We start from the raw sequence: 283833 nt of genomic DNA on the forward strand, positions 1-283833 counted from the left end.
CAGGGCTATACAGAGAAACCCTGTCTCAAAAAAAACAATTAAAAACAAACAAACAAACAAAACCAAAAACCCAAACGACAACAACAAACCCAAAATTACCAAAAAAAGGCTAAGCAGAAACTCAAAATAAATAAATAAGATACAACCAGAGAGCCAGTCATGAATTGAATCAAGGGGCTGAATTTGCTGACCATGTTTTTGAGGATTAGGAAAAGTTGTACCTGATTTTGTTTTATGTTTTTGTCTGTTTAAGATAATGTCTCCTTGTGTTGCCCAGAATTCTCTTGAGCTCCCAGGCTCAAGGAAGATACTATTTAAATTTCCAAGAATGGGCAGGACAGGTTTGCTCCTGGTCATACAACATTAAAAACAAAAACAAAAATGAAAACAGAGTCTTTAGGTGTAGACCTGGCTGTCCTGTAATTCACTCTACAGACCAGGCTGGTCTTGAACTCAGAGAATCACTGGCTTCTGCTTCTAGAGTGCTCTGTATTAACTATTTCTGTTATAATAGTTATTTCAAGTGTGAGCATGGGGGGGAGGGTTTGGTGGACTTTTGGGGTAGCATTGGAAATGTAAATGAAGAAAATACCTAATTAAAAAAAATAAAATAAATAAAAGTCACATGTACACATAAAAAAAAAGATAACAATAAAAAATGAATGTGGGCTGGTGAGATGGCTCAGCAGGTAAGAGCACTCGACTGCTCTTCCGAAGGTCCAGAGTTCAAATCCCAGCAACCACATGGTGGCTCACAACCATCCTTAACAAGATCTGACACCCTCTTCTGGAGTGTCTGAAGACAGCTACAGTGTACTTACATATAATAATAAATAAATCTTTAAAAAAAAATGAATGTAAGAAAAAAAAGTGTGAGTATGTAAGAGTGTGTGTGAGAATGTGTGCATTTGTGTGTGCAAGTGTGTATTTAAATGTGTGAATGTGAGAATGTATGTGTGTATGTGTGGCTATGTGTGCAAGTGCAAGTATGTATTCAAATGTGTGAGTGTGTGTGAATGTGTGCATACGTGTGTGCAAGTGTGTATTTAAATGTGTGAGTGTGAGAATGTATCTGCTTATGTGTGGCTGTGTGTGCAAGTGTGTATTCAAATGTGTGAGTGTGTGTGAATGTGTGCATATGTGTGTGCAAGTGTGTATTTAAATGTGTGTGTGTGCCAGGCGTGGTGGCGCACGCCTTTAATCCCAGCACTTGGGAAGCAGAGGTAGGTGGATTTCTGAGTTCGAGGCCAGCCTAGTCTACAGAGTGAGTTTCAGGACAGCCAGGACTACACAGAGAAATCCTGTCTCGAAAAACCAAAAAAAAAAAAAAAAAAAATGTGTGTGTGTGTGTGTGTGTGTGTGTGTGTGTGTGTGTGTGTGTGTGTGTAGCCTGATGGAGGATGTATGTTGCTGGAGTCAGGCTTTGAGCTTTTACAGCCTCTGCCCCCTTCTTGCTCTCTCTTTGCTTCCTGTGTATGGATGTGGCCAGCCAGCTGCCTGGCCCTAGGTCATGCTTTCACTCACTATTGTCTTGTCTTCCCTGCCAGGAAAGGCTCTATTTCTCTGGAACTATAAGTCAAAACCAACCCTGTCTTTGGTTGCCTGTTACTTGTGTCACAACATCCAGAAAGTAATTAATACAGCATATTTGTGTTTATGTGGGTACACATGTGTATGTATGAGGAAGTAAGAGGACGACTTTAAGGCCTGGTGTGGTGGCACACGCCTTTATTCCCAGCACTCAGGAGGCAGAGGCAGGCGGATTTCTGAGTTCGAGACCAGCCTGGTCTACAAAGTGAGTTCCAGGACAGCCAGGGCTATACAGAGAAACCCTGTCTCGCAAACCAAAAAAATAAAAAATAAAATAAAATAAAAAAGAGGATGACTTTAGGTTGGGTCTTGCTCCTCAAGTCATATCCAGTGTGTGTGTGTGTGTGTGTGTGTGTGTGTGTGTGTGTGTATGTGTGCGTGTGTGTGTGTGTGTGTAGGTCCTATCCAGCTTGTGTGAATGGGAGGGGTGAGGGCACACATGTTGCCAGGGTAGCTGTGTGGTCAGAGAATGACCTCAGGTGTTGGTTTGTACCTTTAACCTGTCTGGAGCAGGGTTCCTTGTTGCTTCCCACTGCATATACCAGTGTCCTGTGAGCTGGAGAATTCTTCCGTAGCCACCTCCCATCTCACTGTAGGAAAACTAGGATGTGCCTGGCATTGCTTGAGTTCTGAGGATCCCAAGTTAAATCCTTCTGTTTGCCTATACTTTACACACTGAGCCGTCTCTCTAACTCCTCTAGTTTTTTTCTTTGTTGTCTTGCAATGGCCTGGGGCCTGCTAATTAGGGATCTGTCTGTTTCTGCTTCCCCAGCATTTGGGAATGTAGACACACACCAGCAGGCTGGCCAGATGGCTCAACTAGTAGAGGCCCTTGCTGCCAAGGCTGATGACCTGAGTTCAGTTCCTGGAATGCACACAGTTGAGGTAGAGAATGGACTTCTGCAAATCTTGTTGGGTGTTTTGTTTTGGATTTTGAGACAGGGTATCATTACATAGCCTTGGTTGGCCTAGAACTCTCTATGTAGACTGAGCTGGCCTTGAACTCAGAGAGATCTGCCTGCTTCTGTCTCTAAAGTGCTGGGATCAAAGGCATGCACCCCCACACCTGTCTAAGTAAAATAAGTTTGAAATTTAGTTTTCGTCTTGGAAATCACAATGGAATGAATCTGTCTGCTAGGCTTCATGCCACATACCTGTAAGCCTGAAGCAAAAGGATCTCCAGTTAACAACCTGAGGTCACAGTCATGCACTGTGTCAGAAAACAGAGGGCTAGATGTAGACCATAGTATGAAGTGCATGCCTAGTATCTAGCTGGGACTAAACAGACCTATGACCCTTAAGCGTATTCTTTTACTACTGAGTCAATCCCAGCCCTACAGACTGATTTTTTTTTTTTTTTTTTGGTTTTTCGAGACAGGGTTTCTCTGTGTAGCCCTGGCTGTCCTGGAACTCACTCTGTAGACCAAGCTGGCCTCGAACTCAGAAATCCGCCTGCCTCTGCCTCCCGAGTGCTGGGATTAAAGGCGTGCGCCACCACGCCCGGCCAGACTGATTTTTTAAAAAAGATTTATTTATTTATTATATGTAAGTACACTGTATCTGTCTTCAGACACCCCCAGAAGAGGGCATCAGATCTCATTACAGTGAGCCACCATGTGGTTGCTAGGATTTGAACTCAGGACCTTCCAAAGAACAGTCAATGCTCTTAACACCTGAACCATCTCTCCAGCCCCCTACAGATTGATTTATAAGATTTTTGCCTGCAGATTTTTTTCCTGACAGCTAGTAAGTAAGTAAATCCCTTTAAGAGCTGAAATGCGCTGGGTGTAGAAATCCTCTCGGGAGGCAGAAGCAGGCAGATCAGGAGCTCCGGGTCACCCTCAGCAATATACTGAATAGGAGTCCAGCCTGGTCCACAGAGTGAGTTCCAGGCCAACCTGAGCTATACAGAGAGATTCTGTCTCAAATACCATCAACAACAAAAGCAACTTGTGTGCGTAAGCTGAGGCTCACACCAAAGGCCTTTGCATGCTAAGCATGCTCTATTACTGAGCTGTTCCCCCAGACCCAGAGGAATTTACAGAAGAGATAAATATTCCCATAATTACTTTTCAAGGCTCCTCTGTTGCAATTTTTTATGGGTCCCTCCATTTCTTTGCTCCATCTTCACATCCCTGGGCCGTTAGTTTATTTTTCATCTGCATTCATCTTTTTTCTTTTGTAAGTATTCCTATGAGGATGTAGGATCCTTCCCTGGTTGAGTTCTCTGCAAAGTAAAATTCCCCAAAACATTTATATGTAAATGTATTTAGGAAAACAACATACTATTTTCTAGACAGCTTGTTCCCCGGAACCTTATCTAAAGCAACTGAGGAGGGCAAGGAGCATGGGCCAGGCCTGTGACCTCAGCGTGGGGGTGGGGATGGGATGGGTTTAGGCAAGAGGGTTGCTATTAGTGTCAGCCCAGCCTAGGCTATGTAACAAGACCCTGGCTCAGAAAAATAATCAACAATAATGGCGCAAAATAAAATTTTTAAGAAATTACTGAGTAAGGATCTGAAAGTGTAGCTTTGGTCAAAGAACTGGGTTCCTATCACAACAAATGAACAAATGAACAAATAAATAAATAAATAAATAAATAGGGATGTGGTGGCTTTTTTTGTTGTTGTTTTTTTGTTTTTTGTTTTGTTTTTCAAGACAGGGTTTCTCTGTATAGCCCTGACTGTCCTGGAACTCACTCTGTAGACCAGGCTGGCCTCAAACTCAGAAATCCCCCTGCCTCTGCCTCCCGAGTGCTGGGATCAAAGGTGTGCGCCACCACGCATATGCATATATTTTTATAACCCTAAAGGCAGAGGAGGTGAGTCTCCAGACTCCAGGCTAGTCAAGTCTGCTCTTTGCTCCTGTCTCCACCCTCTTTTGCCCTCTTGTTCCTTCTCCCTCTCCTGGTCCTCTCTCTTGTCTCTCCTCTTCTTCTCTGGCTCTCCCTCCCTTCTCTCTCTCCTCTCATGGACTAGTCTATTCTTCTGGCCATTTTCGGTCTGAGCTCTTCTGCCTCTGGCTAGTCTCTCCTGCACAGCTACAATGCAGACCTTATCATCATCTACCAAGTTTGGGGGTGATCATGTCCTCATTTTGCTTCAGAGTCCTCCACAGGGCAGTTCAGTGGGTGCTGTTAAGCCACTTTGCCTCTAACCACGAAGCCACCTTGCCTCTTTGCTTTGTGGGGTTTTTGAGACAAGCTTCCCCCTTGTAACATGCCTGACTGGTTGGTCGACTGGCTGTCCCGGAACTTGATGTATAGACCAGACTGACCTTGAATTCACAGAGTTCCACCTGTGCATTGTGAGATCCATCATGTGTATTGTATAGATGCACTACTTATCAGTTGTAAAGCCTATGGTGTAGGCAGGATATAGAACATGGGACATCCAGGAAGAAAAAGAATTCTGGGATAGAGCCAGGAGCTTGAGATCCACCTGGGAAGATGTGAGGAGACAGACGCATGGTACCTGAGAACAGGTAACCAGCCAGGGGCAGAGTGTAGGGTGAAATTGTTAGATTATCTAAGTGACAATCTAATCAGAGAAGACCCTAGCTATGTGGCCAAGGTATTTGTAAATATATTTTGAGTCTGAGTCTTATATCTGGGAGCCTGGGGCTAGGAGGCAGAACCAGACATAACTTTTTTTTTTTTAAATGTGTAGCCCAGGCTGGCCTCAAACTCGTGATCCTCCTGCCTCTGCCTCCTTCAGCAAATCCTACCAGCGTGAGCCACCACTACCAGCCAGACATAACTTTTACACACTTGCCTCTACCTCCTGAGTGCTGGGATTAAAGTCATGCACAACCATACCCCTGATTTAGTTTTCCTAAATTTATTTATGTATGTATCTGAGCACTCTATTTGCATATAAACCTGCACAACAGAAGAAAATCTAGATAGAAGAGAGCATTGCTCTATAGAGCATCCTAATAGATGGCTGGGAGCCACCATGTGGATACTGGGAATCTGAACCCAGGTCCTCAGGATTATGCAGCAAGTATTTTTACCCACTGAGCCAGCTCCTATTTCTATTTTATTTTTTTAGACAAGGTCTCCCTCTAAACACGAAGCTTGCCATTTCAGATCGATTAGCTGGCCAATGAGTTCCCAGGGGCTGCCTGATTTTTCCTGACAATGCTGTGAGCAGAATCACCTGGCTTTTACATGGGTGCTGGGGATTTGAACCCAGGTCCTTAGGGATTTTGCATCAAGTATCCTTACCCACTGAACCACCTCCCCAGCTTCTGTATGAACTTTAACTTCGTCTTATTCTCCCCTAAACAATGTTTGATAATAAGTTGTGCTAATATTTCTATTCTGTATAGACATCCTGCCATAACTGTATCAAATTGTACCTTGATTCTTGCCAAGGAAGAGAATTTCTCATTATCACACTCATCAACTTTTTTGGATGACTCTAGACATTCCATCAGTAAAAATCTGAATCATAAGCATCATGTTTCAATAACAGCTCCCGATTTCCCCTCATTTTCGCATGGAAGTGTACATAGATATGTTAGAGTCAGGTTTCAGGTTAGTTTGGTTTGTATGCCTTTCTTTTTCCTTGCGTTTATGGGGAACACGACACAGACACTACCAGTCTTTGTGTTTCTTCTCATTCTGGTGTTGGTGAAATATTTCCCAGCCCCACAGACCTCGTAGTGCAGACAAAACAATAGATTCATTTAAGATGCGATGAAAGCTGGATAGGAAGATCACCCATACTCAACTCCTTCCTCCAAGGTGACTTGGGTGACATGCCCCCAACAAGCTCGAGCATTTGAATACTTGGTCCTTAGCTGGTAGCCTTACGAGCTGTGGCCTTTGTGGAGGAAGTCTGTCACTGAAGATGGGCTTTGAGAGTTGTTGTTTTAAAGATGTACTTTTTTTTTTGGTTTTTCGAGACAGGATTTCTCTGTATAGCCCTGGCTGGAACTCACTTTGTAGACCAGGCTGGCCTCGAACTCAGAAATCCGCCTGCCTCTGCCTCCCAAGTGCTGGGATTAAAGGCGTGTGCCACCATGCCCGGCTGTACTTTATTTTTAAATAGCATATATATGTGTATGTGTCTGTATGTACCTACAGCTGCTCATGGAGGCCAAAAGTAGGTGGCAGAATCCTTGAAGCAGGGTTTAGAGGTGATCATGAGCTGCCTGACAGGGCTGCTCTACAAGGGTGGTACAGACTCTAACCACTGAGCCATCTCTCCAGCCTGGGCTTTGAGAGTTTAAAGACTTGCCATTTTGAGTTTGATTTCTGTGTCCTGTTAGAAGTTTAAGATATGGGCTCTCAGCTGTTCTTGCTGCCAAGTCTGTCACCTGCTGTCACAATTCCCTTCTGGGATGAACTCTTTTTTTTTTCACTTTTGTTTGTTTGTTTGTTTTGTTTTTTGAGACAAGGTTTCTCTGTATAGCCCTGGCTGTCCTGGAATTCACTTTGTAGGCCAGCCTCGAACTGAGAAATCTGCCTGCCTCTGCCTCCTGAGTGCTGAGATTAAAGGCATGTGCCACCATGCATGGCACACTTTTCTTTTTTTTAAGATTTATTTATTATATGTAAGTACATGGTAGCTATCTTCAGACATCCCAGAAAAGGGCATCAGATCTCATTACGGATGGTTGTGAGCCACCATGTGGTTGCTGGGATTTGAACTCACGACCTTCAGAAGAGCAGTCGACGATCTTAACCACTGAGCCATCTCCCCAGCCCTGGGATGAACTCTTATCTCTCTGGAACCAGAAGTTCAAATAAAGTCTTCCTTTGACAATTTGCCTTGGTTGTGGTGTTTTATTTATTTATTGTTTATTTATTTTATGTATTTATTTGTTTTTTTTTTTTGAGACAGGGTTTTTCTGTATAGCCTTGGTTGTCCTGGAATTCACTTAGAAGACCAGACTTGCCTCACACTCACAGCGACCTGCCTGCCTCTGCCTCTTCAGTGTTGTAATTAATAAAGGCCTGCACTGCCACCGCCCGCCCAGTGGTCCTGGTATTTTATCACAAAATCAACAACATGACTAACATAGGCCTACAATTGACTTGTTTCCTTAACATTTCTACTGGGGTCATTATTTAGAAACTGACAAATTCTTATTTGAAATATTGATTGGTCTGTTTGCTTGTTTATTTGAGACAGGGTCCCACTAGGTAGCCTTACCTAGCTTGTTAGTCACTATATAGACCAAGCTGCCATCAAACTCATAGATTCCAGCTTCTGCCTCTTGAATGTTGGGACTAAGGGTGTGTGCTGCCATGCCTGGCTTAATTTAATGATTTTTATTTGTCTTTTATTTTTTAGTCTTCTATGCAACTCTGTAAAAAAAAAAAAAAAAAAAAAAAAAAAAAAAAACTCCAACAGGATCCCCTTTGCTGTGGTCTCACTGTATCTCCTGAAACTTTTGTTGAACTGGTCTTTGTCAGTGGTTTTAGGCCCAGAATTCAGGAGACAGAGGCAGGTGGATCTATGTAGGTTTAAGGCCAGCCTGGTCTACATACTGAGTTCCAAGCCAGTAGAGTCGTACAGTAAGAACCTGTCTCAAAAGAAGGAAAAAAAAAGTGCCTGTGTGTCTGGCTGTTTTGCCCGTGTGCAGGTTGCCTGTTTGTGTCTGTTGCTCTCAGAGGCCTGAAGAACTAACTGGGGTCACTTCTGGGTGTGTGCCACCATGTGGGTGCTAGGAATTGAGCCGGTTCCTCTGAAAGAGCAGCCAAGGCTCTGAACTGCGGAATCAGTCTGTTTAATGTTTTAAAAGAACTTAGCTTTCTCTGAGTCTGGAATCTGGAGTAAACACACACAGCTGCCCTCCTTACTAAAGTGGCTACTGTTGCTGGTTGAGGGCTTGCTCTTGATGTCCCTTCCCAAAGAAATTCTAATCAAAAACCAAAGCAGGTTCAGAAAGTAAGAAACCAAACTAAAGGATAGACTGTGACAGAGGCAGATGAATGTGTGTCTCTGGGGACCCATAGGCTCTGGGGGCCTGCAGGACTAGAAATGAATAAATTAACAAAAATTAAAAGGTAATTAATCCTTTAATCCCAGCACTCCGGAGGCAGAGGCAGGTGGATTTCTAAGTCCGAGGCCAGCCTGGTCTACAAAGTTAAGTTCCAGGACAGTCAGGGCTATGGAGGGCTATACAGAGAAACCCTGTCTCGAAAAAAACAAAAAACAAAACAAAACAAAAGTTAATTAATTTAAAATTAAAATTAATTTAAAATTTAATATAATTTAGCAAATTATATAATCATTTATTTAATATAATAATACTTTTAAATTAATTAAAATGTTATTTTATTTTATTTTGCTTTTTTAAGGCAGGGTTTCTCTGTGTATCCCTGGCTATCCTAGAGCAAGCTGGCCTACAAACTTATAAAGATCTGCCTACCCCTGCCTTTGCCTTTGGAGTGGTAGGATTAAAGGTGTGTACCACCACTGCCAGACTTTATTTATTTATTTAGAGACAGGGTTTCTCTGTATAGCCCTGGCTGTCCTGGAATTCACTCTGTAGACCAGGCTGGCCTCGAACTAAGACCTGGCTGTCCAGAAACTCTATGTGTAGATCAGGCTGACCCCAAACTCAGCTATCTGCTTGCCTCGGCCTTATGAGTGCTGGGATTAATGCTCTACTACCACCTTGCAAATTTAAAATTTTTCTGAGACAGGATCTCCCTACATGGTACTGGTGCAGAGCCTTGTGTATTGCAGGTACACACTCTATCACTGAGCTACACTCTAGCCCTGTAGGTAGGGCTGCCCTCAAAACTGTGATCCTTCTGCCTCAGCCTCCAGAGTGCTGGGATTAGTCAGCCTTCCCCAACTCCAGATGTCCTCCATGCAGACTGCTCTTTTGGCCTGGGAGACAGCAGTGGTTCCAGGGAGCTGAAGAATGCTAGATCACAACCCACTCCCCACCCCCGCCCCCTCCACAAGGCCGCAGGCACTAGCATTGGCCCTGAGTTCCTGCCTAGTCATCGAAACGAGATGTCCCTTGGGTTCTTGTGGCCATCTGGCAAAACTTAGGAAAGTCCTTCAGTTGCACAGAATCTCCATGACCTGAAGGTGTTGAAAAGCTGTGACAGAAGTCTTCCTTTCATTTGAGGCATGCTTATTTATTTATTTATTTATTTATTTATTGGTGTTTGTTTGTTTGTTTGTTTGTTTCGAGACAGGGTTTCTCTGTGTAGCCCTGGCTGTCCTGGAACTCACTCAGTAGATCAGGCTGGCCTCAAACTCAGAAATCCGCCTGCCTCCCAAGTGCTGGAATTATAGGCGTGTGCCACCACCGCCCAGCTATTTATTTATTTTTAATTAATCAATTAATTCATTAATTTTGAGACAGGGTTTTTTGTGTAGCCCTGGCTTTCCTGGAACTTGCTTTGTAGTCCAGGCTGGCCTTGAACTCACAAGACGGGACGTGTTTATTAAAGCACCTACACTTCTTGGGAACTAGTAAAGCATTAAGCATAAATACCCTTCACCCCTATGGAACTTATATTTTCCCTGGAGAGCCCGGAAGTGGGAGGAGATAAGGATAAACAGATTTCTCCTCGTAGGTGTGCACAGAATTCTGTGGCAAAGTTTATCTCTAGCCTTCTTAAAGGTTGCAGCAATCTAGACTTAAAGCTCTAAACCCAAGTCCTGGTGCCTTGACTGCCTGGCAACAGCTCCTCCTCCAGTAAAAGGAAACCCATCTTGTCTCAGGTCTGCATAACTAGGAAACTTTGTAGCCAAGGGCTTTGTTTGCATCAGTTTCTCCCCCTTGCCTTAAAGATGTCTCCAGGCTGTGCCTTCCTTGAGCACAACCATAGCTTACCCAATGCAATGCTCCAGGATTGGGGTTGGGGATGTGAAATATCAGAAAGCCTTTAGAGAGAACAGAAGGATAAAATTATGGATCAAGAAAATGATGGGGCTGGAGAGATGGCTCAGAGATTAAGAGCTCTGACAGCTCTTCCAGAGGTCCTGAGTTCAATTCCCAGCCACCACATGGTGGCTCACAACCATCTGTAATGGGATCTGATGCCCTCTTCTGGTGTGTCTAAAGATAGCTACAGTGTACTCATATACATAAAATAAATCTTTGGAAAAAAGGAAAGAAAATGATGTTATGCAAGAAACAGGAAGACATGAGCTGGGCGTGGTGGCACACGCCTTTAATCCCAGCACTCGGGAGACAGAGGCAGGTGGATTTCTGAGTTCAAGGACAGCCTGGTCTACAAAGTGAGTTCCAGGACAGCCAGGACTACACAGAGAAACCCTGGCTCGCAAACCAAAAAAAAAAAAAAAAACCTTAAGGTCACTTCACACCCTGTTGCTCAAATTAAAAAAAAAAAAAATGTCCAATGAGCACCTGACAAGGCTGTGTGGAAATCTGAAGCCTTGGTCCTGCTGATGGTAATGTACAGTAATTCAGTCACTTTGAAGAACAGGCTGACATGTCTCAAATGATTAAGCATAGTTACTGTGTAACCACGCCTGGGCAGTCCATTCCTAAGTATGTATAGGGTTTCGAAATGAAGACACTGCCACAAACACTTTGCACATAAATGTTATAGCAATATTCATCCGGCTGCAGCAGAGAAGCAACCGAGAGCTCCCTTGATGTATCAAAGAGAATATGGTGCCATGGTCATATATGATGATAAATTATTTGGTCCTTGGAAAGGAATGAGCCAAGCACGGCTGCCCATGTCTTTAATCCCAGCACTCAGGAGGCAAAGGCAGGTAGATCTGAGTTTAAGGCCAGCCTGGTCTATAGAGTGAGTTCCAGGATGGCCAGAGCTACATAGAGGGAAAAAAACAAAACAAAACAAACCATGGTTCCCGCTGCCTAAGTCTCTGGAGTAGCTGGGATTATAAGTGTGCATTGGTGAGGCCTTACTCAGAATTAAAAAAAAAAAATCTATAGAGACAGAAAAAATGTAAAGGGATTAAGGAAATGGCTCAGTTGGTAGAGTTCTTGCCAGGTAAGCGTTTAGACTTGACTTTGATCCCCAGAGCCTGTGGGAAAAGCCTAGGTATGCTGGCATAGGAATTTGTAACCCCAGAGCTGGGGAGGAGACACCCTGGTCACTTGCTATCCTATGTGGTGAGCTCCAAGTCCATGAGAGACTGTGTCCTAAAATGACAATGTGGGTCTGGGGTTGGAGAGATGACTCAGCACTCCTAGCACTGGCTGCTCTTCCAGAGGACAGATATTCAATTTCCAGCAACCACTTGGCAGCTCACTCCCATCTGTAACTCTAGTTCCAGGGGAGCTGATAACCTCTTTAGGTTCCCAGGGCACTGCAGAACACCAAAGCATGTAACTAAAAAAAAAAAAAAAAAATTATTTATTTATTTTATTTAGGGGAGTACACTGTAGCTGTTTTCAGACACCCCAGAAGAGAGGGAATTGGATTCCCTTACAGATGGTTGTGAGCCACCCACCATGTGATTGCTGGGAATTGAACTCAGGACCTCTGGAAGAGCAGTCAGTGCTCTTAACCACTGAGCCATCTCTCCAGCTCATAAATACATCTTAAGACAAACAAAAAAAAAAAAAAAAAAAAAAAGAAGAAGAAGGTGGATGGTGCGGAAGGTGACAGGTGACTCCTGAGGCTGATCTCTACTGTGCACAAGTGCAAACGCTCATTGAGCCAAACCACATTGATAAAAGAAAAGGCCTCGTGTGATGATGGTTTAGTGGATAAAGACACTCTCCCAGGAGCCTGATGGTCAGTTTGAGCCCAAGGTCCTACATGGTGGAGGGGGAGAACTAACTCCCAGAGTGTGTCATCTGACCTCCAAAGTCGTACCATGGTACATGAGTGCACATGTACACATGTGTACACACAAGTAAATGTAAAAGTACAAGAAAAACCTGACCAGCCGGGCGTGGTGGCACACGCCTTTAATCCCAGCACTCGGGAGGCAGAGACAGGCGGATTTCTGAGTTCGAGGCCAGCCTGGTCTACAAAGTGAGTTCCAGGACAGCCAGGACTATACAGAGAAACCCTGTCTCAAAAACAACAACAACAACAACAACAAAAAACAACAAAAAAAAAAAAAAGAAAGAAAGAAAAAGAAAAACCTGAGCAGTCATTGTTTAGGCTTGGGGTAGGGGAAAGAGAGGATCAGGCGCGATGGCTGGCAGGAATAGGGCTTTTTCTTGCCTTTGTTTTTGAGATAGGGTCTTTCCCAGCCCTGGCTGTGTTTCAAGTTTTTTCCATTAGTGAGGATGGCTTTTAATTCCTGGTGTTCTGACCTCTCCCCTGCAAGTATCAGGACCCCAGATGTGCTCTACTATGCTAAGTTTCAGAGTTTCTTTTGGAGGTGATTATATATATATATATATATATATATATATATATATATATATATATATATATATATATATAAAATGACTGTGGCAATCGTTGCTGGTAACTTTCCTTAAATTCGATTAAAGGGTCACTTTTGGGTCACCACCACCACCTGGCTTATTTTTTAACGTTTTTATTTATTTTAATCTCTCTTTCTCTCTGTGCGTATGCATGTGTGTGTGTGTGTGCACTCACGTGTGCCCATAGAGGCTAGCAGAGGGTGTCCAATGCCTGGGACGCAGAGTTAAAGAAGATTGTGAGCTTCCCTGGCCTGGTGGCGCACACCTTTAGTCTCAGCACCCAGGAGGCAGAGGCATGCAGGTCTTTTTGAGTTTGAGGCCAGCCTGGTCTACAGAGCAAGTTCCAGGACAGCCAGGGCTACACAGAGAAACCCTGTCTAGTGAAAAAGAAGGAGAAGGAGAAGAAGAAAGAAGGTGGTGAGCTTCTCAGAGTCAGTGCTGGAAACCAAAAGTGGGTCCTTGGCAAGAGAAGCAAGCATTCTTAACCACTGAGCTAGCTTCCCAACCCTGACTTCATTTTTTAAAAAATTACTGTAGGCTTAAATTTTTCTCAACCCTAATTTTAATAGTGGTTCTTTTTTTTTTTTTTTCTTTTTTGGTTTTTCAAGACAGGGTTTCACTGTATAGCCCTGGCTGTCCTGGAACTCACTCTGTAGACCAGGCTGGTCTCGAACTTAGAAATCCGCTGGCCTCTGCCTTCCAAGTGCTGAGATTAATGGCGTGCACCACCATGCCTGGCAAGAAGTTTTTTTAGTGTATTTCTCTCTGTGGAGTCATGAGAAATGGAGCAGCTATGCAATGTAAGGTGAACCAATACCTGGGAGTCATTAGGGTAGAATCCTTCATCACGAGACCTGTCTTGTATCTGCTTTACCAAAACATCGTTTCACCTGTGTCTGGTTCAGGAAAACGTTCCTTCACGTATTTGCCCTAGCAAAACACCATCTGACACAACTGAATTTCCAAAGAATCCAGAAGTTTCCACTTCAATGTACGTATAAGTACAGATGCCCATTTAGGCCAGGGGCATCCTATCTCCCTAGGGCTGAAGTTACAGGGAGTTGTGAGCCCTCTGGCATTGGTGCGGGGGATCAAACTTGGTACTCTCTGTAAGCTTAGTATGTGCTCTTAACTCCTGAGTCATCTCTACAGTTTTTGCTGGCATGTGAATACAACAAAAAGTGTCGAATTGTACACTTTAAATAAATGAATTAAAAATGATATGAAGGGGCTGGAGAGATGTCTCAGCAGTTAAAAGCACTGACTGTTCTTCCAGAGGTCCTGAGTTCAAATCCCAGCAACCACATGGTGGCTCACAACCATCTGTAATGAGATCTGAAGCCCTCTTCTGGTGTGTCTGAAGACAGCTACAGTGTACTTCTATATAATAGATAAATTTATAAATCTTTAAAAAAATAAAAATAAAAATAATACGAAGCCAGCTAGATTCCTCCAAGCTGTCTTCTGACCTCTTCAGGTCCACTCTGGCCACGTCCCCAAATAAATACAATAAAAGTGATATGTAAATGAAGTGTAGTGGTATACATCTGTGATCCTAGTTCTTGGGAGGGTGAGGCAGGAAGATTACAAATTGGACACCAGACTATATAAAGAGAAATTGTCTCCAAAAGAAAACCAGGAATTCAAGGCCAGCAGGGCAGTATGAGGTCTTTAAAATATAAAGCAAAACAAAACAAAACCCAGAGAGGGCCTTTTGAGAAGCCCCATTGGTAAAGGCACTTGTTACCAGGCCTGATGGCTTTTATGCAGAACTCAAATGGCTTCCAGGCAACTAGGATGAGTTAAAGCCCACACCCATAGTGACACACCTACTCCAAAAAGGTCACACCTCCTAGTAGTGCCACTCCCTGACCCAAACATATACAACCCATCACATTCCACTCCATGGCCCCCATAGGCTTGTTCAAACACATGAGTCTATGGGGGCCATACCTAAACATAGCATAATGCAAATTCCATTTAGTCCAACTTCCTGTGTCCTCAAAGCCTATAGCACTATCAACAATGTTAAAAGTCCAAAGTTCAAGGACTCTTCTGAGAGCCATCCAATCACTTTACTGTAATCCCCAAAAACAAGACAGGAAATCAGCTGGGCAAACTCCAAACTCTGCATCTCCATGTCTGATGTCAAAGTAATCTTCAGATCTCCAACTCCCTTTTGATCTTTGTTGACTGCAACAAACGTCTTTCTGCTGAGCTGGTTCCACTCCCTGTTAGCAGATAGCCTACAGCTCTGGTATCTTGAACATCTTGGGGTCTCCAAGGCAACCTCAATGTTACAGCTTCTTGTTTCAATGTCTGGGATCCACACATGATCTCCTCCAATGAGCTCCTCCAGCTCTGCCCTCTGTAGCACTCTAAGCTCAGGTTGATGCACTCTCCTGCTGCTGCTGCTGTTCTTGGTGATCATCCCATGGTACTGGCATCTCCAATACGCTGGGGTTTTCAGCTGCAACTAGGCTTCCCCAATAGTCTCTCATAGGCTCTCTTCATGGTGCCAAGCCTCAAATCTTTTGCATGACCCCTTCAGTCCTGGGCTGTCAACTGCCACTGTGGCTGCACCTTCACCCATGGCCTTTCACAGTGCCAAGTCTTAGCTGCTCTTCATGACCCCTTCATGCCTTCAAAACCAGTGCCACCTGGGTGACTCTTACACATTACCAAGTACAGCTGCAGTACAGTTTCTTCACCTTAGCTTCAGGCAGACTCTTGAGATGAGGGCAAAAAGCAGCCACATTCTTCACCAAATATCACAAAACCAGGTTCTAGGCCACATTTTGAAATTCTTCTTCGATGAAACCTCGTGGGCCAGGTCTGCACAGTTCAAACCATACACAGCAACAAAGTCTTCCACATTCCTACCAGGATAGCCCACTAAGCCCCATTTAAACATTCTACTACTTTCCAAATCCAAAGTCCCAAAATCCACATTCTTCCAAACAAAAGTATGGTCAGGCCTATCACAGCAATATCCCAGGTCCTGGTACCAACTTCTGTCTTGGGGTTCACAGCTGTGAGCAGAGGACACCATGACCAAGGCAAGTAAAGGACAACGTTTATTTGGGGCTCAGAGGTTCAGTTCGTTATCATTATCATCAAGATGGGAGCATGGCAGCATCCAGGCAGACAAGGTGCAGCATCTACTCTAACAAGGTCATACCTTCTAATAGTACCACTCCCTGGGCTAAGGGTATACCCCCAGCCCCACTCCCTAGACAGTGTTTCTCAGTGTAACCCTGGATATCCAGGAACTCTGTATCCCCCCCCCCCCCCACAGGGTTTCTCTGTATACAGTTTCAATGTTTTGACAAGAGTGCTCTTAAAAAGAAGCTTTAGCAGTAAGGTATACATTATAATAAACAATGTAACAAAACAAAAGCAGAAGTTAAATTGTTTACCTTAAAGATATTTTCTAGCAAGGCTAATGATGGCTCACACCTGTAATTTCAGTACTTGGGCGGTAGAGGCAAAAAAAAAAAAAAAAAAAAAAAGTTCAAAGCTAGCCTAGTCTGTATAGCGAGTTCCAGGCAAACCAGGGCTATACCATGAAACCCTGTTTCGAAAGCCCAAGCTGGGTGTTGGTGGTGCACGCCTTTAATCCCAGCACTTGGGAGGCAGAGGCAGGCGGATTTCTGAGTTCGAAGCCAACCTAGCCCTACAGAGTGAGTTCCAGGGCAGCTGGGGCTATACAGAGAAACTCTTGTCTTAAAAAAAAAAAAAAAAAAACAAAATCAAAAAACCCAATAGACAAACAGCCCCCTGCCTCAGCAAAATAAAAACCTAAGCAACCAAACCACAACAAAAACAAATAAAAACCAGACCCCAAAGAACCCCAAACCTTCCCTATTCTTCTCAGCCACTGATTTAAAAAAAAAAAAAAAAAGCCTCACCAGGGAAGTAGTTCCAAAGGAGAAGGAAGGCTCTTCAGCACCTTCCTAGCCCCTGGCTTAGCAATGGATTCTTCACTTCCTCCTTAGGTTTCCAATACTGTCAAACAGAGCTTTTTAAGGGTTCCTGGTGCCACCTCCCAGGCCGCAGTTTTTTAGTTTTCCCACAATGGTAGGATTGCTTAGAGCCAGGCCTAGGTATGGGTGGTGGGTGTGGTTGTGGTTGTGGGAGGAGGTTAGTCTGCTGAGATCTGCAAAGAAACACAGTGCTTGTTGGAATGGTAACGGTGTAGCAAAGAAAACAAGGGAAGCCTTTGGAGGGGGAGTTTACAACTAAGCTAGGGGACAAGTGTTGAAAACCAAGGTTTATAATAAAGTGTCTTTTCAGAAAATTAGAAGACTTATAGAAGTGTCTTTACAGTGTTTACAAACACAACTACACCCCCCCCCCCCAGACAGGGTTTCTCTGTATAGCCCTGGCTGTCCTGGAACTCACTTTGTAGACCAGGCTGGCCTTGAACTCAGAAATCCTCCTGCCTCTGCCTCCTAGTGCTGGGATTAAAGGTGTGGGCCACCACTGCCCGGCTTTTTTTTTTTTTTTTCATTTTTGAGACTGGGTTTCTCTGTGTGGCCCTGCCTGCCCAGGAACTTGCTCTGTAAACCAGTCTGGCCTGGAACTCACAGAGATCCACCTGCCTCCTTCCTCTGTGTGCTGGGATTAAGGCATGCACCACCATGCCCAGTTTATGTTTTTTCATTTTAAAACAGGAGTACTGGTGTCCTGTCTGTCTACTATGATTAATATTTTGTAGTCTGGCAGATTTATTGTTTATTTTAGTTTGGAATTTTTTTGTTTCTTTTGGTTTTTTTTGAGACAGGGTTTCTCTGTGTAGCCCCGGCTGTCCTGGAACTCACTCTGAAGACCAAGCTGGCTTCAAACTCAGAAATTCTCTTGCCTCTGCCTCCCAAGTGCTGGGATTAAAGGCATGTGCCACCACGACTGGCAGAAATTTTTTGTCTTTTTTTTTTTCCAGAGCTGAAGACCAAACCCAGGGCCTTGCGCTTGCTAGGCAAGTGCTCTACCACTGAGCTAAATTCCCAACCCCAGAAATTTTTTTTAAAAGAGCAGTCAGTGCTCTTAACCACTGAGCCATCTCTGCAGCCCTAGTTTGGAAATTTTAAGTTGGATAATGAGTAAGAGTCTGAGGGCAGCATATGTCACACTGGTAAACACTTGATAACAGTGGTCTCAAGAGTCTGCTGGAGGCTGTGCTCTGATAGGGTTATTCTGGGGTTGGGTTTGTGTCTTAGAGCCTTTGAAAGTAAATTTCTTTAACAAGATCAGAGATGGGTGATGTTTACTCCGCTGGGATTGCCTCATCTGATTGACTAGTGAGTCCTCAAGACGAATATCTCCTGTCTATGGCTAAACCAGCATTAAAGTCTTACCAAATGGATGACGGAAGCTGAAGTTCAACCTAAGGAAACTAAGCGGGACAGCGGTGGGACCATCTTTAATCTTAGCACTCGGAAGGCAGAGGCAGTTGGACCACTGAGTTTGAGGCCAGCCTGCTCTACAGAGCAAGTTCTAGGACAGCCAGGTCTTTACTGAGAAACCCTGTCCTGAGAAACCAAAAAAACCAAACTGAATCAACCAACCAGACAAACAAAAAAAAAAAAAAAAAAAAAAAGAAAGTAAAGAATTAACTATGGCTCTCAGGACGAAAGCATGGAGCCCAGAGTTGTCTGGTAAGAAGCTAAAAGGTGTAATTTTCTCATATCTGTCATCTTTCTTCCTCCTGTGTGCTTGCATACTATGGCTATTCAGTACTGTCCAGGGCCTTGGCCTGATGGAGCTAAATGCATTATCTACTTGATTTCACAAAGCATTGTTAGCAGTGTGGGAAATGAAGGTTCAGTTAAGGAATTTCAGGTCTGGTTACAAGCTGGCTTTCTGAATAGAGTATGTTCTTGAGTTTGAATATCGAGACCTGGTGGGGGGGGATGTAGCTCAGTTGTTTGGTAGGGTGTTGCCTGGCATATGTGAAGTCCTACATTTGGTATGTCTGTAGTAACAGAAGGAAGGTATGGAAGTAGGCTCAGGGGGTCAAGGTAATCCTTAGCTACACAGTGAGTTTGAGGGCAGCCTGGCTCTATGACACCCTATCTCAAAAACAGAAATAAAAAAAAAAGCGAGGTGGTGGTGGCATAGGCTGTTAATCCCAATACTCAGGAGGCAGAGGTGGGGATATCTCTGTGAGTTCTGAGGCCAGCCTGGTTTACAATGGGAGTTCCAGAACAGCCAGGGCTACACAGAGAAACTCTGTCTTGAAAAATCAAAAAGAATTTAAAAAGCCTAAAAAACCTAAAAAAAAAAAAAAAAAAAAAAAAAAAAATTGAACGGTTCTTGAAGGCAGAGACAGGTGGATTTCAGTAGGTTAGAGAGCAGCCCAGCCAGAGCTACAACAAAAGACCCTGTCACAATAAAAACCAAACCAGGGCTGGAGAGAGGGCTCATTGGTTAAGAGCACTGACTGCTCTTCCAGAGGTACTGAGTTCAATTCCCAGCAACCACATGGTGGCTTACAACCATCTGTAATGGGATCTGACACCCTCTTCTGGTATGTCTGAAGGTAGGACAGTGTAATCACATACAAATGCATCTTTAAACCAACCAACCAATCAACTGAAATGGAGTGCTTGCAAACACCTCTGGCTTCTAGTTCTCAGCTTAATTTGCTTAGTTTCCATCTTGATATTTCTAATGACCTTTGAACAAGGGTCCTGCCATTGTCATTGCGCTCCAGATCCTGCAAATTAGGTTGAGGTCCTGCCCTCCATCAGCATGGTCGTTCTGTTGCTCTTTTCTTTTGTATGTTACACTGGGGAAACGAGGCAGGAAAAGATGCAAAAAGGCCAGGAGCCAGAGGGCTAGAAGGGGTTCGAACCCAGACACTGGCCAGGCTGTGCCAAGGTTCAGGCACAGCCCCAGGTTGGCGTCCCCTCCCCCCCACGGCAGCCCGGGCACTCCGTGCGCGCTCCCGTGCCTCCCACCCCGCTCCCTCCGCGGCGGCGGCGCGCGCTCGCCCCAGCGGGCGGGCACAGCGGTTGTGTGGCCTGCGAGTTTCCCCGAGTTCACACAGGCCCTGCCGTTGGCATGGCAACCGGGCAACCTGTTCCAGAGCCGCCCGCCCGCCCGCCCGCTCCGCACACGCCGCTGCCACCGCCGGAGCTGGGGCCGGCGCCGGCGCCGCTCCCATGATGCACCGCGTCAGCCCAGTCCCCAGTGGGCCGCCATGTTGTCGGAGTGAAAGGTAAGGGGGAGCGAGAGCGCCGGCGAGCGAAGATCGGGGGGCCGGAATCCATCTTCATCCTACCGCTCCGCCCGTGAGTATCCGCGCCCCGGTGGCCCCAAACCGTGCTCCGAACCCCCAGCGAGCCGATGCGCCTCTCGTATTGGCGTTTGGCAGCGGTTGGCGGGGCGAGAAAGGGCTTAGAGACGCCGCCGGGCCTGGCGGAGGCACCGCGCTCGCTCCGCTCGTACGTGTTTGGGAGGCGGCAGCGAGGCCCTATTGTTATCCGCGAGGAGGGGGTGGGGAGCGGGCCGCGGCCGGGGCCCGGCTCGCCCGCGGCTGCCGGCGGCTCCGTGCCTCCGTTCGGCCCTGCCGGGAGTCCCTAGAGGTTGGTGTTGCCGTTCGGCTCGGCTTCTTTTTTTTTTTTTTTCCTTCCTCCCCTGCATTTATTTATTTATTTTTTGGATGGATCTGAGCAGCCCCAGGTCCTCTCTTGTGGCCGCGGAGTGGAGATTCTGTGGTCCCGCGGGCTCCTTGGACTTGGCTGGAGCTTCCGTGGCAGCGCCGAGGGAGGAACAATACAAGGCTTTAGAAAGCGGGCGGTGGGCCACGGTCCTCGGGCGAGCCCCCCATGGTGGTGGGGGAGTGGGCGATCTTGCAAGCCTTGAAATATGGAGAGGTGACCATCAGGAAGTTTCGGATCGCTTTTTAAGCGCCTGGGTTCCTTGTGGCCTTTTGTTTCTGTGAGAGCTTGTGTGTGTTTTCCTCCCCCTTGAGGAGGGGGTGTTCTTCCTCTCTGATCCTCCCTGTGTTGGTGTGCTTCCCTCTCCAAGGGGCTTTCAGCAGGTAGTAGGACAAACATGTAGATAGCTACACAGTGCTACAGTTTCGGTCCTCACGAACGCGGTGGGTAAACATGGGTCATTTGTTTGACTCGTCAGTACCACTCCCACGTTAAGGGAGGAACACTCCAGTAACTTTTCTCCAGTGAAGCTCACCCCTCTTCCCAAGAGCTCCCCTCCCACATCGCGAGGAACTCCCACATAGATGACCAGAGAAGGCTTTATCCCCACCATAACTTTGAAGGATTGTTCGTTTTCATTGTGCAAATTACGATAACGCTTCGTTACACTTGATCATTTTGCTCACCCCATTAATTACTGGGATTATTAAGATGATTTATGAGGGCTTTTGGGCGTTCAGTTTTTAAAGCCAGTTACTTCTGAAGGTAGGATTGTAGCTTGAGCTGTTTGCTTTGGTGTAAAAGTTACTAATGTGGCTCTCCTTTTAAGATAAGCAGCTTCCTTCAGGGTTTTTAGTAAACCATTTTGACCCTTTGCTCATTGTAACTTTGTAAAACACTAGGGGCTGCGGATCTTTATCTGAAGGTTTGGAAATACTGGATTCTGAACTTCTAGTATTTTGTCTTTCCACGCTTGAGTTCATCTTGTCTAAGGCCACAGCTTTTTGAAGTTGGGATTTGTTTAGTTTGAGTCTGTGAACTGCTTTAAGATAAATTTATGTCCACAGAAGGTTTGTTCAGTGTAGTAAAAATAAACACCTATCAGCCCTGAGCATCTTAGTGAATGGAGATAGATTAAACCATGCTGTTTTGTTTAAAGAAAAGTACTATTAGTGATATTAAAAAGAAAAAGTAAAAACAAACTCCACTGTGATCTTGACAGTGTGAAAGCTAGGAAGTACTAGACTAGGCTTGCTACTTCATTGCATTGCTTAAAATATTTGTTTCTAAACGATAGGTCATTTGCTTAAAAAAATCAAATTTTAAATACTGCACATAATTTCTTAGTGAGTGTTGAGAGACCCTAAAAGGTACCATCAGTTTCTTGTTTTCTGGTACTTAGGTGACAGATTATTAGTTTTTGTTCTGTCAGTGCCAAGATGTTACAGAATTCTCTCAGACACATGTTAGTGCTGAGGTGTTTGCTCACTTTTCAGTTGTCCCTCTTGCCAGGCTCTCCCGTGTTTGAGAAACTGCCTTGCCTCATTGGGTAAACCAGGAAGTCTCAGGGCTTCCAGACAGCCTTAAAGAGGCCAATTGTTTTGTTCTAATATTTTTGTAAGTGACCCTTCCCCAGTTATATTTTAGAATGAGATTGCTTTCAGGGACAATCTCTTATCATTTGCTTATTTATTTATTAGTTTTTGAGACAGGGTTTCTCTGTGTAGCTCTGGCTATCTTGGAACTCACTCTGTAGACCAGGCTGACCTCGAACTCGAGGTTCATCTGGCTCAGCCTCAGACTCCTGACTGCACAGCCACTGGCCAGCTAAACTCCCCCCCCCCCCCAACACACACACAGGGTTTCTCTGTGTAGTCCTGGCTGTCCTGGAACTCAGAAATGAGTTCAACTGCCTCTGCCTCCCAAGTGCTGGGATTAAAGGCGTGCGCCACCACGGCTAACTTTTTCTTAATTTGAAAATTCATAGGTAACTTTTCGCAGTTCTTTTATGTTAGAAAATACTACATTTACTATTTTATGAATCCTCTTGATGATTGAGGCTCTGTTGCCTTGACTGGTGTGGAACCTTAAGCGTAGTGATTTGAGAAAATTTAAAACTTTCTATATACCTTTCAACTTAGTGATTAAAAGCTATCAAAAACCAAGGCATGGGGGAAAAACTTCCTTTAGAATCTGACAGAGAGATTGTTAGTTTGATGGCAAAACTAGAGTTTTGTTGCATCAGTTGGCCTGAAGTAAAGAGATGGAGAGTCAGTCTCTCTCTCTCTCTCTCTCTCTCTCTCTCTCTCTCTCTCTCTTTTGAGACAGGGTTTCTCTTTGTAGCCCTGGCTGTCCTGGAACTCACTTGGTAGACCAGGCTGGCCTCAAACTCAGAAATCCGCCTGCCTCTGCCTCCCGAGTGCTGGGATTAAAGGCATGTACCACCATGCACAGCAAGATGGAGATTCTCTTGTAGAAGCAAATGTACTATGAAATATGAATGGACTGAGGTCCTTAAAGAACCAAGTGAGGAGGGCTAGGGAGGCTGCTGTGTACTTTGCAGAGGCTGATAATGAAACAGCTGTACTTTTCTGGGTTTGTACTTGAGCCTAGACAGCATTTTATTCATGAGAGCCTAGAAGGCTAGAACTATTCCAGTGTAAGGTTTAATTGGTTTGTGTGTGTGTATGTGTGTGTGTGTAGGTAGGTAGGTAGGTAGGTAGGTAGAAGGGTATTGGAAGTTGTGATTTACATTAGGCATTTCCAAAGCAGGTTTGATTTTTTTTTTTGTCTTTTTTTTTTTTTTTGAGAGAATTTTACGGTTCTCCATGTTTGCCTTAAACTGACAGTATAACTCCCCTGACCTTAGAATATTATCAGCTCTCCTGTTTTAGTCTCACAGGACTAAAACAGGTTTACAAACTAGTTTTTTTTTTTTTTTAAAGATTTATTATTATATCTAAGTACACTGTAGCTGTCTTCAGACACACCAGAAGAGGGCATCAGATCTCATTACGGATGGTTGTTAGCCACTCTGTGGTTGCTGGGATTTGAACTCAGGACCTTCGGAAGAGCAGTAGGTGCTCTTAACCACTGAGCCATCTCTCCAACCCCTCAAACTAGGTTTTGAACAGATTGCAGATTCCATGCGATGTCTACTAGCTTCATAACCTGAATTAGTTGAGACCCTAGGATTACTTTTCCAGGAGGTTACTTACCTAGAGAGAAGATGGTTGGAGGCTGGAGCGGTGCTCAGTGCTTTCGCACTTCTGACTTGGTGCTTTTGCCAGGCCATGTGTTTGGTTCCCAGCACTCATATGGTTCCCAGTAATTCCTGACTCTAGTTTTAGAGGAGAGTATTGTGCCTCTGACCTTCTCAGACACATAAACATCTCTCTCTCTCTCTCTTTCTCTCTCTCTCTTTCTCTCTCTCTCTCTCTCTCTCTCTCTCTCTCTCACACACACACACACACACACACAGGTAAAACACATACAAAATAAGACTAAATATTTCAAAAATGAGAGAACAGGTTTCTCCTTTGTTTTGAACAGTGTTGCTAACCTTGGAAGTTCTCTGGTGGTTGCACACAGACTACCCTAATTGGTAACCAGTTTACTTTGTTCATACAAATATAATTATTTGGTTTTATGGAACTTAAGTAGCAATGTTTCCTAATAGCATTTGATTTCTTTGTTGGATTTCCAGAGTTTAATGTACTACAGATACTCACAGGGGTGGTAGCTTACATCTTTAATCCCATACTTCAGACGGGCAGATCTCTGAATTCAAGGCCAGCCTGCTCTACATAGCAAGTTGTAGACCAGCCAGGACTACATGATGAGACCAAAAACAAAACAAGTGAAAAAGATAGTGATATTGTTGCTAGGGTTCTAGAGGGAACCAGGATTGGTTTCAAAATAGCTGGAGATCTCTGTTGCTAGCTGGATGGCCATGGGCTCCTCCTAACTTCTGTAATGGTTTACTTGTCAAAACAAGGCCAGTAATGCTTCAGTGTTTCTGTGATGAGATAATGTCTGCCATGCATTTGCTGCCCTATGACTGGTGAGACAGACCTGGGTTTACAGAGAGGTTTAGTACCAACGAAGTGAGTTGGGTTTGTCTTGTCCTTTTTCTAGTTAATCAATAACTCGAAATGATAGCATTGTATTTGTAAGGTATTGGTAAAAGTTGTGATTTTTTTTTTCCCATGTTATATAAACACAGCTGATCTTGGTATTGTCCCACAAATACGTTAGATATTTTAAAGGGTTCTTTTAAGTTACAGAGTCTAAGCTGTAGGCCTTTGTTTGGTTATTGGCATGTTTGTTACAGTTGTAAATTCTTTTAAAGCTAATTAGGGAACTTGGTGGAGAGGGTCCGTGGGATTGAGTCTGCTGAGGCTGGAGTGGAGTCCGGGGATTGAATCTAGGGCCTGTTCGGGGTAGGCCAGTCCTCCATTGAGCTATATATCTCTACCCTATAAACTTAAGGATGCTTTCAAAAATTTCTTGTCACAGTCCTGTTGATGTATTTCTGTAATCCCAGCACCCAGGAGGTGGGAGTAGGATCAGTAGTTCTTGGCCAGCTTTGGCTACCTTTTAATTTCAAAGTCAGCCTGGGTTACATGAAATCTCACCTCAGGTTAAAAAAAAAAAAAAACCTGTGTATTTTTAAGTACAGTTGACTTAAGGAGAAAGAATAGGGAAGCTGTTGATTAAATTTTGATTCCATATTGCTATTTTGCTTGTTTGTTTACTTCTTTATTTATGTGGTCCATAAATAAAATGGAATTGTCTTTCTATGACTATTTGTTAGTAAAGCTCTGCTTACAGTAGTGGGCCCTCGTCTCAGCACTTGCTGCACTACCTGCCGCTGTTGACCTTTATCTCTGTACACACAGGCCCAGCAGCTTCAGAGGAGGCTCAGCTCAGGAAATTGTTACAAGACACTTAACTTCTTGGTAGAGACAGTATTGACTTGCAGAAGAGAGGGAATTGTGTAGCATTTTGTACTGGAGTATATGGAGTTGTTTTTTTTTTTTTTTTTTAAATGCAAGCATTAAACATCTGTTAACTGTTTGTTCTCAGGTGTTGGTGGAATGAGCGTTGCATGTGTCTTGAAGAGAAAAGCAGTGCTTTGGCAGGACTCTTTCAGCCCCCACCTGAAACATCACCCTCAAGAACCAGCTAATCCCAACATGCCTGTTGTTTTGACATCTGGAACAGGGTCGCAAGCGCAGCCACAGCCAGCTGCAAATCAGGCTCTTGCAGCTGGAACACACTCCAGCCCTGTCCCAGGATCCATAGGAGTTGCAGGCCGTTCCCAGGACGACGCTATGGTGGACTACTTCTTTCAGAGGCAGCATGGTGAGCAGCTTGGGGGAGGAGGAAGTGGTGGAGGCGGCTATAATACTAGCAAACATCGATGGCCTACAGGGGATAACATTCATGCAGAACACCAGGTAAAAAAAGTTCCCTATTTCAGCTTTGTAATCACTGTCTGCTTAGGCTGTCTGCTTCAGTGACTGTCTTGAAACTCTGCCATTGCTTTTTTAGTTTGTCGTAAACAAGAGTCATTTGTTTTAAAGAATGGTTGGTTGTTGTAATTGCCACTGACTTATTTACCATTCTGGTGTTATATAGTAAATTCACTAAAGAAATCTCAAGAGTGTTTTAATGTTCACAAGGTATTTCTAGGAATATCTTCTAACAGAATATTTTTCACCATTGACAAGCTTTTAAGAATTGTTTGGGTTTACAGGACAATGTAAAGCAAAGCTTTTCTGTCCCCTTTAGGTGGCTTTTATCTTTAAGATCCTATTATTTGGAAACAATGTGAGAATGTCTAAATTCCCAGGAAGAACTACACTTGACAGATGTTGTAAATTGAAAATTAAAATTACTGAAATAAAATGGTGTTATGGTTGAAAGTGGAGGGAATTAAGAAATCAGTTGCTCACTTGAGATTTGTCATTCAAAATGAGGGCTGATTGTGCCTTTTAGGTTTTAACCATCTTTCTCTTCTAAGAATTGAGTTGATAATCATTAATTTTTTTATTAATTTTTTTTATTAACTTTTTTTGAGAGACAGGGTCTCTCATGTAGGTCAATATAGATCAGACTGGCTTTGAATCCACAAAGGTTGGCCAGTAGTGGGATTAAACATTTGAGCTCCATGTCTGACTTCCTTTTTTTTTTTTTTCCCCGAGACAAGGTTTCTCTGTATAGCCTGGCTGTCCTGGAACTCACTCTGTAGACCAGGCTGGCCTCGAACTCAGAAATCTGTTTGCCTCTGCCTCCCAAGTGCTGGGATTAAAGGCCTGCCCCACCACGCCTGGCTTTTTTTTTTTTTTTTTTTTTTTTTTTCCTATTTCAAAAACATAAGCAAGCACTAACATAAGCAAGTCTAATTTTTCGGTTACATGTTTCTTGAACTTGCCAGGAAGGATAGTAGTTATTTTTTGTTATGTGTGTGTATGCATGTGTGGTGTATTTGTTTTGTTCTGTGTGTGTGTGTTTGTGTTCATTTGTAGGTATGTGCATGCCCGAGAGCCAGACCTTTTCTACCTTTTTTTTTTTTTTATTTTTGTTTTTTCAAGGGAGGGTTTCTCTGTGTAACAGCCTGGCTATCCTGGAACTCTGTAGATCAGGCTGGCCTCAAACTCACAAAGAGATCCTCTTGCCTCTTCCTAAAGTGCTGGGATTAAAGATTTGTGCTTAAGTTTTGAGACCAGATTGCTTACAGAGTTTAGAGTTGGGCGCTTGGCTAGATTGGCCTGCACTGAGTCCCAGGTTCATGTGGGTTGCTTTCCCACCGGGCTAGGTTACAGATACATGCCTTTACACTTAGCTCCTATGTTAGTGCTGGGGATCAAGGCTTCCTGGCTTCGTGGCCAATACTTTACCCAATGATCCATCTGTTCAGCTCCTATTTCATTTTATTTATTTTATGTTTGTGAGTACACTAGCTATCTTCAGATGCACTGTAACAGGGATCAGATCCCATTAAGATGGTTGTGAGACACCATGTGGGATTTGAACTCAGGACCTCTGGAAGAGCAGTTAGTGCTCTTAACCACTGAGCCATCTCTCCAGCCCCCATTCATTTTTTTAAAATAATTTTTATTATATATATTTTTATTTATATGTGTAGGTACATGTGTAGACACAACATGTCCAGGTCAGAGGACAGACTAATCAGGCTTGCTGGTGAGCACATCACTCATCCAGCTATCTTGCCAGTCCAGACCCTGTTTGTTTGTTTGTTTTCTGTTTATTTGGGGGGGTTGAAACAGGGATTTTTCTCTGTGTAGCCCTTGCTGTTCTGGAACTCTCTCTGTGGACCAGGCTGGCTTTGAACTTATATAGCTCCACCTGCCTCTGCCTCCTGACTGCTGGGATTACAGGCACGCTACTTGAGTAGATCACAGATGCTTGCTTTACTGGCAAGGGCATATGTAGGGTCTGCTAATGATAAGGAAAAGGAAGTGTCTTGTGTTCCTCAGTTAGTTTTAGTTTTTATTCTCTACTTACAGCACAACACTGCTTTGTTTACTGTTACAGCAGGGTCATCCCCTTTTTTATTGGCTGAAGATAGAACCTGGGCTTGAGATTCATAGGCAAGACCACTCCCTCTGATTTACTTCATCCTCAGAAAGGTTTAGAGTCCTGAAGCTGTTATTAGATCTGATCTCAGTATCAGGCAATACACTTTAGCACAGGAGAAGGCTTGGGAGCTGGATGTTGTGTCACACGCCAACACTGGGGGTCGGGTGGGGGTAGGGTGGGGGTAGGATGGAGAGGCAGGCAGATCTCCCTAGTTTGAGGCCAGTCTGGTCTATGGAGCGAGTTCCAGGGTAGCCAGGGCTGTACAGAGGAACCCTGTTTCAAACAAAAAACAAACAAACAAAAAAAGGTTGTAGAAAAGGAACATGGTAGTAGAGGAAAAGTCCTTGAATGCCAGGCTAAGGTGTTAAATAGTGTGTTGGGGGTGTCCCTCAGTGCACAGTGGTAGAGAACTCAGGGTGGTTCGTCTATAGTTATGGGGTATCCACACAAATAATTACTTACACAGTAGTTATAGTGTGTTGTAATGCGCCCCTCCCCCCTTTTTTCATGTTTGTGGGTAATTGAGGCAGCATCTTACTCTTCAGCCGTGACTTGCTTGGGACTTGAAGTATTCCTGAGTGCTGGGATGACAGCTATGTCTGGTTTGCTTTTAGTATTTGTCTCAGTTTTAGAACAAGTTATACCGTAGGGTGGAGGTTCTGGTGTCTTTAGTACCCTTTCCCCTGGAAGTATTCTGTGATTTTATGTTAACTCAGGACAAAACAGTTTAGTGATGAGTGAGTCTTGTAGCTCAGCTGTCTTGGAAATGCAAGGTTTAGGACTAGGAGTGGAGAGAATGCTGGGGAGGGCTGTGCAGGTTTGTTTGTGTTTTGTTTAAAGCCAGCCAAGGTAGCTAACTCCTGTTTACTCAGCACTTAGCAGGAGGGGCACTAGAACAAAAGGCACATGGCTAGGTGGGGATTCTGTCCTTCTCAGCTATGGTAACTGGTGAGACTAGAGGCTGTGGGATCTGTCAGGAGCCAGACAGGGTATAGGCAGTGAGCTGCTTAGTTCCTGAATTTGATCCTTTCAGTTCTGTGGGATAACTAAGGATCTTTTGTGAGAGACAAGAAACTGAAGTATAGTTATGAGGCAGACCTTAGTACTGGTATTACAGGAATGTGCCACCACCATGCCCAGTGGTGTAGTTTTAAAGTAAGCATGAGTTTACTGTGGAAGCTCTGGGTAGACTTTTGCCTTCCCAGGAAGACATGCTGAACCCCAGAGAATCATTGCAGTGAAGTAGCATATTTTTAGGGGAATGAGTTACTTTACTGGAAAAGTAGAGATCCTAGGCTTGATAGTAGATACATACAAGTGATATAGACTCTTAGGGTACTGTAGTCTTGTCTGTCCTATGAATGGTAATCTTCATACGGGGGTTAGACAAGCCAGAGACTGTCTACAGAAGTATTTCACCAAGGATAACTGCTTTTCTCATGAGACTAACATAAACAACTATTAGGTCCTTACAACTCAAGATTGTGCTAAACTCTAAAAAGAAGTACACTCAACATTTAACATTGTACCTTACTTTCAGAATTACAGTTGTAATTCGCAAAAGGAACTCATCTTTTTTTTGTGTGTGTGTGTCTTTTTGAGACAGGGTTTCTCTGTATAGCCCTGGCTGTCCTGGAACTCACTCTGTAGACCAGGTTGGCCTCGAACTCAGAAATCCTCCTGCCTCTGCCTCCCGAGTGCTGGGATTAAAGGCGTGCACCACCATGCCCAGCGGGACTCATCTTTTAACCTTTACAGTGGAGAGGGTTTTGGCTGTCCCACACACCAGTGTTTCTGTTTTTATGAGGGTTCTAAGTAGTAATCAGTTCACGAAGTGATCTTACTCCTGTGCTTGCCACTGTACTATTGGGTTATTCATTTTTGGTGGGGACCTTTGTGAGCCACCATGTGTTGGCTGGGAATTGAACTTGACCTCTGGAAGAGCAGTTAGTGTTCTTAACCACTGAACCATCTATCCAGCCTTGTCTTTTAATTTTTACATTTTTGTTTTTAGATGACTTTTTATCATAATGGATTGCCTGCCTTCCTCTTTTATTTTATTATTTGTTTTCTTTTGGAGATAGTCTTCCTCTGCAGCCCTGGCTGTGTAAATGTGTCTTTGAATTTACAGACATTTGCCTGCCTCTGCCTTCTTTAGCAATGGGATCAAAGGCACTTCCATGTTCTGTTATGATGGAACAAAATTTAAGATCAAACACTTTTGGTAAAACACTCATTATTTAGATGCTCAGGGTATGGTAAGATTTATACTTACTGTGTTAAGATACTTTAGGTTCATGTTCTTTCCTTTTGTGAAAAACTACTTTTTGGGGGCTGGAGAGATGGCTCAGTGGTTAAGAGCACTGACTGCTCTTTCAGAGGTTCTGAGTTCAATTCTCAGCAACCACATGGTGGCTCACAACCATCTGTAATGGGATCCAATGCCCTCTTCTGGTCTGTCTGAAGACAGTGACAGTTTACTCATATAAATTAAATAAATAAATCCTTAAGAACTTTACTTTTTAAAAAGTTTTTGTGTGTTTTGCCTGCATGTAAATGAACCACAAGCATGTAGTACTCAGAGTGCTCACAGAGGCCAGAAGAGGGCACAGATCCCCAGGAACTGGAGTTACCACAAAGTTGTGAGCTGCCATGTAGGTGTTGGGAACCAAACCCGGGTCCTCTTTAAGAACAACAGGTAGCTCTTAACTGATGAGCCATCGATTCAGCCCACTTTTTTTTTTCTTTTTTTCTTTAAGTTTTTTGGGACAATAGTTTTTCTGTGTAGTCCCAACTGTCCTGAAACTTGCTCTGTAGATCAGGCTGGCCTCAAACTTGGAGATCCACATGTCTCTGCCTCCTGAGTGCTGGGATTAAAGGCATGTGCCAGCACTGCCCAACTTTTATTTTAAATTTTTTAAAGTGAACTGAATTTATTTTTGAGATGATGGTTTTGCTATATTGCTCAGGTTTGCCACAAGCTCAGGATTGCTTTAGCTTCTCAAGTAGCTGGAATTTATTAACAAATATTATATATACTGTACTTGGCTTTTCCACTTTATAGTGCTGAGCTTTTTAAGGCCAGGATCTGTATATGTAGCCCTGCCTGGTTTGGAACTTGCTTTGTAGACTTCAAACCTCTAACGTCTTGTCTTCTGAGTGCTGGGATTCAGGTCATGGACCATCAGACCTGACTGTACTATGTTAAATTCTTAGGAAGAAGGAGACATATAGGAGGTTCCCCCCACAAGTAAGGTGAGCATAGTGAGTCTAGGTTCTAATACCAGTATTCAGTAGGCTAAGACTACTGAAGAATGGTGAGTTGGAGGGTAGCCTGGGCTTCATAGTGAATCCATGTGTTAATAATGCATGCCCCCATATGAACAGTAAAAGCCTATATAACTTTCTGCGTAATTTGATTTAATATGTAACATTGCTATACATAGTTTGAAATGTCAAAGCCCCCATTTTTGGACTCAGTGGAGGTCTCTGGGGAAGGAGGAAAAGTTAACTTGGGTTTGGTGGGTGGAAAAGTAAGTAAGCCATTAGAGTACAGATAGACACTGATTGCAGAAATAGGAGCTGTGTGGCACACATTATAGCACCCATAGCAAGCCATTAAAACAAGGAATGTCGTGAGGGTGCTAGAGAAGAGCTGGAAGACCCACCCGTTTTACATGTAAATGAACTATATTTAAATAGTAACCTTTGTGATTTAAGTTCTGACTAGCATTAAAGCTTCATCTTGCAAAACTAAAACTTTAACATGTGATTGTTGTACTGTTATTTATTTTAAATTTATTTTCTCTGTAAAGTGCTGGGAGATAAAATAGGTGATGAAATAGGGGAAATGTGTTAAGGTCCATGACTGAACTTTATAGTGGGTTACCCAGGGCAGACAGGAGCCTCTCTGTCCTGGCCACAGGGCTATGGAGCATACACATTTTGCTTGTGGTCACTGGCAGGTTGGCATCACAGAGGTGCAAGCAGAGCTCAGGGAATCAAATGTCTCACTGGCATTGTACTGGTATTTGTCTCATCTGGTGACCATATCTTACTGTGTATGTTTCCTCTCCAGTACTATAAGGTAACTGACAACTTATAACTTGTCACCAGGAGTAGATTGCTTAGGCTGTTCCTCAGCATTTGAACTAGTAGCACTTGACTAAATACTCCATCTTTCCTATTTTATATCCTATTATCTCTGCACTCTTCATTCTTTTTCTCTGTGTTCTGTACAGCCAAGATTTAACATTAGTTAGGTATTTTGTTAAAAGGGTAATCATCAATTCTTTGACTATATATTCTGAAGGATCATGGTTTCACTTGAAGAAGTGGTCCAGTGGTCCTGGCATGTGTGCGTATCCAGTCAGACATCATTCAAGTGCTGAATAGAACTTGATGTGCATGCCTTCTAGGCAATACATTGTTTCAAAAAGCTTTTGGTAAGGTATTAGGGTAAATGATAGATGGTTGTGAAATGTCACGATGGAAAATAAAATTCAGAGTTTATTGTCAGTTTCCGAATGGTCTGGACTATTCAACGAGATTCTGTGTCAGAATTAAAAATAAATAAATAGTGCCGGACGGTGGTGGCGCACGCTTTTAATCCCAGCACTTGAGAGGCAGAGGCAGGTGGATTTCTGAGTTCCAGGACAGCCTGGTCTACAGAGTGAGTTCCAGGACAGCCAGGGCTACACAGAGAAACCCAGTCTCGAAAAAAACAAAAACAAAAACAAAAAAACCTCACAGAAACAACACATACCAGAATTAATTACAGTTTGCTTTGAGAATCTGCCTGGACGAATAAAAGAGAATGGAATGGATTAAATTTTGTTGATTTGGTTTTTTGGACACAGCGTCTCCCATGTAACTCTGGCTGGTTTGGAACTTGCTATGTAGATGTAGACCAGGGTGACCTCAAACTCACAGAGATGGTATTAAAGGTGTATAACACCAAAGCTGGCCAAGTCTTAAGGAAAATAAGTAGTTAGGAGACATGTTTTAAATCTGAGTGAGGGATGCTATGTAGGTGTCTTGGAGGGGGGTGTAAGCAAAAGATGCGTCTGTTTTTGATGACACTTCTGTGTGGCAGACATCCTTGCATGTGGCCTTTTCAGGAAGCTGCAGTTGCACAAGAGCCTTTTTGCTTCAAGAATATTATGGAAAGACTACCTAGATAGCAGTGTTAGGAAGCTTGATGCAAACTCCAAGGTGCTGCCACACACTGTCAAGAGAACAGGGGATGCCAGGAGTATGTGTGTAGGGGTAGTTTGCTTCCTTCCTTTTTGTTTTTGTTTTTGTTTTTTTTTTGATACAAGTTTTCATTGTAGACCAGGCTGACCTTGAACTCACAATCTCCCAAGTGCTGGATTTGATTTTTTAAAAAACCCTCTCCTTCGCTGTGTTTTCCATTCAGTTTTTCTTAACCCAAGGAGCTATAATATAAGCTCAGTGTGTAGCTGTCATGGTACTTTGTTCTCTGCTGATATGTGCAAATAGTGCACAGATTGCAGTAGATTGTGTGTTTGTTTCTTGGTGATAATGTTTGAGCCCAGGACTTGGCTATCTTAGGTTAAGTGTGCTACTGCCGCCCAGCTATATTTCCAGCTTTGAAGTACTTTTCTTTGAATTAATAAGCTTCCAGGAAAATGATTTTAATGTGTAGAAACCAGGAGCCTTAAGGAAGTTGTCAATAGCCGCTTTATTGATACATAGTTTGTTCAATTAAAGAGTTAATTCAGGGCTTATCAGCTGCCTACCCAGTTGCCTAGCCATACCACAGTGGGAGCATTCTCATCACTTGTAGCTCTCACTTATGCTCTAGCCCTGGATAGTCACCAGACTACTCTAGTCTGTGGGTAGCCTGTTCAGTTCTTTAAATTGGATACAGTCTCTGGTTCTCTGAGACTACTTTTTAAAGCTTAGTACAGCCTGAGAAGGGCTCAGCCAGAGTCTGGGGATGAAGTTTAACAGTGGTGCTGCTTTCTGAGTAGTGTGGGTTTCGACCCATTTCTTTGTAGGGGAGTTGTTGGTGGTGTCAGGATCACCAATTCTTTTTAAAGATATATTTATTTTAAAGTTATATTTGCCTGTGTATATGTATGAAAACTTTATGGGTGTCTGGTGTCCATGGAGGCCAGGAGAGGATAGTGGGTCCCCTGGAACTGGAATTACAGGTGGTTGTGAGCTGCCATGTAGGTGCTAGGAATTGGACTAGACTCCTGGAAGAACAGCCAGTGATTTTAACTGCTGAACCATCTCTTCAGCCCCTGCCGATAATTACAAAATGTTCTTTAATCCATTAAAGAACTTATTAATTCAAATTTGTGTTTTCTCACTGTTGTAAATGTTAGGGAGACATTATTTAGAGTCAGAAATCTTGGGTAATGCAAACAATGAATTTGCTTATGTATTTCCTCTGAAGAAACTTGGTTTCATGAAGGAAAGAGGAAGGTACAAAATAATTTTGAACAGCAACTTCAGTGGGTCTGTGCCGAGTTCGGTAGGTCTGTGTGTATTTGGTTATCCAAAAGTGCCCCAAGAGTAATTGGCAGACACATTTCCTTCACTTGTTAGTTTATTCCCTAGAAAATAGGCTTTTTAGTTGGACATGGTGGAGCCCATCTTTAATCCCAACAGGAGGCAGAGACAGGCAGATCTCTTGAGTCCCAGGCAAGCTTGGTCTCCATAGTGAGTTACAGGACAGTTAGAGCTATATAGTGAGAGACCCTGTTTCAAAAAGAGAGAGCGAGCTAGAGAGTTTAAACTCTGTCTGTACCTGGATTAAGGACAAGGAGGAGCTATCACGAAATTTGTTACATATGTAGGTGGTAGAGATTATCGATGATTTGGCTTCTTGCCATTTATTATTTCCAAATATCTAAGACAATGTGTGTGTTGTGTGAATGTGGACTTGTCATGCAATGGTGTGTGTGTGTGTGTGTGTGTGTGTGTGTGTGTGTGTAAAAGCCAGAGGATTCTTGGCTGTTAGTTCTCTTTTCCATTTATGAATCTGTTGTTTGTACTGTTATGTCAGGCTAGCTGGTCTGCAACCTTGTTAGTCTTCCATCTTGTCCTAAGAAGATTGGGATTAGAACCCTGCACCAGCTTTACCTGTGTTCTTGGGATCAAACACAGGTCCTCATCTCATACCTGCTAGGCTAATGCCTTTACCTACACCCCCCCTTCCCTCCTACCCTCCTTGTTTTACAATATTATTCTCTGTGTAGCTCTGGCTGTCCTGGAATTCACTCTGTAGACCAGGTTGCTCTCAAAACTCAGAGGTTTCCCTCTACCTCCCTAGTGCAGGTGTTAAAGGTGTGCACCCCACCTCCGGGACGGCAGGTTTATTATTATTATTATGTTTTTCTTTTTTCCTTTTTTTCCCAGACAGGGTTTCTGTGAAATCCTGGCTGTCCTGGGACTTGCTCTGTAGACCAGGTTGGCCTGGAACTCACAGAGATCTGCCAGCTTCTGATCCTGAGTGCAGGGATTAATTAAAGGCTGCTGCCACCCCTCCCTCCCCCATCTCGGCTGGCTGTTTTATTCTTACATGGTGAAACCTCCAATAACTTTATATGGGTTATTTGTTGAGTGATTGATTCATGGTGGTGGTATGGGTAGAACCTGGCAGCCTCATAATTCAGGCCAGTGCTATCATTGAACATAGCCCAGCCCTCTATGTAAATTTTTATGAATGAGAAAACAGGGTGGAGAAATGTGACTCTCAGGTAAAATCTCACAGTTGACATACTTTCATAGGACCCACTAATTTATTGCAGGGCAGCTGCTTTCCTAAACACAAGCCTATGTTAAATGACACATGATTTTAAGAAGTTGAGCTGAACATCTCTCTATCCCTTCCTAGTGTCACACAATTTTTTTACTTTTGTTTTTTAAACACAGCATCTGTAAGCCTGTCTGGCCTAGAACTGATATGCAGACCTGTTTAGCTTGTGCTTTCCTGGGTGTTGGGATCACTAGCTTGTACTGGCATTCTTGTCTGATGTTGTTTTTCTTTTCCCCCCTCTGCCCTGGCTGTCCTGGAACTCACTTTGTAGACCAGGCTGGCCTCGAACTCAGAAATCTGCCTTGCCTCTGCTTCCCAAGTGCTGGGATCAAAGGCGTGCACCACCACCATCCAGCTTCTTTTCCCTTTTTAAAGATTTATTATGTGTGTAATAATGTTTGCCTGCATATGTGTATGCTTACCTATTGAGTCCAGAAGTCTTGGATTCTATGGAACTTGAACTGCAGGTGGTGTGAGTAGCTGTGTGAGTGCTAGGAACAGAACCTGGGCCCTCTGCAAGAGCATTAAGTGCTCTTAATTGCTGAGCCACTTCTACAGTTTTATTTGTGTGTTTTGTGTGTGTGTGTGTGTGTGTGTGTGTGTGTGTGTGTGTGGTGCCTGAAGGTGCCTGAGGAGGCCAGAAGAGGCCATCAGATCACCTGACGCTGGAGTCATAGGTGACTCACTCACCTTATGTGGGTGCCGGCAACCAAAGCAGGTCCTATAAAAGAGCTAGCTGAAAGTATTATAGTCTGCCCAGCCAACTTCAGCCTCTGGCTTTAAAAAAAAAAAAAAGATTTATTTATTTATTTTATGTACATGAGTAGACTGTAGCTGCAGACACACCAGAAGAGGACTTCAGATCCCATTTCAGATGGTTGTGATGCTCTTAAAGGCTGAGCCATCTCTCTAGCCCCCTTCCCTTTTTATTTAAAATAATACTGCAGAATAGTTTTTCTTTAATTGTTTTTTAATTGTTGTGTGTGCACCCATGTAGGAAGAGGTCAGGAAGGTATCAGATCCCCTGGAGTTGGAGTTACGGGATGTGGGTGCTGGGACTTGAACATAGGTCCTTAGAGGCAGTATTATGTGCTCCAACCAGGAATAGAGCTCCCTACCCTCTTTGCTCTACTCTGTTCTCTTCCCCATTTCTTTCCCTTGATTACTCTGCAAGGGGCAGTCACAGAATTTGTCTTAAAGTCTTTAAGATAATCTGTGCATATCTGTTTTTTTTTCTTTTGTTGATTATTTTATGTATATGAATAAATTGTAGCTGTCGTCAGACACACCAGAAGAGGCATCAGATCCTATTACACAGATGGTTGTGAGCCACCATGTGGTTGCTGGGAATTGAACTCAGAACCTCTTGAAGAACACTCTTTTTTTTTTTTTTTTTTCTTTTTTGGTTTTTTGAGACAGGGATTTTCTGTAGCCCTTGCTGTCCCGGAACTCACTCGGTAGACCAGGCTGGCCTCGAACTCAGAAATCCGCCTGCCTCTGCCTCCCAAGTGCTGGGATTAAAGGCGAGCACCACCACGCCCAGCTGTGAAGAGCACTCTTGAAGAGCAGTCAATGCTCTTAACTGCCAAGCTATCTCTCTATCCCTTTTTTTTTTTTTTTTTTTTTGAGACTGGATGTCCTTTTGTTCCAAGCTCCCAAGTGCTCAGAAGCAGACATCCACACCCAGTACCAGTTGGTGTGTTACTGAGGATTAACCCCAGGACTTCCTGCCTACTACCAAGTACTCTTCCAACTGAGCTGGGGTTTTAGCCCTGTTGTTCTTACCAATTTTTAAAGATAGGGGTTGGCTTTGTAACCTCAGATGGTTTCACACTGTGCCAGTTGTTAGTGCTGGGATTGATTACAAGAGTGTGCCTCTTAGTGGGGCTAGTTTCGTCTTGTTTTCTCTTGAATTTAGGGTAACTTCAACTTCCTTCAAAATAGCATAACAGGTCCTGCTTGGTGTTTTTGGTGCAGGTCATTTCTCCGTTTTTTTTTTTTTTTTTTTTCATTGTCTTTACTGTAGCTGTACTGAATCTATAACATTGCCAAAAAATGCTTTTTGTTTTTGTTTTCGAGACAGGGTTTTTCTGTGTAGTCTTGGCTGTCCTGGAACTCACTTTGAGACAAGGCTGGCCTTCAACTCAGAAATCTGCTTGCCTCTGCAGCACTCCCAAGTGCTGGGATTAAAAGCACGAGCCACCACGGCCCGGCCAAAGCATGCATTTTTAAATACCATTTGTGCAGTGCTTTCATATGATGCTATTTAATGAACGAATGAGTTGAATAAATTCCTTATATTTTGAGACAGGGTCTAGTTGTAACCCAGGCTATCATAGAATTAATGCATTTCTATTTTTTGTAGTTTTATCTTTTTAAGCTACCTTCATTTTTTTAAAAAAGATCTACTTATTATATGTAAGTACTACTGTAGTTGTCTTTAGACACACCAGAAGAGGGTGTCAAATCTCATTATGGATGGTTGTGAGCCACCATGTGGTTGCTGGGATTTGAACTCAGGACCTTTGGAAGATCAGTCAGTGCTCTTAACTGCTGAGCCATCTCACCAGCCCACTACCTTCATTTTTTGTTTTGTTTTTATTTTTGTTTTTGTTTTTCGAGACAGGGTTTCTCTGTATAGCCCTGGCTGTCCTGGAACTCACTCTGTAGACCAGGCTGGCCTCGAACTCAGAAATCCGCCTGCCTCTGCCTCCCAAGTGCTGGGATTATACATTGTCACACAATATGAATCATTATACTTTGTTCTTTGTGCCCTGCCCCTCTTCCTCCTTTGTTTGCTCTCTTTGACAAAGGATCCGTTATCTTCCCTGCTCTAGAACCTCTTTAATCTTCCACAAACCTATTTTAAAGTTTTACATATATGTATACATAAAAATCAGCTGGGCAGTGGTGGCATACACTTTTAATCCCAGGGAGTCAGAGGCAGGTGGAAGAAATGAGTCTTTGAGACCAGTCTGATCTACAGAACAAGTTCCAGGTCAGCTAGGGCCACACAGAAACCCTGTCTTGGAAAATGAAAGTTAAATCCAGATGTTGCATGTGAGAGAAAACATATAATGTTGTCTTTCACCCGATAAGATATAGTTAAGTGTATGTATCACCTTCCTATTCTTCTTCTTTCCCTGAAGGATTGGCTCAATTAAAAAACTAAACCCCCCCCCCACACGTACATATATAATCACCAAGTATGACCTTAAACTGTGGCCCTTCTTTCTTGTAGGTGCTAAGATCACAGTTCTGCATAGACACATCTAGCTTTTGCCATATATTCCTTCTTTACTCATCTGTCAGTTGACTTCTAGGCTTTTCTGTCTTGGCTACTGTGAGTAGTGCAGCAACAAACATAAATTGTATAGGGATTTCTTTGGTATATTATGGTAGAGAATAGTGTATTCGTTATTTTCTGTTGCTGTGGTAAAATACCAGGACCAAGGCAACTTAATAAAAGTAAGGGTTTATTTGGGCTAGTGGTCCACCATCATGGCAGGCAGCCATGGCAATCAAAGCAGAAAGTTGAGAGATCATATCCACAGCCAGAGAGAGGGAGCAAAGGGAATGGCATTACACTTGAAACCACAAAGCTAGCCCCCAGTGACATTCTTCCTTTAATAACACATTTCCTTGATTCCCAAACTGCCACCAACTAGAGGCCAACTGTTCAAATACATGAGTATTGGCAAAGTAACCCTTATTCTACCTCAATCCTTTCCAAATCCTCAACAATGGGTAGGAGAGAAAGAAGGTTAGAGGGGAAAGGAGGGATAAACCTCTTTAGACTCTGCTTCCTGCTGATTAGGACCTTAGGTTCCTAGGGGCAAGTCCAGTCCCCATCAGGATATCTCCATTTTCCAATAGCAGATGGAGCAGGGCTCTCAGATTTATACCCTCTCGAGTCCTCAGAATTCTAAACATAAACTATCTGCAGTGGGCAAAAATCATTCCCCTCGCAGGAGACAGTCATAGGCAGTGACTCTGAAGCCGCCCCATATTCTACACCTAGGAGTAAAACAAAAACATTTACTTCACGTTACTAGGTTTTTTTTTTTTTTTTTTTTTTTTTTTAATTTATTTATTATATGTAAGTACACTGTAGCTGTCTTCAGACACTCCAGAAGAGGGCGCCAGATCTTGTTAGGGATGGTTGTGAGCCACCATGTGGTTGCTGGGAATTGAACTCAGGACCTTCAGAAGAACAGTCGGGTGCTCTTATCTGTTGAGCCATCTCACCAGCCCCACGTTACTAGGTTTTTAGTGCTCACTACACATGAGCCTTCAAGCTTTTGTTAAAAGTACCTTCATTTCTGATAGGCATTGCTAGCTCCCTCTTTTTTCCAGAGTTGGATACTATTGTGTCAGTGTGGTACTTGGTTGAACTTTTTTTTTTTGTTTTGGTTTTTTTTTTTTTCGAGACAGGATTTCTCTGTGTTGCCCTGGCTGTCCTGGAACTCACTTTGTAGACCAGGCTGGCCTCAAACTCAGAAATCCGCCTGCCTCTGCCTCCCGAGTGCTGGGATTAAAGGCGTGCGCCACCACGCCCGGCGGTTGAACATTGTGTCTCCATTGGATCTTACATGCTGTTTGAGTAAACAAGTGGTGGGTTGGGAATCGCCAGAGCTGAGTTGCTCTTCATGTTCATTTTCTGCCTCCTCAATACTTATGCACTCATTAGATAAGAACCAGGATTTTGGGAAACTTTCAAAAAGAAGTCTTTTATTCCTAGCACCTGGCAAGTAGTATATAATTGATAAATGAAGACTTTATGCCATCAGGGCACATTGAAGAGATGTATTGAGTGGAGTGTTTTATTTTGAAGAGTATTAAGGTGTCATTTTAACTTGATAAACTTGTAAGGTGAAATTGAGTGTAGGGTCTTGAATACTGAGACAGTTTGGACTTTAAGGAACAGTGAACATGCTTTTAAAGGCTGTATTGTGTTGTGTGTTCTCTGATTTGTGCCTTTAAAAAAATTTGTTCCCAAGCTTGCCAACCTGAATTCCGTCCCTAGCACTCACACTGTAGGAGAGAATTTATTCCTAAAAGTTGTTCTCTGGGGTTGGAGACACAGCTCAGCGGTTAAGAGCACTGACTACTCTTCCAGAGATCCTGAGTTCGATTCCCAGCAAGCACATGGTGGCTCACGACCATCTGTAATGAGATCAGATGCCCTCTTCTGGTGTGTCTGAAGATGAGCTACAGTATATTTATATTCCTAAAATAACAAATCTTTAAAAAAAATAAAAAAATTTTTCTCTGACCTCCACAATTGTGCTGTGGCATGTGTGAGTCCTCTTTCCTATGCACATAATTAAGTAAATCATAATGTAATTTAAAAATGATGTTTTGTTTTTTAAAATACTTGAATTTTAAAAATGCATTCCTATAACCTCAACATTCAAAGAAGGCTGGTATAGGATTGCTGTGAGTTTGAGGCCAGTCTTAGGTGGGAAGTGAAACAGTATCCTTGAAGCAAGTGAGAACAAAGTAAGATATCTATGTGAGCAGCTATTGGTTGTTTGCAGTTTAAATGGGAATGGCCCCCAGAGGTCCATAGTGTCAAACCTGGGTGACCAGAAGCTCAGATCTGTTTGAAAGGGTTAGGAGCTGTGGCTTTATTCAAAAGCCCAAGCCAAGCCTAGAGCCTTCCCTATCCCTCCTGATCAGGGTGTAGAACTCTCAGAGTAGACTATCTGTCTGTGTGCTGCTGTGCTCCCAGCTATAACAGACCCCCTAAGCTATGAGCAAGCCTCAGTTAAATGCTTTCCTTTATAAGGGTTGTTGTGGTCATGGTGTTTTCTTCACAACAATAAACACTTACCAAGGCAGTAAATTATGCCTCATTTTAGATAATGTATGGGACTTCATGTGATTTGAATTTTCTCTCACTTTTTTAAGACAGGAAAGTAATGAAGTCCATTAATCTCTTGTATGCTTCCCCCGCCCCCTTCTTCTTTTTATCTCTGTTTTTGAGATAGGATATCAACATTCTGGCCTGGAACCATATAGACCAGGGTAGCTTTAAACTCACAGAAATCTGCCTTTCTCTGTCTTTATGGGATTAAAGGTATTCACTATCATGTCTGGTTTATCCCATTTACTTGAGACATGGTATTGCCATGTGGTCCAGACTAACCTGGTTTTGTAATCCTGTCCTACCTAGCCTTCTATAGATGGAATTACAGGTGTGCTCCCATTTTTCCTCCCTTCCTTTTTATTAAAGTGGCATTTTTACTTCTTGTTTTTGAGACAGGGTATTACTATGTAGCTCTGGCTGAACTGGAAATCAAGAGATCTGCCTGCCTCTGTCTCCCAAGTTCTGTGATTAAAGGGGTATTACACCATGCCCTGCTAAGTGGCATATTTTATGGTAAACATAATGATAGCATCTGGGCTGCCTAAACTTGGGCTCAGGTGATCTTTTTCTCTTAGTGTCTTGAATAGCTGTAACTATGCTGCACCACTGTACCCAGCTGGCATGTAGTTCTGTAGAGTTTGTGATTGTGTACTATCACAATCTAGACATAGGATATGCTAGTTGTCTGTTGTCTTTAGTAATCCACCCTCTCTTTCTAGTTATTGTTGAATTTGCAGTTTCACTTTTTCCAATGTTACACTGGGCATTTGCATTTTTTTAATTACCTTCTGATTTATTTTGTGTATATAGGGCAGAAGACTCACATTGCACACAGCACAAGTGTAGAGGTAGAAGACAACTTTCAGTAGTGAACTCTCTCTCCAGTAAGTGCCAGGGATGGAATTTAGGTTGTCAAGTTTTGCAACTAGCTCCTTTATCATGGAACCATCTTATAGGTCTTGAGAGACCTAAGGTTTTTAAAAGGCAGAATCACACAGCACTTAAAGGGTTGTACTGAGTTTTAAGGTTTGAGATATGGCTTAGTGTTGAAGAACACTGCTCTTAAGCCGGGCGTGGTTTCACACGCCTTTAATCCCAGCAATCGGGAGGCAGAGGCAGGTGGATTTCTGAGTTTGAGGCCAACCTGGTCTACAAAGTGAGTTCCAGGACAGCCAGGGCTATACAGAGAAACCCTGTCTTGAAAAACCAAAACCAAAACCAAAACCAAAAACCAAAAACCAAAAACCAAAACAAAAGGAACACTGCTCTTGCAGGGACCTGGATTCAATATCTAGCCCCCACAGGGTGACTTGCAATTGTCTATAATCCCAATTCCAGAGCATATTCTTTTCTGGTTTCCTGGGGAGCTGAGCATGCATGTGGTGGGGTAGACATATGTATAGTCAAATGCCTGTAGACATAAAAAATAAATAATAAAGTGAGCTCTGATCCCCCTTTCCCATTTAAAAATTTTATTTTCTTTGGGTTTTTTATTTTGAGATAGGGTTTCACTATGCATTAGCCAAAGCAATGCATTTCTGTCATAGGTTGGTAAGGCTCTGTGCAGAATCTTAACCTCTATTGACTTCCAGCTTGTTTTAGTTTCAAGCCATGTACTTTGGCTGCCAACATGCTGAAGTTGTTAAAGGCAATTTTTGTCACAATGGGCAGGAAAAAGTATTCTCAGGACAAGAGGGGCTCAAATGATCAAGCTATACAAGCCATTTTTTTTTGTTTGTTTGTTTTTTGTTTTTCTTCTTTTGGTTTTTCGAGACAGGGTTTCTCTGTATAGCCCTGGCTGTCCTGGAACTCACTTTGTGGACCAGGCTGGCCTCGAACTCAGAAATCCGCCTGCCTCTGCCTCCCAAGTGCTGGGATTAAAGGCGTGAGCCACCACGCCCGGCTTATACAAGCCATTCTTGAAGCTTGACCAAGATAGAAATACTGACCTTAAGTCATGAATAATTTTATCAGCAGTATGCTTAGCATCAAAACTCAGCAGAGCAGTATTCTTTAAATTCATAATCTCATTATGCAAAGTTATAATATCCAGAGAGGTGTTAGAATTATGCCAAATACCTTGCAAGTGTCTTTGAATTATAGTGGCTGTCGTTGTAAGTTTTAGAGGTGAACAAATCCATTGGTATTTAGTGTGACACTCCAGATGGCTTCTTACTCCTAAACTTTGAACCTTCTCTCCAATAATTTTAATAGTATCATAAAGAGCATCAGTTCATTGTTCCAAACCCCTATCTAAATCTTCTTGAATATTCAGAACATTAGTAACATTTTCTGCTAAATGACTAACAAAAGTAGCTGTTTTAACTTCTTGCATCAAAGCAGTTGCAGAAGCAGTGGCTGCAATACCAGCAATAATCAAACCCTTAACCCTCTTGCTTCTGCTTTAAAGCCTGGCTCACTTCTTCCAATATTTGTAAGCTTTTTTTTCAGAATATAAGGTCCTGTCATACTCATAGGCAATAAAACAAAAGCTGGTTGATAGACCACTGTACCAGACCTGCTAGATTTCAGTACACTAATACAATTAGATAGTGTACAATCAATGCAACTTACATTAAATGCTATAGAAGAAACAACATTTTAACATGGCCTATTAATAAAAGATTAGGTGCCTTAACACACACGCTAACACTTGTTTGAAATCCATATTCTGTCCTAATTTTGTCTATTTTGTTTAAGGTAACTTCATAGAGAGCTGCAGATAACTTCCAAATACGCAGTTGGAACTGGCTTGCTTCTTATTGCCAAAAACCTATAGACATCTTTTGTCCAATGTTTGATTTCCTGCCCAATCAATAGTTTGCATATTGTAGGAAACATTAAACTACATTGGGGTTGATTATAACATTCTTTCCATCTAATAGTTTTGTTAAACGCTAGATCTACATTCTCTACACGATTTGCAAGATCATATCTTATTAGGGTCAGAGGCAGATCCCTCATAGTATTTTTTTCATTTCCATCTCTATGCTTTGAGTTACAGTTTGTGAAATGTTTTTCTTCCAAATATGAGTAAACACAGAAATACACCCATCATTCATACTATTCTTCACAAAACAAACAGGAATCCCATCATCAAATCCATTGAAAGTCATGGTCTTATTATAAGTTTACTCCCTTGTTCAAGGAGATCCAAGAAGTTGAGTATTATTACTGGTCACAAGAATCTCTGGGCTGGACCATATCAGATGTATTAGTGATGTATCAAGAACATAGGCTCAGTACAGCTTCCCTGTCACCATTGTCAGGGCACTCAGTAAACTTCACAGTCAGCATCATCCTTAGTCTCAGCATCATTACGTGTCACCAATTGCTCTGGCAGCTACTGTGCTCCTTCAGCATCCTGAGGAAAAACCACAAACCTGCCCTCTTCCCCATATTAATACCAGATCAGGACTATGCCATTGGCCTGTCCCGGCAATTCAGTATGAGCTCTTAAATGTCCTAAAAAGTAAGGAACAGTTTGTTCTTTTAAATTGGTTGTATTTGCATAAACAATTGTAAAATTTGAGAATTAGCAGTATCTAAAAACGGAACAGTTTCAAGCAATTCTAAACCATGAGCTATATTGACTATCAGTATACAAATTAAAAGCTTGAGTTTTCAACATTTCAAAAACAGTGCTACAGCACATAATTCAGTTATGTGTGCTGACTTGGGTGGAGTTGGGGGTTGACTCAAGAATAAACGCGATCCAATTATATAGACTGCCTTCCCATCAGATGAGCTGTCTGTAAGTACAGTAAGCACACTCTGGGCTGCATGCGCAGATTTATAAAAATATAAAAGCATGCATAGAGGCAAATTGTAACAACTTATCTTTTGGATAATGGTTATCAGTTTTGCCTAAAAAGTTTATACTTGCAATAGGCCAAAACCTGTATTCTGCAATTACCAACTTAATTGCTGTTTGGAATAGGAATAAATATTTCATCAGGCTCTTGTGATTGAATTGTAAACTGCCAATGTTCCATTAGCTTTATATATACTTAACTATACTTTTTGAATTTCTTTTACATTATCACAGCATAACCATAATTTTGGAAGGCAAAACCAATTTTTAACAGTGTAAACAATCCAGTCTCTCAGAAATCAATACCAAGTGCATTGCTTTCTTGTTACTAAGTTTGGCTGCCAGTTCTTGTATATAAATGCATGATGGTGTAGCTTTTACTACCTCAGTAAAGAAACATTGTTTTAAATCCTATCTTTTATAAGTCTTTTTTCTAGGACAGGAATTATGTAAAATATTATTGCAATTTAGAGGTATCTATAGAGGACTGGTTACCTGGGTTGGCTCATGCCATGTGTTGCCCAGAATTACCTCCAACCCTGAGTTAGCAGTTTTTGTTTTCTTTTTAAAGATTTTTAAGTTTATTTTTTGTATATGAGTACACTCTAGCTGTCTTCAGAAACACCAGAAGAGGGCATCAGATCCCATTACAGATGGTTGTGAGACACCATGTGGTTGCTTGGAATTGAGCTCAGGACCTCTGGAAGAACAGTCAGTGCTCCTAACTGCTGAGCTACCTCTCCAGCCTTAGTTACCAATTTTGTTTGTTTGTTTGTTTGTTTGGGTTTTTCGAGACAGGGTTTCTCTGTATAGCCCTGGCTGTCCTGGAACTCACTCTGTAGAGCAGGCTGGCCTCGAACTCAGAAATCCGCCTGCCTCTGCCTCCGAAGTGCTGGGATTAAAGGCGTGCTCCACCACTGCCCGGCCTCTCTATTAGCTTTAACTGATCTGGAACTCAGTAGACTAGGAGGGTTTTAAATATAGAGTCCTTCCTGTCTCTGCCTCCTGGGATTGAAGGTGAGCCCCATCAGGTTCTGAAGCTGGCCTGCTTGTATAACTGAGCAGGGAGGGTTTAACTTTCCTTAGTTTTTTGCTTTGTTTCAAAAAAGTTAGGGAGAAAATTTCATTCACAATATCTCTTTGAGAAATGAGCCATAAACAGTGTTGAAGATGTAATAAACTCTAGCTATTACAGCATCTGTCATGGTGGCATTGAAGATTGATCTGTCTCTGCTTCAAACAGTGTTTACTGTCTGTAGAAACTGCCTACAGCCATCTCATGCCTAATTTTTTTTTTTTTAATTTCTTGTCAGTTATCTCACCTTGTCTCCATTCCTTATTAGTAAATAGAGTTATACAACTGCGTAGTTGTGGTGCACACCTTTAATCCCAGCACTTGGAAGGCAGAGGTAGGTGGATCTCTGAGTCCCAGGACAGCCGGGGGCTACAGAGTGAAATCCTGTCTTGGGAAAACAAAAACAAAACAAAACTAAAAAACAAAACAAAACAGTAAGAAACAACAACAAAACCCAGAGATCATCAGCTTCCCAGAACTAGAGCTTGGATGCTTCTGAGTTGCCATGTGTTACTTAGATGTGGGTGCTGGAAATGGACTTTGTAAAAAGAGCAAGGAAAGGGCGGTGGTGGCACACGCCTTTAATCCCAGCACTTGGGAGTCAGAGGCAGGTGGATTTCTGGGTTTGAGGCCAGCCTGGTCTACAGAGTGAGTTCCAGGATAGCCAGGCAGGGCTATACAGAGAAACCCATGTCTTGAAAAATAAAATTAAAAAAAAAAAAAAGAGAGAATTAAAAAAAAAAAAGGGGCTGGTGAGATGGCTCAGTGGGTAAGAGCACCCGACTGCTCTTCCGAAGGTCCGAAGTTCAAATCCCAGCAACCACATGGTGGCTCACAACCATCCATAATGAGATCTGACGCCCTCTTCTGGAGTGTCTGAAGACAGCTACAGTGTACTTACATATAATAAATAAATAAATCTTTAAAAAAAAAAAAGAGCAAGGAAAGGACACTTAACTGTTGAGCCATCTCCCCAGCCCTCTTCCTTATCAAAAGAGTCTTTCTGTGTATTCAGTGCTGGTCTATAACTAGTGGTTTGCATGAGAGTAGCCCCAATATATTTGTATTCATCATCTCTAGTTGGTGGCCAGGTGGGAGCTGTGTCTTTGTTGGAGGAGGTGTGTTGCTGGGGCTGGGCTTTGAAGTTTCAAAAGGATACGCCGAGCCCGGTGTTGGCTGCCTGTGTGGCTCAGGATGAGGCTTTCACTTTTTTCTCCAGTACTGTGCCTGCTTCTGTGCTCCTGTAGGGCCACGGTGATCATGGACAACCCTCTGAAGCTGTAAGGAAGCGTCGAACTAAATGCTTTCCTATATACTATACTATACTATACTATAAATAATATTGGTGTCTCTTCACAACATAGAATAATGACTGAGACATTTAGCTGATGTTGCAACTTTGTGGGTTCTTCTTCCCCCACCCTTTATCATACCCTTTCTGTTTTATCCCCTAACACTAGACAGGGAAGAAACAATGGTAGAGACAAGAGAGGAATTAGGAAAGTCCTTGAATCTAATTTCCTTTCTTTAGTTTCTTTTTTGATCACAGCCTCCCTAAATGACCAACAACCTCTGAAAAGTTCCCAGAATTCCAAATATCACACAGTCGAAGAAATTATCTGCAACTGGCAAAACCATGCTTCTGATAGGCAAATCATAGTGAGCTGCTGTGGACAGTCGGAAGCAGCCCCACATCCCTACACCTGGGTTAAGACAAAAGCACACTCGGTACTTCTGCGCTTTTGTTTTTTTAAATAAACTAAAATTTCAGAATTCTCACTACAAAAGACAGCCCATACTGACTAGAACTTGTGATCCTTCTCCCTTTTCTCATGATATGTGCATCTATGTGTGAGTATGTGCATGTGTGTGCAGGTGCTGACAGAAGCCAGAGATGTTAAACTCTCCTGGAGCTGGATAAGCAGCCACAGGTGCTTATAAGCCTCCTAACATTTGTGCTGGGAATTGAACTTGGGTCCCCTGCAAGAGCAGTCAGTTTGTGCTCTTAACCATTGAGCCATCTCTCCAGCCTACATTTGCTTTTGAGCAGGGAGTGCATGTATCTGCTACCATGCTAGGCTACCCAGGTATTCTGCTCCTAGGCTACCCTGGTATTCTGCTCCTAGGCTACCCAGGTATTCTGCTCCTAGGCTACCCAGGTATTCTGCTCCTAGGCTACCCAGGTATTCTGCTCCTAGGCTACCCTGGTATTCTGTTACTAGGCTACCCAGGCTTCTAGCAACATTTTTATGTTTTGTTTTATTAATGTGTGTCTGTATGATGTATATGTGTTGAGTTTGGGCTCAGGAAGTCAGAGGACAGTATTCAGGAGTCAGATCTCTCTTTCCACCTGAGCCTGCATTGAATCAGGCCCTCAGGCTTTTACTGATTGAGCTATTTTACCAGGCCCTCCTCTAGAAGTTGTAAGTTAACATTTGGGTATATTGCTTAGATGTGGTGTGTGTTCGGGTGGCACTTTGTATTGTCCTACTTTGTCTTTTTGTGTATATATGCTTCTCTTTGAAAATTTAGACATGTTTTTAGGGTGCTGGAGTAGTGGCTCAAAACATTAGTACTTGCTGCTCTCATAAAGCACCCGTGTTCAGTTCCCAGCACCCTTGTAACAGTTCACAACTGTATAACTCCAGTTCCAAAGAATCTGACAGCTTCTGGCCTCCATAAGCACGCACACACACACGCGCACACACACACACACACACACACTGCACAGATGTCAAATATTCACACCATTAAAAAAATGTAGACATTTTAAGTAGCTGTATCAGATCCTTTAAATTCTGCTGTGGTGGCACACATACTGGGGAGGCAGAGTCTCTGTGAGATCCATATCCAGTACAGCTAAAGCTACACAAAGATGCCCTGTTGTACTAAACAACAAAGCTAACCCCCCCCCATCTTTAAAAGATATGTGGTATTTAATAACTTCTATTTTTTTAGCTCTCTGCTGCTTTCCCCATTATTATACGAACATTGAAATTTTTCTCAATAAATCTTTGCCCATATTCTGATTATTTTCTTAGAATTTAAATGGAAGGCAGTTTAGCAGGTCAAATGCCATGGATATTAATAAAATTTATAAAGCTTATTGTCAGATTCCTAGAAAAGCCAGTAAAGCCCACTGGTTTCTTGGGAGGCAAGAGAAGAGCCATTTGACCGAAGCTGCCTCAAGGTACAGTTCCTGCTTCCTTGCCACTCCCATTTGCTCTCTTGGTGCTATTTAGACTAACTGGATTTTTTTTTTTAAGATTTATTATTATACATAAGTGTACACTGTAACTGTCTTCAGACACACCAGAAGAGTGCGTCAGATCTTATTATGGCTGGTTGTGAGACTATTGGTTGCTGGGAACAGGACCTTTGGAAGAGCAGTCAGTGCTATTACCCACTGAGCCATCTCACCAGCCTCTAACTGTAATTTTTGAAGGTACAGATATTTATATAGATGGCTCAGCTTTCAATTCGGCCAGCTGTTCAGAGATCATTCCAGGGGAAATGGGAGCCAGTCTCCTAGCGTTGCCAGTCATATCTGTCTCTAGCGGGAATTTGTGAAATTTGTGTATCGGTGGCTGTCCTCAAACTCACTCTGTAGACCAAAGCTGCTTCTGCTTGGATTAAAGGTGTCTGCCACCCCTAGATTTATGGGATCAGGTACTTAAGGAGGAGCTATTCTTGGGACTATTCTGGCCACAGGTGGGGGAAGCAAGAAGTTGCTTTTTTTTTCCTTTTTAAAATTATTATTTTATTATCTTATGTGTATGGGTATCTTACCTGCATGTGAGCCTGTATACAAGCATATAGGGCTCAATGAGGCCAGCAGTGGACACGGACTCTCCTGTAACCAGAGCTGCCATGTGGGTGCTGGTCCTAGGAAGAGCAGCAAGTGTGCCTAACCACTACGATATCTCTTAGGCTTGGAAGTTGCTCTTTCTTGAAAGATGCTTAAAAAGTGTCAAGTTAATTGAGTTTTTTCTAAGTATGTGTATAACTGAACAAATTTGTTCTCAATAGAAATCCCTAGTACAGGTTACTGAGTAGTGACCGACTGTTTTTGTCTGAGTTTTATTTCTTGTATATGCAAGAGTGGACTGGACAAACTGTCACGCCTGAGGGATAATCTGAGGGCTGGAATGCCGGCAGAGCTTTAATTAGAATGTTCTCCAGTCCTGTCTTTCTAAGTGGTGCTGAGCATGGAACCCACTAGTATTTATTATTCTGTGGTTCCAGTGACTGCAGGGGTTAGTAGTAGTCTGTGCTATATTTAGGTTAAAAAAAAATACAATTTATGAAACATTTAGGAGTGTATCATTAACTTTTAAAAATTGTAGAGTTGTGTTGAGTGTGCGCTAGTCCATTCTGTTCTATCTCTCCCCAACCCCTTTCACTTGTACTGTAGGCCAGCAAGACGACAAGAGAGTGGGGAGAATCAGAACCAATACAGAACAATGTCCAGAACAATGGTCAAGGATTTTAGAATACCCCCTTGTCTGTCTGTCTGTCTCTCTTTTTTTTTTTTTTTTTTTTTGAAGGCAGGGTTTCTCTGTCCTGGCTGTCTTGGAACTCACTGTGTAGACCAGGCTGTCCTTAAACTTACAGAGATCACCTATCTTTTCCTCTAGAGTGCTGGTGTCAAAGGCCTGCACCACCACTACATGGCTTTTCTTTTTATTTCAATGTCAACTAAAAAAAAAGATTGCCATTGGTGGTGGAGCAGTGGTTTATTTGGGGCTATGGGGTAGTGTCTGAATAGATGCTTTACTAAATTGTTGTATCTGCTCAGATTTGAGAAGGGAAAAGAATGGGTATACACTGAAATGTCACAGTTGAGAAAATAAGATATTCCAGTGTTGTGTTATAGACTTTTCTGGGGACACAATCCTCCCACACAGGGAGCCTAGGACAGAGCAAAGTATGAACTAAAGTCCGTCTTGGTGAACCAATGAGTTTTACTGGGGTTTCTTAGCAGGAATATGGATTGGTGAAGGGTCACTGAAGGAACAGAAGTATACAGGCAGCTGTATTGCCAAAGCTAGCATGGGTGATAGATAAATAGCTTACAAAAGTTGGGAACCTGGAGCTCCCTGGACACACTGTAGACAGCTCAGCAGGTGGAAAGTGTCCTTTGCAGGTGGCTCTAGCCCCTTGCTGGCAGCTTTGCTGGTGTGGCCTCAGTAGGTTCAGCCTGGCTTGTCCCAGAGTGACTCAGCAATCTTGTTTACTCTTGGGGGCGCGGGAAGTAATGAAGCCCGCCAGTTTCAGGGACTTTTAGACACAAAGTGTTGCTTACTTTCTGTGTGAAGACTTCCTCCAGGTTGGAATATTTTAATCTAGGCATGAACTGCTATATAACATCAAGCAGTATTGGTAGGTACTTATGGTATTTTGATGATGGAAATGAAGTATTGAGGTCAATACTACTCCCTGGTCCCTCTTCCTTCTGGGGATGACTAAAATTTACCCTCTGGATAAGCATAGAGTAAGAAGGGCAGACTCTTGAATACTTTACAGACTAGTCAGTGAGGCCAGCACTGTTGACTGGGTTCTAACCCCCCATAAAGATTTATTGATTGATTGATTGATTGATTGATTGATTGTATATGATTGCTCTTTGCATGTACATCTATGTGCCAGAAGAAGACATCAGATCTCATTACAGATGGTTGTGAGCCACCATGTGGTGGCTGGGAATTGAACTCAGGACCTCTGAAAGAGCAGTCAGTGCTCTTAACCAATGAGCCATCATCTCTCTAGGACATTTTGTCTCACTTGTTGATAGTGACATGTTTGTGCAGTAGCTACAGGTTACTCATAGCTATGCAGATGAGAAATAGTGACAAATGTTGCTGTCTGCTGTGATCAGTGTTAGTGTTGTAGGTGGTTAAGTGGAGGGCATAGCTGTAGAGGGAAATAATAAAGAAAGGCGTCCACACTACTGCAGGGCACTAGTGGGCTGGCCGCTCAGGCACTGGCGGGTCCCTACCACACCAGCCCCATGCTTCAAACTCCCTTGGCCTTTTGTGGTGCACTTCTGGCAAAGCCATGCTTTGCTTCCATACTTTTCTCTCTGGAACCCAGTCAAGCCGCCCCGTGAAATGAAACAACGCACAAACTTAGTTCAGAAACAATTGCTGGGTGCAACAACTAGAATCCTAATTTTTTTTTTGTTTTTTGTTTTTGTTTTGTTTTGTTTTGTTTTGTTTTTTTCGAGACAGGGTTTCTCTGTGTAGCCCTGGCTGTCCTGGCACTCACTTTGTAGACCAAGCTGGCCTTGAACTAAGAAATCCGCCTGCCTCTGCCTCCCGAGTGCTGGAATTAAAGGCGTGCGCCACCACGCCAGGCTAGAATCCTAATCTTGTAGGCCACATTGAATCTAAATCCTCTAAACCGGGAGATACTAGTAGCTATATGTTGTCCTCTTGATGTCCCCATCAAAAACCTTCTATCTCTTTCCCACTTCCTCTCTTCCTCTGTCCAACCCAGAAGTCCCACCTACTCGCCCAGTGATTGGCTCCTTTATTCATTAGGAGAAGGTTCACAAGAAGTCACCTGAGTATGTGACTCATTCCTTGTTACAGACAACCCCTCTTGGGAAAGCAGAATTAACATCCAAACACAAACAGCACCAGGGCCACCCACAACACATAGTAGTAGGTGTTTGAGAATTTTTAAAAAAATTTTTTTAAAATTAGGTATTTTCTTCATTTACATTTCCAGTGCTATCCCAAAATTCCCCCCCCCCCCACTCCCCTACCCATCTACTCCCACTTCTTGGCCCTGGCATTCCCCTGTACTGAGGCATATAAAGTTTGCAAGACCAAGGGGCCTCTCTTCCCAATGATGGCTGACTAGGCCATCTTCTGCTACATATACAGCTAGAGACATGAGCTCTGGGGGTACTGGTTAGTTCATATTGTTGTTCCACCTATAGGGTTGCAGACCTCCTTTAGCTCCTTGGGTACTTTCTCTGGCTCTTCCATTGGGGGCCCTGTGTTCCATCCAATAGCTGACTGTGAGCATCCACTTCTGTGTTTGCCAGGCACCGGCAAAGCCTCACAAGAGACCGCTATATCAGGGTCCTTTCAGCAAAATCTTGCTGGTGTATGCAATGGTGTCAGCGTTTGGAGGCTGATTATGGGATGGAACCCAGGTGTGGTAGTCTCTAGCTGGTCCATCTTTTTGTCTCAGCTCCAAACTGTCTCTGTAACTCCTTCCATGGGTGTTTTGTTCCCAATTCTAAGAAGGGGCAAAGTGTCCATACTTTGGTCTTCGTTATTCTTGGGTTTCATGTTTTTTGCAAATTGTATCTTGTATCTTGGGAAGAGTTTTTTTTTTTTTTTTTTCTTCCCAGACAGGGTTTTTCTGTATAGCCCTGGCTGTCCTGGAACTCACTTTGTAGACCAGGCTGGCCTCGAACTCAGAGATCCGCCTGCCTCTGCCTCCCCAGTGCTGATTTTTTTTTTTTTTTTTTAAGTTTTGAGACAGTCTTAAGTATGTAACCCTGGCTGGCTCAACATTCATGTCTTCCTGACATGTACCACTAAACCCAGCTTTCCACAGAGAAAGCCTGTTTTGAACCCCCCCACTCCACCACAAATTATAAATAGTACTTTAGCTTTTTTTTTTTTAATTATAAATGAGTACACTGTAGCTGTCTTCAGACACACCAGAAGAGGACATCAGATCTTGGTTGTGATGGTTGTGAGCCACCATGTGGTTGCTGGGATTTGAACTCGGGACCTTCCGAAGAGCAATCCATGCTCTTACCTGCTGAGCCATCTCACAAGCCCATACTTTATCTTTTTTATTTTATGATTTGTACTCTTGCTTTCTACCTGTTATAATTTAATTTTGTAAGACCTTATGTGACAAAAAACCAGATTAATGAGTTAAAATGTGGGGCTAGTTGGGGCAGCATCTACTCTTTTCTGTTAGAAGAAAAGGCATATATTGGGCCTTTCAAAAGGAAGTCCTGGACTCTGGAAGAGTCCTGAGGTGGAATGAAGAGGCATATGGTCAGGTCGGGCTCCCAAGTTGGCTCTGTGCTCTGATGAAGGGGTTGTCTGGGTTGCAGAGATGACTGAACAGTTAGGATGCTGCTGTTCATGAGGTTCCCAGCACCCACATAGCAGCTCACAGAACTCCAGGGACACAAGACATGCGTGTGTACATGCAGGCAGACATTCATACACATGAGTTACAAATAAATATTTAAAAAGGGTGGTGGTGGTGTTTGGATGGGAGGAGGTAGCCATAGGACAGCAACTGGGAATCCCAGATGGAGAAAGGTAAGACTGACAAGTGCCACAAGGAAAAAATAAATTGTTTTTGTGAAAAGACAGGAGATCTTACAGAAACTTAGTAGATACAAAAGAGGAATTATCAGACAAGAAGTTAACATAATCTGCCAGTCAAAGATTTCTGAAGAAAAGGGAGGCAGAGAGCAAAGTAACTTGGAAGAAAGTCCAGTCTTGGTGAGAAGGGTTGGCTACCGACTCTTAAGTACAGTCAGCCTTTCCTCTTGATGGTGAGAAAAGCTTTGTTTCTTAGGTCAATCATTTCTTCGATAGCCTACATTTTTTTTTAAATTAGGTATTTTCTTCATTTACATTTCCAGTGCTATCCCAAAAGTCCCCCATAACCTCCCCCACCCACTCCCCTACCCACCCACTCCCACTTTTTGGCCCTGGCGTTCCCCTATACTGAGGCATATAAAGTTTGCACGACCAATGGGCCTCGATAGCCTACATTTTTATCCTCCCATTTCTTTTGATTCTTTTGATAATAGTTTTGTTTTTAAAGGAAGAAGTTTGGATTGATAGCTGGCCTGGTGTCAGTAACCATATCATATAGATGTCCTGTAAACACAGACAGCTTCTGAATAATTGACATACATCTGTGAGAATAGTTCTTTTTGTTTTAGCTTTGGTTAACTGTAGGTAAAATTTTAAATGAAGTTTGTGGTATCCCAGCCAAGCAAGCTTTAGGAAATAAGGCTAAGACAGTAGATAGGGAAAGGATAATGCCAGTTTCCAGTATAGGTGAGGTGAGTGAGTCACTTGGAAAGAAGGAGGCCTAGAGGGAGCGATAAAGTAAAAGAAGGTGTGAAAGGAGACCTGGGCCAGACGGAAATAGGAGAGAGGGAGAAGGACGAGACAGGAAGCTAAAAGGGTGTGTGTCCTGTCGAATTCTCCTTCTAGTTTCTTTGGAAAATACATACAAGATTTCTAGTGTTCTGACTAAACAACTACTACTACTACTACTACTACTACTACTACTACTACTACTACTACTTCTTCTTCTTCTTCCTTCTTCTTCCTCCCTCCTCCTTCTTCCTCCTCCTCCCTCCTCCTTCTTCCTCCTTCTTCTTTCTTCTTCTTCTTTTTTTTTTTTTTTTGTTTTTTTTCGAGACAGGGTTTCTCTGGCTGTCCTGGAATTCACTTTAGACCAGGCTGGCCTCGAACTCAGAAATCCGCCTGCCTCTGCCTCCCAAGTGCTGGGATTAAAGGCGTGTGCCACCACTGCCCGGTGTGTAGATTTTAAAGTATGTGATAGAAAGCAATAGTGCTACTTTATTTTTTATGTACACTATATTGACAATTGAGACAAACTAATATTCTAAGACTTAAAAGTTTTTCTCTTTTTTTTTTTTTTTAAAGATTTATTTATTTATTATATGTAAGTACACTGTAGCTGTCTTCAGACACTCCAGAAGAGGGCGTCAGATCTCGTTACGGATGGTTGTGAGCCACCATGTGGTTGCTGGGATTTGAACTCCGGACCTTCGGAAGAGCAGTCGGGCGCTCTTACCCACTGAGCCATCTCACCAGCCCCTTAAAATTTTTCTTTTTTCCCTTTGACTGGGTTTCTCTGTAGCCTGGCTGTCCCAGAACTCGCTCAGTAGACCAGGCTGGCAGCAAACTCCAGAGATCCCACGCCTCTGCCTCATGACTGCTGGGATAAAGGGGTGTAGCAGCATGCCTACGTTACTAAGTTGGGTTTTAGGTTCTGTCTTTCTCCTGCTCAGCCCTAGCTAAGCTTTCCATTCACTTCCTAGAAACTGCACCAGCTCCAGGAAGGTGGCGGCTGATAGGAGGCCTAGGAGGCTCCTGCCTCAGGAGCCTTGTTTTCAGATGTGCAGAAATGCCTTCTTTCAAAAGTATCTTTTCTAGGGCTGGTAGAGACTCTAGCTTCAGAAAGCAGAGATGGATTATATTATTTGAAGAAGATAGCAGATGGCAAAGGCTATCTTTTGAAATGCACAGTGACCTAAAACTTGCCATGTTTTCTGACCTGTGGGTTTGTGGCTTGATGGAAACGACTACTTGAGTATACTGTCTCATTTCTTATCCTTACTGTTAAAGTTACATTTATAATTACTATCATATGTCTGTGTTCATGCATGTGTGAGTGTGAGAACAACCTGTGGGAGTCAGTTCTTTCCTTGCACCATGTGGGAAATGCCTTAATGACTTTGGAGCTGATGAAATGGAAGCTTTGTATATAGATACGCTTTAGTAAGCTGTGAAGAAGGTTTCTTGTGTTATGTGCTATTTCTTTCTCCCCTGTTTGATATTTGGGGGCTTCCTGGGACTGCCTTTTATAGATAGATGTTGGGATACTCTGTACAGTTTACAGTTTGATCTCTTGGAGTTACCCAAGACTGCTGGTTTAAACTAGCCTCCCTCATACTTGACTGCCTAAGGAGACGCAGCCCTGTTACAGATCAGAGACTTGCCACTGAGCACCATTGTGCTGATCTCTGCTTATTAAAGCATGTGAACAGTAGCTAGCATTCTTGTCATGTGGTGTATTTCATGCCTTGAAAATGAAGGCAGTAGGTGGGGTAACACAGGGATCATTTCTGAATCTTGATGGTTAAAGGTGAGTGAACATTTAATACCTTGAGTTTTGTTACTGTGCTTGTTGCTTTCTTAAAGTAAATATAGAAAAGACTTCATTTGTGCATAATATGTATGTAATAGTCACAATGCTGACGTAAAGCTTTCCCTTCTATTCTGAACACTAGGTACGCTCTATGGATGAATTGAATCATGATTTTCAAGCACTTGCTCTGGAAGGGAGAGCTATGGGCGAGGTAAGTGAGCTGGTGTGGTTGAAAGGGGTGTCCTAGGGAAGCTTGGACTTGTCTTTCATCAGTTGTGTCTGAATCTAGTCTCTAGAAATCTGTGCTTGCTTTTCCTTGTTGCCATCCTCACAGTAGGAATAGAAGATTGGAGAACTGTGCCAAAACTCTACTGGTGATTTCGTAACCTAGTCCAGTTACTTAAACTGCAAGGCACCAAATATGAACACTAACAATAAACATGCTAATAAGTTAGCTGTAATATGAGATGTGCAAACATAGCTTATAGTCATCAGGTATTCTCACCTTTACCTCAGTGTTCAGTGGCTAGGTGCTTTCACAGTTGGAGTTTAGATGTGCTGTTAATCAGAGCATCTCACTGACCTGCGTTTTTACACTAGTTCTCTTTAAAGCCTCCATTTTGAATGCGGCTGTTTCTTAGGTTTCTTACTTACAGATAGAGATCTGTTGGGCAGAGCAAATCTAGAAACAAGAAGTTTGGTTTCTTTTTAGCATTTAAAAATTTTTTCTCAATATATTGAGTTGCTATTGTTTAGAAGAAGAGTGAAGCTAAAGTACAGCAACCTCTGAAGATTCTGCTTGTTGCCTGGAGTCATGTACCAATGACAGATACAGTAGACTGTTCAAATGTATTGCCGAAGACAACTGGTTCATTAAGAGACCATTTACTTTTGATTGCCTTTCTGGACAGTGACCAGGATTGTCTTTTTTCTTCTGTACTTAAAAAGCTCTCCTTTCACTTCAGTGTTTTGAAGGTGGGAGGATGACTCTACTTGAGACTTTTCCTGTGTTCCAGCTGGTAGATCATATTTGTTTGGTTTAGTGAATGCTATTTGGTCCTGGTATTGTGCCGGGTTTGGAAGATGAAGAAGTAATTCAGTCCTTTTGTGGAGCTTACACCAAGTCCTCCTGGCTTCTACTGCTTTGTCCTGAGAGTCTGGCTCATTTTGTTGGAAGATTGTGCTTTGAAGTTTTCTGAATTTTCTTGTGGTCAGAGAGGCTAAGTCTAGTGTCTGCCTTACGATCTTGGGTTCTGAATTTTAAGAAATGATTTGATCCTTGTGTCCTTGCGTTAACCCTGCCTACCTATGACTATTGGGGCAGCGTGTGCTAGTATTAAACCTCGAGTGTTACAGGACAAAGGGCTTTGTTACTTCATTTCTGAAGTAAGTTTTCAAGAGAAAATTAACATTTATGTTACCCATTAAACATGGAATATAAACTATACCTGTTATTCTAACCTATTCTTTGTTTAAAGTCCAAATTCTAGAGCTGTGCATGTTAGCTCACACCTTTAATCCCAGGATTGGGAGACTGGGACAGAAGGAGCCTGAGTTCAAGGTCAGCCTGGATGTCATAGTTGAATGTATTAGTTAGTTTTCTGTTTTAACAAAAATGGACAAGGGTAATTTAAGGAACAAAAAGTTTATTTGAGCTTCTGGTTCCAGAGGGAGAGGCATGGCCACAGCTCTGGGTAGCAGGAAGCTGAGAGATCACACCTTTTATCTCAGTAAAGAAACACATTTCAAGTGAGGGAGGGAGGAGGCTTTAATTAACCTCTCAGAGCCGCCTCATGGACATACTTTCTCTTCTCTCAGCAGTGTCACTAGTTGGAGACCAAGGGTTCATTTATGCTTGAGCCCGTTAGGCACATTTTAAAATTCAAAATACCAGAACACTAAACAACACACTCGTAAAGCAACAGTGGCAACTACCATTTGTTAACTGTTTTTTAGGCAGATATTAACTACTTTTTATACATTAACTTATCAGCACCCACTGAGGACTCAGTTTGATTGTCCACACAAGGAAAGCTCTTAACTCCCTCCTCAAGCTCAGATGACTCACACAAGTTACCTCTGCAGAGCACAAATAGGGTGGTGGAATCTGGAGTAAGGGAAAGAGGAGGGGCCTGCAGAGCAGCACATCGGTGTCATGAGGAAGGTCCAGGCTGCAGCTTCTGCTCAGATGAGGACTTGGTTCCATGCAGCCTGGGAGAGCTTCCCCTGTAATGCAGGAGACAGTAGTAGCACATCAGAAGCATAGCAATAGGCTTTTATAGTAAAACTTGAGCTTCGAATCACTTGATTTCTCTTCCCATTTAGCAATAAAAGATACTCTATTGAAGGGAGTACAAACTTTATCTCAAGTGGATTGGATGGACTTTTAAACTGGTGGGAGTGTGTGTGAGAGATTGGGGGGGAGGGGCTACTTAAGTACCTGAATGTATGGATCTTTACATGCCAATGAACATCCGTTCCCTTGAAAGAAACTGACTTCTATTAGTGTTAGGGCTGCTTTACTCTGTTCAAAGCCTTTGCCATCACTCTTTTTTTTTTTCCTCTTTTCAATACAGGGTTTCTCTGTGTAGCTCTGGCTGTCTTGGAACTCACTCTGTAGACCAGGCTGGCCTTGAACGCAGAGATCCGCCTGCCTCTGCCTCCCAAGTGCTGGGGTTAAAGGTGTGCACCACCACCGCCCAGCCTTTGCCATTACTCTTAGCACAGAAGATTTCCATTTTTTTTTTTTTTCTTAGAAATTTTGCTAAGAAGTTTTTTTTTGTTGTTTTCTTCTCAGAAAGGGTTTCTCTGTTAACAGCACTGGCTGTCTTTAAACTCTTTGTAGACCAGGCTGTCCTCAGACTGACAGATCCACCTGCTTCTGCCTCCCAAGATCTGGGATCAAAGGTCTGCACCATGACTGCCTGGCAGGAAGTTATTACTTAAAATACCACACTTAGATGTTTGCTGGTTGTCTGAAGTGAAGCTGTTTTTGCTTGAAAAAAAAATTTTGTTACTTTTGCTATGTGTGTATGGATGTTTTGCCTGTGTGTGTATGTGTGTGCGCGAGCACGCACTACACAACTGCTTGGTACCTGTAGAGGCCAGGAGGAAGGGGTCAGATACCCTTGAACTGGAGTTATTATAGTATTATAGTGTGTTTTGGGTTTTCATGTGGGTTCTAAGATTTGAAGCTGGGTCCTCTGGAAGAGCAGCTAGTGCTCTTAACGACTGAACCAGCTCTCCAGCCCCTAAGTGTAGCTGTTGTAAGCTGAAGGGGTCCCTTTCTCCTTGTGCAGAGTGTGAATTAAAGTAGTTCCCATGTGTTTTACTGGCTCCTTAATTTAAGAGTCCTCAAAAGTTTAAAGACACTTCCTAAGCAACTTTGTGTTGGTGTGGGCTCAGAGTATTTTTCTAATAATGGGAACTGTTATTTTCTCTTGTGGTAACCCAGACCAAATAGCTGGCAGTAATAAAATAAAGGAGGAATTCTCATTCATTCATTCAATCATATTTTTATTTTATGTGTATGGGTGTTTTGCCTTCATAAATGTCTCTTTAGTCCAGAATTATTTATTTTAGCTCTGTTTCAGAGATTTTGGAAACATACACAGAGAAGCTTCTTTTTGTTTGTTTTGTTTTTGGTTTTTCGAGACAGGGTTTCTCTGTGTAGCCCTGGCTGTCCTGGAACTCACTCTGTAGACCAGGCTGGCCTCGAACTCAGAAACCCGCCTGCCTCTGCCTCCCAAGTGCTGGGATTAAAGGCGTGCACCACCATGCCTGACTGAGAGGCTTCTCTATGGCAGACAAAAAGCAGACAATGAAAGTGGCATACAGGAAGAGGCCATGGTGACAGAGACCCCACAGGAACATGCCTCCAGTGCCTGCCTCCGCCCTACTCTCTAAAATGTTATCTTTTCATTCATGACACCAGTCTCTGGGGGTGCCTTAATGTACCCAGAATGCCCTCTATTTGGTCCTTGGTCTACTCTGAATCCAGTCAGGTTGACACTCAGTTCACCTGTCATGTTGACATTAGTTTTTAAACTTCCTACCTTGGTTTCCCTATGGTCTCTCTGCTTTCTGGGTAGAAGAGTAGTTGGGACATGACTGCCTAGGTATTTGTGAAAAAATAAAGAAACTGTGGGAATCCTTGGTCAAAAGATCCCTTAATCTTTGTTTTTCCTGTTGTTCTTTATTTGTGGTCTTAAAATTTTATTTATTTTGGGTAGAGTCTTTTTTTTTTGTTTTTGAGACAGGGTTTCTCTGTGTAGCCCTGTCTGTCTTGGACCTCACTCTGTACACCAGGCTGGTCTTAAGCTAAGAAGAGATCTGCCTGCTGCTCCCTTCTGAGTGCTCTAAGGCCTGTGCTACTGTAGTAGGCCTGAGATAGTCTCATTCTTCTGGAACTCACTATGTTTCCCAGGCTGACTTTAAAATGATAGCAGTTCTCTTACCTCCACTAACCAAGGACTGGTCTTCTGAGCATGAGCTAGCTGAAGTTTTCTAATCTATAGAACAAGTGACTAGTTTTCTTTTTAGGCTGTTGGTGATGTAAATAGGGTTTTATGTAGCTCAGGCTGGTCTTACACTTGACATGTAGGTGACCTTGAACTCATTCTCTTGCCTTCTAAAAGCTACTCTTAGGCATTGACAATCACACTGAGTTAAGATTCCATAATATTTTATATATCTAGAATAGTTTAATCGTATAGGCTACCATCTCATTTCTGGATTAAACAATGCATTTAGGTAGGTAGCTCTTCATCCTTTAGAAAAATAATTACCCTTGGTGATTGTTTGTTTGTTTTTTTGGTTTTTCAAGACAGACTTTCTCTTTATAGCCCTGGCTGTCCTAGAACTCACCTTGTAGACCAGGCTAGCCTCGAACTCAGAAATTCGCCTGCCTCTGCCTCTCAAGTACTAGGAATAAAGGCATGTGCCACCATTGCCCGCTGGTGATAGGTTTTAAATATGATTGAGAAATTACTGTAGAGATGGTTCATTGGTTAAGAGCTCTGGTTCTTGTTCCAGAGACACAGGTTCAGTTCCCAGCACTCACATGGTTGCTTACAACCACCTGTAACTCAGTTCTAGGGTATCTGAAATCTCACATGGAATACATGCAAGCAGAAATGCCAAAGCACATAAAATAAAAATAAACATAAAAAAATGAAGTTGAGAAAATATTCTCTCCTGTATGGAGTGATAAAATCCTTCTCTATTCACCAGAGGTAGACTTTAAATGATAATTGCAGATACCAGAAATTAAAAAAGGAATAATAGTATCTCTGAATGTGAGATAGCAGCTTTGGGGGACATGGTCTCACTCTGTAGTCCTGTGTGTCCTCTGCTTCCTGAGTGCTGGGATTAAAAGCAGGTACTACCACATAGACTTAGAGGAGGGAGTGATTTGATAGTGATCCAGGAAACTGCTTACTCAGAGAAAGTAAAACGTGGTCGTTTAGAACCAGCACAGAGTCCAGGGCCCTTAGCCAGTGTTTGTATCTGTGCTTCAAACATTTATCTTTGGACTTTGCTTCTTTCTATCTCTAAGAGATGTTGAGTAAGAGTTTGGTTTCTAGGACTCTCCCATGTCAGAGATTGCTGGAGTTTGATCTTATGTAGAAAAAAAAATGGTTAGTCTTTTTGGAGGAGAGAGGAAAAGAGAAATATGCCAAAGGACATTTAAGAGGTGTTTGTTATTCTAGAACTTTTTATTGGACATCCCCCCCCACCCCACAACCCCCCACATCCCAGGATACCCTACAATAGGGTTTCTTGTATTTCAGGCTGGCTTCAACAAAGTGTGACCTTGAACAGCCCAACAAGTTCTTATGGGTATAGCTGTATGCCTGCATGAGCTTATATGCACTGTGTGCATGCAGGAAGGAGGTCATGGAAGTTGAGGGTGTCAAGCTATCATGTTGGTGGTAGGAACCAAACCCAGGTAGGTCATCTGCCAGAACATTAAGTGTTCTTCATTGCTGAGTCACCCTTTCCAGTCCCAACCTCTGATCCTACTGCTTTCATCTCCAGAGCGCTAGAATGATAGGTGTGTACCACTATACTGTTTGTTTGATGCTAGGCTGCATACATGCTAATGTATGTAACTGCCAACTGAGTTACAGTCCTAGCCCTCCTTGGGTTCTTCTAAGTTGACCCCTTCACCTTTCAACAGCTGATTGGAAATGTCCATTGGGATACAGGGGTTGGGTTGGAAGCAAAGTGGGAATGGTTCAATATGTTAAGTTGTTTTCCATTATGGTTGACATTGTCCTGTTGGAATAGAAAGGTGTTGTGGCAGCCCCCCACCCCCATTTTGGCCTTTTGAGGCAGTTTCTCTGTGTAGCTCTTGTTGCCCTGGAACTCAACTTTGTAGACCAGTCTAGCCTTGAACGCAGAGATCCACCCCCGCCCCCCACCCCCTGAGTGTACCACTACTGCCCAGTTTCGAATTATAAAGTATTGATCAGCTAAAATGGTTTGTGAATCACATTTCTGAAAGGGACAGCTATTGAAGTTGGCAATTCCTTTTAAGTAGAAGTACATAAAAAAACAGTTCATTCAGTTGACTACAAAATTGATTGTTGGAAAGAAGACATGTTGTTGCTCAGACAAGTACAGTAAGGCCCCCGCTCTCTCTCTGCTAATACATTTCTACCTTTCAGGCTTCTCTTTTGGCTAAAATGTTAGCTTTAATAAAAGAGAGAGGCTGGGAATAGTGTTGCATAGTTCCAGCAGCCAGGAGTTCAGACAGCTAGTAATGTAATGTAGCAAGGTCTCAAAGGGCAGTGTCTTTCAGTGTAGCCTAGGCTTGCCTTTTAACTCACAGCAATATATCTGCCTTTATGGTGGGATTAAATTTGTGTCCCATTAAGGCAGGCTCTTAGTAATTTTTTGGGGGGGGGAATGCATATTCATATACTTGATTCGAGAGTAAACCAACTAAACATTTACAATAGTGAATGGCAGCCTCCAATACCATATTTATAATGATACCATCAACAGCATTATCTGTGACTCTTCCTTTTGTTTTGCTTTGTTTGAAATAAGTCTTCACTATGTAGTCTAGGCTGACCTTGAACTTGTGTTCTTTTCTATTTTGCTTGGAAAATGCTGAGTTTATGGTATGTGCACTGTGTCTGACTTGTATCCCTAGATCCACCCTTCCTTTACCTGACTTGTGTAACCGCATGTCCTCCGTCCTCCTCCTCCCCTTCTTTTTTAAAGATGAGGAAAGGAAGACCAACTAAGGTTGTAAGGGTCAATACTGCATAGATTCATTCATTCTATTTTATTGGGCACAGAAAAAGAAATCTGTTGAACAAATACATTTTATTTTGGCTATGTTTATCACTTCATAGACCTGATTTTCATGATGGTCCTGTGATGTTAGGATGCTTTTTTTAAAACAGATAAGCAGCAAAGACTGATGTGATCATGTTCCAGCTGTCCAAACCCAGATACATCACTCTCAGTTCTTTATGTGGAGTCTTATTCTTTCAAATTTTAGCTTGTAGTTTGTGTTCACTCCTCCATGAAGCTCTCCTGCTGTCTCACCTACTAGAAGCCATAGAATGAGTTCAGCTTTCAGGGGATTTCTCCTGTTCTTAGGCCCTATACTTGTCACCTAGAATTCCAGTTTGGTTCAGTAAACAGCTGCAGCACTTAGATGCCTTTCCTGCCCCCAGGGTTGTGAAGATGTGGGGAAAGGATGAATAACAACAAAACTGGAAGTCTGCCTCTCTTGCAGATAGTTAGGGCAGAAGCCCTTTAGCACAGGTACCTGTGATCAACATTGCTGCTGCCCTACAAGCTGAGTCTGATATGGAGACACTCTGTTTTTGAGCCAGAGATCTACTGTGGAGCCTTGGCTGGCCTCACAGCTGCATCCGTATGCCTCTGCCTCATCAGTCCTGGGGGACTGTAGCTACACTCCGTTACATGCTGCCAGGACAGTTGTCATCAGGTTCTTGTAGCACAAGGTTAAGAGGCTGCTTTTTTGTCTCATCGATTTTATGTATGTAGCGGACATCATGGTATTTACAGAGTTGGTTTACTTGTACTCTGTTGCTTGCTCAGGTATGCATTAAACTATGATGTGTGTCATTGTTTCTTTGTTTGCTGTCTTTCTCTCTCTCTCTTTTTTTCTCTTTTTAAATTTTGAGACAGGGTCTCACTGTGTAGTCCTGGCTAACCTGGAACTCAGAGATCTGCTTGCCTTTGCCTTCCAAGTTGCTGGGATTAAGGGTGGCTCCTACTTTCTCTTTTACAGTAAGTTTGCTGTAAGGAACCAGAGAACATCAAACTTACTTCACTGATTTTTGATTTGGTTCTCATAGCACATAGAGACACATAGAGAAAGTCTTTTCTGTTGCTATTCCCTGTGTAGAGCATCATTTACGAGGATGCATGAACAGGGCGCTCCCTCCTCTAGCACAGGGACAGACCTCCGTTGCTCATGCATGAGTGCTGAGAAACACTAGAGGCCACCCGGCAGTGTGGATGGGTGAATGCCATATTCTTCACCTCTTAGTTATTTGCGTGGAGTTTCAGGATCTAGAGGTGTTGGTTGTAGAATGTTCCAAACTGTCTATTCCTGAACTTTGTGTTAAGGGGTCCTAGGTAGGTCTTTGTATACCAGGGTCTCAAGAGAGATTGTGTTGCTTTTGATACAGGCCCATTTAAACAAGAATATGATTGGAACACATTTATGCATCAAAAAAGCATGCGACTTCATCAGTAGGTAACTTGACAGACAACACAGTTGCTTTTTTTTTTTTTTTTTTTTTTTTTGTGTATTTCTTCCTGCCACTTTTCTGGACTGATTGTCCAGTGTTCTGGAGCTAGTTTCTTTTGTCCCTGTCCCAGTAATTTGAAGTGGGAACATGTAAAGAATGTGCTCAGTGGACTCCAGTGCTTAGCGGAGAGACCGAGAGGTCGGTGTGTTACTTATTTCTAGGTTAATTTATCCAAAGTGGCAGGAAATTAAGGTGCTGTCTGTCCCGATGTCTCTGAAGGACTTGTTTCATGAAAGCAGTGTGTCTTTACAGTCTGTTTCAGAACTTGTTCCTGATGGTTATATGTCAAAGTGTAGGCATTGTCAGAAAGCAGCCTGCAGCTCTCACTGATGGGTGTCCTAACAGGCACCAGTTCTTCGTATCTCCAGTCTCCTCTAAATCACACCTCTTGGTTTCTCAGTAGTTGTAGTGAATCTTCAGGGCACCTTACTATCTTCTGGATGGATGAAACATAATCTGTTTGCATCCTGTTTTCATTTGCCCCTTGTGCCTTAGTTGACTCTATAGAATAGATTTTCATTTAAAACAGCTTAAGTGATGAATTGGCTTCTGTGGCTGCATTCTTATTCATTATGATGGGTTTTGATTCTTAGTTTGTAATTACAGTACAAGAGTAGGAGAGGTGGCACAGTGGTTAAGAGCATATATTCTTGCAGAGGACCTGGGTTTAATTCCCGGTATCCACATGGTGGCCATCCACACGTAACTCCATTTCTAGGATTCGGACCCGAAGGCACCAAACACTCACGTGTTACACGCAAAGCACTCACATAAAATGAATAAATCTTAAAAAAAAAAAAGAAAAATAAATTACAAAAGCCAAAACTTGCCAACAACAACAAAAACAACAACCAGAAAAATCAAATCCCAAAGCTTGCTGGAGGGCTAGGGATGTAGCTCAGGTAGAGGGCTTGCCTACAAAGCACAGGTCCCAGCTGCTGCCCTGTATCACAGAAAGCAGACTGAGTAAGTAAAGCAGTGGTAAAGCTGAAAGGTGTCTCAGAGCCCTGAGCCTTCTCCTGGGGCTCCACACTTTAGGTACCCAGCCTCTGACCCCATTTCAAACAAACATTTCCTTAGTTACTACTACTTAGTTACTACTTAGTGTGTGCATGCAGATCTCTGACTTTGGGGCCATCAGTTCCCAGACAGTCAGGGCTATGCAGAGATACCCTTGGCTCTTCTCCCCCACTCTAATAAAACAAAACAAAAACACCAAGAACCAAAAAGACCCCACCAAAAGTGGGTTTCTCGCTATTGAATGAACCCATGTTAGCCTTGCAGTCTAGCTTTAGTATCCTGGGTGTTAGGATTATAAAAATGCATTTGCTGACCAACTTTAAGATTTCCCATAGACAGAAAAATCAGTATTGGATGTTTAGATTCAGCAGGGAAAGACTAAAATGACTATCTTGGCTAGTGATTGGTGGGTTTCACTGTAGCGGTGAAACTAGTGTTGAAAGGCATTAATCCTGCTCTTATAACCCAGAACAACACAAAATCATTCATTTCAGGGCCTGGAGAGATGGCTCAGGGCTTAGTGGTACTCCAGAGCTGCCTGTGACTCCAGGGCTGGGGGAGCTCTTCTGCCCCCCCCTTACCCCCCCCCCCCCCCCCAACCCCGATATACACACACAATAAAGATGATTAAATTCAGGGCTTTGCAGGCTTGGCAAGTACTCCAGCAACTGGTATCTTTCTTATCTTTAAAAAATTAATTTTATGTGTATATGGGTAGGCATGTGGAGGTCAGAGAACAATACAGGTTCTGGGGATGATCTCAGGCCATTAGACACGTGCCTTTACCTGGTGATTCATCTCACTGGCCTAGCTCGGAACAATGTATAAAGAGAAGCAGTCTTCATTACATTTGAGGGAGGGAGGGAGGGAGAGGAGAGAGGAGGGGCTAGGACAAAGACTCCTGAATGAGCATGTGTGTTGAGAAAGGATCTTATTTGTAACCTAGGCTTGTAGTAATCCTACATTAATTAGTCTCCGGGTGCTAGGATTACATGCATATGCACCACAATGCCAGATTGAAGAACTTTAGTTGTTCAGATGAGTTATTTTGGTGGGGGGGAGGGGTTGGGGTGGGGGGATCGCTCGGTTGGCCCTGGGTTCATTCTTACTCTTCTGGTGACAGTTAATGGGTGACTCAGGCTTTACTATTATTACTATTTTTTTATACTTTCAAAAAATGTTTGTTTCTTTTTTTAGACAGTGGCTTACATCTCTAACAGGGATGACTGCATCAGTAGAGGGCATGGCATTGTGGACATTTCTTGAATTGTCTCATTTGCTTTACAACAGTTTGGTATTGGGGGGGGGGCGGTCACTAGCTAAATTGGAGGGATTTTTGAGAACAGATTTCTAGAAATACTTTTGTTTTCAGGAACTTGTGAATTACCATAGTCACCATCATAGTTCAAATTGCAGTCTCAAAGAGACCTTTTTCTGACTTAATGTCAGCTTCTGAGATTTAAAGAATCTATTTATTTATTTATTTTTATTTCTTGAGTCTAACTAGGTGCTTAAACGTTTAATCATTTCAGGTAAAACTAGGAATTTGGAAATTTGAGTAGCCAGATAACATGATGAAACCTGATCATGCCTGTGAGTTTGTAAGCAAGGGATTGTGTTTTACAAGCCAAATTTCTGGAGGAAATGGTATGGACGGGAGAGAAGAGAAGAGAGAATAGTGGGTACAGAGGTGGGGCGCTGTCTGTGACATGTTTTACAAGTGTAAGCAGTTAGGTAACATGTGAGCATATGATAGTAGAAAGTGCACAGGGTTTTTTGGTGAGGGTGTGGTTGGGCTTGAGACATGGTTTTTCTTGTAGCCTTGGTTATCCTGGAACTAACTTACTCAGTAGAGCAGTGGCTCTGTCTGCATCTGCCTTGTAAGTGCTGGAGATAAAGGTGTGTGACACCACTGCATGGCCTTGCCCACTTGCTTTTTTTTTTTTTTTTTCTTCTTTTTTCTTCTCGAGACAGGGTTTCTCTGTATAGCCCTGGCTGTCCTGGAACTCACTTTGTAGACCAGGCTGGCCTCGAACTCAGAAATCCACCTGCCTCTGTCTCCCAAGTGCTAGGATTAAAGGCGTGTGCCACCACTGCCCGGCGCCCACTTGCTTTTAAGGCCAGCCGAGAAACTCATGAATACTTCCCTATGCAAACATTAGTATTGGCATGGTCATACACGCTAATCCTTAGTTAGAACTTCTCTAGGTTCCACAGAACTAGGGTCATGGTTCTTGGGGAGTTTGGTTGGCTAGTGATTTTTACTACAGTGGTCTGAATGGCACAGTGCTAGCTTTGCTGGGAGAGTACATGGGCTGCCTTGGATTGGGGGAATCCCACCCTCTGGCAGACTAGGAGTAGCTCTTCATTCTAAGCGGTATTGGGTTATTTCAGTTGTTGTTTATGACAGACTATTTGTAACGTGAGATAAGGAGACAGATGTAAAGCCACATGTGGCATTCAGAGAGTTAGACACATGAGAGGTTTTATGTGTTAAAGGTTCCTTAATAAGGAATATAAGATAATTGTGTGGGGTTCTTGGTTTTAAATAGTTGTTTCTGGTGTTTTTGGTTTTGAGACAAGGTCTTTACTAGTTTACATTTAGCCTGGAACGTAAAATGTACAATGAACTGGCTTGTAGTAAATTTGTGATAGTTCTCCTGCTCTCACTTGTAATTTCAGGAGATGTAGGCACACTCTATTGAGTATAACTTCTTGAAGAGTCTGTTTTGCTAGACTCAGGAAACAACAAAAGGTGTTCCCAAGTGTCAGATCACCTGTAGACCCTCGCTTGTCTTGCTCTCAGTGGTCACTGTGCTTGGTTACAGATGAAGTCAGTTTTGAGAAGCTACTTGCTATTAGCATTGGAGATGGGGAAGTTGCTGAGATGACGATTTCAGAATTTGTTCAAGTTGACTGTCATTGGTGTGGACCTGTTTGTGTAGCATGTGCTCTTTTCCAGGTGCATCCGGTTAGTACAGTCTGACCAAGTCGTAGTCCTTATCACTTTTTTTTTTTAAAGAATTGTCAGATCTTAATCCTTTATAGCTTAGTTTTCCTTTAAAGTGCATGTTGGAAAGCCGAGCTGTAATTTGTTGCCTTTTGGCTGTAATTTCAGCACCTGAAAACAGAAGCAGGAGGATTGCCTAGAGTTGTCAATCAGCTTGGGTTACTTAGTGAGTTCTCAGCAGGCCTGGCTTTACCTGCCTCACAAAGAAAAGAAAGTATGCTGGCTTGGAGTGCCCTGAGCCTCTGCATCACACACACACACCGGGGTGTGTGTGTGTGTGTGTGTGTGTGTGTGTGTGTGTGTGTGTGAGTGAGATCGATCTCAAATAAATTAAGGCTGGCTGTATTTAAATTTGTAGTGATTGAAGTTAGGGCTGGCTGAAGAGAAAGTTTGTCAACTGCATGTTTGTGGCAATCAATATTTTGGCTTGTGGGGATGCCATACCTCATGCTGTGGATAGAATTACCCCCAGAGGTGTATTTGCTGAGTTTAAATGTCTCTTGAATCTTTATCTTGTTTTGTAATAAAGTTGCTACCTAGCTCTGAAGGTAGATATCCTTACTTTTGTTGACTGACTATAAAGCTGAAAGTGTTAACACTGCTGTCCCTCAGCTTCAGGAAAGGCTACTTATTTTGAATGTGGAAGGGGTTTAAGCCAGTGTATGGGAGAACATGAAGTGGACAGAGCTAATTAACTACTTTTTCCTAAGTCAAAATCACAGTAATGGAAGTGGGATGAGAAGTACGGGTATTGTTGTTCTTGTTGCTTTGGTGTTTTGTCTTTTCAAGACAGGGTTTCTCTGTATAACCCTGCCTCTTGCCTTCCAATTGCTGAGATTAAAGGTGTGGACCACCACCCATGGGGACGTTCTTCTTAAAAGAAAACACAAGAGTTGAAAATACACACTTCCACATAGTCGTGATTGGATCCACTGTATAACAGATCCAGACAGCTCAGAAGGCCATTGTTATGTCTTACAACTTCATACGGTCTCGCATGAGCTTCATGCATGATTTCTACCAGTGCTGAGTGTATGCTCAACTTTATCTGAGAAGAGTCTTCTTTCAAATCCATGGGGTTGATATCAGGATTCAGGCCTTCAGGCTCTTAGAATGAAGACTTCAATTCCTAGTGCATTGTTGGGTAGAGATCTCTCTTGATACCTTGCCAGGTGGGCCACTTTCTAGTACAGTTCACAGCATAGCAGCTGTCTAAAGTGAGTGAGCCGGGCAGTGGTGGTAGTAGGGGCAAATAGAAGTAAGTAGTTTGTGGCACTGTAGATGTTGTGACCCCACAGCACCCCACCATCAAGATCCTCTTTACAGAACGCTGGGACTAGGTCATTGGAGTCATTGGAAAGCCCTGCTGCTTTCCACCATTGAGTACAAACAGTAGATTTTATAGTAAAGGGAGAAAGGCTAGGTTCTATGTGAACTCTGAGATATTAAAGAACTTAACTAAGCTTGCTTTTGACTTTGCCCAGATCCCTTGGTTCAGGGATTGCCTTCCTGTTTACTGAGCACCCAAGCAACTCACTCTTTGTACCCTGCCTGGCCCCAATCAGCATGCTGCACTCTGCTCTCCCACCTTGTTTTATCTCTTGGGAACTTGCCCAAATAGTGTCTGCTGTTCTCATTGATAACAGTTAGCTGACCTCCACCTCATCTGTATAAGGAGCTCTAGCACTGTGGGGGTTACCTCTAACATCTTAGTATTTGTTTTCTATTTTTAGTAGCAGGAGAACTGGGTGACTCTTGGTGAGCTAGGAACATATTTTTGATGTGTTTCTTTGAGGCTTGATGCATGTTACTAATAGAAAGTTGACTCTCCACCTTAACTTTCTTAATATTTGTTTCATTATTTATTTGTGTGCATATGTGTGTTTGTGGATGTGGGTGTGTGTGTGTGTGTGTGTGTGTGTGAGAGAGAGAGAGAGAGAGAGAGAGAGAGAGAGAGAGAGAGAGAAGGACAGCATGTGGACTTGGCTCTCTTCTAATATGTAGGTTTCAGGGATGAACTCAAGTAGTCAGGTTTGGAGGCAAGCACCTTTATAAGTGCCCTCTGAGACATCTACTGCTTCCCCTTTGAAGGTGTGTCTTGCTGCTGCTCTCATCTGCTTGCCTGCACTTGCTACTTTGCATGTTATGACAACCTAATAGACTGTAGTAAACAATGTCAGAATCCCACAAGTCCCCTTTACCCCCTTGAGCTCAAAGATTGCTACTTTTAGTTACCAACTTGATAAATTATAGCAAGACTGTTTATATGTTGAATCTGGTACTTGTCTAGGCTATTCTTGAATTATGTGAAGAAGGATAAAGGTTGGGGAAAAAAACCACAACAGCATAGGACTGGTTTTAATTACTTTTGCTCTTTACACCATTTCACAGAGCATAAAATTAACCAGTAAGAGATGTGGACTCTTGTACTAATATTGTTGCTCCTTTTAGTATGCATAGAGGGTTCTAAATTGGGAGTACTATTTGGTCTCACCCTCTTCAAAATAAGAATGAGAATGTTGTTATTTAAAAGTAGAATGTTGGGAGAGAGCTAGTGAGTAAGGAAGTTTTATGGAGTCTTTGGATAGGTGGTTTACAAGATGAAAAGGGGAAAAAAGTGGAAACAGAAGTTCTTTTTAGTTTATTTTATGTGTATTGGTATTTTGTCTGCATATGGGATTGTAGTCACAGACAGCTGTGAGCTGCCATGTGGGAATAGGAGTTTGTTTATGTGTGTGAGTGATTTGCCCACATGTGTGTCTGCAGCTTGGCACCTGAGGAGGTCAGAGGAGAACACTGGATCTCCCAGGACTGGAGTTATAGACACTTATAAAAGGCCAAGTGGTTTCTGGGAATCAAACCCAGGTCCTCTGGGAGCTCACCTAGTGATTGTAACAGCTGAGCCATTTTTCTAGCACCCAGAAGTTTTTTTTTTTTTTGTTTGTTTTTTTTTTTGTTTGTTTAATTGACCCTTGTATATTCTCGGTATCTCTTCTGGAATTTGACTATGATTTTGCTAATGTCCGATGCCGCTGAATACATTTCCAAGAAGCTGTTTGGTGGATATTGATGCTTCTGAGGGGAATTGCCACTGAAAAACAAGTTTGGCATCAGAAGAAAGAGGAGACGACCAAGGACAGTTTAATAGTAGTTCCCAGGGCAAATCAGAATTATCTAGTCCCGGGATTTCTGTCTCTTTGCTCAGCTTTATTCGGTCAACCTGTTTCTCCCTCTCTTTTTACCTCCTCTTCCCAACCCACTCCAGTTAATAGACCCCAGAACATTAAGGGACACTTGGTTGATGCTTTGATTTAATTGCCTGTCCTCGAGGCAGCTTAGCACTTGCATAACTCAATGTCAGACCAAAAAGTCTTTTTGTTGGGATCTATTTGAAAAAGGTAGCAACCATCTTGGGTTTGTGTAGGAACCTATGCTGTGGAATAGTTTGGGACTTTTTGAGGATATGGTAACACTAGGCTGAGATGGCAGTAGTGAGGCTGGAGAGCTGGGGTTTGGTTTAGACAGTTTTGATTTCTTTATTATGCTCAGATGTAGTAGCTAAATAAGTTGGAAAGTTAAACCTGTCCAGGAGGAGAGCAGATCTCTTGGGCTTTCTGGTGTTTTATCAGAAAGCTAGAATTCCATTTCTGGTATTACATAAGTCAGATCTTCAGTATGCCCGTTTATGCTCAGAATTAGTGATTACACATTATCTTAAACTTCTGAAATCCTGTCTGAGGAATAGTAGATATTAAAAAAAAAACAACTAGAGGAAACAAGAGGGAGACATTTTATTAAAATTGATGAACACACCAAGAATTATGGCAGTCTTCAGGAACTTTCCTCTGTAACTACAGCCACTGTTTCTTTGAAGTATTATTAAACCTAACAGAGGTCAAGAAATTTGATTTTCCTTCTGAAAGTAGATGAATGTTTTTTTTTTTCTCTTAAAATCTTAGAAAAGGTGGATGTGGTGCAGAGTTAGTTAATAGAAGTGGTGTCTAATATTCTGTAGCTGGGGCTCCTAGCTGTGTTTGTGCTCCTGCTTGAGTAACTGTGCTCAGTCAGTGCTTGTGCGGACAGTGTTAACTGTGGTAGGCACTCTCGCAGGTAGAGCCCTCGGAGCAAGCAGTTAGCTGTAGTAGGGCCATGTTTGTACTCTTACCTCCTCAAAAATCTTCACAACAATTAAGTGAACAATTTTAGATATTGATGATTAGTGTCCCCCTGCTTTAGGCATTTCTGTGTCCTTTACCAAAGAAGAATAGTGTTCTGATCATAGCTGTGTAGCCAAAACACTTTGATTGAGACCCTCAGGGTCTTTGAACATCTTCAGTACTCTTGTCTAAAGAAAGTGTTGACTGCTGTACTCTCATCCTTTATGAATTCTTTAAAAGCATCTATTATTTTTAATTTGCAGCAGCTCTTGCCAGGTAAAAAGTTTTGGGAAACAGATGAATCCAGCAAAGATGGACCAAAAGGAATATTCCTGGGTGATCAATGGCGAGACAGTGCCTGGGGAACATCAGGTAATCTAGCTCTAGCCTCTCTACTGTGATTTATGCCTGTCTTAGAGCTCCCTTCCTCAGCACTTGGCCAAGTCATGAATTTCAGATCAGTGGCAGAAGCACGCCGAGCAAATGTCCTGTCCTATAGTAGTATAATTGCCACTAAGGAGCTTAGATGATGTAGTATATTAAAAATAATTACACAAAATCAAATCTTCAATATTTTCTCAAGTGCTAGTCAAAGAAGAAGGGACTCATTTGAAGTGATCATGATTTTAGCTGCGTTTCCCTCTGTGCTGCTGTCAGCTTGCCTGGAATTGGAAAATCCAAACCCATACTTTGAACTTCATTATTCTTTTTTTCTTTTTCTCTTGATGTTTTATGCTATATATGCCGTAGTTATCTTTAAATGTGCCTGAGGTCAAATGAACTCACCCGGCACAGACACTCTTGTGATAGACTGCCACTGAAGAGGGTTGGGGAGAGCTGGTAGAGGCAGAGACACCAACAGCAGAAAGAAGCCACAGCTTCTAGGGATGGGGAAAACAGAAAACCCAACACTGGATAAACTGTATTCAGGACGGTGCAAACTGGAGTCCTCAGAACGATTTGTTGTCCCCCCCCCAAAAAAAAGATAAGGAAAAAAAGAACAAAAGAATTTCTGCAATTCGAAAGAGGTGACCATTGACTTTTCTACTTAGCAATGTGATCGGCTGTACTCCCTTGCTCTCCTAGATATAGGAGGGGTATGTTCTGTGTCCTTAGCCTATGTAGAATACCAGTGCTTATTGAAAGACCCAAGGGGAGACCTTGGCTCAGCTGACCATGGTGGGTCTCCTGATTCCCAGACATTGGTTTATCACGAGACATCACTCATAATTTGTTTGGGCTTCTGGCTGCACTGTGTCACACTTGTGTATCTTTTTTGTAGATCATTCAGTTTCCCAGCCAATCATGGTGCAGAGAAGACCTGGTCAGAGTTTCCATGTGAACAGTGAGGTCAATTCTGTACTGTCCCCACGGTCGGAGAGTGGGGGACTAGGCGTTAGCATGGTGGAGTATGTGTTGAGCTCATCCCCGGGCGACTCCTGTCTAAGAAAAGGAGGATTTGTAAGTTGGCTTGAGGAACTTGTTCCTGTCTCTTTCTTCCCCTTTCCCCCAAAGCAAATGTGCCTGTTGAGTTTCCTAGGTGCTCGCAGTGTTAGAGGGTGTTTTAGAACACTCCCATTGTAGCATACATGGAGCTCACCAAGCATGACAGGACAGGCAAACTGCACTTCAAAGATGGAAAAGTCAGGGCTTGGGTTTCTGTGGGCGGCAGGGGGGCGGAGGGCCAGGTGAGGGAAGCACTACAATCAAAGCCTCAGTTAATGAGTTAACAAGAAGGCATTCTTCACTAAAACAAAGCTCAAGAGAGAAGGACAAGTTGGGTATCTGCATGAGGTGCTGTCTTAGAGGAGTGATTGCCCGGCCACTACCTCAGAACCTTACAGAGGACAAGGCATGTGGCTCAGTCTTGGTTTTTGCAGGCTAGATGTGAATTTTATGGTGGCCGCAATTGAGCAGCTTTGTTTCCTATGCCTATGCTGTTGGGGAGCTTGCTTTTTTTTTTTTTTTGTTTTGTTTTGTTTTGTTTTGTTTTGTCTTTGTTTTCTGGTTTGGTTTTAATTCATTGCCACTAACCCCACATATAAATTCTGGCTGAATGGCAGCCAAAGCAGTCTCCTTGCCTACTGCCTCTTGCTGCTGAATCTTAGCATTCTTTCTGAAGCTTTGTCACCGCCTTTCTTGAAGCACATTCTCTATATTATCAGCTTTATAGATAAAGGAATCTTGGGAAATATATCTACTTGAATCTCCTTTTGTATTCTCTGGCTGATGTATGTTGCAGCTATCTGCCTGCCTTTCATGCCTAACTTGGTTTGTTCTGTACCCTTTTAGTCCTTTTCCCGGATGTCGTTGTGGCCTAAAAGAACCCGGTGGCAAATGTTTGAGATACCTTCTTCCCCCTTATCATCATACACTTGGTTTCACCTACACATGCGCTTCTTTATGTGCTGCATTTGTTACCTAGGCGCTACCCTTCTGTCTCCGAAAACTGTTTGGTTACAGTAGTCGGTGTTAGCCTGCTCTCTCTGTGTATTAATATTAAGCATGTTCTTGAGGGCTAGCCTTGTCAGAGCTGACCGGAATGCTTCTGGATCTTTTGACTTAGTTCAGACATAATGGCCTGTAAATCAAAAGGGAACTGCTTTTGTGCTCTTCTCATGGGGCTTCTTTGGGGCAGACAAGATTTATACTTTGGTTATGAGGAATGGGAGCAAGCCAAAGGATTGCTGTTTGCCTGTCTTCTCAAGAGAGCAGTGGAATTCTATTTTCTTCCTTCTTCACACTTTTATTTGATTTCTTAAGAGAAAGTACTGCCTTATAAATACTGCCTCCACTTTAAGTTATTTGCTAGAGAAAAACTAGTGTGCTTCATTAATGAGTTGCTGGTATGGTGGCCAGGAGCCTTGATAACAATGGCTGTGAATTCTCTGACCAGTTTCTAGTTTGTTGACATTAGGCACAGGCACACATCTGGACTACTGTGAAGGTTGTAGGAGGCAGAAAAGTAATTTGAATTAAAAGGAGATAAAACAGAAGAATTGGGATTATTACTGTCACTTTTAGGACAGTTTTTATGATAAAGCCCTGCCCAAGGAGAGTCCCATACTTAGTTGTTTTGGGAAATGTGATTTTTAGATCTTCATTGTATTGAGCCTCAGGCCAGATGTTTCTTTAGGAAGCAGGACTCCTACAGTCAGATGGTTAAGTCTCAGTATCTTCTTTCTTAAGAGGATATCCGTGGAGAATAAAATGTTATTCAATAGTTTGACGTCTGTGCCATCTGTAGGTTGATAGAAGAATACTGATGGATGTTAAGCCAGGGTGTTGGCAGGTGCTTTTGGCTGATGAAGGCCTGCCAGTCAGAAAACTGCTGGTCAGCACTGGTGGTGTGTTCTGCTGATGTTAACCTGGGCTTGCTCTGCTGCTGGTCTTGCTTTACTGCAGTTAGGATGTCACACAGAGAAAACTGTGTTTATGGGAAATCTGAATCACTCTAGTTCCCATGATATGCATGCAACATTGGGAAAGGGGGGCTGTCCCAGTCATTCTTTTAAAAACAAAAGAAGGTCAATGTTAAGTTTGGAGAACAAGGACAGCGAGCCATCTGTGTCTAGTAGGGCAGCTGGGTCTTTAGTCTAGTAAGCTGAGTGGCCAGTGATTATATTTGTGGCACAGTGATTATATAGAACTCACAGCAGGTACACAGAAGTTCTTGGATGTGACAGCTGGCAGTCCAGATGTTAACTCTTTAAGTGAAGGTGTCTCATGAGGAAGCAGTAGTTTTATATTGTCATTGGGATTTCCTTGACACAGCTTGAATAATAGGATTTAGCTCTTGGCCTTCCCTTCCCATGCTTCCCTGAGTTCCTTTTGGTGCTATAAACACTTCAGGAGTTTTGGTTTGAAATCAGGATTACTTTTAGGAGGTGGGGCCTGGTACTTTATGCCAGAGAGAGAGATCAGATGATCCCTGTCAGTTCCAGGCCAGCCAGTGCTTTACAGAACCTGCCACAAACTAATTAGCTGACTTACTCTGAGGTCCAGCAGACGACTCTGTTCTCACCCTTACAGTGAGGTGACCCAGCTAGCTAACCCAGCATGTGCTTCCCCAGCTGTTAGAGTACCAGATTTTGGAATAATGTGAGAAAACTTGAGTCCAAGAGTTAAGTCTTTTTCCCCTTTTAGCTTTTATTTTATTTGTTCTGGAATAAGATACTTCTCTCCCCATCTCCTAGATTCAGAGGTAGTTACAAAATCACATATTTTGAAAGCTCATGGGTGACATTGCCTATCTAAGGGCTCTGCTCTTGGTTCCCTAATTGTCTTCAAATAGTTATTAAGAACAGTGGGTCATGAGTGCTACTTTCTGGTTTATCCACTGCAAATATTGGACCAGTGACAACTACTCTAGCTTTGCAGGGTTGTTGGTAGATCTCCCCATGTTGTGTCAAGTTCCTGCTTTCTGACCTGGAGGATACATACGTGTAGCTATTCATTTGGATCATAACTATTTGGCTTGGAAGGCTAGTATTACAATTGATTTTTGTGAAACTTGGGATATTGCATTACATAGAGAAGCCAGGGCTGTGAGTCCCAACTGGATTTTTTTATTGTATAGTAGGAATAATTACTATTCAAGGAAGTATCATAATATTGTAACAAAGTATATTGATACTCAGTTGTGCACTGATAACAGTAGCATCATTCTGGGGCATAGGATTCTTAGGCCATACCATAATAGGCCTTTCTGAACTAAATCCTGCTTTTGTTGTTTTAAAGACAGGGTTGTCACTGTGTAGCTGTGGCTGGCCTCAAACTCCCAATCTTGTTGCCTCAGCTTCCTGAGTGCTAGGCAGGCAAAAGCTTACCTACCGCATTTGCATTTGTAACATGAGCCTTTCCCTGCCCCCATGATTCACAAGTGTGCTGCACTGCTAGAGTCTCCTTGGAAGAGTAGATTATTAGGGTGCAGTGCCTTTAGATTATGGCTATCTCCACAACTGAAACCACATGCTGGAGTCTGCAATATCAGGCTTATTAAACAAAACCAAACTCTTTTTGAGGGTTTTCTAATAAAATCAAACACCACTTCTTGCCTCTAAGATAGATTTCTTTTTTTACTCTTAAATATCACTGCAGGTGCCCACTGCTCTTCCCTTTCTGCACAGCAGGACTGGGTGATTGTGACCAGGCCTGTGTTGGCGATGCTTCACAGTATGCTTCTCTTAGCTCTTGCTCCTTCCTGCTGAAATGAGTGCCAGTTCAGCTGGGCCCTTGACATCCTTGTACTACTCTTACTTAGAGGTGCATAGCATGATAGTACCCCAGAGTAGGCGAAGTGTATAATGGCTGCATCTTTTCATACTAAGGTCTTCTAAAAACAAGTTTTGGTTTTGTTTTGTTTTTTATTTCTTTTGAAGATATTGTAATTTTAAGGATTGCCTCATTTAATCGTTGGAACAACCCATAGTTATGGCAGATTAATTTATAGATGAGAAAAAAGGCTCGGAGGCAAAGTTGGGGTCTTACATTCAAGCTTTGTTTCTATTTCAGTTTTGCCTGGGATGGCTTTTGCTCTGCTATGTTGGCTTTTGAGGTTGTTCCATAAGGCTAGCAGCTGCAGATTTTTTTCTCATTTTTCTATTCCTGTCAGAGATGTGAACTGTTATACTTTGAAAAAATTTCAGGGGTATGTTGTGTGAAACAAGTATACACAAGACCTAGCGTGGTCAGCATCATCTTGTTTGTTTTTATGCAGCTAGGCTCACACAGAATTGCCTGTTTGATGCAGATGGAAGACAGCCTCTGATCTCACTGAACGGATCTTTTGCCATGGGAAGTGTTTTTGGTTGTACAAGAGAAATGTTTGGAGTTATCCTGCTTTATGGTTGGTTGTCCTGAGGAGGCTGAGCCGTCAGGCCGACTCTGCTCTGTGGTTCTTACCATGTCTGCTTGGTTCCTGGCTCTTCCTGCGGCTAGCAGCGGTGATGTTTTGTTTGCTGTGAGGAATGTGATAGGGCCTGGATATTCTAGTGGTTTCCAGGCTTCTGCAAGTTTGTTTACTAGTTTTGTTTATTTGCATTACTGTTTTTTTCTTCTTTTGAAGAAATTGTAACTTTAAGAATTGACTCATTTGATTGTTGTAACAACCCATAATTATGGCAGATTAATTTATAGATGAGAAAAAAAGGCTTGGAGGCAAAGTTGGGCTCTTGCATTCAAGCTTTGTTTGCATTTTCTCCAGTTTTCCCCGGGATGGCTTTTGCTCTGCTATGTGGTCTCTAATGTTTGAGGTTGTGCTCATCAGCCAAATGGCTGCTCTAGAAAGACCACACAATTATGTACTTGTGTTTGGTAGTGTTTCAGACCCTGCTGTGTGCATCTCTCTGTCCTGCTGTATTTTTATGTGTATACAATAAGGTTCTTAAGTTTCACAATGTAGCATTTCATTGCTGTTCATAACTATTAAACAAAATTATCCCTGTTTTATAAATGAGAAAACTAAGACTTAGAATAAATGATCAAAATCCTATGGCCAGTGTTATACATAGAACACAGAATAGATTCAGTGCACCTATATTAATACTTCCTGAAAGACCTCATAACTATAAACATTCACCTTACATACTATTAAAAACCACAAAGATGCCAAGCATGAACACTTTTTATACTCCTTATCTATTTTTCCCCCAAAATTGTTTTCTTTTACACGTATGGGTGATTTGCCTGCATTTTTGTTTGTATAGTACATGCATGCCATGCCCCTGGAGTTCATAAGAGGATGTCAGTCTCTCCAGGAACTGCTTGATCTGCCATATAGGAGCTGGGATTGAACCCTTGTCTTCTGTAGGAGCAACCAGTGTTCTTCACTGCTGAGCCATCTCTCCATTCCACTTTTCTATTTTAGGCTCTTAACAAGATGTTTTCTTCCTTCCCCTCCTTTTAAAAAAATGAAAAGACAAGGTCTAATATAGGCCTGGAACTCCTGGGGTTACAAGTTTGACTCCCCTGCCCAGTACTGTGTGTAGCTCTGGCTATCTTGGAATTCACTCCATAGACCAGGCTGTTTGTAGAGATCCTCCTGTCTCTGTCTGGGCACTGGGATGAAAGGAATGCACCACCACCACCTGGCTCAGAGACCTTTTTCTTGTTCTTTGAAACAGGGCCCTTCACTGTATTCCTGGCTGGCTTATTGCTTCTCTTTCCGAGTGCTGGGACTACAGTAAAAACCCTTTTTATGATCTTGAACCCAAGGCTGTCTTTCCATAGCAGCTGATTTTTCAGTCTGATCTTGGCATAATGTACATGGCAGACTGGATTGTCTGCTATTTTTGTTGCATATCTTTTGTTTGTTTGTTTGTTTTCGAAACTTGATTTCTCTATGTAGCTCTGGCTGTCCTGGAACTTGCTCTGAAAACCAGGCTGGCCTCAAACTCAGAGAACTCTGTATACCTCTGCTGGGATTAAAGGTGTATACCACCACAACCTGCATGTGTACTTGTTTTAAATGAGCTTTTTCCTTTTTAAAAATGTATATGTGCATATATATGTGTGTGTGTGTGTGTGTGTGTGTATAAGTATATACACCCACATACTGAGGTTATAAATGTTTTCCACAAACTTCTTCAAGATGAGATGCACCAACAAAATCAATAGGTAGAAAGAGTTGCCAGTGCTCTGCCAAAAGTTTGATATTTTGATAGTCAGGTAACAAGCTATCTGAATGTAACATACAGAACTAGTGAAAACCTCCCAGGGAGTGTTTTGAAAACCTTGCCCCTGGCTGTGAAATTGATATTGGCTGTGTTCTTAGTGCAGACCAGTGAGCATCCGGATAGACTGAAGTGGTTCATGGGAAGCCTTGTGAAAGTCAACAAGGAGAATGCTGACCCGGAGCCCTCCAGTGACCATGCTCGCCAGTCCCGTGCTTGCTGGACCTTTGTGCTGCTGCTTTTCCCTGTCCTGGGCAGTTTTATAGGCACAGTTTTGAACTCTTTGGGAGATGTTGGAGTTGGACAGATTTTCTTGAGACATGACCTTGATGTATAGACTTATAGAGATTGTTCATGTGATTCTTCTTGGCCATTGACATTAATGGTTTCCTTTGCTACTGCAGTCATACTCTCACCATCTAGACTGGGGTAAGATGATAAAGACAAGATGAAGTTTCTTTTTTTTTTTGGCAGTTCAGTTTCCCAGGGGTTTTTGACTCTACCATTAAAACAGCACTTGGTCATATTTATTGAGCGCCTGCTAGACAGTGTATTCATCTTTATAGCTGCAGCTATAAAAATGAAAACTCTTACTTCTATCCTTTTCTCTGCATTGTGGAGGTTGCTCCTGTTTCTGGTTTTGTATAAGCTCTTGGCCTTCAGAGCCTTGTCTTCCCATGTCTGTGCTGGGTGTCAGAGCTCTCTTCAAGGGCTTCTCTGTTGCTAAGCTGCATGTTGTAGAGAAGCAGTCTCCAAGGCACATCCTGTGGCAGGTGGCCACTGTCGGGCTTCATTGTCTTGATGCCACTTGAGGCCGAGCTGTGTATACAGTTCACACGCAGTCCTACTTTCATATTATCCACAAAGGCTTTCTTTTTCTGTGTGTATTTACACAGAGAATAGCTTTAAAAGGAAAACTGGCTCTGAAGTAGTATCCTACAGGTCTAGGATTGTCAGGGTTCCTGTATTGTAGTTTCTGATTGTGATTTCTTACCATATGGAGAGCTTGTGTTTTCTCTGTGCAGCCTGACCATTTCTCAGTGGGTCTGCTCACAACACTAACCGCCTGCTACTCTGCTCCACTAAGTCCTACCGGAGTCCAGCTGGTGATTGGAAATTTGTCGAAGAATGTTTGTCTTATGTCCACTGCTTTGTACCAGGATCTTTAGTTTGAGCCATGTGCACTTGTTTCCACATTAAAGCCTGAGTCCGTGGTGGGAAGGACAAGGTTGCTTCTCTCAGTTTATAACAGCTAAAGTTACTTAGTGCCCTTCAGTGCCAGGGTCTGCAAAGCTTTCTGCCATATTGAGTCCACAGATACTTGACTTCCTTTTGGACATCAAGGCATTAAAAATGAATATATCCAGGGCTTATGCTGGGTGCTGCTAAGAGGAGACACAGTCACATTCTTTAAAAGGCAGGACCTGGATATATCTGGGAATAGATCTGTATTTGAAAGTTTGAAACATTTCAGAAATAAATTCTCTTGTGTAAAATGCCCCCAATTATATCATTACAACTAATTTGTAGCAAAATATGCAGGTAATGGAAGATAAAAGTTTTTAGAGTATGCTTGCTAAAAGGAAAATTTAATTTGTTTTGAAGCATCTTTTAAAAAATGTCAGTGTCGGCTGGGTGTGTGGTACACACTTGTAATCTCGGCATTTAAGAGGCTGAGGTAAGAGGGTTGCCAAAAATACAGGCCAACCTGAGCACTGTATGTAGTTTGTTCCAATCTAGCAAGGGACAGTAAAAACCTGACTCAAAAAGTGAAAACAAAACAAAAACAATTGGACAAAAATTAAAACAAAACAAAATACAGAAATGTCAAGGACTTGGTGCAACAGAGTGAAACTGGGCAGTAGTACAGTTTGGCAAGGTATATATCCCCAGGTCAAGTAGAGACGAGTTAGATTCAAATGGTTTCAGCCTACATTAAGTTCCATATTTAGAAGTAAAGGAGGGGCTTATATAGGATAGTGGGAAGTCATGGATTCCTTGCTTCCTTCCTTTCTTCCTTCCTTCCTTCCTCCCTCCCTCCCTCCCTCCCTCTTTTTTTTTTTTTTTTTTTTTTTTTTAAACAGGCTTAATACTTTCCCTCTTAGGAATATGCTAGACAGATTTGAGAGTAGAGAAGTAGGCTGAAGAAGTATACAGTTTCAATTGGGGGGGAAAGTGGGTGGGTCAGAACGGGAGCACTTGGTATGATAAGATGTCTTCAGTTCTGTAACATACCTGTCTGTCTGTCTTCCCCCATTTGGCAAAAAATTCTGCAGTGTTCCTTCCTGCCTCTGTGTTGTTTGTAAACTAGACTGTAATGTCAGGCATGGGCACTGTCCTGTCCCAGTTAGCATTTAGTGTAGTCTGGTGTCCACAGTGGGTATCCATAATTAGTTGATGATGATTAGTGAAGCTGAAGCTATTTTTTAAACAGGGCCCAAGGGATGCAGACAGTGATGAAAACGACAAAGGTGAAAAGAAGAACAAGGGTACGTTTGATGGAGATAAGCTAGGAGATTTGAAGGAGGAGGGAGATGTGATGGACAAGACCAATGGTTTGCCAGTGCAGAATGGGATTGATGCAGACGTCAAAGATTTTAGGTTTGTATATTTTACACTTCTGATTTTTTGGATGTGGGCTGTGGGTTTTTGTTTTTATTTTAGTCCCTCCTGTCCTGTTTCAGTTTTAAAAATCTAGTATAGATGATGCCATAGAGGTGTAAACTAACTGGTAAGGTGGGATTTCCCAAGAGCTGTCCATGTTTATACTTTGCCCAACAGAATTTGCATTTGAATGGAGCTGGGCTTGCAGAGTGGTTCCACAGAGGACATTTTAGTAGTTCTAGAACTTCAGCATAGGCGCTTTGGGACTCTCTGAGCTGGTCCTACATCACTATACACCAGAGCCATGGACATTGAGGGATGTATGTGTCTCTCTCTCTCTCACATTGGAGGGAGAATTAGCTGAGATATTTTACGCCTTCTCCCATTTCCTACATGCTCAGCAGCTCCATTCTATGTAGGTAGGCCAGTCACCAGTTACTTCAGTTGGAAGAAGTAAAAGTTCAGGTGCAAAGTAAGAGGGGCTCACTATGTAACCCAGGCTGGCTTTGAACTTGGCAATCCTCCTGCCCTGGCCTCTGAGTGCTGGAATTTCAATTGTATACTGCCATACCCAGCAAATGGCTTGTTCATAATCACGTATTTTCCTTGGATGCCTCTTATCTCATGTCTGGTCATGACTGAGTCTCAGATTTCCCTGTAATAAGTAGAACATCCATAGTATTAAATATTTGTCTTCCACAGTTGATAACCATTCTTCTTTATGTAGACAAGCTTTAGTTATGGCATATAAGTTCAAAGAGCCTTAAAAAAACTTTGTTCGGTGTTATACATACACATACAAATAATTTAATGCCATTCTAAAGCTAATGAGTATTTATTTGCAAACAGATAAAAACATGCATTTTTATACCGTAATACCCACTAGTATAAAAAAGTTTTGTATCATTTGCAGGAGAATTATAAGCCTAATTATATATATTGAACTGTATAAAATCAGAGTCTTTGCAATTGAGGCAACGGGCACTAAATACTTACCTGTGTTACTTGGCTGTGTTCAGACAGCCTCACCTCTGTTAATCACAAGCATTTGGACCAATGCTTTGAGGTATCTGGCTGGGGCAGGAGGTGGTGGTGTATGTGATGATGATGATGATGATGATGATAGAACATGACAATTCCTTTAACTTGTACCAGCTGTGTTTTTTTTTTTTTTTGTTTGTTTGTTTGTTTTTTAAGAGATGGAGGGATTGAATGTAGCCATAGGCTACTCTCCCTTGCCTGTAATGGGTTTGGAATTTTACAGTAATTGTAATGGGTTATGGAATTATACTTTAGGTTGTGGTATATCTCAAGTCCCAGAACAGTGTACTCACTTAAACATTTTGGCCCAGGTTTCCCTGTGCTCTTTGGAGTGTCATGACATGGAGGATGGAATCTCCATCTACTAGCTTAGCTTGAGCATTGTCTTGGAGTAGGAGTGTGGTCAGTAATGATGCTTTACTCATTTGTGATGTTTTTCAACTGATTTCCTTCTTCCATTTCCTTGGCAGGTGGGGTAGTGTTCACCACTGGTAAAAAATGTAAATAATAATGAAAACCTTTTCATTAGCATCATTACGGGAATTGGAATTACCCCTAGGAACCAGCTGTAGGTGTTTTGCTTTATTTTGAAACAAAGTCTTGTGCGGACTCCAGCCTGACTTGGAAACTTGTTCTGAGTGCTGGGATGATAGGTGTGTGCCATTATGCCTGACCCAGAAAACCAACCATTCCAGCTTTGCTCTGTGTTTAAAGAGGATCTGCTGTTCTGGTGGAGTGGATTTACCTGTGTTTGTGGGGAACATTTGTTTCAGTTTTCATGGCTGCCGCAGGCAATACTGTTTTTAGTTTTACTCTGTGTTTATTCAGTCTTGATTCCATAGTAAAGGTGTATTGTATGTTAATAGCAGATGATGATACACATGCAAACAATGGAAGAATCATTCTAGAGGACTACAACCCTGTGAGCCTTGTCAAAGATCTCTGGTTATTTTGTAGAACTAGCTTTCAGGACTGCTAATGAACTATGTCAAGGACTTGAACTGGGGGTTGCTGTAGTGTCCCTCCTCGATCAATATAAGGTTTAATGCCCTTTACTTTCTCTGTTTAGCCGTACCCCTGGTAATTGCCAGAACTCTGCTAATGAAGTGGATCTTCTGGGTCCAAACCAGAATGGTTCTGAGGGCTTAGCCCAGCTGACCAGCACCAATGGTGCCAAGCCTGTGGAGGATTTCTCCAACATGGAGTCCCAGAGTGTCCCCTTGGACCCCATGGAACATGTGGGCATGGAGCCTCTGCAGTTTGATTATTCAGGCACGCAGGTACCTGTGGACTCTGCAGCAGCAACTGTGGGACTTTTTGACTACAATTCTCAACAACAGGTACAGTGTGTGTCTTTGTCATCTTTCCCTTTCTTTCCAGCCCTCACATTATGGGGGTGGGGTGGGCAAGGCTCTTACCAGCTTAGAAAGCCTTTAGCCAGTTGCTTTTGGTCCAGCAATGGAATAAATTTTAAAAGCTCACCTTCTCAGAAAGTTGGTTGCTGCAGTTGCTAGAAAGAGAGCACCTGTTCTGTATACACTCTGCTTGCTTGGCTCCTTTCTCCCCAACCCTGGGGGAGTGAATGAGTATTCTCTCAGATGCTAAGTTACATTTGGAAGATTTCTATTGTATGCTGTTGCTGGTTTGTTTTGTGTTAAAAAATAATGAGGGGCTAGAGAGATGGCTCAGTGGGTAAGAGTGCTTGCTTCGAAAGCAAGAAAATACAACTCCAAATCTCTAGTACCCTTGTAAAAGAGCAGCTGTCCATGCTTGTGACCCTAGGATCAGAGATAGGCACACTCTGGAGCTTGTTAGCCAGCCTGATAGCCTAGCAGAAACAGTGGGCTTCAGATGCAGTGTTAGACCCTGTATCAAAAAGCAAGATAGAGAACAATAAAGGAAGACATTTTTTTTTACATGTGTACACAGTGCCACATGTATCTATTCTCCAAGTGTGTATACCTTCTATACCCCCAATAAATATACTGAGATCCAGAACCTCAGTATATTACCAACGCATTTCCCATCAGTCATGTTTTTTGTTTAAATTACTCTAGATACAGTCTAGAACACACATCACAGACATTCTAATTATTATAAAGTAATAGGAATGATAAACTGAGCACACAAAACACTAGAAGGTCTACAATGATTTGTTTGGTACCTGGGGAGGGGCTGGTCATGAGAGCAAAGGGTGTGCATTTCACCTGTGCACGCACCTGCGGGGTCAGAGGAAGGTGTTGGAGGTTTTCCTCTATTGCTCGTTCCCTAATTCCCTTGAAACAGGGTTTCTCGCCAAGCCTGAAAGAAAGCGCTTCGTCTAGGCTGGCCATTTTCCTAGGCCAGCCAGCCAGTAAGCTCCCGTTATTCCTTATCACCCCACCTCTTAGTGCTACCCATTTTTTTCCTGTGCTCTTAAACACTGAACCATCCCCCCAAGGCTTAACTCTCTGTTTTACAAGTTTCTAGAAAAATTTGTTGACGTGTTGGTTTAGTCTTTTTGAGACTTTTATGAACCCAAGGCTGGCCTGGAATCTGCTGTGTAGCCCAGGATGGCCTTGTCTCCACCTCTGTGCTTTGTGAATGTGCATGTGTGCCATGTGCATGAAGTGCTCAAGGAAGAAGAGACCTGAATTCTCTTGAGCCCAGACTCACAGATGTGTATGAGTTATAGTGGGCCTCTGGGAAATGAACCTGGGAGCAGTCAGTGCTCTTAACCATGTAGTCGCTTCTCCAGGTCATTGCTTTTGGCCTCTTTGGTAGTACTGAGATCACAGGTGTGAGCCACCATACCCTAAAACAATGGCAGCCAGTTTTGAAGGCACAATAGGCCTAATTCATTAGAAAGGAAATGAGGACCAGAGGGACTACTTTGTAGCTTCATAACCCACAAAAGGTCTGGTAGGTTATGCTTTTCTATTACTCCTTTGGACTGGTACACAACTATAAATTGAAAGTGTGAGCACCTGTGATGCTTTGACCTGACTTCCTGTCTGTGGAGACGAGTGCTTTACCTGCTGCCGCCTCACTGCTCCCCAGTGGATTTTGATTGGTAGAGAAATAGATATCCATAGACGTTTAAATAGTCTCTCAGTACAGTTTTGTTGCTTTCTTCAGTTCTGGGAGTAGAGCCTGTGCTTGCCTTACAGGTGCAGACACACTCCCAGCCTATGTGTGAATTAATAGCAAGCTTTTTCTCCCATAGAATGGAAAGTATAATTGAATATTATTCTCTCTGTAGCTTCCAATATCTGTGTGTTCTACAAAAATGGTCACTTTTCTTTTTCTCTTTTCTGGTCTTTACTAGCTCAATGTTTTTGTTTTCTATTTTAATTGAACCATTTTTGTTTAAGGAGAGTTTATCTGGGACTGGTTCAGCGGTTAAGAGCACTGACTGCTCTTCCTGAGGTCCTGAGTTCAATTCCCAGCAACCTCATGGTGGCTAACAGCCATCTGTAATGGGATTCGATGTCTTTTTCTGATGTTTCTGAAAACAGCTTCAGTGTACTCATATAAATAAAATAAATAAACCTTTTTGTGTTTTGTTTGTTTGTTTGTTTTTGTTTGTTTTTTTTTCGAGACAGGGTTTCTCTGTGTAGCCCTGGCTGTCCTGGAACTCACTCTGTAGACCAGGCTGGCCTTGAACTCAGAAATCCGCCTGCCTCTGCCTCCCAAGTGCTGGGATTAAAGGTGTGCGCCACCACTGCCCAGCTTTTTAAAATTTTTATTCTCTTTTATCTAACTGTCCTTTACTTCATAGTGAAGGAATTGTGGTCTTTTTGGTTTATTAGTTTGTGGTTTCATATTACCAGGAATTTTGGGGTTAATTATTTGGACTTTTGTCTATATCAGAGATACTAGTTGTACAGGTAGTACAGTGTCATAGATGGCTTTTAGGTTGGCTAATTTAAAAAGATTTGTATTTTGGAACCTGATTAGTTACAGCTTTTCATAGATGTCTTGGTTTTTGCAGTTTAAGGGTGTTGCTACTATGTATAGACTATCCCATGTTTTAGTTAGGCTTAGTATTGCTATGATGAACACTGTGATCACAAGCATGTTGGGGGACGGGGGACGGACGTTATTTGGCTTACACTTCCACATTGCAGTCCATCATTGAGGAAGCCAGGGCAGGAACCTGGAGGCAGGAGCTGATGCAGACAAAGGCCATAGAAGAGTGCTACTTAACTGTCTTGCTCCTTATGGCTTCCTAAGCCTGCTTTCTTATAGAACCCAGGATGACCAGCCAAGGGATGGCCCCACCCACAGTGAACCACAGTGGTCTCTCTTCCATCAATCACTACTTAAAAGGCTTTACAGGCTTGCCTGCAACCCGACCTTCCAGGAACATTTTCTAAATTGAGGTTCCCTCCTCTCGGATGTCTATATTTTGTGTCAAAGTTGACATAAATCTACCCAGCACATTTCATATACCTTAACTATTGTTTTTACCTTCATTCATGCCAATGACATGTTCAGCTCCTGAACTGTATTGCCAGTCTCAAATTAACTTTTTCTGAGTAGATACATAGTTTTAAAAACTCCTGTCTTGGGCATCCAGATAACATCTGGCAATCATTATCCTAAGATGTCCAAGTGTCTTTCCATACCCAGGTTCCCAGAGGTGCCTGCAGAGAAGCCGCTAAAGTTAAGGAGGAAGGATCACTTGTCAGTTGCTGTGCATTCTTACTTTTGCATTTTATATTAGTTTCTTTCTGTTGCTATGATAGTGCATCATGATCAAAGCAACTCAGAGAGGACAGGGTTTATTTGGGCTTTTAGAGCTAGACAGTGTGTCATTGCAGGGAGACATGCAAGTGACAGGCAGCTGTAGCTATAGGAGCAGGAAGCTGACTTCTACTGCAAACAAAACAGAGTGAACCAGAAGTGACTTGAGCTTCTAATCTGTAAATATAACTCCTCCCTACCATCAGCTAGATACCAAGTGTTCTAATGTTTGAGACTGTGGGGCATCTCATTCAAATCACCGTGTTTCTCACCATATGTAACTTCATTCCTGCTCTCGCTCTCAGGGCCAGTTGCACCACTTTCCTTTATTTATGTGCAACCAAAAATTCTTCATTTCTTGAACTCCATTGTATAAAGTGGCTCAGTGAGCTAAGAGCTCAAGTGTCTTTTCTTTGCCTCTGTATGCTAAGGTATCAATGCCTTTGCCTGCTTGGGAGCTGCGTGAGAGCAAGGGCTATCCTCTTCTTCCCTTTAGCCAAATGAGCCTTTAGGAGGCCTTTCCTCTGTTTCTGTTAGAAGGTTTCTCAGATTAAAATTTGAAACTGTAATACCCATGAAAGTTTTTGGATGTTGTTGGAAAGTTTGTTATCTAACCTCTAGTACCACACTCTTACAGTGTAATAGCCAGGAGAGTTCTTTCCTGGATCAGGTGAACTAGATTAGGGTCACTTTGTGGCCATCTGACCAAAAACCATGGCCCTTCACATCCAGAAAACATTCTTTTGGGACCCAGTTTTGTGAATTGATTCAGGTAGATCGTGGCTTCCTGGCTACTCACAATAACTTATAGTTAGTACCTTTTCATCTATAGACAAGTATATCTTTGATGAATAGAGCAAAGTTTTCTGTTTGGTTGTCTTCTTCCTAGTTTTATTCAGTCATTACGATGCATTTCATCATTTATATAGTATAACACTCATGAGAAGAGATGGGCTAATGCTGGAGAGATGGTTCAGTGGTGTTAAATGCACCTGCTGCTCTTGCAGAGGGCCAGAGTTGGGTTTCCAGTATCCATGTTGGGTGGCTTACAAGTGCCTACTGGTACTACCACCATTTTCCACTATCTAGCTCTGGCTATCCAGAAATTTGTTGTGTAGACCAGGCAGGCCTCAAAATTCTGTTTGTCTGCCCATGCTGGGATTAAAAGTGTATGCATTTAATGCCCTCCTCTGAGCTCAGTAACAGGAGTGCCCACCTATCCACACACATTCTAAAATAACAAAGAGAGATGAGACCATCATGCTTATATCCACAGCATTTCTGTCTCCAGAGGAAGGAAAAATTTATGGAAGAAGTGCCAGTGAGCTGTTTCTTAAAAGCCTTATTTCTTCAGGAAGAAGCTGAAAATTAAAAATGCTCATGAGTAAATAATGAACATATAAGTAGTAAAGCCTAAAATACGAATGATCTGGAGTGTGTTTAACCAGCTGGTAATTTGAGTAGATATGAAAGTGAATAGGTACTGTGTATTTTTATTTACTTACACTAAGACTTTTTTTTAAAAGCAGATCTATATATCTGTCTGTCTCCTTGTCATACATACATACATACATACATACATATTCAGTCTTGCTATGTTTCCTTAACTGGCCTGCTTCTTTCTATCTTTTCTTTTTAGGAAGAATGCCTAATTTTTGTGGTTTTTGTGGTGTTTGTGTAGAAGCAGGTCTAGACACTAGATGTTAATATATCAGTTAATTGTTGACTCAAGTACTTCTGGAAACCTGAGTTGTGCCTGCAGTGGAATCACATTAAATCAGTTGGTGTAAGTGCTATCAGTCAGGTGTGGGCGGGCTCAGTGAGGACCAAGGCATCTTAAGGGGTGTTTGGGTTGATAGGGCAGAGAGGATTATCTATAATCAGAGTATTCCTGGACTGTAATTCTAGCATCAGTACAAGACTGCATTGAGCTTTGAGTCTCAGTTATGGAGGTCTTGCTTGCACCAGATGTGTCTCAGACATCACACAGAGCAACTGAGGGTTTTTAAGCGGGTGATGTAGCGCACAGTGCATTGTTCTGCACAGTATGCTTTTTGATTTTGGGTTCTGTGAATGAGGAACAAAGGGTGGTCATCTTCCTTTTTTAATTTGCTTCAAATTGTAGGGGCAGCTTTATTTTTGTTTTGTGTTTCTTTCTTGGTGGGGTGAGGGGGAGCTGGTGTGGACAACTACAGAGTAAACGATCTTGCCTCAGCTCCAGGCCTGTCCACGTGATGGTTTCTGTTGATGTTTATGGAAGTTGGTTTTGTAAAGTGTCAGCTTTATTGAGCTACCTGATACAAAGCGTCCAGTGAGTAGGGGAAAGGTGATTTTGATTTAAGTCCCCTTTATTCTTTGGATTTTTTAGTTTCTTCTCTGGTCTCTGGTGCTCATTGTGAATGTGACCTCTCAGATTTATAAGAGTTCTACAAATCCTTTGGGCAGTTAGGTGATCCCTGCGACTTGCTTTCTTGTCTGCTTTGTTGTATGGTGAGGGACTGAACCAGGAACCTGTGCAGGCCCAGTATGTGCTCTGCTTCTGAGCTGCTTTACCAACCCATAGTATTGAGGGTGTGCTTGTGTGTGTTCTAAATATATGGTATGCAAAAGAGTGTGGAGGAACATTACGTTAAAAAATACGTCAATGTATTTAAAAGTAAAATCTCTATTTGCTTCTATATACATATGAAGCATGAAGTATTAGCTCATATTGAACATGAAAAGGATTTTGGAATGCTTGCAGCTACAGTGTAAGAGGAAAAACTGTACATTGTTTCCGTCTTTGTAATAAATAATTTGTAGATATAAGGCTAATAGTAATCATTTTTGGAGAATATTTCAAGAGTTTGAAGAATCCCAATTGGGTCCAGGTGAATAAAACATTCATTCAAAGTGAGCCTTCAGGATTGCCCTGCATGGAAAAGGGGCATGATTCACTCTAAGACTCACTCTAGACTATTTTCTCCACACAATATCCTTTTTGATGTCCTTCTGGAGTGTTCTTTCCACTTTTTTTGCTTTTTCCTTATGCCTTCTTAATTTTGAAAAACAGCCCCCAAAAGTTTTTGTATTATCAAATTCATGCCATTCTGTTACGATATTTGAGCAGTTTTAAATGAAGTATCATACTATTTTCCATTTATATTCCCACCAGAATATTTTGGAAATCATTACTAAATTTCATGTAACCGAAGCTAAAACTGTTATGTCGGCATAAGCTAGAGTGTTGATACATTTTATTTATAACAGTTGAAAAATACCATAAGACAAGGTCTCATGCTACTGGGACTGACCCAGAAACTGTTAATTGTGTAGCTGAAGGCCTTGAACTGTTTCTGTCTCCTGAGTGCTGGGATTATAGAGTGTACACATGTGATTGGTAACTGAGTATAACTCCAGCTGCAGGGGATCCAGTGCTTTCTTCTCATCACCAAAGTGCATGTGTGTGCGCCTGCGCACACACCCCCCACACCCCCTGTCTGTCCTTGTCTCACACACCTTCACTCGCTCAGTTGCTTTATTAGTGATTAACTGTTGTTCTTAATAGGCCATAAGTTGCATAACTTTAGTTTTTTTTTTTTTTTTTTTTGAGATTCAGTCTCTCTATAGCCATGGCTGTCCTGGGATCCTGCATAGCTCAAGCTTTTCTCAAACTCAAAGAGAAGTGCCTCCCTCTACCTGCCTCCTGAATGCCGGCCTACTGGCCAGGGTACTTCCTTATTTGCATAGCTTTAATGTAAGCCATTTTTAAAATTCACTAGTGTCTTATGTGTTGTTCTGAGGAAGACTTGAGACTGACTAGTTATAGGATTAAAGGTTACCTCAGTGTAGCTTTAGTTTGTCGAGGTATACAGAAACATTCATTTGGTAGAGGATTGGGTTTTAGTTTTGATCTGAGATCTCAGAAATTATTTACCCTGAAACCAGTCAAAGTCAGTCTGTCTGTCTGTCTGTCTGTCTGTCTCTCTGGCTGTGCTAGAACTCATGTAGACTAGGCTGGCTCAAACTTACAATGATTCTCCCTAGTTTTTTTTATCTGCTAAGGAACAGTGAAGGTTTTTTGTTGTTTAAATATAGCATTTGTTTATTTAATGTATGGGTGTTTGGCATGTATATAGACTATTGACTCTTGTCTGAGACTACATAAACAGCAGTAAAACTTGAAACAAAAAGAAAATAGTGAGATCTTTTGGTCTCTGAGGCTGCTCCCCCCCCCCCCTTTATCCTAGGAATGCAAAGACTTTTGTTCTGTAGATTTGTCTTACCCTCACATTCAGCTTTGCCCATAGCTTTTTTTTGGGGGGGGGGAGAGGGAGGCATGGAGTATATAACAAGAAACTGTTCTTTTATGATAACTTAGCATCTTTTCTTGTAACTTCCAAAAACCTGCATACTTACGTACGTACCTGTGTGTGTGTGTGTGTGGAGACCATACAGAGTTTTATCCTTTTGCTGTATGGGATCTGATTATAACAGTAAACTATTTTTTGCAAAAAACCCACTGAATGGTACTGTTGTGTTGTGTGGTTTAGAGCTTTTGGATCCGAAACATTGCCTTTTGTAAACTCACGTAGTGAGGGACATAGAAGAATCAAAGCATTTTGTCATAGATACCCAAACAGTATTTGTTGTGAATCCTCATATGACTTTGAAATATTTGCTGGATCTTCCCTGTCCTCCCTGTGAGTGAATCGTAATTAGCACAGTGCTCATCTGTGCTGTCCTGCCACAGGCACTTCCTAGTGCTCACAGTGTTCCTTTCCCAGTGTTGGTCACTGGCTCCTTTATGAATTCATGACAGTGGTAGCAGAACTCAGGTTTGCCACCAGAGGGCATTAGTGTAAGTTTTTAAGGATCTTTGGAAACTGTATAACTTAGCATCTTAGCAAGTGTTGCCAATTACCCAACTTTGTTTTAGGCACTCTTTCTAGTTAGTATTATATCAAAGAGAACATTACAAAATTGACGTAATCTAGTATATAATCAAATCTAATGGCTACAGATGTATAATTAGCTTTTGTTAAATTGTTTACTGCAAAATACTCTCATAAAGAAAATCTCCTTTTTTTTCTTATCACTAATTATTAAGTAGTCCTTAACCACAGACTACATGTTGCAAGGCTAATGTATGTGGTTCCTGTTAGAAGTAATGATCCTTACCTTGAAATGTGACCACATGAGGGTGGGGACTGCAGATTTAGGGAGGATTGCTCTTATGGTATTCACACATACGTGTTTTTGTGTGTGTTTACAGTGTATAAATACTGAGTACATAATGGATGTAGCGAGGAGAGTCTGGAGTGTTGTTGGAGTATGTTGGGATGCCCTCAGCAGTGACATTCTGCATGCACCCTTAGCTCCCAGTTGTATACCTGCCTGGAAGCCCAACAGTGGGACTTTTCATCGAGATGGGTTTGTTGAAGAGGGCTGTGAGGGTGGCATAGAAGCAAATGTGAGCATTGGTGAGAATGTGGCTGTTGCAGAAAGTTTTATTAGTTTTTTATGTGGCTTTTATCTTAGTTTTTATTTATCTGCTTTTTAAAATTTTTTTGGCACTTGTGATTGAACCCAGGGCTCAATACATGCTAAGTGAATGTTTCATCACTAAGCTATATTCCCAGCCTCTTTACTCCTGTGTGGACTGCCTCCATTTGCTAGAGACACCCATACACAAATGCAGCTTCTAAGACACACTGACTGACTAGCTCTCATTGTAGGGTAGACAAGTGTTTGGAAAGCTTGAGAAATTCATCTAGTCCCTGTATTTCACTGCTTGTTATTAGATGTGTATGAGGTTATGCCTTTTTATTTTATCAGCATCATGGTGAAGTTTTACTTTAACCTTGGAAAAGGAAAGCCAAAGGGGTTTTTTGATTTGTTTTTGTTTTTTAAAATCTGTATATGATATTGTTTCCTAAGGACCGGCAAGATCTTTTTCTTTTTTTTTTAAAGATTTAAAGTAAGATTCAGGTTGAAGTGGCCACTGGGATTCAACATATGCAGCTTTTTATGTAAAAATATTTGTAGGGACTTAGAGAGATGGTTCAACAGTTAAGAGCACTGGCTGCTCAGAGGATCCAGGTTAAATTCTCAACACCCACATGGCAGGTCACAGCTGTCTGTAACTCCTGTTCCAGGGGAGCTGACTCTCATGAATACAGGCAAACACCAATGTACATAAAAGAAAAATAAACTATCAAAATATTTTTAGACTTATGTGTATGAATGAATGTTTTGCCTGCATGTATGCGCATACACACACACACACACACACACACACACACACACACACACTACACCCCACACCCCACATCTTTACCTGGTGCACACATAGGTCCTGGGATTGATCCTGGAGCAAAAGCAGCAAGTGCTCTAATCAGCTGAACCATCTCTCCATAATTGTTTGAGACAGAGGTAGGGCGTAAGGCCACAGGATTAAATCTCTATTGTATACATTAACAGTAAGAATAGTTTCAATGGTAATTTTGCTGAGTTGAGATCATGGCACCTTCCAATGTCTCTTGATAAATAGGGCTGTAGTTCAAGGTCTGTACTACCTGTTAGATATCACCTAGTGATGTGAACTTGGCTGTTGATGGGTCCGATAGAAAGAACAGGTGGTTGGAAGCTATGTTCTGGGAACAGGGCTATTCAGCAATTTGTCTCTGGAAGGAAGCCTTTGAGGCTCTTTACAATCAGGTTGCCAGTTTCACCTTTCTTCATCACTTCATGATAAAATGTTCCTGTTCCTTGCATAGTAAATACATATTAAATGAACAGGTGAATTGCTGACTGTGAATATTTTATATTAATAGGTATGTATATGGGGTCATTTTAGTGAGAAGTGTAAAATACGTTCTCTCTTTCCTGTGAATGAAAATTTTGTGTGCAGGTGCAGATGCCACCAGTGTAGGAGGTCAGAGGACAGCTTGTAGTCCTAGGAATGAGACTCAAGTTGTTAGGCTTAGAGTTAAGAACCTTGCTGGTTCAGTGAAAATTTGTCAATAGCTGCACTTCTGTTCATTTCACTGTCCAAGAAGAGTAAGATTAGGAGGCCCTGAAACTCCCAAAGCCAGGCATTTCTCTTAATTCATTAGGAAGAGCTGCTACTTTATTTAGGAAGGTATGCAAAATAATTTTTCTAGAGAGTAAAGCAAACTTTTCTCATCTTCTCCAAAGCATGACTAGGTAAGAACTCATTTGCTCGGTCTTAGAAGCTGTTTGGGTAGACTCTAACCTCGGGGTCCCATGGAAGTCACTTCGCAGTATTCTTACCTTTAGTCACTCTGTGCTAGACACTTGCTGGTTACTATTGAGGATTTTTTATATGTGTGTATATCAGGAGCTTAGTAAAGGTGAGACAGAGGACCAGTCTATGGAGAGAGGAGAACTAAATGAGGCAGTGAACGAGAATGGATACTGGAGCATTATTCTTCCAGGGAGTGGAGCATCATGTGTAACAGAGGCTAATGCAACATCATTTCACAGGGCAGTTCTCTAACTATAACATCTTTCTCTTGCCCCAGCTATTCCAAAGACCCAATGCACTTGCTGTTCAGCAGTTGACAGCTGCCCAGCAGCAGCAGTATGCACTTGCAGCAGCCCACCAGCCTCACATCGGTAAGTCCTTAAGCCCATGTCTCTTTCTACCTAGGAGTGGTGGATGCTGGGAAAACCAGTAACTCACTAACATTAAAGTCCATCCTAACCCTGGGAGGCAGAAAGAGTTTAGAGGATGTCATGAGTCCCAGGCCAATCTGATCTATATAATAGATAACGCATTTGGGGTGAACCTAGATTATACAGTGATGCCCTGTGTCCAAAAAAGAAAAGTCAAGGGTAGGTGGAATTCAGACAAATGCCTTCTACAGAGTAAGTGGCTTCTTTTTTGTATTGAGTTATTTCTTGCCCCATATTTTATTTTTGATGTACTAGACCTGAACTTATAATACTTCACTGGACTCTATTCCTCCCCCCTACTCCCAAATCAGGATTTAAATAATTTACTAGAGAAATGACTACTGATACCACTTGGTAAGATTTCAGGCAACAGTGCTGGTGTGGTAATTCACACATTTATCCCAGAACTTGGGAGACAGAGGCAGGAGGACCTCTATGAGTTCCAAGCCAGCCAGGGCTATACAGTGACATTCTGTCCCCCCAAATAAATGAGTAGATTTCCACAACTGTGATTAGCTTGTTGCAGCTGTGAATAGACCAGATTAGCTTCTCGGCTTACTGAACAGCCCATAGTGCTTTTTTTCTTTTAAGATCCATCTTCCAAGCCTTCCTTCTTGTCATGAGTTTGGGAGGCATTTTAATCTTCACTTTGACCTTTCAACCTATTTGGACCTCTATTTCTAGATCTCTGAGACAGGATCATGGTGTAGTCTCAGCTAGACTTAAGACTCATGTCGGTTCTCCTGCCTCAGCCTCCCAAGTGTTGCTATCATAGATGTGACTGCTGTGCCTGGCAGCCCCACCAGACCTTTTTAAGGGTTCTTCAAAACAAAATACTCTAACTGTAACTAAGTGGGAGGAGAGATTTCTTTTATTCTTGCTTTAAATGTAACAGAAATGAGCAGAAAGGCTATGGCAGCCCTGGGTGTGGTGGGCAAGGGAGAAGAGGGTTTAATCCTACCCTAGTTGCCACAAGACCCGCCAGTGCTGTGTACATGTAAATTTTCATTAATACCAAAACTCCTTTGAAACATTGTTTTTAGTAGAAATAATTCCTCATTTAATAAAAGTGTTTTGAAATAATTTTAATAGTAAAATTGAAAATTCATAAGATTTTAAGACTTGGAGATGGAACTCAGAGTATGCACAGAGGACTCCAGGGCCCTGGAGTCAATCCCCAGCAACACAGACAGTAAAGTTAATTGCTAAGAGTCTGTCCAGCTGAATTTAAGACTGTAACAGGGGCAGGTAGAGTTTGGAGGTAGGGGGGTTGCCTGACATTCAGGAGACAGAACAAAAATGCTGTATACATGATTTGTTGCAAGCATTGCTTTAGTAAAGATAGGAGAGGTTGCCCATAGTGGGCTAAAGTAGGCATTGTAGTCCAGCACTTTGAAGGCTGAGGCAGGAGGGTTCAAGGCCACCGTAAGCTACACAGTGAATCCCCCATTTCATAGAGCCCACCAGGACTGGGGAGAAGCTTGGTAGGTAAGAGTGTTTACTGGGCAAGCAAGAAGATCGAGTTCAAGTGTTCAGCACTCACCTGAAGGCAAGTAGATCCCAGCTTTGGGGAATGGGAACAAGAGGATCCAAGGAGCCTGCTGGCCTGTGTTGTGTAGTTAAAATGGCAAGCCTCATGTACAGCAAGACAACTTGTCTTTAAAAATAAGGTAGAAAGCCTTAGAGCTATGGGTCTCAACCTTTGGGCTCTTGTATCAGATAGCGATGAAATAATTATGGTTGGGAGTCACCACAACATGAGAATTAAAGGTTCTTAGGAAGTTTGAGAACCACTGCCATAGAGGAAGGCACCTGCTGTCTTCTCTGTCCTCCTTGTGTATACACACAGATACATAGACATAGACACACACAGACACACACTGACTTGGATAAATGCCACTATGACTTTTTACTGAGGTTATATTATCTTTGTGAAATTCCTCTTTACTCTCAGTCTGTTCTCTCTTCCCTTTTGTCCCCTTCATCTATAGCCTGGAATGCTAGCCAGACTAGAGAGGTGTGTAGTAGGGCTGCAGTTTGGTCGTTTGTTTTTACTGACAGGTATGTTTCCAGCAGGTTTAGCTCCCGCTGCGTTTGTCCCCAACCCATACATCATCAGCGCTGCTCCCCCAGGGACGGACCCCTACACAGCTGGATTGGCTGCAGCAGCGACACTCGGTGAGACACGTGCTGCATGAGGGATTTGCTCACCTGCTAGAAAAGTCCTTTGAAACGGGCATGCCTTCTTTCTACTCTGCCAAAGCCATGTCTCCAACAATGCCTCCTGGTTTTAGTGCCAGTCCCTTGTTAGTCATATTTCTCTGCTTAGCTATTGTCCTGTTCTGCCTAGGAAAATAAGGTGGTCACTTATTCTGTCCCACAGTAGCTTTCGTCCACAGAATTGCTTGTTGATAGTGCAGGGGATTTGCTCAGCTTTTCTTTTGGTTCCATAGGAGCTCACTGTTTCCTTACCTTCTCGTTGCTTGTGGCTTTCCCTTTCTCCAGTCCTCTAAATTGCATAGCTTTTGAGCACAAGTCTTAACACTTCTCTCTTGGATTTCTCTTCTCCCTGCTCTGAAATGTGGCGTGGTTCTGTTATTCTCACTTAGAGCTCATCAGAGCCTGAGGGGACGATGGTTGGTCCTTGGGATTAGCACTACAAAGCTCTAGTGTCAGGATTCTAAGATTGGCTGAGCTGGCATCCTCTCTCGATGACTTGTGTGCAGAGCTTACCAATGCACTGCTCTTTTATTCTTTAATAGTCACATTGGCTCTCACAGTACACCACAGTCAGTCCTGTCTGATTTCAGGTTCCTTACTGTACCAGCTTGGGCCTCTGCCTCCAGATAGTAATCACTCTTTGTGCCTGGCATGACCTGATTTTATTTTGGATCATTTCTTGTGTCTCTGTTACTGACAACTTTTATTTGCTTGTGAATGGATTCAGTTGTCTTTTCCTTCCCTGAACTTTTGAATGTTTTTTTTTCCCCCAAAGTCAGGTACCTTTCTTTTTTAAATCTGTGTAGCACAGTTGTTGTCTCAGAGGGGCCATAAATGTTAAGTGGCTTCATTTCAATATGAGAACAAAGGCAGCAAACAACCTCTGAAACTGTTGGGGTGTACACCTGTGTAAGTTACACTCTTTTCAACCAGTTTTAGTGTAAGATTTCAGTGACTGGAGTGTGGTTCTCAGTGATGTAGATTATCTCCACAGTGGTTTCCCTGATTATGATGGCATGGCAGCCTACTTGCCTTTGGGAGCTAGACAGCACAGCCCTGTCAGTAGTGTGACCTTGCCTGGCTCCCACTAACATTTGCCACACCTGAGTGCTATGCACTGCCCTTAGTGCTAGTTTCTCTGAGTTTTTGATCATCAGGATGATGAATGTGTAGTTGATGAGATGATAGGTGGTTTGCATATCACCTAGACTAAAGATGATTTAAATAGTCTGCCAGATAACAAGAGACATTAACTACCCAGACCACGGAAGGAAGGATTTTTGTTAACACAGAAATTGAACCAGGGGTTCTGATTAGCCAGTTTCAGCTAAGCACTCTGGGGTGTTTAATTTCGACCACATGACCAAGGTCCAAGTAGTAGAAGTACCAGCTCAAAGATTTGATGGCTGAGTGTAAGTGTTTAAGGTGCTGTCCTTGCAGAATCACACCCATCTTCTTAAAGGCCAAAAGGCCACACCCTTAACCTGGCATACCTGCTGTATGAACAAGAAACCCAGGCAGTGGGACAGTTTCCTTAGGTTTCTTTCTCCCCTCCCCCCTTGTGGCTTTTTTACCTTACTGTCTGTGGGCACTTGTCAGGTGAGTTTGGAGACTGTCATTTTCTTTAACTTGGAGACCAGGCTTTTGAATTGTTTAAGGTTCTGAAAAGTCATCAAGGCACTTTAGTCCATATTCTCACTATAAGAAGATGGTCCGTATTGTAACACATTTCCTCAGCAACACAGTGGGCATTCTTGGTCATGGTAAGCCATAGGCATCAAACAGCACCCACCTAGATGGAGCTTATGATTAGGCAGTGATGCAGTCTGCCTTGTGGTGTAGAACCTTGCCAGTGTGTGCTGGTTTATTTTTATTTAATGAGAAGCAGCTCCTCTGCCAGCACAACTGTACTATTTGGAACAGCTTGGAGCCTAAATGCAAGGCTGCTCACTGTTAGTCATGCTGCACGTGCTTAGCCTTGTGCTGGGACCGAGAAAGAAGGCATATTTCACCAGATTCCAGGAGCTGTCTTTGAACAGTTTCTTCTTTTTCCTTCTTGTGTAAGTTCTTTTAAATATGTAAAATGTACTCAAACTATTTACTCTTTAAGTCATGACACTGTCTTGAGGGTGGATTCACATCTTTTTTTTTGTTTTTTTTGGTACCAACTTCAGCATCAAATTTTGATCTAGACTTTGACCCCACTGGCTTCTCTCCAAGCTACCTTATTATGTTCAGATCTGCAGCTTTGCCTTGTGTGGCGGACGTTGAGCTGTCCCTTCTCAGCAGAGAAGGTGAACTGTTGACCTGGAGCAGAGTGTTGAGTTTCTGTGCTGTGGTCAGTAGCTCTGGTGAGTCAGGGTTAAGGTGCGCTGTGCTTTTGTCAGTAGCAGTCAGCTTGAAATGTGAGACTTGATATAACAATGTGTGAGTGTGTGCTGTGCTTGTTGTATTGAATAACCTTCTGACTTTAAACATGGACAAAATAGTCAAAGATTTTTGAAATTGTGTGTGGAGGTCCAGTTATGTGAAGGGTCATAGATTGCTTCTGGGGTTAGTGATGCAGGGGCTTGGTAGCCTCAGCTAGTCCTCAGATGACTGGTGAAGGCAGAACACAGCTGAAATTTGTTCTTGTCCTTTCTGTTTAAACTCATGCACTTTCTATGTATTCCTCTTTCACAGCAAACTTTGTCTGATGTCTACCATGCATCTTTTCTTTCTCATGGGGTAAACATGACTTCTGGCTGGATATGCTGTTTCATGTCTATAATCCAGCACTTGGGAGGCTAAGGAAGGAGCAGCTCTAGTTTGAAGTCAGACTAGGCTACATAGCACGGCCTTGTCTGACAAACAGATCTCGCAGTTTCTCCTGTTTTTAAGCCCTATTCCTTCAGTTCCCCTCCCAGCCTCTCTTTTCAGTAGTTTTCTCACTTTACCCATATATGTCTGGCTGTAGTGCAGCCTGGCTTCAGAAGAGCATCAAATACAGTCAGTAGCTCAGTCCCTCTCTCCTCTCTCATAAATATTGCCTAGCACAAATCTTTATGTTCTTTAATATTTTTTTTGGGGTCTCACCTTTTAAGATCTGAATAATCCTAAGATCACACTTGTAAAACTTCTCTTTTCTCTGGTTCCCTCTAGGCCCAGCTGTGGTCCCTCACCAATATTATGGAGTCACGCCATGGGGTGTCTACCCTGCCAGTCTCTTCCAGCAGCAGGCAGCTGCAGCTGCAGCAGCTACAAACTCTGCTACTCAGCAGAGCGCTCCGCAGGCCCAGCAGGGACAGCAGCAGGTAACAGGAGAGCCTGTGAGGGTGGGCGTGGTGTGATGTGTGCTAGTGACAGACCAGTGAGTGCATCTGTGTGCAAGCGACTCACAACTGATGTTGATGTCTTCATAAACACAGGGTTCCTGTGTGTGTGTATGTATGTGTGTGTTTGTCTGTCAGTCTGTCAGATGATGTTGCTCTTCATCATAAAATGCTGAGTTCCTGTGTACACGGTCACATACTTGTTCCAGTGCTCATTAGCGGATACATTATTGTTGTTATTAGCCTCTGGGTGTCATTCTTCAGGAGCCAGCCACCTTGTTTGTTGAGACAAATATCTCTCACCCATACCTGGCACTCACCAATTAGGCTGGGCTATCCAGCCAGTGAGCCAGGATTCCTCTGTCTCTCCGTTGCTGACACTGGGATAAGTCCATGACCATAGCGTGCTGGTTCTGGGTCACATCCTTGGGCAGCAAACACTTAATGACATTTTCCAAAAATGCCCCTCGTCCCCCTTTTCATTTTTTGGCTATCTTGAAACTCACTGTGTAGGCCATTTTCTCAACTCAGAGATCTGTTTGTCCTTGCTTACTGAGTGCAGGGATTAAAGGTATCAGTCACCATGCCCTGCCAGAATGTTAGAGGAGGTTCCAGGATAGCCAGGGCTACACAGAGAAACTGTGTACACACACACACGATTTAAGAGGGCTTAGGTTCCAAGGGGTTAAAGTTTATGATGGCTGAGGGAAGGTGGTAGCAGCTGAGAGAGAGGAGGCAGGGAGAGAGTTAGTCCACATCTCAAAAAAGTGGGAAGCAACGAGCATACTGGGAAATTCCAAGCTCACCCTTACTGGCCTACTTCCTCTAACAAGACCACACCTCTTAATTCTTAAACTTTTTTTTTACCACCTGGAGTCAGAGTAGTCAAACATGAACCTATGGGGCCTATTTTCACTTGAAGCTCCATCCAAGATAGAAAAAGAAAATGTGGTTGAGAATTTTGTGCTTTGGTTTGGGAGTTTGCTCAGTTGGTATTAGTTCTGTGTTTTCCTAGCACATATAAAGCCCTGGGTTTTATCCCTAGCACCATGTACAACTGAGTATGGTGGCATGCCTAGTGGAGTTAGGATGATAAATAGTTGAGAATTGCCCTGAGCTACACACTGAGTTTAGGGATGGCTATGTAGTGTGCACAGATACGTCCAGGTTCTGAGACTGCCCCCTGTCTCGGCTGATCCCTCCTAATCCTTTTTAGGTTTTGTCACCCATGTGACAGAACTCTGACATTGCTCTATGTTTTCTTCCTTCTTTCAATTTATTTACTTTTGTTTTATTTGCAAGAGTGTTTTGCCTGTATGCATGTATGCGCATGTGTCCCCTGGTATCTGCAAGGCCAGAAGAGGGCATTGGCTCTATTGGAACTGGAGTTGCAGCAGTTGTTAGCCACCATGTGGGTGCTGAGAACAGAACCTGGGTACTTAATTAAGAGTTCTTATTGTTAAGCTAGGCTGTCTCTCCAGCCTTATTGACTAGAGTGAGTGCACATACTTTGCCTGCCTTGTTTATAGTTCTTATTGTCTGATCTATGGTAAGGGCTATTTGATTAAAATGAGCAATGCTGTATTAGTTATTTTTTCTCTTCTCTTTTGTTTGTTTCCCTCCCCTCTTCTCCCTCTTTCCCCCCTCCTTCCTTCCTTTAAGATGGGGTTTCTCTGTGTACCTCTGCCTCCTTAGTGTTGAGATTAAAGATGTGTGTCACCAACTGGCTGGCATAATCTACAGTTTCTAGAGGTTGTACTTAGAACGAAGAATGAAATTCTTATACCAGAATGAAATTTTACCAAATGATGGATAAATTGAATTTTTACCCTAGTAGCCACACCATGTGTTGAAACCATTATAATAAACATTTTGGGCTGGAGAGATGGCTCAGCAGGTAAGAGCACTGACTGCTCTTCCGAAGGTCCAGAGTTCAAATCCCAGCAACCACATGGTGGCTCACAATCACTCAAAATGAGATCTGATGCTCTCCTCCGGTGTGTCTAAAGACAGCTACAGTGTACTTACATATAATAATAAATAAATCTTAAAAAAAAAAATAAACATTTTATTCCTGGCAGTGGTGGCACACACCTTTAATGCCAGCACTTAGGAGGCAGAGAGTTTGAGTTCTACAGGGCTTTGCTCCCCCCCCCCTTTAATATTTATTTATTTAGCTGTCATTTAAAAGACTGACTCTAGTAGAGCATGTGGTGTGTCCTCTGTAAGTCCTGTGAGATAGCATTTCTGTTTATTATTCCCAGGTTCTTCGTGGAGGAGCTAGCCAACGTCCTTTGACCCCAAATCAGAACCAGCAGGGACAACAAACAGATCCCCTTGTAGCAGCTGCAGCAGTGAATTCTGCTCTTGCCTTTGGACAAGGATTGGCTGCAGGTATGCCAGGTAAGATTAGCATTGATGTTCCTAATAGTTTGTGGGGCCCAAAAGGTATGAATTGAGGGAGTGTTTTTGGCTTCGGACTGGGGACTGGCAGGGATGATACATACTTGCCCTCACTTAGACCAGAGGTCGATGATGAGAGCTTTGTTCTGAGCCAGTCATTGGTCGTCACGGTTATCTGAACACTTGACGGATGTGTATGTACACGTGAGAAGGTGAGCTTTGCTTCATTGGTCTCTCTTTGCCTCAGGACTTAAAGTGGACAGAGTGCTCATCCTGCTTTCACAATAGTCTTTGGCTTTGTTCTGAATGCCTGTGTATTTGAGCCGCTTGACTGAGAAAGAATTTCTGCTGTTCTCTTAAGTAGCCACCATTTGTATTTGTAGGGTTTCTAAGTGTTGTTTGGTTACCCACTGAGTTGTAAATGTGTCACCAGTGTCTGTTGGTCTTTTTACTGCCTTGTTGGTGAGCATTGAACATAGATTAATGTCATGTTCTTCATTGAAACAGGTACTTAATTTTGTGAGACTTTCTTGTCCGATGTAGCCATTTATAAACTGAGAAGCCTCAACTTGCCTTGTGTATTTTGTTACTTATCTGTGGGTTGTATTAGGTCTCCTGTGCATGTGCACACAATTCTTACTAAGAGGAGATGCTTGGTAGCAGTGAATAATTTTGTCAGTTGAACCTAACCTAGCTCTTCTCACTGGATTACTGTGTGGTATGCAAATACTGTGGTTGTTGTACTCATACTTCTGCTACTTGTTTAGTAAAGAAAGCAGTACATTGGTCTTGGCCAGCCTTTGATGGAATGGTATTCCCTGTCCTAAATTGACCAATAGAAGAGAGCACTCCTGTCCCTTAAGTGCTGTGACACCCTTCTCACTCAGCTTTTCTTTAATTCTCCCAAGGCTTTTTATAGATTGGGCAATTAATGCTCAGAGATTCAAGGCATTTCATCTGTGTAAGTGACAGAGCCAAGTTGTACATCCAACTTGTAATCTATGTAATCCCAAAACTGAATTTATCTTTATTTATAATATGTTGGTATTCAGTATACATTTTCCTTATGTAATTCAGAAGTTCCTTTGATTACTGTGGATTGCAAGACCCATGTGTGTGTGACTCTAGACTGGTTAGTACTGAATCTTGTTTGTACTATAAACAATATGAATTCAATGCCCGGTAGGAGACTGTCATCTGTCTTAGTTACTTTTCTGTTCCTGAGATAAGACACCATGATTAAAGCAACTTAGAGAAGAGTGAGTTTATTTGGGGCTTACAGTTTAGTTTCAGTGTTAGAGTTCAAGTCATAATGGCAGAGAAGATGGCAGCAGGCATGGTGCTGGAGCAGTAGCTGAGAGCTTCTGTCTTGATCCATAAGCCTGAGGCAAACTAGGAATGATGCTTTTGAAACCACAAACTCAGCCTATTGTGATAACACCAGAAAGGCCAAACTTTGTAATCTTTCTGAACAGTTCTACCAACTGGGGACCAAGTATTCAAATGGCCTATAGAGACCATTCTTGTCCAAACCACCACCACAGCTAAGAGTGCCTGTAGAGCGCCTGTAGTAACTGGAATACGGAGATTTTATTCTGGCACATCAGCAGCCTCAGTACTCAAGCACTACAGCACCTACACTGATATGATAGTCTGGTAACCTAGGCTGCTATCACTGATGGGCAGGTGGCATTTGTAGGGAGGTGGGACCTGGAGTACTGTGAAACTTCATCATGTCATTTAGAATGGCCACGTGATTTAACACTCACTAATTATTGGAGGACTTTCCACCTAATACCTTGCATGGTGGTTAAAACCTTGGCAGCGGAGATTAACCAACATGGTTTTTACTTGTGTGCTGCTTACTTTCCCCAGGTTATCCAGTCTTGGCACCTGCTGCTTACTATGACCAAACTGGTGCCCTTGTGGTGAATGCAGGGGCAAGAAATGGCCTCGGAGCTCCAGTCCGGCTTGTTGCTCCAGCCCCAGTCATCATTAGCTCCTCAGCTGCACAAGCAGGTGAGTGAGCTTCGCTTTGGAGAACTCCATTGAGGGAGCTAAAGGGGAAGGGTGGCTGTCAGGAATAGCCTTCAGAGAGGCTCTGATGGTCCTTAATCGGTAAAGTCTCTATTTTTTCACCCCATAATCTTTCAGAGAGTCAGTAGCTGCAAGGCATTTTGGTAGATTCAGATTCTGTTGGCAATTGTATGGCACCTGATTAGATGCACAGGAAATGGCACAGCAGGCAGCATTCAAAGGCTAACGACATATTTTTGTGTCATGTCTCTCCCCTCCCCCCCCCCCCCCCAATTGGGGGGAACTGCTTTGGCATAGGGTTGGAGTAAAACTGTGGGGACCCCAGAGGACTGTCATAGCAATGTATTGATTGACAGTATGGAAAAATTTGGATTTTTAAGCTCTTTACATGAGGGGTTTTTTGTTTGTTTGTTTGTTTTAAATGAGAGTCATCTGCTTGTGTTTGCACACACTTCTGATTCCAGTTCTTGTGAGGCAGAGGCAGGTGGAGCTATCTCTTGAGTTCATATTCCATACCAGTCAGAGTTACATAATGCAATCCTATCCCTAGAAGCGTAGGTGGGTGGATGAATGAGAGTAGAGGGCATTTACGAAAATATCTGCATGTTAAAAGAAGTGTAGGACTGAAGGACTTAAATAGATGGACAAAAGAGTTCCATGAAAAAGTCTCATGTGGGAGTAAGTATAGAATTTAGGAGTTTTAGGAAGTTGTATTTAATGGGTCTATATAATGCTTGAGCCACTTTAAATCTGCTCCTAGCATAAAGAGCTTGTTGTGTGGAACTTTTAATTCAAGTCCGTAATAGAAATAGACAGTAAAAGCTTCAGATGAAGGCATCAAAATGGATTTGTACAGATCTTTATAAAGTCTGTGTCCGCCTTGAAAAGATAATGTAGCGTTGAAAGTATTTCTTAAAGTGGCTACGGTAGAGTCTGGGTATGTGGCTAGCGCCGTTCTCCGCCTAACGTTGTGCTTCCTTCCTCACAGCTGTTGCAGCGGCTGCAGCGTCAGCAAACGGAGCAGCTGGTGGTCTTGCCGGAACTACAAATGGACCATTTCGACCTTTAGGCACCCAGCAGCCCCAGCCCCAGCCTCAGCAGCAGCCCAGTAACAATCTGGCTTCCAGCTCTTTCTATGGCAACAACTCTCTGAGCAGTAACTCCCAGAGCAGCTCCCTCTTCTCTCAGGGCTCTGCACAGCCTGCCAACACGTCCTTGGGATTCGGAAGCAGCAGTTCCCTTGGTGCCACCCTGGGATCGGCCCTTGGAGGGTTTGGAACAGCAGGTACAAGTTAGGCTGAGAAGCTGTTTAAATAATTTTGAATGAGATTTATAATCTTTCTGCAACCCTGACAATGCATGACATCCTGCACAGATACCACAGGCAAATGTGGACCAAGTCCCTGGCAGTATAGCCAGCCCACCTAACCTTTGAGATGTTGGACTATAGAAGTTATGCAGCCAGGTCCATGTTCGCGTTGCTACTTACTTATGTTCACTTTGTCAGCTTGTTTCAGGCGGTGAAAACTAGAGAGAGGTTCTTCAGGCATTAGGGAGCTTGTGGAGGGGACTCTAGCAGTGGTAGAGATTAGGCTGAGAGAGAAGGAATCACAGAAGGTCGCAGGCTGGGTGCTCCACATTCAGACCTGTGCCCGGGGCTTGGCTGGAACGTCTTAAACAATTAGGCATTTTAATTCAGTGTTTTGAACATTGGTAAGGGAGATGCTGTGGAACATTGGGAGGAAGGATGTTAGACCAAAATATATTTGTTTTGATGGGAAAAGAACGCAAGCATGTAGTCTGTGGACAATGGGATACGTGGAGTGGTTATCAGCAGTGTGATTTCAGAACAGAACTGCATGTCTGAGAGAAGGTGCACTAATCAGAATTGTAGGCTAGCAGTAGCTCCCAAAGATGACAGGCCTGCATTAGAAAGTTCTGTGTAGTGGTGGGCAGTACCCCACCTACACACCTTTTTTTTTTTCCTTCCTGTATTCCATTTTTCTGCTAGAACCTTTCAGGTGTTGAAAGGCATTTAGGTCATTTCCTTCACTTTCCCGTAGCTCATGTGGCCACCAGGGCTTTTTAACCTGCCCCCATCCCATTCTATCTGCGACACTAAAGGAAGGGAAATTTGCCATATTTGTGTGATGGCTTGAATAGCTGTTAACCCAAGCCATGTCCTCTTTATGACGTTAGCTGCCCCTAGAACTGCTACATTAACAGTTAGGCTGTCTCTGCTGACACATTTGCAGTGGTAAGGAGTCTGGATCAAAGTGTTAGGAACAGGCCACTGGGCTTGTTCTTCAAAGAACAGGCCTGTGCTTATCTGCATTGTTTTAATTCCATTTTAGTTGCAAACTCCAACACTGGCAGTGGCTCCCGCCGTGACTCCCTGACTGGCAGCAGTGACCTTTATAAGAGGACATCGAGCAGCTTGGCCCCCATTGGACACAGTTTTTATAGCAGCCTTAGCTATTCCTCCTCTCCTGGACCCGTGGGCATGCCTCTCCCTAGTCAGGGACCAGGACATTCACAGACACCACCTCCTTCCCTCTCTTCACATGGATCCTCTTCAAGCTTAAACCTGGGTAAGAACCATTACTCTAACACCACCTTGAACGCTAGAAGTCTCTTGCCACTGATGACATTTCAAGTACTTTGCATAAGCAAAGGACAGTCCCTTTATCCTAGAAGTGTCCTGGTGTTCTGTGCCTTTGATAGATTCCTCAAGTTGCTCAGGTTGTACCTGCAGCTTCCTAGCAGTTGGGGATTGCCTAGCATCTGGATACACCTTGTGTATTCACTCTGTCCTCAGTGTGAACATTTTCTCTTGGGCAAACACAGTAAAGTCATTGCAGGGAGGCAGAAGGACACAGAGGCAGAAGAATAGTTACTAGTAAAGCCTCATAGTTACTAGAGAGCTCTGAATATACTGCTAAATTTCTTTTAGGTTCTCCCCCCCTCCCTCATATAAAAGTTAGTAGCTTCACAAAGCATTTTATTGAAATTTTTTGCCAGATTTTTAAGTATTAATAAGTAATTTTAAAAAGTCCAAACCTATATATAGTCTGTTAATAAGTAGATGAAGGTTCCAAACAGCAGGCTTTAAGAATATAGGAAGATTAGAGTTGTAGCACTGGGCAGGGGTGCAGAGTTCTTACCCAGTCACAAGGCATGCCCCCCACCCCCACCCCCACCCCCCCTCCCGTTGTCTCTCAGGTATGGATTTCAAGGTAATGATTTATTTCCCAGATGGGGAAAGTTGAATTAGAGAAGTGGAGAGCACATTTTATGAGCAGATGGCGAGGTGAGAGTGTTGTTATTTTTGTGGTGGTGGCTTTAAATGAGAGTGTCCTGAACAAACCAGCAAGAATGCACTTGCCAGAAGATTCTGCCATTGCCTAACATGTTTAAATGTGGCTTCAGGGACTTGGCAGTGATAACTGGATAAAAGTGAATAGCATGATCTCATTTGGAGATACATTTATGCAATCTAGGAAAAGTCTGATGATAAAGTCTACAATAGTTATTTTAGAACAGTTTGAAGGAAGTGATGCATGCAGTTGTGTGTGCATGGGCATGTGTGTGCACGCACACATGTGTTTTCTGAGGTGGAGAAAACTTGGAAGGACATTCTTACTGACTGTCCACCATGGATAGGTGAGTGGCTGGGGCATGCTGTGTGACAGTGTTTTCTGAGCGCCTGGCTGCAGGAGGCTCAAGAGGGTGATAGGCTCTGAGGAGGCCTGGACAGCCACTGATCTGCACTGCCCTCCTCACAGCAACTCTCACTTCCTGCACCTCTGGGAAGCACAGGGATGGGGTAGCACCCCATTCCACATGTGGGGAGCCTTCTCAGAGCTTAAGTAGTTTGTTTCACTTGTATAAGATTTGAAATATTTTAAAAATTCTCAATCACTCATTTCCAATGTATGACCTTTTTATATGATGTGCCCAGTATATCTTTTGAGCCAGCACATTGTAACTAAAAGTTTTGCTGAGTTGTTTGTGTTGTTACTGTTGTTGGCATATTTTGTCATTGTTTTGATTTTTTTTTTTAAATTTTTTTTAAAAAAATGCATTTGGGTGTTTTACCAGCATGTATGTTTGTGCACCAAATGTGTTTCTGGTTTCTGGTGTCCAAAGAGGCTAAAAGAGAGGAAAAGATCCCCTGTAACTGGAGGTAGAGGCGATTGTGAGCCACCATGTGGGTTCTGGGAATCCATTCTGGAGCCTCTGGAAGAGCAGCCAGGGTTCTTTATCTGCTGAGCCATCTCTCCAGCCTAGCTAACTTCTAATTAAACCAGTTAAAAAAATTGGTGGTAGCCAGACAGATCCTGTGTCCTAGAGCTTAGGTCCTGAACTATATGTAGTGGCTCTGGGTCAGCACATTGGATCTGAAAATGCTGATGCAGGCCTTTCCTCTTTAAGTCTGTGTGCAGTCTCAGTGACCCCCTATAGTCAGTATGCATTTGAGGATTCTAAGAAAGCAATCAATGTGCTTAATAATTACTTGTATGTGCCTAAGAACCCCCAGTGACTTTTCATTACCATTTGTTTCCATTCTAAATTTAACAATTAAAACTTCTAGTTCTTGTAAAATTTACCTCGTTTGATGTAATCTGTTGGATAGATTTTATTGGCTGTAAGTTCTGTGGCTGTCAAGGTAAATCTTTTATAATGTTTACAATCTCTCATACCCATCTGCACTCATTCTCAACTGCAGTTAATACTGATGTATTATTTAATTTGCATTTTATTTTCTCTTATTTGTCTATGATACATTATATGCCAGTAGGTAGTTCCTTCTTATTGAATTATTTCTGTGAGCCCTTTTATTACCTTTTGTCTGTCTCACATCTTTTGTTTCTGCTTTGGCTGTTACTTGTTCTACAGCTGTGCACTCCCCCAACCCTTAACAGGGTCTGTCTGTGTAGCCCTGGCTGTCCTGGAACTCCCTCTGTAGTCCATGCTGAGCTTGGAAACACAGATTCACCTACCTCTGCCTCCTGAGTGCTGGAATTAAATTAAAGGCATGTGCCTCCACTGCGTGGCATTCAGCTATGAACATTTTAATGCAAGTGTTTCTGTTTTAGGCGTTCTTGTATGTTAGCTTTATGATCTGCATTTTATTTTTGTTGAGATGGGGTCTGGCTATGTAGTCCTGCCTGGCCTGGAACTCACAGATTTGCCCGCCTCTGATAGAGATAGCTCTGTCAGTGGACCAGGAATAGTATCTCATGGTGCTTTTTATTTTTCAGTTGCACTCCCAGCTTGTGATGGAAAGAATTTTGGGAGAGGGTTGAGACAAAGTATCTATAGGCTAGGCTGCTTTCAAACTGTATAATCCTCCCAGGGACTAGTTTTGTAGGCCTGGCTTTGTAGGCCTGTGCTTTTTTAGCCTTTAGTTATCTCTGCTCATTTAAAACTTTGGGTTACTTGAGTTATAAGAAAGAGATCTTTGTGTTCTCATCTTTTGCTTCTTCTATTTTAAAACCGGTGTCTTTAAAGTGTGCCAGGTTTTAATTTTGATGAAGTTCACTTTATTGAAATTTTGGTTATGTAGGAAATATTTCCCTATCTTCTAAATGTTTTACCTTTTTTTTTTTAAAAACTGCTTTTTGTTGTTGATGTTATTTTTTTCCTTTAAGATGTATTTTTGTAATTTTAAATTATGTGCGTGGGTCTGTGCGTTTGAGTGCAGGCCCCGCTAAGAGGCCAGTGTCTAGTTGTGAGCTCCATGCTGGGAACCAGACCCGTCCTGTAGGAGCGCAGCAAGTGCTTTATTGTTTTAACTCCTAAGCTTAGGCACTCATCTTGAGCTAATGCTTTCATCTTGTCAGTTAGGATTCATCTTGACGTGTGGCTGTCTGGTTTGTTCCTGCACTTTTTTTCTAGTAAAGTTTTGTAGTTTTCAATGTGTGGTTTATATGCTACTATGAGTGAGAGTGTGTTCTAGTTTAGGGTTGTTCATTTTTTTATTGAAATACTACTGAGTTTTGTATACTGATTGTGATGGTTTGTTTATGCTTGACCCAGGGAGAAGGTATGGCCCTGTTGGAGTAGGTGTGTCACCATGGACATGGGCTTTAAGACCCTCATCCTAGCTTCCTGGAAGCCAGTATTCTGCTAGTAGCCTTCAGATGAAGAGGTAGAGCTCTTAGCTCCTCTTGTACCATGCCTGTCTGGGCGGTGCCATGGTCCTACCTCGATAATGATACTGAACCTCTGACCCTGTAAGCCAGCCCCAATTATATGTTATATGTTGTCCTTTATAAGGCTTGCCTTAGTCATGGTGTCTGTTCACAGCAGTAAAACCCTAAGACACTGATTTTATCCAGAAAACTCATTGTTTTGTTTATTCTAATGGTCTCAGGCAAATTCCCAAGGATTTCTCTATAACAGCGCAGGAAGGAACATATATTTTGGCTGCATCCAGGTCCTGGGGATAGTATTTGTTCATTTGCCCTGAAGTTTGTTGACAGTTGGTTATTGTGGTGGATTAATGAGGAGGAGAAAGCTCCCCACTGTCACACGTTGAGGTTGTTTTGTTTTGTGGATGGGTTTTGATATTGTCAAGTACTTTTTGTCTTTGTTGATCATGGTAGGACTCATTTTGTGAAGATTTTCTTGAGTTATACATCTATATCAGTGAAATAGAGTATTTTGTGTGTGTGTGTGTGTGTGTGTGTAACGTTTTGTGCTACATGCCTGTTGCCAGGGTGGTCTTGCCCTATTGTAAGTATCCCAGTAGTTTCTGGAAGTTGTGTAGTACAGGTGTTATTTCTACTCTATTCATTTGCAGATTCACCAGTAAAAACCATTCTTTTTGTTTGTTTGTTTTTGTTTTTCCAAACAGGGTTTTTCTGTGTAGCTCTGGCTGTCCTGGAACTCACTTTGTAGGCCAGGCTGGCCTGGAACTCAGAAATCCGCCTGCCTCTGCCTCCTGAGTGCTGGGATTTAAGGCGTGTGATAACAGGCCCGGCAGAAAAACATTCTTAAGGTTTTTAATTACATTCTTTTATGTCTGGGTTTTATACACGGCTTTAGGTTTTTTCTGTCTGTTTCCCCTTCCCCCTTTCCTATTTCCCCTTTGTTTTTCAAGCCAGGGTTTCTTTTGTGTAGCTCTGGTTGTATTGATGAGGCTGGCCTTGAAATCAGAGATCTCCCTGCCTCTGGCTCCCAAGTGCTGGATTAAAGGTGTGCACCACCACCACTTGTCCTCACTGTTGTCACCACTGGATTTTGTTTTATTTTCTGAGATAGGGTGTTACTCTGGCTTTCCTGGAACTCGTGTAGACCAGGCTTGGATGTGACGCTGCCAAACGGCAGGTTTTGTGTCTAAGTCAGGTTCAGTAGTGGCGGTTGGGCTTTCCAGGAGATTTGTCCATTTCATCTTCATTTATAATACAGTTAGGACTGGTTCCATAGCTCAGCTGGTACTCCTGCCAGGTAAGCCTGGGGACCTCTGTTGGTTGCCCAGTCCCACACATACACATACACATATACGCACTGTATGCGAACACACACTCAAGCTTGGGAAAGATATACAGAATGTGAGTTTAAGCAAGGCTGAGGTAGCAGGCATCCCTTCCACATAGTCGAGCTGTTGTCACAGAGCTCCTCTGCAGTGTACATGTGGATTAGATGGAGCCTGTGGATGTACACAAAGAAGCTTCCTCAGGAAAGGTGTGAGGGTTGATGGCCACTCTGTTGTGGATGTTCCCAAAGTCGGCTGTTATTTCTGTCTGCCCTGCTTAGCCACACATCTCTTCTGCGACCATCGTGTTCCTGTTCCCTGGTTTGTCTCTCCATGCATATAGTTTTCTGCAGCCCCTGAGTTGTGCCTTAGAAAGCTCTTGAGAATCAGAAGTTGTTGAGAGAGTTTGCGTGGCTTGTACAGTCTGCAACCCTCAGGCTCTTGAACCTGGGTGAGTTGTGCCTGTTCCCACCACCACGGGTGAAGCACACTCTAGTCCTCCTGACTCTGTTCAAGGTGAAAAAGGCCTATCTTCTACCATTTAGGGGCTTTGTATTTTTGTTGAGACAGGGTCTTCCTTTGTAGACCAGGCTGGCCTCAAACTCAGAAATCTACGTACCTCGCCTGAGCTGCACTAGTACTGCAGGGTTGAGAGAGAGCCATATTTGGAGACCAGTTACTTTTTCTTAGCACATAGATAAAGTCTTTTCTGCCTGAACTTTATCCCGGCTGGACAAAAGCAACAAGAAGCAGGAGTCTCTCCCTGGGCACTGTCATCTATGAGTTTGACTGCCTGGACATATTTTAATTTAATTTAGGACTACCAAGATGTGTTAAAGCATCAATGAACACTGCAGCCTGTATTAAATATTGGAAGTGAGGATGTAGCCAGTGGTTGAGTTTTTACCTAGCAGGAATGCCCAAGCCTCAGTTCTCACCACAGTGAAGAATGTGGGGGGCGGGGGGGCTGGTGTAGAGGGAGTGTGGGAGGGGTGAGATGGCGATGCCTGGACACCAACCCTTTAAATAGCTATGACACAATATAAATAAATAGACCATGTTAGCCCTTAAATGCTTCAAGATACTGTCCAAACACTGTAGAAATGGGGAAGTTCAGTGAGCTTGTAAAAGCCCATGTTAATTGTCTCTTTCACAGAAGGCTTTCAGATGCCCAGCACCTGCAGGTAGACTGCTAGGAACTGGGTGGTTAACTGCTGCTTCCCAAATTCCTAATCCAAGAGCGATTTGGCTAGTAAATATTGAAAATCTGTTTCCTAGATGGTCTTTTCAGAAAGGACCAGAGAACTTAAGTGCTAAGCAAAACTTGACAGATTGGTTTAATGTATAGATAAATTCTGCTTGGCCCATGCAGAATACATTTGTGAATTGCCAGATTAATCACCTGAGAAAGTTTTTCTCTTTCAGAGATTTGTATATACTTTATTTTTTCAGTAATAAAAGAGCCAGTATGTCAAAACTTAAGCATAAATGTATAAATACATAATGTATGGCATAATATTAGCTATCATTCCCCCTAACCCTTTGAATTATATATTGGTATATTTTTGGCCACAGTAACAAAGTCTAGTTAATGTTAGCTTCAACAGCACTGCATTTATTAGTGCATATAACTGGAAATTCAGAGGTGTAGGGCAGTGTTGAGGGTTAGTTTGTTCCACCATTGACGTAGTTGCCAAGCACCTGGCTTCCTTTCAGCATACCTTCCGCCTTTTTCAGTGACCCACAGGCAAAAATGCCTGGCTTAACTTCAGAAGCTGTGTTTGTGCTGGTCTTCCATGGTCATGTTTGTTACGAGCACCACATCTGCAGTGCCTGCTGCCACACCGACCTTGTGACCATTTCTTTGTCCTTTCTCCAAGAACAAGGTTTCTTACTGTCAGAAAGAACAATCATTTGGCTGCTCTTTTCTTTTTAAACAAATCCACTGTGTTCAGAAGCAAGCACTGTGGCGGTGAGAGTTAGCAGTACCCTGAAGAGTGAGGAAGGTTGAGGTAACCGAGTCTGAACATGAGGCACATGGCGCCAAGGGCCTGGCTTCCTTCTAATCTGGTTCTTAGAACTGTAAATTGCATTTTTGGATGACCGGTTATTCCCTCTTAGTTCTAGTTTCCTATGGGGTAAATGTACCTGTGAAGAACTAGCTGTAGATGCTCACTGACTGTTCTCCACAGTGTCATGTTGAGCTGCTGTTGTTGTTGTTCCATTAGTTTGAGTGAGACCTATATTTTGTAAGTTGGGTCCTGGAATTTGTGGCAAAAGTCAAGTGAGCTGTCTTTCTGTGGTGCCTTTGCCTGCCATGCCAAGCTTTATCCAGAGCACATGTAGATGGAAGGGAGCAGCGTGTGCGGCATTGTCCGTGGACTGGAGTTGCTGTTCATCAACTGCGTTGTGGCTGATGCACTGTTTCTCTATACTTAGCTGTTTTAAGTTGGCTTGTTTACAGTGATTGGAGAAAATCACTCCTGGTGTTGGGGTGCACTTCAGTTGTTAACCTACTATGCTATTTTCCTGTGTCTGTGTGCATGTGTGCGACTGTGTCTGTGTTTTACCAGGTGGAGCCCAGTGTCATATGCATGTTAGGCACAGACTCTACCACTGACCCACACCCTAGCCCAGGCCTGCTTTTGTTAAGCCTTTTGGTCATGACAGCATCTTACTGTGTATGGATTTATAACCTAGTCACCAATCAGAGCAGCAGTACAAAGGGCATACGAGGCTGTTACTGCTGTATCACATAAGCTTTGTCTCGTAGAAAATGGTAAGAATTGCCTGTTGATGAGGACCTTAAACCTACCATCTGCCTTGGAATTGTTCCTTCACACAAAGTTTTCCAGGAATTTCCTGTACATAAAAGAGGATGTGTTGATTTCCTTCCCTCTGCTTGCAGCACCAGGACAATCCCAAGCAGTGCTGTATCCACACCCATGTTTGGCTGGGAGGGAATGTTGCTTGGAGTGGAGAAGCTCAGAAGGCTCTGTGTGAGCCGGGCGTGGTGGTGCATGCCTTTAATCCCAGCAGAGGCAGGCGGATTTCTGAGTTCCAGGACAGCCTGGTCTACAGAGTGAGTTCCAGGATAGCCAGGGCTACACAGAGAAAACCTGTCTCGGAACCCCCCCCCCCCCCCAAAAAAAAAAAAGAAATAAAAAGCCTCAGTGTGCTCGCTTTGTATTTTCTGAATCCTTACTGTAGGTGCTGTGCCTCACTTTATTTATTAAGGAAATACCATGTAGTGCTCCATTCTTTTTACTGGTTGGTTTTGTTTTCTCCTTTTTAGGTAGTACTGGGAATTGAACCTAGGTCCTAACACATGCTAGCAAGTGCTTCCTTCATCTTTGAGCTGTATCTCCAGCCTTAAAGCACTAATTTTCCTAGCAATGGTTTGCTAGCAATGGTTAAAACAAAAACAAAACAGTCAAATAAAAAAAGAAAAAAAACAAAATAAATATTTCTTTCTTAATTTCTGTGCGAATGTTTCCTTCAGATTGGTGTATGGGCCTTAGAAAGCCACAGTAGAGAGAACAATTGCCCGATGATAGCTCAGTGACATAGGAGGAGAGAGCTGGTGAGGCTTGTGGAGGTGAAGGAGCAGTGCAGTGGTGCGTCTTCCTCCTAGATGAGGGCCCTGATCGTGGACTCAAGTCTTTTTGTTCTATAACCAACAGGAGGACTCACAAACGGCAGTGGAAGATACATCTCTGCTGCTCCCGGTGCCGAAGCCAAGTACCGCAGTGCAAGCAGTGCCTCCAGCCTTTTCAGCCCCAGCAGCACCCTTTTTTCTTCCTCTCGTTTGCGATATGGAATGTCTGATGTTATGCCCTCTGGCAGGAGCAGACTTCTGGAAGATTTTCGAAACAACCGGTACCCTAATTTACAACTGCGGGAGATTGCTGGGCATATAATGGAATTTTCTCAAGACCAGCATGGCTCTAGGTAAGGACGTGTCTTTGGCCCACAGCATAACTGAAATCTGTGCTCTGGATTCCATGCCTCCATGTGGTATAGGGTATATACCACACCACAGACATCCCTGCCTTTTTGTGATTCACAGGATGCCTCTGCCTTGCCTCTCAGTGCTTGTTTCAGAGGGAATTGGTCATGGGGATCATTAGATGGCCACGTGTTTAAAATAGCTCTTATTGGTCTGGACCGTGGTTGTCTTTGAACAACTTTTTTTACCTTTATGAACAAGTACCCTGTGTTTCTATTTCACAAGAATCTATTAGAATGCTGTTGTTTGCCACTGGCTATGGCTGCACATAACCTATAATCCCAGTACCCAAGAGACAGGCAGGGGCCTTGCTACAAGTTCAGACATCTTACTGTACACTGGTTACATCCATCTCTATTCATGAAGAGGTAGCCTTCTCAGGAAGCCCAGTGCATAGGTCAGCACTGTGATGCCTCTTACGGAGGAGGCACTGTCATCCGGCAGAGTGGGTCCCCAGGTCCCAGGAGCACCCACAGCAGGTCTAGCACTTGCTCTCATCCCTGCTGCTCCAGGAGCTGCCCAGAGAGGTGCACTGGGCCTAGGGGTCCAGCGAGGTGAGGTAGTGTCACTCATTCTCCGTCCCATTTCTGTTTAGGGATACTCTTAATGGTCCCTGCTTCTGCTAGCTGCCTAGGCGGGTGCAGAGACAGCAGGGGTTTCCTGAAGGAGTAAAGCAGGGAGCACTACTTCAGAAGCTAGTGAATGACTCTTCATGGATAGGGATTATAGGATAGGGTTAAGGACCCCAAGTTTCTGTTGAGGGACTGCTGTCTCAGCACTTGGGGAGGCAGAGGCAGGATGATCTTTTTTATGTTTGAGGCCAGCCTGGTCTACATAGTGAGAACCTAAAAAACAAAGCAAAACCCAGTGCATTTATTGGGCCCATAGGCTGAGTATTGCAGAACTTCTCTGTCAAGTGACGCCCTCGAGTCTTTGCAAGTCTTCTCTGTGTGTGGTTTCATTGCCCCTTCACTCTGTTCTTCAGATTCATTCAGCTGAAACTAGAGCGTGCCACAGCAGCTGAGCGCCAGCTTGTCTTCAATGAAATCCTCCAGGCTGCGTACCAACTTATGGTGGATGTGTTTGGAAATTACGTCATTCAGAAGTTTTTTGAAGTATGTCTTCTTTTATTCTGCACTTTGACTTTGAGAATCTTCAGAGCATTTGATTTTTGTTGGCTTTTTGAAGCGCAACAGCTCATTCCAGCCTTTAAAATGAAGTGCTAGGGTCTTCTGAAAGAGAAGTGTTCAGTATTTCTCCAGTTCTTTATCGGTCACCATTGTCCTTCTCGATGTGTTAGATGCTCTGGGAGTATGGTGTGATAACTGCCTCTACAAGAGACCCAGCACAGAATATAGACCAGACTGGGCTTGAACTCACAGAGATCCACCTGCTTCTGCCTCTGTCTTCCAAGTGCTGGGATTAAAGGCATACACCACCCTGCCTGGGTGCGTTAAAAGAGATTGCTTTCTTAAAAAATAATGTTAATATAGGGGGGTTGGAGAGTTGCCTGAGGAGGGCATAAGATCCCTTGAAGCTGGAACCAAGTAGTTGTGAGCTACATGCCGGGTGCTGGGAATCAGACTTGGGTCCTTTGGAAGAGTGATGCTCACTAGCCCTAAGTGCTGAGCCCCACTCTGCAGCCTCTGCCTCAGTGGTACAGATGGTCATCGGTAGTTTAGCAGCATTACAGCAACAGTGTGAAAGTGAAAAACAATGAAAGATGCCTAAGGAGTTGGCTCCATACCCAGCCTCAGGCCACAGTGAAAAGCTGAAGCTGGGTGGGGACATCTTTTGGCCTTGCCACCTTCTTTTGCCCATTAACATGATTATGTCTTTGGAAGTAAATTAGTGATGAATATTGTCTGTCTGCTCCCTCTAATAAGTTCAAATTTCAGAGACTTGGGAACTTTTAAAATTCTTATTAACATTTATAATAATGCTATTGACATTGCTTATTGTTAGCAGCTTCAAGCTGTTGAATGACACAAAAACACTGAGAGAAAGGATTGGGTCTGGGAATAGTTGATGGAACTCTGAGCTTATCTGCCAACATCTGCAAATTTCTCATGGCTTCTTATTTGTATGAAGATTTAAAAGTGGTTTTCTTAGACTTTACCTGTCCACTTCTCGCAGACACTCAGTTGCTCAGTCCTCAGCTGTACTAAGAAACAGGCAGCTGTGCCTCTCTGATTCTCGATCTTCACTGCCATTATGTCACTGACTTAGGGCTAAAGGCTGGATGTCAGAACAAGTGTGGCGTGTGTGTGTGTAGTCTTGTGATTTAGAGTAAGCCAGAGAACTTCTCTAGACCCGTGCGTGGAATATATAGGCTTGGGTAGTCTGTGATTTTGTATTCAAATGACTACAAAAAGCCAAAGTTGGAAAACAACTTTCAGGAGAACTTTGTCACATTTCGGGTTCCTTGACTTCTCTTTTCAAAGGCTTCCCGTTACTGTCAGCAGTCCTTGAAAACCACTAATCCATGAAAGTGTTGTCTGTACTTTACCTCACACTTGGCAGAGTGACTTGGGTGAAAGGCTTGCCAACCACAGACCTTGCACATGTCTGCCTATGCAACACAATTAACTACATCACTCCTGGGTGTATGGAACCTTCAAGACAGTCCCATCCCTGCTGCTGGCTTGGAATAACAGGTGTCTAGCTCCTTCCCTTCAGAAATTAATGTTAATGCTTTAATTCTTCAGGGTTCTTTAAGGTATGGTTGATTGTAGGCAGGACAGCAAGAGGCAGAGGCTGGGCACAACACAGGTTAAGGTTTGTTTTCTCTGGTCTTTCTCTTTTACTCAAGTAATAGTGTCTCTCATACATCATGTCTAGTTTGGCAGTCATGAACAGAAGCTGGCTCTGGCTGAACGGATTCGAGGCCATGTCCTATCATTGGCACTGCAGATGTACGGCTGCCGAGTCATCCAGAAAGCTTTGGAGTTTATTCCCTCAGACCAGCAGGTAATTGTAAGTTTCCTTTTCACTTTTCTCTTGCTGTTTCTCTGTGATTCGTGCAGTGAACTGTGAAGACTGTCAGTATGGAGGTTCTTTGCTGGTTTATGGTTGTGTCCATGGCTTGCCATCAGCAGAACAAGCAGGAATTGCCCAGTTAGTTTACAAGATTCTAATGGTCAGATAGTTTGCAGCCTCATCTCTCTGGTTCCAGTGTAGCCTGAGTAGCTAGTTTTACAGGGAGGTAAATCTGAGCTCCCTCAGCCTTCTCAGCGGAGGGGTTGCTATTGTCTGGCGGTGATGACCCACTTGCCCTCACTGAGGACAAAGTTCGATAATGAGAATCTTTGTTATGGACTCGTTCTGAGCCAGACAGGATCCCACCAGCTCTGATTCAGACCAATTCCACTACCAGCCAGTGTGCAGATGGTGGCAGTTGAAGGCTGGTAGAGCCTGGAGCACTTGAGGCTGAGTCTCACACCTTGTTGGTGTGTGAAGGTGCTGTGAAGGTGAGTGTGATTGGAAACAGACCTCTGGGCCAGATGTGCAGAACAGATAAGAAAGCACTATCTGGCTGAGTGTGGATGTACACAGTAAAATTCAGGCACATTGGGAGCCAAATGCAGGAAGATCGCCCTAAGTTTGAAGCCACCCATAGAAAGCTAGATAGCCAGACCCTGCCCCCACTCTCCAAGAAAGGTGCTATTTGTAGTCATAGGCAGACCTGAGGCTAGCATTAGTTGTTCATTGTCATCTGTCATTCACTTGGGCATTATGAGTTTTAATAACCTCAGGGTTTTGTGACTCAGTGACTCATCATTAATTCTGTTGCTTTTTTTTCTCCACATGGAAGCTTCTTTTCTATCATGATAGCCACTTACCAAAAGCACCCTTTTCGTGGTGTCTTCCCCGTCTCACTGAGCAGCTGTTTTGCCAGCTTTCCCCCCTTTTCATGCCTTTCCCAGAAGCTCTTCTTTTCCTCTCTGTCCTTTTCTCCGATTCTTCCTCTTCCCACTTTTGTGGCAGTGCTGGGGTTGAAGCAAGGGCTTTATACAGGTTGGATAACTGCCCACCACTGGCCTTGAAAGACTTCTGCCTAGCTTGGCCTCCTCTGAGGAGCTGGGGTCACGGGCTTGTGCCACCAGGCAGAGTTCTTACATTTGTCCTTTTAATAGCCCTGTTTCTCTGTGGTGCCTTGGACTACTTTTCTGCTGTGGACTATGCTTTATTTTAGTAGTCAAGTTTTATTGGTTCTGTGAGTATGTATCCCTGGCCAAAAATAAGGCTCTTCTTTGGTGTTGGGTTAATACATGCTCCTTTGACTAAGTCATTGTGATCATGAATGTCTTCTATTAGAGGATGGCTCATTTACTCTGCAGTTAGTATCTCAGGGATCCAGTCACAGTTCATAAGTGGTGCCCTGTTACTAAAGTGGCTGTGGCATTCTAGCAGAAATACAGATAAGTACAGATAGAATCAGCAGACGCCCAGCCAGCCAGGTCCTGCATTTCCATATAGGTGACATGAGGCAGGTAGTACCCATGAAAAAGGCTCCAGTCAAAATCTCAGTTGGTTCCAGCACACACCAAACATCCATTGTTGCTGAACATGTCTATCTGCTGTCTTTATTCACTTTTTGGACACCATTACTGAACTGAGAAAACCATTCCTGCTGACTTTTAAATTGCGAGCCATCGTGTGACTGCTCTGAAATTTGTTTTCTATTGCTTTGTGTCTGTCCCCGTGTCCCTTGACTCTACCAGAGGTAGGAGCCCTTTGAGATGTGATAATTGACAGGTGGTTTTCTCGCAAACACAGGCTGCATCATGGCGCCCCATTCCTTGTGTTTGAGGCTTGGTAGTCCAGGTCTTTTGGAACAGATTTTGTAACTTGTCTGCTCCCATGCTTCCTACGTGATCTGTTAGGAGGGAGCTATATAGCACACCCAGCTCTTGGATCTTTCTCACCTGGGTAAAATCTAGAGTCAGCACTCTTATTAAAAATAGACGCTTACATGGTTGTCATGATATAAGTGTGCTAAATTGTATAAGCTTTGCAATCCTGCTCACCTCATGACTTTTTTCTATTTGAAGATGACTTTGGTAGTTTTTAGGTTTTTAGAAGTCTCGTGTAGCTCGGGTCGGCCTTGAACTTACTTATAGATAAAACTGGCCTTGAGCTCTTGATCCCATTGCCGTCCCATCAGCACTTAAAGTACAGGTTGTACCATCCAACCCCGGCATGTTTTTTTTTTTTTTTTTTAAATTTATTTATTATATGTAAGTACATTGTAACTGTTTTCAGACACACCAGAAGAGGGCATCAGATCTCATTACAGATGGTTGTGAGCCACCATGTGGTTGCTGGGATTTGAACTCAGGACCTTTGGAAGAGCAGTCAGTGCTTTTAACGGCTGAGCCATCTCTCTAGCGCCCCCCCCCCCCCCCCCCCCCGGGCATATTTTTCAAAATAGGTTTTGATAGTTATAGTGTAGGCTGGCCTAGAAGTTGCTGTGTAGCAACTCCAATCCTGCCTCAGCTCCTCAGACCTGGAGTTAGAGGTGTCTTCCATTACACCCTGCTGGTGTCATGCTGTTAGTGCCTCGGCAAGTTTGATGTCCCATCTGCTTTCTCTCACTTGCTGTGTTGCTACTTGGCTATAGTTGACTTTGATTGTCGGATCTGTGCAGTGCTTACTGCTTGTTAGGAAGTGGGGCTATCTGGATGATTGCTGCCTGTGATTCTGGTGGTGCCTTCTCATCTTTGTCTCCAATAGAACGAGATGGTGCGGGAGCTAGATGGCCATGTCCTGAAGTGTGTGAAAGACCAGAACGGCAACCATGTGGTTCAGAAGTGCATTGAGTGTGTACAGCCCCAGTCTTTGCAGTTTATCATCGATGCATTCAAGGGGCAGGTAAGTCACTTAGGGTCATGTTGTCAGTCAGAAGCAGTCATGTGCAGTGGTTTCAACCTGAACATGTGACCAGGTCTCTTCCCTTTACCCTGTGGGGGGTCTGCCATTGGCAGCAGAACTGCTAAGATGTATTCATATCTGAAGGATTATTTTTTCCATGGCTAGTTATTTTCCCGATTTTTAAAATCTTTTGTTATATAAAAAATTAAGATAGAATCTAATAGATCATGATTGAATGCATGTTTAAAATAACCAAGTACCTTTGCTTACAGCTGAGGGTGTGTGGAGCTTGATGATCTGAAATGTGCAGAACACTCACCTCCAGGCCCGTCACTGATTTGTTGTTGAAATGTAATCTTACCATGTAGCCCAGGCTAGGCTCCCAATTTGGAGTATTCTAGCCGTTCAAGTGGGTATGGACATGCCTGGGCTAAAGTTGTCATTTTATTATGCCATTAATTTTCTGAGTGGCTCTAAATTGGATATAATTGTTAGTTTTTTTTGGCAAAAAAAAAACAAAAAAAAAAAACAAAAAAAAAACACACACACACAAACAAACCAAACCAAAAAAAACTTTCCCACCTTGCTGTAGTTAATGGGATAGGGCATTAAGCAAACTTCCTTTTTTGGGCATTTGAATCAAGAATTTTTGTTTTTTTTAAGGAGGAAATATTTCTCAAAGAAGTGCTTAAATGGCTTAGAGTTCTTTCAGGACAGGAGTCTTGCTCACTTACCACACGCTTAAGATGACAAAGAACCTAGGGGATACTGGGAGTTTTAGATCAGTTGTGGGGAAAGAGACATTGGAGCTGGAGAGATGGCTCATTGGTTATGATCATTTGTTATTCTTGCAGGAGACATGGGCTTGGTTCCCAGCACCCACATGACCACTCACAGCTGTCTGTAACTAGTTCCAGGGGGTTTAGACACCTCTTCCTGGCTTTGGTGGGCACACATACATAAATACAATCTATTAAAAAAATTAAATGCATATAATTTAATCTATAAAAACATTAAATTAATAACAGTATGTACGGATAGTAAAACCAAGGAGAAGAATGACTGCTGTGCTGTTTTTGAGGAGTGGTGAGGAACTCTGGGCCCACAGCTGCACTACGGTGTGCTTCAGCCACTTTGGAAATCAACGATAACAATCATCTTAGATTTCATTATTTGTATTTCTTTGATCTAGCACTTGGCTAATAATCTGGTGAAAGACCTATTTAGCATGTTTTAATTAGCAGTAGGCACACTGAGGTAAAAAAAAAAAATTAAAAAAAAAAACAATAAAGATGCAGTGTAGATGTCTGTGAGCCACTGTCTAGGTGCCAGCAACATGCTGGGTAGACATTCTAGCCAGGGAGGTCTGGAGACAGCCCTAGTCTTAGAAGTGGGTTTTGGAAACTATGGTGCCAAGTGAAATTAACTGCTGGTGTTGGAATTTTTATGTTCCTAATAAGTCCATATAAAAGACGCGCAGTCCAGATAGGTTATTGATAAGCTAAATGCCTAAATTGTGCAAATCTAGGGCTATTTTCCAACTTATTCCCCAGCTATCAAGCCCCTTGTTACTTAACTGTTTCTCCCTGCCACGTGGTTCTGGTCTGTGGCAGCTTCCTCCTCCTCGGTCCCTCCACCCACCACCACCCCCACCCCCACCCCCCACCCCCCAAAAATAAAAACAAAAAACAAAAAACTCCAGTGCCACCTTACTCCCTCCACTGCCCAATCGCTGGCTCTGGCCTTTTATTGACAAGTTACATTGGGGAGAAAGGTCACATGACATGGCTTGAGTACGTGTGAGCATCTTCTCATTGGGGTCAGCAATATTTTGAGGACCCAGTGTTAGCATTAAAATACAAGCTGCATTAGACCGACCCACCCACTACAAGCTGTTGTAGACCATGAGCAGGCTGTGTCTTTGCAGATAGCAACTGTAGGGCCATGCAGCTATCGAGATGAGAGTGCTTCATGCACTGAATCCGAGGAAGGTCCTCTCAGTGCAGTGCTGCCACTGCTGCTTGTGGGAATCACCACACCACTACCACCACCACTTTGGTGTTTCGATTGAACCTCATGATACTCCTATCCTGGTTTTCTGCGTTCTGGGATTAAAGACATTAACTCTTGTGCGCTCACATTAGTACTTTCTAGGAAAAGCTGGAATCAGGATCCTGGGGATGTAGGCTTGGGTTGCGGCTCAGTGGTGGGGTGCTTGCCTAGTACAAGAAAGAACCCCTGGTTCAATCCCCAGTACCACAAGAGTCAAATCAAAGAGGACAATTAAATGCTCATGTACTTTCTTATTGCTCTGAACCTAACAGCACCCCAGCCAGCCTTTTGTGCAGCTGTCTGTTTATATGGAAGCATTTAGATTTAATCATCACTCCTGATATGTGGGCTTCTTTGTGGTGTGCCTGCACAGGGAACGAGCACTGTACCAGTGAGCTCCTGCTGGAACCTTTTTGTTTAGTTTTGCTACCCTGGAGCAGATCCCCGTCTGCCTCTAGAGTGCTGAGATTAGAGGTGCTAGCCACATGTCCAGTTTGTCCCCCTCCTGTTTTTCATCCTATCTTTTGGAAAGGCAATTGCTTGACACTTTCGATTTTTTTTTTTTTTTTTTTTTTTGTTTTGTTTTTTGAGACAGAATTTATCTCTGTAACTGACTGTCCTGGAACTCTAGAACAGGCTGTTGTGGACCTCGGAGGTCTACCTGCCTCTGCCTCCTAAGGAGTTTGCATCACCTTGACTCATTTCCATTTCATTTTAGACTTCTTGGAAAAGTTGGTTTCAGCTACTTCAGACACTTACACGCATTTCTAAACAACATAAGTGGGTTAAGTTTGTCTGTGAAGCAGGAGGGGTGGGTTAATGATGTGACCTCACTGAAGTGATTGTCTCGGATCTGTCTGCTTCAGGTGTTTGCTTTGTCTACGCACCCGTACGGCTGTAGGGTGATCCAGAGGATCCTAGAGCACTGTCTCCCTGACCAGACCCTCCCCATCCTGGAGGAGCTTCACCAGCACACAGAGCAGCTTGTGCAGGTACTGTGGTTGCCAGGAGAGGACTCCTATAGGCCGGGGGCGGGGGGTGCCTTAGCATGTCATCAAAGCCCTTCAGATCTTTGTGTGTTCCAGTAATATATAGACAGTAATTAGAAGCCGTGCCCTTTGAGTTGGTTGAAGGTCTCCACTCCATTGGCACACAAACCAAATGGTGGTTGATTCTTCTTTGGCATTTGCCTCTTCTACTAATAAATACAGTAATGAAGAACCTTTGCACTTTCTATTAGAGGAAAACATTTCTCTACTCCTCAAATAATCCTTCCCAATTCTAAAATAATTATAGATCTACTTTTTTGTAGTTAGTCATTTGTGAAAAGCCCAGGTAGAAAGTAGGTCCATAAATATATAAAGAAAAATAGTCTGCTGTCATGTCACAGTGTGTTCTTGTTTTGTAATAAGAGAGAATTGTTACTACCGATCTATTTACAAATTGCTTGCAGGTCCCTTCCCATTCAGATGCACTTCAGAGCTGTTATGTCATTACCCCATCCTCTGCCTCACGAGAGATAAACAGTGATTAGATGGAGAACTAGGAATCCACAGAACTGTTTTTTTATGTATTTTTTTCTTTGTTTTTGTTTTTTTCCTGTTTTTTTTGCTTCTCAAATAGGATCAGTATGGAAATTATGTAATCCAACATGTACTGGAGCATGGTCGTCCTGAGGATAAAAGCAAAATTGTAGCAGAGATCCGAGGCAATGTACTTGTATTGAGTCAGCACAAGTTTGCAAGGTGTGTGCTCTGGGGAGCAAGGATTGGGCAGCTCTCCAGCTGTAGAGTCGTTCCCTAAGTTCTTACATTCGTGTATGTGTGTGTGTGTGTGTGTGTGTATGTGTGTGTGTGTGTGTGTGTGTGTGTGTGTGTGCGTGTGCGCGCACACGTGTGCACCGCACCAGGTCTATGTATGGAAGCTAGAGGACAATCTGGGGGAGTGGGTTCTCTTTTTCTATCTTACAAGTAAAAAGCAAGCAATATGTTAAGTGCTCTTTCTACTCCTTTGCAGTTGCCAAGGGAATCTAAGGGCTGTCTCCAGCATGCCGTCCTGTGGCGTTTGTTTCCTCCCTTGGGTGGGCATTGCGAGGTGTTCCCACTCACCTCCCTCTTGACCTGAACGGGCCTTTGTCAGCCCTGCCCAGGCCTCCGCTTCTCAGCTTCCGAGTGGCAGGCTTGGGAAATCATAGCCTCCCATGCCTCTGGTCTTCTGAGCAGATTCGTTATTTCTCACTGCTCATAGAACACAATACTGCTCAGCTTTCCAGTATTTTCTTCCCCAAGCTTTTATGGGATTGGCTAGACAGATAGCATGACTCAATGGTTGTAGGTTCTTACATTGATATTTATTAATACTCACTTTTAATTAGGGAAATCTTTTTAAAACTGTGTTTTTAGAATTGTGTGGGTGCATGGTGTGTGGTATGTGTGGGTGTTCATGCACATCTTCCATGGCCCCCATGTGGAGCTTAAATGGAGTAGATTAATCAAAGCACTTATGTGTGACTTAGTATAGAGAGGCTGGCAGGCCACATGCCTGCAAGGGTCACCTTTGGAGTTATGTTTCTTGAGGTTATGTCTGCTTTAGGTAGGTGTGGCTTCTTTTCAGTCTTTTCTTTTTGAGGATTTGGGACCCAACACTCTCCTTTGCCCCAGTCCCCACCAGCTCGGTACTTATTCTAGGTATTGGGTATTGGGCTCAATGACAGTGGCCCACATAAGCACATGCTGTTGTTGACTTGCACAGCTCTGTGCCCATGGGACTGCGGTGAGGATACATGTCATCTAATAAAGGCAGGCAATCAGGACAGGGCCTAGCCATCAGTGCAGCAGCGAGGCATTTACTATTAGCAAACCATGCCTTTGTGGAAGCTCTTATTTCTTTACTGCTCTCCTAGATGAACTGTGCAAGGTGCTCACATGTGCTGACACAGCACAGGGCCCTCAGTGGGCCAACATGAAATTCCTTCTCTGATCCTGGACTACTGCCATTTATTTCCCAGTGTCTGTGTCCTGCACAGAAGCTGTGTGACAAGCCCAGCGTGAGCTCACCAATGCAAGGACATCGTCCTAAGTCTTGATTCGTGTTGAAATAGTGATTGTGAGCCAGCTGAGCTATTAGAAAGCTCTGTGGTGAGCCTTGTGTGTCAGTCTGCTGGCTTCTCAAGATCATTACTTCTCGTGTCAGCAGGCCAGGGCCTCTCTCCTGGAGCACTGGGGCTCAGATGACTCACTGCTTGGTACCCCAGTGTTTCTGATCAAAACATGGATTTTACAGAGCCAGACCCTGGGGAAATGAGTTCCCTCCCTATGTGTGCCATCTCCCCTCAATGTCCATCCTGACAGATGTAGCCTAAGAGGGGATGTTTTCTGATTGTTTTTCTCCATTTGTCTCATGACAGCAATGTTGTGGAGAAGTGTGTTACTCACGCCTCACGTACAGAGCGTGCTGTGCTCATTGATGAGGTGTGCACCATGAACGACGGTCCCCACAGTGCCTTATACACCATGATGAAGGATCAGTATGCTAACTATGTGGTCCAGAAGATGATCGATGTGGCTGAGCCGGGTCAGCGGAAGATTGTCATGCACAAGGTAAGCAAGTTGGGTACCAGCCCAGAGTGTGCAGAGGGCAGCAGACACTGATTGGGCTTGTTTGTGGTTTTGTGCCAGGCTTGTTCTGTGTCGCCTGCTCGTCCTGTGTGGAGTCACTGTGGTCTCTGCTTCCCCTTCCTGCCCTCACCACTGTGGGAGTCTTATTTCTGGGATTTTCCTTTTTCCTTTAATTTTCTTCATTTTTCTTTTCTCTTATGGGTATGGGTGTTTTGTCTGAAAGCATACCTATGTGCTACATGTTTTGTAACATTTTGTTGAGTGTGGATGTTAGGGTGCACGTCTCCATCGCACTGAGGTGGTTAGGTTTGATGACAGGTGCCCTTTACCCACTGAAGTTGTTGGTCCTTAAGAAGCTTATTTCCTGTGTTCAAATGTTCTGGGGTGGGCCTGGTGCATGCTAGGCTAGCATTCTGCCACTAAGCCACATCCGCCTGTGTTTGGAGGGGTTACTTTGTTGCTGGCCTTAAAATCAGGCTCTTTGTGCCTTAGCTGTCTAAGGGCTGGAATTGTAGGCGTGTGCTGCACTTGTTTGTAAGGTAAATCCCTCCCTGGTCTCTGAGGTCAGCTCATCAGTCCAGAGGCAGCCTGCTTCCTGGAGCTCCTTGCCTCTTTCCACTCATTCCATTACACTTTCCTGCTGTTCCTTTCCAGGGAGGTAAATCTGCTTATTCCTCATAAGTGGTACCAGACAATCCAGCAAACCTGAGCTGTGTGTTATTCAGCCCAGGCCTTCCTTCATTCTTCCTCTTGTTCACTGGTCACAATGCTGAAGCCTGCTCGCTGTGTGTAGGCGGTGGGCAGCATGCACATGGCTAAGGCCTGGTCCCTGCCACCGGCCCAGGTGGCAGGAGCAGTGGGAAACAGTGCTGGCCGTGCGGGAGGCCCTCACTGCCTCCACTGCAGAATCAAGGCTGGGGAGAGTTAGACAGGAGAAAGGGAGCAGAGACCCAGGCAGTGAGTGGGAGTTGATGGTGGAGTCACCCAAGAGATCCACAGGTAGGGAAGGCACACGCACCACAGCTATTTGTCCCAGGTAGCTCCAAGGCCTCTAGCCAGTACTCCTCACCTTGGTGCTCTGAGCTCCCTCAGCCTTCTCAGCGGAGGGGTTGCTATTGTCTGGCGGTGATGACCCACTTGCCCTCACTGAGGACAAAGTTCGATAATGAGAATCTTTGTTATGGACTCGTTCTGAGCCAGACAGGATCCCACCAGCTCTGATTCAGACCAATTCCACTACCAGCCAGTGTGCAGATGGTGGCAGTTGAAGGCTGGTGCAGCCTGGAGCACTTGAGGCTGAGTCTCACACCTTGCTTGTGTGTGAAGGTGCTGTGAGGCGAGGCTAGTGTATGTAGGAGCTGGAAGTAGGCGCACAGTGATGAAGACCTGGGGACCAGAGAGGAGACACGTTATATGTGTGCTTCAGCGTGCATATGAAGGCCAGAGGACAGCATACTTGATTTCTTCTACCCTGTGGGCTCTGAGAATGAAACCTGGAGGTTGTCAGGCTTAGTGGCAAGTGACTTTACCCACGGAACAATCATTCATACCCAGGACTGTGCTTTAAATAATCGTCTTGCTCATGCACCACCACTGTAGCTTCAGGGGAAGTTATGGAAGCAGCTGAGCTAATAGCTGGTAGTGTTTTTCAGACTGAAGAGAAGTGGTCAGTAGAAGCTGGAATCAAGAGGCCAGGATCTGTCTGCATACAGTTAGGTCGTGTGGGGGGGGGGGGGAGTGCAGTAGGGCTGTGTGAAGGTTCAGAACCGTAAAAGCTAGATTACACTCATATGGGGGTGTTTGAGGTGGGGAGGTGGCACAAACAAGGACACTTGAGTCTTTGAGAAGCCCTTCTTGAATACTGGGTTCTTACTACACCTGGGGGTGCAGGTCCTTTGAATAGGAAAACTTGGGAAGGTATATAGATTGCTACATAGAACAATTTGTTGCCATCCACTGTCCCTGTAGATACCCAGATAGAGGTGTACTATTTTCTAGCCTGTAGTCTTTGTGGGTTCATAGCAATTTCTAGAGCTCCTTGGCCCTTTCCTTGCTCTGAGCTTGCAGTTGAGCAGACTAACTGCTGACCTTGTAGGCTTCACCCCTCTCCTTTGGCATGGTACTCCTTGAGATTTTTATGATTTGGGGTTGGGAACAGTTAAAACACCCCTTACCCCATCTTCTGTTTCCTGAGTGGAAAGATTAATATCTGAGCAGAAGGAAGTCAGCACTGTAGCTGTCTCTGCGCTCCAAGTGAGGTCCTCTCTCACCTGGGTGCACATGAATGCCCGGATGGAGGAGTAAGGCATGGGGGTTAGGGCTGGGGAGTGGTGACTACCGTGAGGTTGGAAGAATGGGTTTCTGGGTTGTGATGCCTTTGCGCTTCCTTATCCCTAGTTTGTCTTTGGAAAGACAGACAGTCAGATCCGCTCTGTCCTTGAGCTGCATTGGCACAGTGTCTGCCCTCTTCACTTGTCTCTTTCCTTTTCTATTTATTTATTTATTGCTGTGATCAAGCACAATGACCACAAGCAGCTTGGGAAGGAAAGGGGCTACCTCATCTTTAAAACAGACACTTAGCCTACTCCATTGTTGAGGGAATTGAACAGCAGGAACCTGGAGGCAGGAGGAGTGCTGCTTGCTGGCTTGCCTTGTTCAATCTGATTGTTTATAGCAGCCAGGGGTGTCCCGCCCACAGGCCAATCAGGTGGGGGCATTTTCTCAACCAAGGTTCCTTCTAAAGTAACTAGCTTGTATCATGTTGACATTAAAAACTAGCCAGCAGTCAGCCCCTTGTCAGCTTAATTTAACCCTGTTCATCTCCAAGATCTCTTATTAATATTAACCTCATAATATAAAACATTTCAATGTTTAAAGCCCTGTAGTCTTTACAAATACTTTAAAAGTTCAGTTTCTTTAAAATATCCAGTCTCTTTAAAAGTTCAAGCCTCTAAAATATCCATAGTCCCTAAAACTCTGAAAGTCTCTCAGCTGGCTCCTGTAAGAGCAAACTAAGTTAAATCCTTTCTTAGTCCAAGAAGGCAGAGTAGGGCACAGTGACTCAAAGCAAAACCAAAGCCCAGCAGTGAGAGTTCTGGATTCACCGGGGTCTTTTGGGTCCCCCCCCGAGGGCTTGGACAAGCCCCCCACAGTCCCCCACAGCCCGCTTAGTTATCTCCTAGTCTTCGGCTGGCTGCACTGCATAGCTGGGGCCAAGCCAGCTTAGCCAGCAGTCAACGGGGAGAGAGGGAGGGAGGGAGGGAGAATTAAAGAAAGAAAGGACGCTTAGACACCATTGTAACATGACTCCAGCCAGTGCTGAGGCGGGTTTACTTGTTGTCAGTCTGCATTTATACCATTCTAGGTATATGCGAAGAGTAGGATCAGTTCTAGGTCGAGGATGAAGTCGTCAAGGAACAAACAAGCAATACAGAAAGTCCCATAGTCACTGTGTCTAGGGGTTTATCAGGATGACCAAGATAAAAGGAATACAATATATTCCTCAACTGTATTCATCTTGGGCCTTGTGCTAGTCCAGTGTAAATATTCTTATCTGAGCCTACTCCCTTGTCCTCCTAGTCTAGTGTAAATATTCTTCAATATCCTTGAAGCAGCATTAAGGACTGTATTGGTCTCCACCTTTACCAGTAACCTCTCCGGAGTATTCTTCAGGGATTCTGACCCTGCCATGTTATTACCAAGCTTCAACTTCTCTCATGCTTCATTGCATCTTAGGCCTTCTACCCACTGAGGCTGCACCCCATCAGCGGCCCCTCCTATCCTCTCACAGTGCCAAGGTTCAGAGTCGTTCCATGACCTCTTAACAGGCAAGAGTGTCTTACACGTTACCAAGGTTTGTTGCAGCATGACGAGCCCCTTGACTCCTGGGCTACAGCGTCTGTGTACTGACCCTGAGGAAATGCTCTCGGAAGATTTGCTTCACTGATGCCGGTCTCTTCTTCTTTTTTTTTGTTTTTTGTTTTTTGTTTGTTTTGGTTTTTCAAGACAGGGTTTCTCTGTGTAGCCCTGGCTGTCCTGGAACTCACTCTGTAGACCAGGCTGGCCTCGAACTCAGAGATCCACCTGCCTCTGCCTCCCAAGTGCTGGGATTAAAGGCGTGCGCCACCACCGCCCCGCTGCTGATCTTTTCTTAATCACAGCCCCAGCTGACCAGTATCAATTGTACCAGCAAAGCAAAGGTTTCACTTCAGCGGTTAATACAAATATCACTTAAATGGCCCCAGTAGAGCCCTTGCTTCCCTCAGACGCTTAACAAATAGTGCTTTTTTGTCTGTACTGCTAGCAACATTATCTTAAAGCTCCCACAGAAGCCCACTAAGCTCTGAGCATACGGTGGCTTTTCCAGCCCAAACTTCAGGTGCTACCACAATCCTCCTTAGCACTCCCAGCACTACTGACCTGGTACCAAGTTATGTCTTAGGGTTTCTGTTGCTGTTGTGAACAACACCAAAAGCAGCTGAGCAGGAAGGGATTTGTTTCATCTTACAGTTTTTCCATCATCCAAGGCAGGCAGGGCAGGAAGCTCTGGCACTGGCTGATTCAGAAGTCACGGGGACTGCTGCTTCTTGGCTTGGTCCCAGTAGTTTGCTCAGCCTGCTTTCTTAGAGCACCCAGAACCACCCGCACATGGTGGTACCACTCACATCAATCATCAAACAAGAAAATGCGTCACAGGCTTGTCCACACACAGCCCAATTAGGTGGGGGCATTTTCTCAATTGAGGTTTCCTCTACCATAATGAGTCTAACTTGTAAAGTTGATGTAAAAACTAGCCAGTGCAATTGGTCACTGTTAACTGGAAGAAATCCTGTGCCCTGGCGAGGCAGGGATCTGGTGGTGAGTTCAGACATCTGGTTCCCCAAAGGAAGCCCCAACTGTCAGGACAACCTGGTTTTCTACGTGCAGCTGGCTGGCATAGGCTATTCTGTCATGGTTCTCTGTCCTTTGTCAGTGCTTAGGGCAAGAGCTCCCGTCTTTACCTCGTGGCTTGCTAGCAATAAGAGGACAGGAGTACCTTTCGGGATGAAGCACTATATATGTACACTGTATATTCTGTGTCTGGGTCTGTCTGGGAAGGGTCTGGAGGTGCCTCTCCAGCCAAGAGTAATACCCACACTGTCCTCTCCAGATCCGGCCACACATTGCGACGCTTCGAAAGTACACCTATGGCAAGCACATCCTGGCCAAGCTCGAGAAGTACTACATGAAGAATGGCGTGGACTTGGGGCCCATTTGTGGTCCCCCTAATGGTATCATCTGAACAGTGCACCCACGTCCCTGTCCCGCTGACCTCACTGACCCTGGCAGATCCAACCAGCAACCAGAGGTGCCCAGCTCAGCGTCGGAAGTGGGCAACGGTTGCTCCGGGATTGCTCCCTCCTCCAAAAAACAGAATCAGATCCACTTGTGGAAAGGCCTTTGTAAATTTCATTTTATTACACATAACATGTACTAATTATTTTTTTTAATTGACTAATTGCCCTGCTGTTTACTGGTGTATAGGAACTTGTACATAGGTAATCAGTGTACATGGGAGGCCACATGCTTTGTTCAATGTTGTATCTATATTCCACATGTGGACACTTTCAGGGTGGTTGGTTTAACAAAAAAAGTTAAAAAAAAAGACAAAAAAAGGTTTTTAACTCATTTGCCTTGTGGCAAGTTTTGCAAATAGCTCTTCCCCACCTCCTCATTTTATTATTAAAAAAAAAAAACCTGAGAAATTTGAATTTTAGTTAAATGATCTCAAACTGGCATTTAACACTGTTTATAAAATATATATATATATACATATATACATATATGAAATGGGAACGTTTCAGAGTTGCTAGAGCATCAGCCTGTGATATGGAGTTTATGACGCTCTTTTTTTGGAGATGACCTCGTGCTGAGGGAGGTGGTAGCTGCAGATCCAGGAGGAGCGGGGACCCCAGAGGCCCAAGGCCAGTGGGCATGGCCACTTGCTGCCTGTGGTTGCCTGTGTGAACACTGGGAAGCAGGATCTGACTGTTTAGCATGAGAGAATACCCAGCTCGGCCCTGGTCTGGCTTCTATAGATACATAGTGTATACTTGTGTAGACTTTGCATATATACGGATTTGTAGTATTTTCCTGTTTTGATGTCTAATCTGTATCTATAATGTACCCTAGTAGTCGGACATACTTTTGATTGTACAATTGTACATTTGTATACCTGTAATGTAAATGTGGAGGAGTTTGATCAACACGAACACGTTTTTGGTAAGAAGAGAATCAGCCAGCCCGTGCACTCTGTATATCCCACCTTTTATGGTCGTAGCAGATAGTGTTGTATATTGTAAATTGTAATTTCAACCAGAAGTAAATTTTTTTCTTTTGAAGGAATAAATGTTCTTTATACAGCCTAGTTAATGTTTAAAAAGGAAAAAAAAATAGCTTGGTTTATTTGTCAGCTAGTCAAGACGGTAGTGAGAGCCTTTCTAAATGTTACTTCAGATGCTTCAGTTCACACTAGTGTCCCCCCCCCCCCTTTTTTTTTAATCCTAAAAAAGGTAATGTTTCGCTTATTTTGTGACAGTCAAAAAGGATGTGCAGAAGTTTCGCCTGCCCCCTCCCTGCTCAGCGCCACCCCTTGTAAAGTGACTCGCCCTCCGTTTTGTACAGATGAGCTGTATTTTGCATTTTGTCTACTTGTAAGTGAATGTAACATACTGTCAACCCTCGTTTGAATATAGACTGTAACACTACACGGTGTACATTTCCAGAGCCTTGTGTATATTTCCAATGAACTTTTTGCAAGCACACTTGTAACCATATGTGTATAATTAACAAACCTGTGTATGCTTATGCCTGGGCAACTATTTTTTGTAACTCTTGTGTAGATTGTCTCTAAACAATGTGTGATCTTTATTTTGAAAAAAATACAGAACTTTGGAATCTGAATTTGTACTGCTCTCACTTCTCAAACCTGCTCAGGCAAGCCCTGCTCTAGCCTGCCTCTGCCTCTGCCTCTGCTCCAGCCTGCCTCTGCAGCTGCTCAGATGGAGAAGAAGGGTGGAGGAGTAGAGTGGGGTTGGGGTTTCAAGCTGATGGCTTCTCAGCCTAATTTGTCCTGAGAGGTTGAGTTCAGTTTGCCTCATGTCTGATTTCGAAGTGATAGTCTTTTCCTGGGGATGAACACACACGAGATGGGTGAATTTTTACTGGGTCACTAACAAGGGGTCACTCACAGCTGCATCACAGAGCAGCCTCTCTTTTCCCCAGCCCATGCTGTAACCTGAGGCTCTCTGCAGAACATGTAAGCAGTTGCACAGTCGAGCCTTGTATAAAAGCTGGGGAGATAACCTTGAGAATCTTCAGTTTTTGCTTTCCTAAATGTGAGCTTTTGTTCACCACCTGAGTCTCATGAACCTCCCCTCCTGGGAAGGACTGTTTCCGTTCAGAGAAAATTGCCAGACAAGCGTGATGTGGTGGCTTCAAGTCCAGCAGAGGGAGGCAGATCTCTAGAGTTCCTGGCCAGCCTGGTCTATTAGATCGAGTTCTTGGACAGCCTGGGCTACACAGAGACCCTTGTCTTGAAAACTAGAAGATTGAGAGAGGGAAGGAAGTACCCAGCTTGCTCAGAAATCCTCAATGTGGGTCTCCTGCACCTCTTTGCAAGTCTGTGCCTGTGGCTGACTGCCCTGTCCTGCTGACCATCCTGCGGGGTTTTCATTTTGGCTTCTGGCATTTTTGGCATTGGGAAGTATTCTTTCTGAGACTGATAGTCCCATAGCTGGGAATGCCCACTCAGGCTATTCAGTGTCTAGCTTGCTCTGATTACCCTCAGATTGAGAGCCCCTGGGCTCACAGTAGCTCCTGTTCTCAGGATGTCCACCCTTCCTCCACCCAGCTGTTAGTCAAGAGTCACCTTTGGCAAAAATTGACAAAGGTTTAGCCAGAAAGACCAGAGAACCTGAAATTTCACCTGGCCTCCTGCTTGTTGGGGCCTCTAGTCAATAATATGCCATCGAGGCCTCCTGGACAGAAAGGAGAAGTGATGGTTTCCAGTTGAAGGCCTGATTCTGCTTTAACAGTTGGGAGTTGGGCGGTGCCCTGGCCTTGCCTGTTGGGACTTCCCAGAGCAGGGATATGCTGAGGGGAGGTGGCTAGTGGCTGGGGTCTGTGTTTGGGACATCCAGGGACTCTCATTACCCTCTGCATTTGCTTGTAGTTGCTTGATTTTGGTTCCATTAGCATTTCAGTGGAGAAGCACCTGTGTGGAAGCCCTGCTGGAAAGGGGATGGTCTCTAGTTTCAAGCCTTTCGTGTGTCAGGATTAAATGGTGCTTTTAATCCTCACCTGCCCCTGAGACCCAATTCTCTGTAAAAGGGGAAACTACCAGAATACTAATAAGTACTTTCAGAAGGAGTTGTGTAGATTGAGATTTTGTAACCGAGTAGTGCCCAATGCATTATGTAACAAGCAACGTTTGCATGTTCCCTGTTTATGGTTGGAGACTTCATTTTAATAGCTTCTAGTTATAAGACTATCCACAGCCTCTTCTCCCCCCCCCCCCACCCACCCACCCACTTGGTGGCTACGCACACAGAACAGGAACTATCTTAAGAACCCAGAAGCCTGTCATCAACCCTAAGAGAGGCAAAGGCAGGAGGATGGAGGGTCTGGCCTTAAGCTACAGTAACACGAGTGTCTCAGAAGTAGAAAAACAAAGCCAACTGAGCCAGTGCATATTTATAAATCCCAACACTTGGGAGACAAGATGTTTAGGAATTCCAAGATCATCTTGGCCACACAGTGAGCCAGAGTGACTGCATGAGATCCCGTCGGGGAAGGTTTGGGAAGGATGCTTGATTGTTCCACGGCACAGTCCAGAGGACCTTTGTCTGTCCACCTTTACCTTCCAGGCTTTTGGAGGCAGGTTTTATTTTGCTGATTCTGTCTCTTCTTCCCATCATATGGTGGGTACATCTGGCTTTACATGGGCTTTATCCTCACATTTGGGTGGCAAGTGCTTTACACTGAATATCCCAGCCTGAGACCCGTCTTAAACAAAAACAAACCCAGGAGACGAAACCTGTTTTTTTTTTTTTTTTTTTTTTTTTTTTTTTGATTAAAGAAGTCTGTCCAATGCAATTCACTGGACACGAACTCCGCTGACATGGGAAGGCCCACTCCAGATCCATAAGCCAAGGTTCCACATTCAGATGAGACACTTCGTGATATCCTCCCTCCGCAGGGCTGTTTGATGGGGCAAGCTGGGCTCCCAGGCTGTGTCCACCCCTCATCCTTGAGCCAACCAGGAGGGAGTCCACGGATGTTTCAGCTCATATAGCAGAAGAGATGAAACTCAGGTTTGGTGTACCCTGAAAACCAAGCCAGAGTTTTATCTGACTCTCCTGACTCTGGATCCAGTGCTCTGTTTATACATCTCGCCCTGCCATTGCCTGTGTAGCCTAGGGATTCCTACCTTATAGAGTTGCAGCAGAGGCCTATGAGAGGGCTCAGTGTGGGTAAAGGTGCTTGTTACCAACTCTGGTGACTGAGTTTGATCCCCTGAACCCACATGTTGAGAGGAAGAGAACTGGCTCCCATGAATTGACCTCTTAGATACCTGCACACTGTGGAACAAACATGCGCCCACATGTATGTACACGAACACACACACACACACATGCTACTCTTGCAGAGGACCCGAGTTTAACCTCAGCACGCAAATAAAGAGCCTCATAACTGCCTGTGACTCCAGCTCCATGGGATCTGAAGCCTTCATCTGGACTCCAGGGACACCCTTGTACACACACACACACACACACACACACACACACACACCCTTCATCTGGACTCCAGGGACACCCTTGTACACACACACACACACACACACACACACACACACACACACGACCAGGGTTCAATTCCCAGCACTCGCAAATAAAGAGCCTCATAACTGCCTGTGACTCCAGCTCCATGGGATCTGAAGCCTTCATCTGGACTCCAGGGACACCCTTGTACACACACACACACACACACACGACCAGGGTTCAATTCCCAGCACTCCCGTGGCACCCACCCCTAACTCCAGATTCAGATAGTATGATGCTCTTTTCTGGTCTCTAAATTTAGGCACCATATACGTGTAGTGCAAGGACAGACAGGTAGACAAAAGGCCCACAGATAAAATGAAAAAAAAAAAAAAAAACTAAATTGCAAACCCTCCAAAACAGCTGCACAGAAATAAAATTCACCGAGCTAGTTGCAAGAAACTTGTGACTTCTGGTAGTTACCAGGTCTGGTCACATGAGGGTGCTGCTGCCTAAACCAGACACTCCGGAGTCTTCAGGGCCTGCCTTTCAAGATCTGGAAGTAGAGTGAGGTTTGTTTCTTCTTCATTCCTCCCCAGGAAGGAAGTGTGCATGCCAGACCTTCACCATCTGGGGGTGGGAATCCAAGCTCACACATCTGGCTCAGATCCAGTTTGGATTTGCTCTATGTGACCCCTGTGAGGAGCCTCTGCCGTTTCCCCACTTGTCACCTGGTGGGGCCTGAGAAGAGCACTCGCAGCTCCAAGGTAGCCCTTGGGGGGTCCTGGCCCCAGGGGACTTACCCAAGCTCCCAAACAGCACAGCCCAAACCTCCAAGTGTTTTCGTAACCACGAGCTTCATTGCCCCCGCTCCGTGAGTCTCTGTAGCTTTCTCCTCCTCCTGTGCAAAATGGGAGGAGAAAAACTACTTCACTGGACATATGGAAGCCCCTGACCCTGAGCTGGGCGCACATCTGGAAGAGAACACTACCCCTCACTTCCCTAGCTGTACAGAGGCACTCAGTTTCTTTGCTAGGGTGACTGTCACATCTCCAAAACTGGGCCACTTAATGGAGACAGTGGAGCTTTACCAAGCAACTCACTTGGGGGCCCCAAGGGTCCTGCCTGGTGGTGCTCTCCCCTTGAACCAAAGTACACAGTGATGCAGATCATAAGGTCACATGTGGCACTGTGGAAGTTGTACCTGGCACTCTGTGGGCAGAGGCTCCAGACACCTGGGAGAAACCCAGCCCCATTGCTACCCACTCCAGCTGCTCACTCCCTGGCCCCTGAGAGGTATCTCAACCTGTCGCTCCGTTTCAGGCAGAGAGTAACTCTCAATCAGTTGCCAGCCTCCTGTGGTAGTGGTGGGATCCACCTCTGTGCCATCACTTGGATTCTGAATATCAGGATGGCTGCAGGACTCAACCACAAGCCTGTCCCCTGTTGCCAGGTTCCCCTGCCAACCCCCATCTAGGCAAGGAGGACAAAAGTCTGCTGGTGACAGAGCAGGACGGCCCTCACCTGAGGGTAGCTACAAGTTACTGCTTCCCTGTCACCTTACGCAGCAGACTTCTGCCTCACCCTGGGGTGGGGGTTGGAGTCAACAGTGGCAGGGCTGGATGCCAGTTTCACAGGATCGCCCCAAACCTAAGATGTACTAATCTCAAACAGCAGCTGTGCCGAGAGAGCATGGACAACAGTCGAGCCACGCAGTCCAGGGGGGAGGCAGGATCTGCAGCTCTCAGATCCAGTCTCAAGATGGGGTGAGACAGGAAAGTATATTTTTAGGAGGTTTTTTGTTTTTTTTGGCTTTTTTTTTTTTTCCTTCCAGGAAAATGACTTTAAATGTGCAATTTATTCCCAGAAGCTCCGGTGTGCTATGGAAGGAGAAGCCTCTGAGGTAACGCCCTTCCCTCCTTCTCTCTCCCCTTCTCCCTTTTTCTTCTCCCCTCCCTCTCTTGCCCCCTCATTTCCTGTCTTTTCTCTCTTCTTCCTCGTAGTCCTTTCTCCTTTCCCATCTCCCTCCTCCTGCCTTCTTCCCCAGTCAGTCCTTGGGTCCCCAACACAGGAAAGAGATCAGGTGTGAGCCTGGGTTAGGCCTACCTTCCCCACAAGCCTTCCTAGTTCTGTGACCTCAGCCAGGGTCTCAGGCAGAGGTGACCAGGTCCTAAGACTTTACAGATCAGGGGCAGCTGGTAAGACGTGGACAAGGCTACCAGATAACCTGAGAGGGGACCCCAGGATGAAGAGACATCCGGTCCCCAGCTCAGCTATAGACTGTGTGGCAAGGTACCTATGACCTCACTTTCTACGACTCTCCTTTCTCCGTGTGAACTGGACAGATGAAGTGGCCTGGGCAGGTCGAGGCAAGCTACTTTCTCCTCTTTGGACAGGACAATTGCCATCTGAAGAGGAGTTACAATGACCAGTCACACCACACCTTCAGGAGATGGGGCCCGTTCTGGTGTGAGTTAATATAAGGTGGAAATAATAACCCGGAGTGGAGGGGCATTCTGCAGTAGGGTAGCTGTCCCCGGACTCGGAGGGGATGCAGCTTCTCTGAGTCACCTGCACTGGGGCTTTTTGAAGATACAGCTGCTTTTGAGTGGGTCACACATGCTGGGCTCGGATGGGGCTGTTCTATGGTCTGTTGAGTCCTGTCGGGGTGGAACAGGCAATTCTGTCCATCTCTCAAAGAAAAACAACAATGCTTAATCTAAGATTCTCAGATAGGGCTCCTGCCTCTGCACTAACGGAGCGTCAGGATGAAGCTCCAGGCCATGCTCCAGGCGCCTTCAGACCACTTGTCTGCCCCAGCCTCCCAGGAGATGCCACTGCTAGGAAGACCTCCTAGATTTCCCCAGGGGGAAAGCCTCATCCGGGCACCAGGCTGGGATGGGAATGGCTGTTGAAACAGTATGGCTGCGGCCTCAGGCCCCTCACTCGAACAACCCCCTTTCAAGGTTCTGTGCTACCTCAGGGTAGCTCTGGGCAGCTCAGGCTTCCCAGAGCCCATCCCACCATCTCCCTTCCCCTTCCCAGCTGCAGGTCTGGAACCCTCATGTGCCTTCCCGCAGCTCTGGCAGCTCTGGCCCAGATTCTTTGTGCTGCCAAGGGACCGGTTGGAGTCTTGGGGCTTCTACTGGTCCATCCACGGCCATCCCAGACATGAAGACTCGGACTTTTTTCTCCACATGTCCATGGACCTGAGGGACAATTGGGCACTGTGGCTACCAGCTGCTGCCCATGCTGGATTGCCACATGAGGGCAAAGGATGACCTCTGAGCCTCTCCAAGTTCTGCAAAGATAATTCTGGTTCCTCCCTGTCCTCCTAGGATCCTGTTTCAGTTCCTACACGTGTGTGTGTGTGGGGTCATTGACTCCTCAGCCTTGTTTCACCAAGCCTTTCCCAGAAGTAAATCTTGATGCTGACCTCCGTCCTGACTCTTGGGGTAAAAGAGAAGTTTGAGTAGGAGAGGGGAGGGGCTGAAAAAATGCAGGAGATGCTTGTGAGGACCCCCTGTCCCAAGGTGACCATCCAGTACTGAGGTTACACAATGGTGACGCACGCCTTTGATCTCAGCACTCAAAAGCAGAGTCAGGCAGATCTCTGTTAGCTCAAGGACAGCCTGGCCTACTGAAAGAATTTCAGCCTAGCCTGGGTTACATTGTGACACCGTCTCTATTTATTTAGTTTTACTTTTAATTAATTAATTTATTTTTTAAGGCCAGAGATGGTTGAATAGTTAAGCAAACTTGCAATGCTTTTAGAGGACCTGAATTTGGGGTCTTTGCAGTCACATCAGATCTGATGGCTACCTGTACCTCCAGAGGATCTGATGCCTTCTTCTGGCTTGCAAAGCCACCTTCGTCCAAGTCCCCTCCTCACATACTCATACCTAGACAATGTAAACTTGTTTATTTCTAAAGATCTGGGTCAAGATTCCTGGTTCAAATCCTGGCCCACACACTTCCCACCTGTGAGGCCAGAAGCGAGTTCCTGACCTCTAAGCCCTGGGGTTCTCCAACTGAAGAGTGGGGGGCCCTCAGAGCCAGCAGGTAAGGCCCTCACTGTGGGCTGGGCTCTCTCCAAGGAATTAGTCACTTGGTCCTCACAGCACTGGGTCTGGGAGGAGTCAAAGAGAGCGAGAGGGTGACTGGCTAGGGGGCATGGTGATGAGATGCCCTCTGTAATCTCAGCTTTTCCTACTCCCCAGGGGTTTTGAGGACCCATCTGCTTGACCAAACCCTTGGGAGAGGTAGATGGAGAGATAATCACTCCTGAGTCAAGTCTGGGGTGCACTGGACAGAGTGAGGTGTTGGTGACATTCCCTCCAGCTTTTTTTTTTTTTTGCTGGGGGTGGAGGCTCCAGTAGTTAGAAGACAGTTTCACAGAGGTACAAAGGACTGGGGAAAGACGCCTCAGCCAGCCCGTGGGGATCAGCTGCGTGCTAGGCTGTATCTGAGCATGTCCTTGGCATAGACTGTGGCTCCCTCAGTAACTCTTTAATTCACTCACCAAACACTTCCCAACACATCCTGGGGGTAAGAGCAGAGGCCAAGGTCCAGGTTCCCCTGGCTGGGCTTCGGTGGTAAGATGGTGGGGGTTTTGTGTGTGTGTGTGTGTGTGTGTGTACTCTTAGTTTGCTTTCTACTGCTGTGATAAAATGATCAAGAGCAAGGTGGGGAGGAAAGGGTTAACTTTGTCTTACAGCTCCCAGGTCACCCTCAGTCACTGAGGGAAGTCAGGGCAGGAGCTCAAGGCAGGAACCTGGAGGCAGGAACCGAAGGAGAGAATGTACACTTACAGACTTGTTCCCCAGGGTTTGCTCAGCCTGCTTTTCTTCCCTCCCTCCCTCCCTCCCTCCCTCCCTCCCTCCCTCCCTCCCTCCCTCTCTCCCTTCCTCCTTCCTTCCTTTCTCTCTCTCTCTTCCTCCTTTCCTCCCCCTTCTTCCTTCCTTCCTTCCTTCCTTCCTTCCTTCCTTATTTCTTTTTTATTTTTTTGAGACAAGGTTTCTCTGTGTAGCCTTACCTGTCCTGGAACTCACTCTGTAGACCAGGCAGACCTTAATAAATCAGGAGTATGTCTGCCACTGCCTCTGTCTTTTGACTAGCCAGGATTAAAGTCATGTCACTACCACCTGACTTAAATATTTTATTTATTTATTTATTTATTTATCTATTTATTTCTATGTGTAAGAGTGTTATGCCTGCCTGTATGTTTGTGCACAGCATTTGTGCCTAAGGAGGCCAGAAGAGGGCATCTGACCCACAGGGACTGGAGTTACAGGCAGTTGTGAGTTGCCTTGTGGGTGCTGGGAATTGAACCCAGGCCTTCTAGAAGAGCAGCCAGTGCTCTTAATCACTGAGCCATCTCTCTACCTCCAGCCTGCTTTCTTATACATCTGCAAAGGGATCACACCATTCACAGTGGACTGGGCTCTTCCACATTCTCAATCATTAATCAAGTAAATTCCCCCATCTGTCTATGGGCTAAGCTGATGGAAGCATTTTCTCAACTGAAGTTCCTTCTTCCCGGGTGACTCCAGCGTGTGTCATCTTAACAGCTGCCCAGTTCTTCAGCTCTGAAAAATGGGTTGGTGTCCTGTCAGAGAGAAGGGTGGAGGACAGGCGGCCTGGCTAGAGCCCTGCAGTTGTCCACTGAAAATCTGGACTTTCCCAGTTCCAGGAAAGACAGAAGGACTGGGGTGGGCGTGGTCGGGACTGTTTCTGCCTTTGGAGTCAAGAAGTCTTTGCCCGGTGACCTGCGGCTGGATGAAGGCAGTTTCTGGAGTCTGTTTGGATGAGGGTAGCACAGGGAAGGAGACATTCGTGTTCTGGGGATGTGATAAGGACACACACGGTGGTATAGGCAGGGTGACCTGTGATGTTCCAGGGACTAAATGTGCATCTCAACCCAGTCTGTGACTATACCTATAACAAGCAGCAGGTGGCGCTCCTAGCCCAAGATTCCCCACAAGGCTTCCTGCCGGGATCTCAGTAAAGGGGGTTTGCAGAATGAGGAAGGCAAGGCTGGGCCATGCTCCCTGGCAACCTGGTAGGCTCCTTTGAGCAACACTGTCAGCCTTGCTTGCCTCCCAGCATGGGCAGCTCAGTACTTTGCCCATCAGTCAGATCCAGCTGCCCCAAGGTTTTCTTTGCACCAAGTTGACATGCCACTCCTTGGGTCTCCTTCTTGATTCCAGCTAAACCTTTTTGTTTGTTTGTTTGTTTGTTTGTTTTTTTTTTTTTTTTTCAAGACGGGTTTCTCGGTATATCCCTAGCTGTCCTGAAATTCACTTTGTACACCAGACTGGCCTTGAACTCAGAAATCTGCCTGCCTCTGCCTCCCAAGTGGTGGGATTAAAGGCGTGCACCACCACCGCCCGGCCCAGCTAAACCTTTGAGAGCACCTCAGAACCAGTCCCAACCACATTGATTGAACTCCCAGTACACGAAAAGGAAGAGCTCACAAAAGCTTCCCAGCCTGTCCCCTGACCTGGTACACACAAGGCATTCAATATGTTTGTTGAATGAATAAGTGAAGCCCATATGGTCTTCATTTCCATCAGACATTGGGGAATAGGCTCAGAGAGGTGAAGTTGTACAAACAAGTACCAGAGCCCATGGTTGTCAGAACCAGGATTTGAACCCAAGCACTTGCTTAACCCAAAGCTAGAGTCCCTCAGCTCCTGGCTATGCTAGTGATAAAGCCAGTTCCTGATTCCTAGGCAGGTCAATCTTTTCATGTTGTATTCTTCAAGGCATCTTAGCTTCAAATGCCAAAACGCATCGAATGGGATTGATTTAAAAGACTCTTTGTGAGGGCCTGGGGATGTAGCTCAGTTGGTGGAGCACATGCCCTTCTGCACAAAGCTCTGGGTTCGGTTCTTAGCACAGCACAAATTGGATGTGATGGAGGTAGTAGGAATAGATGTTCAAGGTCATACTCAGCTACATCACAAGTTCAAGGTCAGCCTGAAAGTCCATCTTCCTTAAAAAAAAAGTGTCAACATTTATTTTTATCATTTTTAAAGGATTTATTTTTATTATTCGTGTGTATGTGTGCACACGCGGGCATGCGTGTCACACCTCTGCACATTAATGCAGGTGTCCTTGGAGGCTAAAGGTATTAGATCCTCTGAAGCTGGAGTCACAGGGCGTTGTGTCTAGCCTGGTGTGGGTACCGGGAACTAGTCACTTACATCTTTAAGTAGTATGCTGTATCTCTCACCAGCTCTCCCTCCCCTCTTATATTTGAAAATACAGAGACTCAGTATGTAGCCCAGGCTTTGAGATCCCTCTGCCTCAGCCTCCTAAGTCATGAGTACTGGGGTTACAGGCAGCTACTACTCAGGCTTGGCTCGTTCTCAGCGATCTGTAAGCCACAGAGTGGACGCCCCCCCCCCCCCAGGATGTCTACCGAGGTTAGCTAGGCAAGCCTTGCATACCTGTGATGCCCCAGCCTCTCACTCCCTCTGGGGAACCCATCTCACACTCTGCCTTATATGGTGCGGAGCTTCATGCTCTGGGTTTCTTTCCAAGGACACATGGCCATCAAATGGATAGTGCCGATTGCAGGGACATCAAAGGGTGTCCTGCTCAGCTCACATGCCAACTAACCAACGCCTACCCTTACCAGCCTCCCCGGAGACCCCTTAGTGCAACTGAGCCCCTGTGAATGGGAAACTGGAGACTTCACCAGCGTGTGAGCAGCAGACGCGTGCTGGTGTTCGCCATGCGTGCCTGTAGCTGACCCAAGCCCCTGCTTCCTGAACTCAGGGTGGCTAGGGGCCTGTGTCTCTCAGACAAACAGGCCAAGGAGAAGCTCAGGAGGACCAGGGGGAACCCCGAGTCGGGGTCCTCTGACACCACCCTACTGGGAGCAGAGAGACCCGGGGTGCTGTCTGGAAGAGCAGGTTCTCCCGCGGCTCGCACACGGCGTGCTTCGCGGATCCACAGTAGGGGGGCAGACGTCAACGCCCCTCGCCCCCCCCCCCCTGCGCGGGGGGAAACTGAGGCCGGGGGCGGTGTCGCGTGCCGGTGTCGCCGCGGCCCCGCCCTCCTGCTCGCCCCGCCTGCGCGGGGGGCGGCGGCGGTGGCGGCGGCGGCGGCGACGCTTCCTGCGGGCGCGGCCGCTGTGGGCGCGGAGCCGCGAGCGAGCGAACGAACGAGCGAGGCGGAGCCGGCGGCCGAGGAGCCGAGCGCAGGTCCCGCGCAGCCCGCGCCGCGAACAAAGGCCGCCATGAAGCCCGGGCCGCCGCGCCGCGGGACCGCACAGGGGCAGCGCGTGGACACCGCCACCCATGCGCCCGGGGCCCGCGGGCTGTTGCTGCCACCGCTGCTGCTGCTGCTGCTGGCCGGCCGCGCCGCGGGGGTGAGTGATGGGCCCCAAGAGGGTCCCCAGCGTGTACCCCGCGTGTCTTTGCGTGTCCCCTCGTCGCGCGTGCCGCGCTGGGTGTGTCCCGGTCTCATGGGGTCCCCTCCCCGCCGGGAAGCGTGTGCGTCCGGTATCCGCTGGGGTCGCCTTCTCCCCACCCCCACTCCATCCCAAGCTGCCTGCAGGGCCTTGGGGGCATTGGAGGAGGAGGGGGTGGGTCGATGAAGGTGACCCGCGAGGGTGAATGAGGGTGACCCTGTGTGTGTGTGTCTGCTTCTAAGAAGGGTGCGTGGGCACCTGTGGGTGTGGGCACGGGAGAGGCTCTGTCCATATGGCTGGATGGCATCCGCATCCCGCTCCACACTAGGGTGACCCATTCTGCACGCTGTGTTCCACCATGGCCAAGGCTGTGTGACTGTGGGTGAGGGGGTGTGTGCTTTGACCCATGGACCTGTGTGAAAGCACACGTATGTGTGTGCAGGTGTGTAGCGATGGTGGACCTGGCTCAGCTCCCACCCCAGAAGACATGGGTGTGTGTGCCATCAGAGGTGGGTACCAGGTGACCCCTGACTGTCCCTTTGAGAAACCGAAGTAGCTAAGGGATTGAACTTGGTTCTGGTTTCACTAGCAGAACGGGAGGAAGAGGGTCGGTCCTGCAGGTGGATGAGCCGGGTCCCTGCTCTGAGGAACCCAGCTCCCAAGTGAGTTCTGAGTTGACAGGTGTCTAAATGTGGGCTGAGTGAGCTGGGGAGTTCTAGGTCCTACCCCCATGTGGCTGACTCCAGGAGCAATGGCTGTCCCTACCCACTCAGATGACCACCAGAGCCCAGGCTGGCCGGCACGCCCCTTCTCTCCTAAGCAAGGTGGCCAGATTGTAGGGAGGCAGGCAAGACTCTGAGCTGCCCTGACAACTGTTAGCTTTGGGGAGGGGACCCCAAGATAGTACCTGGTGGTCGGTTCATGCCTTGCCCTTTTTTTCTTTTCTTTTCTTTTCTTTTCTTTTCTTTTCTTTTCTTCTTCTTCTCTCTCTCTCTCTTCTTCTTCTTCTTCTTCTTCTTCTTCTTCTTCTTCTTCTTCTTCTTCTTCTTCTTCTTCTCCTTCTTCTTCTTCTTCTTCTTCTTCTTCTTCTTCTTCTTCTTCTTCTTCTTCTTCTTCTTCTTCTTCTTCTTCTTCTTCTTCTTCTTCTTCTTCTTTTTCCTTTTTTTCCTGATGGGGTGAGGGGAGAGGTTCCTGAGCAAAAGGCAGCACTACCCACACTGGCAGTGGGAACTGCTTTTCAGCAGCATTATAGAAAATTACCCTTGACATCAAAGATCTGGTTTCAAAGTCCAGTGAAGACCACCACCCAATCACAGTGAGGTCTTGAGCCAGCCTGGCCACTCCTCTGAGTCCCAGCTTTCCTCTCTGCAAAGACGGACTAAGGGTGCCCTCCGGGGAGGCAGAGTGGACACAGAGGCACCTTTGAAGGCATTTTGGTGTTGAGTACAAAGGGCTCAGGACAAATGGCTTCACTGGAGCTACTGTCCCTAGGAAGGAATAATACACATTCTACCCGTAGTGAAAGGATTCAGGGAGATTTTTGAGGACTCAGCACATAGTAGGGCTTCAACCAGGTAGGTGTGAGGGCAAAGTGGAGCTGGCATGATTGAGACTGATGCTGAGTGGCATGCCCAGATGGTGACCTGGCTGAGCGAGGGGAGAGATTGTGGTAGGGATGGGTCTCAAGAGGTATTCTCTCTGCAAGCATGCTGTCCTCCCAGGGAGGGGCTGGGACTGTAGAGGAAGGACTCTCTGCACTGTTACCTGGCCTGGAAAGCTAAGGGTTAAAGGATGCTTCTCAGTGAGGGCTGAGGCTAGATCAGAAGCCCAGGTAGTAGTTCCAGGAATGGTCTCTGGTGACAGCAAGGGACTGACAGTGGTTGGCTCAGCAGGGGAAAAACAGGATGACCCTGGGTCTTCTTGTTAGTCTGGGAGAGCACGGGATCAGGGGAAGGGAACTCCAGGGAGGAGAAGGCTGGTTTGATCCAGGCTGTGGCTGTCAAGTTGGGGGTGTGTTCTGACCTACAGATTCGAGGCTTTGGTCCTGAGAGACTGACTGTCTAGGGCTCTGAGGTCCTCAGACCACCTCAGCTTTTCTGGTTAGGTGACTCCCAGAGTGACATGGAATGTGGGGACACTAGAAAGTATAGCCTTTGGAGAATGTCCTTTAAAGGTCCAGATCTGGGAGTGACCATAGATGACACTCAGTATTGCTGTCAGGGGTGGTTATTCAACTGATTTGTGGCTGTGTGACTTTGTGGAAGTGACTTAACTGTCCCATGCCGTGGCTTCCTCTCTCTCTAAGACGGAGCAAAGAGTGAAAGTGTAGCCATAGCACTTGGTGCACGTAGATTCCTTTGTGGAGGAGGTGGGGGCAGAGTCTCATGTAGCTCAGGCTAGCCACGAACTTGCTACATAGACAAGGATGAACTTGAACTCCTACCCTCCTACTGCCCAAGTGCCAGGATTACAGACGCGAGTCACTGCGTCCTGTTTTTTTTTTTTTTTTTTTTTTTGTCAGAGTTACTGTCCTGTTTTGAGGTGTGAAGTGGCAGGTGAGGCTTATTCCTGGCATCCAGGAACCCTCTCCTTTTGCCCTTCCAGACTGGTGACCTCACTCTAGAAATGAAAAGCTGGGGACTGTTCCAGGCAGGGCACCACAGTAAGCAATAGGATTCAGAGGCTCCATAGCTGCTGGGCACCAAGAGCAGATATTTGCTGTGGGATTTGGGCAATGCTGTCATCTGTCTCAAGACTCTCTCTATGCATTATACAGCGCCAGGCTCAGCCCCTCCCTCCCAGGAGCTGGAGTATGCTGCCTTTCCTTGGTGATAGCCCTTCTTGGAGGAAGCCAATGGAGGCTTCCTGGAAGAAGAGGCCTTCTGAGCTAAACTGACAGGGTTCACAACAGCAGCCAGTCTAACCGTCCACACTCTCTCTCCGTCAACACAGGGTTGAATTTTCAGGGCTGTTAGGTTGGACCTGAAGCCTCCTGCTTTCTGGAAGCAGAATTGGCCTCTAAAAGCCGGCCAGCTGTGGATGGGCTCACGGGAGGGACTACCTGCTTCTTTGGGGAGAAGGAAGGCTCCTGGAAACTGCCCCCACCCCACCTTTCCAAGCTGTGCAGGGAGAGGGCTGCTACTTAGACCCTCGGGCCAGCTGCAGACTGGTGCCACAGTTCCAGGCTGAGCACTGGGCAGTTCTGACACCCTGTCCCCAGCATTCTGTGTGGCTGACTGTAGGATGTGTGCAGGGTAGTCTTAGAAAGAACCAGAATCCTTGTTTCACAGATGAGGAAATGAGCCACAGAGACACTCGGTGACTCGCTCAGCGTCACGTAGCCCGAAGTTAGCTGTTTTGAGTTGGGGCCAGGCTGGCTGCAGGCCTGGGCTTCAGTTCTAGTCTCTGTCCTCATATTCCATGAGCTTACATACTTCACTTCTCCTCTCTGGGGTCTCCTTATCCCCCAAGTTATGTATTCATTAATTAGGGTTTTCCCTCCCCCCAAAAAACAGGGCTTCTCTGTGTAGCGTTGACTGTCCCAGAACTTACTCTTAATCTCTTAGTCTCAAACTCAGAAATTTGCCTGCCTCTGCCTCCCAATTGCTGGGATTAAAGGCATGTTCCACCACCACCCCACTTATTAAAATAATTTTCGAGACTAAGTCTCACTGTATAGCCCAGGCTAGCCCTTGAACTTGTGTTGTTTTTTTTTTTTTTCCCTGCCTCGACCTCCTGATTGTTGGGATGATAGGCAAGTGCCACACTGCTCCTCTTGGCTACCACTTAGTAGCTGCACAGTCTTACCGTGGATGCTGTCCCTGTTCTCATTTCATTCTGCTGTGCGCTTGGGGGACATAACAAGCAGCTAACAGGAGAAAAGCTTTCCTAGGGTGCCTCCTCTGCCAATTCTCAGGTCCCTGTCACCTGCAAAGGAGTGACTCTAAGGTTCTCAGGGACAGGCTGGAGGAGTTTTATAAGGGAGGTATACAAAGCCAAGGCACTGAGTGGTGGCCCACGCTTTTCATCCCAGCACTCAGGAGGCAAAGGTAGGTGGAGCTCTGAGTTCGAGGCCAGCCTGGTCTCCAAAGGACAGCCAGAGCGTCACAGAGAGCCCTCCTTCCCCCCAAAAAGAAAGATGTGCAGAGTTTGAGGACCTTGTGTTAGGTCACATGAGCACAGGACAGGAAGTATTTAGAATCTCAGGATGATGCTGAGGATCCATAGCCCTTGGGTATGAGCCACGAGCCATGCCTCCTCTGCACAGGTGACCAGACCTGCCTTTGCACCCCTCCTCCACCATCTATCCCTAGAAAACCATCAGGAGCCCAGATCCTTGCCTCAACCTTCCCTTCTGAGCACCAGCTCTCTGATCCTCACTTTCTCTCTGTCCTGGCAGCAGAGAGGGAGTGACTCACAAGGTCCAAGACAGGATGAGGGGAGGGAGTCACAGGACTTTCTTGACAGACCTTGAGCTTCTGGGGCACCCGAGGCCACTCTGGGCATTGGGGACTGAGCATAGAAATACAGAAAATGCAGCTGGGCTAGGTAGGGACTCTGCTCCTGCGTGCAGGGATCAGTTGGTGAGGTGGGTGGGGACCTTCCCTATTCAGGGTATTGGCCGTGGACTGGGAGGCGCCAGGGGGCTGCTTAGGGCTGGCCTGTGGTGACACTGTCACCACCAAGTCTGGCCATGACCATGAGGTTGTGGCTCTGGGCTTCAGCCCAGCTTTGTGCAGCCCTGTAATTTTGTGTCTGGGGGCAGGATGACCAAGCGGGACACTGCCTGGGGGCAGACCCCTGATTTCCACCACCCCTCCTGGCTCCCACACTAACCAGAGCAAGCGCTGGGCTGGTGATCACCTGGACCGGTCAGATCCCTGTCCCACAAAATGTCCTGGGAACATTAGCCTTATTGACGGCCCCCCTCCTTCCCGTCACCCTCCCGTTTGCCTTGGCTCCTAGCCTTCCAAGATTCCGGGAGGCCGGGCAGCCTTCACTTCCGGCCCCTCACTCCAGAGCAGGCCCCTAGCCAGAGGGGTGGCCGTTCCCCTCCCCCATTCCCACAGACCAGGTCTGGTCTGAGTATCAAACAGGAAGAGGGTGATTACAGAGGGGAGTCTGAGCAGCCGTGGCTTGGGGGGGGTGGGCTAGCTGTGGGAGAGTGGGGACCCTCACAAATGATCTAGCACCTTTCCCACCTGGTGGCTGAGGGTGGCAGGCTGGGGACATCTTGCTGGCCTTACATACCAGGCAGAAAAAATCTCTTAATCCCCACTGCTGAGCAGTCAGAGCTTGTCTTCCCACCCAGACCTTGGTGCTATGTCTTTTTTTTGGGGGGGGGGGGAGTGGGGGGAACTGAATCTGAAGGTGACTCCGAAACAGAAGATCAGAAACGTCTGTGCCAAATGGTGAGGGTTGACATCCTCCTGTTTCTAGTTTCTTGCTGTGTGATCTGGGCACATTAGCCCAACCTCTCTGAGTCTGTTTATTGCAGGGAGTGGGGTGGGTGTGGGGGGAGACTTAGCGGAGTTAGGATATGGAGTGAACAGAGAGTGGCTGCCCCTGTAAATGTTAGACTAGCTTCTTGCTATTAACTGCCCAGGCTTTTGATTTTTTTTTTTTTCTCTCTTGCCCTCTTGGTCTTATTATGAGAGCTGCTGTCTGGAAACAGGGCCAGAATTTCCCTCCACAGTGTGGGAGCCAGGTCTGAATGGCCTGAAGCAGAGCCCTGGGCTCTGAGTAGGAGAACTTGGGTTGGGACTCCCAGTTGCAGCTGGCTGGATTTAGGCCAGATTAGGCAAAGTATTTTCTAGGCTCCATGGTGCTGAGTTTCTGGGAATTCTGTTCCCAGCAGTGCAGGCTGGAGGCAGGTAGACCTATCTACTGCTCAGACCCCATGGTCCTGGGACTCCCAGAAGATCAGATTCCCTGTGTGCAAATCCCTGGGCAGGGTGACGTTTGTGGAAGCTGAGCAGCCACGGCCCACATACCCACGATCCTCTAACCCAGAGCACTTGGTTGTGTTCTGTTAGTTCCCTAGGCCTGGCTAATGTTTAGGAACCTGGGAGTGGGAGGGTCCTGTAGAGATGGTCACCCTCAGCCAGCCCCTCTCAGTGGATGACCTGGGCCTTGCCCAAACATGGTGATACATTCTGCACTTATAGGTGGCTGGCTCACTGAACCTTCAGCCTCTCTAGGAGACTGGCATCATTGTCTTATTTACAAGGCTCTGGGATGGACAGATACCCACCAGTGCCCACACATGCCAAGAGGACATAGAGTCTGTGCCCAGCTGCCCCCGTCCTACTCTGGAGCTCTGCCCCGAGTGGCTGATGTTGTGTCACACCTTCAAGGGTGAGTGGACTGTGCCTGAGCAGCTAGAGCATCCTGCACCCTCTCCTTGCCTGGTGGATCCCCTACCCCCACCATCCCCACCTTAGCTCCTAGCCAGGCTGGAAGAGTCATATAGAAGCAGGACCAGTGACATCTGGGAGTCTAATTGCAGCTGGCTGATTGCCAGTTCCATCCCCGTGGCCAGCACCAGAATGGGCGGAGGGAGGAGGAGGAGCCTGTGATGGTTTTTTGGTGTCTCCCTCCTTCCAGCTTCAGGCCTGGGGGACAGCTGAGGAATCCTGGGGAGTAGGAAGAGCTGCTGGCCTCTGCTCTGGGTACCTGGTGGTACCCATGACAGGCACACTTCTCCAGGGTGTGGCAGGTGTGGGTGTCCATCTGCCCTTTTCTCCTGAATGCTGTCATTTGTCTTACCTGGGGTGCAGAGCTTGCATCTGAACCCCACCCACATCCTGCCTTCGAGGGGTGGAGGCAGAAGGCAGGGATGACAGTTGCAGGGACAGTGGTCACTAGGTACCTCTGGGTCCTCAGCACAGCCTGTGGGATGTCACGTCACCCTATCTTACCCTATCTGGGCAGCAAGAGGTCTGCCAAGGTAAACATAGTGCTCTGCATTCTTCTGGGTGCTTGCCCGAGGCACTGGGCCACCAAGTAGAGCACACAGTGGTGAGGGCTTGGGTACAGCTCCTGGATTCTGGTGATGGACTGCTCAGCTGGTGCAGCAGTCTTTATTGGGCGCCTACTGTATGCATGACCTATACCGGGGGCTTATAGTATTAGTCTAAACAGCCTATCTTCCATGGCTGTGAATGGCTACAAGAGGATGTGAAATTTGTGGAGAAGGGGCTGGATCCCACTTCCGTCCACTCAGGGCGAGTCCAACGCATCCACAGAAAGGGTCTCCTCTTCTGTGGAGAAGGGACTGGTAGCTCCTGGTTCATTAGGCTTTGGGAGGCAAAGCTGGCTCAGCAGTCACTAGTTACAAGGGTGGCAGGTTTTATTTTTAGTATCAAGTTCCTCTAAGATTGCCTGGGCTCCGAGGTGATTCCTCCAGCAACTCATCCAGAGAAAGAGAACCGGAACTGCCTGTGAAATGGAGCCATTGGATGAGGGTGACCTGGGCCGGCCAGTCCTCACAGCCGATGATGGTCTGACCTCAAGTGTCCCACACCCTTCACGTGTCCTGTTCATGGTTCCTCTTGGGCCTGGGTGGGAGTCCCTTTGCTTTCTGGTCATTCTGAGTGCCATTTCTCTCCAGACCTTGGGGACATGGTCACTCACATCCAGGCCACCCAGGGTCATGAAGGACACTGGGTGTGGAGTCATATCACTGGGTCCTCGTCTTCAGCTGCCTGCTGAAACCCACCAGACCCACAGCCCCTGTGTGAGGTGCATATGTCTCCCCCACACCCCACTTCATGTTTGCCTCTAGACCTTATGAAGCTCCAGTAATGGAGAAGGAAGGAGTCAAGGAGGTGAAGGGTTGGTTTGACCCTGGAGGCTGAGGAGAGGCCTCGAAAAGGAAGTCTTCTTGATTCCAGCCCTCGGAGGGTGACTAAGGGTCAGCATGGTCAAAGGCTTAGAAGCAGGAAGGGTCATGGTCTATTGGAAGAACAAGCTGTGGAGAGGAACAGTAGGCTTGCCAGCCAGAGGAGAAAGCACCTTGTATGGAAGGCAGTCAAGCCTCTCTTTGGGATGGAGGCTTTTTCTCTGTCCCTGTCCTGTTGCTAAAGTGTGTGGCCACTTCCAGGTTTCTGACTTTGTGCTTCAGCACATTCTGGGGTTAAACAGTGGGCCCCACCCAACTTATCCCCAACCCTAATGCAGAAGACGCCACACTCCACACAGCTCTCATTGCGAAGTGAGACCTCTGTTTTGCCCTGCAGCGGAGAGTGTGGCCTGTAAGGGGTTGGGGGTGTGTGTGAGTGGGTGGGTAGGTGGATACCAAACCTGGTGTATCAAAACCACATGCAGCCCTGTGAGAAAGACACAGGTATTATCTTCATTTCTGAAATAGGATAGCAACACAGAGAGATTAAATACTTTGCGCAAAGTCACAGAGCTAGTTAGAGCTGAGCTGGGATTCGAACCCATGCAGTGTGCTGCTAGGGTTCTATCGATTACACAAACTGCCAGCAGCAGAGAAGTTGTGGGATCCGGTGTTGCATCAAGACTGAAGTAAAGGCCAAGGTCTTGCCAGGTCCCTGAACTTGTATGACTGCTGGGTGCTGACTCAGACCAGGGGCTTCTTGACTTCAACGAGGACAGAGCTTTGTCATTGTTGTCCCTGATGAAGCTAACCCAGGCTTGTGGGGAGGAAACTGGTGGAGCCAGAGTAACAGCAAGTTGATTACTAAACTGAGATTAAGAACCTTCTAGAGTCCCAGGGTGCATGCATCCACCCGCCCCCCCCCCCCACCACCAGGTTCTGCCTTTTACCGGTCTCCATTTTTGTCCTGAGTGCAGGCGTGGTTCTACTGTTTGTCTCCAGAAGCCTCCCCCTGGCTGCCCCTCAGATGCTCTCAGAAGCCTTCCCTTGGCTGCCCCCAAATGCTCTCGTGTCCCTCGGTATCTATGCCACATCCACTCTCATTGCTCTCCAGTGCATGGCTTCAGACCGGTTCCTCTGCCCCACGCATCCTGCACACTACCCCAACCAAGACCCCTTGAGCAGCCCATTGACTGACCTTTTTCACACCTATGTAGAATCCTCCAGTGAACTTCTACTCATGCTCCAAAGCCCAGCTCAGATGGCCCTTCTCCCTAGCTGCTAAACACAGAGGGAGCTCTCCTTCCGTGCTATCTCTCCTAGCTTCCCAGGCCCTGCTCTTTTCCCAACATTAAGATTCTTTGCCAAGAAGGTCCTGCTTCATTGCATCTTCTTGTCTGGCTCCCCACAGGGTTACATTGTTACCTCCCCTCTAGGGAGCCCTGTCTTGGATACAATGTTGCAGCTGCTACCTCCCTCCCCCACCCCCCTTACCTATGACATCATCTCCCGGCCCAACTCACACATCTCTTTCGTTTTCCCCGGTCTGACTTTGCTGTATGGTTTCTTTTCCCCATTTTCACACATCCTCATTTTGATTTATTTCTGGTTCTTCTCACTCTAACACCTTGTCTTTTCTCCTTGGCCCTCCCCTGTATGACGACCCCCCCCCCTCCAAGCTGGGAAGAAGAGGAAAGCAAGCGCAGCTGGGGAGATGTAGCCATGGAGGGATGTGTGTGTGTGTGTGTGTGTGTGTGTGTGTGTGGTGATGTAGCGGTGCTTTGACTCCTTGAAAGTGGACCCTGGAGGTTGGGTTACCTGGAGGTGTCCCCTTCAGCCACCCTTAACCCCTCCTCCACCTTGCTCCTCCTCCCTCTTCCTTCCTAGTGTTTTGTTATTGTTGTTTTGTTTTATTTTGGTTTTGTTTTGTTTTTCTCCTACTCCAATTCCCCGAGGCTGTCTCTTCCTCCCTCACTGGCTGATGGGGACCTCTCCCATCCCTGACTGTTATTCTGTGGGGACTTGAAGACTTGTTCCTTGGAGGGACAGCGTTTGGTTAGAACTGGGCTAGACACCCCTTTGCGAGTCCTCACCTCCTGGCCAAGAGCTCATCTCTCCCTTTAACAAGCCCCAAGGAATCTGAGGCCAAAGCTGCTTCGAGGACAGTAGACACTGGTCGTGCTGGTCAGGGTCCTGTGCCTGATGGCCCTGGGAAGCTTGCTTTATCTTGCTGTCACATGAAGTAGGGGAATAATCTTAGACCTGGCCGGGAGGTTACGGCCCCTGGGTGACCCTTTACCATGTATGGTTACTAACGTCATGTTTCTGTCCGAGCTATAAGCTATGGTGAGTGACTAGGTCATCTGCAGGCAGGTGTACATGGATGTTGCCAGGCATCTAAGCTGATGATTGGGAGCCTGGAGGTGCAGAGACTGCCCCAGCTGCTAAGGCTCACCCCCAAGCCGGTGGCTGCACATAGATTTTGGTGAAGGAAGCTGGGAGATGCTGTGGCAATCTTGTGAGGGTCAGATGTGCACACAGAGGCTGGGCACTCGATAATTGAAGTTCTAGCTGTGCAAACGTGAAGACCTAGAGTCCAAGGAAAAGCTGGGTAAGCATGGCGGCCCCTGTATCATCCATCCCAGCACTCATGAGGCCGACCCGAGGGGTCCCTGGGACAAGCCATCTAACCATGCTCCCGGAAACTGAGATCTGGGTTCGGTAAGACTCTGCTTCAACCATGAAAGCAGGAAGACATCCGGCATGAACTTTAGGCTCCCACATGCACTCATACTCACGCATGCACTCAAACTCACGCATGCACACACGTGAAGACACAGATGGATGGACATGAACTCCTAGACAAGTGGCAGGGACCCTCTTCCCATGGTACTAAGACCCCTTGTGCCCATAGGAGCAGATTCAGACTCATAGCATCCACACCCACAGTTGATCCCCTCCCATGCACACCACAGTGCCCCTAGGAGCTTCCAGGAGCCCTCTGGCCACATGTGTATGTGCTGTGCAGGCACAAGGCTGGAGCTGTGCTCACGGGAACAGGCCTGTCCCTAATCCAGGTCTTAATCCCAGGGTCCAGAGCTCTGGCTGGGGGCAGCTGGTCATCTGGCCTCCTTAGGGAGATTAAGGCAAGGGCATAGGAGACACTGGGAGCTCTGTCTCCCGCCCAACCCCCAGAGGCACTTCATTCTCATCTGCCAAAAAGCTACTCTTGGGCCCCTCAGAGAACTGGTTCTATATGCCACTCATCAATTCTGGGTGCTGACAGGGTGAGAGTGAAAACAAGAGCTGTGAGTTCCCCAAGAAAGGGACAACTACTAGTGAGAGACCGGGAGGTGACTAAGGACATTGTGGGTTACTAGCAGAATGGTGCAGGAGGTGGCACTGAGCAGGCCACGTCATGGTGCGCGGCTGCTGGCTGAGCATGGTCCCCTGGTGGGCCACTGGGCTATGGTCCCCACACAACCCAAGACCTAAGACCGTGCAGGCTGAGCCTTGCCTGTTTCTTCCCAGCTCAGCTCTGTCCAGGTTTGGACGGGTAGCAGTGTGTGTTGAGGATGATGGAAGGAGGTGGCTTAGGTGACAAGGCTGTGACTTGGGCCTTTGCTAAGTTGGCAGGTCATCTTGTACCTGTGCCTCTAAATCCCCTCTGTAAACAGGACAGTCCCAGTTCCACTGAGGAAAACATTAGGGTTCATGCGGCCAGCTTACAGTGATGGCCTCAAGCTGTGGCTAGCATGATGGTAGTGGGAGGAGTCTCAGCCACCACGGAGGTGACATCCCATCCCCATCCCAGGCTCAGTGAGGAAGACTGCCCTAGCAACAACCCACTGGCTGACATCCAGGTTGGTGGCCATCATTTCAGCTCAGGTCCTCTGTCACTAACACTGTCTTCTTCCAAGCTGGATCCTGGGCAAGACCATCTGGTACTCATTCATTTGTAACCTCATTCATTCATTCATTCATTCATTCCCTCTCTTATTCATTCATTCCCCCCATTCATTCCAACTCTCACTCATCTCCTTCCTCATCAGTTCCCTCCCTCATTTAATTATTCTCTTATTTATTCATTCCTTCTGCACTCTTAGTCCCGCCCCCCATTCATTCTTTCCTGAGGCTGGGCTGGAGACAGCCACTGCTCTGTGTTGGCCTTGCCCCATGCAGCTCCCTGTAGGGAAGAGGGCCAGGCTGGTGTTATGGGAGTTCTTCCAGCCTTGCCTGGAAAGGGTCTGGGAGCAGTCTTAGTAGAAGGGATGTGGTAGTTTTGTCTTTGGGCTGCAGAGTAGGTGGAGGCCAGAGCACTCAAGGTCCTTGAAGGCAGGGTAAGACTCTGAGCCCAGTGCGGGAGCCTGTGCTGAAGGCTAAGGGGAGGGCAGGGCATATATGCCCAAGCATCTTGGGATGCTGATGAGGGCAGAGATAGCATATGGGCCTTTTCATGCTCCCCCCACCCAGTCACTAAGGGGACACTGAGAACCTGCCAGACAAAGGCGGGCAGCTGGGGCCTGGGCCAGGCCTCAGGACAGATGGGGCCTCCGTCTGGGAGCAGAGAGCGGAAACTGCCCGGGGCTTGGCAGCTGCTGCTGGCTTGGTAGAGGTTCGGCTTGGGAGCCAAATGGAGGTGGGTAGGGCTGAGGGACAGATCCTGGAGCCCACAGGGCTGTCTGTCCTTGAGGCTACACTGGACAGCCACAAGGTAGGGGACAGATGGACTTGTGTCCAGCCTCTGGGACCCCCTCTGGGCCTGTATCTTCTTGTTAGGGCAGCTAGCAGGGCCGGGGGGGGGGCATCTGGATGTGAGCTGCACCTGCGCCCTTCAGTAGCCCTTTGAGAGTTGGTGGCCTACAGACACAGGGAGGCTTGGCTGGGTCCTGCTTACCTGAGGGCTCCACAACAGGGGTTTGTCCTTCTGCCACCATGTGGCTTCTCCTGGATGCTGGGTGCCCAAAATGGGAGCACTGGGATGTGGCAAGGGAGCATGATAAATTCTCTGGGGATTCTGAATTTGAGTCCGGCCTCTGCTGTGTGACCAACATTCCTCTCTACCTCTGAGCCTCAATTGTACGCTTCTGCCTTTCTCATACAATTGTACTGAGAGGAGACTCATGTGCCCTAAAGTGCAGATGTCTCCCTTACCGTTGGCTTTACTCCCAACAGCTCAACCAACCACAGCGTGACAATACTAAGTGGAAAATTCCAGAATCAAAACAGTTCATCAAGTTCAAATTGTGCGTCTTTCTGAATCCTGAGCTGTCACGCTGAGTTCTTCCTGGAAGCACGGGGCTCATGCTGTGTGTGCATGCAAGGCACTCAGGAACATCTCTGTTACCAGATGGGCTGTCACTGTGTCACTGTGCCCAGTCTTCAGGTGACCTTTGCTATGCTTGCTAGAGGTCCCAGCATCAGGAGTGGAGACGCACACAAGGTGCCAGGTGTAAGACATGGAAGGACAGGACTGCTGGGCCCCATGTGGCTGCAAGGCATTGTGGGAATCTCACAGTAGCTCTGGGTGAGTCTGCCTGAGGTTCTGTATGCTCTCCAGTGGTCACAGGAGAAGGGTGGAGGCTGGCGTAATGCAGAGCTGCAGCCATCACCTAGTTTAGGACTTCAAACAAACAAACGAACGAACAAACAAAAAACAAACAAGGTTTCTGGTAGTCCAGGCTGGCCTCAAGCTTGCTTGCTCTGAGCCAAAGATGACCTTGAATTTCTGAGCCACCTGCTTCCACCTCCAAAGTGTGATGTTGCGGGGTGAGAAGTGGGGGTAGGGTTGGGGGGGCCTACAGATGTGAACCATCATGCTGGGTTATTTCAGAATTTTTTAAAAAAAGATTTATTTATTTATTATATATAAATACACTGTAGCTGTCTAAAGACACACCAGGAGAGGGCATCAGATCTCATTACAGATGGTTGTGAGCCACCATGTGGTTACTGGGATTTGAACTCAGGACCTCTGGAAGAGCAGTCAGTGCTCCAGAATATTTTGTTTGTTTGTTTTGTTTTGTTTTTCGAGACAGGGTTTCTCTGTGTAGCCCTGGCTGTCCTGGAACTCACTCTGTAGACCAGGCTGGCCTCAAACTCAGAAATCCGCCTGCCTCTGCCTCCCAAATGCTAGGATTAGAGGCGTGTGCCACCACATCCACCGCCTTTGGAACTTTTTTTTTTAATCATTCTGAAAGGAGAGCCTGTGCCAATGTCATTGTTCCCTGTGTGCCCAGTGAGCCAGGGCTAGCAGTCAGCAGGCTGGACACTTCCCTCCAGGGGGCCGCACAGTGTGAGGTTTGCAGGACAGATTTTGTCCCTTAGCACAAGGCTTGGCAAGAGGTTTACTCACGGGGCAGTGTCTGCCATCGTTGCAGCTTTCTCCGATGAGTAATATTCCTCTATGTGGATGGATCCTGCTTTATGTATCCTCGCAGCGGGTGATACATTCTAAGAACAAGGATCACATGAACCTCGGCACAGTGACACAGTGACTGTTCATCTGGTAATAGAGATGCTCTCCTAGTGACTTGTATGCACACCGAGCAGGGACCCTGTGCATCCAGTCAGGGTGGATTCGCTTTTGCCTCTTCTGGACAGTCTCGCTTTTCTGTTCTTTATTGCATTTTCTTTCTTTATTTTTGTTTATGTTGGGCACGGTGGAGGAGGTCAGAGGGCAAACTGGTGGGAATCTGTTCTTGACTTCCACCATGTGACCTCTGGGAATTGAACTCAGGTCTTCAGCCTTGGCAGCAAGTGCCTTTATGAGCTGAGCCCTCTTGCCTGCCCTGCTTTTGTGTTTCAAAAAATGAAAGACAATAGAGTTACTGGGTCATATAGATATTCTGTTTCAAAAAGGCTGCTTTTTGAAAGTGGCCTTGCTGTTTTGCTGTACCTCTGGAGGGGGTCTGAGGTCGCTTCTCCTAGCATCTTCCTAAGTGGGCTGTTCTCTGGCTTCTGAGCACTGTGGTCCCTGCACCTCTTAGGTGTCGCGCCCGCTCTCGACCAGCAAGAACGACGCGACCACCAGTCCTTCTAACAGCAGTCCTGATTCTTCTTGTTTATATCTCCCCCGAACCCTGGGCCTCTCACTCCTTTTATACTCTCTCTCATCCACGCACCGCAGGCCACGCCCCCTCGCCAGTCACGAGGCTTCAGCTAATCAGGGCAGCAGGGGCAAATCTCCACCAAATTGGATTCACCTGTATCCTGGTACACCTGCACAGCACTCAAGATGTTTGTGTCTTATATGAGGAAGTCAGGTGCAAGTCATATGACTTAGCTGCAGTCCCTGGCGCCTTTGGGACTGCCGCCACACCCGCTCCCCACACTTAGGTGTCTATGGGGTGGCACAGTGGACAAGATACAAAGCTTGGTGACGATGGACAAGAACTTGTCCCTTGAGGGGCTGCTTCAAAAGCCTAGCACATGTAGGTGCTCAGTTGAAGGAGCCAGGCCGTCTGGGGAGCTGGGACTGCAGAGCCATATCTTGAGAGCAAGAGGGGAGAGTGGGGGGTGGGGGGAGATCTGGCCATGGGCCACCTGCGGTGACCAGGACCCTGTGCTTCCATTCTCAAGGCCCCCTGCCCTGTGTCAGGGTCTGCAGATGGGAAGCTGAGGCTCAGGTGGACAGCTCACTGAGAAGGGAGGCTCTTACTGTACCCTCCGGGTCAGGTCTCCTGACCCTTTGAGGTCAATGTTATTAAGCATACATAAGCAAACCAAAGGAAACTGTGGCTCAGAGAGGTCGGCTTTCTACCTAGGTCTGTCCAGCTGCAGAAAGCCAGTGCTGGGGTTTGGCCCCTGCTTGGTCTAGCTTGGGTCCCTGATCCTTTTGGATGATCTAGGTGGCTTCCAGGAATCAGGATGGAGGTGGCTGGGGACAAGTATGTTGCTTCCTAGGCAGGCACTGAGCGCTCTGCCTTGTCAGACCTCCCTTGGTGTCTTCTGTGAATCCTTCTGGATGTGTCATGTTCTACCTGGACATGGGGATGGTGGCTCCTGAGGCCTCTGCTGCTCAGAGCATCCAGAGTCCCCTGAAATAAAGCAGCTCTCCTGTGGGAAGACAGACTGGGGAAGGATGGGACCTGAGGCCCTAGCATGTGAACGCACATTAGGTAAATAACCTAGCAGGCCAATGTACAGTAGGGAGCTCGTGGGGTTCCGCTGATGTTGGTTTTGTATCTTAGTCCTATTGCTGGGAGACCCAAGGCCAGTTGCTTTACCTCTCTGAGCTCTGGTTCCCGTGAGTAGAATTAGCCCCTGCCAGCGAGGTTTGTGAAGAGAATCCAGACTGTGTGCATCCAAAGATCCAGGCCCATGGTGAGTGCTCCCTGTTGGGAGCACTAACTGTTCTTCACAGTGAGGGATGGAATGTCTCAGATAGCCTTCTGAAAAATGCCCAGGGGATACACCATAATACAGCTTGGGGCCTGTGTGCACTCTTGGAGGCTCAGGGATTCAGTCAGGGGTTCAAGTCCTACTGGGACACACTGGTGGTCAGAAGTCTTAGCGTCTGTATCCGTAAGTGAGAAGAGCCTGGAACCCAACATGGTCAAGGAAACCTAGCAGAGCTCACTGAGGCCCGAGGCCAGGAGCTGGGGTGTCACGTGGGAGGAGGACTCTGCAGAGGCTGGAGGACCCAGGCCTCCATGGGTGCTCCTCCATTGCACAACTCATGGCTGGGCATCAAGGAGCAGTGTGTCAGGGTGGTCCCAAAGGTGACCCAGATGAGAGCAGGTGGCTGGCACAGTGGGAGTTGTCTCAGCCTGGGCTGAGGAGTGCCCTAGCTTACCAGGGCTGGTCATTGTCTTTCATCTAAACACAGGAGACATAATGTGTGCTGTGGAGCCGCTGCCTGTATCTCATACCTGGATGGGTGGCACACAGTCTGGATTCTCTTCACAAATCTCGATGGCAGGGGCTAATTCCACTCACAGGAACCAGCGCTCAGAGGGTGCCTGTTTGCAGGACCATCATGATGAGGGTGATGGCCAGGGTGGGAGAGGTGGCAGCCAGGTTGGCCAGCAGGTGGGGGGAGGTCCTTAGGAAGCACGCACAGGGTCAAAAACGGAGAGCCAGTGCTTAAAGCCCTTGCCAAGTGCTAGTAACCAGAGACCAGCTCAGAGAGCCAGCCTGCCTCTTCGGCTCTCTGAAATGTGACTTGAGGATGTCACTTTTGTAGTGGGCTCTGCTGGGCTGGCTCCACGCCATGTATGTTTAATAGTGTCCCTTTGGAACTTGATGGTGAGGGTATTAACTGCCGACAGTCCTAGGCCCAGCCTCCATTATGATGCCCCAGAGAGGTCATACTGCTTTTGTTTTGTCTGGAAGGGCAGACTGACAGAGTTGGTGTCCAGCCAGGGCCATTCAGGCATTGAGGGACAGAAGTACCCGGCAGTCACTTTAGCGACCCAGCTGTCCCTCTCTGGCAGTCAATGGGCAACTTTTCCCTTATTCTGGAATATTCTTTCAAAACAACTTTTTTTTTTTTTAAAAAAAAATCTTCTGAGATACATTCAGGCCTTTTAGGGACCAAATTAGGCAGCATGGGTGTGTGAGAATACATTATTGACAGCTATATACTAGTCCATGTACAGTAACTTATTTAGTAGTTCCTTATTGTTGGGAAGAACATTGTTTCCAGTTCCCCTTCTTATTCAGAGCACTGCCCTGGGGCTCTGTTCTTGAGGCCCCACTGATGTTTCTTTTGCACTTGGAGGAGGAGGAGGAGGAGGAGGAGGAAGATGAGGAGGAGGAGGAAGAGGAGGAGGAAGATGAGGAGGAGGAGGAGGAGGAGGAAGAGGAGGAGGAAGATGAGGAGGAGTCTTGTTTGGAAGTGGGGAGGAGCTCACATGACCTGTGCACTGTTGGCCTGGGGTAGGCATTAGTACCACTGTACAGATAGAGATTTGGGGGTCAGCAGCAAGCTGGGGAAGGTGATAAAGGGAGGTTTTGCTGACACCCCCACCCCACCCCCATCCTCCGGCACACAGCTGGGGAGGGGTGCAGCCGCTCTCTTGATTTCCTTTGCAGAGAAGTTGGGCTGGCTGGGATGTGCTAGGTGGGGGTGAAGGGTGGGGAGTGGGGTTTGTGGGGGTTAGGTGGGTTTTGGGGGTAGGGTAGGGGTGGGGAATGGGGGTGGGGATGAGGGTTGGGGAGGGGTAGGTGGGGGTACATTTTCTGAACTCAGCGCTGCTCTGTGGGGGGTGGGGTGGGGTGGGATAGAGGGGGAGCTGGGGAGGAGGACTGGGGAGGGGTAGGACTGAGGTTATCCATGCTGTCATTGTCACCCTGGCCATCCTTCTGCCCAGAGCCTGGCCACAGCCCACATTCCTGCAGAGAGGCTCTGGGTCTCCCTGGTGGAGCTGGTGACACGTGTTCTCACAGGGCTGAGAGCCTTTGGGGATGGAGCCCACAGGGACCCTGGGGCTAATCTGGACTGCTCTCCTCCTTTCCTGCCCATCTCTGCATCTGTTGGGACAGGGACTTGAACACCGTGCTCTCTCAGGCCTAGTTTAGACTTGAAATTGAGATCTGGTGTGGGACTGCATGCTGTGGGGGCATCAGCCAGAGACGAGCCAGGAGCCACCATCCGCCTGGTGGCTCACACTCCTTACACTGCCTTACTGGATTCCCACAACAGCTCTGCGAAGCAGACGTTATTATTGCCACTATTTAGCCAAATATAGGCTCAGAGAGGTTATATAGCTTGCCCAGAGATACCCAGCAAATAGATAGAGCTTGACTTGAACTCACCGAGACTTTCCGAGCCTAATGGTGGGCTCTCAGCCCAGGTCACATTGTCTCTGGTCACCAGGACAGTGGAGCCCTAATCTGGCGACTTGGGGGAAGGAAGCTGGGGCAGAATTAATTACACTTGATTTTGTTCTAGCCTTTGCAGCATGATTAGCAGGGCTCTGGGCTCCTCGCCCCCGGCGGCTGACCTAATTTATGTGTCCGAATGCTTCTGCACCCAGTCTTCCTGCTCCAGCCTCTCTCTTCAGTCCTCTGTGTGGCTTAGGCAATGTTATCCAACCTCTCTGGGCATCAGCAGGCATTTCCTCTGCATCTGTCTCCTCCAGGAGAAGGCTGTGGCTTCTCTTCTATAATTGTGGAGAGATTAACGTTAACTGGTAATCAATCGCTACTCGCCGCTCCCACCCCCACCCCTCCCGTTCCTGCTTTGCACAGCGTGGCTACTCCTCCCAGTGCCGCAAGATCCCTGCTCTTACCATCTCATTTCACGGATGAGGAAGTGAGGGACCGGACTGCACTGCCCTGTCTCTCTACAAGGTGTGGAAGGAGGTGGCGAGCTTCTCTTGGGACTTGGTCGGTGGCTTAGAAAGGACTCTGAGTAAGGAATGTGTCTAAAAGATAGCTGTCAGTGGCTGCTCTGGACCGTGGGGACATGTCTAACTTGAGGCCTCATCTAGCTTGGTCCTGGGCAGGGAATCTGGGGAGATGGGGTAGCCGGCAGGAGGAAGCCTTCTGCCCAGGTACTGGGAAGCCCAGTGACACCCACAGCTCCATGACACTGGGGAGAGAGGTCTGTGGATGGGTGGGTGGGTGGGTGGTTAGGGGAGCTTGCTTACCATAGGGCCCACATCCCTGGACAGGAATCTGGGTGTCATTGAGGGCTGAGGCTGTGGGTCAGTTCCACATGAATGTGATAAGGAGAGGTGGAACATTGTAGCTGATCATGGGCATGTGAGATTGTGCTGTCCCGGGGGGGGGGGGGGGCGGTGGTGTGCATCTCTGTGAGTCTGGAGGTACCTGCTCCAGGAATGAGGGGCCTGTGTCAATGGGGGGCGGGGCAGGGTGTGCTGTGAAGCAGATTCAGTCAATGAGGTCAAGCTTGGTGAGTAGGTAGGTGCTGAATGCTGAGGTGGGTGTCAGGCAGGCCACATATGTAGGAACCCTGGATCCTGACTGAACATGGGGTTGGGTGGCCTGGAGCACTCAGAGAGACGGACTCTGGATGAGGGTGGTGCTCACACCTTGGTGTTGGCCAGCCTTGCTGTCTGGCTCTGTAGACTGAAGATAATGACCCTCCCTCCCAGGGGATAATGATGAGGGTGGTGGTGATGGTGGTGGTGGTGGCGGTGGTGACCTGATACCCAGGTCCCCAATGGCAGGAAGGAGGACATTCTGCTCGATGGATGTTTGCCTTGAGTTGGCCATGGCAGAAAACACGTCACGGATACTTCTTTCCCTCGTGGTGAGTGCTGGACCAGGGGTGCTGCCCTGATGTGCGAGTGTGAAGGGATCAACTTCGAGTTGTGATGTATGAGTGGAGCAGGCAATGGAACAAGAGTGCCACGTGGCCTAGGGGATGTGTAGGTGCACACGGCAGATCCATCTGTCCATGGAGGTGAGCCTTGGCACATGTGGCCCCGAGTCCGCTGAGGTTTGTGTGGAGCAGTTCATGAGTTTCCTAAGGTATGTGCACAGCTGGGACAAGACTGGGCTGGCACACACCATGGTAAGCTGTACTGGGCATGTGCATCAGGGTCTGTCAATGCCGCTTTTAACTGCGTCCATTGGGTTGTGTGTCTGCTAAGGTGTTAGTGTGAAGGAGCATGTGTGTGTGTGTGTGTGTGTGTGTGTGTGTGTGTGTGTGCACAGGTGTATATATGGGTATATTTGTGTATATGTGTGTGTATGTGTGTGTATGTGTGCTGGGATGTGTATACATGTATGTTTATGTATGTGTATACTTGGGTGTGTGTTCAAAGGACTGTGTATTTGTGTCTTGGGGGGTGGGTATGTGTGTGTCATGGGGGTGTGCTGAGATAGTTTGTGTAGGTGCACATTAGGCTGTATCTCCTCTCAGTCCCTTGCTGGGGCATGGGTGTCTGCAGGTTGCTCAGTCACAGGAGGTTGTAGACCACTTCAGTGGAGAGCCACAGAGAGGGTCAGACAAAGAGGCCAACGGGGCACTAGGACTCTATTCTTTAAGGGGGTGACAAAGACAGCTGTGCTCATCAAGTGTGAAGTCAGGCAAATGCAGATGCCATTCAGGGGTGAGGTACTGTCTCCCCCCACCATTTGTGACATTTAAGGCTTTCTTCACTGCCGCCTTGAAGGCTGTCCCCTGGGAGCCGAGCTACCAGCATCCCTAGTGTTCTGCAAGCCTCCTCCTCAGACCCACAGGGTGACCTCAGGGTGACTGGGCTATGGGCTACCCTTCTGCTCTGTCCAGGCATCTCTGGAGGAAGGATGTGTGGTGGAGGCATGGTGGGGAAATTGCTAAGGTTGCCTCTCCCCAGCAGCCTCTGATGAGTGAGACTAAATTGGGATGTAAGCCCCATCTCAAATGTTCTCACCTCCCCTTCTCCCCAGCCCTGCCTGCTCTGGCTTTACCCCTCTCCATCCCTCCTGTCCTCTGATCCTTCCCCATCTCCCTCTCTCACACACTCTCCAGCTCTGTGGGGAACTGCAGCTCCTGGTCCTTAGCATGGAGAATATGGTTGCCATGACAACCGTTGTCATGTCAATGGCTACTGAGCCAGGATGAATAGTATCTAGGTGAGTGCTACCTGAGTGGAGGCTGATGGGTTCATGAGAGGCTATATGCTCCTTTCTGAGCTCAGAGCTGCATGGAACTCCCCCCACCCTTCTCTCACACGCCCCCAAAAGCATGCCAGTCTGCTGCCTTCAATGGCTGCCTCTAGGTGAGCGTGTGTTGGTGCATGCCTGTGTCTCTAGCTGTGTCAATTGCAGGGTCTTTGTAGCTTTGGAGCTGTTTCTGGGTTTATACAAGCCCTTTTTGGGCCACTGAGGAGTCTTGAGTTCCCATTTTGGTTCCTGTGTTCACTCTTTTTTTTCCCCCAAAACAGAGTTTCTCTCTGTATCCCTGGCTGTCCTGGAACTCACTCTGTAGACCTGGCTGGCCTCGAACTCAGAAATCCACCTGCCCCTGTTTCCCAAATGCTGGGATTAAAGGCGTGCGCCACCACTGTCCAGCTCCTGTGTTCACTCTTCTTTTGGTTCCCTGGAATGACAGATCTCTTAGAATGTTCCTTTGAAGCAGAAGAGGAAGATAGAGGTCCCTGCTTAGTCCCCATCCTGCTGTGTGACATCGGGCTACTGGCTGGACAACAAGAGGGACAGATGCCCAAAGTCCCCACAGGATTCTAGCTTATAGAAGATGTGACTCTTGCAGCCCAGGACCTGGGAAGTGTGGGCTGGGCAGAGATGGGAGTTGGTGGGGGATGTCTACAAAGGGGGAAGACCCAGTGATTAGTCATGGGGGCAATTACACTAATTGTTCCACCCCGTGACTCACTGGTATAAAGTAAATACTGATTAATTCATTACTTCCAGACGTGCGTGCGTGTGTGTGTGTGTGTGTGTGTGTGTGTGTTGTATGAGGGGTATCTCTTGGCTCCCTGCCCTGGCTGGCTTGGCTGGGGCTCTGGAGCAGGTGCTGGGGGCTAGGGGCAGGAAGCCAGGACTAAGAGCCTCTCTTTGGCTCTGCATGAATTCTAGAAGGGTCTGTGAATGGCAGGGGTGTGAGATGCTGAATGTAAATCTAGTGCTGCACCAGTCTAGTTTCTCCTCTGTTCGTACGCCTTCCAAGGTTCCCCACTGCCAGCTGGGGCAGATGCCCAAGACACCCACCCACTGGCGAGGCACTGGGCCCTCTGTGAGCAGCCTGGTGACTTTGTAGCCACACCTCTGGCCATTCCAGATCCTAATTCCAAATCGTTCATCCTAAGCCTCCTCGGTGCAAGGAACCTTGCTAGACAGGGAGGGCAGCCGCCACCGTAGAACATCTTAGTGGATGGTGGATGGGAGCAGCCCCTAAACATTGGCACTTCAAAGCAAACTGCTCACGAGCTTCAGGCATCATGACTTGGGAGCATAGGATGCTTTTTTAAAAAAAAAGTAACACTGGAGGTGGCTTGGGAAGAAAGTGGTAGGCAGAGCGACCAGGGGTCGTGGAGGGTGCTGGGTGAACCTGCAGGGTAGGCAAGGCCAGCCCAAGAGAGGCAGCTGCATTGACCAACCCCAGGGTGTATCGGGTTTCCCTTGTCTAGGGTGCCTTTCTCTTTGGATTTTGGTTGTAAGACACAAATGCCCTAGGCTTCAAATCCTAATACCAGGAGCTTCCCCTCAAAGCCTGAGGGTGGGGACCACAGCCAGGGTAAGTCAGGTGGCTAGTCAAGGCTACTCGGCAGTCTTTGGGAGTCTACATCCCAGCCTTTAAGGGTCGTAGGGCTGGCTCCAAGTGTGGACTTTCCAGGGGGGCTGCACAGTTAGAGCTGAGAACACCAGCTCCAGGCTTCCCGGGTTCTGACGGAGAAGGGTTCTTAGGCCCGGGGAGCTAGATGCTTGGAGAAGCCAGCTGGAAGCAGAAGTACTATGGGGCTTGTGCCAATGCTGGGTGTGCATATACTGTGGGGTAGGCCAGGCGGGAGCTAACTTTCTGTTATGGGAAGAGCTCGGGCTGGCTCAGCAAGGACAGTCCCCTTCGCCTTTCCCTTCCCTTCCTTATTCTGCTATTTCTCTCCTGGGTTCTCAGCCTCCCTAGTACCCATGTCTGTCTTCTAGAATTATCTCTCTGCCTTTGCCAATTTTTGGTGTCATTTGGATTTCAAATCTCATTTCACTCCTAGCCCTCTGGGCACTGGAGCCTCAGTTTTCTCATCTGTGAGTTGGGCTGGTGACTGCCGCCTAAAGTCATTTACCTTGAGACCCCAGTGGGATCCTGTCTGTGAGTACTGATCACACGGAGGTGATGGTGGACCTGTGTTGAATCTGCAGTGCACCAGGGCAATCTCAGGATAGTGAGGGAGCCATTTTTATTTGTTTACCAAGTGCACAAATGTTCAAACTCATCCAGGGTGCAAATAACCTTTCTTGGTTTCAAACTCAGCACTGCATGCTCTGAGCCTATTCTCCTGTGTGGGGGTTCTCATGGCTGGGGCTGGGGGGTCGGCAGCTGGTGGTCTCTAGTGGCAGCTTGCAGGTAAGGGAGAGCTTTTCTACCATGGCCTTGGGTAGGTGGGAAGTGGCCATCCACCAACACCCAGCTCTCTTGTAGCACATATTGGCCACTCTGCCCACGAGTGCGCCTGTTGTCTCTTGGGCCTGTATGGGCCAATACCTTGGGTACCTAGCCCTGTGTGTGTCTGCACCCCTCCCAGGCTCAACGCTGGCGCAATGAGAACTTCGAGAGGCCGGTGGATCTTGAGGGCTCAGGGGATGACGACTCGTTTCCTGATGATGAACTAGACGACCTCTACTCGGGGTCAGGCTCTGGCTGTAAGTAGTCCCCAGGTCTCCCTGCCCATCTCTGATATCTAGCACCAACCCAGGAGCCTTTAAGGTCACTTGAATGAGTCTTGCCACTGTATGGAGATCAAGACCTCAAGGAGGAGGGGGGCAGAGCAGCTTTCTGATAGGGAGAAGACTAGGGAAGCCTTCAGAGCCCAGGACTCTTGTCCCTGTGTCTGCATGTGCAGTATGGACCTGTGTCCAGCCCCGTGGCTCCTGCCTCGTGGTTTCTGCCCCGTGGCTCCTGCCCCGAGGCTCCTGCTCCATGGCTCCTGCCCCGTGGCTCCTTCCCTGTGGCTCCTGCCCCGTGGCTCCTGCCCCGTGGCTTGTTGAATAAACATAAGCCACTCAGTGTTCCCAGCTCGGCACCCATTACGTTTGAAAGGCCGTGGGATGTCCTCATCAGGGATGCCCTTTTTGGTCCCATCTGGAGCAGGTGACCCTTTGGGTCCATCAATAGTGGGGAAGCTGAGGTTGAGGTAGGGCTACAATGGGCTTCAGGGGCCTGGGATTGGGTTGCTGGCTCTGTCTTTAGTCGACTGTGGGCCAGGCAGGGTGACAGTAGATGTAGCAACTCCAGCAGGGCCTTGTGACCAGGCAGCTGAATGACTTCTGACCCCCTTGCCACTCCCATATTCCTATCTACTGAGGAGTTAACCTTCCTCCCAAAGGCTCTGGGAGGTGGGCACAGGCAGTCAGTGTGGTCATGAAGCTGCTAACTGAGGGAGCGCGCTGAGATGGACCCAGCCTGGGGATGGATGTGTGACCACTGTTCCAGGCTCCTGCTCCTTCCTGAGCCGCCTGACTTAGCTCTGCCGCTAGTCTCCCTCCAACTCTGCTTTAAGCCTCTCCCTCAGGAAACTGGTGCCCTCCTCTAAAATGTCACTGTTCTCAGGAGGCAGAGGCAGAGGCAGGCGGATTTCTGAGTTCAAGGCCAGCCTGGTCGACAAAGTGAGTTCCAGGACAGCCAGGGCTACACAGAGAAACCTTGTCTTGAAAAAACAAACAAACAAAAACCCCCAAAACAAACAAAAACCAACCAACCAAACAAAAATGTCACTGTTTCCTTCTCTCGACCCTCCCTGGCCATGGCCTCTCCTCACATCTCCTAACTCCCTCATCTCGTCCCCTCCAAGCCCCTCATCTTACCCCTTCTTGAGTTGTGCCCGTGGCCTGGGAAGGGCTCTGCAAGAAGGCCTCATCCCCTCTGGTGATCTGCTCACGTGTGGAAGGTGGAGTGGCTCAGGGTCTCTGCTGCCATGACTTTGTGTGAGGCATGTCCTTGGGTCTGGCCCTTCTCACGGGGCCAGGCCTCGTTCCCCTGTAACCCTGAATGGATGGATTCCAGACAGAGGCTTCGGTCAGCAGTTGCTAGGCCTCAGGTTGGCAGAGTCAGGACAGGCTGCCTGGAAATTGTGGCCCCCTCGAGGATTTTGGCTAGGCACGGGCTAGCATCTGCTCAAACCTCTTCCTTTCTGTCTTGTTTTCCTGGGGAAATTGCTTGTGTGTGTGGGGGGGGGTGTCCTGCTGGGAAGGCAATGCCTGCCTGGGGACCTGGGGGTGAGGAACACCCACTCCCCAGAGCTTTCCTTTCCCCACCTCCCCAGACTTCGAGCAGGAGTCCGGCCTTGAGACGGCCATGCGGTTCATCCCTGATATGGCCCTGGCTGCGCCCACTGCACCTGCCATGCTACCCACAACCGTTATCCAGCCCGTGGACACCCCATTTGAGGAACTCCTTTCTGAGCACCCCAGCCCTGAACCAGTCACCAGTCCCCCGCTGGTGACAGAGGTGACAGAGGTCGTAGAAGAGTCCAGCCAGAAAGCTACCACCATCTCTACCACCACATCTACCACCGCGGCCACCACCACAGGGGCCCCAACTATGGCCACAGCACCTGCCACAGCAGCCACCACTGCCCCTAGCACTCCCGAGGCGCCCCCTGCCACGGCTACCGTGGCTGACGTAAGGACCACCGGCATACAGGGGATGCTGCCTCTTCCCCTGACCACAGCTGCCACAGCCAAGATCACTACCCCAGCAGCACCCTCACCACCCACTACTGTGGCTACCTTGGACACAGAGGCCCCGACACCTAGGCTGGTCAACACAGCTACCTCGAGGCCACGAGCCCTTCCTCGGCCAGTCACCACCCAGGAGCCTGATGTTGCTGAGAGGAGTACCCTGCCGTTGGGGACCACGGCTCCTGGACCCACGGAGATGGCTCAGGTGAGGACAGTGGGTGAGGGGTTAGCGTGGGCAGAGATGGGTTGGGCAGGGACCAGGAGGTACCAGGGGTGAAGTAGGCAAGGTGGGCCTAGTGTGTGTGCTGAGTGGGAGCCTCTGGATGGGGTTGGGGGAGGTCAGAGAGCCAGGCCAGCTGAGTAAAGGCTGTTATTGAGCCAAGGCACCAATTAGGTGGATTTGTGGGGCGCAATTGGGGAGTGGTGGGTGTGCCTAACTGGGAATTCATGTCCTGAGCAACATTAAAAGATTGTCAGCCAACTAGGTGTGGTAGCACACAATTTTAATCCCAGCACTTTAAAGGCAGAGGCGGGCAGATCTCTATGAGTTTGAGGACAGCCTGATCTACAGCATGAGTTCCAGGATGGCCAGAGCTAGACCCTGTCTCAGGAAAACAAAGAAAAGAAAGAGTAAATAAGTGGCTGTCCGCCTGGATTTAAGCCACCTGCCATCCTTTTTCTCTTTCGTCTTAAGACATTAGTAGGTGGTTGGTGCTTTCTGTGTCTTCATTTCTTTACCTGTGAAGGGAAGACCAGAGAAGGTACACACACTGGTAATCTTATCACTGGGGAAACTGAGGCAGGAGGATTGCTGCAAGTTCAGTTCAGCCTGGGCTATGCAGTAAGACTGTTTCAAAGAGAGAGGCAGAGACAGAGAGACAGGGAGAGAGGCCTGGTGTGGTCTGTACATGGTCTTTCCTGACCATTTAGTTCTTAGAATTCTGGAACAGTCCACAAGCCAGCTGCTCCGTGGTTGTCATCGTCATGGCCTGAGGGTGACTAAGTGGGTGCTGTGGGGAGACACCTGGCTGCAGCCATTGTAGGGCATTCTCCCTGAATACTTCTCCAGCCCCGCCCCTCCCCATTCTGCTGACTGATCACCTCTTTTTTCATGTGAGGCAGAGGAAGCCATGTTTCTAGGTTCCTTGGGTAGTAGTTGAATCAGGATTCAAACACTGGCTGGCTGGGGCCCCTTGAGCTTAGGCTCCTAAGGGTGGGGGCCCCTGAAGCTTGGGGGTTTCTGAAGTTAGGGGGCCCTTGAGCTGGAGCCAGGGTTAAGCTAGGTAGGGCACGGGGATTGAAGGAGAGACCGTGATGAGGGTGGAGGGACTCCAGGGGACTGCAGCCTGGCCTGTGCCTTGCACCATGAATGTGCACAGGAAAGCCAGGGTGGTGGCACATGCTTGAGATTCCAGCACCTTCCAGGTAGAGGCAGGAGGATTAGAAGTTTAAAGTTGTCCTCCCTTATGTAGTCAGTTCTAGGTCAGCCTGGGCTACATGAGACCCTGGCTGGAAAAACTATTTTTCGAGCACCAAACTGAAAGGGGACACAATGACTATCAAGACCCTCAAAGCAGCGGGCCTTCAACCTCGCAGGGACCTTAGAGCCTAGGAGTGGACTTTGGAGTCCTGCAGACCCTCTCTGGCCCCAGCCAGTCCCATAAGGCTTGTGCCCAGGCCCTTCCCTCAGAGAGGGAGCCTTGCGGGAAGGAGGAACAATGGCAGGGTGTGGCCCAGAAGCAGAAACAGAAGCAGGTGTCGAAGGTTTGGGGCCTGGCCTTGCCATACTCAGGCCCACCCTTGCCTCTCTGTCATGAAGCAGCTGTGTACACCACCTCTCAGCAGCTCCCATGGCCTCACTTAAGTCCCTCAGCTCAGCTGCTCTCCCCTCTGCAGTGGGGAGCCATAAGTGTATGGTCACTGGGTTGGTTTGGGGATATCAGCTCACAGACCGGTCTCCAGGTGAAGGGACATACTCGTGTAGTATACATGAGGACAGAGCCAGGCCTAGCAGGCCCCAGACAAACCCCTGCTCCTGGACAGGAATCGACCAAGATTGTTCTAAGGCAGCTGGAGAGGAAGTCATGGGGACAGGATGGGGACAGGATGTCGTCAGGATGAGAATAGCAATACAAGGTCCAGTAATTGGAAGTGCAGACTGGAATCAGAGAGGTCTAGACTTTAGTTCTGCTTCTACCATGTATTAGCTGGGTGTCCTCGAGAAAGTCACATAACCTCTCTGGGCTTGTTTACAGCTCTGTAAATTGGGGATACTAACCCCTTCTTTGCAGAGACTGTGCTGGCCCCACCTGGTGTAGGCTTGTGTGTATGGCGTACCTAACCCCAAGTCATACTACCGTTTTTGCAGACCCCAACTCCAGAGTCCCTTCTGACCACCATCCAGGATGAGCCAGAGGTGCCAGTAAGTGGGGGGCCCAGCGGGGACTTTGAGCTTCAAGAAGAGACCACGCAGCCGGACACGGCCAATGAGGTGGTGGCTGTGGAAGGAGCCGCGGCCAAGCCGTCACCTCCACTGGGGACACTGCCCAAGGGTGCCCGCCCAGGCCCTGGCCTCCACGACAATGCCATCGATTCGGGCAGCTCGGCCGCCCAGCTCCCTCAGAAGAGCATACTGGAGCGGAAGGAGGTGCTCGTAGGTGAGGGCAGGCTCCAGGCCTGGGGCAAGGCAGGGTGTGAGGTGCCTCCCCTGCTCCCCGCTCTTCATTTTGTGTTCTTCTCTCTCTAGAACTTTCTTTATGCCCTCTGACCCCTCCATACTTAGGAGCCTTGCTTTCTTGGGGGTCACCCCAGTTGACCCTGTGGGACCTTTCTTCCTAGGTGCTAATCTCCGACCTGTCTTCTGGCCTGACCTTTAACCCAGCCTTTACCCAAGACCTTGAAGGCTTTACCCTGGTGGGACTTGGGATCCAACTGGCTCTCCTATCGAGGTTCCCATCTCCTCTTGGAGACAGCGGGTGGTGGTCTGGCAGTGTGGGGGAGGGGCCTTCCCTTCCTAATAGTTTTGAGGAAGTGAGGCACCTGATGTTTGATACTGACAAGGACCAGGTCACCTGCCTCTATCCTAGGGATGCAAAGTCATTGCTGAGCCATTGGAAAGGACTTGGGGACTGTAGGTGATACCAGCGCTGTCCTTACTGGTATTCTGTCTCTGACTCCAGGCCCAGGAGGATGCCTAGCCTGCTAACACCCAACCTTTTAATTAATTAATTAATTAATTAATATTTATATACATATATATGTGTATGTTTAGTTTTTTATATGCTTCTGTTCATTTCTTTCTTTTTTTAATTAGGTATTTTCTTCATTTACATTTCAAATGCTATCCCAAACGTCCCCCCAGATCCTCCCCCTGCCACTCCCCTATCCACCCACTCCCACTTCTTGGCCCTGGCATTCCCCTGTACTGAGGCATATAAAGTTTGCAAGACCAATGGGCCTCTCTTTCCAATGATGGCAGACTAGGCCATCTTCTGCTACATATGCAGCTAGAGACACGAGCTCCAGGGGTACTGGTTAGTTCACATTGTTGTTCCACCTATAGGGTTGCAGACCCCTTTAGCTCCTTGGCACCCCAACCTTTTAAGCTGCCTCTGGGTCTTGACCTCTGTCTCTTTCTCCACAGCCGTGATCGTGGGTGGGGTGGTGGGCGCCCTCTTCGCTGCCTTCCTGGTCACGCTGCTCATCTACCGCATGAAGAAGAAGGACGAAGGCAGCTACACCTTGGAAGAACCCAAGCAGGCAAGCGTCACGTACCAGAAACCTGACAAGCAGGAGGAGTTCTACGCTTAGCAGAGCCACAGTGCCTCCTGCAGCCTCCACTCCGCCTCGCCCAGTCCCTGGCCCCAGCAGCAGCCCAGGCCTGATCCTGGGCCTGGGCCTGGGCCTGGGATGGAGCCTGGCCCTGCTTCTTTCTGCTCAGGCTGCTAGCGTAACACAGACTGTCCTAAGGAGCAGAGGTGCTGCCATCTGCCCCAGACTGTGTCCTTATGACCCCTTCTTTGGTCCCATTCCCTCCAGCCCGGGGCTTCAGGACCTTGTGTCCCATGGACAAGAGGAAGGAAGCCCTGGGTTGCTGGTTGAAACAGGGGCAGGGGCAGGGTTAAGATGGCCCACAGTGCTTGCTGATGTCCTCTTCTTGCTCCAGAGGCCACCATGCTGGCTTCTAGAACCAATAATACATGGTACATCTAGCCCTCCAATTCAAAATCACCCAGATGCTGTGGCCTCGAGCTGCTGTCCCAAGGCCTCTCTCTTGACAGGAGGGTGCCCTTTGTCACCAGCCTGAGCTCATGATGGGGTCACCGCCCCCTCCCCCTGCCAAATGCACAGGTCCCCAGGCTGCACCTCTTCCTGCATTGCCTCCCAGGGAAAGGGCTTCCTTCAGTGTACAGGGCAGCCAGTGGTAAGTGAGGCCAGTCTAGCATCCCTCCTGAGAGGGGATGCCACATAGCCTCCGTCAACCACTACTAGAATCCTAAAATGCATTCACACAGGAGACAAAAACATACCCAGTCCTGACCACCCAGCCAGCGAGACATCACACAGATGCACCACCTTCACGCAGTGCTCAGCCATCCTGATGCTTCTGCTACATCGTAGGCCACTGTCATTGTCACCAGTGGCGACCACACCACCTTCCTCCCAATCTATTCTCTTTACACACATTGGTCCTGCATCTGGCTCCTCTAACCATCCAGGTCACTGAGGAAGGCAGGACCGAGTTGTAGGCATCAGCCCATATTGGGTCCCCCAGAGTCACTCTATTCCACTTGGTCCCCACCATGACACCTATACCAGCCACACTGATGCTGATCCCAGCTGACGTCAGTCACAAGCCCACACAGTTAATGCAGGCTCTCCCTCCCCCACTGTGGCTCATAGAGAAGTTTGGGGCTAGCCTCCACCAGCCAAGTTTGAAGCAAGAAGGGAGCTAGGGCCTCCCAGGACCAAGGCGCTGTGTGGGTTGTCCCTGGTCTCCATGTATCTCCTTTCTGCTCTGAGCCAGGAGCTGTCTCTGCCTCCCAGGACACGTGTCTCCAAAGTGCCTGTGAGGGTGGGCTCCGCCCAGGCCCTCTGTGTCCCCTGCCCTGCCCTGGCCTGGTGAGGCCAACCTCAGGCCTACCTACCCTGGGTCCTTTCTGTGGACACAACTGACCAGGCAACTTGGCAGTTCTGGCTATATCCAGATGAACCCATAGCCCACCAGGCTCATCCCAATGCTATAGGCTCTGAGAATCATTGATGGGGACAAGGGTGTCACAGGCCTCAAGTCTACCATCCTGTCTCTGTTATCCTTAGAAGTGGGGCTATTTCAGAGGTATTTAAAATGTGGGGGGTCACCATTCTCTTTGTGAAAGGGCCATGCCGAAGGAGCTCTCAGCACCAAAGGGACACAGCTTGGGTAGTGACTGGCCGGCACCCCTCCACCATCTCTCACATGTCCCAGGTTCAGTCAGGTGACCACATGGTTTCTTTCTGTTTCATTTTAAAGAATCCCTGACAGCAGAGTTGGGCAGACTGAAGAACCACATCTGGGTAATGGACAGGATCTAGGCAGTTGGCACAGCTTGTCTTTCTGGGGTGGGGGTGGAGGGGGTGTCCCCCTGTCAGGCTCTGTTCTGTCTTCCAGACCTCCATGACTCCCTTGATGGGACTTTAGAGTTTTGTAAGCCAGTCGGCCTGGTCTTTAAGTGGGGGGGAAGGAATGAGAGGCGTCCTAAACCCATGAGATGTGGAGGAGGGAGCTTGGCCAAGATCTTCCCTGCAGCAGGGGCTGGGTAGGGCGTAGAGGAGAGCCAGTGTCCCAGACCCTCCCACTCCTCCCTGGTAAGCTGCAGTCTTGGGGACTAGAGCTTTGGAAAGAGAGGCTCAGCAGCTGGGCGAGGCAACCTCCAGGTACTCAGCCCAAGGGGACACCACGACCAGGGCAGGAGGCCCCAGCTTCTGTGTTGGGCTAGGGTTCACTTCTCACATCTCAGGGTGGCTCTGGCCCTGGGGCTATGGGTTTGGCATCCTGATACCAGCATCCTTAATGTGTCAGCATCTGAGAGAAGAGGCAGTGGGTCTTAAGTATGGGGTCCGGGCTCCAAGGCCAACGCCTAGGCTTCATGGCCATGGCGTTTGACCTGAAGGTTAATGGTGTGAGCAGCCCAGATAAACTGGGCTAGCCTGGTGAGGCCAGGACGATTTAAGAGAACTCAGTTCCAAGGGTGAACTGAATTCTTCCTAGTGCAATGTGGGTGCGGGGTTCCCACCCTGCCCCAGAAACAGTGCGGTACATACAGAGCCTGTCCAAAGGAGTCCAGAGACACCTCAGTGCTCCTGGGAAGGTATTCAGGACACCGGCTTGCCTGGAGACACAATGCATTCTGAATCAGAGGTGGTGATGTGTCCTGGACTTCTCTGGGCCCTGGTTTCCCTAGAGAGTAAGACATGCTGGGGCCAGAGCACTGAAGAGCTAAGCTTCATCTCTCTTGGGGGCCAGACTAGGGACTCTATGTGTAAGGTTGATTCTCCTTGATTGCCAGAGGCATGTGGGTGACAGCCAGGACTGGCTGAGCAGATCTGCAGCAAGAGCTTAGGATGCTGGGGCCAGACCCCCTGGGCTTGGCTTAGCTACTCATCAGGCCTCCTGGCTGGGGCTCGAGCTTCAGAGAGCAGAGCCAACGCTGCTCTCAGGGCAGTTGTGGCTCCCTGGGCTGTCCTGGCTTTCTCCTGGGATGTGCCTCCCAGCCTTGGTGTCTGTAAATAGAAGCCCACACTGTACAGATCTACAGAGAGGCCCAAACTGGGCTCTGGTGTCACCATCTGAGGGGCTGATGGCCTGGCTTCCCCCAGGTGCCCTGTGGGTGCTTGGGTATGCCTGGCCCCGGCGTGGTGAATGCATGTAAATACTTCGTAGACAGTGTGGCTCCAGAGAGCCCCCTGAGACAGTGTCCCCCCCACCTTACTGGTTCATCCTCTCTCCTGTACAGAGCCCTCCCAGCCCCTGGGCCACCAGGATCAGGGGTTACCTCCCTTCCCCAGACCTTTCCTACCCGTTCTCTCCCTATAACCTGTTTATTAACCAACCCTGTCCTGAGTTCATGGCCAAAACTTAAATAAGAGAAGGAGGAGAGGGTCAGATGGATAAAGATAAAGATACCAAGGCCTGGTCCATCCTTACCATGGGCGCTCGTACACCCCTGGCTTGGGAAGGACAGGGCTTGCTTTGTTTTGTTTTCTGTTAGTTTTTGTTTTTTAACATTTCCCTGTGCTGTGCCCATTTATAAGAGGAAATAAAATTAAGCTGAAAGATGTCGTGTGGTGGCCCACGTGTGATATGAGTAGGGGACTGGCTTGGGAGGGACAGCCCACACTCACCTTGCGTCCCAGCCACGGTCCCTCTGGGGAGATGGAGAATGACCCAGGGCAATAGGACAGCATCCACACGGGAACCTTGAGGTAACCGTGGTTGGTTGAAAGAGGTGAAATGGTGTATATGACTGTCTTAGTCAGGGTTTCTATTCCTGCACAAAACATCATGACCAAGAAGCAAGCTGGGAAGGAAAGGGTTTATTCAGCTTACATTTCCACATTGCTGTTCATCATCAAAGGAAGTCAGAACTGGAACTCACACAGGTCAGGAAGCAGGAGCTGATGCAGAGGCCATGGAGGGATGTTACTTACTGGCTTGCTTCCCCTGGCTTGCTCAGCCTGCTCTCTTATAGAACCCAAGACTACCAGCCCAGGGATGGCACCACCCACAAGGGTCCCTCCCTGCTTGATCACTAATTGAGAAAATGCCCCACAGCTGGATCTCATGGAGGCACTTCCCCAACTGAAGCTCCTTTCTCTGTGATAACTCCAGCCTGTGTCCAGTTGACACACAAAACCAGCCAGTCCAATGACTGTGTGCAGTTGGGCAGGGGCTTGCTGTTCATCCCCTCAGGGAGACTCCAGCTTCAGGCTGCAAAGAGAATCTTGCCCTAAAGGATATAGGAACTGGAGCCATGCACGAGGAGAGACTGTGCCCTTGGGGTCTGATATGTTCATTCTTGTTGGGTTTTGGTTTTGGTTTTTGGAGACAGGTCTCTCTGTGTAGCATTGGCTGTCCTGGAACTCACTCTGTAGACCAGGCTGGCTTTGAACACAGAGATCCCCCTGCCTCTGCCTCCCGAATGCTAGGGTTAAAGGCGTGTGCCACTAGTACTCGGCTGATGTGTTTATTCTTGTGTCCAGGTGGTGGCTTTTCCCAGCCTCAGGTTCTGGGCCTGGGTGCTCCAAATCTGATTCCCCCAACTGCACAGGGGGATGATCACGTGTCCCCTGTGGAGGGGGAAAGGGCTCCGTGAGGAACTCAGCATGGTGTTTTTGAAGACAGCATTGGGACAAGAGCAGGACCCGGAGACCTCACGTTTCTGTGGCCTGGATCACTCAGTGCGGGTGGGGCAAGGCTCCTCCTGGCTTCTCTGGGCACCAGAGCCAGGGAGCCCACTCAGTGCCTGTCCTAGGCTCTTCCCATCCGATGAAGGCTGCTGTGACACATTAGCTATTGTTCCTGCTCCTCTAGGGACACACAGAGGGCTGTTTGCCCCCAAGGCAGGGGATAGAGGGCAGGCATGGATGTCACAGTCACAGTCTGTCCTGCTCCCATGGGAACCTCCTCATGGTTCATGAGTATCCCCTTAGAAAATGGGGCACCATTTCTGGTAGGTTGGGTCCTGAAGCCTGGCCACCTAGAGATGCTCTGGCCCCTCTCTCCTGCCTCCCTCCCCACACTTCACTCTTTTCACTGAAGGTTCTCTAATGTCTCCTCTGCGCCTGGCCTGTGCTTGGACCTGGGAGCCAGGAGGGGCTGGGGAGATGGGTCAGCGGATAAAGCACTCCGTCACACAAGTGTGAGGACCGTGGTTCGAACCCTAGGAACTCATAAAGCCAGGTGTGGTAGCTCTTGTGTGTAGTCTCCACATTTATACAATGGAATGCACAGAGATGGAAGTCTCTGGATTCTTGCAGGTGAGCTAGCCTGGGATACTTAGTAGTGAACAAGGCACCCTGCCAAGCAAGACAAGGCAAGGAATACCACCTGTGGCATGACACATGCATGCCTGCACGCATGTGCACGCAGGCACGTGGGCACACACACACTCACTCACTCACTCACTCACTTACTCATTCACGTATACATGCATGCACATGAACACACACACCATAGTCAGTCAGACTGTGGGGCCACTAGTCTGGCAGGGAGTTTTTTTCTTCTCAGCTGTTGCCTCTGGGCTCCAAACCTCCCCACTGTGTGGTAATTCTGAGGCCCCCCAGGGCCTCAATGAGGGGGGGTTCAGATGGCTTGTTTCCAGGAGGCTCCATCAACTGCCTGGGTACTTTCTGCTGCGCGTTTGAGCAGCAAACACTTTATTCTCCGCGTGGTAGAGTAGCAGGCTCAGTCTTGGAGCAGCTGTGTGTGCTTGTGCATGCTATTGCCCCTCTCTGAGCCCAGCGTCCCTATATGTGCACAGAGGACCTGCAGTGTGAGGGTCTTTGCAGAGCAGGCTCTGCCGTGACTTCGTGCTGTGAGTGAGATGCTTCAACTCCAGCGGTTCCACCGGGAAAGTGGAGACCATAGAGGTTGCCTGGTACGCACAGTGGCACAGTGCTAAGAACCATGTTAGGTGTGGAGAAGACACTGGGTAAGTGGGGGCTATTATTGTTGTTGCTGTTATTGTGATGGCGATGATGATGGTGATGATGGTGACGATTTAATAGCTTTTTAGGTAGTCTAGGGTAGCCTACAACTTGTGACAATCCTCCTCCCTCAGACTCCCAAGTAATGAGATCACTGCAGATCTCCTCTTGGCTAGGCCTGGCATACTGCCTACTGAGTGAATAAATGACCTGAACCTGGGCACGGATCACGTGACTTATTGCTGACGTAGGACAGACCCTGACTTGGGCCACGAGAGCCAACCCTCATCTGGAGCAGCACTCTTGTGAGGAGCTGGGGGCCTCCCCTCTGGGCCTCGGGATGAGAGGGGGAAGAATGGCTGTTTGTTTCTGTAAGTCCAAGAGGTCACAGAGGCCAGCCCGAGCCTCCTTGGGAACAGAGTGTGCTCTGCTTCCGGAGGCCACCCACCTTGTTCTGCTGGGCTGAGGGTGGGCTGGCGGCCATTAGAGGGTCCAGACTGCTTTCGCTAGATCCTGAGCCCCATCTCCCTCTGGAAGGAAGGAGGCCAGGCCTGCTGTGGGAACGGGGTGGAGAAGAGGGATCTGTTGGCAGAGGAGGCTGGGCCAGGCTCCCTGGTATGGCTGTACTCATGCACACTCTGTCCTTGCGGAGTGCATTTGCAGGTGGAGAAACTGAGGCTCCAAGGATGCAAAGCCCTACAGCTGAGAGGGTGCAGGGCACCCAGGCCAGAGCCCAGTCTCTCTCCTCCTCCCCCATCTCCTCCCTCCAGCCAGCAGCTGCGGAGCCACAGGAGCGGTAGGTGTGATCCAGAGACTGGAAAAAACAACAACAACATGTGACATCACGGGGGCGGGGCTTCCCCCGTCAGTGCCTCTCCCACAGGCGCTGTGCTTAGTTCTTACACAGACTCAGCACCCTCATCTCATAGCCAACATTGGCTTCATCAGCAAAACCCAAGCTATGAAACGTTCCATCAAATGGTCCACTGCCTTCAATAAATCATTTGTTTTATTTAGAGAGAAAGGGACTTAGGATATATAGAAAATGTACACAGATGTATCCAATGCATATTTACTAGAACAAAGGTAGACAGCATTTCTGAGGATGGACACCTGAAGCTGACCTCTGACCTCCACACGTAGTCCATCTATGGACACAGCACGCTCACATGCAGATATACTAAAGACAAAGAAAACGAAAAACAACTTTCTGAGATGAGATCCTGCCGTGGTACCCAGACTGGTCCTGAATTCTGAGCTCAAGCGATCCTCCTGCCTCAGCTTCCTGTACCTTGGACCATACGTGTGCACCCACCTAAAGACTAGAAACAAGATTAAAAGATGTGGTGGCCAAATACTGTAGAAACTTGATATAGATCCTGTTTCAAATAAATCATATTTAAAAGTGACAGTTATGACACAGGTGGAAGTCTGAGCTCACTGGAGTCTAGATAGCCTGAGTTTGTATTTAATTAATTTGCTGTGACAGTCTCCTGAAGCCCAGGCTAGCCTCAACCTTCCTAGTAGCCCAGAATGACCTTGAACTTTTGATCCTCCTGCCTCCACTAGCCAAGCATGGAGCACCACACCAGGTTAGTATGGAGTTGGGGATCTAACCCAGGGCTTCATGTGTGCTAGGCCAGCACTGCGCACAGAGCCACAGCCCAACCCCACTCTCTTTAATATTTAGAACATTTTCAGCCAGGTAGTGGTGGTGCACACATTTAGTCCCAGCACTCGGGAGGCAGAGGCAGGCAGATTTCTGAGTTCGAGGCCAGCCTGTTCTACAGAGTGAGTTCCAAGACAGCCAGGGCTACACAGAGAAACCCTGTCTTAGGAAAAAAAACAAAACAAAAACAAACATTTCCATCATTTGCTTTTTCTTTTTCCTTCCCTTCCCTCTCCCCTTCCTTCCTTCTTTTATTTGTTATGGTGGTCGTGTGTGTGTGTATGCATGTATGTGTGTGTGAATGCAAGTATGTGTATGTGAGTGCATGTATGTGTGTGAATGCATGTATGTGTGTGAATGCATGTATATGTGCTTGCCTGTGCATGTGGATGTAGAGGCCAGAGGGTTGCTATTGGGCATCTTCCTCCATTGCTTTCCCTCATTGTTTAAAAATTTTATTGTGTTTATGCATTGTGTGTGTTTGTGTGTATATGTGGGCGCACTCGTGCCTTGGTTCACATGTAGAGGTTAGGTGACAACTTGTGAGAGCTTGCTCTCTTGTTCTACTGTGTCAGTACTGAGGACTGATCTTGGGTTGTCAAGTTTGGTAGCAGGGACCTTTACCTGCTGAGCCATCCTGCCAGCTTTTCCTTCTTTATCTTTCAAGACTCTATCATGTATGTATGTATGTATGTATCTATGTCTATGTATATATCTATGTATCTGTCATGTGTGTACATATCTGTATATGCCTATGTTTCTTTGAATGTATGTATCTATCATGTATGTGTGTATGTATCTATATTTGTCTATGTATCTATATAACTATCTATAATGTGTGTGTCAATCATGTATATATGTATATATATATCTACCATATATATGTATCTATTTATTTATCATATATGTATTTATCATGTTTGTTTGTATGTCTGTATTATGTATGTGTGTGTCATCTATCTTTTTTCTCTCTCCTTCCCTCTCTCACTGAACCTGGAACTTGCCATCTCAGTTAGACCAGCTGGTCACTGAGCTCTGGAGATCCGCCTGTCTCTCCTCTCTTCTCCCACTCAGCGCTGCAGCTACAGATGTGAACTTGGCTTTTTGTGTGAGTACTGGGCATCCAAACTCAAGTCCTGATGCTTGTGTGGTGACTTTGCTGTCTGAACCATCTTGCTAACCTTACTTTCATAATTTTTATAACACACACACACACACACACACACACACACACACACACACACATTTCATATAGTACTAGGGCTTGAACCTAAGGCCTTGGGCAAACTCTGCTAACTGAGCTACACCTCAGCTCTGTGTTTGTATTTTTGTCCATAAGATGGTTCTGTTTTTCTACAGAGGACAAACTAGCTCCTAAGGGCTGTGGGGAACTGGAGGGGGACCTGTCCCAGTAGAGGCAAAGCTGTGCGCCCTCTGTCCGTGCTGCTACCTCCCAGAGTCATGCTGCTCTCAACCGTATACCATCCATTTCCAGTCGGTCAGCACCTCCAGGTAAGAGAAGCAACTTTCGAGCTGGCCTCTGACAACAGGGAAGCACACGGAACCTCTCAGATAGCCACAGCTTCAGAGACCCCTTCCCACAGAATCATGAGAAGGAACCTTCCCAAGGAGTGGTGGGCTGAGCCCCGCTCAGTTCCTGGGGACTCCCGACCCTGGCTTCTGGGATGACGGCACCGTCTTTGAAGGATGTGTGATTTGTGTCTTTTCCTCAGCCCAATGCCAAGGCCCTACCTCTATACTCCCATCATGCCTTGCTGTAAATATTGCTGCTCGCCCTCATCAGCCAAATGTGATATAAGAAGGGAGCATGGACTAGCAGACACAGGTCCTTCCTGACTGTCTATGGGGTGGGGGAGTGGGGTCATCCCATATCCTGCTACCCTTAGCCTTGGCTTCATCCCCTATATAGAACATTATGCCTCTTACTAGACATAGACAGTCCAAGCATCTGTTAGTGTTGGGCAATTAGAATAGTGCCTCTGGCAGATGTTAAATGAGTTCATATGTTAGATGGTTCTTTTTTTTTTTTTTTTTTGACATAGGTCACTATGCTAGCCTTACATTACCAGGTAGCCCAGACTAGCAACCTCCTGTCTCCTGCATGCTGGCATGACAGAGGTGCACTACCATGCCTCGATCTCTTTTCGTTTTTCTTTTTGAGACAGGGTTTCTCTGTGTAGTCCTGGCTGTCCTAAAACTCTTTAGACCAGGCTGGCCTCAAATTCAGAGATCCGCCTGCCTCTGCCTCCCCAGTGCTAGGATTAAAGGTGTGTGCCACCATCACCCGACTCACTTCTCATTTTGAGACAGGATCTGACTAAGCTGTTCAGGCTGACCTTGAATTTGTGATCTTCCTGCCTCAGCTTCTGGAGTAGCTGGAATGATAGGCCTGGGCCAACATACCCAACTTGGGTTTTGAAGGCTATTCAGGAGTTCTCTATGAAAAGAAGAGAGAAAAAAGGTACTTTCTAAAAGAGACAGAAGTATGGAAAGTATCCTAGTATGGCTGAGGATGGACAAATCCAAGGCAAGGGTGGATGGAACACAGAGTTTGCTGGGCACCTATGCAACCCCATACAGACTGGCTTGGAGTTTATAAACAGCCTGGTGTGGGTGTGTATACTTGAGCATGTGTGTTTTCTGTGCTGTCCACAGGGAAGTAAGAAGATGTAGATGGCCGACTGTCAGTTCCCCAAGTATACTGTTAAGTTTTTGGGCAGTAGTCATCCATGTCTCTCCGACTTTGTTTCCCCAAATGCTTTTAGGAGTGGGGTATGCAACTGGTACTTCAGCAATGCTTTTGTGTAAAAACACAGGTGCCCCAGGTTGTGCCCCCACCCCGCCCTCACCACCATGCTGTTTGCCCACAGTGCTAACACATGCCCTAGGCATTAGGATTATGCAACCCCAGTGGGCTCCCTGGCGGTAGCTTAAGTTTGGGATGTTTGTGTGTGTGTGTGTGTGCGCCTGTGCGTGTGCGTGTGCGTGTGTGTGTGTGTGTGTGTGTGCGTGCGCGCGCATGTGTGAGCGTGCGTGAGCATCCGCATGTACTCGAGTACACACCCACATAAATGGACAAGTCTGCAGGGATCCCTCAGAGTATGCCTGTAAGCCTTAGCCCATATAATGGAGGCAGGAATTGAAGCCAGACAAAAGCCTGAGATCGGAGAGTTGGAGAAGGTATTTGCTTTTGCTTTTCTTTTTCTGGTTTTCTTTGGAGACAGGGTTTTACTCTATGGCGCAAGTTGGCTCAGCTTCCAGAGTACTAGGATTACAGGTCTCTCCCATGCCAGGCCCCGTGAGAAGTTTCGAATGTGACATTGAGCGTGACAGAGCTGGGTGTGGTAGTACACACCTGTAATCCAGCACGCAGGAGAGAGGGGCAGAAAGGTCCCAAGTTCCAGGTCTCTTATTGCAAGAATAGAGCTGGAAAGGAGAGGCTGAAGTCTCCGAGTCACACCCAGGCACCAGATGCCACACACGGAGGGACTGAACTCACAGACGTGGATTCCTAGAGTGTGTGTGTGTGTGTGGGGCTGAGTTGGCTTTGAAGGGCTCCTAAATGGTTGCAGGTCAGTCAGGGGGTGGGGGTGGGGTGGAGGCTGGGCAGAGGTGACAGGTGGGCATAACTGGTGGCAGAGCGGAGAGTGGAGACCCTGCCCTTCTGTCCCCACTTCCTCCCTGCCTCCTTTCCGACGCCCTCTGGGTGGGTGGAATGCGTGTGAATGCTCTGGGTGTCTCTGGCTGAGGGAGAGGCTGGATGGGACAAAGCTTGCCTAGGTCCTTGCATTGTATGTGAGGCCAGCCAGGAGACAGAGCCCTTTGTCTGCCGAGTCACCCACCAGACACTCTGGTGGCCTCTAGTTCTCACTAGCCCTAGACTCCAAGGCCAAGTCATGGAGACAGATTTTTCTCCCTGGGCAGGCTGTGATGTCATAGTGGAGGGAGGGAGGGAGAGAGAGAGGCAGGGGTGAGTAGTAGTGGCCTTCCAGGCTGGCCAGGGCTGATAAATTGCCTCTTGCCCTTAAGGCTCAGCAATTACCAACCCATTAAATCCTTTAACCCTGGGAAGCAGAGACTGCTGGAGCCTCTGGTCCCTGAGAATCCCAGAGTAATGGAACCTTTTATAACAGACCCTGTGGACTAAGCCATTCTTAAGGGCTTGGGTGGCTCCCAGGTAGAGAGAGCACTTGTCTACCGTGCATGAGGCCGTGGGTTCTAAACGCAGCAGCCCACACAACTGGACACTGTGGCATATAATTATAATCTCAGTGCTCAACAAGTAAAGGAAGGAGGATTAGGAGTTCTAAGTCATCCTTGGCTATGCAGTGAGGTTGGGGCCAGCCTGAGCTACTTGAGAGCTAGTCTTACAAAATCAAATCAAAGCAAAGCAAAGCAAAGCAAAAACAAACAAAACAAAACAAATCAAAACATAGGCTCAAGGCCTGCGGATGTGGCTCAATTGTAGTGTCCTTTCTTAACAAAACAAAGGAGCTGGAGAGACAAGCGGTCAAGAGCAATGACTGCTCTTCCAAAGGTCCTGAGTTCAAATCCCAGCAACCACAGGGTGACTCACAACCATCTCTCTCTGATTCCCTCTTCTGGAGTAGCTAAAGACAGCTACAGTATACTTACATATAATAATACATACATAAAATATTAAAAAAAAAACAAAAGGAAGGTCCTGGGTTCAAGTCCCAGCACTGACAGAAAATAGACATCCTTGATGTTTTCTTTGGAAGACTGTGGTAAGACTACGCTGAAATTGTGTATGAAAAAGATACGGAATAGCCACGGATGTGGGCATGCTTTCTACAGATGAGGCGTTATATTTCGAGGGACCTCAGACCCAGAGAGGTGGTATGTCTTGTCCAGGAACACACTGTGAGGAAGTGCCTGCACACACTGACCTGAGGGAAACCCAGGTGGGCTGCCACACCCTGAGGTAATTTGTCCCTGTGGCCCAGGCTGACACCTCCTGAGGTAACTTGCCCCTGTGGTCCAGGATGACAGACACCTCCTGAGGTAACTTGTCCCTGTGGTCCAGGCTGACACCTCCTGAGGTAACTTGTCCCTGTGGCCCAGGCCTCGCTGCTTCCTTCTGAAGCTGAAGGCCTCAGAGGCTTTTCCTTGGTTCAAGGCAGGGAGACCCTGAGCTAGCCTTGGCTCAGTCCCTTTGTAGCTTCAGCCAATCTATTGAACCTCAGTTTCTTTGTCTTTAAAAGAGCAATGGAAATCCCCCCTGTGTGCCACTAGGCAGAGGACAGCAGCTCTCTGAGAGGCGTCTTCCTGCAGGCTACCTCCTCCAGTGGGTAGATACTGGCCATCCCCAGCTGCAAAGACCATCACAGGGAGACAGCCTGACTTGCATAATACAATGCTGGGTGCTGGCCAGCGGAAGGTGCTTATGTGTTTCTAGTCTCCTGTAGGAAAGAGGATTCCGTCCCGTGAGGATTGCTATTGTCTTAGGGTTTCTATTGCTGCAACAAACACCATGATCAGACCAAAACAAAAAACAAAAAAAAAAAACCAAAAAACAACAAAACAAACAAACAAACAAACAAACAAACAACCCAAACTGGGGAGGAAAGGTTTATTCCGCTTACACTTCCACATGGCTGTTCATCACCAAAGGAAGTCAGGACAGGAACTCAAATGGGGCAGGAACCTGGAGGCAGGAGCTGATGCAGAGGCCGGCTGTGAAGGGGTACTGCTGACTGGCTTGCTCCCCAAGGTTTGCTCAGCCTGCTCTCTCATAGAACCCAGGACCACCAGCCCAGGGATGGCCCCGCCCACCATGGCCTGAGCCCTCCCACACCAATCACTAATTAAGAAAACGACCTACAGCTGGGTGTTATGAAGGCACGTTCTCAGTTGACGTTCCCTCCCTTAAGATAACTCTAGCTCCGGTATCAAGCGATGCGTGGTCTGGGCAAAGGCTTTGGAAAGCCCTGCACACATGTGTCTGGATGTGTGTGGGGAGCACAGTGCGCCATCATGCTTGCAAAAGGCAGAGAGAGCCAGAGCTCAGAGTTGAGCCGTGGGCTTGGAATTGCAGCTTCTTCTTCTTCTGGGTCTCCCCAGGGACCAGAGGGTAATAAGTGTTTACTGAGGAAGCCCCACCCCCTGCCAGGCAGAAATGAGATGCTCTAGCCTGCCTGGGAGCTCAGAGCCACCGCCAGGCTGGGGCTGCGAGCCCAGCCTTATTACATTAATGAGCATCAGGGTGAGGATTACCGCTAATGAGATTAGTCACCAGCCGAGCCCCCCCCCCCAGCCCCGCCCACGCCCCCCCAAGCCTCCAGCGGAGCATGCGTGCACCGCAGGCACTGGGTACCCAAAGCCCTGGGTGGAGGAAAGCACGCCCCAACTTTACAGGTGGGGAAACCGGGCCCCAGCAAGGCTCTGCCTCATGGCATGCATGGGTGCCTTTTGCTTGCTTGCTCTTTCTCTGGCTTTTAAACATTTACTTTCTGAGTGTGTGCGCACGTGGGGATTAGAAAGCAACTTACAGATGTCGGTACTCTCCACCATGTGAGTCGCAGGAGTTGACTTATGCTATCAGATTTGGCAGCAAGCTCCTTTACCCACCCACTGAACCTTAAGAGAACTGGCCTTGTTTCTCTTTCTCTCTCTCTCTCTCTCTCTCTCTCTCTCTCTCTCTCTCTCTCTCTCTCTCTCTCTCCAGAGCCCCTTGTTTTTCCTGTCTGGGACCCCTTTTCTCCTAGCAGTCATCACGGTGGGCGGGGCTCTAGATTCCTGGCAGAGCTGAGGTGGAGCCAGAGGTTTCCTTACTGATCTGTCTTTTGGCCCCAAGCTCTTGGTGTCACCCGTTGGGCAGAACCGAGGCCATTCACCGCACAAGCCTATGTCCCCTTTTGGGAGCAGAGTCACACCTTTCAGGATGCATGCAGGGAGTCCAGCTTTCAACTGACTTCACAGTTAACCCTGTAACCTTCCCAGGCTCTGGGGACACCAGAAGGAGACATCCCTATCCTATGAAGTCTTTGTTCTCACTGGCAGTCACCTTGGCATGTGACAAGCCAGTCAACAAGACTGTGGGACTCAGTCTCCCTGTTGAGAGAAGCTTGGCCCTAAGTATGTGAACCAGGCTGAAAGAGAAGTAATTTCTCTCCAATTTAAGCCAGTTATTTTTGGTTTCTGACTTAGAAGCTAAGCTTACATCCTGTCTAAGAGGCAGACCAGAGGCTATAATCTGCTGGGGAGCAGACAGATGCTGTTATTTGAAGGGGGGGGGGCGCTGTTAGAGCCACATCTGGTGGATCTGTCCAGATGTGTCATTTCTCCTGCCAGTGGGAGGACCAGAGGGGGTTTGCACTTGAAGTGCAGCCTGTTCTGCATCCTGGACCAGGAGGAGACTCACATCTGAGCTTGTGAGTCAGACCTGTCAGGCCTGCAGCCACTTTCTCCTTATGCCCAGGTGGTTCTGGGAAACGAATCTTCCTCTGTTCTCACGGCCCAGGACTGCAGGGCCTTATGAGAATGCATTTAGGGAGAAGTGAGAGATGATGGGAAGCTGGCCTTGGTGGCGGATGGGATGAGCAATGCCAAGGGAATTGTGCCGTGATGCCTCTTTTGGTTACAGGCACCCCAGTGCTCCTGTGAGGGATGGCTGGTACCTGCTTTGGTGTGTGTGACTCAGAGGTGACAACTGTCATTCTCCACTCTGCCTCGTTGTATTGGGTCACTTCCCCTCCAGTGCTAGAGAGCAGGCAGGAGACTTGGCCATGGGGGGCCGTCACTTCCTTTCAGATGGCAAGCACAGAACACCCTCCTCCTCCCTCCCCCCCCCTCTCAGAAACAATGTATCAAGTCCTGGGTAATGTCTATGGATCAGGTGGGCCAGGGTGATCTCTCTACTGGGAGAGGGGAATGTCCTGATGGCCAGGTCTGAGTGTCCTAATGGCCTCAGGTCATGAGATCATGTTACTTGGATAAAGGGGGAGGAAGGCACACCGAGAAGGAAACATGTCTTCTGGTACCCAGGACAGGGCTTCTAGGTGGAAAACAAACATTGCTGACAACTGTAGACAGTGGAGGGGACCCATGCAGGATGTCAGATGGGTGGCAGAAGGCAGGAGAATTCAGAGGGAGGCACATGGGAGGGCCAGGTGGGGGAGAGGACAGTGGTGTTCTTGTTTCCTGAGGCAGCGCAGCGTCTCACAGTGTAGCCCAGGTTGGCTGGAACTGGCCATTCCACTGCCTCACAGTCCTGCCAGATGCACACTCATGGACACATTCACACAGACACACCCACAAATATATATTCAAAGACATATGCACACTCAGAGACTCCAGACAGCACCCACCCCCAAGTTACACAGACACACGGCCGCACCCACAGGCCTGCCGCAGAAGCCTAGAAAGCAACGTGGCTGCAGTTTTACAGGGTTTCCCCCTCTCCATCTGGGACATTTTCCTGCGCCCAGTCGTGCCTGGGAGCCTGCCTGTGACCTCCATTCCTGTGGCTGGGACCACGCCTCTGGCATCAGGAAGCAGCTGGTTCAGCTTCCAGCTTTGGAAAGCAAACGTGGATGCTAACGCCCCTGAGAGGAGGGAGCTGTCACGGGGCTGCGGGGCAGTGCTCTGCTTTTGGGTCAGTCTTCCTGAGGCTCAAATGCTGCCTCTTTTACAGTGCTCACAGGCGCTGAGGTGCAAGCCCTGGGGAAGGAGGAAGTGGAGGGGTCCATTATTTCTGTGCTATCCCAAAGGTCCGTGGTGGCTTGGGTGTCCTGGTCTGAGCACACGGGAGATGTTCAGCACACTGCTGAGGACTGGGTTTGTGGAGCAGTTACTACTGATGCCACTTGCAAACACGGACCTGAGGGTCCCGGAGGGCAGTTTGGTCCAGGTGGAATGGCAGCTGAGTGACACAGGCTTCCTGCCTAGAACCCTGGAGGTCCTCTACAGTCATCACCATGCTTAGTCGTCCCAGTCTCAGTTTCTTCATCTCCACAGTGGGTTGCTGGTATAACAATGGGGAGGGGGCAAGGGAGCCGCAGACAGCTGTTTAAGATGAGGAGCCCTTCTCCAGCACCAGCCTGGGTTCTGCGCTTTGCCTTGTTTTAATAAGAGAGATGGGGGGGGGGGGGGGCTCTGACCTGCTAGCTTTGAAATTCTTGTTGGTTGGCCTGGAACTCACCAGGCTGGCTGGCCTGAAATTCAGGGTGATCCTCCGGTCTCAACTTCCCAAATGCTGGGTCTCACATGTACCCCTCGACGCTGGGCTTCTGCTCTGAGTCCTCACTTCATTCCCTCAGTGAGGGCTGGAGTTGGGCAGCTCAGGGAAAGAGGACAGAGAGAATCTTTTGAGGTGACAGGTTGGGGACCTCCTAGGGGTGGCTCTCACTTTCTGACTGATTTTTGGGGTTAGCCTCAGTCACTTGGCTCCGATCCTCATTCCTCTGAGTTCCCCAGCTCCAGTCCTCTCTGGGACCCTCCTGAGCCTGGCCAGGGGCATCCTTGAGTGGAGTGTGCTGGTGAGCCCTCACCCTGGGGTCTCTTTGTCTACATGGTGGGGATGAGGACCCACAAGTGTCAGGAAGCCACTCACAGGGACTGTGGGATGGACGACAGATCTGCCAACAGTGGCCCATGGGGCTTCTGATGTCACAAACTCAGGGATGGGCCTGTCCCATAAAGTCCCTACAAAAGCTATGCAGAAGTGCCATCTTGGGGATCCCTGGTGTGGATTAGCTGTGTTCCCCCACCTCCAAATGCAATCTAAGTGCTGACCTCTGCTCTCTGAATGTGTCTTTCCTTACCAGACAGTTTCTGCTGGTGGGATCTGGTTTAGATGATGTCATTGCAGGCTCTGGTAGGTAGGTCCAGTGCCTGCTGCTCTTTAAGGGGGACATTTGGACACACAGGGAATGGCAGAGGCAGCGGTTAGAATTTGCTGCTACAGGCTGGTGAGAGCCGGGAGTCATGCGTGGGTCTCAGTCTCCCTGGGAACCCCAAGGAGGATGCAGCCCTGCTCTGCCCTTGGCCTTTGGGCTCAGCCTCCAGGACTAGGAGAGAACAGATGCTGTTGTTCGAAGTTTCCGTGCTGGTGGTCCTGACCCCAGCAGTCCCGGGCAAATGCATAAACATGCCAGAGATGAAGAAACTGAAGCACAGAGAGGCGAAACCCTCAGCCCAAAACACACAGCAAGCTGGTACTGTAGTCAGACAGACTCTGGGGCTGTTTGGCAGCCAAGCTCATTCCCCTGGCCAGGGGCTGGTGGACTGGCCACCTTGTTTTGTGGTCATTTGTACCCAGGCTCCACACCATGGTCTGTCTGTCCCCAAGGACAACTGCCAAAGTGCACACTTGAGATAGACACATGGGGCCAGCAGGAGACCCCATGACACGCTTCTCAGAACACAAGCAGGAGAAAGGAGTGCAACATTCATGTCTGAGGTCACCAGACCCTGAGGGTCCACAGTGTCCCCATGACAGTGTCCCCATGACACCATAAGACAGAATACGTTTGGTACCTAGAGCTCTGGACAAGGTTTCCTGAAGTTTCAGTCTCAACCATCACCGGCTTTGGAACTTGAGAAACTTCCTTAGTTTCCCCATCTGAAGAATGGGTATAGGCTCCCAGGGCCCAGGATGTAGGGAGGGAACATCTTGGTGCACTGCAGAGACAAAGGACCCTTGTCTCTGCAACTTTCTCACCCACACAGGCTTCGGGGTGACGCAGGGGAGGTGATCTGGGGACAGATTTCACCGTGGCTAAGGGGAGGGGAGAGAGGCAAGCAACTTCACCCTAGCCTTTCATTCCCTCGGGAAACAGGAAGTCCACTCTGCCCAGGCGCTGCCCTGACTCCAGGAAGCCAGATGACCCCTTCCTCTCCTGTCTCCCTCCCAGCTGGGGAAGGAATTCTCTGTACTGTCAACAGCCCTGCCCAGCTTCTGAATATGATTCTCTGAGCTGGGGAGGTGGGGCAAGGCACTGCCCAGACACCCCCCTCATTCTATTGGATGGTTTGCTGAGGCCCAGAGAGGGGAAGGCACGTGCTTCAGGCCACAACAGCACACACAGCACACAGGGCCGGTGGGTAGCACTTGGGAGTTAGGAGTTCTCGAGCTTAGCAGGACCGATGTCACAGAAGGGCAGTGTGCCACCTCCTTCATGGTAAGCCCCTCCAGGCCAGCCCCCTCCCCTGAGGGCCTCCAACTGTCAGGTTCCACCCACACAATACTCTAGCTACCCTAAGGCCAGACCCAGGCCATGTCTCAGCCACCCAGAATGGCTTGCACTGCTCCAGTCCCGCCCACCCCCATGACTGACAGCTGGCTGCCTTCCAGTCTCCTCCACAATGTTAGCCACACAAGCCAGGCTGCTTTGCAGTGGCAAGACCCTCCTTGTGCCTGGCTTCTGGGGAAGATGTGGCATGGGTCTGAGCTCTTTGCTTGTTCATCTCTTCCTGCTCCAATGCAGACAAAAGGCTGAGACCTTGGCAGCCATTCTGGGATAGTGAGGCTCTGAAGATCAAGGTGCCTGTGGAGGGTGTCTGAGGTATGAAGTGCCTCAGTGCCCTGGGGGATACCTCTTCCCTCCTGTTCTTTGTTTTTTTGTTTTGTTTTGGTTTTGTTGCTGTGGCTTCCTTCTCCTCCCCTTCCTCTTCCTCCTTCCTTCCTTCCTTCCTTCCTTCCTTCCTTCCTTCCTTCCTTCCTTCCTTCCTCTTTTTTCTTCTTCCAAGACAGGCTCTCACATAGCCCAGGCTGACCCTGACATTTCTATGTAGCCCAGGCTGGCCTTTTAACTCCAGATACTCCTGTCTCATTTCCCGAAGTGCTAAGATGAGAGCTGTGAACCACTCCACGAGGAAAACTGACGTTTAAAGCAGACAGTACTGCGGCTCAGAGATATATAGGATGACTAACTAAAGTCAAGATCACCAGAGTGAGCTGAGAACGTTTGTGGGGAAAGCCCCAGCAGAAAAGGGTACCCAGCAGCAGCCGACCCCAGTGTAGGCAGAGTGTGCCCTGGGTGCAACTGGAGATGGATCCATGGGACAGCAATGGAGTACCCAGAGTGAGGGTCCTGTCACTGTTCTGAGTCCTTGACTGTGTACTGGCATGGGATAGCAACAGGAAGACAGGACCCAAGTGCTGTCTGACAAGTGTCTGTCTGGCAAGTGCTGAGGCCAAAGGTGCTCCACAGAAAGCCAAGGTGCTCCACAGAAACCCCAAGATGCTCCAGGGAGAGCCAAGGTGCTCTACTGAAATCCCAAGGTGCTCCAGGGAAAGCCAAGGTGCTCCCCTGAAATCCCAAGGTGCTCCAGGGAGAGCCAAGGTGCTCCACTGAAATCCCAAGATGCTCTACGGAAAGCCCAGTGCCTGCTTGCAAGTTGGGGAAGAAGCATCCTGGGCAGCGTATTCTATTGCACATATGACCTTGCCCTGGCTGCTGTGTGATCTGAACCAGCTCCTGCCCTCTCTGGGCCTTGGCAGTGGTGTGGGGGAGGTGCTGTGCTCTCCTACGAAGAACCTGGTGTAGCAGTGGGAAGATTTATTTTTCTGTGTTTCTAAGTCTCTTTTATGTGCCTCTTCTTTCAGCCAGAGGTGCCAGGGTCTCAGGGAGGACCAGAATTTGGGATCTGAGGACAAAGGGGAAGGCTTGATGTTGGCTTCTGAGTGAATCTGCAGCTGCAGTTGTTAGCCCACTGACAATGGCCCAGAGAGCAGGCAGGGGAGGGGCTTCTAAAGCTAGGCACACTCTTTAGACACCAAGAGCCAGATCACAGGACTGTGTGCAGGAGGAAGAGAGCAGGGAGAGGACACAGAGGCCATCATCCTGGGAGTGAGAGGGACAGGGAGACACTCAGGGATCCTGGGGTCCCGGGTGGGAAGGGCCTGGGTCAGCCTCTGCTTCTCATGAGGGGAAAGGGGAGACAGGCCTTGCTGGCCCCTGGGGTGCACAGCTGCCTCAGTCTTACCTGCCAGGACACTTCCTGATCCATGGAGTTCTCCTGGAACCAGTGCAGGATTTGTGGGGTCCAAGGAGCCAGTGCCAACTGTGGTACCAGCCTCCGGAGGCAAGGGGAAGAGCCACAGGTAGAACAAGTGTTGCCTGGGGCACAGGAGTGGGTGGGTGTGGCCCAATGTGCATGCCCACCCTTCTGGTTCCTTCTAGAAGCCACATCAACCCCTGTCTCCATCCGGGAAGCCATGATGGGGAAGGACTATTTTTTTTTCTTGAGTGGGTCTAGGGTTGCAAGCACAGGTCTGCTGGATAGGCACTCTACCACCAAGCTGCAGCCCAGATTTTAAAATGGTTTCTCTCCAGTTTTTCTTTGTAGTGCTTGTTGGAATCCAGGTCCTCACAAATGCTATACTAACACTCAACCACTGAGCCACACCCCTGCCATTTGGGAACAAAGTAGAAAGGAGAGGGGTCCTGAAATATTAAGTATTTGTTCTCCTCCACACAGCCACTGAGTCAATCCCAGAGACATTGCAAAGCGACAGAACCACATCTATGTGTCAAATGCAAGCCCCCTTTCTCCACCCCTGCACTGTCAAAGGGTAGGGGCACTAAGAAAACAGCATGCTTCTCTTGCCTCTTGCCTCTCTTGTTCTCTTAGTCTCTTGCCCCCTTGCTCCCCCTCCTCTCACCAGTCCCTTCCCCCTCTCTCCATGTGGCCATGGCTGGCCTCTACTTCTCTACTCTCTCCCTCTCTCTGCCTTTCCCTGCCTCTGCTACCCTCTTAACTCCCCTGCCCATGCCCTGAATAAACTCCATTCTATACTTAAAAAAAAAAAAAAGAAAAAAGAAAAGAAAAGAAAACAGCATGTATAAAAATCATGCAGGGTACAAGCAGGGCTGGAGAGATGGCTCAGTGGTTAAGAACACTGTCTGTTCTCCCAGAGGTCCTGAGTTCAATTTCCATCTCACAACCAACCACCTATAATTGGATCTGATGCCCTGTTTTGGCATGCATACAGAACACTCATATATTCCTAAATTAAAAAAAAAGAAATCCCATGTGCAGGTCTGAGCTCCCATCTCCAGTAGCTGGCCTCTTGCCTTTGTTTTGTCTCCTTTTGGGTCAGGTTTGCCCTGTTGATGACCTGGGAACCTGGGCAGGGTCACCTGTGGGTAGTCAGCCTAAGGCGGTCTGCCCTGCTCTTTAGGAAGCGTGCCGTTTGTTACATTGTATTTGATAGCCTAGAGGGTGAGCACACGTAGTTGGGGCACCTGATGTTCAGAGAAGGTAAATAAATGCTTTTTCCCAGGTCACACAACATATTCTTTTTTGTTGTTGTTGGTTGTTTTGTTTTGTTTTGTTTTCAGACAGGGTTTCTCTGTGTAGCCCTGGCTGTCCTGGAACTCATTTTGTAGACCAGGCTGGCCTCGAACTCAGAAATCCGCCTGCCTGTCTCCCAAGTGCTGGGATTAAGGCGTGTGTCACCACTGCCTGGCTACACAACATATTCTTAACTGAGCTGAGATTTGAACTTGGATCCTAAGATTCTGAAAGCCACTTGTCTCTCACTTGCACGGGTGTTCCAGGAGCACCATGGCCAGGTGACTGATGACAGTGATCAGAAAGCCATGATCTACTTGGGAACCTTCCCACCATGTGACAGTAAGCATCCACAGTGATTAAAGGGGGGCGGGCAGACCTGTGTGCTGGCTCTCCTGCGCTCCTGGAGGCGCCTTTGGAGCTAATGCTCTTCCTTCCGTGCATGAGGAGGTCAGAAGACAAGCCTTAAACACAGTACTGGGCAATGCAAAGACAAGGAAGAATTGTGCCTCTGGCTCCGATTAGGACACGGGGAGAGGAAAGAGGGTAATTGTCTCACGATTACCTTTATTATGAAGCATCTTGGCAGAGCTGCCTGGAGTTGGGCTGGTCCCAGCTCTGACTGGGTCTCAGGTTTGCAGGTATGAAAGTGGACCCACACAGGAGTGCTGCGTCCCTCTGCCCACAGACAGCAGGATGAAGCCCTCTCCTGCTCTGGCTGACTTGCTAGCCGCCTCCTCCTGAAAGGGGATCATTTCCCAGGATGGGGAAAGGTTTTCTGGTATTTGGTTCCTTCCTGCTACTTCAAGGACTGTCACCCATGTGGTGGAGTCCCCTGAACGGTCATGGTAAGGCTTTAAGCAGTCCTCCCAACAGGGGTTGACTTGTGGGGAAGACCCACCTTTAGGGGCAGCGTCTCCCTCTCCACATGTCCTATCCCTGGTGATTTGCAAAGGTGGACATCATTCTTGACTGATCCTAGTGTCCCCGCCCCCTGGGATGGCACGTCTATCAGAGTCAATATGACAAGGAGGTAAGGCTCATGACTTGCCCATGGGCACGTGGTTAGCAATTCTCGAGGACCGGTTCTTACTGTATCTCTGGAGAGCTTTAGGCCATGAGGGAAGAGAGATCTAGAAGTTAGAAAGTTTAAGAACCAAGGATAGGGCTGGAGAGATGGCTCATCAGGTAAGAGCACTGACTGCTCTTCCAAAGGTCCTGAGTTCAATTCCCAGCAACCACATGGTGGCTCACAACCATCTGTAATGAGATCTGATGCCCTCTTCTGGTGTGTCTGAAGACAGCTACAGTGTACTCATATAAATAAAATCTTAAAAAAAAAAAAAAAGAACCAAGGATAAACGGATGGCATGGTTATCACTTCCTTGTGGCTATGTACCGGGAGTACCACAAGGGTCACTTGAACAGCAGGGAAATCCTCAGTGAGTGACAGATGACAGCAGTTTATGAGTCAGGCCCAATTTTATGAACTAGTGATGGAGATACCCAGCTTCAAGGGATGCCTTGTCTGCTGGGGTAGAGTTTGGAAGGGTGGTAGGAGGTATGTCAGAAATGTGGAAATAGAGGGGTTTCTGTGGGGTCTGGGTCAGATAGGAATATAGAAATTCCCCGGTGCCTTTGGTACCTGTGTGTGCACTAAAAGATGAGGGAAGAGCCAAGAGGAGCAGGTGATTATGGAGGAGCAGCCTGTGCAATGGCCCTGGGGTGAGGGGAGCCTGGCTCAGAGAATATTGAGCATATCACAGAAGGTAGAGCCAGAGGTGAGGGCGAGGACTTGATCCTGAGTAAGAAACAGAGGAGGCCACAGGGAGCTAGGGTGCTCCTCACGGCAGAACTGGACCCAGAATGTGGGGTCCCTAGCAAGAGGGTTCCTGGTATGGATGAGATGTGAGGCTGTGGCTCCCGGCTAGCTTGGCTGAACAACTAATGCTGACTTTGGAGGCTCGGGGCTGTGACATGCCCTCCAAATCTGGGCAGGAGAGAGAGGGAAGCCATTGATGTCCTCTGTTTCTTCAGCTCCTTCCCTAACCTCGAGACTATGCCAGGGACCTGGCCTGGAGACAACTTTGCCTGGCAGAGTGGAGAGCTGGGTCCACAGCTGTCTCAACCTGAGTTATTGCTTAAATATGTGGCTGGCACAGAGCTACCAGGCCTTTGCTCTGCATGCTAACTGTGGCCAAACTAGTTAAAAGACCCCAGGAAGCCCAGGCATGGTGGTTCACATCTGTAGTTCCAGCTTCTAGGGAAGATGAACAGGTGAGAGTTTGAGGCCAGCCTGGGCAACTCTGTGAATGCCTGTCTCAAGAGGAAAGGTAAAACCACGGCAGAGAAAGCTGAGGTGGGGCAGCCCAGTTATCTAGCATGCCTGAGACTGTGGGTTCCATCTTGTGTGTCAAACACATGCATACACACACCACACACCGACACACTGAGTGAGAGCTGGGTAGAGAACCCCTTTGCAGGAGGCTCTCTCACACATCAGCATCTCCATGCTCATGGTGTTGTGGGCCCCATCCTGTAGGTGAGAAGGCTCCTCAGGTCTGGGGCAAGTGGTGGAGAAACAGCTCCGAGTCCCTGTGTGTTTGCATGCCTGAGCCTCTCTGGCAGGGTGAAACCTGCCCTAAAGGATCAAGCGTGCACCAGCTCTTACAGCAGATGACAAAGGGAAGCAAAAGCAAATACCACCCTGGTGGGCGAGCCTAGGTCTCATGAGGCAGGAAGCCATATGAAGGCTGGGAAGAAAGCCTTGGGAAGGCTCAGCCCACTCCCTGGTCTGCCCTGGAGGAGCACCCTTTGGAGGGAGGCAGTGATCCCATTGGTGTTCTCATACACCATGTATTCTTCCCCAGCCAGCCAGGCCTGTGCTCTACACACACTCACACTCACACACACACACGCGCACACACACACACACACGCACACGCACACACGCAGACCCATCACAGACCCATCTTGTCTCAACGCCATGAAAAAGTTTCCACTCCTCTACTGCTTCATCCCTTATGTCCTCTCTTCCTTCCTGCCCTCCTTCCATCACTCCCTCCCTTCCTCCATCTGTCCACTTATCCATCTACTTACTCCACCATTTGTCCCCCATTCCTACATTCCTCTATCCCTCCTGCTTCCCTTCCTCTCTCTCCATCCATTTATTACATCCATTCCTTCACTTCCAGCATTCTTTATCTCTCCTGCTTCTCTCGTTCCCTTCCTCCCTCCCAACATTCCTCTGACCCTCCTCCTTCTCTTCCTCTCTTTCTCCATTTTCATATCATTCATCTATCTATCTCTCCACTCATCCATTTTCTTATCCATCCATCCATCCATCCATCCATCCATCCATCCATCCATCTATCCATCCATCCATCCATTCACCTGTCTGTTTGCTTACCATCTATCCATTCATATATCCATTCACCTGTCTGTCCATCCATCCATCCATCCATCCATCCATCCATCCACCCACCCACCCAACTATCCATATACCAATGTCTCCATCTATCACAACTCCCATGAAAATCTTTTCATCCACTTATAAATTTATAAATTCATTAATTCATCCAAACACATTTCCATCCATCCATCCATCCATCCACCCACCCATGTACCCACCCAGTGACATTGGTTAATCTAGTGATCCAAGACAGTGCTGGCTTTAGTCCTTTGTCATATCTCATGGCTACAGCCTCTGTATGTGTCATCTCACATACCCATGTTGGAAACCAGAAGAGAAAATGTTCCCTATTCCAGTTTCTTTAATGAGGTGTTGCTCTTGTGGGGTCCCAGTGGGCTTGCTCCCATCTCTCGAGCCAGAATTGCATCACATGGCTGTTCCTAAGCAAGTTTCTGGCTGGGGAAAAGATATCATGGCGGACCAAGCAAAACAAGATGTGTTGCCTGGAGAAGGGCTGGTCTCCTCCCTACATGCTAGAGACTGAATAAAGCTGGGATTCATTTCATATGGAAAAAGGCAGGGGAAGAGGGAGGCGGTTGTTGAGTAGGCAAACGCAGGACCGCTCTATCCATCTTTCCGGTCCCGCCATCCATGTGGCGATTCATTCATCCATAGACCTCTCATTTATCCATGCATGCCTTGACTCATCCATCAAACGTTTATTGATGCCCACTGTGAGCCAGGCCCTCTGCTCGCTCTCTATCTGCTGAGAACTCAGAAGAAAAAGATCTCGTTAGGGAGAAATATGGAATTTCCCATAATACCCCTGATAATGGCTTTATTTAGTCACAGTAAGAATAATATCGGTGGCGCGTGCTGTGCGGCGCAGTCTGCAGAGATCTCTCAGGGCCACTCCTTCATTCTGCACACGTTTATCAAGCGTCTGCTGTATGGCAAGCACAGGCTTTGAGCTTTACAGAGTGCTCTTTCCTCCATTTGTCAGCAAGAGACCCGACGGCGGCTTCTCGAGCCAGGAGAGGACTCAGTGTCCCTGGGGCCTTCCTCAGAGCTGCGGTGCCTCCCGGGCCAGGTTGTCAGGAGACTCTCCAGGGATGAGGGCATGTTTTTCTGAACCTTTCTTGAATGGCAGACAAATCTCTAGAGCATGTGATGGGGTGGTGTTCAGAGTGGGCGTGGGGGTACCCTGTCCAGGCACAGGTGGCTTCTGGGTCAGCTCTAATGGAACTGTGACTTTATAGTGCAGTGTATCGGTTCCACTGATCCCAGGTGCCCAGATATTTACTCTGCCAACCCAAGCAGTGTTCTCAGCCACCTCTCGGAGGTCTGAGATGTTGGTAGCTGTCAGGTTGTCCTGGATGTGTGTGTCCTTAGCTTAGTCAGGACTGGTAGCCTATCTGGTCCCCGTGAGTCTCTTTGGAGACTCATGGTCATCTTTATATCTCACCCCAAACTTCCATCAACCAATGTCTGTCTTCCTGTCCTCTGTGAGGGTGCCTGGGTGCCTGTAATGGTAGTGTGAGGGTGCCTGGGTGCCTGTAATGGTAGTCTCCCTTCATGTGTTGGCTAGAGAGCCTTGCCTCCCAGAAGCCCATAGTCCAGGCCACTTTCTGGGGACCTGATGGGTGTGGTCAGGGCACAGAGACTCTCTCAGAGCACTGGGAGTGGGATTCCTCCTGTAAGGGAACGGAGGTATCGGTCAACTGACAAGTGATCAGACCTAAACATGGCTTCCGGTCTTATACATGCGGAGCCTAGGAGTCCTTTCAAGCCCTGGCCTGTGATTTTTTTCCAGCCCAGGATGACAAAGACACCTAGACCCAGTGTCTCAAGAATCCCCGTAGTCAAGGATTAGAGTCCTCCTCACTCAGTGGAGTCAGCACCCCGACCAGTCAGCACCCCTGCCAGCCAGCGCTTCCACCAGCCAGTGCCCCCACCAGCCAGTGCTCCCACCAGCCAGTGCCCCCACCAGCCAGTGCCCCCACCAGCCAGCGCTTCCACCAGCCAGCGCTTCCACCAGCCAGTGCCCCCACCAGCCAGTGCCCCCACCAGCCAGCGCTTCCACCAGCCAGTGCTCCCACCAGCCAGTGCCCCCACCAGCCAGTGCCCCCACCAGCCAGCGCTTCCACCAGCCAGTGCTCCCACCAGCCAGTGCTCCCACCAGCCAGTGCTCCCACCAGCCAGTGCTCCCACCAGCCAGTGCCCCCACCAGCCAGCGCTTCCACCAGCCAGTGCTCCCACCAGCCAGTGCCCCCACCAGCCAGTGCCCCCACCAGCCAGTGCCCCCACCAGCCAGTGCCCCCACCAGCCAGTGCTCCCACCAGCCAGTGCCCCCACCAGCCAGTGCCCCCACCAGCCAGTGCTCCCACCAGCCAGCGCTTCCACCAGCCAGCGCTCCCACCAGCCAGTGCTCCCACCAGCTAGCGCCATCTGCACTGAAAGCCCATCCTTCCACGTCTCCTCACACCACAGAGACCTCCAGAGACAAGTGCCAACGTAGCAGGCTCTCCAGGAAAGATTTTCTGGATTTTTGGATGTTGTGTTTTTAGAATCCTAGGCAGAGTATGTTTCATAGTTAGGGAGGGCTTGTTTCTTACATGTGGCGACAGAGTCTTTCCAGAGCTAGGTAATGCTTTCTTTTCCTAGACTTAGAATTTTCTTGAATTGCAACTAAGGGGTAGCTTTTCTCTCTGTCCTTCCCTGCTTCCTTCCTCCTTTCCTCTCTCCCTGTGTCTCTCCTTCTCTCCTCTCTCTCTGACTTGCCCTCCTTCTCTCCCTCCCCCTGTTCTCCCGCCCTCCTCTTTCTTTCTGGCCTGGGGTTGAATGAGGCCCCTGTCCATGCCAGGCAAGCTCATCACCACTGAGCCACATCCCTAGCAGTTCCTGCCAGGCAAGCTCACTGCTATGGAGCCATGCCCCTAGCCTCGTCCCTGCCAGGCGAGCATGCTGCCACTGAGCCACGTCATTAGCTCACTTTTTACTTCTCATCTTGAGATAGAGTCACATCAAGTTGCCCAGACTGGCCTTAAACCTGCTCTGTAGCCCAGACTAGCCTTGAACTTGTGATTCTCTTGTCTCAGCCTCCACCATAGCTGGGATTACAGGCCTGTAACCACCAGGCCAAGCCAAGAATGTTCTTGATACTGAAACAAATCCTGCCCCCCCCCCCAACTCATGGCCATTTCCATATGGATCCCTATTTATCCTCCAGGGTACAGATGGCATTTCCTCTAGAGGTAATGTCAGCCTGGCATTCCCAGGTCCTGTTCACACAGTCTCAGCAGCCCCACACCCATAACCCCAGTTGTAGCTCCCAGAGGTGGGTAGCAAACCTGTCCTCATGATAACTATATGAATGGATCCGCAGAGGAGCCCACCGTCCAGGCCTTGGAGCCCAGAGGGAAAACTCATTAATCTATTTTACTCACATGGAGGGAAAGGCTGAGCTTGTGACCTGCCTTAACCCAGTATGTGTGAAGGGCTCTAGGATCTCGATCAGCCAGTGCCAGCTAGTGGTAACCTCTGTCCATCTATCCAGCTAGTGGTAACCTCTGTCCATCATCTATCTCCATGCTCACAACTGCTCAGAGCTGAATCAGCGGCTCTGTGAACCTTGACTCTGGCACAGATACAGATGTGAACCTCATCAGAAGCATAGCTGCTCCCTGGGCCAACTTCCCAGCACAGTTCTTGGGAGAAAAGAGCCCCATAACTGGGAGATACAAAGGATAGGGCGGCCGGGGGCACCAGCATTGGTTCCTGGTGGTTGCCATCACGTAGTGGGAATAGCTTCAGAAGATGCGCATCTTCCTCCTCTGGCTGTTGGGTTTTACACTGTAATACCGAAGGTTGTTAGAGTGTTTGCCCAGCATGTAAGGAGCCCTGGGTTTTATCCTCAGCATAGCATAAGCTAAGTATATTGACTTACTCCTGTAATCTCAGCACACAGAAGATGGAGGCAGGAGGATCGGATGTTCAAGCTCACCCTTAGTTGCATAGTGAGTTAGAGGCCAGTCTGGTCCTCAAAACAAAAACAAAGTAAAAGAAAGAAGATGGCAGCCAATGTCCTGCTGTGATGTGTACTGCCTCAGCCTGTGAGTGTTTCCGAGACTATCGTTGACACCCAGTACAATTCCCCTGATCACTGGGATGGGGTTGCTCTCTTCTTGTAGCCATTTGTCTTTTTTAACAGAGAGCTTCATGAGGTAAACCAGGAAGATCTTAAACTCATAGTCCTGCCTCCACCTCTGGAGTTCAGAGATGACAAGTGTGTGCTACCATATCCTGGGTACCTTGCGAACTTTATTTATTTATTTATTTGTTTATTTGGTTTTTCGAGACAGGGTGTCTTAGTCAGGGTTTCTATTCCTGCACAAACATCATGACCAAGAAGCAAGTTGGGGAGGAAAGGGTTTATTCAGCTTACACTTCCATGTTGCTGTTCATCACCAAAGGAAGTCAAGACTGGAACTCAAGCAGGTCAGAAAGCAGGAGCTGATGCAGAGTGCATGGAGGGATGTTCTTTACTGGCTTGCTTCCCCTGGCTTGCTCAGCCTGCTCTCTTATAGAACCAAGACTGCCAGCCCAGAGATGGTCCCACCCACAAGGGGCCTTTCCCCCTTGATCACTAATTGAGAAAATGCCTTACAGTTGGATCTCATGGAGGCATTTCCTCAACTGAAGCTCCTTTCTCTGTGATAACTCCAGCTGTGTCAAGTTGACACAAAACTAGCCAGTACACAGGATTTCTCTGTATAGCCCTGGCTGTCCTGGAACTCACTTTGTAGACTAGGCTGGCCTCAAACTCAGAAATCCGCCTGCCTCTCCTTGTGAACTTTAGAATAGGTGTTTTGATGCTATAAACATGACTTGGCCAGGGATTCCAGGATAACGATTCCTTGTCTTAGAGAGTTTTCAAGATAATGCCATAGAGAGATCTAAAAAAACCAAGTGTAAATCAGATTATTTTTCAAGTCTAATTCACATTTCACAGAATGTGTTTTAAAGCTTGAGCTGTGATTTTTATTTGTGAAGACCATTGGGCCACTAAAAGGAAAATCCATATAATTGATACAGTGATAATCTGAGCTGACATTTTGATGAAACTGTATCTTCTCTAATTCCTCATGGTTTTGTGTTTAAGAAATATCTGCAATAAAAATTTAGGTTTGGCACCCTGCATTTGAAATCAAACAAACGAAACAGGAAATACAAGTGTCCTGCTGAGATAGCAGGTGGCACTCCCCATCCCTGTCCCTTGCACCCAGAAGGGATGAGCAGACGTTGTCACACAGGAGCTGAGTTTGCTCTTCAAAGTCATTGGAAGGCAACACACTGGAGAGCCTGTGGGCTTCCTGGCTCGTCTGACTCCAGTCAATCAACACTCAAGTGTCCCAAAAGCACAGTGAAACATTTATATACAATGTTATAATGTTAGCTATAAATATTAGCTATCTTCCTTTTTTTTTTTTTTTTTTTTTTTTTTTTTTTTTGGCAAGATCTGGGACTCTGTATAGCAACCAAGCTGACCTCAAACTCACAGAAAAAAGTTCAACCATCAAGGACTTTTGACCCAAATAAAACTTTTAACAGCTGGGCAGTGGTGGCACAAGCCTTTAATCCCAGCACTTGGGAGGCAGAGGCAGGCCGATTTCTGAGTTCGAGGCCAGCCTGGTCTACAGAGTGAGTTCCAGGACAGCTAGGGCTACACAGAGAAACCAAAAACAAATAAACACACAAAAAACCAAAAACCAAACCAAACCAAAAAAAACCAAAACAACAACAAAAAACAAAACAAAACAAAAAAACCAACAACTTTTAACAAGGAAAGAAAGGCAATTGCCTTTTATTGGTTGGTTGTTCAAACCATCTAACTGCTCCTTAGGTAGAATGCTTTCCTAGCATGCATGAAGCTCTGGGTTTGATCCCCAGCACCTTGTAAAGCAGGCTTGGTAAGTATATGGTTGTGATCCTAGCACTTGGAGGTAGAAATAGAAAAGCAAGGTCGTTCTTGGCTAGAAATTGACTTTTAAGCCAACCTGGGCTACATGATGCTCAATTAAAAAAAGATCGTTTAGACCTACAAGAATTAGGTCTCTGGTGTAGACCTGTAAGCCCAGATACCAAAGAGGCTGAGGCAGGACAATAGTGAGATCAAAGCTTGAGTAGGCTATTGAGTGAGTTCAAGCCTATCCTGGCCATATAAAGATATATTTAAAAAAAAAATCAGAAAGAGAGCTGGGGAATCATAGCTCAGAGGGAGAATGCTTGCCCAGCAGGCTAAAGGCCCTGGGTTCAATTCCCAGTGCTATAACATAAAAGTCACAGTGAGTATACAGTTGTGTGCATGCATGCTTTTGGGGAGGCTGGGGATAGAGCTTTCCTTTGGGGGCACAATGAACACCTGCCACAGGATGAATAACTAACAGATATATCAATAGCTTAGAGATGCTGAGAATCCACTGGGGTTCTACCATGCTGGAATGCCCCCAGGTATCCAGCAAGACACAAGTAGGGGAAATAACTTAGCAATAAGCCCCAAACCCTAGGGAGGACCAGCCGAGGCTTGACCATAGCACAGACTCCACCCTGTCACCCAGACTTGTACTGTGCAGGCCACCCCAGCCGTGAGCAAGACACTCATGCCTCAGAATGCTTATTTTATGTATTTAGGGTAATTTTTTCGCACGCTCACACACGTGTGCGTGTGTGTGTGTGTGTGTAAGCCATTCAGATGTGAGCATTTGGCTAGCGAGGGACAAACACAAGGAGCTACTTATCAATCCATATTTAATTTCTTAGCGTTATGGATCTCAGAACCCTGCTCCCGACTTGGCTTTCCCCTTCTACCTTACAGATCTTGATATTTTATTTATGAACCTAGTAATTTTTATATAAAGCAAGATCACATTTACTTTCTCATTGATTGGTATTCAATTAAGTCATAAACTTGACAGATTAAATCCTCGTAAACTTTTAAACCACTCAAACATTTAATTAAGCAAATTCCTTTAGATATTTCAAAGTACAATTACAAATTTAATTTATCCAATTCAAATACTTCAAACACCTGACAAGGGAGCTTTACAAATATGATGAACAGATTCCTCTCAAGCATCCGAGCAACTTCTGTAAATTTAATCAGATGTGAAACTAGTTGCTTAGATTTTGTCTTAAATATTATAAAGGCAAGACATGACAGCGCATGCTGTCATGATAGCACAAGAGAGGCTGAGGCAGGATAATCCCAAGTTTGAGGCCAGGTCCTGAGTTCAATTCCCAGCAGCCACATGGTGGCTCCCAACCACCTGTAATTGGATACAATATCCTCTTTTGGTGTGTCTAAAGACAGCTACAATGTACTCACATACATATTATATATATATGCACATATATAGTATATACATGTAGTATATATATAGTATATACATGTAGTATATATATAGTATATACATGTAGTGTATATATATGTAGTATATATGTGTAGTATATATGTAGTGTATATATATATATATGCGTGTGTATGTATATATGTGTGTGTGTGTGTGTGTGTGTATAAAAAACAAATCTCTGGTCCACCTCCACCTCCCAGACCTGGTTAGTGTGTCTTATTATAATTGAAACACAAATCATAAAAAGTATCTATTCTATAGGTTCATTTCTTCCTAGTCTTGTGTTGGAGGTAAGGTCTGTCTTTGAACCTCTGTACTTAATTCCTCAGTCCTGGGGATGATACCCACTTCTAGGCAAGAGATCTGTTATACTGTAGCCCCTGAACCTCTCTACCTTTCTCACCCTAATGGAGAAGAACAATGTTTTAAATTAAAGATATTTAGTAGAGAGCTGGGGATATGGCTCAGTTGGGAAAGGGCTTGCCCAACATGCATGAAGCCCTAGGTTCCATCCCCAGCACCACAGAAACCACGGGACTGGTAGAGCATGGCCGCTGTCCCAGCACTTGAGAGGTGTCTGCAGGAAAGTCAGAACTTAACAGTCTGAGCTGGAGAGATGGCTCAGTGGTTAAGAAGGCTTGCTGTTCTTTCAAAGGACCAGAGTTCAAGTCCCATCTCCCAAAAGAGGTAGCTCACAATTGCCTATAACTCCAATCCCAGGTGACCCAGGTGGCCTTGTCAAGCATCACATATCACATACACGCAGAATAAACACTCTCTTTCCCTTTCCCTCTCTCTCTTCCTCCTCTCCCTCCCCCTCTCTCTCATACACACAAATTATTTTTTTTAAACTTTTTACTGGTTCTTCATAAATTTCACATCATGTACCTCAATCCCACTCATCTCCCCCTCCCTTTGTGCCTGCCCTCAACCCTTGCAGCCACCCCCCACAACAGGAAAAAAAAATCTCATTGTAGAAGTTCTAGTGTGTCACAGTGTGCCCCACAGTATATCCTTTTATCCACACTTCTTTGCTTGCAAATGTTCGTTGCAATGACTTCCTGGTCTGGTCCAAGGCCTCTGGCCTCTGGCCTCTGCCACTCCATCAATAATGGATCCTCACTGGGACTCCTCTAGGACATCCTGCTGTTGCTCTGTGTCATGGAGATCCTGCGGCTTTGGATCTGTGGGTATGCCCCCATCATGTACTCCAGCAGTTAATCAACTGGGTAGATGGTCCAGTGGGCCAGTTTAAAGCCCTGGATCTGAGCCTGAGAGGTATCTGAGTGGGTCAGCTACCAGCTCTCCCACTCTCATGCCCTTGCAGCTGGCTCACCAGCAACCCCCACCCCCACCGCAACCGCAACCAGGGCCTGCTTTACCCTTCTGCCCAGGTGAGGTGAAGGACCCACCAAGGGTTGCAACTAGTGAGAGGTAGGGCCAGTTCTTCTGCTCTTAGGACCCCAGGTTGTAAAGAGGGGAGGGATGGGGAGAGGGAAGGGGGAGTGGGGAGGGTCTCTCTCCCTCCTCCACCGAATGGAGACCAAGTGGTAGGGTCAGCTCTCCTGCCCATATACCTCCAGGGCCAACCCCAAACAACACCCAGGCGAGGGGTGGGGCCAGTTCTGCCCAGCTCTCAGACATCAACATGCTCCCAGGTGGCAGTCCAGACCAGGGACATCAGACCCCTGCTGCTGCAGGGCCATGGACCCAGATGTGCCCCTTCCTGAGTGGCAGCACAGGCTAGCATCCCCTCCATCCCTACTTCAGATGGCACCACCAGCTACTCACTTCAGACTGTTCCCTACTACCCTGAGTCTCCAGCTCTGTCTCTCTTCTTTGTGCCCACATCCTTCTGTTTCTCTCTCTCTCTTCCACCACTCACTTGCTCCTTTCAGTGGCTCCCAGGGTCTCTGAGTGTCTGGGGTTGTCTCAGGAGTACTATACCTCACTTGTGCATTATGGCACTGGGCAGGGTCATCTCAGGCATGGCCTGCACCCCCAGGACTGTGCTGCTCCAGACTGCTGGACATCTCAGGCTAGCTACCTGTCCAGGTCTTGTGGTGCCAGTCTGGTGGCCATCTTGGGCTTACCCCCCCCACCTCCATCTCCTGCCTGACCCAGAGGTCCTTTATGAGCATTGTCTGTCTCAGACTCACCCCCACCCAGGGCCCCCAGTACCAGGCAGGGATTCTTCTAGTCTCCAGCAGGCTGACTGGGCCTGTGCTGGACTGGTGGTTATCTCGGGCTAGTTCCCTGGCCAGATCGTCTCAGGCTCACCCTTTTCGGAGAGTGTTAGGCTGCCAATCATTCATAAGTCATCGGTCAGAACTCTGAGCATAGACATAGCCTCTCTCCTCTCTGCCACCTACTGACGCACATGGGACACAGCAACCATACCTGCAACACCTCTGGGGCAGGCAAATTAAATTTTAAAAAGAGGAAGTGAAGGTAATCCTGATGGATGGAGGTTGAGGCCAGACGGCTGTTCTAGCTCTTTATTTTGGGGGGACGGGGCAGAACAGAAACAACAACAAAAGCACACTCCAGCAAAGAGCCCTCAAGACCTCAGGCCCAGGACACAGAAGCTAGCGATTTGCCGGCAGAGGACAGTGTGGAAGAGCCTGCCATCTTGCTCCAGAGTGGTGAGTTTCCTTTTTGGCCACACCACTGATCCTCTTGTTCTTAGGCTGGGACTCACCCAACACCATGTGCCTCTCTAGGCTATTTCCTGGGAGCGAGCAGCCAGTCTGAGAAACTACTGGGGACCCACACCGTCGGTTTCACTCCCTTCTTACAAAAGCAATTTAAATGTGCAATTGTTTAAACTAAAATGACTAAAACAGGCTCCAGCCTGTTCACTCTGCAACACACCCGTTGTCTTTGCAAGTTGGTCTGTTTTTCTCTTAAGTCAGCTGATGTTGGGTGTTCTGGGTGGGAGCTCTTAGCTGCACATGTCTGTGGCTGGCATTTTTCCACACCTCTTCCTCAGCTGCTGTGGAGACGAGTCTCTCTCTGAGATCCTCTATTCCATGGCTCACCACTGATAACCTCAACTGCCATCGGTCCTGGTGGACTCGATCCATCAACCGGTGTCTCAGCCAGATCCTCCCTCTCTCTCCCCATCTCCTCCTCTGCTTATCTGCTTTGAAATCAAAAGTGGGCACTGCTATTTCTCCAGCTGCCCCTCCCCCATTTATTGGAACAATGCAACACTGGGACATACTATTATAAAACAGAAAAATTATGCAGAAAGTTCATGAGAATACAAGTTGCCCAGCTTCTGTAAATAATCCCTCCCCAGTGTTCCTCTGAGTAACCCTAATTGAATTTATTGGTTCCCTAGAAATAAGACATGAAAGTTGCGCGTGGGGGGGGGGTTAGTTGGCAAGAGGAGAGGCATGAGGGGGAGAAGGCAGACAAGAGAAAGTAACAGGTAGGGATGAGTATGTTCAAAATACATTATAGCAATACATACACAGCACAACATATATTACTTCACAATGAAATACGTTTTTATACACAATTACTTCATGCTAATAAAAACTGAAAAAAGTGCGCAAACATAATTGCACAATTTAGCAAAGATAAACACCCACGCACTCACCGCCCACAGTGCCAGAATGCAAAAGTTATTTTGTAAATCCCTTAAAATGTGTGTGTGTGTGTGTGTGTGTGTGTGTGTGTGTGCGCGCGCACACTCAAGTTTTGCCTGTATCTGAACATATTGAGACTATGTCTCCAAAAAACAAGACCTAAACCTGAGTCTATGGTGAGAAGGCCCTATAGAACCTGGCCTCTGACTCTCTCTTGGCACTGCCCACTCCTGTTGGGTCTTGTGTACCTCATTCTTAGAATACTCTTCAGCGTGACACCGGCTCAGAGCAGGTACACGTAAGTCCTTGGTGTGTCTCTTTTGGTTATCTATTGAGGAAACCCAAGACTACCCCAACTACTTCACAGAGAGTGGTTCAACTCAGGGGCTTGCTTTCAAGTGCTAGTGGAAAGAGACGGAGCTGTAATGTCACTGGGAGGTCATGAGTCTGTTCTTACCGTCAGAGCTGTTGGACACTGTCCTGGAGTGAGCGGGGAGACTGGAGTCCCATCTGAGGCTGCTTCTTAAGTAGAACGGCTTTGTACTCGCTTTCCACTACCTAACCTTGCATGAATTCTCCTTGTTGGTGGAACTCACCCAGAACCCAGAAATGCAAGGGTATCTGGGAAATGTAGTTTTCTAGTCGTCTAGCCCTGCTCCTCTCAGGGAGGTACAGACCTTCCTTAGAAACAGTGCTGGGACAGCGAGGAAGGCCTTTCATGGCCTTGACTGTGGACCTCCTGGCACCTCTGCCTGGGGGGTGGGACAACGAGGTGGGCCTGTGGCTGCATCTGCAGGTTTCAAGGGCATTTGCAACTCTGACCACCAGGAGCTCCAGGCTGGCAATCTTGACATCAAAGAAGCAGCTAGATTATTCTAGATGTATCCACAGCTATCAAGTCAAGGATTTGGTTGAGATTTTGATGACCTTAATGGGGCATTATGACACAAATTCAGGATTCAGTCTCACCATTATGTTAATAGTCCAGAGTGTGCCTTCCCTGAGAACACATGACATTACCATGTGACACTGCCGTGTGACAAGTGTAGTGAAAGCAGCATTCTGTGACAAGCTAATCAGGTGCCCCACTGCAGGGCTGTGCACATGGAGGTCCTAAGTAGGTCTCCTCACCTGCTTGCATGTTTATTGAGGATCTGTCATCATGATGGCTGACTAGTGGATGTACTATGCAGCACATAGAGAAGAGGGGCTCTATTAGGCTTTGAAAATCTGCCACCATGGAGTAAGAGCTTTCCTCTCCGCTGGAGGGGCTGAGGCATGGTTTGTGTGTGTGTGTGTGTGTGTGTGTGTGTGTGTGTGTGTGTGTCTGTGTGTGTGAGAGAGAGAGAGAGAGAGACAGACAGACAGACAGACAGAGACAGAGAGAGAGAGAGACAGAGACAGAGACAGAGATGGGCAGAGAGACAGAGAGGAGGAGGGAAGTGGGGGAGGGGTTGAGGGAGAGGGAAGAGAGAGAGACCATCCTTAGACCTAGATAGTGGCTACAACATTACCAAAGCTGTGGGAGAGGAGGTGTGTGAAGGGGAGGCAGGAGCAGGTGGAGGCTGGGTCAGAGAGATGATCCTGGGACAGGGTTTGGTGGGAGCTCACTGTTGGTGGGCTGGGATCTAGGATGAAGTTCTGTGCCAGGTGCTAGAGCTGGGGTCCGGGAGAGGAGGGGAGGAGGGGGAGAAGAGCGTAGGAGGAAAGGAGATCTTTTTCAGTTTAGTGCAACTGGTGAAGCTATCGTTGCATACACAGATATGGATGCCGTGAACCGTCATGATGGCCCTGATTGGCTGTCAGGAAGCTCCCCACCCCTCCAACTTCCTAGGTAAGAGGGGGACAGCGATTTAATCACCTGACATGGACTGTCCCCATCCTTTGTGCCTACATTTCCCGCTCTGGCTAGGGGGCTCAGCATTTCTCTACCCCTCTCAGTGCCTGCAGAAACTGGTCTCCGGACTCCCTCCTGTCCATCCTTCAAGGCAACCAAAGTACTTGTTTCTCTTATCACAGGTTCCCACACATCACGACCCCTCCTCCTCTTCCTTGGGTGTGGTTCAGAGCTCCTTGGCATCGCTTTCAAACCCTATGGGACCTTGCTCTTGCGTTTCTATCCGATTTAGGCCAACTCCTCCTTTTCAGTCTCCCCGTCACAGCATCTAATTTCTTGTGACAACGCCCCAAGTGCCTCCCGTCCCTGGTCTTAGCACGGGATGGAACCCTTTCCCTAGTCTTTATTGTCTAGAAAACTTTAGCTCTGCTTTCCTGTCTCCCAGAAGCCTCCACAACCAGTGGTTGAGTTGGGGTATCTCAAAGAGTACCCATGGGCCCTTAACAAAGGCTTGCAGGGCACAGACTTGGAGGGACTCATATATCTGTGCAGAGGCCAGCACTGCCCTGCGTGGTTATGTGTGCCTGTGTCTGCAGGTGCCTGTGTAGTGACAGGGTGGGGCCAGGCACAGAATGGAAAGAATGGTTGTGGCAGAGAGGTGGTTGGTGCCGTTAGAGATGTTCTGGTTCCTGCTGGAGCTGCTGGAGCTCGCTCGGCTTTTCTCTTGAGGTCCCAGCAGAGGTCCCTGGAGTTGAATGGGAATCCCCGGGAGAGAAGAGGGGAGCCTCCTCCTGGCATCTCTGCGCAACGCCGGTCCAAACTGTCATAGCAACAGCGCGCACCGGCGCAGGGGCCAGCCAATAGCAGGGTGTTCCGGTGAGGTAATGCCCAGGCTTGGCAGCCTATTGGTTCCGATTTTTTGCCCACGCTGGGATCCCGGGCGCGGGTGGAGCAGGCTAGGGAGCGCGAGGAGCGCGTGCTCAAACCCAGGCTCCCTGCGCGTTCTTGCATGTGGCCTTGCGCGCGCACGGGCTCTCCCTTGGTCCCCTTCACTGTTCTGGATCTGACCGCATCTTCCTCCTCTTTGTTTTTAATTATCTGGATCCTTCTGTGACCTTCCCGGTGTGTTTTAGGGCCTTGGTGACTCCTGATGACTGTCCTCCTGTCTCCGCGCTGCGGCTCCTAGTCTTCTCCAAACAAGGGCGCACTGAGGGTTCCTTGACTTGCAGCCAGGAGGTGACTCACCACCTCAGACTGCAGACTGGCCTGGCCAGTCTCAGGGGCACCTTCTTCCATGGGAAGCTCTCATCCTGCAAGCAGACTCAGGTCCAGAGACCGAGTTGAGCCCTGGACTGTGCTAGTTCACCAGGTGTTTGTAATCCAGTCCAGGGAAAAGCAGGGCAGGTTGTGCTTTGGAGAAGGGGCAGGCACAGAGATGGGCATGAACTTCAGCGAATACAGCAACTATAGTAAGGGTAGTTAGACAAACGTATATGTCAAGGTAGCTGGACTCTGGCTCTAATCACACATACCACGGTCTGTCCAGGAACACAACATGCCCCTCTGTGCCACATTCGTATTTGGCTTTATTCTCGGGGAGAGTCCAGGGATCACAGGTTTATCTGGGAAGCTGGGAGAGACCTCAGGTCCAGAATGGCAAAGGACTCACCTGGAAGGATCAGTGTGGCCGATGTGGGCAGTCCAGAAATACACCCACATCAGGGGGCCTGAGCAGGGCAAGGTCCAGCACTAGATTCATGCAGCAATGGAGACTGTTTTGCTCAGCTCCTATGACCAGCTTGAGGCCCTGTATGACTGGGGAGGGGGCAGACACTTGTTGACGGAAAGTAAGCACTAGAGGGGGTGGTTCCAGTATGTGTGTGTGTGGGAACACATGATGACGTGGGTGTGCTCCTATGGTGGAGAGGGTGGGGCTCTGCTGGCTTACTTGCAACAGTAGGGACAACCATGGGAGAACCACCACGCGGGAGAACAATAATTGTGGGAGAGATGCTCAGGGCAACACCTACTATGCTGGCTTGGAGTGTGTGTGGTGGGACTCATGGGGCAGATTCCGGAGGAGAGGTGGGCAGCGCACCTCTGGAGTCAGAGAGCTGGGGGTAGGGGTTGGGGGATGTCCAGCTGGGGCTGCCATGGGGGGAGTTGTGGGCTGGGGTTACCTGAATGAAGGGGTGGGTAAAGAAGTGAGACTCCTTGAGGACAGGGATGCTGAAAGGGGACTGTGTCCCAAGGAGACCTGGCTTGGGTTGGGTCGCAGATGGACTCTGATACTGGCTTGTCATGTGTCTTTGAGCCAGTTACTCTTGTCCTCAGGAATACTGTCTCTGCTCTGTTAGCAGAGCCTCTCAGAGGCGGAGAGAGACGGTTTCGAGGGCTCTTCTGTTTTCTGCCCCGATGACTACTAAGAAATTGCTATTCTATATTTATACTCTTTATTATGTTTATTCTGGGTATAGTGGGTGTACCTGTGTGCACACGTCACAGGAGGGTTAGGCGCTTGCTGCCAAGGCCAACGACCTGAGTCCAATCCACAGAACTCACGTGTTAGAGGGAAAGACTGGATTCCCACAAGTTGTCCTTTGACCTCTGTATGTGCTTGATGACACGTGAGTACTTGTGCATGTGCCTGTCTGTACACACATGTGCATGTGTGTGATGGGGTAGGTGGAGTGTAGGCTAGCCTTGAACTGGCTGTGTAGCTAAGCTAGCAATGACCCTGAACTTTTGCTCCTCCTGGGTCTACCTTCCAGGTGCTACGATTTCAGATGTATGCCAGCATGCCTGGTTTATGCAGTGCTGGGGATTGAACCTAGGGCTTCAGGCATATTAGGCAAGTACTGTACGACTGATCCACACACATAGACATACCCTGTTTTAGGTGGCTTTAGCTGTTAACTAAATGGTGGAGTCATCTGGGGAAGTCTCAATTGAAGGATTACCCAGACTAGATTGGCCAATGGCCTAGTCTATCACAAATTATCTTGATGGATGACTGATGTGGGAGGCCCAGCCCACTGTGGGAGGCGCCATCCCTAGGCAGGTGGACCTGAGAGATATGAGCCAGACAGCGGGTCAGTTAGTTAGCAGCATCCTCAATGGTTCCTGCTTGAGTTCCCGCCCTGACTTCCCTAAGTGATGGACTGTGACCTGGAAGTGTAAGCCAAATAAACCCTTTCCTCCCCCAAGTTGAATCTCTTGGGCTACAACCTAGGTCTTAGAGTCAAGGTCAACCCAAAGCAAGGCTGAGCTGAGGGCAGTGCCCTCAAAGTCAGGTTCCCAATCGGTCCGTGTATATCCAGGCCCCCCCTTTGCAGCTGCACTTGAAGATTCTCAGGGACAGGCCCTAGAGTCTCTTTTAGCCATCCCCAAAAGGCACCTAATGTGTGAGAAGAAGCACACCAAACGTGTCCTGCAGAGCACAGCATGGTTCTTGGTCTCCGGGTGACATCAGTAGTGACCAATTCTTGCTTGCCAAGCACCGGATCCACTCTGCCCATCTGCTTTGGGTGGCTTCTTGTGTTCAGACCCCTGGGCATCATGATGTCACTTACACTGCCTCCATTTTCTGGCTGATGACTGGAATCCCATGAACTGCCCAGGGCTGCCTGAGGGAGGTTCCTCTGAGCTTGGGATGAGCAAGGAGATGGTGTCTGCTTCAGGCTTTGGGCTCTGTCTTCTGTGGACCTAAGAGAGCTCCAGGTAGGGAGAAGCTATGGGGACAGAACGATGTCATGAGGCGTTCTCTGGGTCACGAAGCTCAGTGACCAGGGACAGATGTGCTGTTATCGTCCTCTGTCACGTCTCTTTGGTATTTGTGACAGAATGTGTAAAAACATTTGTATAAGTATGTTTAGAATGTCACATAGCAACACACACACACACACACACACACACACACACACACACACACACGGGGTGGGGGTTGGCCCCACTGCCTAAAAGACCCATGGGAGTCCATCCTCTTGTACGATGCTTGAATTTCCATGTCCAGCTGGAAAGTCAGTGCTTTGCTGAACGCCAGTCCCTGCTTGGAGCAGGAACCTTCTCTCCTTTCAAAGGCTGTGCTTTGAAAAGCCTGGACTATGCCAGGCTGGGAGTCCTGGCAGAATTAAGGCTAGAGGCCAGGAAGTGAAGAGCCAGGCCCCAGGAGAGAAAAGCAATGTAGACTACAAACCAGAACCATGCCTGACTTTCCCATGTAACCCAGGCTGACTTCAAACCCAAGGATGACCTTGGATTTCTGATCCTCCTGTCCCCACCTTCCTAGTTCTGAGATTACGGGTGCATGCCAGTGTGCCCAGTTTATGAGTTGCCGGGGATTGAACTCAGAGCTTTATGCATGCTAGGCAGGCATTCTACCAACGGAGCCACATCCACAGCCCCCTGTTTCATCCTCACTGTGTCCCCGACATCTCACTGACATCATCCCATTTCTCAGAAGAAGAAACTCAGTTTTGGAGAGGCCTGCACTCTTGCTCAGGATCACACGGCTGGAAAAGAGCAGGGCAGGGAGTGAGGGTGCCAAGAGAGGAAGTGCCTTGGGGTTACCAGTGTGCAGAGCTGGGATTTGAACTCACATCTCTGCTCCTGGGGTCTGTGCTTCTTGTGTTAGACCCTTCTTCCCAAGTTCCGTGGTGACTAGACACACCCTCGGTGTGTGACAAGACAGACATGGGTGGTCAGGGAAGGAAAGGGCTGATTCTGCCTGTAGGGTCAGAATACAAGGCATGAATGACAGCTGGGGATGCTCAGGGGGAAGGGGTGGGACAGGTCGGAGAAGAGAAGAGAAAGGCGTACAGGCGTGAAATGGGGTGCCACATTCTGGTGCTTTATGACTGGCCCACTGAGCGGGAAGATGACCTCCATTTCTCCCTGCCCCCATCCAGCCTGGTTCAGAAAGCTTTACTGTCCTCACCGCCCTCCCGTCCCCCCCCTCCCCACGCTTCCCCCCCCCCCCCAGGCTCCTGAGATATGGACAAGAAAGGAACTTGTCTTTCCTGGCTCTGCTGGAGTCCTGCCGCTGAGGTTTGGTTACCATGGCGACAGGCTCCATGGAAACCCTCAGCTGGCCTTTTCCAGGATGGGCCTGGACCCAAGCCCACCTGCTGGTGCTTTGCCTCTGCCCGGCTTTGGCATCTGGGGAGATGTGTGGGTGGTCATTCTGGGGGTCTGCTTGCCTCTACACGCTTACCTTGGCAGGAGCAGAGAGTCCTGAGGTGGCAATCCCAGTATGAAGGGTACCAGTGGGTGGCCCCAGGATTCCACATCAAACCCAGGCACAGAAGCCCAAATTCTCACATGGAGACAAACTAGGGGAATGTCTGTCTTTGGCTACTGACTGGTGCTTTGCCGTGGTGTGCCCACGTCTGAGTCTGTTTCTCCCCGCCCTGCTTCTCTGTGAGCTCTGCTCAGTCAGCTCATCATCTCTCCCACACCCGGTGCTCATTTTGTCTCCAGGGCAGCTAAGAGACTGCTTTAGTAGTGAGGTGTGGGGACCTTGAACATGCCACCCACCCTTCCTGAGCCACAGGCTCGCTCATTCGCTCTCCTCCTCCTCCTTTGCCTCTAAGACAAGATCTTTTCATGGAGCCCAGGCTGGCTTCAAATTGGAGATCCTCCTGGCTTAGTCTTCCGAGTGCTGGGATTACAGGCGTGTGCCACCATGCTAGGTCCTGTATATCTGAAGCATCTCTTGCAGGGCTGCTGCTTATCCAGTGTACGTGAGCTAGGCAACCACTGCCTTTAGTGAGCACTTATTGATGTCCTTGCATCTGGTGCATTCTTTGTGCTATACGCTGCTCTTACACCATCTTATGCTCATTATGCTGCTATGAGACAGAGTTCTCACTCATGCTGGGCATGTGCCCTACCACCAGCTACACATGTTTACGCCCATGCCACAACCCACAACCCACAACTGTCAGAGGACAGTTGGCAGGAGGTGACTCTCCTTCCACCAGGTGGGACCTTGGGATCAAACTCAGGTTGTCAGGCCTGGCTGCGGGTGCCTTTACCTGCCGATGAGCCATCTGGAGCCCGAGACAATTTTCACCCTGTGAGGAAGGAGGTTGGTTCTGTCACAAAGCCACCAGGGAAGCAAAAGAAGGACATTGCCAGCCTGATGGCTGAGAGTCACTCTTAAACACTTCATTTCGTGGTCTGTCAGCTTTTATTGAGCACCAACTATGCCCTGACCTCCTAGCTTCTGCCTTGCTGGAGCTGCCTCTTGGGGGAATGGAGCTGCTGCAGGGCATGAGACAGGACGGTGGATGCAGGCAATGCTTGTTTCAGTTTAATTCCCTTTTTGGTTGATACACACTAATCATTGCAGGTTCGTGGGTTACAGTGTGAGGTGCTGATGTGTGTACACATCGCATGATGAAAGTTTGAGGTAATTAGCATATCCCTCACTTCAAATAGTTATCATTTTGTTGCAGAGAAGTGCCAGACCTCTCCTGGCAACATTGGAGTCAACGCCACACCATTGCTGACTGAGGAGTCGGTTTGTAAGGAGGATGATGAAGGCATCTTGAAGGAGCCGACATGCAAGGATGAGATCTGAAGGATAACAAGAGCCAGTCTCAGAGATAGAGATCCAGGCAGGGCCAGCATGGGTGGGTCTTGACAGGGGTGGGGCCTGCTGTGTTCTCAAGTAGGAAGGGACAAGGAGCTTGGAGGTCTGAATGGGGGGGGGTGGAGAGTTGGGGAAAGCAGGACACTCAATCTTATAAGTGCTAGAGACGCTGGTGTGTGCTGTGGTTGGTTCTACAAGCAGTAGAAACCATTAGATGGTTCTATATGGAAACAGGTAGGAGATTGGGCCAGGAGGCCAGGAGGCCAGGAGGCCAGGAGGCCAGGAGGCCAGGAGGCCAGGAGGCCAGGAGGCCAGGAGGCCAGGAGGCCAGGAGGCCAGGAGACTTCTGAGGGCGGAGGTTCAGAGTGTGTACTGGGTTTGGAGAAGGGCATCTGGGGAGATGTTGAGGCCTGAGGTTTTTGGGGTGAGTCTTGGGCTGCAGAGGAAAACTTGGGAAATTTGGGTGCTGTAGACTGCTATTTGAAGTCATGGGCTTGAGAGAAAAGACAAGAGAAAGAGACAGAGGGACGAGAGGGGACAAAGAGGACAGAGACAGAAATGAGAGGAGAGGAGGCAGAGAGGTAGAGAGGAAAGGGAAGACAGGAAGAGGGGAGAGGGACGGGACACACTTGCTCATCACGTGACGGGCATGTGTCCATGAGCCCTGTCTTGGTGTGCACCGTGTGCCCAGCACCAATGAGCAGAGGGAGGATTCCACAGGTGTGGTGAGTCACAGACAGGCTCTGAGTCCAGAGGCTCAGCCTGGGCTTGTCCACTGTGGTTTTGAACATTCTGTGTAATGCTGGGTTTCAAGGGGAGCACGTTGCAGCAAGGGGAGAGCAAAAGTGGAGGCAGGCAGATGTTTGCTGAGGGAGGGGGATGGGAAGGTAGCCAGGCAGAGGCAGCAGGAGTGACCGACCTGTGGAGACCTGCAGGCACTCATAGTTGCTGGAGTAGAGGAGCTCCTAGCAGCTCCTTTCCCATCCTCATCCCAAGGAGGGCACCAGCTTCCTGAATTTCCATGTTTTGGTGTCTGCCTGACCTATTAACACACATACCCCTGAGGCAGACAGCACATGTTGATGCATATGTGTGCATCAGAGAGCACATGTCAGGTTGCAGAATCTGACTGAGACAGCTTGGAGTCTTAACATTTCTGAACCTGGGGACAGCTATGAGCCGTGAGCTTTGGACGAGGGATGCCCAGCAGCTGCTAGACTAGGGTGTCACCCTGAAGAGTGAGCCATGGATGGCCTGGGATAGTGCTCTGCCTGCTCCACTGCTCTGTTAGAATGTGACTGATGCTCACAGCTGCCTGATTGTGAAACCCTGCAGGAGGGTCATCCCAAGAGAGGGACAGAGACAGTGACAATTGGGGCAGAGGGCGAGAGAATGAGCATGGGATTACAGGTGTGAGAACCGAAGCAACAGCTCAGAGGTTGAAGTGTTGGCTGCTCCCAGCACGCACAAGACAGCTCACACCATCTGTAACTCTAGTTGGATCTGATGCCCTCTTCTGGTCTCTGTGGACACCAGGCACACATGTGTTACATAGATGTATATGCAGACAAAAAACCATACGTGTAAAAAAAAAAAAGGACTATAAGTGTTCATGAGAACGCAATAGAGACATGGAGATTAAAAGTAGTGAGACAAAGAGACAAAGTCAGAAAGAGATAGATAAGAGAAAGACTTTTATCTCCCTCTCTCTCCCCTCTCCTCTCTCTGCCTCTGTCTCTGTCTCTGTCTCTGTGTGTGTGTGTGTGTGTGTGTGTGTGTGTGTGTGTGTGTGTTAAGGTGGAGGTTATGGAAGTCAAGGGAAGAAAAAGAAAGAGAGGAAGGAGTGGAAGAAGGAGGGAGAGAGAAGGAGGGAGGGAGGGAGGGAGGGAGGGAGGGATACTGATTTGTATCTTAGCTGTGTGTGACTTTGATTTTACACTTCTGTTCATATTAGTTTCTAGGTTTTCCTTATGTATACCTAAAAATGATCTTTTTTAGAGAAATGAAGGCTGGTGAATGGCTGAGCAGGTGAAGTTGCCTGCCATGCCCTGAGCTAAATCCCTAGCTCCATTTGGTGGAAGGAGAGAACGGACTTCCAGAAGCTGTCTGCCCTAACCTCCATGTTGCAGTAAAACTCCAACCCCCTTAAGCCCGTGCAAAAACCCCACACAACTCAGTTATAATATTTATAAGCTGCATGCCTAGATTGAGGAGATCCACATTACATGACCCTATTCCCCAGCTATGAGACCCCTTGCTACTTGCAGATTCTCCAGGCCATGTGGTTCTGCTCTACCTTCCTCCCACCTCTTCTTTCTTCATCTTCCCCTCTCTCCTCTATCTCCTCATCTCCTCCTCCCTCTCCCTTTCTTCCCCCACTCTCTTAAACCTCCAGCCCCATCTTTCCCTTCCACTGCTCAATCACAAGCTATAGCCTTTATTTGGCCAGTTAAAATGGGAAGAAGGTTCATGAAATCACCTGAGTATGTGATCCACTCCTGGTCAGCCCCTCTTCAGGAAGCAGAATTAACATCAGAATACAAACAGTACCAGGGCAACCCACAACACCTCCATATACTGAACTATGGTACACATGCATACACACACATGCACTCATGTACACACACATGCATACATATATATGCACTCATGCATGTACACACACATGCATACATATATATGCACTCATGCATAACACACATGCATACATATCCATGCACTCATATATACACACATGCATACATATACATGCATTCATGCACACACACATGCAACACACTCATGCATAACACACATGCATACATACCTATGCACTCATGTACACACAAATGATACTACACATGCACTCATGCACATATATACTTTAATACTCACACATGCACTCATGTACACACATGCATATATACATGTGCACACATGCATGCACTCATGCACACATATACACACCTACTCATAGATGCATGCAAACACATGTGCTCATGCACATATACACTTAAATACATACATGTGCACTCATGTACACACATGCATATATACACACAATAAATAAATTTGCAATAAAAGTATAAAAAATGGTTTCTAGATAGATGTAAGTTGGGTCTTTTAACTTTCTGCAATTTGGAAATATCTGAGGAAGGCTTAGCGATTTGCATTCAAATTGACCTGGAAATTTAACTTCATAGAATTTATTCAAAGGAGATAATCACAGACATGCCGATGATTTAATTGCAAGGATGGTTTTGAAGTGTCAGTTGGTAATAGCAAAAAACTTCCCAAGAAACAAGAGAAGAAAAGAAAACCCACAATCTGAATGTACAAAAATGGGCAAATGGACAAATAAGAGATGGGCCCGTTTGCAGAATGGAGCTTTTTCTTATGTTTTATCCATACAGGGAATCTCCAAGTGGCCTTTAAAACAATGGAGAAGGCCAGATATAGAAGGGTGCGCTACACTCCAATCTTACCAAAAATGAAAACAAAAGCAAAAACAAAACCAAAAAACATTTGCCTGTGGAATGACCTGGAATTAAAAAACTTAAACATTTTTGTCTATTTTTATTATGTATATGGTCTGCGTGCACACACACACACACACACACACACACACACACACACACAGAGCGGATTTCTGTCATGTGGAAGTCAAAGGCCAGCTCTGTGACGTTGGTGCTCTTCATCCATCTTTCCGTAGGTTCTCGGGATCCAACCCAGGTTGTCAGGCCCTGTGGCAAGCGCTTTGCTGGCTGAGCCCTCTTGCCAGACCAACTGTCAGGAAGTTTTATCAACCAGGTAATAACTTCATTGTGCAGCAGTAGGAACACTAGAAGTGGGTTACATCACTGCCCTGTGGTAAATGCTCCACACTGGGCTGCTGTGGGCTGCCCTCCTGTCTCGGTGAGTCCTCGGCCGGGGCACAGAGATGGCGGCTATCGTCCAAGTGTGATCTCAATGGTCACCATTAAATCCCACCTCATCCATGACAATTCACACAGATATATTGCCACCTCTCCTCTGTTAACTGTCCCACAGGGGCTGAAGCCAGCTGCTACCCATTCCGAAAAACAATCTCCTGCATCTTAATAGGCACCGAGGCAGCCTGCTCCCCTGACAGTTGCAAATGGCTGTCTTTTAAGGTGGGCGCTTTGGCGGTCTGCTTGCTTCATGGAAGTGAACCTAACTCAGGTGGGTGGAGAAGGCTCACACACACTTCAGGGCTTTGTCCCTTCCCTGAGGAAATAAAAAGAAAACAAACAGGGGCTGGAGAGTTAGTTCAGTGGTTAAGAGAAATGGCTGCTCTCCCAGAGGACCCAGATTTGATTCCCAGCACCCACATAGCAGCTCACAACCATCTGTTAACTCCAGTTCAGAGGAAGTCCTCTTCTGGCTGCAGAGGGTACACACACACACAGACACACACACACACACACACACACACACACACACACACACACACACACACACACTCAAAACGCCCATATACATAAAATAAATTGGAAAAAAAAGATAAGTGAAGTTAGAAACACTTCAAGGAACTGAGAGACTTGCTAACAAAGATACTGGGTTTGCCTTCATCTTCCTCCTCAGCCACTCCCGGTTGTGTCGAGGATTTAACCCAGGGTCTCGCATTCATCAGACTACCGGATGCAGAGTCTATCTCCCTGACATCTGCTTTCTGCATTCAACCTGACCTGGAGCAAAGGTAGAGAAACATAAAGCCTAAACCACCCTTTGACTTCTCTCCAGAGCTCCAATATCATCTGTGTCTATGCAAATAAGGTGTTTCTTCTTCCTCGACATGGGAGAAGGATTCTTCCTCCCGCATTCATGCTTTCCGGCCAGCAGAGAGCTGATGGCCTGCCCGGGGGCCACAGCAGGTTTCTCTCTGGCTTTCAGAGTAGATGAATCCACAGAGAGGGTGCCCAGCCTCGAGCTCAGTGGCTTCCTGTCTGACTGGCCCCCCTTCTGCAGCCCCTGGCCATAGTTTGACGTTCAGGCTCTTGATCGTCAGACAGGAGTCATTCCGTCACATCCCCAGTCCCTGCGCTGATCCCGGTGTGCCCACTGGGGTGATGATTAGATTTCAAGTGAGATGTTACCTTGGCAACCAAGTTACCGGCTCACTCAATTAACCCGCTTTCCCCTTGTAATCAATACTCATTAGCTTCCAATCGCTTCTTTTTTGTGTCTTGCAGCTCTAACTGCATTCAGGCCCAGCCAGTTTCTTACAGGCAACAGCCAGCTCACTCTCAAAACCAAGGAAATGTTTGAATCCGGCAGAAGGCCTCTCCTGGACACCTCGAGGCTGTGGCCTTCATTCAGGCTCCTTGGAGAAGGTGCTAGCTGGTCATCTAGGTAGCACTCCAAGGGAGCCTCCATCTTGCTTCTGGCATTCCATCAGACCGCAGGGAAGTCAGCCAGGAGGACGATGGCATGTTGGCCTTCAGAACTGGAAAGAAGGTTTTTTCTTTTTTTTTTTTTTTTTTGTCCCCTTGGAAATTCTTGGATCTTCCAAGCGAGAACCACTACGTTGTGGGTATGGTAGGCAACCCAGGTTGAAGATAGAGAGAAAACGTAGATGCTCAGAAATCTGTTCCCTCCTCGCTCTGCTTCTAAAGGATGGCGGTGGCATTCATGAAGAGAAAAGGTTCTCTCTTCCTTCATTGCACAGAGGTGGGGCTGTGACAATGGCCATTCCAGAGCTTCTGTCCCATCTCAGAGCTGGTGCCATACAGGGACCCGGCCTAGCCTTATTTGTGGAGTAAGAATGTCACTGGGGCTGGTCAGAGGGGACAGTGGGATTGTCCAGAGTCATGGACATATAACTACTGCATTTGAGCATAGTACATGTGAATACCACCTCCCATGTGTACACATGCATGCAGAATAAACAAAAATATAATGAAAATTAAAAGGAAAAAGGGAAAGGGCTACTTCTGCCTTAAGCAACGTGTCCTATTGGGTGGTCAGCTGACCAAGTCAAGCTCTCTCTCTCTCTCTCTCCAATCCCTCCCCTCCCTCCTCTTTTTTCTTACTATTTCTTTTTTAGAAAATTCTTTAGAATTATTAAAATTATATGTAGGTGTTCTGCCTTCATGATTGCCTATGCACCACCAGCATGCAGTACCCGGGGAGGCCGAAAGGGGGCGCCAGATCCATCAGAACTGGAGTTACTGAAGGACACAATGTGCGCCTCTGTGTGGTTGCTGGGAATCGAACCTGGGTCCTCTGGAAGAGCATCAGGCTCTTAACCACTGAGACATCCTCCAGCCCTTGTTTGCTTGTTTATAAATAAGGAGGTTCCATGCAACCTGAGCTGGCCTCAAACTCACTCTGTAGCCAAGGATGGCTTTGAACTCCTGATCCTGCTTCTGCATGCCCAGTGCTGAGACTGCAGTGTACTCACCCTGGTTTGCTCATTTCAGTATGCAGCAGAGGAGGACCTTGGGCTCCCATCCTCCTGCTTCCATGCTTAAGGGCCAGGCTAATAGATGTGCGTAAACAATGCTGTTTATTTGACCCTGGGGACTGAGCTCAGTCCCATCCACTCAGCAGGTATTGAGCCCCCTGCCTCCCCCAGAGTCAGGCTACCATGCAGTTTTGAATCTCACTCGGTCCTCACAAGCTCAGGACTCCTGATCCCATTTTACAGATGAAGAAACCAAGGCACAGAGATAAACTTGGAAGGAGTCACCTGCAATTGAGAAGGACAATCAGAACTTGTCCTTTGTGTTCCTGATTTTTGCACATGTTATTATCCTTTCCCCTCAACTCTTTGAACTCCTATTCACCCTTCAAGACCCAACTCAAATATAACCCAAGACTACCTCTTCCAAGGAGCCCCTCCTATACTCTGGGCTAATCACAGACTTCTAGGGAGTCACACACTGAGATGAGGATGGGGCATTGGTAACCATCTCAGCTCTGGATTTGAAGCCCAGCTCCCTGACCCCCAGGAAGGGGGGCAACCTCGCACCTCCACACACACTGGGAGGTAGGCAGGCAAGAGGGATTTGACTTGTGTTGTTCCCAAGTGAGTGCCCTGAGGTTTAAAATGGAATAGGTGTTCTGTAAAGGGCATCTGCTCTCCTTTCTCATGGAAGACTCTGAAACTGTCCGCTGCCTTAGTTTCCCTGCCTGTCAAGTAGGGACACAGTAGTGCTCCCTCCGAAGGCTGGGGGAGGGCAGGATGACTGAAATCTGTGAAGCATCCCCGCAGGTGACTGCTGGCGGCCAGCTCCACTCGCTCAGAACTATTATTTTCATTAATCTCATTACTGAAGGGCGCGTGGTAGCGGGCTGCTCGCCAGAGCCTCCTCCCCGGGCTGGGCTGTGTCTTCAGGCCAGGCAGGGCCTGGCTCTGTGCCCAGCTCCAGGGAGCAGCTCTTCAAGGGAAGAAGAAATGAGCCTGTGGCTCAGGGAGGGTTCACTGGAGAGAGAGGATGAGTGTGGGGCAGGGTCAGCCTTCTTGGGGGTAGCCCATCTCTGTGGGAGCAGATCCAGGGCAGGAGCCAGCAGGAAAGTCACCACCCTGACCTCACCATCCATTTGATATTTACCTGTAATTGGATCTCACTCCCGGCCTCAGCTAAGACATCGGATCTACACTCAGCCTGGACCCTGGGGAGGGAGGGTTCTTACAGTCTTTGTACCTCAGCTGTCCCCTCTGGGGACTGGGACCCACCCCACTGGGGTCATTGCTAACCGAGTTGGTCCCAGGAAATGGCTCAGGACAGGTATAGCATGTGTTCAATAGAATGATAGCCTGGGTTATTTGGCCCTTGGGAGAGGCTTGTGGGAAGGTCCTGGGTTTGCTCTGGGCAGTGGTTTGAGCTCTGGCCTGTCACCATCACCATCTGTGTGATCTCAGGTCTTAGTTCATCTGAGGGAGTCGTGGGATCATTGTCTGTAAATATGTGTAATGTCTATCTCTGGCTATGACAATCCAGTCAGACATTGACTTCCACTTGACACCATTTTGATGGGGAAGGAGAAAGAGGAGAGGGAGGAAGGGAATGAGGGAGGAGGAGCAGAGGAGAGGAGAGGAGAGGAGAGGAGAGGAGAGGAGAAGAGAGGAGAGGAGAGGAGAGGAGAGGAGAGGAGAGGAGGAGGAGGAGGAGGAGGAGGAGGAGGAGAGGAGAGGAGAGGAGAGGAGGAGGAGGAGGAGGAGAGGAGAGGAGAGGAGGGGAGAGGAGGAGGAGAGGAGAGGAGGAGGAGGAGAGGAGAGGAGGAGAAGAGGAGAGGAGAGGAGAGGAGAGGAGGAGGAGAGGAGAGGAGAGGAGAGAGGAGAGGAGAGGAGAGAGGAGAGGAGAGGGAGAATATCTGGCTTATGTGTGGGGTCAGCAGACAGCTCACAGGACTCGGTTCTCTTCTTCCACCCTGTAGGCTCAGGGCTCAGGAATCAAACTCAGGTATGTCAGGCTTGGCAGCAAGCACCGTTACCTCCTGAGCCATTTTGCCAGCTCTTCTGGTTGGGGTGTGTGTGTCAAAGATGAGGCTGAGGGGTGAGGTCGGACTCTGGATCGGTACTGAGCTCCACTCCCAACACTAACTGTCAAGTTCATCTCCCCAGGGAACTTGCGTCAGGCTGATACGCTTTATTTAATAGCCCACAAAATCACTCTGTCTCAGGGCTCAGGGCCACTGGGCTGTCCCTGCCATGGTCTTTCAGATCCTGTATAATACCTGGGCTCTCAGACAGCTCAGCTCTGAAGAGTGGCCTTGGCTGCCGAGGGCATGGGGGAGGGGCGCGACTTCTCAGAAATCCAATAAGTCAAGTGACTCAGTGTGTGGACATCCCCTCCCCACCCCAGCCTCACTCTAGTCCCAGCTGACCGACCGACTCACCGTGGTGGTCACAGTCACCTCCACCACTGCCCTGCCTCAGCCCCTCTTCCTGGGGACAGAAGTGTTTGCAATTAATTCCTCTCTGCTCCCTCCTTCATCCTGGCTCCCACCTCAGACACAGCCTCTTCAGTCTCCACCTCTGGTCCACCCACTGCACAGCTTCTCGAGACTCTGCCCCAGCCCCCGTCTTTCTAAACTTTGCCCACACAGTGTTTTCTCACAGGCAGATTGGATTCTGTCCCTCTTCTGCCCATGGCTTCACAATAGTAAGACTTGCCTTCCCATCTGTGCGTCCTCAAACTGACGCAGACACAGCCCAGGGCATCATCGAGTGTGCCCAGAGGCCCCTGAGGTTCTGAACTTCTTTGCCACTGCCCGGAGTGACTCCCACCTCTAATCTCATGTCTCCTCCCATTTAGTCTCCCCTTGGCACCATTTCTGGGAATTTCCCCGATTCCCATGGGTTGATGGTCCTTCCCCGAATCAGCAAGAGTCTCCTTGGGTGACAGTTACCTAAATAACTGTCTCTTCTTCGCATCTTCCTTGAGAACCTATAATGATACCCAGATGGGCTCTGTTCTGTGCTGGGTGCTGCCACCGGCTTTACCTGCTTGATCTCCACTTTCCATACAATCCCTGATCCCATTTACGTGATGAACAGGAGTGCAGACAGGCTTGGTCCAGCAGGCTAGCAGTCTGGAAGTCTCCTAAATGGATGGATGAGCAGGAGAATAAACGAATACATGAGAGATCTCCCTTGGCTAAATCACAGCCTTAGGAGATTGACAGGAGAGAAACCTATAGTTGATCTGTGACCCCAGCACTATTATCCCACTTTACAGATGTTAAGACTGAGGTTTGACTCTATGAAGCCCAGAGAAAGGTGGTGGCAAGGAGAGGGTTTCTGTTAGTCACGGCTTGTATTAAGACAAAGATCTGAGGATAAGTTATTTCTGGGGAGAGGAGGAATCCCTTTTATTCAGCAAAGCTGCCTTCTGGTGCCTGGGGCTGTGGCCTTGACTCTGTTGGGAGCCTGTCAGGTCAGCAGCTTTTGCGGGTGAACCTAGCTGAGGTTCAGCCCAGAGAGCCTCTTCAGAACATACTAAATTGGTGGTCCTTACCCTTCCCAATGCTGCTGCCCTTTAAAACAGTTCTTCCTGTTGTGGACCCCCAACCATAAAATTATTTCATTGCTCCTCCATGACTGTAATCTTGCTAGTGTTATGAATAGTAATGTACACATGGCTGGAATCTCAGCCTTTGCAAATGTGTGCTTCTGGGTTTGAATTCTGCTTTGCGGCCTGATGGCTGAGTGGCACTGGGCAACAGTTTAATTTCTTAGGACCTCCTGCAAGTGGGAACAGGGGGCTTCTTAGCAGGTCTGTGGGAGGTCTCTCTCTCTCTGTCTCTCTGTCTCTCTGTCTGTCTGTCTCTCTCTCTGTTACACACACACACACACACACACACACACACACACACACACGAGTGCCTTACCAGCATTCACTTATGGGACTTGGGTTAGGTTAAGAATTAGGCCAGAACACTTCCAGCCAAGCACCAGGACTTTGCCACATTTCTCCACTTCTTGGGGTCACCCAGAGACTCATAGGTGGGGCCTGGTGCATAGCTAAATGAAGGGGGAAGGCGACTGGATTTGGAACCCTGCTGCACCTACCCATACATAGCCTGCAACCTTGGGCCCCCTTAAAATCCTAGTTTCCCCTTCTGTACTTTGGGTAATACCACCAAGCCCAACAGACCTAAAAGAGTCAAGTCAGATCATGAGGTGGCCGGTCCTTAGACTCAACGAGTGCTGTATATTTTTCAAATTGCACTGAGCTTGCTGGCTAAGCCTATTTTTCCAACTACTAGGGTGGCCAAGCTGGGATGATCCTAAGTTCAAAGCTTGCCTGAGCTTTAAGTAAGACCCTGTCTCAAAATAAAACAATGTAAAAAAGGGAGGCCTGAGGCTATAACTCAGTGTTAGAATGCTTGCCTGGCCATTAAAAAAAAAAAATTGTCTTCTCCCGGGATGTCTGCATTGAATTATTTGTTTCTGAACGGTGTGGGTGGCTGGTAGCTGGGTTTCTCTACCCATCAGTCACTCATCCACCCAGGCATTTCTCCCCGTAGAGGAGCAGGCTGGCATCGAAAAGGCATGGAGTTCTGGGTAAGGCAGCTAGTGAAGAATGTGCAGGAGAGGCCCGACCAGAAGTGAGCCGGTTCGCTCCGTTTGCAGCCTGACAGGGCTCCAGTGTATGCGAAGGTGTAGAAGCCTGCTCTGTGCGTGGCGCGAGGGGCGGGGGGGCGGGGAGCTGTGTCTTAATGGGAGGCTGCTGGAGGAAGGGTTGTTTCCAGCCGCCTCCTGAACCCACTGCTGGCTCTCTGGCAAATGAAACATGCCCGCCCCCTGCTGGACATCAGGCTAACCTCACGTTTGTATTCAAAGACGGCAAGGGAAATGACATATCCGGAAAGGTGGATTTAACAATGGCTCTAGGAAGCTCTGTGTGGGTCTGGGGACTTGTACAGGGCAGGAATTTGCAGCTGTGACTCCGTGACTGAGCCCTGGCAGTGCCTGGGGAGGGGGAACCTCTCCTCTGGGAGAATCCTGGCAGCTAGCCCCAGCTTGCAGGAGGCAGGGTCGGATAGGAGGCTGTAGAGAGCAGAGGGGGTTTCAAATTCCCAGCCCCTTGCCTCATCTGGCAGGCTTGGTTCTGGGATTTCCTGTTTTGTCCCAGATCAGCCCCAGGGGGTAACATGATAGCCATGAAAAAGAACTCAAAAATATATTCACTAGTCTCTCTCTGTGTGTGTGTGTGTATGTATGTGTATAGTGCATGTGTCCATGTGTGTGTGTGTCTGTGTCTTGACATCCATCAGCAGCTGCCCTGGGCTGGTGACATCACTTAGCTAACACTTTGTTGTTCCTTTAAAGCAGTGACCCTGCCCCCACATCCCCAGATTGCCACTGTGAACTTGTTCTGCCTTCCCCAGCATCAGGTTGTGGTAGAGGTGGAGTGGGGCCACAAAACGCAGGTCAATGGTTGGAAGGAGAGGTGGGTGGACTCAGACAGAGTTCCCTAAGGCTGGAGCAGGACAGTGGAAAAGCTGTTTGGTGAGGGGCAGGTTACCTGAGCCTTTAGCTAAGGGGGGTGGCACCCCTCAGTGTCCCGAGGACCCTGGTAGGCCACAGCTGTGTGATGCTGGGCACTTGTGGCTCTTGTCAGTCTGACCTCCTCTTTCCCTCTGTCTTTCTTCCTGGCTGAGCTACAGTGCACAGGCATGTGCATGTGCACATGTGTGCATAGGCACCCAGCTCCACGTGCTCTGCATGTTCATGCCTGCAAGCTAGAAGCCAGGATTGCTAGAGACAGGGACCCGGTTGGCTTGACTCTCCCAGAAAGGGGTTTATCAGCACTGGAAATTGACATGGGGGCTTTGCTCTTCTTGTATCCTCTTCTCGCTCTGGCCATGCTGGCCTTAGGTGGCCTTCCATGTTCAAAAGTCACCAGACTTCTCCCTGTGGTGGAGGCTCCTTCCTGTGATCGTGCCTTCTCTGCTTGGAATATCTCATCCAGGTGCTGATAGGTGGGAACCTGCTGTGTGATGTCATCTTCCAGGGGCTCCTCCCCTGGTTACTTCCACTAATGCCTCCAGGTCCTGGCTAACTCGCCGATGTAGCCCTCTTCCTGGGCCTGCTCCTTTTAGAATCCTACCTCTCTCTCAGACTAAGCTCTGGAGTGGAGACTTCATCTCTTGTATTCCCTACTGTGCCTCTGGGACTACAACAGTAGTTGTAGTGCACACAATAGGCTGTCAATAGCTATGTGTAGGCTTGGCAGAGGCTTCTGCTATGGGACAGTTTGAGGTTAGACCATTCTAACTTGAACTTGGGTTGGAATCCCAAATCCCAGCTATATCACTCATGGCTCCCCATTTTTGAGTCTCTGTTTGATGCACCTGCCCTGGGGGGTGGGGGCTGGAGGTGGGGGCTGGGGGATGAGGGCTGGGGTTTGGGGGCTAAATAGATTGATACCCAGCTGACTTGGAGGGCTAAGTGAGGTCCTGCACATCCGTTGGCATGTGGGAGGTAGCATCTGGCATCCCCAAGTGGTAACAGAAGGGCAGGACATGTGTTCAGATCCTCACTTCTTTAAACTAATTTTACCATTACTACCATCAAGGCATGGGTACAGGTGGGGTAGGGGTTGGGGATAGGGGTGGGATTATTGTCCCACTTGACAGATGGAAACACTGAGAAATAAGACAAATGTCCAGTATTACCCTCATCTTTCCAGCCAGGGTTGTAGGGTCAAGAGACTTGGGTTCTGGCCAGCCTCCTGGGCATTGCTCAGGATGATGAACTGAGAGCCCTAGGTCCCAGCTCTGTCCTGGCTCACTGTGGCCCTGAAGATCCATGACCCCTGAGAAACTCAATTTTTTTCCTCATTTTTCAAGGAGGTCCAAGTGCAGGCCCCAGGGAGATAAAACACCACCACATGGACCAGACATGGTGGCACAAGCTTGCAATCCCAGTAGTATGTGGGCCAAGGCAGGAGGATCTAAAGTTCAAGATTGTCTTTGGTTAATAGTAAGTTTAAGGCCAGCCTAGGCTGCAAGAGACTGTGGCTCAAAATCAGCCAAACCAAACAGCCAAACAGCCAACCAACCAACCAATCATCCATCCATCCATCCATCCATCCATCCATCCATCCATCCATCCATCCATCTATCCATCCAATCAACCAACCAGACAGTCAACCAACCAGTTAGCCAGCCAACCAACCAGCCAGCCAGCCAGCCAGCCAGCCAGCCACCCAAGCAACCAGCCAGCCAGCCAACCAACCAACCAACCAACCAACCAACCAACTAACCAGCCACCCACCCAACCAGCCAGCCAGCCAGCCAGCCAGCCAGCCAACCAACCAACCAACCAACCAACCAATTAGCCAGCCAGCCAGCCAGCCAGAATGAGGTCCAGGTGCAGGGAGGGCTGGTAGGAGGACCAGATGAGTCTGGAAGGAACCATGAGCTGTGGATACCGAGTCTTCAGGGCCTTGGCTACTCAGCTCTGGCTGGAAGTTGCCAGGCCAGAAGGTAGCCTGGTCCTGCCAAATCTTTGAACTTTTCAAAGAGAAGCAGATAATTTGGATTTTGATGTGAAATCTGATTTTTAAAGTGTTGGCAACAATTTAAAAAGAAAAAAGAAACAAAGAAGTCAGTGTGGGCAAACAGAGGCCATTTGTGGCCTGCGTCTGGGCTCGTGGGCAGTAGCTTTGCAGTCCATGGCATGCTCAGTTGCTACAGACCCCTTCCTGTCCAAAACGCTTCTTAGAAATAACTCTCATTGCTGAGTGATTGCTCTGTGTGTGAAGTAATTTGACCTCAGTCCGCTCCTCTCCCCCAAGCCCTCCTACTGTGTCATAGCCCAGTAGGACATGCCATCTCCTTTGGGCAGCTGAGCAAGGAGAGATTCAGAGAGGTGACTTAACTTCTCCAGCGTCACACAGCACATAAATAGCAGACTAGGTAAAAGGGGGACTCCCTGCTTTGAAGGTCATCTGTAGCAACATTTCACCAAGCTGTCACAAGACACATTTTGTTCCGTTTTCTGTCCTTCAGAACCCCGATCCTGGCTTTCTGGGGATTCATGCATTCCCTGGCTGACTCATGACTGATTGGGCACCATCTTTTTAAAAATATGAAAGATTTATTTTTAATCGTGTGTAGGTGTGTGTGTGTTTTGGGAATATGCACCCAGATGCCCCTTTCTTGGGGGCTGGAGTTACAGGTGGTTGGGAGCCACCTAATGTGGGTGCTAGGAACCGAACTTCTGTCTTTTGCAAGAGCAGTACTACTCTCTTAACCTCAGAGCTATCTCTCCAGCCTTGGGCACAGTCTTGACCTGGAAGGATGAGGAGTCAGGCTAGCCACCACCCCTGCTCCTCCCAGCAGCCCTCGGTGCTCCAGGCTGTGTGGGAACCTGGGGTCTGATGAGCAGTGGCTCAAGGAGGAGTCCATCAAGGCTGGAAGCAGATGCCCCTCCCCTCTGAGTTTCTGCTGACTGATTGGTCTGCTCTGGAGCCTGCTTGAGGTCATGAGTGTTCGGATAGACCCCAGGTTAGCAGAGCCGCTGTCAACCTGTTATTTCCAGCTATGTGGAGAATTTCTCCAAAATACGTGTCTCTGAGGGCACCCCTGCCTGGCTCAGGTGTCTTATGCCATGTGTCTGCCCAGCCTCCTGCATCTGAGTCCAGGAAGCTGCAATGTGCATATCCTCTTGCTGGCTCAGGTGTCTGCCCTGTGCACCACTGATGGGGTAGGTAAGCCAGAGACCACACGGGGATGCGTGTGTTTGGTGCTTGGACATTGAAAAAGCTTAAGGGTTTATAAAGAGCTGAGGGTTAGTTTACTCACAGAAATCGTGGATGCTTCAGATGCAGTGTGATAAGATTCTAGATTTGTAACAATGTGACTATTACCAGGTTCAGGGGCTCCCCCCCCCCTGTCCCCGCAGCTGATATCTCCAGGCTGGCTTCTAGTCCAGCCTCTCTCACTGTGGGGCTTCAGTTTTCCTTGGTTCTGACCTTGATCCTGCACCGCGTGTTTATCTCGCGTTCAAGCAGCAGTCGCAGCAGGGAGATATTTGGAAGGACTTCCAGGCGGATGTTAGGAAAGTCTGGGACTCACGCCCTCGGGGAAGCTGCAATGACATCGCTTCTGATAGGGAAGGCAGCAAACAGTAATTAAAGCGGCCACTGCTTTTGTTGTCCCGAGAAGCGACTTTATCGAAGTGCCATCCATCCGTGTACAGATGACACACTGGTTCCCATCTTGTGGATAAATAGACTGAGACTCAGAGAAGGCAAGAAGGTCTCCAGGCTCACAGAGTGGTCAGGATTTGAACCCGGGTCTACCATCTTCTTCCCATCTCTCCACTGTCCCTTTGCATCCACGGAGACCTCTTGCTGGGGCTGGGACCCCACTCCTGGAAGCTGTCCTTGAGTCACTCTTCTCTGTTCCTTTACGGAATCTAGTCTACCTGCAGGTGAGTGTCACTGGTACCCCAGGCATTCTCCAAGTGGAGGAACTAAGGTGACCTCTCCTGAATGCGCCCCTGGAACCCACCTGACCCACCCCTAAGCTGAGGCTCTCAATTAATGCACGCCCACTGACCTGATGCTTCAGCCCTACTGGCTGAAGCCCCGTCAATCTCAGGGATGTGGCCATGGTACTATTGTCTGTGCCATCCACGGTTTCAAAATGGTGGACCCAGAGTCTAAAGAGGGGACATTGGGCATGCTGGTCTATCTTAGAGACCTCTTGCAGCTTCAGTTTCTGCATCTGTGAAGTAAGAACAACACGGGCCTTATTAAATAACCAAATCGTGGGAACTCAGAGAATAAAGACAGGTCAGAAGCGATGGCATTGGCCAGGGGCTGTTACCCACTCAATATCTTCAGAAGATTATGGGGGGCGGGGCACTGTGCACCCCCATTTTATAGAGGAGAAGACTGAGGCCCAGGGGGACTCAGCATCCTGCTCAGGGGCTTTCCTTAGTGCCTGGTGTCTCTCCCAACCTGTGACTCCACATCTAGAATGCTCGACCAGGTGGGTTGTCTACCTGCTTAAGGGTCAGCCTGGCCTGGGCCCCACGCCAGCAAGCTAGATGCCAGTCGGAAATAAACTAGCCGAGTGCTCTCCCAGGCCTGCATATCTGTTACACACTTGACTGTGTTAAATGGGATTAGTTCAGGAAATGAGATTACAGATGTCAGGCATCTCGGGGAGCCATGGAATACTCTGGAAGCCTCGAGTTTTAGATCTTTCCACACAGTGGGGAAGGAGAACTGGCCGGTGAGTCAGGAGATCAGGGCTTGAATCCTGCCTCCGTCAGGAGCCTCTGCCAACTCTTCCCAGAGCCTCTAGTGATGAGACCCACTCAAGCCCGCTGAGCAGCTGGCGTCCATTAGCACCCGTCAGGTTGTGTGCTAATTACAAACGGCTGGGCTTGGAGGCCTTCCGTGTGGCTACTGTTTGCTCTGTCACTCAATGAAGGGATTCTGCACTCTTCATCCAGAGAGCCCTATAGACATTCCCTCATAGAAGGAAGGGGTGGGAGGGGCCTCAGACCCTCACCTGACACTCTGGCCACACCCCTGCTCTGCCCAGCCAGCTGTCTATGATTCAGACTAAACTGTAGAGGCTCAGTTTGCAATGCAGGAGGGTTTTTGACATATCTGCACCTCAGGAGTGCCCACTGTGAAGAAGATAAGCCAGCATGCCTGCCTCCCCTAAAGGTTTCCGGATCCTTTCAGACTCCAGACTTTATTTATTAATTTATTTTTAAATCTTGTCCGCTGGCAAACCCTGATCTGTGTTCTGCCATGCTAGATCATTCTCTTTTCCTAGGTGTGTAATAAATGAAGCCACACCACACATAGGCTGTGTCCCCTTTCCTTCCTGCAGCGTGCGTGGCGTTTGAGGTGAACCCCACTGTGTATATTCTTCCTGTTGTGAATGTCTGTTGCAGGGATCAGTGACCCTTTTCCATCCGTCACGGAGGGACGGATGTGTGCGTTGTACTCTGTTCTGGCTGTAAGGCAGTTAGCTGCTGGTGGGCGGCGGGGTAGCTTTCGCGATGGTTCTGTAAAATGCTTGCCATCCAGACATGGCGGCCTGTGTTTGATCCCCACGTAAAAAGGCTGGGTGTGGTGGTGCGCAGCTCTAAGCCCAGGACTGGGGATAAGACAGTGGGCTCTCTGGGGCTTACTGGATGGACGGCCTGGCTGAATCAATACACTCCAGGTCCTGGTGAGAGACTTGGTCTCAAAGATCAAGAGGACTGGCTCCAGAAGAAGGCCGACTGAAGTGGACTTCTGGCCTTCACGTGCATGTCCACCTGCATGTAAGTGTGTCCCTGACCCCACGTGACCACCCCCCTCCCCAAACATTAACGCTGCTGGGAACATCCCTGTGTGATATTCTGGGTGGTCAGGTGTCCCACTGTTTACCAGATAATTCTGCCCACTTAGTTCTGCTCCACAGGACTTGTGCTGGGGTAGGAACTTCTGGCTCCTTTTCCTATTTTTATTTATTTATTTATTTATTTATTTATTTAGGTTTTTCGAGACAGGGTTTCTCTGTATAGCCCTGGCTGTCCTGGAACTCACTTTGTAGACCAGGCTGGCTTCGAACTCAGAAATCCGCCTGCCTCTGCCTCCTGAGTGCTGGGATTAAAGGCGTGCGCCACCACGCCCGGCTTCCCTTTTTTTTTTTTTTTTTTTTTTAATTGCTTTATAGACAGGCTCTCAATATACAGCCCAGGTTGGCTCCAAACTCAATATCCTCATGTCTCAGCCACCCAAGTATGGTGGTCACAGGTGTGTGGCATCATGCTTGACTAGAGCATGTGGTTTTTCACGGTCTAAGGTGGATGGGGAAAGGCAAAGTAAGGAGAGGCTGACCACTAGGCATCACTGCCTGCACGCTCACTGGTCTTATGAGGTAGCAGAACAAGGGCCAGTCAGAGAGGTCTTCAGAGAATCAAGTTTGTTTAATGTTACAGAGAGAACTTCCTGTCAGCCAATGTAACCTAAGGGTGGGGTAGCTTTCCTCACGAAACAATCACTCCTGGTTGCTAGGGCAGCGGCGCACAGCAGTGCACAAGGCAGAGGCTTTACCGATCAATCGATTGATTCATCGCTCTGCCTCCAAAGACCCCTGGCTGTTGCTGGGTGACGGTGGCACTTGCCTTTAATCCCAGCACTCAGGAGGCAGAGGCAGGTAGATCTCTGTGAGTTCAAGGCCAGCCTGGACTATAGAGCAAATTCCTGAACAGCCAAGGCTGCACAGAAGAGAAACCTTGTCTCCAAAAACAATCCCAAACAAACAAACAAAACAAAACAAACAAACAAACAAAAAAGACTCATGGCTGTTGAATACTGGGAAATCCTTTGCATCAGAACAATTGTCCCTGCAAACATTATGTCCAGACAGATACAGGGTACCCCACAGACCATGTCTGCCCTAGTCTCTGCTCTTGTTCCCCTCTGGCTGGACATTTAGGCCATGCTTTGTTCTATGACACAAAATGTGTCAGTGAGCACCTTTGGCACTCACAGCTGCGAGGTATATATCCAGTCTTTGGGGTATATATCCAGTCTTTGGGGTATATATCCAGTCTTTGGGGTTTATATCCAGTCTTTGGGGTATATATTCAGTCTTTGGGGTATATATCCAGTCTTTGGGGTATATGTCCAGTCTTTGGGGTATATATCCAGTCTTTGGGGTATATATTCAGTCTTTGGGGTATATATCCAGTCTTTGGGGTATATATCCAGTCTTTGGGGTATATATCTAGTCTTTAGGGTATATATCCAGTCTTTGGGGTATATATCCAGTCTTTGGGGTATATAGCCAGTCTTTGGGGCATATATTCAGTTGTGTGTCTACTTATAGGAGGAGAGGGGACAAAGGCTGCAAACCTCAGGTACTCAGCCCCCACAATGTGGCTTTCTAGCACACTCATGCAGAAGCTTCCATCACTGATGTGTGTGATTGCAGCCTCCCTCTCTGATGGTTTGGATATGTGTGGCCCAGGGAGTGACACTATTAGGAGGTATGGCCTTGTTGGAGTAGGTGTGTCATTGTGGGTGTAGGCTTTAAAACCCTCATCCTAGCTGCCTGGAAGCCAGTATTCTGCTAGCAGCCTTCAGATGAAGATGTAGAACTCTCAGCTCCTCCTGCACCATGCCTGCCTAGATGCTGCCATGTTCCTGCCTTGATGATAATGGACTGGACCTCTGAACCTGTAAGCCAGCCCCAATTAAATGTTGTCCTTATAAGAGCTGCCTTGGCCGAGGTGTCTGTTCACAGCAGTAAAACCCTAACTAAGATTCCCTCCTCGATCTCTGGTGCTGGGTTTGCTCGCTCCATCACATTCTCCCACCATTTGGCAGGCACCTGTGACCTTGGCTCTGTGCATACATGTGGGAACAGTACCCGGGAGTCACACTGCTGACACAGCAGCCATGTTGTACCAGGCCTCTGGGGCACTAAGCAGTCAGGAGAGAGCCATGTCGCTTTATTTAAAATGAAGTGGATTCTAAACACCACTTAAAAACACATTAATAATGGTGTTGGTGTGTTATTCATCTTGGAAAAGTGACAGATGTTTCCCTCAGCAAATCGCTGATGGGGGAGTGTGAGGTACGGAGCCAGGAGATTGATTAGCTCCTGTCAAGGGGCCCATTATGGTTGCCTGGTCACCTCCTCGCTCCGCCTGCCCCCGGCTGCCCCGCTACCCTCTAGGGGATGCTTATTTACACAATCTTCCTCCAGGATTTGGGGGCTGTGTGCTGGTGTGGCTGCTGTTCCCTTATTTTGGGGTGAATACTCTGACTTTCCTTTGGGGTCACATCTGTCCCTTTCTCCAGCCCCATCCCAGTAGGCACAGGGTTAGTCTTTGAGACTTCCCCAGAGGGCCAACTGCTCCAGGCTGAGCCGGTGTTTGCAGCTGGATCTAGAGGTACCTGAGGCTGACCCTTTAACATCCTGGTGACTGAAACCCAAACTCTCCCCTTAAAAAGCAAAGCAAAGCAAAACAAAAACCAAACCAAAAAAGCAAAAAACAAAACAAACCCCACCAAATTCTCCCCTTAAAAAACAAAACAAAACAAAAAAGCAAAAACCAAAACTTACCAAACTCTCGTCAGTCCATGCAAATTGCTAGCTATCAACAAGAATTACAAATGATACATAGTGTGTCTTGACTAGGTAAGTTGTTTCTCTGTGGAGGCCTCAGTGTTCCCTCTGGGCTCTTCCTTCCTGGGAGGGCTGTAGAACCCAAACTTGGAGAGGGTCACACAGAGACAGGCGGTGGCTCAGCAGCCTTTCCCGGAGCTCCAGGGCACACCGGGCGTACCCACGGCCACTCCGGTATTAGGGCAGGGGCAGAGGGACACTACAGTCAGGAGGAACACACCTTCATCTTGCTCTTTGTCTCTCAGTGGCTCCTGGTCCCTCCAGGATTAAGTTTGAATGAGGAGCTGGAGGGTAGCTCCGTTGGTAGGCGGCTCACAAAGGCAGCGTGCATGAAATCCAGAGTGGGTCCCTGGCACTGCCAGAGCCAGGGCGGTTGGTTGTGCGTGCCTAGAAACCCAGCACTTGGGAGGTGGAGGCAGGGGGATTCAAGGTCGTTCTTGGCAACATAGCAGGTTCCTAAAGATACCCGAGACTCTGTCTTATAAAACAACAACGAAGGGAAGGAAGGAATGGGCGCGCTACACTGCCAACCCTGTGCTGAACTTCCCGGCCCTAAACTCAGGGAGTGTCCCCGGGGCCTCACTTGCAGGTGAGCTCTGACCCCTCTCCCTTCCCATCCCATCCCACCTGCCAGGCCTCACTGCTCTGAGTCAGGACTCTGCCCAGATCCATTCTTCACTGTTTTGTTGTTATTGTTGTTTTGTTTTGTTTTGTTTTGTTGGCTCTGTTTTTGGGGCCTGCTCAATGAGCTAGTATTGGTCAGAGAGGTAGGAGGTACCAGTATCAGGGCCAGCCAGTGCTGAAGGTTGTGGAGAAAAATTAAGCTGGAAGAAGGGAGGGTGTGCTATGTATGTGGAACATTTTCTTCCTTCCTTCCTTCCTTCCTTCCTTCCTTCCTTCCTTCCTTCCTTCCTTCCTTCCTTCCTTCCTTTTCCTTCCTTCCTTCCTTCCTTTTCCTTCCTTCCTTCCTTCCTTCCTTCCTTCCTTCCTTCCTTCCTTCCTTCCTTCCTTTTCCTTCCTTCCTTCCTTCCTCCCTCTCTCTCTCTCTCTCTCTCTCTCTCTCTCTCTCTCTCTCTCTCTAATGGTTTACAGAGAGGTTATGAGAAAGAGGGACTTTTAAGCCAATACCCGATATGTGAGAGGAAATCATACATACCATTGAGAAAGGCAGGACTGCAGATGCAAAGGCCCTGTGGTGGGCATGAGTTTAGAATGTTCTGGGGAGGGCTGGTGAGATGGCTCAGTGGGTAAGAGCACCCGACTGCTCTTCCAAAGGTCCGGAGTTCAAATCCCAGCAACCACATGGTGGCTCACAACCATCTGTAACAAGATCTGATGCCCTCATCTGAAGACAGCTACAGTGTACTTACATATAATAAATAAATAAATCTTTAAAAAAAAAAAAAAGAATGTTCTGGGGAGTTGGACAGAGTGCCGGGGAGAGTGGGGAGGCAGAGGAGGAGGGGGAGGACACTTATACAGCCTCATGGGCTGCTCACTGGCTTTTACACGGAAGGAGATAGGTCCAGGGGATTGGATTCCAGGGGACAAGGGTTAAGGAGAGAGACTGGAGGGGTCAAGAGAGGCGTGATAAGATAGGTTAGAAATCCAGGGTGGGGCAGCAAGAATGGCAGAGAGATCTTCTTGGGAAGCTGCAGGTGACAGGTGACAGGGGCTTTGCCTGTGGGGTGGCAAGAGGGCAGGTAAAGCCTGAGACAGAAACCTTCCCTGGCAGAGAGTCAAAGGCCAGGGGTTGGGGGGGGGGGGGAGAGGACGGAGGCACAGCAGGTTGCCAAAGAGGGCCAGGAAGCTGGAGCAAGACCCAGGGTAACTGCGCAGTCATCAGGACAGTTGTTCCCAGTGCCACCTGCTGCCAGGAAGCCACTCATCCCAGGTCAGGGCTTGGCTATGCACCCTGGAACAGCTGGACAGGATGACTCTGACGAGAGCATCAGAGACAGGGCCTGAAGCCTCCAAACGGAGACAGAAGCCCTCTGGGCACCAGAGTCAGGGGTCAGGCTTTAGGGACGTCTCTAGAGCAAAGGTTCAGGGAGCAAGGGAAGTGGCAGCCATGGGTTGTGGAGTGGCATGGGTGGGGTCATGCATGCATGCATTCGTTCGTGCGTGTGTGTGCACGTGTGCGTGCCTAGAGCAAACTGGAGCTGAGCCTGTCAACAGCTGACCGGAAGCTGCTGGGGAACTGTGAGTACTCTTTATTTTCAAATGCCTTCTGGCTTCTGCAGAGTGGCCTTTGGAGGCCTTTGATCTGTGTACACCCCCTCCTACACCCCTTCCTGTTGCCCCTTATCTTGGCTCCTCTGGCCTCTAGTAGGGTCATGGCCTCTGTCCCTGCTGTCTCTGATCTCTGCCAGGCTGTGTGGGCCCCCAGGGCTACCCCAGCAGGAGGCTGTGTCAGTGGGCATATCCCCAACCACCAGGCTTCTCTGGCCTGTGAGGCTCTTTGTTTGGGACAGTCTCTACAATTTGATCTGGCCCAAGTGGGACAGGAAGTGATCTCTGGTGCTCATCAGACAAAAGGCCTCTTGGAGGCCAGGAAGCAACCACTGGGGTTATCTGTCCATGGACTCATGGACCATCTGAGAGACAGATGGAGCCTGGGCTCCTGGGACATTATTGCTTCATGGATGTTGCTACTATTACAGAAGGCTTCTTCCCCCAACTCCTGCTGGGTTCTCCATGAGCCTTGTCAGCTCATCCCCTACCCTGCCCCCAGCAAGCCTTGGGACCCCTTTTGGAGGAGGCTTCTCTTTCTGAGCCCTTCTGCTAGTCTCGTGTGTGTGTGTGTGTGTGTGTGTGTGTTGTGGGGTGGGGTATGTATGTGTGTGTATGTGTATATGTGTGTGCACTTGTGCGTGTATGTGTGTGCATGTGTGTGTATGTGTGTATATGTGTGTATGTGTGTATGTGTATGCATTCATGTGTATGTGTATATATGTGTGTTTGTATATATGTATGTGTGTGCATGTGTGTATGTGTGTATATGTGTGTATGTGTATGCATTCATGTGTGTGTGTATATATGTGTGTGTGTATATGTGTATGTGTGTGTATGTGTATGCATTCATGTGTGTGTGTATATATGTATGTGTGAGTGTGTATATGTGTGTGTGCACACATGCTCATCATTCTTCCCCTACCCGCTCCCAGGGACCAGAGCTGACCACAGCTCAGGTGATGTCACCCTCCAAGACACTTAGCCATTTATGATGGCTTTAGGAGCTTCTCAGAGAGATGGCCCATTACCTGGAGAGTTTCTTCAATCCACATATAAAGGAAGGGGTCCACAATGGTGGAATGTCCATCTGTGCAGGTGCGAGGAGGGGAGACGTGAAATGTTGGGGTGTGTGTGGGTCAGCTCCCGTGTGCCCAGTCAGCCAGCTGCTGGAATCCCCAAGGCTTTGCTCTCCATTAAAGGGCTGGCAGTCAGTGACTCTTAGCTTCACCTCTGTTCAGAGTCTCCATCCCGTTTTCCTTTCCAGGCGGGAGGAGAGAGCCAGGTCAGGGTGTCTCCTTCCCTAAGACCAGTTGAGTAAGCCCTGTGTGTGTTCTTAGTCCTGGATGGGAAAGCCGGGGTCTTCGGTACCTTTTCAGCCTCCTTCAAGGTGGGTCTGTGTTCTGTGGCCATGTTTTAGATGTAGAAATGGAGGAACCTTGTGACTTATTATTGTGCACCTCCAAACACCCAAAGTCACACGGCTCCTAATCCAAAAAGGGCCTAAGCCATATCTCAGCTGCCTCCAGGAAGGGCCGCAAGGACGCTCTAGAGTGTCCATTCTCCATGGACCCACTATGGGCTGACTTTGCCTGATAAGGACCCTGTCCTTAATCAATGGCCTTCAGCAGGTCTGTGAGCCATGACCACAGCTATGTCACGGTTTCTAAATATGCCCCGGAGGGGGCAGAGGCTTCGGGGCACCCACATTGAAGCTTGACATGCTCAGGAGGGATGCAGACGACCTTGGGTGCTTTATCGCCAACGCATGCCTCAGTTTCCCCATACCACAGCGGCATTGGGTACATGTGGGTGCCGTTGTCACCTTCTCAGTCTCTCTTTGCCTTCCTTCACATGGGCTTCCATCTGGGCTGAGCTCCCTGCAGGGTAGAGGAAAGGACAGATGTAGGCATGCATGCTGTGTCTCGTTTCAGCTGTGTCTGGGAGCCATCTATTCCCGGGGCCCCACTTCTGGAACAAGGGCTCCGGTTCTAAGCGCTTGCCTAGTTTGACAACCCACATTGCCAGGAAGAGTACTCTCGGGCACACCTTTTTAATCTTCTCTACCACAGTTTAAAAGCAGAGACCTGCTGCCCTCTGGTGGCCGTTCCTTGGTATTGCCTGGCCCCGGTGGCCAAATCCTCTCGCCTGGACAAATCCTGTTTTCTTTCCTTGCTTGGGGGAAGGTAGGTAGAAGTAAGCTCCTGAAAGCCTGCTATCGCTCCTGCGCCTTCCAAGCCAAGGCCCTGGTTGGGACTTCCTTTCTTGTTTGGTGGAAACCTTTGTTCCTCGGAACTCAGCATGGTCATCCCTGCGTGAGAGCCCACACTGATGGGTGTGATCTGCTCAGCTTCAATCTGTTCTGATATTGTCAACTTGACAGAATCTGGAATTGTCTGAGAGATGGACTTCTGGGTCTCTCCGTGTGGAGAGCTATCTTGATTATGTTAATTAATGAGGTAAGACACATCTTAATTATGATGGGACCACTGGAAGGGCAGGGGACCCTGAACTGTACAAGATGGAGACAGCAAGCTAAGCTCTGGCATCCGTTCTGTCTCTGTGGTGCGATGCTTCTTGACTGAGGATGCAATGTGGTGTCTTGCCTCCATGGGTTGTAAGCTGGAACTTCGAGCTAAATAACACCTTTGTCCCTCAGTTTACATTTGTCAGAGTATTTTTTATCATAGCAACAGGGAAAGTGTCTAGAGACACTGCCCTTCTACAGACGTCCAAAGCCAGGTGTGGTGGCTCATGCATTTAATCTCAGCCCTCAGGAGGCAGAGGCAGGCAGATCTCTGTGAGTTTGAGGCCAGCCTGGTTTACAAAGCTAGTCCAGGACTCCAAGACAGCCAGGGTTGCTTTCTGAAAAACCCTGTCTGGGAAAACAAAACCAACCAACCAAACAAACAAATGAAGGACTCCTAGGGTCTCTGGTTCCAAGGGAAAGTATATAACAGTTCTACTCGAAAGATCCTTTGTTTTCTTAGAAGACTGTTACTAGCCTGAGTTCAATACTTCCCCCACCCCCTTTGAGTCAGGGTCTCATGTAGTCCAGGCTGCCCTTAAACTCAATATGTAGCGTAGGTTAACCTCTTGCTTTCTTCTCCTGTGTGCTGTGGACACCATGCCCTGTGGATACCACTACATTGTGTTGGGGATTGGACACTGAGCTTGGTGTGCTGTGTGTCCTAATGGCTCTCTGTTCCTGTGGTGAAGCCTCTACCCAAAGCAGCATGGGCAAGAAAGGGTTTATTTGGTTTACAAGTCACCGTCCATCAGTCAGGGAAGCCAAGGCAGGAGCTCAAGGGAGGACCCTGGAGGCAGGAACTGAAGCACAGACCATGGAGGAGTGCAGCTCACTGGCTTGCTCTTCATGCATCACTCTGCCACTTTCCTTACGCACCGCCTAGGTGTGGTGCCGCCCACAGTGGGCTAGGTTCTCCTACATCTATCAACAATCAGGAAAATGCCTCCCAGACTTGCCTGCAGGCAATTTCTCAGTTGACGGTTCCCTTTCCCCTGGTGTGTAGGTCTGTGTCAGGCTGACAAAAAAATGTGACACTAGGTGGCACTCGTTCAACTGAGTCAGGGCCCTAGACCCCCAGGTCCTAAATAACAGGCTCTAGATTACCAGGGTCCCAGGTCCTCAGGCCCCCAGGTCTCCAGGTCCCCAGGTCCCCAGCCTACCAGGTCCCCAGGTCCCCAGGTCCCCAGGTCTCTAGGTCCCCAGGCTTCCAGTCCCAAGCCCCCCAGGTCCCCAGAACTGTTTTACTGATTTTTAGTTAAAAAATGTTAGTAACAAGATGTATAACCTGAGAATATCCATTTATCTGTCGTTCACGCATAGTTGAGCAGCATCCAGCACGCTCTCCTCGTTGGGAGACTGTCACCAGTCTGCATCCCCAGAACACCTCACACGCCTACCCACTTCCTGGCAGCCATTGCTTCTGCTCTGTCTCTGTGAGTGTCCACTCTGGGGACTTCATGACTGGAGTCACGTAGTGCATTTAGTTTGCTTAAACCTCAAGGCTTATCTGTGTTGTAAGAGGATGCCAGAACCTCCTATATGTTTACGTGTGTGTGTGTGTGTGTGTGTGTGTGTGTGTGTGTGCATGCAGAAGCGAGAGGAGAGGAGATGTTTGACACCTTTGTCTGTAGTTCTCCATCTTCTTATGTTTTATGACTTTGCAGTGCTCGTGCATTTTAACTTTTTCTTAATAAACATTTAAAATGTTTAGTTAAATATTATTATTAATATTTATTTATTTATTTATGTTTTTTTTTTTCGAGACAGGGTTTCTCTGTGTAGCCCTGGCTGTCCTGGAACTCACTCTGTAGACCAGGCTGGCCTCGAACTCAGAAATCCACCTGCCTCTGCCTCGCAAGTGCTTATTTATATATTTTATGTGAGTACACTGTCGCTGTCTTCAGACACACCAGATGAGGGAGGGCATCGGATCCCATTACTGTGAGCCACCACATAGTTGCTGGGAATTGAATTTAGGACCTCTGGAAGAGGAGTCAGTGCTCTTAACCACTGAGCCATCTCTCCAGCCCTAGCTAAAATATCATTACATCATTTCTCTCTTCTCTTTCCTCCCTCCAACTCCTCCTACATTCCCTTGCTTCAACCTCTCCTATGGCCCCGCCCCACTCTCTCAGATTCATGGCTTTTCCCCCTTTGATGATTATTGTTATATACATACATGATTTCAGGGATGAGCACCTGGGATTGTATGGCTATTGTGGGCTCGTCCTTGGGGAGGAGTGATTTCCCCATCTCAGCAACTGTTCATCATTCTTCGTCTGGGGGAGGGGCCCTGTGAGATTTCCCTTCCATGTCAGCGTGCTTGCTGGTGTTGTCTTTGTTCCCGTCTTGCTTAGGCAGCCATGTTGGTGAGATACCTTGGGTGTAACTGCCCTGCTATTTCTAGGAGACACAATCTCACAGCAGACTTCCCGGCCCTCTGACTCTTCCAGTCTTTCCGCCATCTTCTGAGATGTCCTCTGAGTCGTAGGTACAGACATTGTGTTGTTCTCTATCATTTGGCCACTTGGTTTTCTGTTCCGGTCTCTACTTGCTCCCAAGAGTATCTTTGATGAGGGTAGAGCACAGCTGCCAGGGGAAGACGGCTCAGAGCCTCTGTCCTTGTCTTAGATTCTGAGATAGAGATGCTCGCTGCACCCGGAGCTCACTGATTGGCTAGGAGAGCTGGCCAGAGCTCACTGATTGGTTAGGAGAGCTGGCCAAGGAGCCCCTGGGATCTTCTTGGTCCCACTCTTCAGAGCCAGGATTATAGGAGCCTCTATTTTGGGCTTTTCTATGTGGATGCCAGGGATCCAAGCACCTTACCGACCGAGCCACCTCTCCGTTCTTGCTTTCTTGATTTTATGACTAAATAACCACTCCATGAGCATGTCTGTACCCATCCTGTTAGTTTGTCTGTCGCTCAATGGAGACTGGGTGACTCCCATTCCTGGAACTATTGTGAATAATGCTTCTGTAAACCCCAGGCTTGAACAAAACCAGTTGAGCTCTTGTTTCTGCTTCCCCTGGGTGTGTCCTGGGAAAGGGCTCTGCTGGGTTGTTCTGTGTTAGTGTTTCTGAGGCTCACCAGCAGCTGGGCCAGCTCATGTTCCTGCCAGCAACATGCACGTCACCGACTGCTCCTGTCTCCTTTTGCTTCTTCTCCCTTTTCTGCTTCTTTAAAAAAGATCACAACACAGTAGCCATCCTAATGGATGGGAAGTAGCGTCGTATTCTGGTTTTGTTCACATTTCTCAGTGATTAACGAGGGTGTGTGTTTTCTCAAGAGCATATTGATCTTTGTTACTGTTTTAGAATTAACACCTATTCTTCCCTGCTAACATCACCATCAGCACCACCACCATCATCAGCACCACCACCACCATCATCACCACTATCATCACCATCACCACCACTACCATCATCACCATCATTACTATCACCATCATCATCACCAACATCATCACCATCATCACCACTATCATCACCATCATCACCACTACCATCATCACCATCATTACTATCATCATCATCACCACCATCACCATCATCACCACCATCACCACCATCATCACCAGAACCACCAGCACCACCAGCACCACTGTCACCATCACCATAACCATAACCACCACCATCACCATGACCACCTTGCCTTTCCCTAGGATTTATCAGGTGCCTGGGTGAGGTTCTGTATATGGCCAGCAGGGGGAGAACTTGATCTAGGATGGGCATCTGTGCTGGGCTTGGAAGGCCAACATACTCTGTCACAGGGCTGTTTCAACCATGGCCCTGTTTCTCGGGGTTTGGGTCTGAGGCACAGCTGGTGAGTGGTGGGGCTGGGATTGGACCTTTGTGTGTGTGTGTGTGTGTGTGTTTGTGAGACGCCAGGGTTTTGTGGTTATGTGTAGCCCTGGCTGGCCTCAAACTCACCTATAGCTGAAGATGACCTTGAACTTCTGACTCTCCTGCTTCCACCCTCTGACCCTCCTGCTTCCACCCTCTGACCCTCCTGCTTCCACCCTCTGACCCTCCTGCTTCCACCCTCTGACCCTCCTGCTTCCACCCTCTGACCCTCCTGCTTCCACCCTCTGACCCTCCTGCTTCCACCCTCTGAATCTGGAGTTACAGATGTGCACCGCCATGGCTCACTAGCCCAGACTTTAAATTCACCTGAAGGGAGTGGCAATCAGCAGAATCGAGAGGGGACAGGCTGTGGCAGACAAATCTAAAGCTGGTCCCCTAGCCCACACAGTCAGTACCAGCCTGGGTCTTACACTAGTAGGCCTAGCGTTGGAAAACCAGAACAGGCAGCTTTGTTCCTGAGGAACCTGTGGTGCTTACCAGGGAGAAGGGTGCTGGGGACCAATGCTCTTCTAGCTGGGGACACTGGTAGAGCCTGTGGGTGTACCCCTACTCGGGCCCAGATAGAAGCTCTCAGTGTGAGGGAGTCCCTGTGAGGAGCATGGGGGTGGAGAGGGTCCTGTGAGGGGTGTGGGAATTGAGGAGGACCTTTGAGGGGTGTGGAGATGGAGAAGGGTCCCTGTGGGAGGTTGGGAATGAGGGGGGCCCCTGTGAGGGGTGTGGGGATGAACCCCCCTATCCACACTGTGCTCTTGGCTGATGTTATCTTTGGAGCTGGGCTCCAGGGTTCATCTCTCAGAGCCTGAGATGGGCAGGGTCTGGGTACACAAACACCAGGCACACTCAGGCTTGGAACAAGGCTTCCCCTTAGCAGTTTCTACAAGGCTTTCAAAAACAAGAGAGTGAATTCCTGTCTCCTGCTGTAGCTGTTAATTTATGTTAATCAGATGCTTGAAACCCCAAGTCCCCTGGATACCTGGGTCTAGGGAGGATGGAGCTGGCTGGAGAGAGGATGAAGTGGCCTTGTGTTTCTGAGGTGGCTCTGTTGGCCTTTACCTGGGCCCCACAGCATGGGTTCTGTTTCCCATGAACCTTAGCTGTGTGAGGCCATGAGAGGGGGGCTCTTTCCTGGTGCCCAGATACTGAGGAAGAGTGAGGGGCTGCTCTGTTGTCTGGTAGGAAAGGTGACCAGCTAAAGGCCAGGTCATAAGTCATGGGCCCTCATGAGTCCACAGACTTTCCTCCCTGGACACCTCAGGGGCACAGAAAAGAAAAGGAAGCCCTTGTGGGCAGCTTCCATGACAGGTAGCTGGGGCTCAGCGCCTGCACTTGCCTCTTAGCTGCTGGGGAACAAAGTGTCTTAACCTCTGTGCCTCAGTCTCCTCACAGGAACTGGGGACACTAAGTGCTTCCTGCCACAGGATTTGGGATACCGAAGGATGTGCCCCATGTGGGGAAGGGACACTTTGGAAGTAGCTGTAACCCATTAGCAGCCATGAGGCTCATCTAGAGTCTGGACTGGAATTTCTTCTCTGGCTCCTTCCAACCTGATGAGATTCTCCAGGCCCCCTCCCTCTGCAGGTGAGACCTCAGCTCTTTCCAGACTCTTCCATCTATGTGTATGGATTGTGTCTGTATGTCTGTATGTGTGTGTGTCTGTGTGTTTGTGTTTGTGTGTGCATGTGTGTCTGTGTCTGTGTGTGCATGTGTGTCTGTGTGTCTGTGTGTGCATGCATGTGTCTGTGTGTGTGTGACTCTATTTGCACAGAGGATGGCAGTCTGGTTCCTACTTCCTTAATTTGGGTGGGCTCTGTTACCAGAAGGCTCATTTCTGTTCTGCGTGTTCAAAGCCCTGGGGTCCGTGCCACATTCCGGTTTCTTATTACCCAGGTTAGTCCTTGAACCTTCTTAGCAGCCTCTACTCATTCATTCAGGAACTGGCTTCCTTTCTTCTTTCTTTTGAGCTCAGGAGCAACTCTCCTCCCTGTTTCCTGGAGCACTCTCCCTCATCTGGAGCACTCACCTGACTCTCCTGGAGCACTCTCCCTCATCTCCTGGATCACATTTCCTCCCTGATTCCCTAGAGCACCCTCCCTCCTCACTCCCTGGAGCACTTTCCCTTCCACATCCCCTGGAGCACTCTCGCTCCTATCCTGGAGTACTCTCGCTCCTATCTCCCAGAGTGCTCTTCCTTATCCCTTGGAACATTAAGTCTCTCTCCTGTCCCCTTGTCCACTGTCACTTCCTTACTCCCCGGGGTACTCTTTCTCCCCATCCTTGGAGCACTTCTCCCTCTTAACCCCGCAACACTCTCTCTTCCTCATCCCCCGGGCACTGCCCCTCTGTCTGCTGCCCTCTTTACCACTGACTTGCAACCTTGCCCGGTCAGAGGCCATTCAGGTGGCCGCTGGAGAGGACAGCTTGGTGTTCTGTCATAATAGTTGCCACAGGTGTGAGTCCTTGTATAGGAAATGACCATCAAGTCCCCTCCCTTCTCAGACAACCCAGGAGAAGGACAATAAAGACCAGCTGTGCCGGACGGTCATGGCGCACGCCTTTAATCCCAGCACTTGGGAGGCAGAGGCAGGCAGATTTCTGAGTTCAAGGCCAGCCTGGTCTACAGAGTGAGTTCCAGAACAGCCAGGGCTACACAGAGAAACCCTGTCTCGAAAAAAAAAAAAAAAAAAAAAAAAAAAAAAAACAAACAAACAAACAAAACCAACAAAAACAGCAGCTGTGAGGAGCTGAGGCACTCAGAAAGGTCAATGAACAGTGTCACCCTCCAGGGTCTGTGCCTGCCCTTATAGAACTAAAGCCTGAGGTCTGAGGTCACGATGGCCTTCCTCTTTCTGCTTGTTACAACTACTGGCTGCATGAGAAATCCCATAAACAGGGGCCTGGCTCCCTTGGGCTTCTGGTCACATCAGAGATGGCTTTGGGACCAGATCTCACACTCACGAAGAATTAATTTAAATTTTCCATGGAGGGTTGCTGTCAGGTCTGGTCCCTGAGTTATTTTAGGACACCCTGGCAAGGGCACTGTGCCCTCCTCTAAATAAATCAACCCCAACAAGTCATTTCAGAGTCCCCCTCCTCCTTACAGCCCCTGTGGTTGGCAGGGCCCCGGCCTAGCATAAGGCCTGCATTCCCTGGGCCCTGTGGGTGGAGCACAAGTATCTTGGCTGGCTAGTGGCACTGTGGTCTCTAGGCTGAGCTGGGGCATTTGTAGTCAACAAAAATAGTCATGTCACATTTAAGGCCTCCAGAGCAGTGCTCAACAGGACCTGTGACACAGCCTGAGACCAGGAAGAAAGCCACTTTCCTGTCACCTGCTCACTCACACACAGCCCCATGTGACCTGGCAAAACAACTCTGAATTTTCCACTGAGCTGTACTTCAGCCCGTGTAGGCCTAGGTTGTAGAGTTGGTGGCAGGGCAGGGTCCAGGGTCCTGACTACTCTCCCTGTACTCTACCCAACTGCTCCGTGTCTCCCTACCCCTACCAGAGGCTCAAGTCCGATTGGGCAGGAAGAGAAAGGGTGTAAACTCTGTTCACATAGGTTATGTGTACCACCCCTATGGGATGCTGCTTTTGGCTTTATCCCTTTGGCGTCACACCCAGCGGTCAACTCCATTTGCAAACCTGCTGTGGTAGGGGAGGCTCTTTATTTTCTGTTTCCTTTCTGGGTTTGACACTTCAGCTTGAACTCAGGGTCTCATGAGTGCTAAGCAAATGCTTTACCACTGAGCTATATCCTAGTCTAGCTTTTAAAAATATTTTATTTTATTTAATTTATTACTCTCTCTCTCTCTCTCTGTGTGTGTGTGTGTGTGTGTGTGTGTGTGTGTGTGTGAAATTTTGGGACTCAGTTCTTTCCTTTTACCATGGGATCTGGGCTTCAAACTTGGGTCACCATGTCACCACAGCAAGTGTTTCGTCCACTGGGTTGTCCCCCGCTTCCAGCCCCTTTAATTTTGAGACGGGGTTTCAGTAAGGTGCCGGATCTTTTTCTGAGTTTGTAATGCTTGGGCCTCAGTCTCTGGAGTAGCCGGAATCACAGGCCGGTGGCTCGAGGTCTGGCTAAGGAAGGGCTCTGTCTCCTTAGTGTGCTCTCTGCCATCTTTGTCTAGATGCCTGTTTTGATGATGTCTGGACTGGGGCCAGCAGCCAGGTGGGGAGAGAGGAGAAACCAGAAATCCAGAAGGAAGCAGCGTCGGTGAGCATTTCACCATATGGTTTTGATAAAGAACAGATGACAGATGTAACAGAGTGGCGTGCCCGTGTTCTCCACACTGAGGCAGGGGCATCAGGGCTAAGGGTCATTCTCTGATATGCAGTGCATTTTAGGCCAGCTGGAGCTATATGGTCAGGCCCTGTCACAAAACAGGACATAAAGCAGGTGTAAAGGCTGTCTCAGGCAAGGCGAGCCCACCTCCAACCTCCCACACTGCAGCCCTGGAGAAAGTGAAAGCAATCATCCAGACCTTTGGGCTGGGCAGAGTGGCTCACGCCCTTAATCTCAGCATCCAGAAGGCAGAGGCAAGAGGATCTCTGTGTGCTCAAGGCAAGCCTGGTCTACATAGTGAGTGGTAGGACAGCCAGGGCCATGTAGAGAGGCCCTGTCACAAACAAACAAACAAACATGAATGAAGGAAGGAAAATAAAGAAATAAAAATAAAAAGGCCTTTGGACCAAGCTTCTTGTCATCTTTGCTCAGGTGTGGACAGAAACCCAGAGACACGGCCTGACAGTGTGGATGCAGTGAGTCTGGGCAGAGCAAAGGCTGGCGGAGCTGTGGGTGCCCTTGAGGGTGGCTGTGCAGAGCTTCTGAGGAGGGCCTCGGTGAGAGGGATTCGGGAAGGAGCTGTCACCGCCTCTCTGCTCCAAGTGCTGTGTGGCTGCAGACAGGGCTTTACCATCTCTGGTCCTCCACTCCTCATCTTGCCAACTGGAATGCTTTGGATGGAAAGAGGCTGAAGGGTGCAGAGGAGCCTTCTGGGGGCCTCTTCCCTCCCTCCCTCCCTCCCTCCCTCCCTCCCTCCCTCCCTCCCTCTCTCCCTCCCTCCCAGCCTCAAGCTTCCAAGAGAGCAGGTAAACACAGTGGGAAATGTCCCTTGATCCTTTGGGGATGAATTGTGAGCGTGTGCTCCACGCACACACTGGGAATATAAGTGTCGATGCCAATGAAGGCATTGCTTTCTACAAGAACAGGGCAGCAGGAGCTAGCAGCTCAGTGCCTGTCCTCAGACTCTACCCAGGTCCATCTCCTTAGCCCCCTGCAGCCTGGAGCTATCCCTCAGCCTCCTGCATGAGGGTTACACTATGGACCCTCCTAGGGTTCCTAACATGTGTTCCTTGCCTCGGGTGCAGGACCTTCAGTTGGCTCTGCTTAGCAGGCATGGATCTCTCCTAGGAGGCTCGGATCTCTGCTCTAATACCAATGGCAGTCAATTGAGCTCTTTGTGGTGGAGGCTGTCCCCAGACCCTTCTGAAACGATAAAGGACTCTTGGAGATAGTGACAGGTCCTCCTTCTATACCCTCAGCCTCTTGCTTGTTCTCTCACAGAAGCTCTGACTGTGACTCTGGCTCGTTCAGGGCACGGTCATGACCTGCAGGCAGTATTTACTCTCATCCCCCTCCCCCAAGGAGCTGGAGGGAGCCTTGCCTGGGCCTCTGGCCGCAGGGCCGTCTTCATGCTCTCTATCTTCTTCCTCATTTTCTAGTCCATGAAGCTGGTCTGTCTTTATCTCATTTCCCCTAGCCAGCCCCAGATCCAGCTCTTACTACAAATGAGGCCTGACACACAACTTACACATGCACACTGGGTGCAAGCTACCAGAGCTGACTTACAAAATACAGCAGTTAAGGAAGATGGAAGAGAGAGAGAGAGAGAGAGAGAGAGAGAGAGAGAGAGAGAGAGAGAGAACCGGAAGTTTTACGAATGTGGTTGGATAGTTCTTTCTGTTTGAAAATAAAAACTAGATGCGTTCAGAGTAGTGGTGACACAGGACAGTGCGCAGACACCCTCTGTGGCTTCTGCCTCCTTCCTAACCTAGGAGGCACCGTCTGCCACTGATCCTGTTACCCACTTTGGCCACACAGCCCAGGACACACGGGCTGGGAATCCATGGAGCAAATAGCAGAGTCAATGTTAGGTCATGAGGAATCCACTCCAGGGGCTGTGGTTCACCCCAGAGCTCTGCAGGGAGAGAGCTTGGGTGTTCATAGAGTGGAGTGGATGGGGCCTGACTTGGTCACAGCTCAGAGGCTGTTACATACACACACACACACACACACACACACACACAGAGAGAGAGAGAGAGAGAGAGACAGAGACACATACACAGAGACACATACACAGAGACATACACAGACTCATTGAGACACACATAGACAGACAGACACATATAGACAGACAGATAGCCGCGCGCACACACACACACACACACACACACACACACACACGTTTCTTGAGTTCACTGGCTCAAGGGTACTAAACTGTGACACCGGCTTGAGGGAACAATTTGCAGCAAGAACGAAGGGTGGCTCTGTGTGTTTTCATTGCTGATGACAAAATGCTTGAGGGAGTCAACTTCCAGAAGACATTTAGTCAGAGAACGTCTGGGAGATAAGGGCCGGGGCAAGGGTTAGGGGCCACAGTGCCCTGCTCCCTGTAGTGAGACCCTCCTGAGTTCCCAATACTTCTCAGGAGCCCGGAAAATTCAGAATTCAGCCTGGATGAGCCACTGATGAAGAAGATCCCTTCCCACAGCCCAGACCCCTCAGGACAGGGCCTTTGGGGACATTTAGGTACAAACCACAAAAGATACTTAATAGTTCCTTATCTTTTAAATATTTACTTATTGGTTTATTTGTGTGTGTGTGTGTGTGCGTGTGTGCATGTGAGCGTCCACACATGGGTACCCACATGCATGCCACAATGATACATGGAGCTCACAGGACAATTTGTGGGAGTCAGTCATCTTCCAGCATCATGAACTCATGGGGATTGAACTCAGGCTGTCAGACTTGTTGCCAAAGGGCCTTTACCTGCAGAGTTATCTCACACAGGACCACCAGTCCAGGGGTGATACTGCCCACAGGGATGGAGCCCTGTGGCCCTCCCATATGCCAGAAGCCAGTCTGGAGGGGGAATTTTCTGACTTGAGGTTTCCTCTTCCAAAATGTCTCTGGTTTCTGTCAGAGAGAGTTCTCACAAAACTAGCCAGGAGAGTGCTTTACTGTTGGACTTACATTCCCAGATCTTTTGCACTCTTTATTCTGAGACAGGGTCTTACTGAATTGCCTAGGCTACCCTTGAGTTCACTCTATAGTCTAGGCTAGCCTCCTGCTCCAGCTTCCTGAGGGCTTGTGCCCCTAGGCCTGGCTCAGCCCCATTCTTAATGTGGTTAAATGAAGCAATGCGCAAAGTCCTATGTGTGACGTTCCCTGCCGTGTCTGATCATGGTGTTTAGAACATGCTTGTCCATAGGACTCCCTAGAAAGAAGTGCAAGAGCTCACTCCAGGGTGTTGCCCCAGAAAAGAAAATCATCACCAAGGGGCCAGAGCGGGACACTACCTTTGTGGTGCCATCTGTCACTGATTCAGAGAGCCATGTGTACAGCAGAGCCGGGGTGTGACCGTGTGTGGGAGACGGGCATCCAGATGTCACCCAAGGTTTAAGGGGAGGCAGGGAGGCAGAGAGACGCTGTACCCCACATGCGTGGTATGAGGGAGGTGTCTGGGACTCCACACTTGAATCCCCTGTTCTCATATTTATAACTCACATATATTTCTTCTACAATTCTGTCTGTCACTGTCTGTGATGTAAAGACAGCAGCCATCTCACAGGGGGACTGTAGGTGACAGATGTGAAAGGCCAGCTGTCCCAGAGGCTCTTTGGTGTGTTCTCTCCCCATGGCCAGGCAGCACCGGCATGGCTCTCCCTGTATAGAGACACTATTTAGTGCAGGACCTGTGCCCCCCACCCCCTTTTCCTGGGCGGAATGTCAGGCCACAGATGCCCTAAGGCAGCTAGGGAGTGTGGAAAATGGTGGCCTCAGATAGGCTGTCTGGGAAATGGTGTGCCTCTCCAACCACAACCACCCCCACATTTCCCTCCAGCGTGAGGAGGCTTTGGGGGGCGGGTAGCAATACCAATGTCTTTTAAGACCTGAACCCCGGGTCCTCTTAGACAAGATACCCTTGGGGTGGAGACTTTGTCCAGGGAGAGACTTGCTCTTCTGCCTGTGCTGAATGGAGCCTGAAGGCCATTGGGAGCCACTGCATGCTCTTCAGCCAGGCAGGGCTTGTTCAGAACCAACTTTCAGAAGCACAACTGGCTGAGGTGGGTGGTGACAGGTTGGGGGAGGAGTGGGTCCTCGGAGGCCACCTGCCCAGTCCAATTTCCCCAGCGTTCTCTTATCTTCATCCTCACAGTAATTCTGTAAGCAGGACCGGCTATTGTTACCTCCTTTCTTACCACTGAGAAAACAGGCCCCAGGGAGGTGGTGATATCAGCCTTTGTCACCCAGCTTGCCACAGCAGAGTGAGGATGGGAAGCCAGGCTGTGCCCTCCCCAGGATCTGCACCTGATTCTTCTCCAGGGAGGTATTTTTAGCCGGCTGACGTCATTTTGATGGCACCTTTTACTAAGTGGGGGTCTTAGGAACGGTGACTAATGTGGAGACTGCGGTCCCCACCTGGCCCTGCAGAGGTTCTGCTGGGTCCTAGGGTCTGAAACCTGGGCCTTGCTGAAGCCCGGCTTGACTTCTGGGGGGGTGGGTATCTTCGGGAAGCCTCCCGGCAGAACCTTGTACGAGTCACTGTCATGTCTCTGGAGCCCAGCCCTGGGCACAGAGTAGGTGCTCAGTAATGAACCAGTGAGCATCCAGTCATCCAGTGTTGGCAACACAGACTGGGATAGCACATTCATGATGCTATCCTGGGTGAGGGTGAGATCAAGGACCAAGTTCCCTCGACAATGAGGTGGCTCGTATCCTGCTAGGATCTAGGTAGATGCTTGTGGGTGGGGCAAGGCTGATCTGGGGTGGGGGTGGGGTGGCCCTCCAGTAGGACAAGGGTTCCTGATCTGTTTGCTATAAGCTCCTAATTGATCATGTATATGGTTGTGACATGGTGGCCCAGTTACTTGCTCTTTAGATACAGTGGTCCCCAGGTCTAAGAATAAATCCAGCCCCTTACCTCCCTGCACCTAGTTCCTTCCTAGTCTAGAAAGCTGTGTGTGGTGGCCAGGAGGCTGCCCAGGGTGGGGTCTTTTCTCCATCAGCCCTCAGCTTCACTTCCTATTGAGGTACAGGGGTATTTGGTGTGGCACGTGAGAGAGACTGAAGCCCCGGGGCTGGGGTGAATCGAGAGAGGAAGTTGGAGTTGAAGACAGAGGAGGCCAGGTCTGCCACCTTAGCCTGGCCAGCAATAGAAGCAATAGGCTGTCACCCCTAAAAGGGTCAGTGTGAGATGTACCAAGTGCGTTATGGTTACAAGGCAGTATATACGTGTGCACACATGTGTGCACGAGCAAACATCTTGTAGAGAGGCGGAGGCCCAGCCACGGCCTAGAAGGCGCTTGCTGTATCTGAGTACTCAGACTAGAGCTGGCTCCCTCACAGAGTGGCCTTACAACCTGTCCAGAGGCTGATCCCGGCCCTGCCAGAAGGAGGCCTAGCCACAATGGGGCTCTTTAGCCCGTGGCTTGCTGGCAGGAGCCGGCTCTTTTCATCACCTGCTGAGATTTATTGGCAGCTCCAGAAGCTGCGGGCCAGAGGCCTGGCAGGCAGCAGGGCCTCCTGGCTCTTTACCCAAAGTCAAGAAACCAGAGAGCAGCCTTAGCTCCGTCCTGCTGGAAGGTGGCCAGCTGCTGGGCACAGACCTCAGAGAGTGAGGTGTTGGGCGTGCTTGGACCTTCCCAGATGTTACAGATGTGGAAACAGAGGCTGGAGTGGGGAAGTGAATATCCCACAGTCACACATCTCTTCAGGGCCTGGCTTGGGAGCGGTGCACTCAGACTACTAAGGCCTCTTTGATGGACATCTTCTTTGCTGGCTGTCTCATTGAGAGTAGAGACCTTGTGAATTATTTTTTTTTCGTGGCTTAGGCAAAAGCGAACACCGAGCAAAGCAACTTAAGGGAAGAAGGGTTCGTCTGGGTTCCTGGCTTGAGGGTACTGTCTGTCATGACAGGGAAGTTGTGGGGGGCAGCCAACAGCCTGTGAGATCTCTGGTCACACCGTGTCTGCGGTCTGGAAGCGGAGAGAGCGGAATGGTCAGTGCTCAGCTAGGACTCCAGCCCACATCCCACCCCGATTAACGGAGTGTAGCTAGCCCCTCACACCAATGAATATCCAGGAGCGTATCTCTAAGCTCCTAGGTAGTTCTAGGTTCCCTCAAGCTAACGAACCTAACCATACACCATGTGTCTTGTGGATGGCTCTGATCCAAGCCGCTAAAGTAGGCTTTGGTGTACATGCGGCAGTCAGAGGACAACTGGCCAGAGCCGTTCTCTCCCTCATCTCACGGGCCCTGGGATTGAACTCAGGTTATCAGGCTTAGCAGCAAGCGCCTTTACCCGCTGAGCCATCGCGGTGGCTCTAAAACAAGCCATTTGTTGAACTCACACAGGAATTTAGAATACTTGGGCACGTTTCTTTTTTCTTTTTTTTTTTTTCCCACAGTATAAAATATTCAGGGAAGGAAACTCCAGATCTGAGGCAGGCTCTGTGCTGTCACTGGGGACCTGGGCTCTTTCTGTCTCTTCCCTCCAGTTGGCATACATAGCTTTTGTCCTCATGATTCCAAAAAGGCCGCTCCTCCATCACTGTGGCTGCCTCTCTGGGGGGGAGGGGATCGGCCAACGGTTAGCGGAGCGATGCTCGTGGAAAGCTGTGTTTTTTAAATCAGAAAAATAGTTTAGGTTTCCTAGAAGGGCTGGACAGCAGGTAGTTCGAAGCATAAAATAGCACAAATGGCTCTCTGCCTTGCTTTTTATTTTTAGCTTTTCTCAGGGGCAGGGCCTATTATTTTTGTTTGGTGGTCTGGCCGTTGTTGTTTTATTTGATTAAATAGAAATCCCCTTTGTGAGGGAAAGGCCCTGTGAAGTAATTCTTCCTGTAGTGTGAGCTACAGGTGCTGCTTTAGGCACTTCCTAGGTTAACAATGTGTGTGTGTACATGTATGTGTGTGTGTGTGTGTGCATGTGCGTGCATGTATGTATGTGTGTGTGTGTGTGTGTATGTACGAGTGTATGCTCATGTATGCTCATGTGTGTATCCATGTGTTTGTACATGTATGTGTGTGTGCGTGTGTGTGCATGTATGTATGTGTGTGTGTACGAGTGTCTGTATGCTCATGTGTGTGTCCATGTGTTTGTGTGTGTGTGTGTGCATGTATGTTTGTGTGTGTGTATGTATGTATGTCTGTTTGCATGCTCATGTGTGTGTCTATGTGTTCGTGTGTGTTTGTGTGTGTGTATGCATGAGTATGTGCATGTGTATGTGTATATGTGTGTGCTCGTGTATATGCGTATGTGCTCATGTGTGTGTGTGCACTAGTAAGCGTGTTTCGCACGTGTACATTGGGACAGCGTGACAATTTCACTTCCCTCCCATAGCACTGGTCACACCTATGCCCCTGCCCCCATCCTCCCCTGTGTTTGGTCCTGGTGGGCGCTCAGTGCTGATCTTCAACCAAAGGCACCTGCCGGGCTGTTCAGACTATTAACAACAGAGTCTCTGCCGACTGTGGGGTAGTGATTCTGAGGCCTCCTGTCTGCAGGGCCCATGGAGGTCTCAACATAAGAGTGTGTGTTATACCTGAGTCTTCTGGGCAGCCATGTCCTCTACACTGCCTGCTGATGACCTGGGAGGACAGAGGGACCAGCACATGGCCTCAGAGTGGGACCCCCTGAAAGCCTGGCGCTCAGTGGAGCTTGGGATCTTCCTGGTCCAGGCCCAAGGCTGTGTTTGCCAGGGTGACCCTCACAGGGTTGTGTCCTTTCAGCAGAATAGGAGAGCAATCAGGTCAGGGTCAGCACAGTGGGTGGGACTGAAAGGGACAGAGTGCTGTGTGGCTTCTCACATTTCTTGTGACTCTATCCTTGGGCCTATAGGTCTCATTTTCAAGCCCCAAAAGGCAGAGGAGGGTGGGGTCACAGGGTCCCAAAAGCATAATACTTCTGAGCAGGCAGAAGGCCTCATAGTGGTCACCCTAGGGTTAGAAGAGGCCCCCTCGGAAGCTTCCCAAAGCTGCCCCATTCACAGCCTCTCATACCTTCTAGAAGGTTCTGCTGCTGGGTTGTTGTGTATCCTGTTTCAAGCCCAGGTCAGATAGGAGTACCGACTACCGATTTGCTTTCCTTTCCCGCTGGAGCAGGGGTTTGTGGGGTGTGTGTGGGGGGGCTTGAACAAGGACGGGACAGGTAACAGCAATAATGGAGGTCAGAGGTCCCCCCCCCAACCCCCACCTGGTGGAGATTTGATAGCAGCCTCTCCTATGGCGGCATCTGGGTTGGCTGAAAGGACACCGACTCCCACGTTCATTGTTTAAGAGTGAAGCTTGGTGAAACCGGGAGGGTTATTTTTACCTCCCAGCATGTGGGTGGAGAGGGATGTTCTGAGCCAGCTCTGGCCTCACAGAAAGTGGTGAGCACTCTGAGGAGCACTCCTCAGAGGAGGAGGAGGAAGCAGAGGTCTGTTTAGATGAGAGCAGGCTGTGGCAGGCCACAGAGCCAGGGCCCCCCACCAGGAGCGCGGTCTCCTCAGGATGGCTGATGCGTTACGCTCTTTGAAGTCCCACCAGACAGCTCCTTTTCAAAGATGCTATGTTACCGATTTATTGTGTTTTGCAGCACTGGGGCTGGGACCCAGAGCCTCACACGCTACCAACCCACACACTCGGCCACTTATCTGCGCTCCCAGACCTCTCTATTTGAGACAGTGTCTCACTAAGTTGCCTAGGCTAGCCCTGAACTCGCTCCTGAGCAGCTGGGATCCCAGATCTGCTCTTATCAGACACGGCACAAAGACAATTTTGTGAAGAGATTGAAGCCTTCTGTTACTCCTAACGTGGGTGACTTCGGAGGGTCTGAGCTATCCGGGGCTCCATTGGCCAGCAGGGAGAGTGCAAGTTTGGTGGGAAGGAACTCGGGCCTGCCATTTCTACCAGGAAAAGACAGACCGCTCAGGAGAAGTCCCTGTTGCCGGTCTCTGTATGTTCTTAATTCTCACCTAGGAAGTGAGGGTTGTCCTGGGCCATCTTGGTCCAACCACAGTCACCACCAGGAAGTTGAGGGCTCCATGCGTATCGATATGGAGTATGGTTCCGTGGAGCCTGTGCAGGGACTGTGGGTTCTATAATATTAGCATCTGAAGAGCAAGTCACAAGAATAACAGGAGTTTGTTGTTTTATAATCGGAAGGCTGGGAATCCAGATGGATCCTGACAGCTAAGCTCAGAGATCAGGAGCCCCCAGGGGTGGATCTCCTCTTCTGTCTCTTCCAGCTCCAAAAAGTAGCCAGCAATCCTGGGCTCCTGGACCCATCCTCGACCTTCAGAGTCAGCCCTGTGGTACCTTCCTGTCTTATTGTCTCCTGTTCCCTCTCTTCACTTACAGAGCGGAGTGTGTGTGTGGCACACACACACATGTAACCCAATCCTCTCTAGAAGTCACTTTACCATGTAAAATAATCAAGTGTGGATTTCAGGGTTACCAGGTGGGTGCTGTGGGGTGCTCTGTCCTGCCAACAATGGTGGCCTCTGGTAGAGTCTGGTTTTAAGGATACCGGTCACCTGCTCCTCAGGACAGTTGCAGGGGGAAAAGAACTAGTCAGGTTCATTCCCAAGGGGACTGTGGCCTCCACAGGGAGTCACTAGCCTGTGGAGTCAGGTGACCCAGCCAGGAGCAAGGGACTCCAGGTCTTGGCAGGTAGACAGTGTAAGGAGGGAGTGTGTGTGTGTGTGTGTGTGTGTGTGTGTCTGTGGGGGACTTGGGTTCAAATCTCACCTCTGTCTCCTCACAGCCCTCCAGCAGGGTGTAGATGAAGGGGTGGGCGGGACTGCCAGAGCGGAAGCCAACAGATGCTTCCTGTGACCGCCCCCCCCCCCTCACTTCGTCTGCCCCGCAGCCTCTGCAGTGTGGAAACAGCAGCTCAGAGAGGCCAAGCTCTGTTCTTGAGATAATGCAGCAACTGGGAGGGGCTGGGCTTTCCCAGGGGCCCGAGATTTCAAGCTGGGTTGTAGCCGCCATGTCTACATGCAGGCAAGACCTCCTTACTATTTCCTTTAAATCCACCAACTGCCTTTTAATTTAATGTGTCTGTTTTAAACTGGAGCTTTATAAGGTCTTGTCAAGGAGGAGTCATAGAATTCATGGGCTGGCTATCATGTATTTTTATAAGGCACATTAAAATAAATTTATCACTATAAAAGCAAAATTGTCTGTCTGCAGATTGTTTAAACTGATGTCACACAGGGTAGGTATGCCTTATCCCTCTCCTCGGAACCGGCTCTGCACCTGGCTCTCCAGACCACGGTAGTATTACCGCAGGCTGTCTGTCATGATTTGTGTCTGTCCATCACCTTTCCAGCCATCAGATCCCAGGGGCCTTGGGGTTTCCCAGAAGTGCTCAGTTCTACTCCAGGGCATCCACCCTGGTCCCTCTGCTGCTCTCCTTACCCAGCTGGAAGTTGTCAGGATTCGAACCCAGGCTACGAGTCCTTTTATGTCAGGGCTCAGCAAGACTTTTGAAGAAGAAAGTGACTTTCAAATGAAGTATTGAAGGGATGACCAGGTCTGCCAGGAGCTTGTGTGTGTGTGTGTGTGTGTGTGTGTGTGTGTGTGTGTGTGTAAGCCAGGTGTTGACTCTGAGTGTCTTTCTCAATGGCTCTCCATATTAGTTTTGGAGACAGGTTCTCTCACTCAACCCGGAGTTCACCTACCGGATTGCAGATGGGCCACCTTACCAAGCCAGCACACGTGTGCTGGGAACCTGAACTCAGGACCTCAGGTCCTCAAGCTTGCTTGGCAAATACTCTATCGATTAAGCTATCCCCCCAGTGCTCAACCTGCCTGATTTTGTTGCCCTGACAGGACAACTCTTTTCAAGATGAGTATGCTGGGGGCCGTTTCTAATCTCTCCTGGGGCAAAAAATGCTGTGGTGTCCAATCCAAACTCCACAGTGTCACAGGACACCTGCTTGGGGCTTCCCACAGGTCTGAGCAAGGGCTTCTTGTCCCTTCCTTTATTGCAGCGTGGGTCATTTATCCCCTGAGACATCAGGGAAGAGTCTTAAGTCAGGGAAGAGTCTCAAACTTACTAATTCCAACGTTTCTTAGAGAGTGGGGAAGAACGCACAATCCCAGGTTTCTGTCTCGAGGGACCCTGCAAAGCGGGTTCGGCCAGGGGTCTCCCAGATCTCCTCCAGGGGTTACAGACCACAAGAGAAAGAGCCTATTACAGGGGCCTGGTACACACTCATGCCTATGGCTTCCCATGTGACAATTCTTCAGAGCCCAGAGTGAGGAGGAGATGGAGATGTGTGAGAAGCCCAGCTTCAGGGAGGGCCTCTAGGGCAGCGGTTCTCAACCTTCCTGGTGCTGTGGTCCTTTAACACAGTTAGTTCCTCATGCTGTGGTGATCCCCACCCATAAAATTATGTTTTGTTGCTACCTCATAACTGTAATTTTACTTCTGCTATGAGTTGTAATGTAAATATCTGATATCCAGAATATCTGATATGTGACTCCCATGAAAGGGTCGGCCGACCCCTGGACAGGTTATGATCCACAGGTTGAGAATTACTACTCTAGAGGCAGTTGGCCTCCGTTCCAGTTCCCACTCCTTTTTAGACTATCTTGGTGACTGCAAGGGAGAAATGGCTTCATCCTGTGCCTCAGTTTTTTCATCTGTGCAATGGGGATAAGAATAGCACCTCCTCCTGGGAAGTGACAGTATTCGCCTTTAATCCCAACACTTGGTAGGGAGAAGCAGGCAGATCTCTATAAGTTTGAGGCCAGCCTGCTCTACAGAGTGAGTTCCAGGACAGCCAGGGCTCTACAAAGAAACCCTGCCCCCCCCCTCCCCCCGCAAACCAAACCAAATCAGACCAGACCAAACCAAACCAAACCAAACCAAACCAAACCAACAGTCCCTCCCTGGAACAGCCCAGGTAAGGAGCTAAGCTTCACAGGATCTCGAAGGAGCAGTTTACTGACAGCTACTGTTTTTACAACCAGACACATTTGAGTTTGAATCCTTCCATTAGAACTACTGTTTGATTAGGGACAGATTTCCATATCGGATTCTTTTTCTAGAAAAGGGCTTCTAGGGCGGTGTTCAGCATCCAGGAAGCAGAGTGCATATAAATGCGGAGCCCAGCCCTGGTGAAGCATTGGAGCCCCTGGGAGTGGTAGATGCCTCAGTCGGGCTCCCTGTGACCCCCCCCCCCCTTCCCTCCCCTGCAGCTGCTACAACCCAGACTTACAGACCTGGCCCCTACCGTCTGAGGGCAAGGCGGAAGTGAGGCAGGCAGCCTGTGGCTTCCTCTTTTTTGTTCTGCTGTGGGCCCAAGACTCCTTACTCAGAGCCTCCGAAGAGGGGACTGCGCACCATGGCCTCCCGTGCAGCGCCGGTCAGACAGACATGCTGTTGTTTCAACATCCGAGTCGCCACCATAGCCCTGGCCATTTACCACATAGTGAGTATTGGGGAGTCTGGGGTGTTTGGTGTGTGTGTGTGTGTGTGTGTGTGTGTGTGTGTGTGTGTGTGCGTGAGGACACACTGAGACCTTCCAACTGGGGGATTGCTACCTATTACTTGTCTGTGGGACCCTGGACAAGCCCTGTGCTACTCTGGGCCTTAGTAGTTCCCTGTGGAGTTGAACAGAATAGTGCCCTTTTGGTTGTGGCTGTGCAAAGAGAAAGGCAGGCTGGCAACGGGGAGGAGTGCAGGTTGGGATTGTTCCAGGATGCCAAGCTCCACACAGGCCCGGGTGTAGGGCTTTCTGGGCCCTTTCCTAGTCTGGGGTCTGGGTTTACCTTTGGACTTCTACTGGGAACCAGCGACTGCTTCCTCTCAGCTCACAGCTCAGTCAAGCTGCCACCTTCTCCCTTCAAGGATGGCTTAAGCTTTGTGGCTGGGGAACTGCTTGGGGGTGGTGGGGGGCAGCCAGCATGTCACAGTGGCTGTCATTGTCACAGTGTGACCCCAGGTCCAGTCTTAGTGACCAGGGATAAGGCTCTCCCTTTGGAGTGGCCTAAAGTTGGAGTCTCTGTTCTCTTCTGCTGGGATTTACCCCTCACCCCCTGCCCCTGGCCACACTTAGCTCTCTGAGGCCCAAACATTTCTTGGCTTCAGTGACTCAGACAGAACCTGTGGCTAACAGCTCTCCTGGGCCTGGAAGAGCTTCCTCAAAATCAACCTAAATCCGTAGGCTGCTGCGCAGAGCCTGGTGACATCTGCTTCCGGCCACAGGCCGTGTGGCACCAGGCAGTGGTACAAACCAGTTCTGTCCTGAAGCTCTTGTGTGCACCTCCCTGCCCCCCTCCCCCATTCCCAGCCTTTGCTGTGCAGTCTCACATGACTTGTTGAACCTCTCTGAGCCTGTTTCTTTAGATCAAAACAGAAGATGAGGATGATAAGAGCTGTGTGTTGGGTGGCTGTGTGGGTGAAGTTGATATCTATAAAGCATGAGGGACATGTGCAACATGGTCCCCTGCCTTTCCATGAGTGTGTCTTGACCCACCTGTCCACCGAAAGCAGGGGTTCTCAACCTTCCTAATGTTGCGACTCTTAAATACGGTCCCTCACGTTGTGGTGACCCCACCCTCCCCAACCGTAACATTATTTTCATTGCTACTTCATAACCATAATTTTACTACTGTTATGAATCATAATGTAAATATATTTTTAGATAAAGAGTTGTCAAAAAGGTCTCAACCCATAGGTTGAGAACCACTGTTCTAGGGCCTGGCATGGGGGATGGGGAGACTCAGAGTCTGTCCTGTACAGCCTCAGCCAGCACAGGAGCTGAGAGGGGCGGTGGCACTCTGTCTCGGCATCAATTCTTTCAGATTGTCATTGCTGAGATAGCACACCATTCTGGGAAGGACGTGACAAGGGTCCTTATGCCAGCTCTGCCAGAGCCAGCTGTTTGAGCTCCTGGGAAAACCCGGCTTGGGGCTTGCTTCCCTATCTAAAGTGGAGACCAGGGGCTGTGGATGGGATCTTTGAACTTAGACGTTTGCAGTATGCTGGAGGTGGGGGTGGGTCACTAAGTGGCTTCAGTGGGGTGGAGGGGCTTGCGGTCGCTGGAACCCTTGCTCCATCTGCTCTGGTGGCTCTGCTCCTGTCTTGCAGAGAAATGTTTCCTGTCTGATTGGCTGGCATCTCAGAAGAGCATAAACATATTAAAAAGTAAATAAACCTGGCAGGCTGCATCGTGCAACCATTGGGTTTTCTTTTTATTCATGCGGTCTAAGCACCTCAGCTGTGGGTGCATGAGTGATGTCCCGTTTCCATAAAGATCAGGACACTGTGGGTCAAGCGATCAGGGAAGGCTTCCTGGAGTGAGTGTCACAGGTGGGGATACTGTAGTGTGGGAGGGGGAGTGTGGATGAGGAGCTGGTGTGCCCGAGGTATGCCAGGTTCCGGACCCTACTGAGACAGTTGGTGGGGGGAGGAAGTGACTTTGTGTGAAGTTGAGCCTTTGAGCCTTTCCTCTGGTGCTCCAGTGTTATTTGGGGCTTGGTCATTCTTTGCATTGTGTTAAGAAGGTCACCTCCTAGCCACCGTTCCAGGTCCCTAGACTTTGAGCCATGATTGTGCAGTCTGCAAAACCACTGCGTGGTATGTGAGTCATTCAGAGCCATGGAATGTTGTAGAGCCGCGGGGTAGGGGTATAAGAAAGAGCAGAGAAGCCTGAAAGTCAGATACCCATCCCAGGGACTGGGTTAGAACACACAGATGATCTTCCTACCTCCTTGGCCAGAGGCGCTTTTCCACTTCCATCAGGAAAAGGGCTGGGGGTTGGAGGGGGGCTTTCCTTTGGCACAGCAGGTGGGTGCCAGGTGTGCCAACAGGACGTCAAACATCTGGTAGAAAAAAGAGAAGCCACCACCAGATGTACCAGTCACTCATGCTGCCGTCATCTGGAGCCAGCCATGGGTGACTTCTCTGTACGTTGAGAGCTATTTGTGCACTTGGTCCCTGTGGGGAGGATTAAATTGGGCCATTGACGACCGAGATGGGGCCACGCTTTGTGGAACTGTAGGGTGCAGTTACAGGAAGATCCTACCTGGCCAACGGGTTTGTGCTCGGATGCTCCAGGCCCCCGGCTTGCCTTGGGCACAGGGGAATGAGAGCAGGGTCCCTGGATGGCCTCTGAGTTCTTCCTTGTGTCCTAAGTTGGTGGCAGGAAGGGAGAGGGGGCACTGGCCGGTCTTTTAGTAGAGAAATTCCTGGGCTCTCTCTTGCTGGGTTCCTGCTTCTCTTCCTGATATTGGGGTGGGGGTGGGGTGGGGCTGGTACTTGCGGTGACCAGAGAAATCTACACAGACTCTTAGGTGGAAGGGGCAAGCTACCACCAGAGAGAGTGGGGATGAATGGGCAGTCACTAGCCGGGAACTGTAAAAGGTCTATTTTCCCCTCACTTTTCTGAATTTGCCTTCTTTTCTTTCATGTCTTTGAGGCCAGGTCTTGCTATGCAGCCCAAGCCGGCTTAGAACTCACTCTCCTGCTTCAGCCTCCCCAGGTCTGTGTTTCCAGGCACACACCACTGAAATATTTCTCTCCCCTCTCTTCTTTCCTTTATTGTGATACTAGGAAGGGTGGGACCAAGGGCCTCAGGAGTACCAGGGAAACCCACCAGCACACTCCCACTCCTCTTTCTATTTTGACACAGCGTCAGCTAAGTTGCCCAGGCTGGCCTAGAACTTGTGGGCATCCTGCTTCAGCCTTCAGAACCTCTGCATCACAGGCCAGCCCACGAGGCTCAGCACGAAGACTGCTTTTTAAAGCAAGCATTTTGTTTTCAGGACAGTTTCAGATTTAGAGGAAGCGGCAGATTCAGTGCAGAGAACTCCCCAGTGTCCCTCTCCTGTCTCACATCAGTGGGACACGCCTGTGACAACTGCCTGTCAGGACCTACAGACTGCTTTCTCTTTCTGTCCATATCCTTTTTCTGTTTCAGAGTCTGGGTTCCTGTCACACCGGGTGCCATCCTTCTTGGGCCCCCCTGGGCAGCCTTGGGCTCTCTGGTCTGCTGGAGTCTCTGGGATTGTGGACTGGGATGGCGCTGAGGAATTCTGCTGGGTATTTGGTGCCTGGTGGCCTGCGTGACAATCAGCCTGCTTAAGGCATTGCTTAGAAGGGTGGTGCACCTTGCAGGCATCTTCTCTGTGAAATTTTCTTTCTCCTCTTTCAGTGGATCTGGGAATGAGGTTTCTCTTCTGGAGGGTGGACTGGACAAAGTATGGGAGAGCTGTCTATCCCCATGTGCCGTGTAACGGGCTTATGGGGATATTATTGGTGCATTGATTGGCCAGCAACTTGCAGATAAACATCATGCGTGGTTTAAAGCAGGGCAACTGTGTCATGTTGACAGAGCACTGCATTGTACACAGAAAGTCACCATCCTGGTTTTCTGTGTTCAAATCGTGTAGACAGGCAGAGAAGGGGCAATGGGACTCCTAGGCCCTGGCTGGGGTAGCTTGCCTGTCTGAGAGGCCCCTCAGTGCTCTGGGATTCATTTCTCTTTCTTGGGATCTTCAAGGAAGCTTTTTCCAGGAAGTCCCTCTGACTTGCTTGCCTCGGAACTCCAAGTCTCCCTCCTTAACTTCGTGTTGTGGGCAGTGTGGGATGTATGTCACTCACTGGGGACATGACCCTGAGCACACAGGTGTCTATCATTGCTGTCTGAGCCTCACCTCTTCCAGCTGTTAATGGAGGCCAATGGTCTCTGTGCTAAGGGTGATTCTTCTGAGGATCTGAGCTTGGCAGTCCTTGGTGACATGGGCGGGAGGAGGGTGTTAGCTGGCCATGTGACCAACCGCAGAGGTCAGTCTCCTTTTGCAAGCTCAAGTGCTCAACAGGGATCTAAGAATCAGCCCCATTGGTCTCTCGGGAAAGTCTCAGCTAAGGCCTGACAATCTAGCACCTTCTTCTTTAATACCCTGGCTGGACAGAGGCAGGATCTGGCCACCTCTGTGTGTCTTTCCTGCTGTGGGGAGGCCAGCAGAGTTAGGCCAGGGTTCTGGTTTCTCCTCAGTACCATTTAGGACATCTTGCTGGAGGGTCCCCCTGTTGTGGGAGAGGCATAACCAGGGAGGCATCCAACACTTCTGTGCCAGGGGGTAGAAGCTGCACTGAGTTAGGACTGGTTTATGCCAGGCCAAGGCTTCTCTGCCAGGACGAGGACACAGTGACCCAAGAAGCAAGGCTTTCATTCTCAGCCCAGAGCAGTGGTTCAGTACAAAGGATTGGTTCTGAGCTTGAGTCTCTGAGGAGACCCATCTGCCTTAGACTGGGGGTGGGGGTGGGGTGCTCAGAACTCCAGGAAAGCACCTGGTGATACCTGGCTCTAATCCTATCCTCAGAACAGAGCCTCGGGTTCCTCCAGGTGCCCGGGGAGTCAGCGTGTCAAGTGAGAGCCCCACCCCACCCCCACAGCAGCTGCTTCTACATTCTCAATTCTGTAGAAGAGGAAACTGAGGCACAGGGAAGCCAAGCGGGGCTGCCAAGGGGACAGGCCAACTGGTTTGTGATAAGGAACAAAAAGCCTGGGTTCCTGATCCAGACAGAAGCTGGGGCATAGTGATGTTCCTGGTAGCCAGCCTGGAGCTGTCGCACCCAGCAGCCATATTCTTAGATGTAGGGCACACATGTCAAGATTCAATTTCAGCATCACCTGCACCATGGGGAAAGTGGGGCTCCTGATAGAGCCTGCCTCAGAGAGCTGAGGCTCGGGAGGGTGTGGGAAAGGGCATGTCAGCATTCAGGGGAGGACTTAGCATGCAGTAGGTGCCTAATAATTACAGCTCTCATTAACACCCAGTGCTATTATTGTGGGTTTCTGCTCTGAAAATGGTTGTTGAAGAGCAAACAGTCCCTGCCTCTGAAGGTCTTAACACACTGTCAGGTCCCTGACATCTTTTATTTTACAGAAACGGAACAAAGAAAGACTCAAGCCAACAGATTTTTTTAAACGTGCTGGTGGAAACACCACATTACAGCCAAACAGACAAGTGTCTGTCATGTGGCCTCGGATGCTTATCTGGGACATTTTTAGTCTTTGGGTTGGTGGAGGCTTGGGTCAGTTAGCACATTCTGGAAGGGTTTATCCAATAGTCACAAAGCTGTAAGGTTAAAGATGTGCTCCCGTGTCTTTGATAAATGTCCGTTTAGGGGCTGAAAACAGCCTCCCATAAGCTGACTTTGGACCTGCAACATTCCAACCCTCCACAATCATCGGCTCTAATCCATCCGACTTGTAGTTCGATGCATCATGTTTAGTGTTTTAAGGAGGTATAGGTTTTTATTTTATTTTATTTTTCTGGTAACATCAGTTAACAAGATAAATAGGAAGTGGTGGGTGTGAGGAATTGCTTGGGGTGGATTTACAGGAAGTTGATGATGAGCAACCAGGCCATGGGTTGAGCCTAGAGAACAGTTTCTCATGGTTGCTAAGACAGGGAGATTCCTTGGTGAACCTCCCCAGAACAGCTCTGTTATTCTGTCTGTCCTGTGACCTGTCCTTTCCCTTCCTGGCTGCTGGGTCTTTGGGCAGACCTGCCTCCTGTCTTCTCTTCTGGTGGGCAGCCTTGCTGGGGAGGGGATCTCCAGATGGCTAGAACTGGCTGCCAGTGCTCTGGGGACAGCATGTCCTGAGGCGCTGGTGGCAAACCGTGTCAAGTGTCATCAGTGATGCTCAGCTCTGCTGCTCTGTGGGGGGAGGGGTGGGGGAGGGGTGTCTGTGTATGTGAGGGGGGCTTTGTGTGTGCTCTGACTGCTCTTGGGGGGCCATTGTCAGCCATGCCCATCTCGGTGCTCTCAGTCTGTCCCACAGGCTCTCCAGCCACATACTGCTGTCACTAACAGGGGACTTGGGGGTGGGGTGGGGAGGAGCTTACTGTGTGATTGGATGACTTCCAATCCTGTTTATAAGAGGGATGACTCCATTTCCTCCGTGAGGGCTTACACTGTCTTTCTCTTGTGGCATCTGCTATGACTGAGCACCTTTCCAGGGACATTTCCTTCTTCTAAGAACTCTTCTCTGAGCACCCCCACCTCCGGCTGCCCCAGTGTCCCTGAGCTTCCCTAGGGTCCCTAGATCCTGCATGCTGCATCTCTATATTCTCGGCCTTACAGGCTGGAGCAGCAGTTGGCTTGACCCAAGTTATCTTTGATAAGAGCCGAGCCCTGGCACACAACAGGTGTCAGCGGATCGCTAATGGCTTCAATTTTTATAAACCGTTAACGCATAAGTCACCCATACAGACATACAGATAGCCCACTCCCAAATTATGTCCAACTCTCACCAAGTAACTGTCCCCTGAGATCTCCTGACAGCCACTGCCCTGCTTGGTGACTGTCCTGACTGCCCTGGAGCTCCCCAGGGCAGTGTCTTCACGGCCTCACACTCCTGAGCTTCACCCCTAGGCCCTGCACCCCAGGCTCCACTTTGCTGTGGAGTGGGAGCAGTGGGAGCCTCCCCTGCTTCCCAGAGAGGAAAGATGGTGCTTGGGTGGCTTCAGGTCTGGGCCTCTGGCTGCAGCTTCTGGTAGCTTGTGCTTCTTGTTCATACACATGCGCTCCATGGGGATCAGCCCACCTTTCTGGGCCATCATTCTTTGCGGTAGATAGATGTCTCCTCATTTTCTTCTCACAGTGATACTCTGAGGTGGGAAGATTCTGATCTTTCTTCTATATTGGGGAAACTGAGGCACAGAGCTGTTTAGGTAGACTGATGCGGGCCACGCAGGGCTCTTGCGGGTATACTGGGGTTCTCTCTTTTCTCTTTTCCTTTCCTGTTTTTCTTCATTTCTCTGCTTTGTCCCTCCTTCCCCTTCTCCCTCCCTCCTTTCCCTCCCTCCCTCCTTCTACCCCACCTCCCTCCCTCCCTCCCTCCTTTTTTCCCTTTTTTTCTGTTCTTATCATGTAGCATAGGCTGGCCTTGGATTCTCTATGTTCCCAAGGATCCTCCTGCTTACCCCCCCCCCCCAGGTGCTGGGATTCCAAGTGTGCACTGTGACATCGGGGCCTCTGAGCCCCCACAGAGTCCAGGCAGTGGGGAGGGATGGTTAATTATGTTGAGGTGGGGTGGGGAGGGACCAGCAGCTGGGGAAAAGCCAGCTCAGATGACTCTGGCACAGGGAGGGAGCCAGCTGGGTGCAGTGGAGCGTGCAGGCAGGATGAGGGTGTTGTGGTGGCATATAGAGGCTGGGGGTATGCTGAGGAGATAGTGCTCTGGGGGAGTGACCCCACCCAGTCACCCCGATAAACTGTGACAGGAAGCGGGGGTGGGGTGGGGGGAAGCTTCCTCTGGCGGATGGCATTTCTGTCTCTCTCTGTGACCTCCCAGATGAGTTGACCTGGGTCCCCAGCGTGGCCAGCTGGTCACAGGGAGGGATTAATAGCTTCCATAAAGGCCTAGAGTTTTGCAAATTCTCGAGGTCCCAGGTCACCCAGTGGGACACAGGGCAGGGCTGATCTGCCCTTTGGGTCAATGATGGAAGGGTGTGGGTGACACCGAGGACCCGCTGTTGGTGAGGACAGGCCCGGGCATGACTCTCAAGCTCATCTTGACGGGTTGCTAAGAAATGCCCCGTTTCCTTTTTCTCCTTTTGATGAGTAGCTTGTAGGGTGGGATTAAATTGCTGAGGCAGAATCAGGAAGTGCCAGGGTTGCAATTGTACAAGGGGCTTAGAACATGGCTTTGCCTGTAATGGGGGCTCCTGGGAGAGCCCCAGAAAATGGGTTTACAGCCAGAAAAGGAGGATGGCTTTAAGCAGTTGTTCTCAATTGTTTAGAAATAACTTTTTTTTTTTTTACTAGTTTGTGTGTGTGTGTGTGTGTGTGTATGGGGGTGTTTCATCTATGTGTGTGTCTGTGCAACTGCAGAGGTCAGAAGAGGGTACTGGGTCCCCTGGAACTGGAGTGATATATGCAGTTGTGAGCATCCATGAGGATGCTGGGAATTGGGCTCTGAATCTCTCCAGCCCCACTGTTTGGGAACTTTTGGTGCTTATTTGGTGAGAAGCTCCAAGAAGACTCTGAAGCAAGGGACTCCTGTCCTTCTCAGGACCCCATACTTCCCCCTTCCTCTCCTGCCTTTGCACCCAGAGCGGGGCCAGCGACTCGGCCCTCTGTGATCACCCTCATGGGATCACCATTGCATCTGAACGTCATCGTTGTCACCCGATGTTCCCACATGTGCCGTCAGTGTCTGTCAACACAGAGACCACAGCTGTTACTTCCTGCCTCCCAGCATGCCACTGGTGTTTCCTCCAATCACCCGCCACTGTCCCTGTCACCTATGCCAGGCCGACTTCAGGAAAATGGTGTGGTCCTTTTCCATCACCATGGCTGTCGCTGGCAGCCTGATACCTCCTCTTCACATCACTATGACTGTCCCCAGCCAGTCTCCCTCACACTCTTTCACATTTGTGCTCAGTCCTGCTCAAGCTGTACACCAGCCAGCTCTGTGTCCCGCGAGCCCTGGGACCCTGCAGGAACCTTGGAGGAGGTGTTCATCTTCATTCCAAAGCCCAGAGAGGTCAACGGTTAACTCAGGGTGCAGAGCTCACAGCCACAAAATGTCGGCCATATGGAGAGAGGATGCTGGGGTGGGGACAGTAGGCTCAACAGCATCTGTTTCTACTGTAGAGAGGATAGCACAGTCCCAGGGACACTGCTGGCCGCACACCTGCAGCCTGGGAGAGTCTCAGGACTGCAGCCAGGTGGAGCCCAGCATCAGTGATGGGGGAGGCTAGGCCTGGAAATCCCCCTTTCTGTCCCTCTGTCCTTTCATGGCTGCCCTGAAAGAGCTGATTCTCTGGAGCTGGGATGCTTACTGAGGTATAGGGCCATGGCTGAGCAGGGCAGCCTTCTTCCTCTCTGTCCCCCTTGCTGGGTTCTAGACAGCCTCATTATGTCCTTTTTGCTGAGCTATGGGTAACTGTAGACCAGACTTGTGTTCAGGTCTCTGCACACAGTGGGGCCAGTAATCTCAGGAGTTGCCCTTCCTTCTCTTGGGGACACGAGGTGGTAGGCTCTGAGGATACCTCCTTCCTGCTGTGCTAACTCTTAGGTTGCCTTACTGTGTGTACTGGCTGGGTTTGTGTGTCAAGTTCACCCAGGTTGGAGTTATCACAAAGAAAGGAGCTTCAGTTGGGGAAGTGCCTCCATGAGATCCAGCTGTAAGGCATTTTCTCAATTAGTGATCAAGGTGGGAGGTCCCCTTGTGGGTGGGACCATCTCTGGGCTGGTAGTCTTGGTTCTATAAGAGAGCAGGCTGAGCAAGCCAGGGGAAGCAAGCCAGTAAGTAACATCCCTCCATGGCCTCTGCTTCTTGACCTGTTTGAGTTCCAGCCCTGACTTCCTTTGGTGATGAACAGCAGTATGGAAGTGTAAGCTGAATAAACCCTTTCCTCCCCAACTTGCTTCTTGGTCATGATGTTTTGTCCAGGAATAGAAACCCTGACTAAGACACTGTGTGACCTCGGGCTGGTACCTACACCCTCTGAGCTCCAGACTTCCATTTGGCAAATGAGGACAGGCTCACCCAACCCTTCAGCAACGTCTTGAATAGAGATCCAAGCTGCTTGGCAGAAACCTCCTCTCTGCTCCCTCGCTGTGGGGAAACACTTCGGGCCTAACAAACACTGCTCACTCCTACTACCTGGATCAGGGAGGGCCCTTGGCCGGCCCTCTTGAGGATTTTATAAGGGAGGATGCAGGAGCAGCCTCAGCAGGGCCAGGAGGCCAAAGACCCAGGGAGCAGGCACTTCCTGGGCCATTAGCCACTTGCTACAGTTGTTGCTGGTTTGTGAATGGCGGTGTCCCTCAGAGTACAGGGCCAGGGTGAGGAGTCTATGGGGTTAGGGATTATGAGGAGCCTTGGTCCCCAAAGTGGAGTACCAGTTAGGGTGACCCTCACTGGGTCACCCTCCTGGATGCAGTATTGGAATATTTGTTTATTCATTTTGAGTTAGGGCTTCATGTAGCCCAGGCTGGACACAAACTTACTATACATCTTAGAGTCAGTGACCTGCTTCTACCTCTCAGGAAGTGGGGTGACAATATCCTGTGCCATGCATAGTGTGTGGGGGGCTGGAGATCAAGCCAGGATGTTTTGCACGCTGGGCAAGCACTGTCCCTGTGCCCCAGCCCCAATGCCAGGGGTTCCTAACGTCTGTGCTGCGTCTTAAATTAACCTCTGGAAGGTCTTGGTGTGAGTTTACAGTGTCTTTAGTACACTGTGCAGAACATAGGGATGTAGACATATTCCAAAGTTTCCCAGATGTTGGTGTGTGGCCAACGGTGACTACTCCTTCCGGGGTCTGGACCAGCGGACCTGGCTCAGGGTGTTTGGAGGTGGCACAGTGCAAGGACAGCACTGAAGACTTGGGTGTCACCTTACTCTTGCCTTGGTGTGGGACCTCAGGCAAGCCTCCTATCTCTCCGAACTTCTGAAAAGAACAGAGAGAGCTCACAATATACAAGTACACCCAGGGCTCACCTGGCAGCTGGAAGTTGACATTGTCTCATTTGAGTCACCTGGCAGGCGCGGGCTCAGGCGTGGGGGATGGGGCTGCAGCCTTTTCTCAGCACCTCTCCCCCACCCCCACCCCCACCCCCACGTACCAATCCTGCTGCCCCTTCGGGCAGCGGCCACCATTTTGGATGAAGCAGAGCCTTCGAATCACTTCACATTAGGCAAAGGAGAAGCTCCAGGAGGACCAGACAGAGACAGTGCCCAGCCCAAGGCAGGCTCTGGCCTCAGCTCCTGCCAGGCCCAACCTAGAGCTTTTCCAACTCATGCAGTCTGTGCCTCCTGCAGCCTGCGATTGCCTTTTTACAGATGGGCAAATTCAGAGAGGAAAAGCGACTTCTCAAGGACACACAGCCATCTGGATCCAAATCCCAGAGCCATCTCTCCATCCATTTCCTGCTCCGCCCTTCTTTCGGACTCCTGAACTTGGGGTTCCAAATGACAGATCGAGATCTATATCTGAGCTAGATACCAAAACTAATGAGCCAACCAATCACCCAGAGTTTGGAAAGGGAAACAGATAAAGGTCTGGCTGCCTGTCCACTCAGTGTGACCTGCCATTTGGTAAGCCGACATGAACTTAGGCTGATAAAGTGTACCCACACAATTCGGGGTGGATCCTGATCTCAGTGTGGGTAGATTGTTCCCGGAGAACTGGGTGTGTTGTAGTGGGGAGGAGGCACAGAGCTTCGGGATGACACAGACACACGGAAGGGTGTGAGGTCAACATGGTTGCGTGGCGTGGGGGCTCTTCTGTTAGACGGCTGTGGTGTAGACAAAATGCAATCCCCGACAGCCTTTGTAGCTTTAGCAGCTGGGACACCCAATACTTAGGCCTGTCAGAATCATCTCTTCTCTGTCTTGCATGGTAAGGGTCCCCCAGGAACAGGCTTCATTCATTCATTCATTTGTTCATTCAATGCAACAGCTACATCAGTAAGCGAGACCCAGGCGTCCTTGCTGGGGGCCAACAGACCAGGTCACACCTGCGCCTCATTGTACAGACGGAGCTTCCATATCTGCCGTATGCTTTGGCCAGGCAACCTGGCTGGCTCCCCACAGCTCTAAGAGGCCAGCGTTATTGGCTCCTTTATAGCTGGGAATGTAGGTACTCTGGGTCTGTGGTGACTGGGACTGGCTCGCCCAAGACCTGGGGCTCTACAGTGTGTCCTAGACCTCTTCTAGGGCCTGGGGACTCTACAGTGCATCCTAGACCTTTGTTGATGGTTCATGGACTTGGAGCTCCATGATGCTTGAGTATGATGACCAAAATCCTGTGTCAGCCACAGCCTGTTCTGTGGGTACAGGGAAGGGGTGCAGTCAGGGTCCTTCTGAGTCTCTCCTGTGCCTCCTTAGGTACAGGGGGGTACCTAAGGTAGCTTCTGTATGAACCCTATTTACAGATGAGGAAACTGAGGCATGGAGAGGTCAGGCCAGTTGTCCTCAGCCACAGAGCAGGGAAGAGGAAGGGTCTGGATGATGCAGTTGAACATCATGTAATTTACCCAGAATGCCCGCTGACTAGGCAAGCGGTCACTCCAGCCCCTCGATAGCATCTTGCTTGGATGGTAGCTCAGTGGTGTCCTTTCTCTTCTAGGTCATGAGTGTCCTGCTGTTCATTGAGCATGTGGTGGAGGTGGCCCGCGGTAAAGTGTCCTGTAGGTTCTTCAAGATGCCGTACCTCAGGATGGGTATGTCTGGGCGCAGTGGTGGATGGGAGGGGACCTGCGGGCAGTGTATGACTAGGATGCATGGTATCTGTGGGCCTGCCGTTTCCATTGGACTGCTGTGCACCCCTGAATCTTTGGGAGCGCGGGGGGGGGGTATTTCATATGCAAATGAGGCTCTCCTGTTTGCACCAGGGGCTTTCTCAGGTTCTGAGGCTCAGACAGAAGTTCCTGCCATATTGGCCACTTCACGCTGCCCTGACCACCAGTCTTTCCCCTGCCAGCCACCACCTCACCCCTCCCAGCCTGGGGACTGCTTCCCCGGCTGGCCACTTCCTGCAATAGTAGCTGCAGGGAGGAGGGGCCCAGACATAACTAGCACAGCTGAGTGCCAGCAGCCCCTCAGCAAGACCCCTTGGGCCCTGTCCCGCTGCCCCTGTCCACACCAGCCCAGAAATGCCCTCTGCCAATCACAGCCCTCACCTGGGTGAGGAGGGCCAGCCTACCTCCCAGGTCTGGTCTCAGGCTTCACTGCTCACACTGCTGGTCCCTGCAACCCATTCAAGCTTTGCCTCAGTCTCTGCCCTGCCTTGCAGCTGACCTGCTCTCCAGCTTCCTGCTCATTGGCGTGCTCTTCATCATCAGCATCAGCCTGCTGTTCGGCGTGGTCAAGGTGAGGCCCGTGCAGGGATGGAGGGGCCAGGGGCATACACCTTCCTGTTGTCCTGAACACCCCGTGGATCTTCACCTGTCCCCTCATGGGACTCCATAATCTACTGCGCTATGAGGGGAGCTGTGGGGGTGGCGGGATGCTCACAGGAGATCTGCATTCTGTGGCCTGTGAGTGGGGCTGGAGCTTTAAGGATGAAAAAAGAGA

General features: G+C 47.7%; 3 protein-coding genes, 5 long non-coding RNA genes and 4 other non-coding genes across 70 annotated transcripts in view; 9 read left to right on the plus strand and 3 right to left on the minus strand.

Moving 5' to 3' along the window:
- The first annotated feature begins 20019 nt into the window (after positions 1-20019).
- On the plus strand, positions 20020-138346 carry Pum1 (pumilio RNA-binding family member 1). 50 transcript variants are annotated; one of them, XM_006539294.4, is made up of 22 exons: positions 20020-20249; positions 25707-26080; positions 57824-57892; positions 74936-75044; positions 75955-76133; positions 84780-84946; positions 87060-87330; positions 98245-98338; positions 100460-100576; positions 103760-103911; positions 106194-106332; positions 108208-108351; positions 109358-109654; positions 110724-110960; positions 119536-119803; positions 120847-120976; positions 122703-122831; positions 125598-125735; positions 128654-128779; positions 129411-129532; positions 131194-131386; positions 136554-138325. In XM_006539294.4, exons 2-22 carry the CDS (start codon positions 25718-25720, stop codon positions 136683-136685), a joined length of 3576 nt encoding a protein of 1191 aa, XP_006539357.1. In that variant the 5' UTR covers positions 20020-20249; positions 25707-25717; the 3' UTR covers positions 136686-138325. The 50 variants fall into 50 exon arrangements, with proteins under 50 accessions (XP_006539357.1, XP_017175948.1, XP_006539359.1 ...); XM_017320459.2 differs by having other exon boundaries at positions 100472-100576; XM_006539291.4 differs by having other exon boundaries at positions 20025-20249; positions 122703-122837; positions 136554-138346.
- Gm52489 lies at positions 43722-52716 on the plus strand. Its single transcript, XR_003955120.1, has 2 exons — positions 43722-48890; positions 48939-52716. It is a non-coding gene; the product is annotated as a predicted gene, 52489 (long non-coding RNA).
- On the plus strand, positions 106420-106484 carry Snord85 (small nucleolar RNA, C/D box 85). The gene has a single exon (NR_028565.2). It is a non-coding gene; the product is annotated as a small nucleolar RNA, C/D box 85 (small nucleolar RNA).
- Gm24091 lies at positions 123113-123195 on the plus strand. The gene has a single exon (XR_003955474.1). It is a non-coding gene; the product is annotated as a small nucleolar RNA SNORD103/SNORD85 (small nucleolar RNA).
- On the plus strand, positions 132523-132605 carry Gm23711. The gene has a single exon (XR_003955475.1). It is a non-coding gene; the product is annotated as a small nucleolar RNA SNORD103/SNORD85 (small nucleolar RNA).
- A 2144-nt stretch (positions 138347-140490) lies between the features above and the next one.
- On the plus strand, positions 140491-144785 carry Gm12972. Of its 2 annotated transcripts, none has more exons than XR_001784547.2 (4): positions 140491-142970; positions 143072-143496; positions 143601-143673; positions 144250-144785. It is a non-coding gene; the product is annotated as a predicted gene 12972 (long non-coding RNA). The 2 variants fall into 2 exon arrangements; XR_001784548.2 differs by having other exon boundaries at positions 143072-143107.
- A 4533-nt stretch (positions 144786-149318) lies between these two features.
- On the plus strand, positions 149319-183100 carry Sdc3 (syndecan 3). Of its 4 annotated transcripts, XM_017320090.1 has the most exons (6): positions 168729-168767; positions 169610-169692; positions 173627-173744; positions 175364-175986; positions 178150-178438; positions 179425-183100. In XM_017320090.1, the coding sequence occupies exons 2-6, from the start codon at positions 169630-169632 to the stop codon at positions 179589-179591; spliced, it is 1260 nt and encodes a 419-aa protein (XP_017175579.1). In that variant the 5' UTR covers positions 168729-168767; positions 169610-169629; the 3' UTR covers positions 179592-183100. The 4 variants fall into 4 exon arrangements, with proteins under 4 accessions (NP_035650.2, XP_017175580.1, XP_017175579.1 ...); NM_011520.3 differs by lacking the exons at positions 168729-168767; positions 169610-169692 and adding an exon at positions 149319-149584; XM_017320091.2 differs by lacking the exon at positions 169610-169692 and having other exon boundaries at positions 168449-168767.
- A 3489-nt stretch (positions 183101-186589) lies between these two features.
- Positions 186590-192508, minus strand: Gm42316. The gene is made up of 3 exons (XR_881441.3): positions 190514-192508; positions 189495-189595; positions 186590-186648 (listed from the first exon to the last, which is right to left on the minus strand). It is a non-coding gene; the product is annotated as a predicted gene, 42316 (long non-coding RNA).
- Positions 192509-214532: 22024 nt separating this feature from the next.
- Gm22660 lies at positions 214533-214662 on the minus strand. The gene has a single exon (XR_003955502.1). It is a non-coding gene; the product is annotated as a small nucleolar RNA SNORA17 (small nucleolar RNA).
- Positions 214663-227831: 13169 nt separating this feature from the next.
- On the plus strand, positions 227832-229680 carry Gm35294. 2 transcript variants are annotated; one of them, XR_390790.2, is made up of 4 exons: positions 227832-228058; positions 228299-228451; positions 228854-228968; positions 229462-229680. It is a non-coding gene; the product is annotated as a predicted gene, 35294 (long non-coding RNA). The 2 variants fall into 2 exon arrangements; XR_390791.2 differs by having other exon boundaries at positions 228299-228402.
- A 33509-nt stretch (positions 229681-263189) lies between these two features.
- On the minus strand, positions 263190-270674 carry Gm38599. 4 transcript variants are annotated; one of them, XR_001784452.2, is made up of 5 exons: positions 270557-270674; positions 266749-266886; positions 265336-265381; positions 264298-264406; positions 263190-263766 (listed from the first exon to the last, which is right to left on the minus strand). It is a non-coding gene; the product is annotated as a predicted gene, 38599 (long non-coding RNA). The 4 variants fall into 4 exon arrangements; XR_881444.2 differs by lacking the exons at positions 265336-265381; positions 270557-270674 and adding an exon at positions 270019-270080 and having other exon boundaries at positions 263191-263766; XR_881442.2 differs by lacking the exons at positions 265336-265381; positions 270557-270674 and adding an exon at positions 270008-270070 and having other exon boundaries at positions 263191-263766.
- Laptm5 (lysosomal-associated protein transmembrane 5) overlaps positions 269672-283833 on the plus strand; it is a 23259-nt gene continuing 9097 nt past the window's right edge. The window contains exons 1-4 of one of the 2 annotated variants that reach the window (XM_017320001.1): positions 269672-269688; positions 269984-270216; positions 282887-282980; positions 283553-283629. In XM_017320001.1, the coding sequence (XP_017175490.1) occupies positions 270130-270216; positions 282887-282980; positions 283553-283629 (258 nt within the window). In that variant the 5' untranslated portion in view covers positions 269672-269688; positions 269984-270129. Of the gene's footprint in view, positions 269689-269983; positions 270217-282886; positions 282981-283552; positions 283630-283833 lie in introns of those variants that run through there. The other variant, NM_010686.4, reaches the window with a different exon arrangement.

This window comes from Mus musculus, chromosome 4, assembly GCF_000001635.26.
Source record: "Mus musculus strain C57BL/6J chromosome 4, GRCm38.p6 C57BL/6J".
Lineage (NCBI taxonomy): Eukaryota > Metazoa > Chordata > Mammalia > Rodentia > Muridae > Mus > Mus musculus.

What these genes read in the sequence shown, in the direction of transcription:
- Pum1 (XM_006539291.4), top strand. Translation starts at nt 25,718, where the DNA reads ATGAGCGTTGCATGTGTCTTGAAGAGAAAAGCAGTGCTTTGGCAGGAC. An exon ending in ACTACAATTCTCAACAACAG is followed by an intron (nt 87,331 to 98,244) that starts GTACAGTGTGTG and finishes CTCTTGCCCCAG; the next exon opens with CTATTCCAAAGACCCAATGC. An exon ending in CCCAGCAGGGACAGCAGCAG is followed by an intron (nt 103,912 to 106,193) that starts GTAACAGGAGAG and finishes TATTATTCCCAG; the next exon opens with GTTCTTCGTGGAGGAGCTAG.
- Sdc3 (NM_011520.3), top strand. Translation starts at nt 149,453, where the DNA reads ATGAAGCCCGGGCCGCCGCGCCGCGGGACCGCACAGGGGCAGCGCGTG. An exon ending in CTCGGGGTCAGGCTCTGGCT is followed by an intron (nt 173,745 to 175,363) that starts GTAAGTAGTCCC and finishes CCACCTCCCCAG; the next exon opens with ACTTCGAGCAGGAGTCCGGC. An exon ending in GCGGAAGGAGGTGCTCGTAG is followed by an intron (nt 178,439 to 179,424) that starts GTGAGGGCAGGC and finishes CTTTCTCCACAG; the next exon opens with CCGTGATCGTGGGTGGGGTG.